We start from the raw sequence: 253,362 nt of genomic DNA on the forward strand, positions 1-253,362 counted from the left end.
AGAGATGTGGTTCAATGGACCTCAGTGGCTAATCAGCGACCAGTGGCCTAAACAAAAGGCACAAGTCATTGTGACCAATATCACTGTTCCCACTGAGAACCCAGAACTACCTCGGACTTTGGTAATTGATCCTACTCGGTACTCTGAAATGAACAAACTAATAGGTGTCACCCAAGTAGTGTTTGATTTTCTAAAGAAAATAGGAATCAAGCATAAATTCCCTAGTGCCCTAAGGTACTGGGTCAAAAGAGCTCAGACAGACACATTCTGGACAGAATTTGACAATGTTCCTAAGAAGCTACAAAATGATCTGGGTAAACAATTTGTGGTTTATGAAGGAGCCATCTCAAAGTGGTTTAAGCTGCAAATTGTCCCCCCAATTATGTGAGATAAATTTAGGCAGCTGAATCAGTACATACAGTCCACTTACTTAATTATTTACTTGCTTAATTAACTAACTTATTACTAAGAACTAACTAAGGAAAATAATCAAATAAAATTATCATATTAAAGTCAATTAAAAAAGAATTAAGCTGCTAGGATTTTTCCACAATAGTCTACTCTTGCAATTCATGAATGGGCATTCCTTATCTGTCCACTGTGGTCTTGGTGAAAATTTGAATATTTACTGTTCTAGGTAGGGCTCCATCCCATCCCTTTCCGGATGTGTCCTCTAACTTTCTTTAATCTTTACCTCCCGGGTCCCATGGAAACCCAACCAAGTTGTTGTCTTCCGACCACCAGTCTATAGAACGAGGCTTGGTGCTTATGTTTCTTACTTTCCCCCAGGCCTGAACACTGCACACACAATCAAACGATCCTGTAGCTAGTGGGACCACGTCATCTACCGTTTCTTGGAATGTTGCCCAGTTCTGGTGTGCCCTGTGACAATAAGAACAGCCTCCGCATGGCAAGTCTTGTACGGGGATGTCATCACGGAAGTGTGTACATATCTGCTGGGTATCCCCTTCCCTCGACAATGAGTCCACGTTGATTGTTTCTTTCCTGCCCTGTGTTGGATCTTTAAGTCAAACTGGCTTAGTTCTTCCAACCAACGAGCTAATTGATCTTGGGGATTCTTGAAATTAGTCAACCATACCAAACTGCCATGATCCGTTCGAATAATAAAAGTCCGGCGCAATAGATAGTGCCGAAAAAGCCTGGTAAACCTCACTACTGCCAACAATTCCTTCCTGGTAATGCAATACCTTCTTTGCTCTGGGGTTAATGCAAAGCTGGCATAAGCAATTACTACTTCCTGTTCCTCCTGAACCGGTAGCAACTCAGCACCTATTGCCCAATCAGAGGCGTCGGTATCCAGGATAAATGGATCCTGTCCATTGGGTAGCCCCAAAACAAGGGTCGTAGTCAAAGCCGTCTTGACAGCCACGAAGGCCTCTTGTTGTTTACTTTCCCAATTAAATTTGTTTGCCCCGGTTAATGCATATAGAGGAGTCGCTAGCTCTGCAAATTCTTTTATAAAGGCCCTATGGTAGCTGGCTAATCCTAAGAATCGTTCCACATCCTTGGATGACCTAGGGGTTTGCTACCTCACCACTGCCTCAATTGCCTCCAGTTCCAATTCTAGCCCTATCCAGCTAACTATCCTGCCCAAGAATTCGACACGCTTTTTAAACAAGGCACATTTTTGTTGCTTAAGGCGCAGGCCATATCTCCTGAATCTTTTAAAGACTTGTTCCAGGTTGGAGAGATGACTCTGAAAGGACTCGCCCAGCACTAAGATGTCGTCCAAAAAAGCTAGCACGGTTTCCCAATTTAGTTCTCGTAGCACTAGATTCATGACTCTTGCATAGGTAGCTGGAGCATTACAAAGGCCAAAAGCCATTTTCTTAAATTCAAACAGACCATAATTGGTGATAAATGCCGTCTTTTTCCGATCTTCCTCGGCTACATTGATCTGGTAGTATGCTGAATTGGCGTCCAATTTACTGAAACATTCGATCCCTGCTAATGTGTCCAGCAATTCATCCACTAGCGGAAGCGGGTACACATCGTTTATGGTACGGGAATTCAGTTCTCGGTAGTCCACACACCATCGAACCGAGGTATCCCTTTTCCTCACTAACACTGGTGCCGATGCCCACTCAGACATCGACGGTGGGACAATACCTGCATCAAGCATGCGTTGAAGGTGTCCTTTTTTCCTCCTGTGCAAAAAATGCGGGTGTTCGTCGTATTTTCTGTTTCACAGGTCTGGCATTGCCTGTGTTGATGTGGTGTGATACTTCATTAAAAGATCCCAAATAAAATTTGCTTGCCGCAAAGACATCCTTATATGTCAGTAACAAATGGGTCAGTTGGCTCACCTGTTCTGCTGTCAGGGTTTCTTCTGTCCCATAACATGCTTACCATATAGGTGGGTAGGTTGCCGTGGGATTCCTGTGGTGCCTCCCCTACTAACCTTACAGACACCGCTGGACTAGAACTGGGTAAAACCTCCCATGCTGCTTCTGCATTGGCCACATGTGTCTCTTCAATGTGATGTTCCGCTCTATTACATTATGTACACATATTTGTAAGGTTTTTCTTTTCTGGTGCAATATACGAATTATTGGCACCCTCCCGTCGTCCAAGGGTTCCACTAGGTATTGGGGCATGTTATTGTCCAGTTCACATGTGACGTTTGCAACCGACCTCGGTGGAATGACCGTGTGTTGAGACTGCCACTTTAGCTGTGCAAGGGTTGGAGTTGGGGTCTGGTGTATTCTCCCTTCCCAACTGCATAGGAATAATTTGCCCCTGTAATATCATCTGAGATTGGGCCAAGGCCAGGCTGATGCCCTGACGTTTCATAAAATCAAGCCCCAGTAGCATGTTATCTTCAATTGGTGCTACATATACGTTTACTTTAAATTTCCTTCCTGGAATTAGTAATGTAACCGGCCCTACCAGTGTCCCGGGAATGCATATACATTTCCCCGCTGTACTGAGAGTGATCCGCCTTATTACCGGTGATGGGGGTGTCAACTTTTGATGAACCTCTTGAGAAATAATTGTGACTTCCGCCGCTGAATCAACTATTGCTTTCACCATTACGTTCTCTACTTGAATCGGGATCCAGAACATGGAACCCGACCGTAATTGCCTAATAGTTATTTGTTCTTGTTCCTCTTTTTCTTGCTTATCAATGTCCCCGGGTGTGCCGGGTGGGTCTACCTCATCCTCCCTGGGGAACAACTACTCTCTTCTTGAGGGAACTCTTCCTCATCACCTACTTGCTGGAAATTTAAACCTACCCCCTCATGTTGATAGAAGTCTTCCTCGTCTTGCGACACATTAATTTTACCTTCGCCTATGTTCCTTTCGTACGCCAGTGCTACCATTTCAGGCGCACCTTCTGAAAATGTTTGATCGGACTGCCACTCTTCCTGATGGATATCCAGTGCTGGTATTTGGAGGGTATACGTTTTGAACCCTCAAGAAGGACCTGGTGTCATTGAATGTGGTGTAACCACAATCTGCTGGCCTGGTAAGTCGTGGGTCGAATCTAGGCCTCCTGAACCGACCAGTCTTTGTTTAAAGACTGATCCTCCTCCAGAAATGAAACATGATACTTATCGTTGGAATGCTCCTCCTGTTTATGGCCTTCGTTCCAGCCACTCCTAGACCTTTGGCAATCGCGAGAAAAATTACCCTCTTCCCCACATAGGTAACAATTATTACTCCTCCTAGGTGATGGGGTGCGTTGACCACGAGGTGATATGATAGCGTTTGTGAGACGTCTCAAACCTTCACATACCTCGTCCAATTTGTCACAAACCCCTGAGATCCCTGAGACAACTTCGTCTAGTTTTGCGTTCATGCCTGTCATTTTATCTAGCTTTGTATGTATTCCCGCAAGAGAGGGAGAGCCTCATCCAGCATTTATTTCCCGGAGACCCCCATTACCATGACCTGATAGGCTAGCAGCCGGTGACGAATTTGGGGATTTTGTGGGTGTCCGTGAACGGAGGCAGAAAGCCAAACAACTCCGGGCTGGCTGTTCATATTGGGAAGGTCTACCCAAAGCATTAATCCGCACTACCGGCCCTTGGGACGTCTGCTGCTGGGAGCCATATGAGGATGAACCTGCTGACCCATGAATAGCAACAGAATTATGCTGAAATGTCTGAGCCCTATCAATGGATTTTTCCATGGAAGAAATATTAGCGTTGGAAATATATTCTGCTAAACGCTGATCTAGCAAACCCTGGCCAAATCGCATGATTGCCATCTGCTCTTCCTCTCCCCTTTCCAGATGTTTGTAAGCTCGATGAGCCAAATGCTGAACTCTATCAGCCCATTCTTAGATTTCCTCACCATTCTCCTGGCGGGCCTGAGAAAATTTCATTATTGCTATGCCTAAAACCTCCCTATCTCCAAATTGCTTTACAAGCGTGTGCATAATGCGAGTGTAATCAATTGATGGTTCCTGGTCTAGTATCCGGTTGTAAAAATCACTAGCTTTGCCTTTAAGACACCAACCCCAGTTTGTTAGAGAAGTAGTGCCACGCCAATCTTTTTCCGCTGCATACGATGTGAAACGGCGATAGAACGGAGTCCAATCAGATTTACCATCATAATCGAGGTCTCGAGGTGGTGGACGGAACGAATTACTCCTTCGACCATGACTGTTCCACCGTCGAGGAGACGTGGAGTCATCCGTATCAGAATCCTGAGAGCTAGCTGACAACCTTCGAACTGTACAACGAGTGGAATGAGACGAACCCTTAGTGGAAATATGTCCCTGTCTCTGAAAACCAGAAATATGCACACCATGGGTAATACGAGGAGGAGACCTATGTCTGGTGTGACTGCGTGCAGCCGCACCTCCAGAGGTAGCGGAGGCATTCCCATCGGTTGATGGAGAGTTTGAACGTCTCCTAGCATTTGGTTCTGCTATTGTGTTGGAGCCTGAGCCATGAGGTAGTGGGTCTGTGTCAAAAGATATGGCATTCAACAAAGGAGTTATAATCTTAAGGTGAGAAATATGGTGGATGTTGCCTGCCGTGATAGTGCGTGTGTCTAAACTTGACAATTCTGTTGGCCAGTGTGTACGATACTCTAGGTAATGTTATTAGATCAGTTACAGACGCCAAGTTAATGCGTATGCGGGGCATCTTGCAGTAATGAAAAGCCATGGCTCAGAACTAGTCTTTTGCAAAATGTACGTGCACAGTCAAAGTAAACCGGCAATGAATAAAAATAAGACACGTCGGGGAATAGTCCTTAATTCTAGGGATGGTGCAGGTGCCGCTTAAGAATTATCCAGTATGTTTGAGGTAACCCTTCACTGTATTCAATATCCAAAGAATTGAAGAAAAAACAGGGTGGCCCCAATACTTAGGGTTACCTGACCCCCAATGATACCCCCTCCCAAAAATTTCAAAATTAGACGACACTTGGTATGGTCATGAACACTCAGGAGGACTGGATAATCGTAAGTTCGTACACTTGATCATATACTTAAATCTAGGATCATGCACTTAAATCTAGGGTGTAAACATATATTGCACTCTTACAAGTGTATGTTAGGTAAGAACCCTTATCACTTATTTCAAAGTATATTCACTGGTCACTTGTAGGAACGTCTCATACTGTCATGTTCCCCTAAAAAGGGAACATTAGCAAACCACAATGTTTCAAGTTTCACTATTTCAATTGGATATTCCACAGTATCATGCACTTAAGTAATGTATATCAGTATATTTCACCTAAGTGTTTCAAGTAAATGAATCTAATTTTACTGAAAATTTCGTTTATGCACTAACATCTATATTTATCAATGAGTATACAGTTCAAAGTTTATGCACCTGTTAAAGAACAACACACGTATTTCAGATGAATGGGTAAGCTCAATGGTGCTCCCAGGGAAGAAATAGGATTTCCTTTTCTCCGGTTCTAAGCACACTAGCACTAATTTTCTTGACACATATGGAGTCATATTAATATATATATAAGGAAAGTTTGTGCAGCTAAAGTGAGATGCAACAAACAGCCCAGTGAGATGCAACAAACACTTTTGTATTGCTGAAGCCACTGAGTCCTCCACGACCGTGAGTAAGCAATAACACTGAGCCCGGATACGCTCGTGAATGAAGGGCTGAATCCGCGAGTTGGTAACTTCCTCCTCACTCCTATTATAATCACAAAAATTGACGAGAACTCCGAATTCTGATGTAGAATATCAAGAAAAATAGTAAATGCAAAGAAAACTGAGGGTTCAACCTTAGTGGTAAGTGGGAACGCCAACTGGTGGGACGGACGCCAACTGGTGGGGCGGACGCTAACTTGTGTGGCGGACGCCAACTGGTGGGGCGGACGCCAACTGGTGGGGCGGACGCCAACTGGTGGAGCAGACGCCAACTGGTGGGGCGGGCCGGCAGCATGTAGGAACAAGTATGGCGGCGGCGTGGCTTGGTGAAGGCGTCGTCTTGAGAACAATGAATATTCACCAAAATTCACAAAAAATAGAGAAAATTGCCAAAAATGGAGAAAATTGATACTGCAAAGAGGGCAAAAAATCAGGGAAATGAATCTAACGTCGAGAAACTTGCTGGATGAATGGGGATTGTATAACACTCTTGAATCCGGAACAGAGATATTATGAAGTATATAAAATCACAGGGAAATGCAAGAAATGGGGAATAAAGCACAGATACTGGAATCAGGAGCCACAATATCTCAGACAACGCAGCTGAAAAGCATAAATCAAGTTCTAGCAAAATGGAGAAGACCTAAGGTGCAACCGACGATAGTAAATTTTACTGTGATGTTGAACACGAAGTCTCAATCAAATTCAGCAGGATAATGATACGTACAGAGTGGCGAGGTCCTCTTGATCACCGTATAGGCCGATTACTCACTGCGCCAGTGTGGAGGCGGTGGCATTGGGGTTATGGCCGACCAGCCACGTGGTAATCAACATATACAGAAATGGGTAGAAAACGGGGAAAACCGTTGCTCACCTTGAGCTGGAGTCTTCTCACAGGAGAGCTGAAGCAATACGACGGCTTCTACGGGCGAGGATGGGCGAGGTTCAATGGTAGCTGGCCAATACGAGGTGCTGGATAACGAATGTCCAGGAGGCGTCACTAACAGGTGTGTCTTCGGTGCGGTGCGGTTCTTCTCTGCCCTCTCTCTCGCCTCCGGGCATGCACGTGGGTGATGCGCAGATGCACGGCGTCGGCCTTCCGCCCACCAATCAGGAGCAGCTAACATAAGAAATATTCCCTGACAGGCATTTTGATTGTGGTTCCCTCCACAATACGAACCCAGGACAAAGCGCTCGCAAAACGCCAGGCGAACGTCTTAACTTCCACGAGGACTGCTGCTATAATTCCTATGCTGCTAATGATGGTCATAGTTCCTCTGTGATAGATTTCGCTCCGTCCAGAACCATTATCGAGTCGATTGTGGATCGACTTGATAATGATCTAGGACGGACCGAAGCGTCGTCATCTTTTCAACATTATTTAGTATGTGTGGGTTGGGGTCTGAGTAGGTAAGGATAGTATTGTTAGCAAACAATATAGGTTTCAGATTGTTAGAAACATTTATTTATTTTTTATTTATTTGTTTATTTATGTATACAAGAGTTCTTACATTCTTCTACAGCCACTAGTACGCGTAACGTTTCGGGCAAGTTCTTAATCCTATGTTCCCTGGAATACAACCCTGAAAAAAAATAGTTTAACAACCAAATACCCATTTTACTGTTGGTTTAAACAGAGGCAACAGTTAAGGATTGGCACCCAGTAAATTCTCCCAGGCCAGGATACAAACCCAGGACAAAGCACTAGCGAATCGCCAGGCGAGAGTCTTAATCATTAAATACTAAAAAATCACTAATACTAAATATGTGCATAGGTGACATACTTAACATAATAGTTTCCCTTGAAAAGCTTCATAGAAAACACCGACCTTACCTAACCTACTTAATATGTTAAGATAAGCATCTTATTGCTTCGTAATTACAATTATTACCTAACCTATACCTATAATAGGTTAAGTAACAATTGTAATTACGAAGCTATAAGATGCTTATTTTAACATACTAAGTAGGTTAGGTAAGGTCGGTGTTTTCTATGAAGCTTTACAAGGGAAACTATTATGTTTAGTATGTCACCTATGCACGCAACTAATAAGTCAATATTGACTTATTAAATTTGCGAGAACGGGTTGAATCACTACACCACGGGGACTGCACGATTTGTTAGGTCCACTTTATTTTGCGGTAGTGAACCATACCCATCATGTGGGGGGTAGTGGACCCCATACCCAACCTACAGGTGGTAGTGGACCCATATCCATCCTACGGGGTGGTAGTAGACCCCCATACCCATCCTGTTGGTGATAGTAGAGTCCATACCCAATATCCATCCTACGGGTGGTAGTGGAAGCCATACACATCACGTGACTAGTTGTGAACCCTATATCCATCCTGTGAGCGGTAGTGGACCCCATACCCATCCTGAGGGTGGTGGTAGAACCTATATTCATCCTGTTAGCGGTAGTAGAGCCCATACTCATCCTGTGAGTGGCAGTGGACCCCACATCCATTCTTTTGGCGGTAGTGGACAATATATCTGTCTTCTGGGTGGTACCCCCCTCCCCGCTCAGCTCGTTGTTGCCGTGAGCGGGGCTTAGTGGGCGGCTGCCGGAGTGTGATGCTCCTTGGGACAGTCCTCTGTCCTTTTCTAGCCTGTGCTCCTGCTGCCGTCCTCTCCAATTATGCTGAGCACCTTTTCCTTTTCCTTCTGTTTCGTTTTTCTCCCCCCTCTTCTCCTATCTGCTTGCCGTTTCCTGCCGACCTTTTGCTTGTTCTGGTTCTTCCCTTGGACTTCTTCTATTTTGATGCCTGGGTGCTTGAGGAGGCATACACTTGCACCCGTTGAACTGTAGTACCCGACGTCGAGAGCGAGGGGAACCTTTTATTGTCAATCCCCCCTTTCGTCACTGAACCCGATCTCGATGGACTGTCGGTTCTTAAGGTGGCATTTGTGGGGCGTATACTCACGACGCACCCCTAGGAGGCCCCGGCATGATCGGCGATAGCTTCTTGTTGGGTGTCCTGCCTCTAATTGTGGCTCCATGGTGGGTGTGGGGGCACATTCGTGAAAGAATATTCCTTTTCATAATGATGATAACCCCTGTTTCGACTGTTTCTGCTTTACCTTCTCAGGCTCATGGGGTGGGCGACCAAGCCCCCGAGTCGGTTCGTGTTGGAAGACTGGTTTCTGTAGCCTCCGCTGCATTGGGCCCCGACCTTGCTCCTCCTTTGGCCTCTCTGACTCCTTCCCCTGGCTCCCCTCCCTCCTCTGTGGTTGGGTCGAGCCCCAAGCCCCCAGTAGTGACTGCCTCGTCCCCTGGCGCGGCTCCATCTCTAGTTGTAACTACTGCGCCTTTTAACCCCTCTCTCTCTGGGGGTTCTCACCACCGTCCTCGTCACGGCCGCCCTCGCTCGATTCCTTCCAGTTCTGCTACCTATCAAGCCTTGTTTGGTCCCGCTTCGTGGGCCAAATATTTTGATCTCCTCCCTCTTGATTCTGCGCCTCCTGACGATTTCTCCCTCCATCGACATCTCGTTGATTCCGTGCATGCCTCCATTACTTTCAACCCCACTCGTCTCGGTACACGTGTCGTTGCTGCTCCTTCTCAGGATGCTGCTTCCCGCATGGCTGCCTTATCCTGCCTTGGCGAGACCCCTGTTTGGGTCTCAAAGAACGCTCAGTTGAATGCCAGTGTTGGCACTATTCTGCTCCCGCCCCATGTTGCGACCGGTGTTCGGGACCTGCGCGACTGCCATGACGATATTCGACATATCCTTGCTGCCCAGGGCCATTCTATTCACTAGGTGGACACGTTTACTCGTCCCCCTCGTGGTAGTCGCCGTCAACCCCTCCGGGTTGTGAAGATGACCTATGATGGTAGGACCCTTCCACCCTCTGTCATTCTTGCTGGTGCCAGGTGCTCTGTCCAGGAGTACATTCCTTCTCCTTGGCTCTGTAACAAGTGCTGGAGGTTTGGGCATGGTGCCCTCCGCTGCTCCGGAACTGTCTCACTCTCTCATTTGTATGGTGGCGAAGGTCACTCTAAGTCGGAGTGCACTTCTCCCCAGGCTCGTACCTCAACTGCGATGAGGCCCATCCTACCTTCTCCCGTGCGTGTGTCCATTACAAGCTTGAGGCAGCCGTCCTCAACTTGAAGCACCGGGAGCTTTATCTTTTCCTGAGGCGAGACGCCAGGTTAGCCGGCTCCCGCCTTATGCTAATATCTCTTATGCTCACGTGTTGTGCTCTTCCTCTCCTCGTCCTTCCCACCTTCCTCAGACTCACAACCGTTTCCGGGCCTTGGACCCTGATACGCCCACTGCCCCCTCCTCTGTTCCTTTGGGTTCTCTCCCGAAGGATCCACCTCCTGATCCTCTGTCTGGGGTTCCCCTTCTTTCTACCCAGTCTGTCTTGTCTCCTGTGTCTTCTTCCTCGTCTCCCTCCGTTCCTCCTTCCCATCCTTCCCCTCTGTCTCTTGACTCTCCCCGCCGCCTGTCGGTGCGAGCTGATGTCCATCGCTCTCCAAACGGCCGTCATGTGTGCTCTCGTTCAGCTTCTCCTGTTGAGACGCTAGAATCCGTTGCCCGGTACGTGGTTGCTGGGACACCTGTCTCTTTTAGTCAGAAGAGTAAGCCTGGCTCCTCTCCTTCCTCCTCCCCGACGGGTAAGAAGGTTTTGCTTCCTCCCTCGACCCCTACTTCTGCCTCTCTCGCTCCTTCCCCTCCCATTTCGGTGGTTGCACCCCCTGTTCCTGCTATGGAGGTTTCTTTAGTCCCCGCTTCCCTCTCGGTTGCTGCCCTTGCTGAGGTGCGCTCCCCTCTTTCTACCCCCCCTCTTCCTGCTGTTGTCCTTGACTGCTCCCCTCCGTTGTCTCCTCCTCTTCCTCCTCCGGACCCGCTCGCCCACCTCTGGTCTGTTCTCCCGCCTCCTTCCCTCCGTCTTTGCTTAGTTTACCCATGCCCCCTAACCCTGACTTTGCTAACCCTGATCCCGACCCTGATATTCTTTAACGTGCTCTGTTGCTTTTTCACCTTTGTTTCTTCCTTGTTCTCTGTTTTTGTCCTTTCTCTTCTCGTCGATGTCTATTCTTCAATGGAACGTTCGAGGTTATTATGCCAATTTCCTCGAACTCCAACTTCTGATTTCGCGGTTTTCGCCCCTTTGTGTCTGTCTCTAGGAGCCGATGCTTGGTGCTCGTCCTGGTCGTTTTCGTGGCTATTCATTTCTCTCCCCCCCCCCCCCCCCAGCCGTTGCTGGGGCTTCTAATTCTTCTGCTCTCTTTGTTCGTGCTGATGTTCCCTTTGTTCCTTTACTTTTTCCTTCGCCTCTCCATTGTTCTGCTGCTCGTATCTTTGTGGGGAAATGGTACACAGTTTGTTCCATTTATCTCCCCCCCCCCGAGTGTCCCGCTTTCTCGTCCTGATTTGAAACACCTAGACTCCTTGCCGGAGCCTGTGCTCCAGCTGGGTGACTTCAATTGTCGTCATTCTCTATGGGGTGACGTGCTGACGAATACCCGGGGCCGCCTTCTTGAGCCGTTTCTCCTCTCTTCTTCCCTGTCTCTTCTGAATTCTGGTGAGCCCACTCATTTGGACTCTCGGGCTCGCACCCTTTCTTGTCTTGATCTTTCTCTCTGCTCTTCTTCTCTTTACTTAGATTTCACGTGGCAGGTTCTTGATGACCTCCATGGAAGTGATAATTTCCCCATCCTTGTTTCCTTTTACTCTTTTCGCCCTCCCCTCTCTTTCCCTAGGTGGCAGTTTGCTAAGGCGGACTGGACCCTATTTACCCTCAGTGCTACTCTCTCTGGTCTCTCCCTTCTGCCTCTCTCTCGCGCTCTCCTCCTTTTTCATGACACTGTCTTCAACGCTGCCCTCCGCTCTATTCCTCGCTCTTCCTCTCGGGTTCCACGGAAGTGCGTTCCCTGGTGGAATGCAGACTGTGCTCGGGCTGTCCGCTGTAAGCGTTCAGCCTGGAAGAGGCACCGCCGTAGGCAGATGACCGATTCTTTTCTTTTCTTTCGGAAAGCGAGTGCGGTGGCCTGTAGGGCCATCCGTACCTCTAAACGTGAATGTTGGGCATCATATGTCTCAACAATTACGTCCAAAACTCCTCTGCCCCAGATCTGGAAGCGTATCCGCACGATAGCGGGTAAGTTCGTTCCCGATGTTTCACCGGTCCTTCACCTCCATGATACTCTTATGGTGGACCCGTTGCAGGTCGCTTCCATACCGGGTTCCCACTTTTCTTCTGTTAGCTCTGGTCTTCATCTTCCCCAATCTTTCCTTCTTCGTAAACCTGTCCTTGAGTCTCGTCCTTTAGATTTCTGCACTCGTCTTTAGCTTTCCTATAATGATCCCTTCTCTCTCTCTGAACTTTGTTCTGCCCTGGCCCTCTGCGGTTCTACGGCGGCGGGCCCCGATGGTATTCATTATGAGATGCTTCGCCATCTCCCTCCGTGCACGTCTCAGTATTTACTGAGTCTGTATAATCGGATCTGGGAGTCGTCGTCAGTCCCTGAGGACTGGCTCGATGCTGTTGTCCTCCCTGTTCGCAAACCGGGGTCTCTGGGTACTTCCCCTAAGCACTTTCGCCCTATTGCCCTCACAAGTTGTGTCTGCAAACTCTTTGAACGTATGGTTAACGTAAGTCTGATGTGGTTCCTGGAACACCATCCCCTCCTCTCCCCTTCTCAATTTGGTTTCCGCAAGTGCCGCAGCACGACAGGTGTCCTGGTGAACATTGAGGTCTATATTCATACTGCTTTTGCTGCGAAGACCTCCGTTGTTGCCGTCCTTTTTGACCTGGAAAAGACTTACGACACCACTTAGCGGTATCATATTCTATCTCAACTTTATTCTTTTGGCCTTCGTGGTCATCTCCCTCTCTTTCTCCACAGCTTCCTCTCTCGTCGTTCCTTTCGGGTGCGCCTTGGTACCGCTCTCTCTGCCTCTTTTCAGCAATACGAAGGTGTGCCCCAGGGTAGTGTTCTGAGCACTACTCTTTTTCTGGTTGCCCTCAATGGTCTTCTTTCCTCTCTTCCTTCAGGTGTCTTCTCCGCTCTCTATGTCGATGATCTTACCCTTTGCTGTCAGGGTGATGATTCGCCTCTCCTTCAGCGCCAGCTTCAACTTGCAATTGATGCCGTGTCATCTTGGGCCACCGATCATGGCTTCAAGTTCTCTACTTCTAAGACTTGTGCCATGACTTTTACTCGGAAACGGGTCGTTCTATGTCTCTCTTTGACACTTTATGGTCATCCCCTTGAGTACAAAGATTCTGCGAAGCTTTTGGGGTTATTCCTTGACACTCGTTTGGCTTGGTCTCCCCATATCTCTTACCTCCGTGTTGAGTGCTCTAAGGCCCTTACCCTCCTTCGGGTCTTGTCCCATACTTCTTGGGGGGCAGATAGGTGCACTCTCCTTGCTTTTACATTCCTCTCTGGTCCTGTCTAAGCTCGATTATGGTTGCCCTGCTTACTCGTCTGCTTCTCCTTCTACTCTTCGCCGTCTTCATGCTTTGCACCATACTGGGTTGCGCCTCAGTTCTGGTGCCTTTCGTTCGACTCCCGTCCTTAGCTTGTATGTTGACACTGGCTTCCTGTCTCTCCAAGACCGCCGTGATCGCTACTGTATTCGATATCTTGCGCGGTCCTTACAACATCCTTCCTCTAGCCTCTGTCGTGCTTTAACTTTTACCCCTCCTGCCGTTCCTGTTCCTCTTCACCTCCTCCCTCTTTCTGTCCGGTTATCTCGCCTACAGGACTCTCTTTCCGTTCGTATTTCTAATGTTTCTCCTCGTGTTGTTCCTTCTTTGCCCCCGCGGAGAGTCCCTCTTCTGCGGTTTTGTACATCCTTGACCCGTATCACTAAAGCTTTTACCCCTCCTACGGTTCTAAAACGCCTTTTCCTTGAGCACTTTTCTTCTCACTCCCGCTCCGTTTCTGTCTTCACCGATGGGTCTAAGTCTGCAGACGGTGTTGGCTACTCTGTTGTTTTTCCTGATCGCACTTATATGTGCCGCTTACCTCTGGAGACTAGCATCTTTACAGCGGAGCTTTATGCTATTCTCTACGCTCTTTGTCTCCTGCTTTCTCCTTGTCAGTCTTCCTTTGTAGTTGTTGTTGACTCTCGTAGTGCCCTCATGGCTCTCGGGTCCTTTAATCCGGTTCATCCAGTAGTTGTAGAGATCCAGCATTGGCTGTTTCTTGTTCACAGTAAATTTAAGTCGGTTGAGTTTTGTTGGGTTCCCAGCCATATTGGTGTGTCTTTAAATGATCGTGCGGATGCTGCCGCCAAGGAAGCTGTCCGCTCTTGTCCCATCTCTCGTAAAGGTATTCCGTATTCCGACTTTTACCTGGTTATCCATTCCTCCGTCCTTTCCCGTTGGCAGGCTTCTTGGTTGTCTGTTACTGGTAACAAACTACGTACTCTTAAATGTTGTGTTTCCTCGTGGCCGTCCTCCTTCCACCGTAACCAGCGGTGGGAAACAGCTCTGGCGAGGTTGCGTATTGGCCATACTCGCTTAACCCATGGTCACTTGATGGAGCGCCGCCCTGCTCCTTATTGTCCTAGTTGCATTGTCCCTCTTACGGTCGTGCATGTCCTTCTTGAATGTCCTGACTTCCAGGACGAGCATGTGTCTTAGTTTCCGACCGCCCCTCGCGGTCACCTGTCCCTCAATAGAATTCTTGGCGACTCGGATACTTTTGATATCGTTCGCCTTGTGCGTTTTTGTTCTCGTATTGGCATCCTTGGTGATATTTAGCGCCCTCTGATTATTTTGCGCATTTGATGGTGCTACATAGCCTTCCCGGTTTGGTGCCTTCTTTTGATAATTACTTACTCATTTAATAGTCTAATTAAACCTTTAGAGGTAAAAAGTGTTACATTGCTTAAGTTTGCAAATACTTTACATCCAAGTTTATCATTCATGAAGCCTAACTATGGATAGGTTTCTTTTTTTCCACATTTCTTCAGTCCAAACACCTGAACAGGAATACAAGTTAGACTTCAAAGAACCAATACTTTCTGAATTGCACATGGATCCAGTTTAAAAATTTAACTAAAAGCAGCCGAAACACAACATTAGCCATTTTCCGTGTTATCATTATCAGTCTCCTGTACGTTATTATAATTACACTCCTCGTTTTGTGTACAGAAGAAAGAAGTAAACGTTGCTTATTTAGAAGCCATGATGGGTTTGTTTGTAAGAAAAAATGCTTCTGTATTAGAGAGAAGTTCACGGACCACCAGTCACCACTTTACTAATGCCACTGAAACACAGGAGCAGAGTTCCCAACACAGTATTTCACACGACGCTAGAACCACCTAAAAAGCACTGAATTATGTAATGTTGTGTGTAGCAGTTTTGCCATTTAACCTGCCTAGTATTTAACACTAAAATTGACTGAATAATATTATATGAATACACTACTGTATGAATAAAGAATACCTGTCTAATGAACTACTGCTAAAGCCATGAACATTACCGCTGAATATTCGTATCCAAAGCGACAGGTTGGCATCTTTGTCTTATACCTTTTGTCTTGCATAAATGGACTGGCAGCGTTCACCTGCGTCGGGTATTATGTTTCCGGATTCGTACCAGTACAATTCAGCCTGTTTAATTTTTAAAAATATAAAAAATTATATATTATTGAATCTTTAAAAAAATACAAAAAAAAATATCATAACATTATTAACTTATTAATGATGTAATACTAATATTATCCTGCCACGATCAACCATCACCCACAAGCAATCATCTCCATTTCTCCTCATCCTCTCTCCCTTTCCCACATTTCATCATCCACTTGCAGAGGTGCTGGAGTGGCGCTATGGCGAGCTCCAACAGCCCTGCATCACTAGTCTAAGGCAGCAGACTCCTTAAACGACTGGGCCACGACTTGGTAAAAGGATTGCAACCAGGGATTCAACTGAATCCTCTAGGGTTCCTAACCTAAATCCCAGGTTGCTCAATTCAATCTAGAATTCATCATTTGAATCGCAGGTTACAATCCTTTTGACCATGTCGTGGCCTAGTCATCTAAGGTGGTTGCTTGGGAGTACCCAAAGCAGGGGTTCATATCCTCATCACGGCTCCTACTGATTTTCTCATTGATACATCACATTAATGTGATTTCTCTGAGCATGCTGCTGTTTGTTTTTAAGATTCTGCTACTGAAACCAAATTTCCATGCAGCATGGGTCATGGTGATCCTGTAAGTTGAGTCTCTTTAAAGCAGTTATCTTTATCAATAGCTGATACTGACTAGGGATGGGGCCTGTGGATGTGCCAATCCAATTCACGACCATAAGGCTGGTCAGACCGGAGAATTGATGGGATACACACATTGCTCACAGTTGAGTGCGACAGGAATCAGCAGGGCTGTCGACGGGGCTGGCTACACTCGTCCGGTCAAAGGGGGGATATCCGGAGGGTCTTACTAGAGGATTGGTTTCCTTTGTGAGGGGATGGCTTGACACCATCTACACCTTCTACTAGTGTACGTGCACGTGACGCTCGCCGTGTACTGGAGCACGTGAATAGTCGTACACCCGGACTAGCTTTGGCAACCCGTTCCCGGAACATCCCGTGTATAGGCTCACTGGAGAGCCTAAATCATCAGCATTCAAAATATGTTATAATGGCCGTTGTAGAGCATTTGTAGAAACAGTTAGAGCGAGTAGCAGCTTTTATTGTAAAGAATGGAGAAGGCAGCAGAGCGACGCAGGCGGCATCTTGGAGGCCTCCCTGTGAGCCATCCAAGCTGGCCTGTGGCTGGCTAAAGAGGTAGGCCGTAGGATGCTTTTCTCTGATAGGCTCGTTTGAGGAGGACCGGTAAAAGCCAGCACTCCATGCCGTGCTGCATCAAGACGCCATTCTGCGCCAGCCTCTAGCCTAGTAAGACATGGTTTCACTGGGTCAACAAGCCAAGTGAAAGTACTGTTTCTAGAGGCTCCTAGTACATCTCTATTATTCATTAACCTCGATGTGGGCCCATAGGAACGCAGCAGAATCTGGGAGCTCGTCGTATTTGTGTGTGATAGGAAGTAAGTGTAGTAATCAGATCGTGAGAAGTAGGTAAAGTTCCAACCCATTCTCACACAAGACAGCACATATATGACTTATTGCTTAAAGTCAATATGTTGAATGTGATTTAGTACATATGTGATATATTCCAGTTACCTTTTTTACCAAGGCCCAAACTCTTCCACACGTACCAATTTACGTCTCACAGTACCCGTCCATCAACGTAGATAGCAGAATAGTCGTGATTGGTTCAATTATAATGAAAATTGTAGTTTTCAGGTCCCACATGGGTTGTGAAATTTACCTACTATTGTCCATGCTCTTAGAATATTACAGATCAGCTACATCTTATTGAAGGTTCGTAGTTTTGTTTTGAGAAATATTAGTTGTTTTTAGTAAATTATAATAAGCACTATAAATTATTACATAGAATAACAGTGCTTCACCAATCAATATTATATACCATAGTTTGCACTTTAAAAATCTTTAAAGAATGTTTTGTAGGAACGCTAACAGAAAACGATGTTATGTTGGAATGTTTATGGGGTAAACTACTGCAAACTTGAGGACCACTTCCACCCACAGGAAGGGTATGGGGTCCAATACCATCCACTGGATGTGTATGGCGTCCACTATCACCCACAAGATGGGTATGGAGCTCCAACCACCCACAGAATAAGTATGGGGGTCCAATAACACCCACCGGATGTGTATGGCGTCTATTGCCGCCCACAGGATGAGTATAGGGTCCAGTATTGCCCACAGGATTAGTATATAGGGTCCACTGCCGCCCACAGGGTCGGTAAAGGGTCCACTACCGCCCACAGGATTAGTATATAGGGTCCACTGCCGCCCACAGGGTCGGTAAAGGGTCCACTACTTTGCTCTTTACTACCACCAAGAACTAACATGCTTAAAAGAAATTAGAACCAGAGACTGCTATGGGGAGTATATCTTCGCCAGCTTCAGAGTCAAGGGTGCCGAGTCTGTCCTGACTGTGGGTGCAGTTTATAGAATTCCTAACACTGATGTGTCCGAATTCAACTCAAACCTTAGAAATCTAATACTTGATAACAGACTGAACAAAAACCACCTAATTATCGCAGGGGACTTTAATATTGACCTCTGCGAGCCTGAACACCCCACTGCTGTTAGCTTCCTCAACTTTATGAATTCCTGCTTCCTCATACCCTTAATCACTAGACCTACTAGAATCACTGATAGCACTGCCACGACGCTCGATCACATCTGGACAAACATAACCTCTCCGCTTACTTCAGGTATAATCACTGATAGCACTACAGATCATTACCCCACATTTCTCTTAACTAACATTAGCAAACCACCTCTTGAGTCAAGAGTGATACGTTTTAGACTACACAATGAAACTGCTATAGACAATTTTATAACTGCTGCTGATAATGTCAACTGGGAGTCCGAGTTAGGTAACATAGTGGACATCAACCTAGCAGTTCAATCTTTTCTTCAAAAAACTCTTAGCCTTTATAATACCCACTGTCCTATGCTTACAAAACAAGTCACAACCAAAAGGCTTAACAATCCCTGGCTTACAAAGGGAATACTTAAATCTATTAATAAAAAACATGACCTTGAGAAGAAGTATAGGTTAGGAATTGTCTCCAAAGAATTCTCAAAGAATTACTCATTATTGCTGTCTAAGATAATTAGACGAGCCAAAACTAAATACTACGAAGATAAATTTACCCAAATAAAGAGCAACATTAAACAAACTTGGAGAACAATTTCTCAAATATTGGGATCAAAGAAGTCTTTAAATAACAAACCGACTCTCCTGTCTAATAACGATGGTCAGCTTTCAGCCTCTGATTCTGCTATTGAGTTCAATAGGTTCTTCTCTTCCATTGGTTCATCCCTTGCAAATGATATTCCATCTTCCAGTACAGACATTAATGACTATCTTTCAGGTAACTATCCACAGTCTCTGTACCTAAAGCCTATTAATTCCACTGACGTCAATGAGATAATCCTTTCCCTTAAAACCAAGTCTGGTGCCCTTGAGGAGATACCAACTTTAATTTACAAAAAAGCCTCCAGATCGTTAGCCCCTGCTATTGCTTTGCTCTTCAACAAGTCACTTGAACTCCAAACCTTCCCAGATATTCTAAAAAAAGCGAGAGTAACGCCTGTCCACAAATGTGGTGATCTCACAGATGTTAACAACTACAGACCTATATCAATCCTGCCAAACTTGTCAAAAAATTTTGAAAAACTAATCTATAAGCAGCTTTACTCATATCTAGCCAAACTCAATATACTTAGCCCTTGCCAATATGGCTTCAGGCCCAAAAAAATCACTAACGATGCACTTATTAGTATGCTTAACTCGATTCATACAGCTCTTGATAAAAATGAGTTCCCTGTTAGGTTATTTGTGGACCTGCGTAAAGCTTTCGATACTGTCAACCACCAAAACCTTCTTCTTAAATTACATCATTATGGTGTCAGAGGACACTCCCTACAATACCTCAAATCCTACCTTACTGACAGGCTCCAATGTGTTTCTGTGAATAATACAATTTCTCCCACCCTACCCATCAACATTGGTGTTCCCCAGGGCAGCATACTTGGCCCTCTCCTCTTTCTCATCTACATTAATGACCTTCCAAATGCCTCCCAACACCTCAAACCAATTCTATTTGCTGACGACACAACCTTCATTTACTCCAGTCCTGATCCCCTTGCTCTAAATGCCACAGTAAATACTGAGCTAAATAAAGTCCATCTGTTGCTAACTGCCAACAAACTCACCCTTAACATTGACAAAACCTTCTATATTCTGTTTGGCAATAAATCCTCTAATCAAATAAATCTCAAAATAAACAATACCCAAATTTGTAACAAATTAGATGGCAAATTCCTTGGCATTCTCATTGACAACAAGCTTAATTTCCAGGGACACATTCTAAACATATAAAAAAAAAGTTTCAAAAACTGTGGGCATTCTTTCTAAGATCAGATATTATGTACCACGCCCTGCCCTTGTGACTCTCTATTACTCCCTTATCTATCCATATCTCAACTATGGTATTTGTGCTTGGGGCTCTACTACCCAAAATCACTTACGTCCTCTAATTACTCAACACAAAGCTGCTATTAGGACAATATCCAATTCTGGCCCCAGACATCACTCGGTACCCCTACTTAAATCTCTGAATATGTTAGACATTAAGTCACTGCACATTCTCTCATGTGTATTATACATATATAAAACGCTAAACTATAATGCCAATCCTGATCTCAAAAGCTTCATAGAAGGTTGTATCAGAACCCATGAGCATCACACCAGAAATAAATACAGTTTTGATATTCCTAGAGTACGACTTAATCAAACTAGAAATGCTCTACAAATCAAGGGGCCCAAAATGTGGAATGACCTTCCCAACCATGTTAAAGACTGTACCTCTCTCAACCAGTTTAAGTTAAAAGCGAAGCTATACCTAATAAATTCCCTGTAACCTACCTTACCCTTCTATTGTCAACCAATGTCTGTTTTTTTCTTTAATGAGCGCTGTTTGTCGACATAATTGTATTTGTGCTGCTTTTTCATCTATGTTTTCATTTCTTGTTTTCATTCTACTCATTATGCTCAATTAGTATTAAGCTTGTCATTTAAGTTTATCATGCCCAAAACGCTTTGCGTAATAGTGGCTTTAGGCATTGTATGTACTAGCTCTACCTATAAGTCAAACAATCCTTGTAAATATTTATTGTATGTATGTATCTTACCTAAATAAAATTGTATTGTATTGTATTGCACTACCGCCCACAGGGTTGGTAGGGGGTCAACTGCCGCCCACAGGGTCGGTAGGGGGTCCACTACCGCCAACAGGGTCGGTAGGGCGTCCACAGGGTCGGTAGGGGTCCACTACCGCCCACAGGGTTGGTAGGGGGGTCTACTGCCGCCCACAGGGTCGGTAGGGGGTCCACTGCCGCCCACAGGGTCGGCAGTGGGTCCACTACCGCCCACAGGGTCGCTATGAAGTCAACTACTGCCCATAGTGTTTGTATAGTGTCCACTACCGCCCATAGTGTTATTATGGGGTCCACTACCCCTCATAGTGTCGGTATGGAGATCCATTACTACCCACAGGGTGTGACTGGGGTCTATTTTTTTCTGTATAGCAGAGGTGGCAATACTGCTTTTCCAATCTCATTTGTTGTTCAATGTAAAATATTTGTTGCTCGACTTGCAACAATTTATATGTATATATATATATATATATATATATATATATATATATATATATATATATATATATATATATATATATATATATATATATATATATATATATATATATATATATATATATATATATATATATATATATATAGTATAGTGCCTTTGCAATAATGTACCAATGTGTGTATTTGTTGTATTGTTGAAATACATTGTTCACATGAAATACATGTGAAATATTGTTGAAAATATCTTGATGACTTATTAAACCAAAATTATTTATTAGTCAGAAGAAAGACAAAAACGCAAACTATATGTTAAACCTCTACCAGACAAATATTTTAAGTAAAACTGAAGATATTTGTAGTTTTATAAAAGGGGCAGTTTTCATCGCTCGTCGAGCTCGAAAACCGCCGCATTCATCTCAGAACCATGCCTATTTCACACAGATTCCTTAATAAACGTAAGAGTTTTATATGTCACAAGAAAGATATAAATATAAGCTTCATTCTAAATACCTTACCATGGGCATATTTAAATTTAAAGCGAAAATACGTGTACTTTTATAATAGCCGAGATTTGACCCCGGACAGATTGATCGACCGAGCAACTCTCTCTCAGAACAATGTTTTTTTTCACGTGAATTCGTTAATAAACATATATGTTTTATATGTCTCAAGAAAGGCAGACATACAAGCTTCACTTTAAACACTTTACCATAGACATATTTAAAGTTTTAATGAAGATACATGTATTTTAAAAATTATGGAGCTCCCAGCCCGTACAGACTGAACGACAGAGCAACTCTCTCTCAGATCAATGTTTATTTCACGTAAATTCGTTAATAAACACAAATGTTTTATATGTCTTAAGCAAAATAGAAATAAGAGCTTCATTTTAAATACATTACAATATACATATTTATAGCTCAAGTGAAGATACATATGTTTTTATAGTAGCGCTCAGTAGCTTGTCGGGCATGGAGTGCAGACGCCTACGCACTTGCCGATATATTGTATAATTAACAAAGATACGCTAATAAAGCCTAAAATCTTATATGCTTCCAGAAAGACCGAGATATGAACATTATTATGATTGCACCAAATGAAATATATCATGTTGGAGAACAAAGATATATCAATTTTAAATTAAGTTTCGACTCTTGCTCGGGCGAGAGAGATGGGGGCGACTCTCGCCCCAACTATTGGAGATTCTGTCCACTAAAGACCCTGTTACGACCCTGGGTTCTCCAGTGGAAACCAGAGGTCAAAACTTGAGCTATTAAACTTTCTGGTAGTACAGTTGGGCATCTCGAATGGCAATTGTTTGTATCTTCCCTGCCAGACGTAAGACTATTATTGTTTCTCAAAGAGCATTTAAAGACTGAGCTGGGGGTTGATTATTAAATAATAACATAGGCACCAACTTTGCTTACTAATACTTTCTAATCACTCATAAAGTAACAATACGTTGCATAGGGGAAGATCTTTAATGTGCTTAGCTGCACGATCAATTAGGCTCCTTCCAGCACCACGACATGAGGGAGGCAGCTGGTCGCTAGCTCGCGCTTCTCTGGCTGGTGTCGTGCGGATAAGATCTACTCTGTGGCTGCACCCCTACTCTTCTCCCTTCTCCTCTTACTTATTTCCCTTACCTGAAGTTCCTGTATCCTTAAGTTAAGTACGGGGCATTATTAAGTGTACCTACTCTGGTAGTAACGATTGGTGAGACCTGGGGGTAGTATTTGCCAGTGTTTTGGGTACCCCTAAGTGTTGTGTTTTGAATTAGGGTCCCACGTGGTTTCCCTACCCTAAGCTGCATCCAGCTTCAGTGCTTATCCAGTAGTACTTTACCCTAGCTTGTTATTAGTGTAAACCTTGTATCCTGTCTAAGTGGACCAAGGCTTTTAACGTAAGATAGCGTGGTAAAGTTATTATTATTATTGTTATTGGTGTGAGTGTATATGGGGGGTTGTTAAGGGGTTAATACATAAGTACATGAATTACAGAGTATCTCTTCTTCCAGTGTGGGAGCGCATTGATCAACCCTTAGACTAACATATATGGTCTAGTAGCAAGTTATTACTACTGTGGATAGTTTATTTTGGGGGCCGGGCCTTTTAGCTCTCCCATATTTGATACTCTTGTCTTCTAACTACCCTTACCCCTTAATATTACCAGTACCCCATAGCCCCCACATCTATTTTTGTAACAGACCCAAAGCTACTCAAACCCTCCTAGCATTATTTAAGTAATGAAGTAATATGGTATATTTACTCACTATAATGTGGGTGCTGAATGCAGAACATGAGAAAACATATATTTACTCCAAACTAATATAATTTCATTATGAAATAAGTAAAGAATAATAATAATAATTTTTATTTAGGTAAGGTACATACATAAAGAGATTTTACAAAGTTTGTTGGCTTTATAGATAGAGCTAGTACATACAATGCCTAAAGCCACTATTACGCAAAGCGTTTCGGGCAGGAAAAACATTAATGACTAAAGCTTAAAACTAATGGGTAAAAAGAATAAGATGTGTTGAGTACAAATAAAAATAGAGGTAAAAGAGGGGGGAACATTGTTGAAAAAGCAGCACAAATACAATTACAAATTATTACAGAAAATTACATTCAAACAGCGTTGATTTGAAAAAAAAAAAAAAAAAAAAAACATACATGGGTTGACAACAGAGGGGTAAGGTAGGTTACAGGGAATTTATTAGGTATAGCTTCGTTTTTAACTTAAACTGGTTGAGAGAGGTACAGTCTTTAACATGGTTGGAAAGGTCATTCCACATTCTGGGCCCCTTGATTTGTAGAGCATTTCTGGTTTGATTAAGTCGTACTCTAGAAATATCAAAACTGTATTTATTTCTGGTGTGGTGCTCATGGGTTCTGTTACAACCTTCTATGAAGCTTTTGAGATCAGGATTGGCATTATAGTTTAGCGTTTTATATATGTATGATACACATAAGAGAATGTGCAGAGACTTAATGTCTAACATATTCAGAGATTTGAGTAGGGGTACCGAGTGATGTCTGGGGCCAGAATTGGATATTGTCCTAATAGCAGCTTTGTGTTGAGTAATTAGAGGACGTAAGTTATTTTGGGTAGTAGAGCCCCAAGCACAAATACCATAGTTGAGATATGGATAGATAAGGGAGTAATAAAGAGTCACCAGGGCAGGGCGTGGTACATAATATCTGATCTTAGAAAGAATGCCCACAGTTTTTGAAACTTTTTTTGATATGTTTAGAATGTGTCCCCGGAAATTCAGCTTGTGGTCAATGAGAATGCCAAGGAATTTGCCATCTAATTTGTTACAAATTTGGGTATTGTTTATTTTGAGATTTATTTGATTAGAGGATTTATTGCCAAACAGAATATAGAAAGTTTTGTCAATGTTAAGGGTGAGTTTGTTGGCAGTTATCCACAGATGGACTTTATTTAGCTCAGTATTTACTGTGGCATTTAGAGCAAGGGGATCAGGACTGGAGTAAATGAAGGTTGTGTCGTCAGCAAATAGAATTGGTTTGAGGTGTTGGGAGGCATTTGGAAGGTCATTAATGTAGATGAGAAAGAGGAGAGGGCCAAGTATGCTGCCCTGGGGAACACCAATGTTGATGGGTAGGGTGGGAGAAATTGTATTATTCACAGAAACACATTGGAGCCTGTCAGTAAGGTAGGATTTGAGGTATTGTAGGGAGTGTCCTCTGACACCATAATGATGTAATTTAAGAAGAAGGTTTTGGTGGTTGACAGTATCAAAAGCTTTACGCAGGTCCACAAATAACCTAACAGGGAACTCATTTTTATCAAGAGCTGTATGAATCGAGTTAAGCATACTAATAAGTGCATCGTTAGTGATTTTTTTGGGCCTGAAGCCATATTGGCAAGGGCTAAGTATATTGAGTTTGGCTAGATATGAGTAAAGCTGCTTATAGATTAGTTTTTCAAAATTTTTTGACAAGTTTGGCAGGATTGATATAGGTCTGTAGTTGTTAACATCTGTGAGATCACCACATTTGTGGACAGGCGTTACTCTCGCTTTTTTTTAGAATATCTGGAAAGGTTTGGAGTTCAAGTGACTTGTTGAAGAGCAAAGCAATAGCAGGGGCTAAAGATCTGGAGGCTTTTTTGTAGATTAAAGTTGGTATCTCCTCAAGGGCACCAGACTTGGTTTTAAGGGAAAGGATTATCTCATTGACGTCAGTGGAATTAATAGGCTTTAGGTACAGAGACTGTGGATAGTTACCTCTAATATAGTCCTTAATGTCAGTACTGGAAGATGGAATATCATTAGCAAGGGATGAACCAATGGAAGAGAAGAACCTATTGAACTCAATAGCAGAATCAGAGGCTGAAAGCTGACCATCGTTATTAGATAGGAGAGTCGGTTTGTTATTTATAGACTTCCTTGATCCCAATATTTGTGAAATTGTTCTCCAAGTTTGTTTAATGTTGCTCTTTATTTGGGTAAATTTATCTTCGTAGTATTTAGTTTTGGCTCGTCTAATTATCTTAGATAGCAATAATGAGTAATTCTTTGAGAATTCTTTGGAGACAATTCCTAACCTATACTTCTTCTCAAGGTCATGTTTTTTATTAATAGATTTAAGTATTCCCTTTGTAAGGCAGGGATTGTTAAGCCTTTTGGTTGTGACTTGTTTTGTAAGCATAGGACAGTGGGTATTATAAAGGCTAAGAGTTTTTTGAAGAAAAGATTGAACTGCTAGGTTGATGTCCTCTATGTTACCTAACTCGGACTCCCAGTTGACATTATCAGTAGCAGTTATAAAATTGTCTATAGCAGTTTCATTGTGTAGTCTAAAACGTATCTCTCTTGACTCAAGAGGTGGTTTGCTAATGTTAGTTAAGAGAAATGTGGGGTAATGGTCTGTAGTGCTATCGGTGATTATACCTGAAGTAAGCGGAGAGGTTATGTTTGTCCAGATGTGATCTAGAGTCGTGGCAGTGCTATCAGTGATTCTAGTAGGTCTAGTGATTAAGGGTATGAGGAAGCAGGAATTCATACAGTTGAGGAAGCTAACAGCAGTAGGGTGTTCTGGCTCGCAGAGGTCAATATTAAAGTCCCCTGCGATAATTAGGTGGTTTTTGTTCAGTCTATTATCAAGTATTAGATTTCTAAGGTTTCAGTTGAATTCGGACACATCAGTGTTAGGAATTCTATAAACTGCACCCACAGACAGGACAGACTCGGCACCCTTGACTCTGAAGCTGGCGAAGATATACTCCCCATAGCAGTCTCTAGTTCTAATTTCTTTTAAGCATGTTAGTTCTTGGTGGTAGTAAAGAGCAGTGCCACCACCTCTCTGAAGTTGACGACAGTTGTGAATTGCTGAGTAGTTAGGCATGTTAAAGAGTTGAGTAGTATCCTCTTTCAACCATGTTTCAGTAAGTATAATAAAAGAGAATTTGTTGTCAATAGCTTCAATCAAGGCACTAACATCATCGAAGTGTTTACCTAGGGATCTAACGTTCAAATTGATTACAGAGATATTGTGATTATGAGTTAATACATTGTTTACATCATATGCTGCAAAATATCTGCAATTTAGATCATTAAAGTGATTATTGTCATAGATAGTGGATAAGAGGTTAAGTTCTGGGTCTATATTTGACTGCATAAAAAAGCTGATTGCAGGAAAAACAAGGAAAGAAAGGCAAATTACAAGGTAGAAATAAGCTATAAAATAGGGGAAACAAATGTACACAATACTGTACAAAACAAACACAAAAGGGGCTTACAGGGGTACAATGGAGTAAGGGAGTATGGCTAGGCTAGGCAACCTAGGTAATAAATGAGATTAAAGAAAAAACATATAAACATGGACTATACAAAACACAAGATATAGATATGCAAAACAAAAATATAAACAAGACTAAGCAATACAAAAACAAATTGAGCAAAAATGAAAAATGAGGTAGATTGCTTACAAGTACTCTCAGGTACACTGTAAGTAACAAAAGATAGATAATATATATCAATATAGATAAGAATGTCACGATACAATAAGATAAGCAATTACAGCAACAGATGAAAACAAATCTTTTTATTTATTTATTTATGCATATACAAGAATGTACATAAGGAATGTGAGGATACAAATATGGTAATTACAGTCTTGTACCACTAGCACGCGCAGCGTTTCGGGCAGGTCCTTAATCTAAGAAAATTTTAAGGAGGTAAATACTTGCAAAATTTATAGACAAAAAAATGATAACAGATTACATGGAATGAAAAAAAAAGATGAGAGAAAATTATAGGTACAGTATATTAAAGCACATAGGTAGCTATGATGGATTGCAATGACAGCTTAAAATGGTAGTTGACAACAAATTGGTAGGCACAATACAGCAGAAACAATATAAGATTGATTGCAATGACAGCTTGAATGGTAGTTGACAAAAATTGGTAGTCACAATACAGCATATGGCTAGCACATAAAAGAAGACAGCAATGAACACAATGATAAGGTTGTTTGATATTACATAAAAATTAGGAGATTGGGTAACACTAGGTACAGAGCAAATTTAAAGCTCAGTGTAGGAAACTAAATAGATGAAGTTAGGTACTTTTTGGTTTTGCTTTTAAATAAGGCAAAAGTTTTACAGTTTTTCAATTCACTAGGGAGTGAGTTCCATAGACTAGGTCCCTTAATTTGCATAGAGTGTTTACACAGATTAAGTTTGACCCTGGGGATATCAAAGAGATATTTATTTCTGGTGTGGTGATAATGGGTCCTATTACATCTGTCCAGGGAGAGTTTCAGAGCATGGTTTGCATTTAAGAACAGGGTTTTGTAAATGTAGTTGACACAAGAGAATGTGTGGAGGGAGTTAATATTTAGCAAGTTTAGGGATTTAAACAAGGGAGCTGAGTGTTGTCTGAAAGCAGAGTTAGTTATTATTCTGATAGCAGATTTTTGCTGTGTGATGATGGGCTTAAGGTGGTTTGCAGTGGTAGACCCCCATGCACAGATACCATAATTAAGATAGGGGTAGATTAGTGCATAATATAGTGAGAGGAGAGCAGAGTTAGGAACATAATATCTGATTTTGGAGAGTATACCAACTGTCTTAGAGACTTTCTTAGTTATGTGTTGAATGTGGGTGCTGAAGTTGAGTCTCTTGTCTAGGAATAGGCCAAGAAACTTGCCATCATTTTTATTACTGATGTTAATGTTGTCTATCTGTAGCTGAATTGCATTTGATGATTTGCTTCCAAATAAGATGTAGTAAGTCTTTTCGATGTTTAATGTTAGTTTGTTCGTTGACATCCATAAGTGGACTTTTTTAAATTCATTATTCACAACATTATTTAGTGTATGTGGGTTGAGGTTTGAGTAGATAAGGGTAGCATCGTCAGCAAACAATATAGGTTTGAGAATATTAGAGACATTAGGCAGATCGTTTATATATATAAGAAATAGAAGAGGTCCTAAGATGCTGCCCTGTGGCACTCCAACGGTAATTGGTAGAGTGGAAGAAGTTGTATCATTGATGGTTACATATTGGTGTCTGTCACTAAGATAGGATCGGATGTAGTCAAGGGCAAGGCCTCGGATTCCATAATGCTGGAGTTTAAGTAAGAGGTAGTTGTGATTAACAGTATCAAAGGCTTTTCTTAGGTCAATGAAGAGTCCAATCGGAAACTCATTTTTGTCAAGGGCTGAGTAGATAATGTCAAGGAGACTAATGATTGCATCATTGGTGCTCTTTTGGGACCGGAAGCCAAACTGGCAGGGGCTGAGTATGTCGAATTTTACGAGGTAGGAATAGAGCTGTTTGTAAATAATTTTTTCAAATATTTTTGATAGAATGGGTAGATTTGATATTGGTCTATAATTGTTTATGTCCGCCGGATTGCCTCCTTTACGGACTGGCGTTACTCTTGCTTTTTTGAGGATATCAGAGAAGGTGTGATACTCTATAGATTTGTTGAACAGTAGTGCTATGGGTGGGGCAAAGGCATGGGAGGCTCTCTTGTACACAATGGACGGAATTTCACTGGTGTTCCCTGCCTTGGTTTTTAGGGAATGTATGATGGACACAACATCTGCCGGGCTGATTGGTGAAAGGAGAAGAGAGTTTGGATAGCTGCCTGAGAGATATGTGTTAATATGTGTCTGAGTCTGTGGGATTTTACTGGCAAGATTAGCACCAACCGATGAAAAGAAACTATTAAATTCATTTGCCATTTCTAAGTCAGTTGACGGTATACCCCCATCCTTGTAGAGTTTTATTTGGTTATGTGAGTGTTGTTTAGTTCCTAGGATACTAGAGATAGTTTTCCAAGTGCTTTTCATGTTGACTTTTGCTTCATTGAATCTATTCACATAATATGCAAGTTTTGCCATTCTTATGATACTGGTAAGCATTAATGAGTATCTTTTAGCTACTTCCTTTGAAACTAGGCCAATCCTAACTTTCTTTTCATATTCATGTTTCTTGTTGATTGAGTTGAGAATGCCACTTGTGAGCCATGGATTGTTTAATATTTTGTCAGTTACTTGCTTGGTAAGAAGGGGACAATGAATGTTGTAGAGGCTTAGAGTTTTGGAAATGAAGAGGTTAGCTAATGAATTTATATCATGGGTATTATTGAATTCAGAATCCCAGTTAATATTGTAAAGTGCCTCTGTAATCTGCTGTAAAATAGAAAGTAATTATAGCAAAACACAACAATATAATAATATAACAATACAATAAGAGCTTACAAAGTATTGAGTCTGCTAAATTAGAGAAAAATTATGGCAAAACACAACAATAAATGCAAGTAAACAAAAGAATTGAAACAATTAGAGGTAGAATTAAGGTCACTAGATAGCCATGGAGGATACACAAGTTTGGTGGAGAGAACAAAAAATCAGTAGAGACTGTCAAGATGAATATGTAAAAAAATTTGACAAATGATAATTGTAAAGTAAAATAATCTTAAAGATAATAAATTTTAATTAGCTTAGTTTTAACTTATAATTAGTATGAACTTAATTAAAAGAACAAAAATGAGATCAATAATTGATTTCAATAAATGACATAGATCAATACAAATAAATTTAAAATATAAATGGAATAGGGTAAGATTAGATTTAAGAGTAAAATTTTACAATGAAACTGAGGTAGATGCTTGCATAAGTGCATGGAGACTTGATGGATTATTTAGGAAATTATATGAATGAGAGAACATTAGGTAAATGGTAAGACAGAGACAGCACCTTAGACAAAGTTAGATAATGTTAGGTTAGGCTCAGGCACTGAAAGAGTTATTTTAAGTACTGGCATTGGTCGGGTTCAGGTTTTCAGATATACCACAATCACTTAAGAAGGCCAGGAGTTGTTGGTCACATTTTATTTCATATCTTTTTCCTGTACTTTCCTTCTTCGCAAAAATCGTACCATTCCTAGTGTAGCACTGCTTAATAAGACCAGGTTTATGTTTGCGAATTTGGCGCAGCCTGTAGAGGAGGGATCCACGCTGTTTTGTAAGACACTCATTTATATAGAGGTTGGTTTTTTTGCTTAGCAGCTGATTGTATGAGGTCAAACTTCGCAGAGGGATATGCAAGTTTGATGAGCATTCTCCTACTGTTACGGGGATTCTTTTTATCTATCCTAATAGCCGATTTGATTTGAACATTGACACTGATCTTTGATCATTGATCACTGATCAATAAGTAGCATCAAAGGAAGTCGACGGTCCAAGCGTCAATGTTGTGGAGCGACTTATCCAAGATATATCGTTGTTTGGAAAGTGTTTGTTGGCATATCCAGTTGTCGCACTTCTCTGCACAAATTATCACAAATTTAAATTATAATGTTAACAAGTAGAATAGGTATTTTTAATAAAATCTAACATAACTAGCCAGAAAACATTTAACATTTATTAAAAAATATATGTTTGGAAGTTAAATCGACTTCATAGGACAATAGTTTTGTTATATATACTCGTTATTCGTTGACATGCGTTCGCTACTTAAACTACCATGTACTGTACTTATGTAAAATCTCCCATGTCTCTTCGCTCATCTCACCGAACCCTACAGGCTCTGTGATATATTGTTTAATTAATTGAGAATCACAAATAAAGCTTATAATTGTATATGTTATCAAAAAGGCAGAGCTTAGTTTAGTTTATTTATTATGCACCCCATACCCATCATGACTTGCTAAAATGTTTTATGTATCATTTATACGCTCTGTGATTGACTACAATGCTCTACATCTCACACTGTATACTGACAAAGAGCTGAAATCTCTTGAAACCTTGCAAAATGAAGCTATGCGTCTCATCCTTGGGGCTCCAAAGTCCACGAGAATAGTTAATATGAGAGCAGAGTTAAAATTACCTATCATAAGTGAGAGAATTTTGTCTATCAGCACAGTTTTCGGCGTGAAGGCATTGAGTAGATCTAGACAACACATGAAGTTTCAAGCTAAACTTTCTAATATGCTGCACTCACCTGAGGTCTATAGAAGAAGAACGAAATCTGATTATGTATATTGGTTCTACAAGGTAGCCAACTCCATCAAAATATTAAATATGTACCCAACTCAACTAATGATTAATCAGCCAACTACTCCATGGGATAACTGGGATCTATCAGTTGATTTTGTAAATGCGCCCAAGAAAGATAGTGTGCACACCACATTATTAAAACAGTTAACACTGAAAAGCATCACTGAAAGTACTCAGAGTATGGGTAACGATGTTTATCAGTGCTATACCGACGGCTCTGTAGAAGAAGGTGGACGATGTACCGGATGTGCATGTAACATATTTGAACAATCTTCTCTCGTACATACAGCAATGAAGCGCGTCAATGACTGGGCAAGTACAACTCAAACCGAACTTGCAGGCATATACCTTGCCACTGAATTTTTAAAAGACAAAGGCAGTGGACTTATATACTGTGACTCGCAGAGTGCACTCCTGGCACTGAATGCACATAGTAGTGACACCTAGAAAATAGTCAGTGATATTCGAATGAATGTTTTAGCTGCTAAAGAAAACAGATTTGAGATTAAATTCCTATGGATACCATCACATGTTGGCATCTCAAGGCATGACACTGTTGATATGCTTGCTAAGACAGCCTGCAGAAAACCAGTGGTAGAAATTGATATGGGTGTTTCATTAGCAGTGACAAAGAGAATACTTAAACAAATATCTAATGAAAATCTCACCGACCTAACAAATTCACAAAGACCTGAAAGTTGTAGCATTAAATATTATGATAGATATCGTGAGGAGACATTCACATATGGGACTAATAGAACAAGAACCCGGCAATGTGATGTTATAGTGGCCAGAATACGCCTGGGATATAGACGTATCTGGCAGCTTTCTCAAAACCCAAATGTCGAGTACACAATGTGTCAACTTTGTGAAAGAGAAAACATGCACTCTCTTGAACATTATATTGTAGAATGTCCCATACTGACTGACTTTCGCCCTCCTGGGCTAAGGTATGCTGAACTCTGTAATTACTATATGAGTACTGGAACACTTGATGATATATTGGACTTGTATCCAAGATTGACCATGTAATATATCACTTATTCAATGTTATATTCAATATATCATTTATTCAATGTTATATGATGTAACTATATAACCTGAGCTTGTAAAAGCACCTTCATCACCCTCAGTGATTAAGTGCTTAATTGCACACTAGTTTCTTTATCAGCTATCTCACCCTGTCAGAGTAAATGAGACAGATGTATGTGAATGCATGTGTGTGTATATGTATGTATATGTATGGGTATAAAGTATATATGGAAGCTGATCAGAATTACATTTCACCTTTGTGAATGTACATTAATGACACTATGTAAAAGTCACATCAAACACTTTATGTAGGGCATACGTAAATCTGTGTATCTATGTATTTACGTATGTAGGTTAGCTTAGCATTTTAAAAGCACCGAATCACCTTCTGTGGTTGAGTGTTCAATAAACCCTTGAACTCTATGTTTAACATTTCTCTAACCCTGTCCATGGAGGACAGAAGAAAATGTATATATGCTGGTTAGCATTGTAAATGTGTGGCCACGTTTGTGGTAGAAAATAATAATAAAAAAAAAAAAAAAAAAAAAAAAAACATCCTATGAGCGATAGTGGAGTGTTACATAGGCCCATAATGGGCTCAGGGACTGAGCCCCACAATTCATATAGCCAAGCAAGTTATAATCTTGATAAGCTAGTTACAAAAGTTAATGCACATTGTCACATCAACAATGGGCTCGAGACCGACCACAAGTACAATAGACCTAACGCTGACTCACAAGAACTACATTTGGGGAACCCTTGTGAGGCAGGCCAACCAGTACAAAAGGGAGCCGGGAGCTTTCTGGCGTAAGATCAGACAGCTCTTGGGATCGGTTAACTCCAGCCTCACCCACCTCGTACACACATTCCTTGACGAAGATGACGAGGAGCAACAAGAAAAAATAGAAAACCCGCAAGACCAGGCTGACCTCATGGGCGCAGTATGGAAAAAGACACACGGCTTGAAACAGCAGAGCCTTCAACAACGCTCACTTTGAACGTGTCAACCAATGAACTACTGAAAACGACGCCTCCCTTCACAGCACCCCTCCGATAGACCTGACAACCCTAGAAGACGACCACCCTCTAACAAGACCCGTAACTATGTTAGAGATGAGAGGAGTCATCAAAAGCATCAGAGATAAGGCCCCAGGACCATCAGGGATCAAAGCGTGCAGATCAAACTTCCACCAGGCAATCTTCTGCAATCTATACTCAACCTATTCAACGCTATGCTGGCATCGGGTCACATTCCTGTAGCATTCAAGTCAGCCAAGATGATATTCATTCCCAAACCCAAGAAAGACCCCCACCAACCTGGCAACTACCGTCCAATCTCCCTCTTAGACACAATAGGCAAGTGCTTTGAAAAAATCATGTCAAACTGTCTTAACTACTACATGGAGTACAACAACCTCTTCACAGAAAAACAGTTTGGCTTTCGAGCACATAGATACCCCCAGCACGCAATAAACATCATCTACGACGCCGTAAGCTCAATTCGCAAGCAAAAACGGGTAGCTTTGATTGCGACGTGGGACGTACACAAGGCCTTCGACAGCCTGTGGCACGATGGTCTTGTGTACAAATTAGCAGACTTACCAGCGCAAAACTGGACCCTCCTCAGGCTGATCAGAAATTTCCTTAATAATAGGCAAGTTACCCCCAGCTTCAAGGCAAAAGAGATAACCCAGAAAAGATCCAATTAAGCACTGTCGGCTGTATAGCCTTCTCAATCGAAAATGAGGGGGGAATAAGAACCAGGGGGTGAACCCATAGCCATCTCAAACTCCAACACAGTGGAGTTTGAGCCAACTTCAACAGGCTACTCAACTCCTCCCAGTACGTATCCCAGAAGACAGCGATGGCCCGGGGCTCACTGGTGAGGCTCTTCCGTTTCAAGCAAGCCCCATCCCACATCAAGCTCCACCTGTACAGAATGATCATAAGGCCTAGCCTGGAATACCCTTACGTCCCCCTGAACCTCACCAACAAATCCAACATGCTGAAGATCCAACGAGTACAAAACAAAGCACTTCGCTTTGCGGAGGGCCTGACTCTGATGGACAGGGTAAGAACTGACCAAATCCATGAGACGCTCAACATGAAACATGAAGCCAATGAACATCAGGCTCAGCTACCTGGCCAGAAGACAGCTGTACCGCATGAAGAACATGTATGTCCCATACCCCGAAGATCCCTACGTAGCAGAAAACACCACCAGCAACTACGAGATCCATGAACCACCACACAGAACCAGAAGAATCACTCTCCAACAAAAAGTGATCAGACACATCCATGACGAGGCCTTCCCAAGACCTCAAATACTAAGCGGCCTGCCAGACGACCCAGATGAGTGGCCCATCCCGGACCCGATCTACACCAAATGAAGAATAAATAAAAAAAAAAAAAAAATAAAAAAAAAAAAAAATAAATAAATAAATAAATAAAAAAAAATATATATGAACATAAGAACAAAGGTAACTGCAGAAGGCATATTGGCCCATACGAGGCAGCTCCTATCTATAGCCACCCAATCCCACTCATATACTTGTCCAACCCGCCCCCTCCCCGCTCAGCTCGTTGTTGCCGTGTGGGGGGCTTAGTGGGCGGCTGCCGGAGTGTGATGCTCCTTGGGACAGTCCTCTGTCCTTTTCTAGCCTTGTGCTCCTGCTGCCGTCCTCTCCAATTCTGCTGGGCACCTTTTCCTTTTCCTTCTGTTTCGTTTTTCTCCCCCCTCTTCTCCTATCTGCTTGGTGTTTCCTGCCGACCTTTTGCTTGTTCTGGTTCTTCCCTTGGACTTCTTCTATTTTGACGCCCGGGTGCTTGAGGAGGCATACTCTTGCACCCGTAGAACTGTAGTACCCGACGTCGAGAGCGAGGGGAACCTTTTATTGTCAATCCCCCTTTCGTCACTGAACCCGATCTCGACGGACTGACGGTTCTTAAGGTGGCGTTTGTGGGGCGTATACTCACGACGCACCCCTAGGAGGCCCCGGCAAGATCGGCGATAGCTTCTTGTTGGGTGTCCTGCCTCTAATTGTGGCTCCATGGTGGCTGTGGGGGCACATTCGTGAATGAATTTTCCTTTTCGTAATGATGATGACCCCTGTTTCGGCTGTTTCTGCTTTACCTTCTCAGGCTCGTGGGGTGGGCGACCAAGCCCCCGAGTCAGTCCGTGTTGGAAGACCGGGCTCTGTAGCCTCCGCTGCATTGGGCCCTGACCTTGCTCCTCCTTTGGCCTCTCTGACTCCTTTCCCTGGCTCCCCTCCCTCCTCTGTGGATGGGTCGAGCCCCAAGCCCCCCAACCCGTTCTCGCAAATTCGTGTAGTCAATATTGACTTATTAGATAAGTGCATAGGTGATATACTAAACATAATAGATACCCTTAAAAAGCTTCATAGAAAACACCGACCTTACCTAACCCTGTTAGTATGTTAAGATAAGCATCTTATAGCTTCGTAATTACAATTATTACTTAACCTATTATAGGTATAGGTTAAGTAATAATTGTAATTACAAAGCAATAAGATGCTTATCTTAACATACTAACAAGGTTAGGTAAGGTCGGTGTTTTCTATGAAGCTTTTTAAGGGTATCTATTATGTTTAGTATATCACCTATGCACGTAGTTAATAAGTCAATATTGACTATACGAATTTGCGAGAACGGGTTGAGCCCCCAGTGGTGATTACCTCGTCCCCTGGCTCGGCTCCTTCTCTAGTTGTAACTACTGCGCCTTTTAACCCCTCTCTCTCTGGGGGTTCTCACCGCCGTCCTCGTCACGGCCGCCCTCGCTCGATTCCTTCCAGTTCTGCTACCTATCAAGCCTTGTTTGGTCCCGCTTCGTGGGCCAAATATTTTGATCTCCTCCCTCTTGATTCTGCGCCTCCTGACGATTTCTCCCTCCATCGACATCTCGTTGATTCCGTGGATGCCTCCATTACTTTCAACCCCACTAGTCTCGGTACACGTGTCGTTGCTGCTCTTTCTCAGGATGCTGCTTCCCGTTTGGCTGCCTTATCCTGCCTTGGCGAGACAGCCAAGGCAGGATAAGACAGTCCCCCTCCGTGCACGTCTTCCCTCCGTGCACGTCTCTGGGAGTCGTCGTCAGTCCCTGAGGACTGGCTCGATGCCGTTGTCCTCCCTGTTCACAAACCGAGGTCTCTGGGTACTTCCCCTAAGGACTTTCGCCCTATTGCTCTCACAAGTTGTGTCTGCAAACTCTTTGAACGTATGGTTAACGTTCGTCTGATGTGGTTCCTGGATCACCATCACCTCCTCTCCCCTTCTCAATTTGGTTTCTGCAAGTGCCGCAGCACGACAGATGTCCTGGTGAACTTGGAGGTCTATATTCGTCCTGCTTTTGCTGTGAAGACCTCCGTTGTTGCCGTCCTTTTTGACCTGGAAAAAGCTTACGACACCACTTGGCGATATCATATTCTATCTCAACTTCATTCTTTTGGCCTTCGTGGTCATCTCCCTCTCTTTCTCCGGAGCTTCCTCTCCCGTCGTTCCTTTCGGGTGCGCCTTGGTACCGCTCTCTCTGCCTCTTTTCAGCAATACGAAGGTGTGCCCCAGGGTAATGTTCTGAGCACTACTCTTTTTCTGGTTGCCCTCAATGGTCTTCGTTCCTCTCTTCCTTCTGGTGTCTTCTCCGCTCTCTATGTCGATGATCTTACCCTTTGCTGTCAGGGTGATGATTCGCCTCTCCTTCAACGCCGGCTTCAACTTGCAATTGATGCCGTGTCGTCTTGGGCCACCAATCATGGCTTCAAGTTCTCTACTTCTAAGACTTGTGCCATGACTTTTACGCGGAAACGGGTTGTTCTTCGTCCCTCTTTGTCACTTTATGGTCATCCCCTTGAATACAAAGATTCCGCGAAGCTTTTGGGGTTATTCCTTGACACTCGTTTGTCTTGGTCTCCCCATATCTCTTACCTCCGTGTTGAGTGCTCTAAGGCCCTTACCCTCCTTCGGATCTTGTCCCATACTTCTTAGGGGGCAGATAGGCGCACTCTCCTTGCTTTACATTCCTCTCTCGTCCTGTCTAAGCTCGATTATGGTTGCCCTGCTTACTCGTCTGCTTCTCCTTCTACTCTTCGCCGTCTTCATGCTTTGCACCATACTGGGTTTCGCCTCAGTTCTGGTGCCTTTCGTTCGACTCCCGTCCTTAGCTTGTATGTTGACACGGGCTTCCTGTCTCTCCAGGACCGCCGTGATCGCTACTGTCTTCGCAATCTTGCGCGGTCCTTACAACATCCTTCCTCTTGCCTCTGTCGTGCTTTAACTTTTACCCCTCCTGCGGTTCCTGTTCCTCTTCACCACCTCCCTCTTTCTGTCCGGTTATCTCGCTTACAGGATTCTCTTTCCGTTCGTATTTCTAATGTTTCTCCTCGTGTTGTTCCTTCTTTGCCCCCGCGGAGAGTCCCTCTTCTGCGGTTTTGTACATCCTTGACCCGTATCACTAAAGCTTTTACCCCTCCTACGGTTCTAAAACGCCTTTTCCTTGAGCACTTTTCTTCTCACTCCCGCTCCGTTTCTGTCTTCACCGATGGGTCTAAGTCTGCAGACGGTGTTGGCTACTCTGTTGTTTTTCCTGATCGCACATATATGTGTCGCTTACCTTCCGGAGAGGTAATCATCTTAACAGCGGAACTTTATGCTATTCTCTGTGCTCTTCGTCTCCTGCTTTCTCGTTGTCAGTCTTCCTGTGTAGTTGTTGTTGACTCTCGTAGTGCCCTCATGGCTCTCGGGTCCTTTAATCCGGTTCATCCAGTAGTTGTCGAAATCCAGCATTGGCTGTTTCTTGTTCACAGTAAATTTAAGTCGGTTGAGTTTTGTTGGGTTCCCAGCCATATTGGTGTGTCTTTAAATGAGCATGCGGATGCTGCCGCCAAGGAAGCTGTCCGCTCTTGTCCCATCTCTCGTAAAGGCATTCCGTATTCCGACTTTTACCCGGTTATCCATTCCTCCGTCCTTACCCGTTGGCAGGCATCTTGGTTGTCTGTTACTGATAACAAGCTACGTACTCTTAAATGTTGTGTTTCCTCGTGGCCGTCCTCCTTCCACCGTAACCGGCGGTGGGAAAAAGCTCTGGCGAGGTTGCGTATTGGCCATACTCGCTTAACCCATGGTCACTTGATGGAGCGCCGCCCTGCTCCTTATTGTCCTAGTTTGCATTGTCCCTCTTGCGGTCGTGCATGTCCTTCTTGAATGTCCTGACTTCCAGGACGAGCGTGTGTCTTGCTTTCCGACCGCCCCTCGCGGTCACCTGTCCCTCAATAGAATTCTTGGTGACTCGGATACTTTTGATATCGTTCGCCTTGTGCGTTTTTGTTCTCGTATTGGCATCCTTGGTGATATTTAGCGCCCTCTGATTATTTTGCACATTTGATGGTGCTACATAGCCTTCCCGGTTTGGTGCCTTCTTTTGATAATTACTTTACTTTGTCGAACCCGCGCTTGAAACAATCGAGGGACCCCACCTCCACCACGTTACACGGCAATTGGTTCCACAAATCAACAACCCTGTTACTGAACCAGTATTTACCCAAGTCTTTCCTAAATCTAAACTTATCCAATTTATACCCATTGTTTCGTGTTCTGTCTTGTGTTGATATTTTTAATACCCTATTAATATCCCCCCTGTTATGTCCATTTATCCACGTGTAAACCTCTATCATGTCACCCCTAACTCTTCGCCTTTCCAGTGAATGCAACTTAAGCTTTGTTAATCTTTCTTCATATGAAAGATTTCTAATTTGGGGAATTAACTTAGTCATCCTACATTGGACACGTTCAAGTGAATTTATATCCATTCTATAATACGGCGACCAAAACTGAACTGCATAATCTAAATGGGGCCTAACCAGAGCAAGATATAGCTTAAGAACCACACCAGGTGTCTTGTTACTAACGCTTCGATTAATAAATCCCAGTGTCCTATTCGCCTTATTACGAACATTCATGCATTGATCCTTTTGTTTTAAATTCTTACTTATCATAACTCCCAGATCCCTTTTGCAATCTGACTTCGCAATCTTAACACCATCTAGCTCGTATCTTGTAACTCTATCATCATTGCCTAGCCTCAAAACTTTACATTTAACAGCATTAAACTGCATTTGCCAATCCTTTGACCATTTCAAAACCCTATCTAGATCAACTTGAAGTGATAGTGAGTCCTCCTCCAAATTAATTTCCCTACCGATTTTCGTATCATCGGCAAATTTGCAAATGTTGCTACTCAAACCTGAATCTAAATCATTTATATATATTATAAACAACAGAGGTCCCAGGACAGAGCCCTGAGGTACTCCACTAACAACATTATCCCACTCTGACTTAACCCCATTTATACTTACTCTCTGTTTCCTTTGGAATAGCCATGCCCTAATCCAAGTTAATATAGCACCCCCAATACCATGAGCTTCTATTTTTTTTAATTAGTCTTTCATGTGGCACTGTATCAAAAGCTTTGTTTAAGTCAAGGTACACAACATCACAATCCTTACCACTATCAACTGCCTCAACTATGCTGGAATAAAAAGTTAGCAAATTTGTTAAACATGAACGGCCATTTGTAAAACCATGTTGCGACTCATTTATTAATTTATGTTTTTCAAGATGGAAACAAATTGTATTTGCAATTTTTGATTCAAGTAACTTTCCCACAATAGACGTTAGGCTAATTGGCCGATAGTTTGACGCAAGTGATATATCTCCTTTCTTAAAAATTGGTACCACATTAGCTACCTTCCATGACTCTGGCACTCTGCCTGACTCTATTGATTTATTAAATATGGTAGACAGTGGCTCGGAAAGCTCCTCTTTGCATTCTTCAAGCACCCTGGCAAACACTTCATCCGGCCCTGGGGATTTGTTGGGTTTTAGTTTTTCTAATTGTTTAATTACATCCTCCCTGGTAACTACTAAACTAGTCAACCTGTCCTCATCCCCACCCACATAGAATTGTTCGGCTGAAGGTATATTGTTAAGTTCTTCTTTAGTAAATACTGATATAAAATATTTGTTAAAAATACTACTCATCTCCTTGTCATTATCCGTTATTTGACCTGTCTCAGATTTTAATGGACCTATCCTTTCCCTAGTCTTAGTTCGATATAACTGAAAAAACCCTTTAGGATTTGACTTTGCTGGCTCTGCTATGCGAACTATAAATAAATAAAACTCCTACAAAAAAAAATATAAAACCAAAAAACCCTTTGTCGTGGCATCAGAAGTGTAACTACCCTGATGTTGCTAAGATTAACCTCCTTCAGCCAACTCCACCGGCTCTAGTGCTTTAGAACACCAACAAGGTCACAAACACTAGCCCCCCCCAAGCCAATGTACTGACAACCCAACATAACACATACGCAAACAAACAACACATACACAAATGTCAACCCATGGTGGACAGGCCACCGAACTTTCAAACCTCCTCTCTCTCTACACCCGCATCCTCTTCCTGAATTTCATCTCCCCACCCCTCTACCTCCCCCATCCTTTCCAATCCCTATGGACATCAAAGCTAAAGTTTATAATTTAAGCAACTGACATATATGGAGGGCTAGTGTCACAATTGATATGTTTATCCTACACATAACCCCGTCTTCCCCATCCAATGGGCAGCGGTGGATAGGTTACAATCAAGTCGTTTTTTGCGTTTCATTCAGAGATTAGATCTTATTGGGTGAGGAAAGATATTCATATTTAAAATAAGGCTTCTTGGCTGATGCTCTCCATTGATGGAAAATATACAACCTTTTGAAAATCAATGTTAGTTTGATCTAGATATTGTAATTAACGAAAGTATTTATGTCATCAGAAAGGTAGAAAAATAGGCTACATTTAAAATCCTTTGTCATAAATATAACTGAAGTGAAAACGAAGATATATGCGTTTTGGTAGTTACTTGATGGCTTGTTCTGAGAGTGTGAAGCCCTGTACACCAGCTAATAAATTGTATAATTGGTCTCCATATATTTTAATTAATCTTAAAAATCTGTATGTCAGAAGAAAGGAAGATGTAGCCGTTAATGTGACAACATTTAAAAATATATATCTCTTAAGTTAAATAAATAATACCACCTTATCGCCGGTGTCCGGACACATGAAAACTACCTAGGAATCAGTATCCAGCCAGGCGGGGATCACAGGCTGCACAATACTGATAAATTATGTAATGCACTACTTGTGGTCGATCTCGAACCCATTTATGATGTGACGACTTATAGTGAATTTTGTAACTAGCTCATCAAGATTGTAACTTGCTTAGCTAAATGAATTGTGGGGTTCGGTCCATTCATTTTCTTTCTTTATTATGCACCCCATAATACCCATCCCGTGGGCGGTGGTGTAAAGGATTACAGAGGCACATAAGCGGTTCAGGAACTGAACCCTCTAGTTCGTTTAGCTAAGCAAATAACAATCTTTTGACGCTAGTTACAAAATTATTAATGTACACATACTTATGCATACATGTACATATTCATATGTATACATATATACATACACATACATATTTAATCACCCACACAAATACACACATCAGTAATCTTTTGTGTCACAAGTGATTCAACAAGAGGCTCACAACAGTCACTATACAAGGCACTTTAGATCTATGAGGAGTCACACAGTTACTAGTCTTGCTCCACACCCACCAAACTGGGCGGCAGCTTTACAGTTACCTGGTGTTATTCTTCACCTATATCTTTTTCTGGTTAATCCCTATTTACATTATGCAGTTCAGGTTTCGTCGCCATACTATAGTTTTTAGTTTAGTTAATTTTTCACATAATGGGTTCAGGGACTGAACACAATTTATTTATCTAAGCAAGTTACAATCGTGAGGAGCTAGCCACAAAATTCATAACACATCGTCACATCAACAACATGTGTTCGAGATTGACCACAAGTACAGTTGCTAAATTAAGCAAATGCCATATGTGGAGAGCTAGTGTCACAATTGATATGTTTGTCCTGCACATTTCCACAGTAGTTTGCTTGGGTTCTTTTAATCATCTTAGATATCATTGAAGAGAACCTCCTAGGTACTATACTGTATATATACTGGTAAGAAGTATAATAATCCTGAGAAATCGTGTAAATTATGTTGTACGAGTGCTTCCAGTTAAGTAATATAGTTCATTTGTGTGCGCGTGCTTGAAGAGGATATTTTATCCATCCCCCCCCACCTTGTAAATATTTGTGGGTTTCAGACCATACGGCCGCGGCTTACCCTCTCCGCGGTCGAGGGTAAGATCACTGGACTGGATGTATATACCCAGTATTACAAGTAAACATTAGCAATAACAATTATGGAAAGCTCCTTCACCTATACATAGACAAGAGACTGAACTTCAGCACCCACATACAACACATAAGGGGATGCTCTGAGAGAGAGAGAGGGAAAGTAAAAATATCCACTGAGGTCTGTTTAAGTCATTTTGGGGACCTTAATCATTAGGACGTTCAATGATTAACGCAAAGTGAAGTGTATTCAGATGGTATATTGACAACATTCAACATATTTCATAATGACCTAGTAGTACTTGGTGCACAAATACTTTTTCCAAAGGAATCGCAAAATAATTAAACACAACTGTACCGTAAAGTGTTATATATTTATTTCAGTTTGAACAATTTTTAACATTAAAGGATAAATCCTTTAATTGGTTGAAATTGGTTTTAACATTCGAAATCTAATTTGTTGATGTTAAATAATATAAGGTTCAAATTTATTAAGATATATACTTTAAAAACTATTTCTATTTGAAATTTAAATAACATAAAAAGAGTACAGAATATAACAAATACCGACTATATAAAAGACCTGACACTTGCAGCACTTAATTATGCTATTGTAACACATTGAAAGTAATAACATTATTTGATTCAGCAAAGCATTTGGTAAGGTTATAATAATAATAATAATAATGTATTAATTAAGTATTTTAAATTATAATTCACAACTTGCTAGCGCACAAGAAACAAATCCACGAATCATCATTACATTCTGTAACACCTACACATGATCCATGGTTTCAAATATTGCAACGGTCACAGCATACCATCAGCTTCAAATCATTTGGCTTTCTGCAAATGCAGTACACTTCCATCGAGCATGACCGGATGATTCGTTTTCTTCTCAGTGTCTGAGCTGCAGGGAATGAGATGAGACACTTTTCTTTAAAGTTCTCTTGAAGATGTTGTCTCATTCTGCACATCATACGAGGTTCACCGGATCTACACCACTTGCAAGTGATGCAGCAAACGCCACAGCATATACCCCACTCATACTTGAGTCCCTGTGTCTGCTGACATTCATTATATTGCATATCAGCTTATCATCCTGGCAATTAGCAAGAGCACACAAGATAACTGCAGTAGATTTGGATGGTAATTTATGCCTGGTGTCGTATATGTTAATTTGTCCAGTTACTCCAATGTTGGAAACGTTGATGGTTGGTGACCCAGTGACAGCCATCAACTTGGATAATTTGAATAAATTCACCAATTGTAACTGGCCAGGAGAGGTCCCGCTACAACGCTGGGTCATGAAGGCCTTCTACGCTTGGCACAGTTTGTTTGATGAGGTCACATGCAGATTTTATATGAAGGTCAGAGAGCTGTACATTTGTTCCAATGTTCATTATCTCGTCTTCTGTTAAATAATTTAACATTGTCGAATGTGAAGCACTATTATCACGCTCCTTATCGTTGGATTGGTGTGAGGAGTGGCAGTGATTGGTGCAGTTTATTTTTTCTTTAAATAGGGACATATATTTGTACTGCAGACACCAGTACAGTTGCACCGTTTCTTTATATATTTTATACTTGGGTTAGCAAGGCGAGACGCTTCTTTAACGTGATACTGTTGGTATCAAATAGAAATAATTTTTAATGTATGTATCCTAATAAATTTGAACCTTATATTATTTAACATCAACAAATTAGATTTCGAATGTTAAAACCAATTTCAACCAATTAAAGAATTTATCCTTTAATGTTAAAAATTGTTCAAACTGAAATAAAAATATAACACAGTACGGTACAGTTGTGTTTGCCTGCCACAGCCTTGAGCGCACGGAGCCTCTCTCTACATTGGCGACCCAGTCTGGCTAAAACATTGCGGTACAGTAGAACCTCAAGACCAAGGTATTTGTATCTAGTAACATAGTCGAGCAGAGAGCCATAATCCAACTGCATTTTGCGAACGGCCCCACCCCGTCTGGGTGGGTGTCGGTTCAGGATCTTTGTTTTCTCTACTGAGATGACTAAGCATAGTTCCTGACATGTGTACAATACAGAGTTCAGAATATTTTGGGTGTTGGTATACCCATTGGTGTGGATCAGTATATCATCCACATAGCTAAAGATGTGTTCGCTGGACCTTCTAGTTACTAAGTTTAAAAGTGCATTGATTAACACATTGAACAGAGTACGACTGAGGACACCTCCCTGTGGAGTGCCAAGTTCAAAATCTCTCGTTACACGCCTATGCCCTTGGAACATTACAGATGACTTCCTGTTGGATAGATAGCCTCTTATCCACCGTAGAAGCCATCCTCCAATATTCATTTTAGCAAGTTCTCTCAGAATGACGTGTGGGTTAGCAATGTCAAAGGCTGACTTAAGATCTAGGAAAGTGGTATATGAGCTATCAGTATGCAGGGTGAGGAATGTGGTAATACAGTGATGTACACTCTTTCCATGCGTAAAGCCATATATCTGGGGAGACACCATATTATTAATTTTGTAAAGGAGACGGTTGAAAACCATCCTCTCAAGACACTTATAGAGACAACTAGTGAGGGAGATTGGGCGAAAAGCACTCGGCTGGTGAGGTTTAGGAATGGGAATAATAACACTGTTGGTCCATGACTTAGGAAGCTCCCCAGTTACATAGCTCATATTATACAATTGAAGCAAGGGATTCCCTGGAACTAGCAGAAGCATATGCAGTATGCCGTAAGTAACTCCATCCTCCCCGGGTGATGTAGCTTTGCCTTTATGTAGAGCAGAATCTAGTTCGTATTCAGTAAAAAGCATGTCACAGTCATCCTCTTGATGACGCATGAAGTCAAGGAGCCTGGCCCTATCAGTATATCTATTATTTAATTCATTCTGTGAGGGTAGAGGAAGACTGTCAAAGCTGGAAGTCGTGGCCCAAGCATCAACAAGCTCATTTGCTCTGTGCAGAGGATTAGGGTACGAGATCTCTGCAGCATTTTTCCCATTGACCTTGTTGATATCCTTCCATGCCCGACTAAGTGGCGTGTGAGAATTGAGACCACGGACAAAAGTTTCCCAGTCTGTCTGCCGCAGCTCCACCATACGTTCCCTGGCCTTAGCCAGAGCCGCTTGAAAGAGCCGAAGCATTTCAGCAGTGCGGGTCCTTCTACAAGGTAGTCCAATTATTCTGGCAGTGCGTTTTAGTGTATGCAATTTAGAATCATTATAATAAACATAAGTGCTATGACCAGTGTAATTTGGGTTACGTGGCCTGGACGATGGATCAAGTGATTCTATAAACTGCTCGATAGTACCTGCGAGCTCATTGTTAAAATCGTCAACTGATGAAGGCTCAGATGAACTGCACTAATCTGACACATGAGCAACAAGATTGTCTCGTTGATCGATGGGCACACCCAGCCTCTTCCGCTTGAACACTCCGCCGGGGAGGATAGAGCTGCCAATGCTTACAGTGGCTAATATGGGGAGATGATCAGACGCCATATCTGGCACTATTGACGAGGCACAGACGGTGTGGGAGACGTTGAAACCGAGACATAGATGAAGAATACCCCCGTAGATATTCGTCGGTTCAAGGTCACCCACAACCTGTGCATCATCGTGACTACCTAATAGTGACAACAGTTGTTTGCCGTTACGATTATTGAACTGCGAATTACCCATATTCCTATGCCTAGCGTTATAATCACCTATAATGATGGTAGGCTCAGTCTGAATACAGATAGGAAGGTCAGCATAATTAAAGTTACAAGGAGTTGATTATTTAGTACATAGGTGTTTTTCTCTTTAATTGGATGATAGAGGGGGAGTCTTTATCGTGATTGGGAATACATACATACATACACACATACATACATACATACATACATACATACATACATACATGCGTACATTTTTGAGATATATACAAGAGTTGTTACATTCTTGTACAGCCACTAGTACGCGTAGCGTTTCGGGCAAGTCCTCAATCCTATGGTCCCTGGAATACGATCCCCTGCCGCGAAGAATCGTTTTTTCATCCAAGTACACATTTTTCTGTTGTGTTAAACAGAGGCTACAGTTAAGGAATTGCGCCCAGAAAATCCTCCCCGGCCAGGATACGAACCCATGACATAGCGCTCGCGGAACGCCAGGCGAGTGTCTTACCACTACACCACGGAGACCACATATATACATACATCCATACATACATGCATGCGTACATACATACATCCATCCATCCATCCATGCATACATGCATACATACATGCATACATACATCCATACATACATACATACATACATACATACATACATACATACATACATACATACATACATACATACATACATACATACATACACGTCCAGTCAGCATATAGCTATTTCTGGACAAAATCCAATACAGTTTATATTGGTGAGACGCCACTGTGAGGAGGAGTTTAAATATCACAGGAACTATAGGTTAATGTGTGACATAGGTGAGGTTATATGAGGCATCTACAAGCATCAGCTGGAGGCTGATGGAGTGTTGTGGAGGCTGGTGGTACTATGCCCAGATGTTGGAGGGTGAATTTGACTCTCCCACCCTCCCTCCCCCCCCCCCCCCACATTGACCGCAGTACGTCTAAGGTTACTTTCCACTCTCGCTTACCAAGGGTATAACCCCCCCCCCCAACACACACATATGCATCAGATTCTTAACTTACAATATTTATGATTTACCAATTTATGTTACTACACTGACTCTCAATTTCACAATATTGTATAAACTTTGATGAATCGCTAGTCTATGGGTCATCCAATAATGTTAGCAGACTTCTAGATGTTACCACTGCTAGGTTTAGGCTCGGCTACAAGTACCTCTGGGAGTTTGTAACATCTGATGATGTAGATTTGACTAAATGTAAACTCTGTCAGCAGATCTATTCGCATACTTTGCGTCATTATATAATGGAATGTGAAAAAATCGCGGAATTTAAAGATAACAACATCAATAGTGTCCATGAAATGTGTAAGTACTTCATTCATAATGATGTGCTGGCCGAAATTTTAGCGAAGTATCCAAAATTTGCTTACTGTAGGTAATGCATGCACATGACTGTAAAGCTGCCGCCCAGTTGAGTAAGTGTGCAGCACATGACTGTAAAGCTGCAGCCCAGTTGGGTGGGTATGGAGCAAATGACTGTAGAGCTGCCGCCGAGTTGGGTGGGTGTGGAGCAAGACTAGTAACTGTGCGACTCCTCATAGATCTAAAGTGCCTTGTATAGTGACTGTTGTGAGCCTCTAGTTGAATTACTTGTGACACAAAAGATTACTGATGTGTGTATTTGTGTGGGTGATTAAATATGTGTATGTATATATGTATACGTATGAATATGTACGTGTATGCATAAGTATGTGTACATTAATAATTTTGTAACTAGCGTCAAAAGATTGTTATTTGCTAGCTAAACGAACTAGAGGGTTCAGTTCCTGAACCGATTATGTGCCTCTGTAATCCTTTACACCACCGCCCACGGGATGTGTATTATGGGGTGCATAATAAAGAAAGAAAATGAATGGACCGAACCCCACAATTCATTTAGCTAAGCAAGTTACAATCTTGATGAGCTAGTTACAAAATTCACTATAAGTCGTCACATCATAAATGGGTTCGAGATGGACCACAAGTAGTGCATTACATAATTTATCAGTATTGTGCAGCCTGTGATCCCGCCTGGCTGGATACTGATACCTAGGTAGTTTTCATGTGTGCGGACACCGGCGATAAGGTGGTATTATTTATTTAACTTAAGAGATATATATTTTTAAATGTTGTCACATTAACGGCTACATCTTCCTTTCTTCTAACATATAGATTTTTAAGAATAATTAAAATATATGGAGACCAATTATACAATTTATTAGCTGGTGTACAGGGCTTCACACTCTCAGAGCTAGCCATCAAGTAACTATCAAAACGCATATATCTTCGTTTTCACTTCAGTTATATTTATGACAAAGGATTTTAAATGTAGCCTATATTTCTACCTTTCTGATGACATAAGTACTTTCGTTAATTACAATATCTAGATCAAACTAACATTGATTTTCAAAAGGTTGTATATTTTCCATCAATGGAGAGCATCAGCCAAGAAGCCTTCTTTAAAATATGAATATCTTTCCTCACCCAATAAGATCTAATCTCTGAATAAAACGCAAAAAACGACTTGATTGTAACCTATCCACTGCTGCCCATTGGATGGGGAAGAGGGGGTTATGTGTAGGATAAACATATTAATTGTGACACTAGCCCTCCATATATGTCAGTTGCTTAAATTATAAACTGTACTTGTGGTCGGTCTCGAGCCCGTTGTTGATGTGACAATGTGCATTGACTTTAGTAACTAGCTTATCAAGATTATAACTTGCTTGGCTATATGAATTGTGGGGCTGTCCCTGAGCCCATTATGGGCCTCTGTAACACTCCACTATCGCTCATAGGATGGGTATGGGGAGCATAATAAATGAACTAAACTAAGCTCTGCCTTTTTGATAACATATACAATTATAAGCTTTATTAGTGAATCTCAATTAATTAAACAATATATCACAGAGCCTGTAGGATTCGGCGAGATGAGCGAAGAGACATGGGAGATTTTACATAAGTACAGTACATGGTAGTTTAAGTTGCGAACGCATGTCAACGAATAACGAGTATATATAACAAAACTATTGTCCTATGAAGTCGATTTAACTTCCAAACATATATTTTTTAATAAATGTTAAATGTTTTCTGGCTAGTTATGTTAGATTTTATTAAAAATACGTATTCTACTTGTTAACATTATAATTTAAATTTGTGATAATTTGTGCAGAGAAGTGCGACAACTGGATATGCCAACAAACACTTTTCAAACAACGATATATCTTGGATAAGTCGCTCCACAACATTGACGCTTAGACCGTCGACTTCCTTTGAGGCTACTTATTTACTTATTTCATAATGAAATTATATTACTTTGAATTAAATATATGTTTTCTCATGTTCTGCATTCAGCACCCACATTATAGTGAGTAAATATACCATATTACTTCATTACTTAAATAATGCTAGGAGGGTTTGAGTAGCTTTGGGTCTTTAGTGGACAGAATCTCCAATAGTTGGGGCGAGAGTCGCCCCAACTCTCTCGCCCGAGCAAGAGTCGAAACTTAATTTAAAATTTATATATCTTTGTTCTCGAACATGATATATTTCATTTGGTGCAATCATAATAATGTTCATATCTCGGTCTTTCTGGAGGCATATAAGATTTTAGGCTTTATTAGCGTATCTTTGTTAATTATACAATATATCGGCAAGTGCGTAGGCGTCTGCACTCCATGCCCGACAAGCTACTGAGTGCTACTATAAAAACATATGTATCTTCACTTGAGCTATAAATATGTATATTGTAATGTATTTAAAATGAAGCTCTTATTTCTATCTTGCTTAAGACATATAAAACATCTGTGTTTATTAACGAATTTACATGAAATAAACATTGATCTGAGAGAGAGTTGCTCTGTCGTTCAGTCTGTACGGGGTGGGAGCTCCATAAATTTTAAAATACATGCATCTTCATTAGAACTTTAAATATGTCTATGGTAAAGTGTTTAAAGTGAAGCTTATATGTCTGCCTTTCTTGAGACATATAAAACATTTGTGTTTATTAACGAATTCACGTGAAATAAAAATTGTTCTGAGAGAGAGTTGCTCAGTCGATCAATCTGTCCGGGGTCAAAGCTCGGCTATTATAAAAGTACACGTATCTTCGCTTTAAATTTAAATAAGGTTTTTAGAATGTAGCTTATATTTATATCTTTCTTGTGACATATAAAACTCTTACGTTTATTAAGGAATCTGTGTGAAATAGGCATGGTTCCGAGATGAATGCTGCGGTTTTCGAGCTCGACGAGCGATGAAAACTGCCCCTTTTATAAAACTACAAATATCTTCGGTTTTACTTAAAATAATTGTCTGGTAGAGGTTTAACATATAGTTCGCGTTTTTGTCTTTCTTCTGACTACTAAATAATTTTGGTTTTATAAGTCATCAAGAGGTTTTCAACAATATTTCACATGTATTTCATGTGAACAATGTATTTCAACAATACAATACAACAAATACACATATTGGTACATTATTGCAAAGGCACTATACTATATATATATATATATATATATATATATATATATATATATATATATATATATATATATATATATATATATATATATATATATATATACATATATATATATATATATATATATATATATATATATATATATATATGTCGTACCTAGTAGCCAGAATGCACTTCTCGACCTACTATGCATGGCCCGATTTGCCTATTAAGCCAAGTTTTCATGAATTAATATATTTTCTCTAATTTTTTTCTTATGAAATGATAAAGCTGCCCATTTCATTATGTATGAGGTCAATTTTTTTTTATTGGAGTTAAAATTAACGTAGTTATATGACAGAACCTAACCAACCCTACCTAACCTCACCTAACCTATCTCTATAGGTTAGGTTGCCGAAAGAGTTAGGTTAGGTAGGTTAGGTAGTCGAAAAAACATTAACTCATGAAAACTTGGCTTATTAGGCAAATCGGGCCTGGCATAGTAGGCTGAGAAGTGCGTTCTGGCTACTAGGTACGACATATATATATATATATATATATATGTATATATATATATATATATATATATATATATATATATATATATATATATATATATATATATATATATATATATATATATATATATATATATATATTGTTGCAAGTCGAGTAACAAATATTTTACATTGAACAACAAATGAGATTAGAAAAGCAATATTGCCACCTCTGCTATACAGAAAAAAATAGACCCAAGACACACCCTGTGGGTAGTAATGGACCCCCATATTGACACTATGAGGGGTAGTGGACCCCATAATAACACTATGGGCGGTAGTGGACACTATACAAACACTATGGGCGGTAGTTGACTTCATAGCGACCCTGTGGGCGGTAGTGAACCCCCTGCCGACCCTGTGGGCGGCAGTGGACCCCCTACCGACCCTGTGGGCGGTAGTGGACCCCTACCGACCCTGTGGACCCCATACCGACCCTGTGGGTGACAGTAGACACCATACCGATCCTGTGGGTGGCAGTGGACACCATACCGACCTTGTGGGTTTCAGTGGACCCCATACGACCCTGTGGGCGGCATTTGACCCCCTACCAACTCTGTGGGCGGTAGTGGACTCTTTACCGACCCTGTGGGCGGCAGTGGACCCTATATACTAATCCTGTGGGCGATACTGGACCCTATACTCATTCTGTGGGCGGCAATGGACGCCATACACATCCAGTGGGTGTTATTGGACCCCATACTTATTCTGTGGGTGGTTGGAGCCCCATACCCATCCTATGGGTGATAGTGGACGCCATACTCATCCTGTGGGTGGTTATGAGCCCCATACCCATCCTGTCGGTGGTAGTGGACGCCATACACATCCAGTGGATGGTATTGGACCCCATTCCCTTCCTGTGGGTGGAAGTGATCCCCAAGTTTGCAGTAGTTTACCCCATAAACATTCCAACATAACATCGTTTTCTGTTAGCGTTCCTACAAAACATTCTTTAAAGATTTTAAAAGCGCAAACTAAGGTATATAATATTGATTGGTGAAGCACTGTTATTCTATGTAATAATTTATAGTGCTTATTATAATTTACTAAGAACAACTAATATTACTCAAAACAAAACTACGAGCCTTCAATAAGATGTAGCTGATCTGTAATATTCTAAGAGCATGGACAATAGTAGGTAAATTTCACAACCCATGTGGGACCTGAAAACTACAATTTTCATTATAATTGAACCAATCACGACTATTCTGCTATCTACGTTGATGGACGGGTACTGTGAGACGTAAATTGGTACGTGAGGAAGAGTTTCGGCCTTGGTAAAAAAGGTAACTGGAATATATCACATATGTACTAAATCACATTCAACATTGTAGAGGTGACCCACGTGTTACAACAATAGTGCAGTAATATTTCACCTGGAACTGTCGTCGTAGGGAGAGGTAGGGCTGGTAGGGCAGGTGGAGCAAGTCTAGGCTCCTCAGGAAGGGTAGGACAGAGGGAATCAATGCCTCTTTAGGGGTCATATGGGCACATATCCTAAGTGCCAGTGGTGCTGGGTTGGCGTCGTCCGCACGGGGTCACATGTAGTTCAAATCTGGCCCACTCGGCCTGCGCGGGTAGGCTGTGCGCCGTCGCCGTCCACCAATCAGGGCACAGCCCTGCCTATACTGTAAAATGTCTCCTTTGGCGGGCACTTTGAATGTGGTTCCCTCTACATTCCTCCCGTCCCTATAGAACAATGGGTATATTGGAGGGAAAATGTTTCACTATATATAACATGTCTTTTTGTAAAAAGTCTGGTTTCATGAATGGGTCCTATTACAATTATTACCCGTATTATCTTTGCACTGTACACGAACATTACAATTATTACCCGTATTATCTTTGCACTATACACGAACATTACAATTATTACCAGTATTATCTTTGCACTATACACGAACTGTTTCAACATTGCATGCACTACACTATTCCCTTTCCTTTTTTCTTTTTTTTTTCTTTTCAGCTTCACTCTTAGGAATTTACTCTGTCCTAACAATATTCCTCGCACCGAAGCGCTGCTCCTTGAATGTGAGTCCTTTGACAGAGCAACCCTCTTCCCACATCTCACCCCCAGGATCCCAAGGGAAAGCAATTGGATCTATGCCTTCCAAGAACTGACCAAATGCTAGTTCATTCTTTATTTTCTTCTGAGCCCTCCTTTCCACATTGTGTCTTAACGGGACCCACTTCCTGTGAGAATTTTGCTTCGCTTCTTGATCCAGACCTGTCTGTTCAGTAGTGGCATGGTCCCGAATTGCCACTTTTGTCCTGCATTGGATTCCTGAAGGGGCCTCACTTGACGAGTTCTCACTCAGCATAACCAAACTCTGCTGGTTGTACGTGTCTGATGTGCTAGTGTCCATGTCCACCCTGTCAGTGTGAGCCGAGATGTCTTCCACACCTCTAGACAATATCTGGTCAGCATCTTGCTCCGATGCCCCTCCTTGGCCTGTTATGCACTGGGTCGGATTTAGGCCGAATGAGCCGACCCGGCAGCGTTTAAAGACGAATTTTGGTCCTTAAATGAAACACGTGGCCTGTTGCCCGAGGTGTCCCCGTGCTGGCGGACTGCTTCCTCATCCCTTTCGGATTCCTCACAGTCCCGAGCAAAATGACCCTCTCTCCCACACCTGTAGCACTGAACAGGCCGCCTAGGGGATGGGCTACGGCGATGCTGTGGTGACATAAGAGCAACTGTAAGGTGCCTCAAACTCTCACACACCTGGTCCAATCTCCCGTTGGTCTCTGAGATACCTGCTACCAAGGTGTCCAACTTCGCCTCCACGCCCATGGAAGATAAAGGATGCGAGCCCGCACTCGATGGTCGGCAAGTGTTGATTCCAAAACCTGAAGAGCTGGTAGCCGGTGACGTGCCTAGGGAGCTGGGAAGGGCGAGAGTCGAGCGCCGAGAAGCGTCATTACTCCTGGGTGGCCGCTCATACTGGGAGTACCTTCCCACTGCATTCACTCGCACTGCTGGACCTTGGGGCACTCGGTGATGGGAGTCGTATCCTTTGGAACCTGAGGAACCGTGGATCGCTATGGCATTGTGCTGGAAGGTTTGGGCCCGATCAATAGCCTCCTCCATGGAGGAGTTCCTCGCATTGGAAATGTATCCTGCCAGACTCTTATCCTGTAATCCCTGGCCAAATCTCATTACTGCGATTGGTTCCACTTCCCATCGTGGCACATGTTTGTAGGCCCGATGAGCCAAGTGATGGGCCCTATCTGCCCAATCAGCGATATCCTCTTCTGGTTCCTGCTGAGCCTGGTTAAACTTCATCATGGCTACATCCAGAACTTCCCTATCGCCAAATCGCTTGATCATCTTATGCATCATGCGATTATAATCGATCGACGGTTCTCTGTCCAGTAAGTGATTGTAAAAATCACTCGCCTTACCCTTGAGGCACCACCCTAACTGTGTCAATAACGTAGGTCCGCTCCAGTCCTTTTCCGAGGCATAAGACGTGAAACGGCGGTAGAAGGTGGCCCAGTCTGACTTCCCGTCATAGTCCAATGCCCGAGGTGGTGTGCGGAAGGTCTCTTTCTGTTGACGATTACCTGGTCGCCTGCTGCGGGATCGAGAGACATCCGAATCGGAAGTCCGAGAGTTGTGTGACGAGTGTCGAGCTGGCCGTCTCCTTGATCGAGCCGATCGATGGTGGGAGGGGCTCCCCTGCCGAGTACCTTGCAGGCCACTAGCCCTGGAGTAAGCTGGTGACTGAGGTCGGCGTCCACGTTGTCTGCCGCTGGCGGCACCCCTAGAGGAACGGCGGGTACCCGTTTCGCTGGACAAGGACGATGAACGACTTCCTGCTTCCTGACCTGTGGGCCCGGGGCCCTGTTGGGACGGATCCACCTCAAACGATATAGCAGCCATCAACTCGGGTGTGGCCCGAAGGCGGTTGATATCATAAATGTTGTCCTCCGTGATCACGTGGCGATGCCGAAACTTGATAATGCGAGCGGCCACTGTATCTCCTACACCCGGTAGCAGCTGCAGCTCAGCAGCCGAAGCAGAGTTTATCTTGATTAGAGCCATTGTGCTGGTGTCGAAAGTTAAAGCTCAAATATATCGTGCCACACCTGGTAATAAGCCTTAGATCTGGGGCCAGGTGGGTTTCAAGCAACATGCAGCAACATTGGTGTGCAGCAACACTGCACACTTAATTGGTACCTAAATCACTTGAGGCTTAGACAAAAACTGGGCACTTACTGCACTTGCAAAACTGGAAAATCTGATATGGCAGGCACTTTGAGGAACTTTAACAAGCAATGTGCCTGATTTTCATAAGCACTGGGCTGAGGGTTCTCAAAAACACTTTTTCAGGTGAACGTGGGGAACTGTGTGCAGGGCGGATCACCATCCACCTTAAATCTGGTATGAACACAAACTCACTGGCTTACTTAATGTATCTGTTCCCCTTGAGCCGTTACTTCTGTAGAAAGCCTAGAACAGGTTACGTCTAGCTAACAGTAGAAATGAGAAAGTAACAGACCTGTAGCAAGCACCTTGCAGAGCTGGGACCGGCGTCGCTGTAGTAAACACACTGGAGACGGATGCGCTCGGGAACGACAGCCTGAAATCCTCCGCAATCGGATTCGTAAACAATACAGGTCGGATATGCTCATGAACGGTGGCCCGTATTCCGTGTGAATGGTGGTACTCGTCTCCCCTTCTTCAAAGAACTTGGGGACCGCGGGAATCGGTGCTTGGGGGACAAGACAATAAAATGCAACAAATCCGGGGAAATAATCCGTATAAAACACTGATAACTGGAACTTATGGAGAATCTTGGGGGATTGCACGAGATGTGGAATAAAACATATGCACAAAAAAAACAGGGGTTGAAATATCTTGGGCACCGCTATTGAACAACAAACCGAAGAACATCTATGGTGCAACCAAAGCCAGTAATTCGAGACTGGAAACGTTGAACACTATCTAAGACGTCTTGACTGAAGTCGGCAGAACGATGATGCAGATATCTTGGCGAGGTCCTCTTGATCACCGCGTGGGAACGTTTACTCACTGCGCCAATGTAGAGGTGACCCACGTGTTACAACAATAGTACAGTAATATTTCACCTGGAACTGTCGTCGTAGGGAGAGGTAGGGCTGGTAGGGCAGGTGGAGCAAGTCTAGGCTCCTCAGGAAGGGTAGGACAGAGGGAATCAATGCCTCTTTAGGGGTCCTATGGGCACATATCCTAAGTGCCAGTGGTGCTGGGTAGGCGTCGTTCGCACGGGGTCACATGTAGTTCAAATCTGGCCCACTCGGCCTGCGCGGGGCTGCTACGTGGGTAGGCTGTGCGCCGTCGCCGTCCACCAATCAGGGCACAGCCCTGCCTATACTGTAAAATGTCTCCTTTGGCGGGCACTTTGAATGTGGTTCCCTCTACAACATATTGACTTTAAGCATTAAGTCATATATGTGCTGTCTTGTGTGAAAATGGGTTGAAAGTTCATACGAGTAGGTAGGAACAGATACGTAAGTCCCAATCTCAGTTATCAATCAGACTATCTGATCTCCAGCGAGTGTCTTGTAGCAGTGGGGTGATTTGAGAATATCTTGCCAGTGTTCAGGGCAGTTTTCCCATAGAAATTCGTGGAAATTTCGAGAGACACTATCGTTCATAGTGGCTGGTGCCATCTTGTACGAATGCCACGATTCGCCCGAGCCAGGTACGAAGCCGGCAGGGTGAGGAAGGGAACGAAGTGAGCTGAGTCGTGAGAGACTACCCGTCTACCCCTCAACCCGTTCTCGCACTTTCGTATAGTCAATATTGACTTATTAAATACGTGCATATGTGACATACTAAACAAACTAGTTTACCTTGAAAAGCTTCATAGAAAACACTGATCTTACCTAACCTTCTTAGTATGTTAAGATAAGCATCTTATTGCTTCGTAATTACAATTATTACTTAACCTATTATAGGTATAGGTTAAATAATAATTGTAATTATTATTACTTAACCTATTATTGGTATAGATAAGTAATAATTGTAATATTATAGGTATAGGTTAAATAATAATTGTAATTATTATTACTTAACCTATTATAGGTATAGGTTAAGTAATAATTGTAATTACGAAGCAATAAGATGCTTATCTTAACATACTAAGAAGGTTAGGTAAGGTCGGTGTTTTCTATGAAGCTTTTCAAGGTAAACTAGTATGTTTAGTATGTCACATATGCACGTATTTAATAAGTCAATATTGATTGTAAGAAAGTGCGAGAACAGGTTACACCCCTAGCCGCTCCGTCGCCTTGAAGAGGTGGCCCCACCTACATCAGGGTGTATACTCACCTAATTGTACTCACCTAATTGTGCTTGCGGGAGTTGAGCTTTGGCTCTTTGGTTCCGCCTCTCAACTGTCAATCAACTGGTAACTGTATGTATGGTAGGAGCTGTGTGTGTGTGTGTGTGTGTGTGTGTGTGTGTGTGTGTGTGTGTGTGTGTGTGTGTGTGTGTGTGTGAGCCGGCTGTATAAATGAGTAAGTACCCTGTATGTATTGGTGATATTTATCTCTAAGCCTGAATTCGAAGTCATGTGTTCCGCCGGTTGTCTCTATTAGCACCTGCTAAGGTGAAGAGAAGTGCGGGCGCGTGAGATTTTTCACCATTATTTCCGTCCTTGTGTTATGATCTCAGCCTACAGGAGAAACGAGTCTCCCCCCTTTGAGAGTTATTCAGCAAGCCTGACCTAACCAGAAGGTCTAAGAAATATAGAGGTGATAACACATATGTAAAATAGCTGGTTGGATATGATGAACAATTTAAGATTATGGGCAGTGAAGAAGAAAACAGATAAATGACTGGCTAGGAGATGTGGACATTTTGCTGGAGGCGTGAGGCTCGTTTCTGGAGGGCTTTGACCTCACTTGAGGCCAGACATCGCAGGGGGAAAGCCGCGCTCCGTTTGAGCTCCAGTCAGAAGGAAACCCCTAGTGATATATCTCGAAGAGAAGAGAAGTGTGCAGACGTACCAGCTGTGGAATCGAGCTGGGGACGTGTGGTCTCAAGTCCTGGGCGACGAGGAGTGTTTATTAAACCGCCCAGGGACATTATTGTGGGCCGTGGAAGCGCCCTGACCAAGCTCTGTCAGAGGGATAGCGCCCTCGACTAAACAATCTGTGGTAAGCACGATTAAACCAGTTCATAGTGATTGCTTGTAGTTGGTCGTGTGCCCAGCGACAGTAGCAATGTTTATTGATAAGTTTGACATGTTTTGGTGAGGCAGAAAGCCTGAAATAAGAGAGTGGAGAGGGAGGAACACGGAGCGACATCCATCTCCTCTGAGCGCTGGCAGGCAACTGAGGGAGCCCGGCTCCTGACGGCTCCTGACCCTCCCAGTGTGAGGCCCGCCAGGCGAGGTGGAGCATGGACTTGCCCAACGGGGGAGTCCACTCTCACAGTATGTAGAGGACAGATAGAGGTTTGAGGCAAACATATTGTGTGATTATTTTTGTTTATGTGTTAAAGGGGAAACATTTATATTGGGGTGTCGATGGGTTGCAAGTTTGTCCTTTGGGGAAGAAGTTACTGTGAACTTCGAAGCCAGCACAGAGGGAGTAGTTGATGAGACTCCAAGGTAGTGGAGCAGAGGACCTCGAGCTGTGAGGAGAAGCAGTGAAGAGGAGTGTCACGTGCTTCTGTAGAGGTGGTGAAGCACCATAGTTGCTCGAGGGAACTTCATGGTGTAGCAGCCAGGAGAGCTGAGGAGGAACCTAGCAGAAGGGTGAAGCACCGTAGTTGCTCAAGGAAACTTCATGGTAGCAGCCTGGAGGAGCTGCAGAGGATCCTGGTAGTTAAGCCCTGAAGAACCTAAAGATATCAGGGTAGTGAACTTCCAGAGGTGGAAGGGAAGTTCTGGTGGATTACTTGTAGGGAGTTGATAGTGTTTGGTTGTCATTAGCATGCAAGACGCAGTGAGAGGTGAGTGATTGTTTGCATTCTTATGTCAAGGAGTGTTTTATACTGAAGTTTAGAGTTACAGTCGTCGGCTGGATTACCTACAGATGTATGCGTTCTAGGACTGATAGGGTGATCGATTGATCATTGCGGTGTATCAAGGAACATTTATGCTGATATATGTTATTGCATTCACATGCTGATTTTCGTTGTACACGTTTATATATATATATATATATATATATATATATATATATATATATATTTATATATATATATATATATATATATATATATATATATATATATATATATAATTCTCTTGTTGATAGTGCAACGGTGTATGTAGACTTGATCTACTTGAGGAGGTTGATAGTATCAGGTGGTGAATCAGAAGATAGGATTCCACTTGGTAAACTGATAATAGAGTTCTGATGGTGTTGGAGAGCAACCTGATTGTAATAGATGAAATTGAGTATAGGATTCATTATTATTATGTGTGTATATGTATTGTGTATGTGCTCTGTCCAGTAAATGTATTCAAATTTGCTGGTATTTGACCTTGTCCTAGTGAGGCTTCCTATGAAATAGTACAGAAGGAGAGAGAGAGAAAAAAAGAACCATGAACCACTGCTGTGGACAGAGTAGAAGGTAATACTAATAAGTCAAAGGGGGATTGAGGAGATCATATCACCTAAGGAGAGAGTGGGGAGTCACAGCGGCTCGAGTGGGTGTGTGCACGTGACAACGAGGCTAAGTGTTGGAGCCGCATCTCCTAAATGTGTGACGTTGAGCCCCTCTCCAAGAGCCAGAAGCGCCAAGGGTGATGTCCTAGAGAGGTATAAGCACTCTATCGAGTTGTGGGTTGGGTTGTCCGTAGTGAAGGATCAACGACGACAACACCATTAACACACAATCTATAATAAATAGGGGGCCTGTCCGGGATAGTGAACTGACACACCCACACCCTGTCCAAGAGTGGACTTGTACACCCTTGCTGAAATAGATAAACTGTGTGACCGCAGGTGTATATTCTCTCCCTTGGGAAGACTCACAGGACAAGATGGATAAGGTGCAAGCATTTGTGGAGTCAGGCAAGCCCGAGGACTTGGAAGGTTGCACGAGGGATCAATTGAAACAAATAGCAGGAAAATGTGGCATTAGGTTGAAAGCATCTAAAGTAGCTGGGATGAAGGATGAGATCCTGAGGCAGTTAAAAGCCAGGAGTGAAGCGGCAGAACAAGGAGCCCAGAGGGGAGCTGAAAGTGGAAAGGAGGATGATGGGCAGGATGAAATGAGATCCCAAGGATCGAGTAGGAGCAACAAGAGTAGCCGCAGTAGCAGGAATAGCCGGAATAGGTGCTTAGAGAGATTCCAGTTAGAGCTCCAGATGCAGCGTGAGGAGAGACAGTTCCAGCTGGAAAATATGAAATTAGAACTCCAGATGAAAAATGAAGCCGAGAAGGAAAAAGAGAAAACCAGGTTGGAAGTAGAGAAAGCAAGACTAGAGGTGGAGAAAGAAAAAGAGAAAACCAGAATAAGAGAACTGGAGTTGGAACAGGAGAAAGAAAAAGAAAAAGCCCAGATCGGAAAAGAAAAAGCCCAGGTCGAAAAAGAAAAGGAGAGAACAAAACAAATGCAGATAGAAGCGAATAGAACCTTGGCTGAGCAAAGGATTGAACATGGGTTGCCAGAGAGCACCACCCAGGTATAACACTCACCAGATGTTAGGGTTTGGGAGAAGGACATTCCCTTGTTTGTTCCCGAAGAGGCAGAGAGCTTCTTCGAGCATTTTGAAAAGGTAGCCAGCATCAAGGAGTGGCCACAGGAGGAATGGGCCCAGCTGGTCCAGTTAAGATTGACCGGTGCAGCCAGGGAGGCGTACACCCAATTGTCACTGGTAGAGTGCCAGGATTATGCCACAGTAAAGAGCAGCATATTGCGCTCGTTTCAGCTAACCCCAGAAGCTTATAGGAAGCGCTTCAGAGAGATAATCAAAATTGGAGCGTGTACCTTTGCTGAGACAGCAAGAGATCTGGAAAGACGATTCCAGAAATGGATTGAGGCTGCTGGAGTTGGATCTTACGCTGACCTGAAGCAACTGATGATCATGGAGAAGTTCTTGGAGATGATGCATACCGAAACAAAGTTCAAGATCCAAGAAGCAGGGATAAAGGAGGTGAAAGATGCCGCAGATAGGGCGGATATGATTACCGAAGCATACAGGATCTTGAGGGAGAATAGAGTTAAGAATGAGGTGACACGCAACAATGGCAGATCCAGTGGAGTCTGGGGAGGAAGAAATTATGAAAGACCCAGAGGAGTCTGGGGTGAGAAAAATTTTGATAAATGGGCAGATAAAAGTAAGTACCCTAAAACTCAGAAGAGTAGGTCGCGCACTTCGTCTGAAAGTGAGGATAGAGGAGCTAAACGAGAAACTAATCGTGATCCAGGAAATCAAGAGTTCAATATAGCCCCACAGAGTGCAAGTAGTGTGCCTGGCTCGAGGAACTCTCATGCGAGTGGACAAAGTCAGAGCCACTCTGGTTCGTATAGGAGAGATTTCTCCCAGGTGAGGTGTTACAATTGTAACAGATTGGGTCACGTGATGCGAGACTGTCGGCAGTGCAAAAGAGTTGTGACCCTGGCCATGTGTGACCCCAGAACTAAATATTCTAAAGTGTTGCAAGACAAACCACAGAAGGTGAACTTAGTGAACGAGAGATATAGGCCGTTCATTAGCAAAGGTTGGATCAGTATAGGAGGCCAACCTGAGGTAGAAGTTGGTATCTTAAGAGATACCGGAGCTAATCAGAGCTTGATTACGAGAAGCCTGATTGGGAATGATCGACAGTTAGCTGGCAGGAGTAAGATGAAAGTATATGGGTTATTGTCTGAGAGTGACATGCCCGTATGCACTGTCTAGCTAAGGTCGGAATATGTGTCGGCGGAGGTGATGTTGGGAGTGTGCCCCGACATACCTGTTCCAGGAGTCCAAGTGATCCTGGGGAATGACTTGTGCGGGACAAAGGTGTTGCCAGGAGTCATAGCAGAGACTGTGCCAGAGGAGTGCCCAGAAGGCCTCGGCACGGGTGGGACACCTGAGAGTGTGAACCTGACTGATATCCGAAGAGATGAGTCAGGAGACCGCCAAGCCATTGAAAACCCTGTCTCGGTAGTGATGAAGGCAGAGGTGGCGGCCGACAAGGAAGACGCTGGAGAAGATGAGACAGTGTCGATTAAACCGGTAGAAGATATCGATGTGGATATAGCATGGCTGTTTGATGAAGGTCCAGCCCAGGAAAATGAAGTTTCGGTGAGGTCAAAAGTGAAGGTGGCCCAGCCGAAGAAGAATCATGTGAAGAGAGCGGACCTGAGTAGAGCCCAGACTGCTGAAATTAAGAGTCGGAAGATGAATGCAACTGTGCTGAGTAGGAATGAGGAAGGATGTGGACATACTGAGGACGAGAGTAGAGCGACGTCAAGTGGTCCACGAGCACAGAAGCATATGGATAGTGGAGTTAAGTTGTTTGAGATGTCAGTTGACATGTTTCACAGAAAACGTGGAGGAGAGATAGTGAAGAAGAGTAATAGCCGAGAAAATGAAAGGGCAAGAGACAGTATGTGTGGAGAGATGCTTACGAGCATTCTAGGAGAGGTAAAGCAACATGTACAGTCGAGTGCTGTTGGGTGTAGTACAGTGCTCGGAGAAACTTTTAGGGAACGAAGAAGAGTTGAAGGAGAAGAAAGGGAGTTGTATAGAGGTGAGAAGTGTGGGAAGAGGATGATCAGACAAGCATGGAGGAATAGAAGAAAGCCGAGGACTCGATGGAAGTCAAACAGGATGAGGTCTTGGATAAATGAGGAGACGAAAGGGAGGATCGTCGGTGAAGACGAGGGAGTGAAGTATGATGACAGGAGATGGAAATACAATGGCAGTAGATGGAAGTGTGAAGACGACAGAGGAGGTACAGACAGTAGACGTCTGACTCTGGAGGTGAAGAGAAGAAGACGAGGAAACGGAGGGTGGAAACAATAAGTAGAGTGGACCGATGGAGCGCAGGCGTCCTAGGAGGACAGCCTAGCCAAGAGGTGCCAGAGAGGTCAGATCGTTTATGAGAAGATCATGTTTCTGGCGAGTTGTGAGCCAGATGTTGCAAGGAGCAACGAACTAATTGTAGACTCCTAAGGGAGTACATAAGCAGATCAACCGGTCGAACCAGTCGGTTGAAGACCGAGACAGTGTGGTGGCGGATGTATTATCCCGAGCTTTGCCACTGGAATAACTCTCAAAAATAAGGGGAGGGGAGTGTTATGATCTCAGCCTACAGGAGAAACGAGTCTTCCCCCTTGAGAGTTATTCAGCAAGCCTGACCTAACCAGAAGGTCTAAGAAATATAGAGGTGATAACACATATGTAAAATATCTGGTTGGATATGATGAATAATTTAAGATTATGGGCAGTGAAGAAGAAAACAGATAAATGACTGGCTAGGTGATGTGGACATTTTGCTGGAGGCGTGAGGCTCGTTTCTGGAGGGCTTTGACCTCACTTGAGGCCAGACATCGCAGGGGGAAAGCCGCGCTCCGTTTGAGTTCCCGTCAGAAGGGAACCCCTAGTGATATATCTCAAAGAGAAGAGAAGTGTGCAGACGTACCAGCTGTGGAATCGAGCAGGGGAGGTGTGGTCTCAAGTCCTGGGCGACGAGGAGTGTTTATTAAACCGCCCAGGGACATTATTGTGGGCCGTGGAAGCGCCCTAACCAAGCTCTGTCAGAGGGATAGAGCCCTCGACTAGACAATCTGTGGTAAGCACGATTTAAGCCAGTTCATAGTGATTGCTTGTAGTTGGTCGTGTGCCCAGCGACAGTAGCAATGTTTATTGATAAGTTTGACATGTTTTGGTGAGGCACAAAGCCTGAAATAAGAGAGTGGAGAGGGAGGAACACGGAGCGACGTCCGTCTCCTTTGAGCGCTGGCAGGCAACTGAGGGATCCCGGCTCCTGACGGCGGAGGACCCTCCCAGTGTGAGGCCCGCCAGGCGAGGTGGAGCATGGACCTGCCCAACGGGGAAGTCCACTCTCACAGTATGTAGAGGACAGATAGAGGTTTGAGGCAAACATATTGTGTGATTATTTTTGTTTATGTGTTAAAGGGGAAACATTTTTATTGGGGTGTCGATGGGTTGCAAGTTTGTCCTTTGGGAAAGAAGTTGCTGTGAACTTCGAAGCCAGCACAGAGGGAGTAGTTGATGAGACTCCAAGGTAGTGGAGCAGAGGACCTCGAGCTGTGAGGAGAAGCAGTGAAGAGGAGTGTCACGTGCTTCTGTAGAGGTCGTGAAGCACCATAGTTGCTCCAGGGAACTTCATGGTGTAGCAGCCAGGAGAGCTGTGGAGGAACCTAGCAGAAGGGTGAAGCACCGTAGTTGCTCAAGGAAACTTCATGGTAGCAGCCTGAAGGAGATGCAGAGGATCCTGGTAGTTAAGCCCAGAAGAACCTAAAGATATCAAGGTAGTGAACTTCCAGAGGTGGAAGGGAAGTTCTGGTGGATTACTTGTAGGGAGTTGATAGTGTTTGGTTGTCATTAGCGTGCAAGACGCAGTGAGAGGTGAGTGATTATTTGCATTCTTATGTCAAGGAGTGTTTTATACTGAAGTTTAGAGTTACAGTCGTCGGCTGGATTACCTACAGATGTATGCGTACTAGGACTGATAGGGTGATCAATTGATCTTTGCGGTGTATCAAGGAACATTTATGCTGATATATGTTATTGCATTCACATGCTGATTTTCATTGTACACATTTATATATATATATATATATATATATATATATATATATATATATATATATATATATATATATATATATATATATATATATATATATATATATATATATATATATATATATATGTATATATATACATATATATATATATATATATATATATATATATATATATATATATATATATATATATATATATATATATATTTCTCTTGTTGATAATACAACGGTGTATGTAGACTTGATCTACTTGAGGAGGTTGATAGTATCAGGTGGTGAATCAGAAGATAGGATACCACTTGGTAAACTGATAATAGAGTTCTGATGGTGTTGGAGAGCAACCTGATTGTAATAGTATAGAGTATAGGATTCATTATTATTATATGTGTATATATATTGTGTATGTGCTCTGTCCAGTAAATGTATTCAAATTTGCTGGTATTTGACCTTGTTCTAGTGAGGCTTCCCATGAAATAGTACAGAAGGAGAGAGAGAGAGAAAGAACCAAGAACCACTGCTGTGGACAGGGTAGAAGGTAATACTAATAAGTCAAATGGGGATTGAGGAGATCATATCACCTAAGGAGAGAGTGGGGAGTCACAGCGGCTCGAGTGGGTGTGTGCACGTGACAACGAGGCTAAGTGTTGGAGCCGCATCCCCTAAATGTGTGACGTTGAGCCCCACTCCAAGAGCCAGAAGCGCCAAGGGTGATCTCCTAGTGAGGGATAAGCTCTCTACCGAGTTGTGGGTTGGGTTGTCCATAGAGAAGGATCAACGACGACAACACCACCAACACACAATCTAAAATACTTGTCAGTAGGGGGGACGTGATATGTTGTGTGCAGATGTACATGTACTCACCTAATACTCACCTAATTGTGCTTGCGGGGGTTGAGCTCTGACTCTTTGGTCCCGCCTCTCAACCGTCACTCACACACACTCACACACACACACGTGTGTGTGTACACACGGGAACACATTATACAGATATATTAGACAAGGACTGTGAGGGCCGTCCTAGTGTGTTTTATACTCTATTCTGGTGAGATTTCATATATTTACATTTTTCTAAGAGGATTTGTTATTTTTGTGTCCCATGTCCATGTAGTCTTTTGCAGGAGAGGAATCCAATTCCGGTCATCATTGCACGGTAGAGTGTCAGTGGGTAGAATGTCGGTGTGGTAACACCGGGAATTTCCTGGCATATGATTATTGGGGAGTAATACCAGTGTGTGTTTTTATACAAGTGTTCTGTTCCCAGGGCTGTGATAAGTGTAATTAGCCAGTGTATGTAAAGTGTATATAACTATATATATATATATATATATATATATATATATATATATATATATATATATATATATATATATATATATATATATATATATATATATATATATATATATATATATGTGTGTGTGTGGCTGACCTGTTTAACGTAATTTTGCTAGATTTGTTGTGAAGTGTGAGTAACGTGGCTGTCAGGAATGACTGCTGACAGCTCTATCGAGTGACGTAATTCACGGGAGTAATCATCGATCCGTGGGATCGCCAATCACTTGCCAAGTTATCAGGAGTGTGTTATCTCATTAGTATTTCCCATTAGCGTTTGATAGCTGAAGGCTACAGGTGAGGTCAGCAGATACAATATATATAATTGTAGTGTCACGAAGCCTAGTGTGTTATTACTGTGGTTGCAGTAAGTGGTTATTGCAACCGGGTTGTAAAGAGTTGGGCCGTGTTCTAAGTGGTAATTAGAGTACCGTGTGTCATTGCAACTGGGGTAGTAAAGTATTGGGCCGTGTTCTAATATAGTGAAATTAGAGCACCGTGTATGCTTGTTATTGCAAAGGGGTTGTAAACTGTTGGGCCGTGATTGTTATTGTGTTGATCAATCATCGTGTGTGTTATTGTAGTTCCGTAAATTGTATGGGCCGTGTTCTAGGGGTTTAGAGCACCGTGAGTGTTATTTACTGGTGTTCTGCAGTAATTGCAATTGCAGCCGGATTGTAATTGTGTTAAATCACAGGGTGTTGTGATTTATTGTGTTGTGGGTGAACTCGTCATTGGGACGAGTATTTGTCTGTAGTTCATTGGGGCGGACGAGTCTGTAGTTTAGGGATTAATGGGGATTACTCGCTGAATGCTCGACAGGTAGAGTCTTTGTAATTCCGAGTTACTAGTGACAGTTGTGCAGTTTGATTTGTTTGTGGGAGACAAGATTAAGTTAACGTAAGTGTTACTTTGATACTAACTTAATAAATTAGTCATTGATTGTTGATCGTCTGAGAGATGGAGTGTTAACGAAAGAATTTAATTAAGGAGGGTTTCTGGAGTTGCCAGTGAACCAAACTGGTCATTATCATGTCATCTATAAACTACTAGTTTGATTGCACTGCAAACGCCATTGCAGGGGAGGGCTGCAAGAAGCGTAAAGGAAATGGAGGAGGTTACTGGAGGAGTGTCTCCTAACCTACCTCGTTGTTGTTGCATTAGTGATTATAGACTTAGTATGTCTTGCTTGGTTTTCTTCTGTGATCACCCAGTATGTTCAAGGTAGTTCATTTATGCAGCGCTCGTGGCTGGTGTCTAGCTGTTAGTAAAGGTGTCACAGGAAGGATTTCGAGTAACATCATTGATATTTCTTTCATTGTTGTAGTAGTTAGTACTTTGTTGAATAAACTGTGTTGTTATGTTGAACGCTGTCCCTTCGTACACCCCACACATTTTATTGCTTTATATGTGTTCTGCCATGTCGCCTGAAATTACTATTGCTATTCATTTGAGAATGCTTCATGAGATTAGAGCTGAATTCATAGCACCACACAACTGTATAAATACGTTGTGAGAACCCGTGACCTACTCATTAGATTCGCTCCGGCGATTTACGAAGGTCGACGGCCTAAGTGAAGGGAATTTCAAACTTTTGAGATCTCGGCGTTTGCTCGCGCCTAGTCAATTGTTCTTCTATGGTCTCTAGAGTGAGGAATGAGCTGCTTACTACACTTAGTGTGTTAGCTAAGCAAGTCCTTCCTCAGGAGACCCATCTAGACTTTTAGTTAAAGTTAATGGATGTAATACTAAAATATCACGACAGGAATAAGGATTGAAATTGAAAATTCCAAACCAAAAATTCAACTTTTTCGCATCCTTATCCCAGTTCTCCGAAGTTAGTAGTCTGGTCAAATTTCCTTCTTCAAGGTGTCGTAGTCGCAGAGGTGGTCGAGACATTCATGAGGGACGATTATGGAAAGTTTTGTCATGCTTCCCTGCACTTGTATTCCCAGTAGTCGTTGTGGATTATGGAGTTATGCTGTCTGTCGTCTTTGGATAGTGCGCGGCCACGTCGGAAATACCAGGAGAAGGTTGGATGGGAGCCTGTCAGTCTGGTTGGTGCAGGTGCGGGAGCTGGAGGGGGAGATGGTGCCCGGGCGGCTGCATGAGGGGCGGGAGAGCCGTTGACATCGACTGAAGCATGGGTGTCGGTCGAGTCATCGTGGTTGGCTTCCTTGGGTTCGTCTTCGGAGTCCTGGTCAGCTTGAGAACCGCGGAGAACCGTTCTTGACAACCGTCTCAAGCTTGTTCTCAAGCTTGAGAACCGCGGAGTCGCTGTGGCTGAACAGTGAGGGTTCCCTGAGGGTCGGCTCAGGGATTGCCAGGGCAGAGGGTCCTGTAGCAGTTGTGGAAGCTGAAAACAGTTGTGGAACACATGTGTATTCCCGAGTAAGACCGGAATTCCGACGGGAATTGGTTTACTGGTCGAAGTATGGTGATACTGTAATACCTTTGACCATCCAGCACATATTAGGAGGAGGTTACGTCTCGTTACATGAAAAAAATCAAATGGTCAAAGCACTGGCTAAAAATCTCCAGTCGGTAGATCTGGAGAGGGAAATAGATCCAGTCGGTAGATCTGGAGTAGATAGGCAGAGGGAATGCTGATCACATTCGAAGTTAGATCCAGGGAGAAATGGACAAGAGAGTTTGACAGATGTCAAAAGTTTCGCTTGAGTCTTTGTTAGAGTAGCGAGACCTAGGAGAAGCAATGGAGGGACCCCAAGCTCAGTAGGGGAGCATAGGTACTTGTAGAAGAGGGTTTTCTCCCAGATAGTTCAGTCGGTAGAGCAAGACCGGCTGGTGTTGGGCAGTTGGACAGTGAGAGTGATCCTGTCAACTTGTTGCTAGGTCAGGTGGAGGAATGACAGTAAGTCTTTTGTAGGCTGAGGGGAATGTAGAAGTGCTTCACCGGTAAGGCCACACCAATGTGTTGCTCATGTGTCCAGTATGACACAGACCGAGGATGGAAATGGGAGGTTCAGTGATGGAAATGGTTGCGAGGTGTTGAACCGGCCAGGACCAGAGCTGGAGCCGAACATGTTGCCACTCCAAAGTCGGGCAGCACCACCAGGGTGATCCGGTGGTAGTGCACAGAGACCCTCAGGCCAGGGATGTATAGGAAACAGAGTTTCACACTCCACACTTGTTTAGCTAGTACACCTGTTGGGCAGGTGTGTGCAGAAAAACTAGCTTGTGTTTTGAATGTATTTTCCTTGCAGGAAAATATATTCTTTAGTAGGAGGTTGTGTGAGGGATCTAGATCCCTCAGCTAGTTTTCCTAGTTTCTAGATTAGGCTAGTCCCTCTAGAAACTGAAGCTTTCAAAATAACATATGCTTGTTGGGTGTTGAATGAAAGCTTATGATATGGACTATCATTTGTGAGTAGTTAGAAGTCTGTGATTGCTCTGTAGAGATAATTACAGAGATTTTCCTGTTTCTGTGAAATAGGATGGTGTGGTACTTGACTAAAAAAAACGTTAGAGGTGGGGAGAGTGGAGTGAACGTTGCCTTTCCCCCCCCCCCCACATGGGAGACATCACGCCACTGTCATAGGCCTCTCCCTCCTTGTGACGTCACAGGACGCCCGAATGTGACGGAGGCCTGTGACTGGTCTAGGCACGAGGAGCCGTGCCGGCTCCAAGCTGATTGGTCTAGACAAAGTAGGGGAAGGTATGGGCATTTTGAGTTTTCCTAGCGCGGGAAATCGTCAGTCGGAGCAGGGTAGCAGGTGGACTAGGACGTGTCTGGGTGGAGGGGGGAAGTTTTCCCCCTCCAACCCATTAATCGCGGACGTTACCGTGTTAACTAGCAGGGATGGCACCCCTGCTATCCCTGGTTGTGTCAAGGCCCAATTAGGTGAATTGGGGCCAAGGATTTACGGAAGAAACAGTAAAAAGCTAAAGAGACAGTTGACTGTGTTCACCCATGAGCAGGCTGGCAGAGCCTCATGGTGTAACAGGTGGGACGAGTATCCTGTCTAGTGGCAATGGACGATTGGTGTTGGGCAGTGTAAGTGTGTGTGATATTACAGGCCCATGTTGGACTATGCATTCCGCCAGGCTGCGTCAGTGTGGGGACGCCGCCGGCCATTGTCACCCCAGTGTAGAGCAAGGTTGTGATTCCCCAGCCGCGTGGGTACTCCTGTGGGCGGCAGCCTGCCAGCCTGCGGCCACCCGTGGCCACCCACCCAGGCCACCCGCGCGGCCAAACCCCACCTCGCGTGCCAGCTCAGCCGGTGGGGTGCTATGACGTCATGCACTACCCGTGGCCACCCGCCGCATGGTCCGGCCACATGGACCCACCACATGGCTCGCCTGCCCGCGCGCCGGCCACCCCACCCGCCTGCCCGCGCGCCGTCCAAACGCCTTCCCCCTCTCAGCTCGGGAGGGGCGCGGTGGCCACATGACTTGTCCACTTTCCCGGGACAGCCGAGGGCCACATCTTGTCGACGCATGAGGAGCAAGCAAGCTAAGTGTTGTCAGCTAGTGTGGTAGTGACTTGGGAAATGAGGAAATAATAAGGGGAAGAGGGCAGTAGAAATGATAGGACTATTATCATTGTGATGCATACTGGTGGAAATTCTCGGCAAGAGCTTGTCTCAGAGCCTCGCCAGGCTAGAGAAGCAGCTGAGTGACAGCTGTCAGTAGGGCCAGGTGATTTATAGGGCGGTACCTGGAGACAGATATTATACACGGGACCACACTGTATGTATAGTAGACTGACTAGAGTACGTAACCGGTCAGTGTAGAGGTTTACCATATAAGTGATCCAGCCTGTCGATTCTATTTAATCGTTCAGACTGGATTAATGCCATAGAGTACCATAAAATTATAATCATTAGAGGTAGTTAGTTATGATTACTTGGTGATATAATTTTCATTGATTATGTGAATACCATTTCTATGTGTTCATTTGCATGTTTATGTACTGTGTTGTGTGGTGAGTCAGTAGATGTGATTGCTGACTGATTGCCTAATGATGTCATTATCATGTGGGGTATGCTGATGGCATCATTATGTTGTAGGTTTGTGCAGTATTGTTTCAGTTTATACGATATTATTGCCCCAGGAACTGTGTTGAGGGTTTAAGGGACCTCTAGGATTATTCAGGGGAATTCACAGTACTTAATGAGAGCAGGCAATTGATGGGTTAATTGCCTTGCTGAAGTAAGTGTGTGTTCACAGTAGTCCTTTGCAATCGGGTGCAAGAGAAAAAGAGGGGGGGGGGCAGTAATATTAGTATACTTTTGTGTGTTGCACAACCGTGTGTCATTATTGTGTGGGCACAGTAATTAGCGAGTTGCAGTAGCCGCAACCATATGTGGGCAGTGCTTTTATGATGTTGCATGCCATTGTAGTGTGACCTATGTAACGCTGGGGTTACTTTATTTCTTTAAGTTGTGTTGAGGACTTCAGGATTCAGTGAGTTAATTAAGAAAGGGGTAATTAACTGGATAAGGGGTGCACACTTAGTATTGTGGAGTGAGTGAGGGCTGTTAAGAGAGAACAGTGTTGAGCTTGAATGAGATACGTCTCGGGAGCAATTAATTGTCCGTGTGACAACTAATTGACCACTCTAGCTAATTATGTAATTAGCCTTCTCATCACGAATTCACGTAGTGGGAGAGGATCTGTCAGAGTCTGTCAGTATTTGTGTTAACGTAATATGCTCGAGACTAATTACCTTTCAGGGGTATAGCAATTAGTGGCTCAGGTTAATTAGTGGAGTAATTAACATTGGAGAGCACCGATGACTCGGTAAAGCGAAGTCATGGAGCTAGCATAAATCGTTGTATTAATCATATCCTGTCTGAGGACAGTGGATTATTGGCACATCTTGTTAATTAGGGTAATTAACTCCTTTCCCGTGAATTCACAGTGGTTGATGAGACCTGCTTAGGCAGTGCGGAGTGAGACGTATTTCTGGATGATTAATTATCGGTCCTGGTGACAGTTAATTAATCGCTCAGAATTAATTAGGGAATTAATTAGGGTAATTAACACTCACTAGTAATTTTTTGACACACACTGTTGAGAAACTACCAAGTTAGGGTAGGCTTAGTTAACGTAACTCAATGGGGATGTAATTAGTGGTCCGTTTGACCTTAATTGAGAGTTACTCACTGAATACTTGCTAGGAGTCAAGTGTGATGTAATATATGTTTGAGTTATTGTTAACAAGAGAGAGACAAGTGTTAAAGATTAACGTAGAGTATCATCATGTTGTTGTCTAGTGGGAGACAATTGTTTGTGATTACCGTAGTACTTTGTTGCTGACTGCTGCGATGAGTCAATTAACATAATTAATCACTTAAGGCAATTTCTTTTGGTTGTCGTCTGGTGACGAGAGTAGAGTCATCTAGGGATTTGTGGAGCTGTGTCCCAGAATCCCGCCTTGCCTGTCTTTGTTACCTGTTTACAACAGGGCAACTTCTTGTTGGGAGTTGCAAAGAGTGTTCACACTGGGTTGTGATAGGGGGGGGGGGGTCACTGTTGGACTACCCTCCTAGTTACGTGGGTCTCTCTTGGGGGGCGGGAGGACCCCTAAGTTTGTGATTATAGTAGCTGTCAGGGAAACCGAGACACTATTGATTGCCTGCTTGTGTCTTTGTCTTCAGTGGATATCCTTCATTTGTTCAGTTAGTTCATGTTGTCAACCCGAAGTGTCAGCAAGATGGAGCCTGCTGTCACTTCTCAAGGGGCTGTTGAATAGCTGTGTTGCAAATGCCACTTGATGTACAATAACGTAACCATTCGCTGTGGTGTAACTTAGTCTGTGATATTTTTCTTTGTTTTGCAATATTGCGTCATCAGTGGGCACACCTGTGTTCAGGTTAGTTCAGTATGCAGCCTCACAGCAAGGGTTGCTATTTAGCTGGTTGTTATCGTGCCACTGGAGTGATAGTAAAGTAACGTAAACTCGGTAATGTAGTAGTTAGTCTCTTCTTATTAATAAATTGTTATGTTATAGAAAACGGTCTTTGATGTCAACTCTTCAACCATATTATTCCACCATATTTCTGCATATTATTAAATGTTGATGTAATCATGATAAGGCGGCTGTTCTTGGGAATTCGGATTCCAATTCATAGCGCCACTGTCGTGACGCTGAACCCCGGTTCATTCCGAACACAGTGATTACACAACACATAACACCTTGCCTCAGCAACCGTTACTACCACCGTGTACCCCTACACACACCAGACCCTTGAGGCGTACCACTAGGTTTGTACTGGAACACAATGAATGAACATACGGAAGGTATTTAAAGGCCGTCGGATTTTGTCATTTAATTACAAAGAATAGACTCTGACAAATAATACTATATTAATTAACATACTCTATTAGGTCAATACACTTCCAATACCCATAGACCACTTGACCTCCGCGATCACCACCCACACTCGTAACTTCCGCCTAAGTCCCTAATACGGAATGATTACTACAACGCTCCACACCCGGTTAGTCTTACATTCAATACTCACATACTGCAGACTTAACTTGGTCACTAAGATCACAACAGGCTCTCGCATAGCTGTCTGCTACACTTCGCTGCTGCCACAACCGGAGATGCGGAGGACTTCCTAGTTCCACTCCCACAATCAGACTGACTCCAGTCAGCCATCTCCCTCAACCATTTCACCCCACCTCTCAAGGAAGGTATAATCCGATTAACCTTATCCCTAGAGAGGTAATCTTGTTCCTAGAAGCCTGACGAAGAATAATTCCGCTTTCCAGGAATTAATCATTTGGCTAAACAGCTTCGGTCTTAATCCATTGACCTTTCTTAGATATGTGATCCATAGTCTGTCTACTTACATGAACTTCCAATCATCATTCGTTAAGTGTTGTAGTAATGATCCTCTAGCTAATAATTCCTACTAACTTGTGGATTACAACACCACATCAAATATAAATATTTGATTGTGAGAACCCGTCGGTTACCCTTTATTAGTTTTAACGTCCTGTTTAACTAGGAGGAGCCAGCAGCCTATTGTGGACAGGTTTTCACCCTTGGTGGTGGAGGCCTGGCGGTTTGCTCCCGCTTTTCCTTTTTTCTATTGGACTCATGCTTAACTGCCGTGAGCAGACTTTAAACTTGTAGTCCACCTCCTAAAAGAGGTAGGCGTAGAGAAAAATCTCACAAACGTGATGCATCAAATGAACAAATCCACGAGGACCGTGACGAGGATTCGAACCTGCAATCGGGACCATCCCAGACACTGCCTTAATCGACTGAGCTACGATAGGGTTGAAACCAAAGTTCTACTGAACTTACTGGATCCTGTAGCCTCTCCGAGGCACAAACCAGGCTTTTACACAACCCCCCCCCTACCCTTGCACCCGAGCTATGTCAATAGGCCTTTCTCCGTCTTCGCCCTTACGTCATTACACAAAGATTTGTGGCCCTTGTGGATTTGTTCATTTGATGCATCACGTTAGTGTGATCTCTGTGTGTGATGATGTAAGGGCGAAGAGGGAGAACGGCCTATTGACATAGCTCGGGTGCAGGGGGGGGAGTGGTTGTGTAAAAGCCTGGTTTGTGCCTCGGAGAGGCTACGGGATCCAGTAAGTTCAGTAGAACTTCGGTTTCAACCCTGTTAACCCTGTCGTAGCTCAGTCTAGTATGGCAGTGTCTGGGATGCTCCCGGACGCAGGTTCGAATCCTCGTCACGGCCCTTGTGGATTTGTTCAGCATATATACATTTTCTTCTGTCCTCAAAGGACAGGGTTAGAGGTCTGTTAAACATATAGTTCAGGGATTTATTGAACAATCAAGCACAGAAGATGATTCGGTACTTTTTAAAATGCTATGCTAACCTACATACATAAATACATAGATGCACAGATTTACGTATGCCCTACATAAAGTGTTTGAAGTGTCATTAATGTGCATTTACAAAGGTAAAATGCAATTCTGATCAGCTTCCATATGTACTTTATACATATACATACACACACACAGATATACGTACATATACATATATACATACATATATACACACACATATATTCACATACATGTGTCTCTTTTACTCTGACAGGGTGAGATAGCTGACAGAGAAACTAGTGTGCAATTAGGCACTTAATCACTGAAGGTGATTAAGGTGCTTTTACAAGCTCAGGTTATATAGTTACATCACATACATACATTGTATAATTGAAACATTACATGATCAATCTTGGGTACAAGTCCAATATATCATCAAGTGTTCCAGTACTCATATTGTAATTACAGAGTTCAGCATACCTTAGCCTAGGGGGGCGAAAGTCAGTCAATATGGGACATTCTACAATATAATGTGCAAGAGAGTGCATGTTTTCTCTTTCACAAAGTTGACACATTGTGTACTTGACATTTGGGTTTTGAGAAAGCTGCCAGATACGTCTATATCCCAGGCGTATTCTGGCCACTATAACATCACATTGCCGGGTTCTTGTTCTATTAGTCCCATAAGTGAATGTCTCCTCACGATATCTATCATAACATTTAATGCTACAACTTTCAGGATTTTGTGAATTTGTTAGGTCGATGAGATTTTCATTAGCAATTTTTGTTTAAGTATTCTGTTTGTCACTGCTAATGAAACACCCATATCAATTTCTTCTACTGGTTTTCTACAGGCTGTCTTTGCAAGCATATCAACAGTGCAATGCCTTGAGATGCCAACATGTAATGGTATCCATAGGAATTTAATCTCAACTCTGTTTTCTTTATCAGCTAAAAACATTCATTCGAATATCACTAACTATTTTATGGGTGTCAGTACTATGTGCGTTCAATGCCAGGAGTGCACTCTGCGAGTCAAAGTATATCACAGTCACAGCCTGTCCACTGCCTTAGTCTTTTAAAAATTCAGTGGCAAGGTATATGCCTGCAAGTTCGGTTTGAGTTGTACTTGCCCAGTCATTGACACGCTTCATTGATGTATGTACGAGAGAAGATTGTTCAAATATATTACATGCACATCCGGTACATCGTCCACCTTCTTCTACAGAACCGTCGGTATAGCACTGATACACATCGTTACTCATACTCAGAGTACTCTCAGTGATGCTTTTCAATGTTAACTGTTTTACCAATGTAGAGTGTACATGTAGAGTGTATGAATTAATTGTTTTTCGACTACCTAACCTACCTAACCTAACTTTTACGGTTACTTAACCAAACCTAACCTAAAAAGATAGGTTAGATTAGGTTAGGTAGGGTTGGTTAGGTTCGGTCATATATCTACGTTAATTTTACCTCCAATAAAAAAAAATTCACCTTATACATAATGAAATGGGTAGCTTTATCATTTCATAAGAAAAAAATTAGCGAAAATATATTAATTCAGGAACACTTGGCTTATTAGGCAAATCGGGCCTTGCATAGTAGGCTGAGAAGTGCATTCTGGCTACTAGGTACGACATATATATATATATATATATATATATATATATATATATATATATATATATATATATATATATATATATATATATATATATATGTCGTACCTAGTAGCCAGAACGCACTTCTCAGCCTACTATGCAAGGCCCGATTTGCCTAATAAGCCAAGTTTTCGTGAATTAATATATTTTCTCTAATTTTTTTCTTATGAAATGATAAAGCTAACCATTTCATTATGTATGAGGTCAATTTTTTTTTATTGGCGTTAAAATTAACGTAGATATATGACCGAACCTAACCATCCCTACCTAACCTAACCTAATCTATCTTTATAGGTTAGGTTAGGTATGGTAGCCGAAAAAGTTAGGTTAGGTTAGGTTAGGTAGGTTAGGTAGTCGAAAAACAATTAATTCATGAAAACTTGGCTTATTAGGCAAATCGGTCCTTGCATAGTAGGCCGAGAAGTGCGTTCTGGCTACTAGGTACGACATATATATATATATAGCATTTTCTTATATATACATTTTATATATTTTACATTTACATTTTATTATATTACTTTTATACATTTTATATATATATATATATAGCTTAAAATATATATATATATATATATATATATATATATATATATATATATATATATATATATATATATGTTGTACCTAGTAGCCAGAACATCGTACTCGGCGTACTATGCAAGGCCCGATTTGCCTAATAAGCCAAGTTTTCGTGAATTAATATATTTTCTCTAATTTTTTTCTTATGAAATGATAAAGCTAACCATTTCATTATGTATGAGGTCAATTTTTTTTTATTGGCGTTAAAATTAACGTAGATATATGACCAAACCTAACCAACCCTACCTAACCTAACCTAACCTATCTTTATAGGTTAGGTTAGGTTAGGTAGCCCAAAAAGATAGGTTAGGTTAGGTTAGGTAGTCGAGAAACAATTAATTTACGAAAACTTGGCTTATTAGTCAAATTGGGCCTTGCATAGTAGGCTGATAAGTGAGTTCTAGCTACTAGGTACGACATATATATATATATATATATATATATATATATATATATATATATATATATATATATATATATATATATATATATATATATATATATATATATATATATATATATATATATATATATATATATATATGTCGTACCTAGTAGCCATAACGCAGTTCTCTGCCTACAATGCAAGGCCTGATTTGCCTAATAAGCCAAGTTTTCATGAACTTATTGTTTTTCGACTACCTAACGTACCTAACCTAACCTAACCTAACATTTTCGGCTACCTAACCTAACCTAACCTATAGAGATAAGTTAGGTTAGGTTAGGTAGGGTTGGTTAGGTTTGGTCATATATCTACGTAAAATTTAACTCCAATAAAAAAAATTGACCTCATAAGTAATGAAATGGGTAGCTTTATCATTTCATAAGAAAAAAATAGAGAAAATATATTAATTCAGGAAAACTTGGCTTATTAGGCAAATCGGGCCTTGCATAGTACGCCGAGTACGATGTTCTGGCTACTAGGTACAACATATATATATATATATATATATATATATATATATATATATATATATATATATATATATATATATATATATATATATATATATGTCGTACCTAGTAGCCAGAACTCTCTTCTCAGCCTACTATGCAAGGCCCGATTTGCCTAATAAGCCAAGTTTTCAGGAATTAATTGTTTTTCGACTACCTAACCTACCTAACCTAACCTAACCTAACTTTTTCGGCTACCTAACCAAACCTAACCTATAAAGATAGGTTAGGTTAGGTTAGGTAGGGTTGGATAGGTTCGGTCATATATCTACGTTAATTTTAATTCCAATAAAAAAAAATTGACCTCATACATAATGAAATGGGTAGTTTTATCATTTCATAAGAAAAAAATTAGAGAAAATATATTAATTCAGGAAAAATTGGCTTATTAGGCAAATCGGGCCTTGCATAGTAGTCCAAAAAGTGCGTTCTGGCTATTAGGTACGACATATATATATATATATATATATATATATATATATATATATATATATATATATATATATATATATATATATATATATATATGTCGTACCTAGTAGCCAGAACTCACTTCTCAGCCTACCATGCAAGGCCCGATTTGCCTAATAAGCCAAGTTTTCCTGAATTAATATATTTTCTATAATTTTTTTCTTATGAAATGATAAAGCTGCCCTTTTCACTATGTATGAGGTCAATTTTTTTTTATTGGAGTTAAAATTAACGTAGATATATGACCGAACCTAACCAACCCTACCTAACCTAACCTAACCTATCTTTATAGGTAAGGCTAGGTTAGGTAGCCAAAAAAAGCTAGGTTAGGTAGGTTAGGTAGACGAAAAAACATTAATTCATGAAAACTTGGCTTATTAGGCAAATCGGGCCTTGCATAGTAGGCTGAGAAGTGAGTTCTGGCTACTAGGTACGACATATATATATATATATATATATATATATATGTCGTACCTAGTAGCCAGAACACACTTCTCAGCCTACTATGCAAGGCCCGATTTGCCTAATAAGCCAAGTTTTCATGAATTAATTGTTTTTCGACTACCTAACCTACCTAACCTAACCTAACCTAACTTTTTCGGCTACCTAACCAAACCTAACCTATTAAGATAGGTTTGGTTAGGTTAGGTAGGGTTGGTTAGGTTCGGTCATATATCTACGTTAATTTTAACTCCAATAAAAAAAAATTGACCTCTTACATAATGAAATGGGTTGCTTTATCATTTCATAAGAAAAAACTTAGAGAAAATATATTAATTCATGAAAACTTGGCTTATTAGGCAAATCGGGCCTTGCATAGTAGGCTGAGAAGTGAGTTCTGGCTACTAGGTACGACATATATATATATATATATATATAAGCAATTAATTCATGAAAACTTGGCTTATTAGGCAAATCGGGCCTTGCATAGTAGGCACAGAAGTGAGTTCTGGCAAATCGGGCCTTGCATAGTAGGCTGAGAAGTGAGTTCTGGCTACTAGGTACGACATATATATATATATATATATAAGCAATTAATTCATGAAAACTTGGCTTATTAGGCAAATCGGGCCTTGCATAGTAGGCACAGAAGTGAGTTCTGGCTACTAGGTACGACATATATATATATATATATATATATATATATATATATATATATATATATATATGTCGTACCTAGTAGCCAGAACGCACTTTTCGGCCTACTATGCAAGGCCCGATTTGCCTAATAAGCCAAGTTTTCATGAATTAATTGTTTTTCGACTACCTAACCTACCTAACCTAACCTAACCTAACTTTTTCGGCTACCTAACCAAACCTAACCTATAAAGATAGGTTAGGTTAGGTTAGGTAGGGTTGGTTAGGTTCGGTCATATATCTACGTTAATTTTAACTCCAATAAAAAAAATTGACCTCTTACATAATGAAATGGGTTGCTTTATCATTTCATAAGAAAAAACTTAGAGAAAATATATTAATTCATGAAAACTTGGCTTATTAGGCAAATCGGGCCTTGCATTGTAGGCTGAAAAGTGAGTTCTGGCTACTAGGTACGACATATATATATATATATATATATATATATATATATATATATATATATATATATATATATATATATATATATATATATATATATTTATATATATATATTTATATATATATATATATATATATATATATATATATATATATATATATATATATATATGTGAGGAGATGGTTCACCAGCTCACTTACAATAGTGTTCTTATGCCTGTGGGAGCCAGTACACTTGTTAAGTGCACTTCTTAAGTGGGCGGACTTAAGTTTGGTAACCAGCAACCGAAACATCTAGTGTTTGGGCTCATGTGAGAGCCCCAGTCATCAGCAGTCCATAAATGTTACCCTGGCCGGGGTGGCATGTCTGTGGACAGTGCTAGAGCTGATAGCATCATCTCCTTGTATGGCAGAAGCGAGACTCAACTTTGCGCGGGAACAGCTAGGCCCAGGCGTGGGTGAGCTGTGGGCCTCCCGCGCTCACTGGCCACTTGAATCGTTGTCATGGAAACAGCCGCCATCTTAGTAAACATCTTGAGCCACCATGTTGGTTGGCCATCTTGGAGTTGCCCTAGGGGCTATGCTACACCGTCGCTGATTGGATGAGAGGGGTAGGCCGCTGTATGCCTTCCTCTCATTGGTTATTTCGAGAAAGACGCAGGAGTCGTCGGTGTGAGCATCATTCTGAACCCAGCTGCCACCTTGTCAAGACGCTCTCTGTACTCAATTCGGCCAAATTGAAGTATAGGGCGTCATGGTGGCTGGACTACTCAACTGCTGATGCTTCCTGCTTCACCAACGACAGCGGTCGTCACAGAATCCGGCCGAGGTCGTCGCTTGGAGGGGTTTAAGACATTGTGTACAGGGGGTAAAGGTACAGTGATCTGGGATCGTGGGGAATGTGCATACGAGCAGTACCAGACTCGTAGATCCCATACCAGTGTTGATTAGACTTGCTAGTGCTCTGTAGCAGTCGATGGGAACAGGGAAATTCGTGTCAGTGTTAAGGCAAATTTCCCATGTTGGTGTGAGACGCTGTCGTTGTGCGCGTCACCTGGGTACGAACGGGGTTCGAGTGTGCGCCAATTTTTCGAATAAATACCACGTAAGGTGTTACCGCCGCCTACGCCACCCGGAGCGAGCCAGCCACCTATAGCGGGGTGCCTGATGTATGAGAATGGTGTGCAGCCGGCAGTGTGAATGAGTAAGTACCTATGTGTGTATTTCTGGTGATTAGTAGTCTCTAAAGCTTGAATTCGAGGTCAAGTGTTCCGTCACATTGTCACGCAGCACCTGTTCAGGTGGAGTGGAGTGTAGACGAGGAGATTATCACCCTTATCTTGTCAGTCCACAGGGACTAAGTCTGGTGTACACAGACGTACAGTGTGTGTGTGTGTGTGGGTACACACGGGAACAGAGTATACATAGATTAGCCAAGGACTGAGAGGTTGTCCATGTAATAATTATATTATTTCATTGTGGTAATCATTTTTGATCGTCCGTGGGACGGAGTGATATCATTTCCTTGTGTGGTCTTGCAGGTGTGGAATTCCAACACTGAGCGCTCAGGTATGTGTAACGCCAGTGATTCCTGGCAATGATTATTGTGGAGTGTACCACAGTGTGGTCTTAATTTCTTGTATTGTTCCCAGGGACGTGACAAGTGTGATTTATATTTATATATATATGTAGTAACATAATTTTGGTGAGTGACGAGGCGGTCTGGAGAGACCGCCATCGCTCTGTCAAGTAACGTAACTCTCGAGAGTGTTTATTGGCATGCGTGATCGATAAATCACTCACCCATGTGATTTAAGGAGTGTGAGATTCTCCTTAGTGTTCCCAATAACGTTTCATAGCTGTAGGCTACATGTGTCAGCAGTAATTATATATATATATATATATATATATATATATATATATATATATATATATATATATATAATCATAGTGTCACGGTGCCCAGTGTTATTGTGTTATTTACTGTGAGGTGATTGATATATATATTGACCTATGCTCTAGGGGGTTATTGAGAGCACTGGGGTCATTTGCAACAGTAAGTAAGTGTGTGCAGTATCCTAATATTTGGAAATTAAGAGTACTTGCCGTGTGTGTTATTGCAAAGGGGTTGTTATTTGATGGTGATTGTTGCTAGTATTGAGCATCACCGTATGTGATTGCAGTTCAGTAAGTCATTGTGGGGCAGTGTTCTAGAGGGTTCATGTCCTGTAGGTCATTTTACTAGGTTCTGCAGTATTGTCATTGCAACCGGATTGTAACGTAAATCACTGTGGTTTGTTAGTGTGATTTGTCATTGTCGTGGGGGAACTCGGCTGTAGACGAGTACTTGGGTACACATATATTCTCCTGTTATCTGGTAGGACATCGAAGTACAGTATTGAGTGAGGTGATTGCGAGGCAATTAATATAACGTAACCAAGGGAACGCCCATTGCTTTAAGAGAATTTGTTCTTTGACAATTTGAGTAACGTAGAAAACGTTTGGGTTAATTTACATTCCTGTAAGCAGCTACGGTAGTCTCGAGGAACCTAGCCATCAGCCAGATAAGAATTAGAGTATTGTCTGTCGTAATTAACGGTCAGTGGGCCGGGTAATTGACGTGTTTCAGGAAGTCAAAGTAATTAACCTCGATCCTTGTTTGATCGACTCACACGAAGGCTACATTGTTCCATTAATGTAACGTCGTTATCTGTCCGGAAGTACCGGCACTTGATTGACTCGTGGGAGGAGTAACGTCATTTTAGAATAACGTAAACGTGGGGCTAATTACTGTTATTAGCCACCTGAATTGGTCTGAGTATGGAAGGCTTAGACGGAATTCATACCTTAATGTAAATTGCTGAGCCAGTGTGAAAGGTTGCGTATTTTAATTGGTTAATTATTGATCTTGAGGATAGTAATTAATTACTCTAAAGGTAATCACGAGTGATTACCGTTCTCTTAGCACTTTGGACATTGTAAATCAGAGTTTACCATCGCTGAGTGATTAGTAACCGATTAACGTAACTAGTAAAGAGATTAATCAGCTGTCTGGTAGTACAGGGATTAATGGGATTCTCTCACTGAATGCTCGACAGGTAGAGTGTTGTGTAATTTCCGCGTTACTAGTGACAGTTGTAAGTGTTATTAATATAACGTAAATGTTACCTTGTTATTAACGTAAATGTTATTGTGTTATTAACGTAAATCAATTGTTATTGATTGTTGATCGCCCGTGGGACGGAGTGTTAACGTAAGGATTAATTTGAGGAAGGGTGCTGGAGTTGCCAGTAAACCTATTAGTTATTGTTGTCATTGGAAGACTACTGATTTGATTGCATTGCAACCGCTGTTGCAGGTGTAGACTGCACTGAGGCGTTGAACAGTTAGGAGGTTACTGGAGACGTGTTTCAGAACCTACTGTGTCATTTGTTTTAATTGTGATTATAGATCTGTTAGTTCTTGTTTCTTGTTGATTCCTCTGTGGTCACGCTTATGTTCGAGTTAGTTCATTATGCAGTCCGAGGGGCTGGTGTCTAGCTGTCATTGATAGTGTCACAGGAAGGATTTCGAGTAACGTCATTGACATTTCCTTTTGTTTTGTTGTAGTAGTTAGTACTTTATTGAATAAACTAAGTTGTTATGGTTAACACTGTCTTTTCGTTACACCCCACACATTATTATTGTTATGCAAATGTTCTTCACACTCGACTAATAAAATTGAAACTAATTTTCTGAGCTTTGGATCAAATATACGGCACCACACAACAATAAATTATTGTTGTGAGAGCCCGTGACCTACTCGTTAGATTCGCTTCGGCGATTGGCGAAGGTCGGCGGCCTAAGAGAGGGGATTTCAATTTTCATTGGGGTCTCGGCGTTTGCTCGCGCCTAGTCAATTGTTCATACATGGCCCCAAAGTGAGGAATGAGCTGTTTACTACACTGGTGTGTTAGCTAAGCAAGTCCTTCCTCAGGCGACCTAACTGAATATCACGACAGGAATAAAGGTTAAAGAATAAAGAAAATTCTTAGAAATTTTCCGAGCTAAAATTCCTCATACCAATTTCATTTTATTCCACAAATTCTCAAACAAACTCTCACAATATATATATATATATATATATATATATATATATATATATATATATATATATATATATATATATATATATATATATATATATATATATATATATATAATTGTTCGTCGTTATTTAAAATGGACAAGCAAATTTTGGATAAATTTTTAGGATGTCGTCCAGTACACCAGATTCAATGAAATTGTTACACAGTTGGTGGTACAATAGGCCAGGTGGTCTAAAATCTTTTACGGTTTCACATTCAACAGTATAGTGTTCTAGTGAATGCATTGAAGGTTTGTTTTCAATCGGAATATTCTGGTAGTGGCTCATCCACACTAACCTGCCAGATGTGCCTATAGCCAAGGCGAATTCGGGTAATGACTACATCACATTGCCTGGTCCGGTTACTGTGCTGACATACAAATACCTATTATTACAAAACTTGTCAAACCTTTTAATACTGCAGCTTTCAGGTCTCTGGGCATTTCTTAGTTCTTCTAAATCTGAATTAATTTCTTTAATTTGTATGCTTCTAATAATTGCATTAGATAGTCCAAAGTTATAATCAATATTTTCTTTCCTGCAAGCCTCATTATCCAATCGATCTACAAAGTCATGTTTTCCACCTGCAAGGGAAGGGATCCACACAAATTTTATCCAATAGTTATTATCATTCCATTTAATCAAGACTCATAAGCCTAATTATACCACAAGGCCTATTATAAGTTTTGTGGGACCCATTATCTTTAAGCTTTCTAAGTGGCTCGCTAAAATTTTGTCCCCACACTTTGGTACTATTTCTTATTCGCATTTGACTAGTTCGGTGGATTTATATGATCTTTAGTTAAATGATTTTTAACAAATTAAAGAATGTTCCAAATCATTACTGATGATAAATTAATCGAAAGAAAAAATTAATTCGAAAGAAAAACTATTTCTTTCAAATCTGTATAAGAAATGTTTTAAAGAAATTTATTTGTAAAATTACCCCCAGAATTATTCCTTGGTTTAGTTAGGGTGATGATATTTTGTGTATTTGGTCATCAGAATTAAAATTGAAATGAATTTTAAGGAAAACTGACTGACACCACCAGTCTCCGTGGTGCAGTGGTAAGACACTCGCCTGGCGTTCCGCGAGCGCTTTGTCATGGGATCGTATCCTGGCCGGGGAGGATTTACTGGGCGCAAATCCTTAACTGTAGCCTCTGTTTAACTCAACAGTAAAATAGGTACTTGGTTGTAAAAACGATTCTTCCCGGCGGGGATTGTATTCCAGGGACCTGCCCGAAACGCTACGCGTACTAGTGGCTGTACAAGAATGTAACAACTCTTGTATATATCTCAAAAAAAGAAAAAACTTAATGATCAAGTCACCTCTATCAATGTAAAAAATGCCAGAATGTTCTACATGTCCATCATGTCACTATTGGACTACATTGCCCTGCACCTTATGAGTCTCTCTAGCAATAGGAGTAAAGCTTTAGAGAGAATTAGAAATGAAGCCATGAGGATAATTCTTGGAACCCCCAGATGCACAATAGTCATCACATGAGGGTGTGTGTCAAAGCAACACAAGTAAAAAATAATTTTCCGGTTTGTTCAACTCATTAGTTCAGATTTCTACTCTTTAATTTCGTTGTACATCGGTATATATAGCAATGACCTCATCGTTACTATTAGTACTCACCAAAACAGGTGGATAGGCTGGATAATGAGGCTTTATGTTTTGAGAGCACTTACTATCTATCACTGACTTGCTGGAGCCAATTTTACACTACACATTACTAAGTACATATACGTCGAAATGTTACAGTAAATATTGAAATGTAATTTGGCTATTTAAGCCCCAAAGTGACTCACTCTTGACATCTATGATTTCTTACATATGAAGGAATTCCTTGATCTGACATCTAAACATTATATATCTTCACAAATTTCACTGAAGACTGAAACAGTTCTGTCAACAATGTTTTGTGCTGTATTTTTTGTTAATCCCCGTGACGAGTACCAGACATCAAACCGGATCTCTTCACATATTTTGAGTAAGTAGCAGATGAATGTAACGTCAAGAGCATGAATATTTACATAACTTTTAAAATCTGTTAGCTGAACATGTTTACCTACTCCGTATGTTCTGGAAAGATGTTTAAACATATTTGTAAACAAATAGTCTCTCGTAATAGGTTGTGGATTTGCAAAGAATTTCTCAGGAGAAAAATCAGCTGGCCGAAGCATTCTCTCAATGATCATATCTTCAATAAATGATTTTTTCTTCAAGTTATTCTGAAACTGAACATCATACTGCTTTGCATACATCCAGAAATGATCTTTAACATTGTAAGGTGTTGAAATGCTCTGAAACATTGGAGCACCATGGAAACCCGAAAGGAAGGTCTTGGAGTAATCTTTCATGTAACGACGCATATCAATGGGAATACGACTCCTAATATTGTAGGCGTCTCGTGTAAAGCCAGCCTCCATTACTACCTCAACAAGAGCCGTGTTAATTACACTCGTAAATCCTGAATTGAACGATATATTTTCAGACTGACACTTGGCATGAAACTTATCAACATCTGAGATATTCAGAAAAACATTTTCCAAGTAATTTGTCTCTGCCTGAGATGGTTCTGGGGCTCCGAAAGCTTCAATGAGGACAGAAGTGGCAGGCTCTTGTTTTTTAAGTTTAATTAATGAGCTCAACCGCTCAGGATCATTTTCAAGAGCCGATTTTATTTGTTGGGTAATTTCCGATGTCTGACTATGGTCTGCAAGTTGACCAAATTGCAAATCATCAATGGGCTTTCCGCTTAGCATGTCATCAATGATTTTATGGAACCAACCAATAATCATTATGATATCAGCACCATCAATTGCTGCATGTTGGCACTCAAATATCACTGTGTTCCGATATGGAAATTTTTTGTTTATCTCTGGCCGAGGAGGAAGGGCTTCAGGGGTAGATGATAAAAGTCGAACGCGCCACAGAGGTCCATCGGTCAAATTTGTAGGCATGTTTATCAGTGACTGTGTTTCCTTAAGTGGATCTGACCCTTCAACAACCTGAGAGATAAAGTAATAATAATTTGTTCAGAAATACAGTCATATGAAACAAAGGCTTAAGTAAGGTAATCCAGATAATAGAGCGATGTATCAATTATTCTAGAAAAAAATGTTTTATTAAGGAGCCTGAGTTGCTTAATATAACATAATGAAACATAAAAATTTAAGGAGATAATTAGACCAGCCTTTCACTAATCAACCCATTGACCTCCACTAGTTAACCAAAATAGTAGTGCAAATTAACGTAAGGGTCAGTGTCTCATCAAAATGACACTGTTGGATAAACCTAACCCCAATGTCCGTTGATCTAAGCTATTAAGTCATTTGTTACTTAACCTTAAGTGGATAAAGCTATTAATTCAGTTGCTACTTAACCTTAAGTGGATTAAGCTATTACAAACATTTGTTAGTTAACCTAAATAATAAAGGTGAATTGAGCTCATAAGGTCTAGCGCTTGAAGACTTAATGGGCTCTAAAGCTCTTCCAAACTTCACTTCAACAATAAAACTCAGTAATGTGTTACATAATCATTTTCAGTTTTCAAAATGTTCTAGTTTTTTTCGATGATTCGTGCGCTTGAGGAATCTGTAATTATGACCGGTAAATATATTCACATTACAGCGTCTTCATTTGAATGACCTGATCACAGAACTATGATTACTAATTTACAAAATTCATTTGCAGCCTCTTGTAGGCCCCTCATCGGCCTTATGCTGGAATATTATTGAGGTTCATCACACCTGTATAAACATGACACTGCTGCTTAAATGTAACATACAGAATGTCCAAATTAGTATAAATTTGTCGATGAAACGTTTTCACTAAGAAACAATATATGAAACTCTGACCTACTTGTGCTAATTGGGGTGAGTTCCCGCTATTGATGGTAAGGGCTAGTGGTCTAGTGTGCTAGTGGTTTTGGGATTAAGGCCTATCTACCTATGGAGGATTATTAACCCTTAAACTGCACACCATAACCAGGGTTGTTTCATTGATAGTGTACACCACAACCAGGGTTGTTTTAGGCCTATCACAAAAGTGTAAACTCCCACGCATACATGGGGATCACATTAGCTTCCTCAGGCCTCCAGTAACCATCCCTCATTAACAACAACAAATTATCCTGCGTCCCTTGTTTTCCCATCTAGGACCCTAGTAAGAAGATGAGGACCATGTCTGGTACATCACCACCCAGTGTCTGGACGTGCTGGGCGCCCACAATTGGAACTAATAAACTTTTACCAACAGCAAATAAGTGATTACCATGTAAATATTTAAAGGCAAACTGTGTCCTGTGTGCAATCATAAGAGTTAGGTTTTTAATTATTAATATATGTAAATGAATATGAACACATACATGGAGTGCATGTCTTTGACACATTTCTGTACATATGAATATTAAAAAAAAAATACAATTGGTGACATTTTACAATTTACATTTTTATTTGAAAATGTAAAATTGTCAATTTATTAAAAAAAAAGTATATTTATTTTTTGTGTTCATGTTACTATGTTGATGCATTAGGAAAAGTTGGGGCAATTACCATGTAGACTATCAACAAAAATATTTAAAGAGTTTGAGGAGAAACCGATTTTCAGGCCTTTGAAGCTGAAGAAGCAATTGTGTGTTGTTACAGAATTCAGGCCCTTTTAACCTATATCCCACTTATAAGTCATATCACCCTGAATTGTATATACCTTGAAGCATGGGGAAGAGATTTTGTATATTTTAGGAGTAGCCTGAACTGTCAGTTGACAGCAATTATGATTCTCATTGTTTTGAAAATGGCTTTAGGCTTTTTCGGCCATGAAAATATGGAGGAGGGAGGAAAGCTTTACCGCTGGATGAGACGAGTACACAATGCATTGTGGTAGCCGCGCCAGCTGCTTGTTGATTGGTCAGTACCAGGTGTGTGGCATTGTTGACCAATAGGGTGCTGCCTGTGAGGGGATGGTTTGACACCAGCTAAACTTTCCACTTGTTTTACGTGCTGTGGCACTCAGCACGTGCACTTCACGTGCATGGGACTAGTTCTGGTAACCCATACCGAATCATCTCGAGTTTGGGCTCATCTGAGAGCCCGAGTCCTCAGGATTCCAAATATGCTACAATGGCCGTTGTTGCATATATGTGCAAAGTGTTAGAGCGAGCAACAGCTTTTGTTTTATAGAGCTTGGAGGGAGATAGGGTTTGCATGGGAAGGCGCGAAGCGTGGAGGCAAGGGTGGACCACTTGCTACCATCGCAATGCCAGCTGGCCATTTTGGTCGGCCATCTTGGGGTCGCCCCTGCGGCTATGCAAGCTCGTCTCTGATTGGCTAAGAGGCTAGGCAGCTGTGTGCCTTCCTTTGAATGGTTCGCTTGAGGACCCGGGAAGATGCCGGCGTCTTGCCTCAAGACGCATTCTGCCTCCTGCCTTCGCCCTTGCCTGACGTCCTCCTTTGCTCATTCGGCCAAATTGAGTAAAGAGCGTCGTGGCGGTTGGCTACTATACATCTCCAGCTACCAGCAACATCGACGAGAGTCCATGGTGTGGGATATTTGGGGCTTGACTCTATTTATTTAATTATTAAATTAATGAAATCAATTACGAAGAACCACCCGCTTTTAAGAAAAGAGGGAAACTAATAAAAAGTGATCATTAGAAACTCCAGGAAGAACCAGTGTCTATGGCTAAATATTAGGAAGTATAATCACTTAAATAATTAATGGGCTGTATAGATAATTAACTTGAATCAAAGCCTCAAACACCTACATTGGTGGGTTATTGCTAGAACTTCATATACGTCTAGGAACTAGTGTGGTTCGTGCACCAGTTCATTGTGTAATAACTAATCTTATGACCGAATTAAAGAAATCTATAGAAGATTATCACCAGTAATTATAAAGATCATTAGCATCAGAAATTAATCATTCAAATAAACACGGATTATCTCCAGTGTACATGATCAGCATCCAATTAGATAATATGACATATAAATAATGAATTTTAGAGTAAATAAGTGAGTACAAAAAGTCTTAGCTTTAAGACGATTTCAATGACATCATTTACGACTCATCCTCGGGATCTCTGGAATTCCTCGTAGAAACACTTGGAGATGAATAACACGGAGTAAGGTAACAGCTCGTGGACTCCTCACATGCGAGCTGAAATTTAAGGGATATTACGTAGCATTGAACTAGGCTACTGAAATATTTATATTCATGAAAATGGAAAACAAATTAGTTATGGTACTAACATGGGATTTGTTAAGGTCGCTCGATCTAACGACAAGCTGCCCCGACATATACAATCTCTAATGATGCATCAAAAGGGAATTATATACTTAGCTAAGGGGTACAGATTATGTTGAAGCTTGCCGAAACCGCGTCCCAAGCTCAAACTCCCACAATGTCGTACACGTGGTTGATATCTTGGCTTGAATGTCGACGCGTTATTAGTTGGCCGGTCACTGCAGATCACGTAGAACAATATTAACTCGTTCTACGTTGAGTACCAGGGTAATTCTTGCTGATAATCTCAACGTCACGTGTCTCAGACTCTGACACCAAGACCTTGTTGCTCAATTCCGCAACACGAGACTTCACGCCACACACCCTGGCGTCTCGTCCACAACAATGGCTACTCCTCCCTCTCCCGCATTCGCCACAGAAATTATTTATCACGAATAATATTATTTCGTGCAATTGTGGTTGAAATTCTTTAATAAAGACTGGGTTGTAATTCTAAGGAGTTAAATATTATTACTTTCTCGTCTTATGGTAGTAAACAAGAAATGGAGAAGATTTTAGTTTTCTCCATGGCATTCACGCGTGACGGTAAAATTATTACTTGATAACAATTGTAACTAAAAACTCTCTATTTGGAATTATTTGGGAGTTATGTTATCCGTAAATAATTATCACACGGAATACTGATGATTTTAGAGAATCACATTCAATTCTCTAACACACTGGATATAAATGTGTTTAACTAGGTATAATCTGACGCAATACTGGGCTTAGTTTCGTAAGAATTCCAGCATCCTTATACAGATATAATAGTTAGTTCATGTGAACATCACTGTTAGTAAATTTTAGTAACTACAGTAATTAGTATATTTTAATACTAGTTTATAATAATACAATAGTATTGTATTAGTGTTGGAAATTTCCAACACATGGAACGTAGCAGAATCTGGGGAACTCGTCGTATTTAGGTGGCATAGCAAGGGAGTGTAGAAACAAAATCGTGGAACGTGGGTAAAGTAGCATACAAGCAGTTACCAGATTCGTGGGGCCCAATTTCAATGATTAATCAGACATTCTGACCACCTGCTAGTGTTCTGTAGCAGTAGAGTGAAAGGGTAATATCTTGTCAAGTGTTCTGGGGACATGGTTTCCCATAGAAATTCGTAGGAATTTCGTGAGAGACGCCATTCGTGTACGAACACCTCACTTCGCTGGTGGGGGTACGGAACTGCGCCGTGTGCTGTGAGTAAGGGTACGAAAACGCACCGAGCCACGCGAGACTCCATCCTAGGCTATCACCTTGCAACCCGTTCTCGCAAATTTAATAAGTCAATATTGACTTATTAAATATGTGCATAGGTGACATACTTAACATAATAGATACCCTTAAAAAGATTCATAGAAAACACCGACCTTACCTAACCTTGTTAGTATCTTAAGATAAGCATCTTATTGCTTCGTAATTACAATTATTACCTAACCTATAATAGGTATAGGTTAAGTAATAATTGTAATTACGAAGCAATAAGATGCTTATCTTAAGATACTAACAAGGTTAGGTAAGGTCGGTGTTTTCTATGAATCTTTTTAAGGGTATCTATTATGTTTAGTATATCACCTATGCACGTAGTTCATAAGTCAATATTGACTTTACGAATTTGCGAGAACGGGTTGCACCTTAGCCCAGCCGCCGTGACTACCCACCTACAGTAGGTGCCTGGGTATGGTAGGACACTTGGGTATGTACGTGAATAATCCAGCTGTGTAAATGAAGTAAGTACCCTGTGTGATTTTTTATGATTATTATCTCTATGCCTGGATTCGGGGGTCAGGTAGTCCACCAGCATTGTCTCCAAGCACCTGTTGAGGTGAAGAGAAGTGCGGGCGCGTGGGATTTTCACCTTTATTGACGTTCTTGTCAGTCTACAGGGATTTTACCTGTGTGGGCAGGCGTATATTTGTGTGTGTGTGTGTGTGTGTACACACGGGAACAGATAATACATATATTAGCCAAGGACAGAGTGGGCTGTCCTAGTGGTTATATTCCACTCTGGTAGGATTTTAGGAAATTCATTCTAGGTGATTCTTATTCCATGTGGTGTAATCTTTTGCAGGAGAAGAAGTCCAGTACTGGTCATAAGTGCACACGTAAAGAATGTCTGTATGTAAGTAACACCAGGGATTTTCCTGGCTGTTGATTATTGTGAAAGTACTTCCAGTGTACTCACCTAATTGTGCTTGCAGGGGTTGAGCTCTGGCTCTTTGGTCCCGCCTCTCAACCGTCAATCAACAGGTGTACAGGTTCCTGAGCCTATTGGGGTCTATCATATCTACACTTGAAACTGTGTATGGAGTCAGCCTCCACCACATCACTTTCTAATGCATTCTATTTGTCTACTACTCTGAAACTGAAAAAATTCTTTCTAACGTATCTATGGCTCATTTGGGCACTCAATTTCCACCTGTGTCCCCTAGTGCGTGTGTCCCTTGTGGTAAATAGCCTGTCTTTATCTACCCTATCAATTCCTCTGAGAATCCAGTATGTGGTGATCATGTCCCCTCTAACTCTTCTGTCTCCCAGTGACTTGAGGTTTAATTCCCGTAGTCTCTCCTCGTAGCTCATTCCTCTCAGTTCGGGGTATGTGTGTGTGTGTACTTACCTAGTTGTGCTTGCGGGGTTGAGCTTTGTCTCTTTGGTCCCGCCTCTCAACCGTCAATCAATTGGTGTACAGATACCTGAGCCTACTGGGCTCTATCATATCTATATTTGAAACTGTGTATGAAGTCTGCCTCCACCACAACACTTCCTAGTGCATTCCATTTATTAACTACTCTGACAATGAAAAAATTCTTTCTAACGTCTCTGTGGCTCATCTGGTTACTAAGTTTCCACCTGTGTCCCCTTGTTCGTGTTCCACCCGTGCTGAAGAGTGTGTCTTTGTCCACCCTGCCAATTCGCCTGAGAATTTTGTAGGTGGTTATCATATCTCCCCTTACTCTTCTGTTTTCCAGGGACAAGAGGTTCAACTCCTTTAGCCTTTTCTCGTAGCTCATTCTTCTCAGTTCCGAGACGAACCTAGTGGCATACCGTTGAATCTTCTCTAACTTTGTCTTGTGTATAGATAGTCTAGGTATAGACTTCAGGCTGGAGCTGCATATTCTAGGATTGGTCTGACATAAGTGGTATACAGGGTCCATATATCAGGATCATATATCGTTGTCCATATAACATATATTAGGATATGTGTGTGTGTGTACTCACCTAGTATTGGATATTTTCGACAATAAACACTAACAAACAAACACCATAACACTTTTATTTTGTGGAACGTTAGTGCAACTGGTCTTTAATTCTTTGCCAATGCTTTGCTCCCTCCCTTGTGTCGAGGGGCTATGTCTGCTACTTTACATGCATCTGGTATCTGCCCCGAGTCCAAGCTCTTCCTCCACACTATACTGAGTGCCTGTGCTACTGGCACCTTGCATTTCTTTATAAATATTGAATTCCATGAGTCTGGAACCGAAGCTGAGTGCATGGCATGTTTTCAATTTTTCTTTCGAAATCTAGTGCGCTCGTGTTGTTATCAGTTATATTTACAGGAGTTTGGATATCAGGCATAAAGAAATTGTCTGGATCTTTCACTTTCATGTTGCTTATTGGAGTGCTAAACATGTCCTCACACTGTTTTTTTTAGGATTTCACTAATTTCTTTGTTATCCTCCGTGTACGAATAGATCCAATAAGGGAGTGGTTTTTGCTTTTGATTTCGCATATGTGAAAAATATTTTGGATTTTTCTTTATTTCCTCAATTGCTTTCTGTTCTAACTGTCTCTCTTCAGTTTGGTATTAGTGTTTCAATTTCTGCTTGATTTCTTCAATCTCCCTATTTAAATTATTCCTTCTTTGACAGGAAAGTCGTGTCTGCTTAAGCATTTTGGTTATTTTTTTCCTTCTTTTATAGTGTTGTCTGCGTATTCTTTCTACTTTGGACCTTTTTCTGGATTTCCTCAAAGGAACATGTTTCAGACAGACTTGTCAGTCCATAGTAACATATTTCTATTAGTTGAATAATTTTGATTGATAGGCTACGTATATACCTTCCCCCTTCAAGTTTGTGAATGTGGAAACTCCTAGCAGGGTAAAATTTAAATATACAGTCCTACAAAATATAGTCTACTTACTCTCAAAAATAATTAAAAAATACATTCCACTTTGAATTAATAATAATTAATGGAAATAAACTTAATAAACTAATAATTAGTAAACAAATAAATGCCTGCCGGGAGAAATTCCTTACATCCAGTTATACTTACCTAATTGTGCTTGCAGGGATTGAGTTTCGGTTCTTTGGTCCCGCCACTCAACTGTCAATCAACTGGTGTAAAGGTTTATGAGCCTATTGGCTTTATCATATCTACACTTGAAACTGTATATGGAGTCTGCCTCCACCACATCACTTCCTAATGCATTCCATTTATTAACTACTCTGACACTAAAAAATAATCTTTCTAATGTTTCAATGTCTCATTTGGGCACTCAATTTCCACCTGTGTCCCCTATTGTGTGTGACGCTTGAGTTAAATAAACTGTCTTTTGTCTTCAATATCAATTCTTTTGAGAATCTTGTATATGGCGATCATGTCCCCACTAACTCTTCTGTCTTCCAGCGACGTGAGGTTTAATTCCCTTAGTCTCTCCTCATAGCTCATGCCCCTCAGTTTGGGCACTAGTCTGGTGGTAAATCTTTGAACCTGCTCTAATTTTGTCTTGTGCTTGACAAAATATGGACTCCATGCTGGAGTCGCATGCTTCAGGATTGGTCCTGAAACCGTGGTATTCAAGATTCTGAATGATGCTTTACACAAGTTTCTAAAGACCGTTCTTATGTTAGCCAAACTGGCATATGCTGCTGATGTTATCCTCTTGATAGGGGCTTCGGGAGACAGGTTTGGCATGATATCAACCCCCCAGTTCTTCTCATTCTAGAAGAATTTCATCTCCCAAATGGTATCTCGTATCTAGCCTTCTGCTCCCTACACCTATCATTATTACATTACATTTGCTCGGGTTAAACTCTAACAACCATTTGTTGGATCATTCCTTCAGTTTATCCAGGTCTTCTTGAAGCCTCATGCTGTTCTCCCTTGTCTTAATCATTCTCATAATTTTGGCATCATTAGCAAACATTATGGGGAATGAGTCTATACCCTCTGGATGATCATTTACATATATCAAAAACAGGAAAGGTCCAAGCACAGAACCCTGTGGGACTCCGTTGGTGACCTCTTCACTCCAATCTGAGGTCTGACTCCTCGCAGTAACTCTCTGTTTCCTATTGCTTAGGTACTCCCTTATCCACTGGAGTACCCTACTAGTTTCTCTTGCCAGTTTCTACAATTTATGCACCAGCCTCTTACGGAGTACTGTATGAAAAGCTTTCCAACAGTCCAAGAAAATGCAGTCTGCCCAGCCTTCTCTTTCTTGCTTAATCTTTGTCACCTGATCGTATAATTCTATTAAACCAGTGAGGCAAGATTTACCATCCCTAAACTCATGGTGGTGGTGTCACGAAGTACCTTCTCTTCAGTTGTGCTACTAAACTTTTTCTCGGGATCTTCTCCATCACCTTGCATGGTATATAAGTTGAGGACAATGGCCAGTAGTTCAGTGCCTCTTGCCTGCCATTCTTTTTGTATATGGGACTACATTAGCCGTCTTCCATATTTCTGGTAAGTCTTCTGTCTCCAGTGACCTACTATACACCATGGAGAGTGGCAAAGCAAAGTACTAATGCACACTCTTTTAGTACCCATGGTGAGATTCCGTCCGGACCAACACCCTTTCTCACGTCCAGATCAAACAGGGAATTTCGAACCTTACAAGGACGCCTAGTTTACTGCGACCTCTTCCAGCTCAGGCACTTCACCTCATTCTGTTGTGAAGACCTCCTGGTATTTCTTGTGGAGTTCTTCATACATCTCTTTGTCATTCTCTGTGTACCTGTCCTCAAGTTTCATCACCTGTTCTTTTACTGTTATTTTGCTCCTGATGTGGCTATCTATCTTGGCTATGGAGCAGTTTTGGTTCGGTCTTGGATTTATGTGATATATCATTTTCATACTTTTTCTCTGCTTTTCATCTCACACTGACATATTCGTTTCCGACTCTCTGGTATCTCTCTCTGCATTCTGGTCTTCTGTTATTTCGTAGGTTCCTCCTCGCCCTTTTTTTCCGTTTTTTGCTTCCATACTTGCCCTATTAAACCACGGGTTCTTCTTTTGCTACTCATTTTTTTTCCTTTTGGGCCGGGATAAACCTGCTTACTGCCTCCTGACACTTTTGAGTGACATAGTCCATCATGTCTTGTATAGTTTTAGTTCTGAGTTCTGTGTCTTATGGTATTTCTCTTGGGAATTTTATCATCTCCTCATAATTACCCTTTCGATATGCCATCCCATTGTTTTCTAGTTCGTTTTGGGGGGAAATCAATCCTAGTTCTACCAGGTACTCAAATACGAGTACACTGTGATCACTCATTCCCAAGAGGCTTACAACTTAACTCCCTTATATCTGACTTATTCAGTTTGAATATCAGATCAAGCATTGCTGGTTCTACTTCTCCTCTCATTGTTGTTGGTCCCTTGATGTGTTGGCATAGAAAGTTTCTTGTTGCCATGTCCAACAGCTTAGCTCTCCATGTTTCTGGTCCTCCATGTGGTTCTCTGTTCTCCCAATCTATCTTCAAGTGGTTGAAGTCTTTCATGATTAGCAATCTGGATCTGTTTTGGCTAGTGACGGAAGCTGTTCTCTCTATTATATTAATGGTAGCCATGTTCTTGTCTGCATCTGCCGTCATTTTATGGGGGGGAGGGTTATATATATGACTAATACTATACGTTTTTGTCCCCCAATTGCTATGGTACCTATTATGTAGTCACTGAAATCTTGGATAACCATTTCTTCAAAACGCTTTATTTTCTTATCAGCAGAGCTACTCCACCTCCAAATCTTCCTTCCCTCTCTTTCTTAACTACACAGTATTCCTGCAGAAAAACTGCCTTTGTTATGCTTTTCGTTAGCTTTGTTTCTGTGAGTACTATTATGTCTGGGGTTTTCTTCTTATGCCCATTCCTCAAGTTCACTTGATTTATTTGTAATCCCATCTATGTTTGTGTACATTACTGTGAAGCACAGATTTTTCATGTCTATTCTTGTTTCCTCTTCTTGGTGGTCTTTCTGCTGATGGGGGAACCTGGTTCATAGGTGTGGAGATTTGTGAGCTGGTTAACATGGTTTCAGAGGATTCAGGAGTTCAAGGGAAGGGAGGACAGGGACGGTATGAGGAGAGGGCGAATGGAAGGATATGGGGTGAGGGTAGCCAAGGAGGGTATGGGGTGAGGGGGGGTGTTATGACCATTTTGGGCCAGTAACCGGGTTCTTGCTGTTAATGTATCTTATAACCTGTTCATCTTTATCCAACCCCAAGTCGGTGGTAACTTGGGGTTAAATGCCACAGCCATTTCTTGAAATGGCTGTGGCAGTAGCTATTTCTTGAAATGGCTGTGGCAAGAAGTAGTGCAAAGAATAAAGGAGGGATAAACAATACACAATTACACCTTCATCAGTATATTAATTAACACCTTCACCACTATAAATATATTATATTAAAGTATTACTACACATATTTAAAAAGTGTCGCTTTCACTCAGGACACAATACATTGGCAGTGTTCATCAAATCCCGGTGAATCCACTTTCCAGGTGCACGTTGTCCACACTTAATGGCAAACACCGGCGAGTTCACCTTTTTCCACATGGGCTAGTCCACAAACACCGTAGTGTCACGATGTGCCAATACCCGACCTCTGCTCTCCAGATGCACACTGGCAGAGGGTTTCAGCAACACGCTGACAGGGGTCCAAATAATCACATACAGGGGTGGCTAGCACCCTGGCAGAAGTCTATAGGAGCTCACTAACAGCACTTCTCAACAGACGCACCACTGCCATCGCATAACTCTTCCTGGCCAAATCCCGGGTATGTCGGTTCATACAACACTGCATACGTCCAGCAGCTAACACACTGTTGGTATGAGGGAATGAAAATTCCCTCAGCTAGTTTTTCTAGTTTTCTAGATTAGGCTAGAGTCGCTCTAGGACTCTAGACAAGAAGTTTTCAAACTACATGCACTTGTTTGGAGTTGGATGAAAGCTTATGATAAGGACGATCGTTTAAGACTAGCCAGAGGTCTGTGACTGCTCTGTAGAGAGAGTTACAGAATTTATCCTGTTTTCTGGGAAAATGGGACTTGAGAGTGTGAGGTGTAGGTGGGTACTTCACTAGCCAACGGTTTTAGAGGTGGGGGGACAGAGGGGTGAATGTTGCCTCCACCACCATGTGAGGTATGACGTCACACTCCTAGGCCTCCCCTCCTTGTGACGTCACGCGACGCCTCATGGTGAGGGCGTCTGTGATTCGTCTAGGCACCTCAGCCTCGTGGGAGTGTTTAGGCGCGAACGGCTGTAATTGGAAGCGGCACAAGAGGCTGTGCCGACTTTGTGCTGATTGGTCAAGACAAGGTGGGGGAAAACGAGCATTTTGAGTTTCCCTGGTCCGCCAAATTTTTAGTCTGGAGAGGGCGAGCAAGTGGGCTGGATGCCCAGGAAGGTGGGGGGTGGCGTGTCTGCCACCTCCACCCCCGTTATCGCTGTGTTATCTCCTTTACTCATCACGCACAGTAATCCTGCCATCGTGGATTGTGTCGGCATCCAATTTGCGTGAATTGGGGCCAAAGAATAAGAATAGAACTGTGTAAGACAAGCAGACAGTGCTCACCCATGAGGCACCTGGCAAGCCTCGTGGTGTATCAGATGTGGTTGCTCACATCTGGTGTTATGTGTTATCCTGTTTAGGTTAACAAACAATTGGTGGAATAGGGCAGGGCCTCCCAGTGTAATTGAGGTGAGATTACAGGCCCCTGTTGGACTTTGAAATTCCACCTTGCTGTGTCCACCATGTTGTGTCGCCGGCCATTATCACACCCGGTGTATGAGCGAGGCATGCTCGTGGTGTGATGTGGGTGGGAGTGAATCTGCCACCCACGTTTGTGTACGCCTGAGGCGCTAGGATGAGGTCTCAGCTATCCCACGACGCACCGCTACGTGGCCAGGCACCGTGGGGCCCCTTGATGGCCACACCCTGGCCACCCGCCTGTGGGCCACACCGCATGCCACACCGTGCGCCACCTCATCCTGGGTGGGACGCTGTGACCGCCCCGCGCTATTCCGTGGCCACTCTTTAGGGCCACGCGGTGGCCACATGTCTTGGCCACCCCCCTTGGGCCATGCTTGGTCACATGCCCTGGTCACACCCTAGAGCCACACCTAGTCGACGCACGTGGAAACGAGCAAGGTGTTCTTCAACAAGTGAGGTTGTGACCGGGGAAAGGAATTTAATGAGTGGTAATCGTGAGTACACGTTATTTGTAAGGTATGCAGTGTCTCTGGACTAATGTTATTTCTGGTAACAGCTGTGTTGTCCCATAATGCCTGCCAGGGCGAGGGAAGCAGCTGAGAGACAGCTGTCTGTACTGACGTCCGGGTGACTGACTGTGATGTACCTGAAGGTGTATGTTATACACAGAACCACACATATAGATGTATATAGATATTTTGTGTGTAGACTGACTCGAGTATGTAAACCGGTCAGTGTAGATATTTACCATGTAAGTGATCGTTGATCTGTCGATTATATATATATCGTTCAGAGTCAAGATTTATGCCATGTTGCCACATGTTAATTATATCATTTACAGAGGTAGGCACGCCTGTGAAATAGGGTTGTCAGTGGACACCCTGAGGTCTGTATAATTATGTGTAATTTTCATTTGCACGTATATATAAGGTGTTGTGTGGTGACTCAGTAAATGTGATTGCTGACTGATTGCCTAATGATGACATTAGCATGTGGGGTATGCTGACGGCATCATTATGTTTGTATGTTTAGGCAGCGTTGTTGTTTGGTATACGTTATATTACTGCCCTAGGGGCTGTGTTGATGATTTAAGGAGGTCCCTTTCATTATTCAGGGGAATTCACAGTACTTAATGAGAGAGTAAGTAAGTAATTATCAAAAGAAGGCACCAAACTGGGAAGGCTATGTAGCAGCATCAAATGTGCGGAATAATCAGAGGGCACTAAATATCACCAAGGATGCCAATACGAGAACAAAAACGCATAAGGCGAACGATATCAAAAGTATCCGAGTCACCAAGTAAGTAAGAAATTATCAAAAGAAGGCACCAAACCGGGAAGGCTATGTAACACCATCAAATGCGCAGAATAATCAAAGGGCGCTAAATATCACCAAGGATGCCAATACGAGAACAAAAACGCATAAGGCGAACGATATCAAAAGTATCCGAGTCACCAAAAATTCTATTGAGGGACAGGCGACCGCGAGGGGCGGTCAGAAAGCAAGACACACACTCGTCCTGGAAGTCAGGACATTCAAGAAGGACATGCACGACCGTAAGAGGGACAATACAATTAGGACAGTAAGGAGCAGGGCGGCGCTCCATCAAGTGACCATGGGTTAAGCGAGTATGGCCAATACGCAATCTCGCCAGAGCTGTTATCCATCGCCTGTTACGGTGGTAGGAGGACGGCCACTAGGAAACACAACATTTAAGAGTACGTAGTTTGTTACCAGTAACAGACGACCAAGAGGCCTGCCAACGGGTAAGGACGGAGGAATGGATAACCGGGTAAAAGTCGGAATATGGAATACCTTAACGAGAGATGGGAAAAGAGCGGACAGTTTCCTTGGCGGCAGCATCCGCACGCTCATTTAAAGACACACCAATATGGCTGGGAACCCAACAAAACTCAACCGACTTAAATTTACTGTGAACAAGAAACAGCCAATGCTGGATCTCGACAACTACTGGATGAACCGGATTAAAGGACCCGAGAGCCATGAGGGCACTACGAGAGTCAACAACAACTACAAAGGAAGACTGACAACGAGAAAGCAGGAGACAAAGAGCATAGAGAATAGCATAAAGCTCCCCTGTAAAGATGCTTGTCTCCGGAGGTAAGCGACACATATAAGTGCGACCAGGAAAAACAACAGAGTAGCCAAGACCGTCCGCAGACTTAGACCCATCGGTGAAGACAGAAACGGAGCGGGAGTGAGAAGAAAAGTGCTCAAGGAAAAGGCATTTTAGAACCGTAGGAAGGGTAAAAGCTTTAGTGATGCGGGTCAAGGATGTACAAAACTGCGGAAAGGGGACTTTCCATGGGGGTAAAGAAGGAACAACACGAGGAGAAACATTAGAAACACGAACGGAAAGAGAATCCTGTAAGTGAGATAACCGGACAGAAAGAGGAAGGTGCTGAAGAGGAACAGGACCTACAGGAGGGGTAAAAGTTAAAGCATGACAGAGGCGAGAGGAAGGATGTTGTAAGGACCGCGCAAGATAGCGAAGACAGTAGCGATCACGGCGGTCCTGGAGAGACAGGAAGCCAGTGTCAACATACAAGCTAAGGACGGGAGGCGAACGAAAGGCACCAGAACTGAGGCGCAACCCAGTATGGTGCAAAGCATCATGACGGCGAAGAGTAGAAGGAGAAGCAGACGAGTAAGCAGGGCAACCATAATCAAGCTTAGACAGGACGAGAGAGCAATGTAAAGCAAGGAGAGTGCACTTATCCGCTCCCCAAGAAGTATGGGACAAAACCTGAAGGAGGGTAAGGGCCTTAGAGCACTCAACACATAGGTAAGAGATATGGGCAGACCAAGACAAACGAGTGTCGAGGAATAACCCCAAAGCTTTGCGGAATCTTTGTACTCAAGGGGATGACCATAAAGTGACAAAGAGGAACGAAGAACGACCCGTTTCCGAGTAAAAGACATAGCACAAGTCTTAGAAGCAGAGAACTTGAAGTCATGATCGGTGGCCCAAGACGACAGGCATCATTCGCAAGTTGAAGCTGGCGCTGAAGGAGAGGCGAATCATCACCCTGACAGCAAAGGGTAAGATCATCGACATAGAGAGTGGAGAAGACACCTGAAGGAAGAGAGGAAAGAAGACCATTGAGGGCAACCAGAAAAAGAGTAGTGCTCAGAACACTACCCTGGGGCACACCTTCGTATTGCTGAAAAGAGGCAGAGAGAGTGGTACCAAGATGCACCCGAAAGGAACGACGAGAGAGGAAGCTGTGGAGAAAGAGAGGGAGATGACCACAAAGGCCAAAAGAATGAAGCTGGGATAGAATATGATATCGCCAAGTGGTGTCGTAAGCCTTTTCCAGGTCAAAAAGGATGGGAACAACGGAGGTCCTCGCAGCAAAAGCAGTACGAATATAGACCTCCAAGTTCACCAGGACATCTGTCGTCCTGCGGCACTTGCGGAAACCAAATTGAGAAGGGGAGAGGAGGTGATGGTCTTCCAGGAACCACATCAGACGAACGTTAACCATACGTTCAAAGACTTTGCAGACACAACTTGTGAGGGCAATAGGGCGAAAGTCCTTGGGGGAAGTTCCCAGAGACCCTGGTTTGCGAACAGGGAGGACAAAGGCATCGAGCCTGTCCTCAAGGACTGCCGACGACTCCAAGATCCGATTATACAGACTCAGTAATTACAGAGACGTGCGCGGAGGGAGATGGCGAAGCATCTCATAATGAATACCATCGGAGCCCGCCGCCGTAGAACCGCAGAGGGCAAGGGCAGAACGAAGTTCTGAGAGAGAGAAGGGATCGTTATGGGAAAGTCGAAGACGAGTGCAGAAATCTAAAGGATGAGACTCAAGGACAGGTTTTCAAAGAAGGAAAGATTGGGGAAGATGAAGACCAGAGCTAACAGAAGAAAAGTGGGAACCCAGTTCGGTAGCGACCTGCAACGGGTCTGCCACAAGAGTACCACGGAGGTGAAGGACCGGTGAAACATCGGGAACGAACTTACCCGCTGTCTTGCGGATACGCTTTCAGATCTGTAATTGTGGAGACATAAGATGCCCAACATTCACGTTTAGCCATACGGCTGGCCCTACGGGTTACCACACTCGCTCTCCGAAAGAAAAGAAAGAATCGGCCGTCTGCCGACGGCGGTGCCTCTTCCAGGCTGCACGCTTACAGCGGACAGCCCGAGCACAGTCTGCATTCCACCAGGGAATGCACTTCCGCGGACCCTGAGAGGAAGAGCGAGGAATAGAGCGGAGGGCAGCGTCGAAGACAGTGTCATGAAAATGGAGGAGAGCGTGAGGGAGAGGCAGATGGGAGAGATCAGAGAGAGCAGCACTGAGGGTAAATAGGTTTCAGTCCACTTTAGCAAACTGCCACCTAGGGAAGGAGAGAGAAGGACGAAAAAAGAAAAAGGAAATAAGGATGGGGAAATGGTCACTGCCATGGAGATCATCAAGAACCTGCCACGTGAAATCTAAGTAAAGAGAAGAAGAACAAAGGGAAAGATCAAGACAGGAAAGGGTGCGAGTCCGAGAGTAAAAATGAGTGGGCTCACCAGAATTCAGAAGAGACAGGGAAGAAGAGAGGATAAACGGCTCAAGAAGGCGACCTCGGGTATTCGTCAGTACATCACCCCCAAAGAGAATGACGACAATTGAAATCACCCAGCAGGAGCACAGGCTCCGGCAAGGAGTCCAGGAGGTGTTTCAGATCAGGAAGAGAAAGCGGGACACTCGGGGGGAGATAAATGGAACAAACTGTGTACCATTTCCCCACAAAGATACGAGCAGCAGAACAATGGAGAGGCGAAGGAAAAAGTAAGGGGACAAAGGGAACATCAGAGCGAATCAAGAGAGCAGAAGAATTAGGAGCCCCAGCAACAGCTGTGGAGGGGGGGGGGGAGAGAAAGGAATAGCCAAGAAAACGACCAGGACGAGCACCAAGCATCGGCTCCTGGAGACAGACACTAAGGGGCGAAAACCGCGAAATCAGAAGTTGGAGTTCGAGGAAATTGGCGTAATAACCTCGAACGTTCCATTGAAGAATAGACATCGATGAGAAGAGAAAGGACAACAACAGAGAACAAGGAAGAAACAAAGGCGAAAGAGCAACATTGCACGTTAAAGAATATCAGGGTCGGAATCAGGGTCAGCAAAGTCAGGGTTAGGGGGCATAGGTAAATTGAGCAAAGACGGAGGGAAGAAAGCGGGAGAACAGACCAGAGGTGGGTGGGTGGGGTCCGGTGGAGGAGGAGGAAGAGGAGGAGACAACGGAACGGAGAGGAGCAGTCAAGGACAGCAGCAGGAAGAGGGGGAGTAGAAAGAGGGGAGCGCACCTCAGCAAGGGCTGCAACCGAGAGGGAAGCAGGGGCCAAAGAAACCTCCATAGCAGGAACAGGGGGCGCAACCACCAAAATGGGAGGGGAAGGAGCGATAGAGGCAGAAGTAGGGGTCTTCTTACCCGCCTGGGAGGAGGAAGGAGAGGAGCCAGGCTTACGCTTCTGACTTAAAGAGACAGGTGTCCCAGCAACTATGTACTGGGTAACGGATTCTAGCATCTCAACAGGAGAAGCTGAACGAGAGCACACACGACTGCCGCTTGGAGAGCGATGGACATCAGCCCGCACTGACAGGGGGCGGGGAGAGTCAAGAGACGGGAGGGAAGGATGGGAAGGAGGAATGGAGGGAGACGAGGAAGAAGACACAGGAGATAAGACAGACCGGGTAGAAAGAAGGGGAACCCCAGATAGAGGACCAGGAGGTGGATCCTTCAGGACAGAACTCAAAGGAACAGAGGAGGGGGCAGTGGGCGTATCAGGGTCCAAGGCCCGGAAACGGTTGTGAGTCTGAGGAAGGTGGGAAGGACGAGGAGAGGAAGAGCACAACACGCGAGCATAAGAGATATTAGCATAAGGTGGGGGCTGGCGAACCTGGCGCCTCGCCTCAGGAAAAGATAAATGCTCCCGGTGCTTCAAGTTGAGGACGGCTGCCTCAAGTTTGTAATGGACACAGGCACGGGAGAAGGTAGGATGGGCCTCACCGCAGCTGAGGCAACGAGCCGGAGGAGAAGTGCACTCCGATTTAGAGTGACCTTCACCCCCACACAAAGGACAGAGAGAGACTGTCCCAGAGCAGTGGAGGGCACCATGCCCAAACCTCCAGCACTTGTTACAGAGCCGAGGAGAAGGAATGTACTCCTGGACAGAGCACCTGGCACCAGCAAGAATAACAGAGGGTGGAAGGGTCCGACCATCAAAGGTAATCTTCACAACCCAAAGGGGTTGACGGCGATTACCACGAGGGGGACGAGTAAACGTGTCCACCTGGAGAATAGAATGGCCCTGGGCATCAAGGATATGTCGAATATCGTCGTGGCAGTCTCACAGATCCCGAACACTGGTTGCAACATGGGGCAGGAGGAGAATAGTGCCAACACTGGCGTTCAATTGAGCGTTCTTTGAGACCCGAACAGGGGTCTCGCCAAGGCAGGATAAGGCAGCCAAGCGGGAAGCTGCATCCTGAGAAGGAGCAGCAACGACACGTGTACTGAGACGAGTGGGGCTGAAGGTAACAGAGGCATCCACGGAATCAAAGAGATGTCGATGGAGGGAGAAATCGTCAGGAGGTGCAGAATCAAGAGGGAGGAGATCAAAATATTAGGCCCACGAAGCGGGACCAAACAAGACTTGATAGGTATCAGAAGGGGAAGGAATCGAGCGAGGGCGGCAGTGACGAGGACGGCGTTGAGAACCCCCAGAGAGAGAGGTGGGTTAAAAGGCGCAGTAGTTATAACTAAAGATAGAGCCGCGGCAGGGGACGAGGTAGTCACCACTGGGGCTTCGGGGCTCGACCCAACCACAGAGGAGGGAGGGGAGCCGAGGGGAGGAGTCAGAGAGGCCAAAGGAGGAACAAGGTCGGGGCCCAATGCAGTGGAGGCTACAGAGCCCGGTCTTCCAACACGGACCGACTCGGGGGCTTGGTCGCCCACCCCACGAGCCTGAGAAGGTATAGGAGAAACAGTATACATCATCGCTACGAAAGAGAAACTTTCATTCACGAATGTGCCCCCACACCCACCATGGAGCCACAATTAGAGGCAGGACACCCAACAAGAAGCTATCGCCGATCATGCCGGGGCCTTCTAGGGGTGTGTCGTGAGTATATGCCCCACAAATGCCACCATAAGAACTGACAGTCCGTTAAGATCCGGTTCAGTGACGAAAGGGGGATTGACAATAAAAGGTTTCCCCTCACTCTCGACGTTGGGTACTACAGTTCTACGGGTGCAAGAGTATGCCTCCTCAAGCACCCGGGTGTCAAAATAGAAGAAGTCCAAAGGAATAACCAAAACAAGCAAAAGGTCGGCAGGAAACGGCAAGCAGATAGGAGAAGAGGGGGAGAAAAATGAAACAGAAGGACAAGGAAAAGTTGCTCAGCACAATTGGAGAGGACGGCAGCAGGAGCACAAGGCTACAAAAGGACAGAGGACTGTCCCAAAGAGCATCACACTCCGGCAGTCGCCCACTAAGCCCCCCTCACGGCATCAACGAGCTGAGTGGGGAGGGGGGTACTTAATGAGAGAGCAAGCAATTGATTGGTTAATCTGCCAAATTATGAGCATTAGTGCCTGCTGTCAGCATAGCAACGGTGTCTTATATTAACGTAAATTGTTTGGCTGAAGTAGAAGTAGTGTATTGCGCACAGTAGTCCCTTGCAACTGTTGCAAGATTAGAGGGGGCAGTAATGTAGGTATACTTTTGTTGTTGCCAAATCGTGTGTCATTACTGTGAGGTACAGTAATTACCATGTTTCAGAAGCTGCAACCGTGTGTGGGCTGTGCATTTATGTTGTTATGCCACTGTAAGTGTGACCAATGTAATCTGGGGGTTACTTTGTGTTCTTTAAGTTGATAACTTAAGGATTCATTGAGTTAATTAAGGGGAATTAACTTTATAAGAGGTTGCACATTACTTAATGAGTGAGAGAGCTGTTAAGGGAAACAGTGCTGAGCTTGTTGAGATAAGTTTCAGGTGCAATTAATTGTCCATGGGATAACTAATTGACCACTCTAGCTAATTATTTAATTAGTGTTCTCATCATGAATTCAAATAGTGTGAAGGAACTGTTAGAGTCTGACAGTATTTGTATTAACGTAATTTGCTCGAGACTAATTACCTTTATGGGGTATAGCAATTAGTGGCTCATGATAATTAGTGGAGTAATTAACGTCAAAGGTCTTGATGACTCGGTAAAGCGAGGTCATGGAGCTAGCATAACTCGTTATATTAATCATATCCTGTCTGGTGAGAGTGGATTCAGATACACTCATGTTAATTAGTGGAGTAATTAACACCTCGTCCGCAGCCTAATATGTTGCTACTGAATATATTTTGATTTGCAGCGCGTGTGAAGAATTCCCCAAGCTGTCATTTCCCGTGTTAATCATCTCCCAGTGTTCCATGGTGAGTTCAAGAGATTCCGAGGATGAGTCATAACCGATGTCTTGGAAAACGTCTTCAAGCTAAGACCCTTTTCCGTATTCCTTAAATTACATTATCTGTAGTATATTATTCTTGCGGATCACTGTTTTCTGGATTAACATGTCTTTATTATAATCATTAATTTCTCATGTTCTTAATATATGTTCTTATTGGTGATTGTTTTTTTATTCTATAATTGGTCATAGGATTAGATTTATTGCATAATGAACTGGTGCACGAACCACACTAGTTCCTAGACATATATGAAGTTCTAGTAATAACCCCCCAATGTAGGTGTTTGAGGCTTTGATTCAGTTAAATTATATACAGCCCATTAATTATACAAGTGATTATATTCTCTAGTATTTATCCATAGTTACTGGTTCATCTAGAAATTTCTAATGATCACATTTTATTAGTTTCCCTCTTTACTATAAAAGCGGGTGGTCCTTCGTAATTGATTTTCATTACATTAATATTTAAATAAATAGAGTCAAGCCCCAAATGTCCCACATTATGGTCCTTATCGAACCGGATAAACATAAATTATAATTATAAATACTAATTATTAATAACTAATCCTTGTGTGATGTAGTCTAGACTAACCATTTAATTAATTGTGTCTGCCAACAGAGTAACACATAAGTTAGTCTAAATCACACCAATTCATTGCTACTTTCACCTCATGTATAAGGTAGCACTCGTGGGACACAGTCAATTACCCACAACACTTAGACCTATACCTCATACAGAAGTAAGAATCTTTAGGTCACCAGGAGCAACAGCTCATAACTTTTATAACAATTCCACACTAACACCTGCGTTAGAGTGGCCTCACCATCTAACCATTATATACTTAGGTGGTAATGACATCCATCCTACTCGTCATCCAGCTGAGGTGATCAAGCACCTTAAAGCCATAATTTCTTCTTTCAAGCTCATCAGTAATTCGGTAGTATTCACGTTAGTGGAACCTCGCCAACCAAGTCAAGATAATCGTTGGGGAGTAACACCAGAATACTACCAGAGAGCTGCTAAGTACATAAATTTCAGGCTGAAAAAACGAGTGAGATTGGATGCCACTTATATCCAATTTACAGCCAGACCTTATAGACAAAACCTGGCCAGAGATGGTGTACACTTGTCAGGTGAGTCTAGGTTGCATGTGGTTGACAAGTTGATCAACACCATCAACTATCACAAACGGCTGTGGCTAGCAAGCCAAACGTAACTGTATATAATTGTTTTCACTTGTGTGTGCAAGTGCACCCTTATAAAAACAAAAAACCCAAAAATACAGCACAATTATATTCACCTTACTGCACCACAATAATCTTTACCAATCTTATTAGGTAGAATTTAGGCTGAGATTGTGCTGAATTTGGTACAAGCCCAGACTAAATAAATTTATAGTTCTTAGGTAGAATTATCACGACTAGACTTAAACTAGTCAGTAGTGTATGTATTATACTATTTGTGCTGACCCTATCCAGGGTGGGATCAAACTTTGAGATAACTCTGATTAGAGTGTCTCTATAATATTTCATCTTGTACTCATTATTTTGTGTATCTATTTTCTGTATTGCTGAATGATCACCATTACCTCTAATGGTGATATAGAAGAGCTAACCGGACGAGAACTAATGGTGAAGTTCAGACAGTGCACAAAATATCTAGCTACTTGTTGTTAGGTAGGTACATTTAACCTCAAGTGAGGTAGAGTATAAATTACCCACATTAAATTAGGCTATATTTTTTTTTTTTTTTTTTTTTTTTTGAGATATATACAAGAGTTGTTACATTCTTGTACAGCCACTAGTACGCGTAGCGTTTCGGGCAAGTCCTTAATCCTATGGTCCCTGGAATACGATCCCCTGCCGCGAAGAATCGTTTTTTCATCCAAGTACACATTTTACTGTTGCGTTAAACAGAGGCTACAGTTAAGGAATTGCGCCCAGTAAATCCTCCCCGGCCAGGATACGAACCCATGACATAGCGCTCGCGGAACGCCAGGCGAGTGTCTTACCACTACACCACGGAGACTGCTGTTACTTGTCCACTAATGTGTCCACGATTTAATGTTACTTGTCCACTAATGAGCAAGTACCCAAGCTTCATTAGTAATACATATACTAATCCCATGAAGTTTGGACCCAAGCCCAACATGGCTACTCCTGAACAATTGAGGAGAACCTATATTGGCCTTCAAGGTCATTTGACCAGACTAATTAACAAGGCTGAGGGCTTATCTAAAGAAACTCCCATTGACTCTTATCACTTAGAGACATCAGTAAGAGTAGCTGATCTGAAATTTGATCAAGTTAGGTCTACAAGTCAGTCTTATATTACTCTACTGAATACCACAGAAACTGATCCTGATGAAGTAGGTCAAATTGTAGACGATATCTCCCAGTATGAAGATGAGACTCAAGATATACTTTACATGCTATCTAAATTAGCCAAACAATCTGGATCTAATACCAGTAACACTGGGTCTCAATTCAATAACCATCTACCAGAGGTTCGTTTACCTACTTTAGACTTACCCACATTTTCAGGATTAGATACAGAAAATTGGGACAATTTTTGGACTTCATTTGAAGTTCATATACATAAGAAACCGTCTCTTGACAAGGTTTCTAAATTCTCATACCTACTTAGTCTTCTCAAAGGAGAGGCTAAAAAGGTCATACATAACCTAACTCTCGACGAGAGTAATTATGAGGAAGCTATAAAACTGTTGAAGTTGAACTATTGTAACAAAGAGTTGAGTATAGCTACCCTCTATTACCAATTGCTAGATCTGAATGCACCAAATAGTAGACCAGAGTCACTTCAAAGCTTCAGACTAGAAGTAGAGTCTCTAGTAAAGGCCTTAGGTACTAAAGTTGATATACCAGCTTCAGAATGGTCAATCAAGTTACTTTTGCAGAGGAAATTACCTCGAAATGTCTTAACAGAGCTCTGCTCACACTATAACACCGAGTTTCTCACTCTTGACCAAATATTCGAGGGACTGAGAATAACGTTAACAGGTTGAAGACTCATGATAAAATTAAACCTGAGTCTAAGCCAATTAATACTGACACTTCAGTCAAACCCAAACCGACTTTGAATAAGTCTAGTAAATATAAATCCAAGACTACTCCATCCACTGGGAAAAGAAGTGGAAATGTAGGTACTTATTCGGTGTCTCCTTCTGAGATAACCAATGACTTGTCTACTAAAGAGACCAAGTCAACTAAAGAGAGAAGGTGTCTGTTTTGTAATCAAGGACATGCCACCTACCAATGCTCTGTTTATCCTACTTATAATACTAGGATTAAAAGGTTGCAAGAAATACACAAGTGCACCAAGTGCATGGGCTCTCATGATCCCAAAAAATGTGTAGTGCAGCTACGTTCCTGCAACAGATGCAACCAAGGTGTACATCACTACGCCTTATGTAGAAAATCTTCTACACCAACCATGACCACTGGGGAGAATTCCACGAATTCTACCACAGTGCAATATTGCAAAGTGCATCAAGAAATAAATGTACTTGCTACTGATTCAGGCAATAATACCACTCTGCCTACAGCTCAACTTAGACTAATGAACAGGAGATCTAGAGTTAACACTAGAGGTCTTTTTGATCAAGGATCACAGAAAACCTTCATTACACAACAGTTAGTAGAGCAGTTAAATTTAAAACCTGCCAAAAGTGCGAGGTTAAATATTTCTGGTTTCTTGACTAATAGTGGACCTCGTGAATACCAAGTAGTTAAGGTATTAGTGAGACTTGGATCTTCCACTAGTCCAATACAAGCGGTAGTAGTAGATAAACTTCCTACAGACCTGCAGGTCACAGGGTTAGCTCGCACTGCGAAACATCTAAAACGAAACCGCATGAGGCTAGCAGATTACAAAATAAATTCTGACTGCCTCACTGATGTTGGAATACTTATAGGTGAGGATCATTATTACAAATTTATAACGGGATGCACCAGACAACACGGAATGAATTTGTTGTTATCTGCTGGAGGCAAATTGCTTACTGGACCGGTGCTTTTCCGACAAAATCCAGCGTCGACAAACCAACAGTCTAACAACATAATAGTGGCGTGACTAGGCTTGGAACAGTCACCCCTACGTTTCAGAGAAATATCTGAAGATATTGAGTCTGATCCACCTGTACATCGTCTGTGGGATTTAGACACTTTAGGTATTATCCCTGAACAACCAAGCCCTGATGATATGTGGACTTACCAGCAATATCTGGATACAGTTGTCTATAAAAATAAACAATACTGGGTAAGACTCCCATGGAAGTTGAATCATCCTGGGGCCTCGTAGCCTGGTGGATAGCGCGCAGGGCTCGTAATTCTGTGGCGCGGGTTCGATTCCCGCACGAGGCAGAAACAAATGGGCAAAGTTTCTTTCACCCTGAATTCCCCTGTTACCTAGCAGTAAATAGGTACCTGGGAGTTAGTCAGCTGTCACGGGCTGCTTCCTGGGGGTGGAGGCCTGGTCGAGGACCGGGCCGCGGGGACACTAAAGCCCCGAAATCATCTCAAGATAACCTCTCAAGAAGATCCACAACTTCCAGTTAATTATTTTATGGCAGCCTCACAATTGCAGTCTCAATTAGCACGACTACAGAAGCAGCCAGACAAACTGAACATGTATCATCAACTCATCCAACAACAACTTAACAGTAAATTTATTGAAGTTGTTGATAACGATGACCGAAAAATAGGTCATTATTTACCTCATCACGCTGTGATGAATGACTCATTGACAACACCTATTCGTATTGTCTTCAACTGTAGTGCTAAAGTAAAGCCTAGCAGTGTGTCTTTAAATGAATATCTCCAAACGGGACTTGGCCTAACACAAAGACTACATGATGTGCTGTTACGATTCCGCACTGGTATTTTCGCCTATACTGCTGATATCAGCAAAGCTTTCCTCCGAGTAGGTTTGCAGGAGGAAGATCATAACTACACAAAGTTTCTCTGGATTAAGGACCCACTGGATCCTAACAGTGATATCATCACATATCGTTTTGCCTGCATATTATTCGGAGCTACGTCCTCACCGTTTCTGTTGCAAGCAACATTAGACACACATTTGAGGAAGTCAAATAGCCCTTATAAGGCAGACATTAGCGACAACTTGTATGTCGACAATTTCCAGGGAACAACTAATGATCAAACTAATTTGGTAGAAATCTACCATGAGGCTAACCGTGAGCTATTAGGAGCCAATATGCCACTACAGTCATGGGCCTCAAATAATGAATTACTAAACCAGGTAATCGAGAAAGAATTTCCAGGTTATCAGGTACCCAATCAATTAAAGGTTCTAGGCGTGGAATGGAACACCAGTACTGACGAGATGAATGTCAAGTCAGTACAAACCGATAACTCAACCCTTACCATGAGAACATTGCTCTCGTTTGTCAGTCAACCATTTGACCCTTTAGGCTTACTTAGTCCTATATTAATAAGGGGCAAACTCCTAATGCAGGAGTGCTGGCAGAAACATATGGGATGGGATGATCCGTTACCAAGTGAGTTACAAGCTAAATGGCAGATACTCTCAACGGATTTTAATCAGTTAGGTGTTTTGAAATTTCCTCGTAATGCTTCAGGACCAAACTTACCCACCAATTTGCACGTTCTCTGCGATGCCTCTGGCAAAGCATATGGCGCTGTAGCCTACTTAGTTAATAGTGCACAATCAATTTTACTCACATCTAAAGCAAGAGTTGCTCCCATTAAGAAGAGATCTTTACCTCAAATGGAGTTGACTGCATTGCTGGTGGGAGTAAGATTGGCTCATTGCCTGACAAAGACACTCAATAATATCCACTTTGGTGAGATTGTCGTGTGGTCAGACAACGAGGCAGTCTTACAATGGGTAAGAAACAACAACAATAAGACTCCCTGCGTCAGTAATCGTGTTAGGGAAATTCATGAGTTATCTGTTGGATATAAATTCAGACATGTTCCTACTAAGGACAATCCTGCAGATTATTTATCTCGAGGATTAACGATAAAACAACTTATCAAGTCTTCGCTGTGGTTCAATGGACCTTCATGGCTTGTTGGTGGTCAGTGGCCCAAACAAAAGCCACAAGTCATAGTGACCAATATCACCACTCCCATGAAAGAACCAGAACCTCAACGAATCTTAGCCATTGATCCTCACAATTATTCTAACTTAAGTAAGTTATTAAGAGTGATTGCACATGTGTTTGACTTTCTTGCTAAGATAGGAATTCGACATAAGTTTCCCAATCCTATCCTCTATTGGATCAAACGTGCACAACAAGAGACATATGGAAGCGAGTATGAAAATCTTCCAGATAAATTAACTAAGTCTCTAGGTATCTGGTATGATGCCAACATCATAATATACTAAGATGTGGAGGACGTTTGCTTCATGCAAAAATTGATCTAGACACAAAGAATCCAATTTTTCTACCACGTCACCACATCATCACTAAACTTCTAGTTTTACATCACCATCAATATGGTACTTTACATGGTGGAGTGTTAGATACTCTCACCGACCTTAGATAAAAATACTGGCTTCCTCAAGGTCGTCAGACAGTTAAGTCAATTATTAAATTCTGTGTAATCTGTAAAAGATACGATGCTAGAGTATGTCCTTACCCAGGACCTCCACCACTCCCTGAAGAAAGAGTGGTTCATCTTCGTCCTTTTGAAACCACTGGTGTTGATTACACAGGAGCCTTACTTCTCACTGGCAACCCAGACAAGATACCAGTTAAAGCATACATTTGTCTCTTTACGTGTGCTACAACCAGAGGCGTACATTTAGAAGTGACTTCAGATATGAGTGCTGAAGCCTTCCTCCAGGCCTTCCGTAGATTTGCAGCTCGCAGATCTTGTCCCAAACTAATGATATCGGACAATGGTTCCAATTTTGTGGCAGGAGAAGCTTGTCTGCGAGAAGTCTGGAATCATCCAGAAGTACAGTCAGTCCTGCAGAGACGTCAATGTCACTGGAAATTTATAGCACCAAGAGCCCCTTGGGAAGGTGGGTTCTATGAGCGAATGATAGGCACAGTCAAGAAGTGTTTAAGAAAAACCTTACACAGACAAAAGGTCAGTTACTCCGAACTCCAAACCATTGTTGTGGAAATCGAAGCGCGAGTCAATAACCGCCCATTAACATACCTGTCTGATGATTTCTCCCAGAGAGAACCTCTGAGTCCCTCACACTTGATACATGGAGGTCTACTGAGCCCTCTCATACCTTTAGCCGAAGAGGACCCCGTAGACCCTTCACATGTGACCAGAGGTGACTTAGTAGAAAGCTACCAGCATCTCTCAAGGGTTAATGAGGAATGAGGTGGAATAAGGTGTGGACTCGAGAGTACCTCACAGCTCTATGAGAGTACCACTACGGAGCTTCGAGTCCTTATAATAAAGTACAACTTAAACCAGGGGACCTAGTACTAGTCGACAGTGATGGACCAAGGTCAGAGTGGCCCATAGGCAAAATTGTTGCCATTCATCCAGATCATCAAGGTGTCCTGAGAGTAGTGAAAGTTTTATGCCGAGGCAACACTACTCTAAAAACTTTAGAGAAGCTGGTTCCTCTCGAATTGGCAGAACGAGAGTATCAGCCAGAACCAGTTTCTCCAGTAGTTTCCGAGGACAGTAATTCTGATCCACCGAGCAACCGCCCCACTAGAGCTGCTGCTCAACAATGTAAGCGGAAACTGCAAGCCTATTACAGCTCTGACCAAGAGTAAATCCCTTTACATCGAATTTAGACAACCATGATGATACTGTGGTGTGATGTCAAGTAATAAACCATTACAAGTCACAATGACCCAGGACATTCTCATCACCGTAGATTCTGTTGTTTGAATTGTGAGATTTAAATCTTTAATTGTTGTATAGGCTATAAATAACATTATTTATCTAGAGTATCTGAGAGTTTACAGACTTTGAGATTTGTAACATACACATTATATGTCATAGCGACACCAGTCACAGAGTCTATTGTAAGTTTTCTTAGTTATCAGCTTTAGGTAATTCATAATAACATTTTCCATTTAACATGAAATCAGCAAGACTTAAGTTTCTTGTATGTCCTTGACAAATACGGAACATTCGTTATGTGTGTACTAACATACTAACATACTAATATACTAATATTAATACTAATTTCGGGATGGGTGTGTCAGTACTCCACATTACACTGCGACCCTAAAATTCTCCCCCGGAGTTATGTTGGAAATTTCCAACACTAATACAACACTGTTGTATTATTATTAATTATTACTAAATCCACTAATCACTGTAGTAATTAAAATTAATCAACCGTAGAGTTCACATGTACTAATAATTGCATCTGTACAATAAGGCTAGAATTCTTACGTCACCAGACGCCAGTATTGCGTCAGATTCCATTATAATAAACACATCTATATCCAGTGTGTCTGAGAATTGAGTTTGATTCTCTATAAAACAACGGTGTTCTGTGTGATAATTATTTACAGATAAACTGATCCCCAACTAATGCCAAATAGAGCGTTTATAGTTACAACTGTTATCTGGTGATAAATTTAACGTCACGCGTGAATGTCCTGGAGAGACTTTAATTCATCTCCATTGCTTGTTTACCATCGTAAAACGAGCAATTAATAATATTTAACTCCTCTGAATAATAAACCCGTTCTTATCCGAGCATTTCAATCACAACTGCGAGAAATGATATTATTCGTAGTAAATAATTTGTGAATCAAATGCGGGACGCGGAGCGGGGAGGGAGGAGAAGCCATTCTTGCTGGAGGATGCCACCAAGAGCGGGAGGAGGAAAGTCGCCACTGTGAGGTGTGAAGATTAGTTGCAGAATATAGCAACTTAGCTGGTTTTAAGTGTCACGGGATACTTCGTGTTGGATTGTCAACGAGAATTAACTTGACGTTCAGCCGGGAACCTGTTAATTGGTTCCGTGTAGCCAACGTGACCGGCCAGAGAAGCGCGTCAACATCTAGGCTAGGCTCGACACCACGTGTTCATTATTACGACGCCAGAACCTAGGACGCGAGCTTCGGCAAGCCTCAACTTACACAGTGCCCTATTAGCTAAGTACATTTATTCCCTTTTGATGCATCATTATGGATAGGTTATAGCTGGGTAGCTTGTCGTTACACCGAGCGACTATAATAAACCACAGGTTATTATCTGTCTCCACTCTCCATTTTAATTTCTTGAACATAGATATTTAGCAGCCTAATATGTTGCTACTGAATATATTTTGATTTGCAGCGTGTGTGAAGAATTCCCCGAGCTGTCATTTCCCGTGTTAATCATCTCCCAGTGTTCCATGATGAGTTCAGGAGATTCCGAGGATGAGTCATAACCGATGTCTTGGAAAACGTCTTCAAGCTAAGACCCTTTTCCGTATTCCTTAAATTACATTATCTGTAGTGTATTATTCTTGCGGATCACTGTTTTCTGAATTAACATGTGTTTATTATAATCATTAATTTCTCATGTTCATAATCTATGTTCTTATTGGTGATTGTTTTATTGATTCTATAATTGGTCATAGGATTAGATTTATTGCATAATGAACTGGTGCACGAACCATACTAGTTCCTAGACATATATGAAGTTCTAGTAATAACCCCCCAATGTAGGGGTTTGAGGCTTTGATTCAGTTAAATTATACACAGCCCATTAATTATACAAGTGATTATATTCTCTAGTATTTATCCATAGTTACTGGTTCATCTAGAAATTTCTAATGATCACATTTTATTAGTTTCCCTCTTTACTATAAAAGCGGGTGGTCCTTCGTAATTGATTTTCATTACATTAATATTTAAATAAATAGAGTCAAGCCCCAAATGTCCCACATATAGTGCCACTGGATGGACATTAACGTAACGTAAACTCGATGTTGTAGTAGTTTAGTCTCTAGTTATTAAATTGTTTTGTTATAGAAAACGGTCTTTGATGTCAACCCTTCAACCATTTTTTTCCACCCATGTTTTGCTTTATACGATTGTTGCAATGTGATCTTTTTTTAAATGACGGCTGTTCTTGGGAAATTCCAATTCCAATTCATAGCACCACATCAAATATAAATATTTGATTGTGAAAACCTGTCGGTTAGTCTTTATTGGTTTTAACGTCCTGTTTAACTCGGATGAACCAGCAGCCAAAGTGGACAGGTTTTCACCCTTGTGGTGGAAGCCTGGCGGTCTGCTCCCGCTTTTCCTTTTTCTATTGAACTCATGCTTAGAGTAGAAATATCTGCAGTATGCAGTTCTTTATGCTTGAGGTCCACTTCCTAAGGGAGGTAGGCGTAGAAAAAAATCTTACAGCTATAACCGACAGCAGCGATTTTGTTCTCTCACAGGATCAAGTCAAGAGTTTAGGACTGTCCAAGGTGAACTGCCGTCCTCAGCGCAATCGCCTCCTTGCGTCACCTCTGTGAACATAAAACGTCATTAGCTAGACAGACAGTAGCTAATGACAGTGTCATGTTCACAGAAAATGGTACCATCCGTTTTCTATGTGCAGCGGCTGAGACGCCAGAAGGAGGAGGTAAACAAGAGAGCGTACAGGACGCCCGCCAAGCTTGGTAGCTACTAGTCATGTAATCATATTAAGTATTAAAGTCAGTAACCAAGTCATGACTTTACATCAACCCTACAACCAAGACTTCCTCAGTAACACACAAACACCACATTGGCGACGAGGATGAACTGTGAACGCAGGTATTTGTTCAGTTTCAAACACAAGGGAGAAGCATGCTGCCTGGAGGAGGAAGAGAAGCTGTGAGCGCCATACCCGATGCTGTATGCTAACCGATGCTGTGTGCTAACCAATGCTGTGTGCTAAACGATGCTGTGTACTAACCGATGCTGTGTGCTACCCAAGCTGTGTGCTACCCAAGCTGTGTGCTACCCAAGCTGTGCTGAAGAAACTGTGTACTGAGGAATCTGCCGACGTTGTGTACGAAACGACGCTTTGATGTGTACAAAACCTGATGTTTTGGTTACGAAACGACGCTTCGTGCTACAAAATTCATCACATTGAACTGACTGCTGTACCAACTGCTGTACCAACTGCTGCACCAACTGCTGTACCAACTGCTGTACCAACTGCTGTACCAATTGCTGTACCAACTGCTGCTGTACCAACTGCTGTGCCAACTGCTGTGCTGCTGCTGTGAGTAGGAACAACACATGTACACAAGGGCTAGGTAAGAAGTCAGTTGCTGCTATATTGTGCACTGTTGTGAACTTTTGCATTAAAATGCTTGTGTGCTTTGCAAAATTAAAGTAATTACAGTGAATTCTTGATTAACATATACAGTGCAGTAAGTGTTTAATATTCTGAGGAACATTTAAGTGATAAGCTACATTTATTCAGTAAAAATGGCAAATATACCTCAGTTTCCTGCATTTGATCCTGACTGTGACCAGACAAACCTGTCACAGAGGTGGGTCAAATGGCTTAAAAGGTTTGAAAATTTGTTGATAGTTTCTGACATCAAAAGTGCTGAAAGAAAGCGTGCCTTTCTACTTCATTATGCAGGTGATAGAGTTTGTGACATCTTTGACACACTGAAAGACACTGGTGGTGCCAAAGATTATGACACTGCCAAAGCCAAACTAACAGAGCATTTCAAACCAAGGCAAAATACTGCCATGGAAATTATGCATTTCAGGAGAGCAAAACAACTCTCTAATGAAACTGTGGATCAATACCACACACGTCTGCAGGGTTTAGCAGCCCATTGTGAGTTTGCTGATGTTGACAAAGAAATCAAACAGCAAATAATTGAAACATGCACATCTACACGTCTCCGTCGAAGAGCTCTAGAACTTGTTGATGATGAAAGTTCTCTTACCAAGATACTGGATATTGCTCGTCGAATGGAAGATGCTGCACGTGATGCTCGTGTCATGGAGTGCAGTGCCAATAACGGTGCTGCCACTGTTACTAACAGTGATGAGGTACGTAAGGTTCAGGAAGGACACCGTGATCAAAGAAGATATCATGGCAAACCTAACAGTAAATTGAGCCGAGAACCACATCACAACTGGAGTCAAGGAACAAGACTCAAGCAGTCACAACGACCCACATCAGAGGGTGTCAACAATAAATGTTACAATTGTGGAGGAGACTACCCACACCAAGATAATGTTTGTCCTGCTCAAGGTAAGAAGTGCTATGAGTGTGGAAAACTAGGGCATTTTGGTGCTATGTGTCGGTCTGCACTAAAGAAACCACAGTCAATGAATAAAAGCACTGTACGAGGATCAGGTCATAGGGGTCGAGGTGGTAAACACAATATTGCACCTCATATCCAGAATGTTAATAATGTACAAGACAACATTTCATTACAACCAGTCTCAGATGACAGTGAATGTGATTATACTTATGGAGTACAAGCAATCACAGAATGGAATGATCTTCCAAACAACCCAGAGACATGTGTATACATTGCTGGTATTTGTCTCAAAGTTCTCATTGACACTGGATCAAACATTGATACCATTGCTGAGTGCCACTATGAAAAATTTAAAAAACAGTTCCCAAAGCTTGAAAACTATAATGGCAAAGCCACTGCCTATGCTTCAAAGGTAGCCTTGCCAGTGATTGGAACTTTCACTGCAGAGATTAAGTCAAAGAATGCAATGCTCATTACTACATTCCATGTTGTTAGGAATGCAAAGGAGTCTTTACTCAGTTACAAGACTTCAACCAAATTGGGGCTACTTCAGCTTTCTAATGCTGTAGCAGTGGAATCTGCAAACAATGTTGATGGTATTGTTGCTGAATTTTCTGATCGATTTAAATCCATAGGTTGTTATACTGATAGCAAAGTACATCTGCATATCAACCCAGATGTAATTCCAGTTGCCCAACCACATCGCCGACAACCATTCCATACTCACAAGAAAGTCGATGCCGAACTGGATAGGCTGATGGAACTAGATATCATTGAACCAGTAACAGGCCCAACACCATGGGTAAGCCCAATTGTCACTCCACCAAAGCCGAAGAATCCAGATGAGATACGCATTTGTGTGGACATGCGTGTTCCCAACAAGGCAATAATGCGTGAACGCCATCCTACACCGACTGTAGATGATATGATCTACCGCTTGAATGGTGCAACTATATTCAGCAAGTTAGATTTAAACAAGGGCTATCATCAGCTTGAACTTGATGAGGAGAGTCGATTCATCACAACGTTTACGACACATCGAGGTCTGTATAGGTACAAGCGCCTGAGTTTTGGTATCAACAGTGCTGCCGAGGTATTCCAGCACATCATCAGCCAGGTATTGCAAGATATACCTAATGCTGACAACATGTCTGATGACATCATTGTTTATGGCCGTACCCAAGCTGAACACGACAAAGCTCTTCGTGCAACATTGCATCGCTTACGAGAAAAGAATTTGACGCTAAGCCGAGCAAAGTGTGAGTTCAATCAACATAAAATTGAATTCTTTGGACATGTACTTAGTGACAAAGGTCTGTCTCCAGATCCTAAGAAAGTTGCAGATATCAAGAATGCTGCACCTCCTTCAACGTCCACTGAAGTACATAGTTTTCTGGGAATGGCAAACTACTGTTCTCGCTTCATTCCAGATTTTGCTACCATTACAAAGCCTCTACGTGAGCTCCTGAAGAAAAATGCATCATGGTACTGGAGCGATATCGAGCAAAATGCATTTGATGCTGTGAAAGATGCACTAGTAGAGAATGCGACTGCTGCATACTTTGATCCATCAATGGACACTGAATTAACGGTGGATGCTAGTCCTGTTGGTTTAGGTGCTGTGTTAGCCCAACACAAACCTGGTCAACCAGATTCCAGAGTAGTAATTGCCTACGCCAGCCGTTCTCTCACAGATGTTGAGCAACGATACAGTCAGACAGAGAAGGAAGCTCTTGCTCTTGTATGGGGCTGTGAACACTTCAATGTGTATCTGCTTGGTGCGCCCTTCACCACGATAGTCACTAACCACAAACCGTTGGAGACCATCTTCAATAATCCAAAGTCCAAACCACCAGCTCGCATTGAGAGATGGGCTCTTCGTCTGCAACCATACAACTTTACGGTGAAATACAAGCCGGGTGCAGGCAATCCCGCTGATTACATCAGTCGACATCCTGCCAACAGTTTCACCATCACCAAGCATCAGCAAGTTGCCGAGGAATATGTACACTCTGTAACCTGTGATGCAGTCCCGAAGGCTCTTACTCTTGATGAAATCCGTACTGCAACCCTAGAGGACCCAACTCTGCAAGCAACAGTGGATGCATTGACTAAGAAAAAGTTTCCACGCATCCCACCCTCAGGAGTTGACCAAGATGCATTCAAAGCACTTGAACGCATCCAGACAGAATTAAGTGTTACGCAACAACGCGACACTGTGCTGCGAGGTACTCGTATCGTTATTCCAGCTGTTCTCCAGCAACGTGCTCTGAAGCTTGCACATCAAGGACACCAAGGTCTTGTTAGGACCAAACAGCTGCTACGAGAAAAGGTGTGGTTTCCTGGCATTGATCGTCAAGCAAAGGATATGCATGATGCCTGTGTCCCTTGCCAAGCTGCAGTGGATACTTCAAGACCAACACCTCTACAACCTTCACCACTACCTGCTGCACCATGGACGGAAGTATCGATGGACTTCTGCGGACCGCTACCAACTGGAGAGTACTTGATGGTAGTCATTGATGATCACTCACGTTATCCAGAAGTAGAAATCATCACTTCCACATCTGCAAAGGCTGTCATCCCGAAACTCGACAAGATCTTTTCAAACTTTGGCATTCCTGAAGTTGTCAAGACAGACAATGGACCGCCATTCAATGGACAAGACTTCGTCAACTTTTCTGAGCATATTGGATTCAAACACCGCCGTGTGACGCCACTACATCCCCAAGCAAATGGAGAAGTTGAGAGATTCATGCAACCTCTCATGAAAGCGGTACGCTGTGCTCATGCCGAAGGACGATCCTGGAAACAAGCTATGTATGCTTTTCTCAGGAACTACCGTGCAACACCGCATGGAACACTGGGCAAGTCGCCTGGCGAACTTTTATTTGGACGTCCTATGAGAATCGCACTACCCGTCATGCCAGCCGAGGTAACGGATAAACGTCTCGCTCAGAAGGATGCACTAGCCAAGGCCAAAATGAAAATTGCTCATGATCAACGTGCAAAGGAACAGTTCATAAAGGTTGGTGACACTGTTCTCGTTAAAAAGAAAAAAGAGGGAAAGTTAGATATGCCGTATGATACAAAACCATATAAAGTGATTAGTGTAAAAGGAACTATGGTAACAGCTAGTAATAGAGATAATAGTATAACACGTAATATGGCCTATTTCAAAGTGATTCCAACTAGTGTAGAAAATGATGAAGTGCAAAGTCGTGCAAAAGAAAAAGAAAAAAATAGTTATAAGCCGATAAACAATTCATCAAGGGATGTTATTGCATTTAAGGACTCTCGTCCTAAACGTCATGTTAAACGCCCTACACGATTTGATGATTAATTGTGTTCCTATGTAATGAAAAGTATTTACTTATTGTGCTAAACTAAATTTAATATTGTTTGAATAATGCAGATATCTCATTCAATATTTTGTAACTTTGTATTACAGTTTCTTTCATGTTTGTTTAACATTGCATATGTATTTTTAACATTGAAATCCTTTGTGGAAAAGATTAAGTTGTTTAAATTCTTTGTGTGCTTAATTAATGTTAAATGTATGCAGTATCTCTTGATATGGTAATAACTTACTTTGTGTCAATAACTTTGCTTTGTGCTACAAGCATGGTAGACATCCTGTATTCATTCTTTTTAAAGAAAAGGAGGGATGTCATGTTCACAGAAAATGGTACCATCCGTTTTCTATGTGCGGCGGCTGAGACGCCAGAAGGAGGAGGTAAACAAGAGAGCGTACAGGACGCCCGCCAAGCTTGGTAGCTACTAGTCATGTAATCATATTAAGTATTAAAGTCAGTAACCAAGTCATGACTTTACATCAACCCTACAACCAAGACTTCCTCAGTAACACACAAACACCACAGACAGTAGTTATCCTAAGGGTGACCTTTGGATAACACCCTGCCACCGGGGAATTGAAATTGTAAATTGTAGCCACAACCTAGATGGCGTTGATCTCGATATGCCACCCACCAGAGGTCATCATCATCCTCACCTAACTGAGGTAGAAAACCAGAGCTTTACACTAATGCCATGCCACCACCATGAGATAGCGTTGTCTGTGTTGCACCCAATACCTGGGAGTTGGAATACAGGTTCATAGATGGCGCCGAAATCACCACGCCCCACTCTGGCAACGGTGTTGATACAGTAACAAGGGGACTGGGAGGGAATGGGGTGAGGGGATGGGGGGAACAGGGAGGGTAAGGGGTGAGGAGGGAGGGAGGGTTGAATGAGCATTTGAATGGAGACAGGGAGGATACAGTGTAAGGATGATTTCTATGAGGAGGAGGGTGGAGGTGTTGTCCTCTCCTGTGGGGTTACTGGGATGCTGGTTGGGAGTTCTCCACTCCCCTCCCGGACTGTTGTGTTGAGGCCAGTGGTTTCCTGGTTCTCTCCTCTCTCCTTGTGCTTCTTTGCATCTGCTGTCATTGCTCTTTCTTCCTTCGTCATGTCCTTCTGGAGGAATGCTTTCTTGCTTCCTTTCACATTTAACAGTTGACCCTTCCTTGTTAGAACTTCCTCCTTCGTGGTCTCGTTTGAAAACACAATCTTTATCAGGTGATCTCTGTCTTTGTTGTACCAGCCTAGCCTGAAAACCTTCTCTATACTTTGTCCAGCCCATTTCATCTGTAACCCCTTTAGGATCTCTCTCACTGCCACACTGTCCTTATCTTTCTGTTCTGCCTTATTGTTCCTTAATGCCAACTGATACCACTGAACCTTTCCTCTCCAACAGCTGACTAGTGTTCCTTGCTGCTTCCTGTGTGGTACTTCTTTCATGGCTACTTCCTTCACTGTGCACATTGCTTCTGAACTCTTTCTAAGCATTTCTGCAAATGTTGCATGTATAGTGGCAGTCCCATCCATTGATACATTTCCATCTTTTGATGCTGAGCCTAGTAGGATTCTCTTTGAGAATTCTTATCTCCTCCTTTGCTGCTATAAGCTCGCTTTGCGGGGTGCTTTTGGTATTCCTCATTTCATGCTTTTTTTCATTCCTCATTTCCCCTTCTGATTTCTTCCCGAGCTTGGCCGAACATCTCCTTCATTGAGTAACTCTGACTTTTTCCTGTGCCATTAGCATGTCTTCCTGCCATGTTTGTTCCTTTTGCCTACTATGTTGGGATACAGATAGTCAGGGAGGGACAGAAAGGGAGAGAGAGAGAACATGAGAGAGAGAGAGCATGAGAGAGAGAGAGAGAGAGAGAGAGAGAGAGAGAGAGAGAGAGAGAGAGAGAGAGAGAGAGAGAGAGAGAGAGAGAGAGAGAGAGAGAGAGAGAGAGAGAGAGAAAGTGAGTGAGTGTGAGTGAGAATAAAGGAGTGAATGAGAATGTGAGTGAGTGTGAGTGACTGAGTGTGAGTGAGTATGAGTGAGTGTGTGTGAGTTTGAGTAAGTGTGAGTGTGAGTGAATGTGAACGAGAGGGCGAGTGTGAGAGTGAGTGAATGAGTGAGTGAGTGAGTGTGTGTGTGTGTGTGTGTGTGTGCATGTTTGATTGCGAGTATCAACCCATTCTCGCACTTGCTTATAGTCAATATCTTGCTTATGAATAAGTGCATATGTGACATACTAATTTATTGTAAATATTTGAGTTTACCTTGAAAAGCTGAATAGAAAATCACAACCTAACCTAACCTTCTTAGTAAGTTAAGATATTACAATTAGTACTGAACTTATACCTATATTTATATTACAGTTTTATAAAAATAATAAAACCAAACTAAAATATATAAATAAATTGTAAAGTAACTCAGGATATTGTCAAATTTTGTATAAAATCTCTATTGTTTAATAAAACTGAGAGAAATGTTAGTGCCTTGAAAAAAATATGGCTTGGAATATGTCACATATGTACTTATTTATATGCAAAATAGTGATTATAAGCAATAAGTCATATATGTGCTGTCTTGTGCGAGAGTAGGTTGCGAGTACACACATGCCTATGTTGGTGAGAGTGTGTGTATTTAGTTTAAAAGAGATTGCGTGTGTGAGTGTTCTCTTCATGTTTGGATATGTGAGTGTACTCATTCTTGTGTGTGTGTGTGTGTCTCTCATCCCTGTTTGCATGAGATAAAGAGGACGGTGTGGTAGACACAGAGGGGGTGTGGAGGTCTAAGGGTGGCCTCTGGTGCCAAAGTGATGTCATGAGCTACGTTCTTGCCTCTTGTCCCAACCAAGATTACTATGCTGTTATTGAATAAAATGCAAAGTATTGGCTATGATATGACATTAGGTAAACCTTGCACTTTGTTGAAGACTTCAGAGAAGCACTCACCAGCTGACAACCCTCTCTATAAACATATCCTGCTAAATTTCAGGTCATGATATTTAAGGCGTCGTGTGTGGACCATTGAAGCCAGAATCCAAACTGTTTGTTAGTGAGAAAGTCATTGCTTTCTAGGTGCGTTCTGAGTCTCACGTTGACCAGCTTTTCAAAGACTTTGCCAAGTGTTTTTAGAAGGCTGATGGGTCTGTAGGTTTTAGGGTCAATGTGAGGTAGCAGTGGCAGATTTGAAGGAGAGAGGAAAATATCCAGAGGCAAAAGAGGCATTGAATAAGTTAGTGATAGCAACAATGATAGAGACATGGAGTTGTCGAAGTAGAGTATGGCCAATACCAGACGCACCAGGGGCTCTATGACGAATGCCTATGAGAGCAATCTTGACATCAGCTGGAGTCAGGGGAGTCTGTAATTCAGTGTGTGAGTTGAGGTTGTCAAGGTGAATGAGGTCGTCGAGTGAGGTTTCGTGTCTGTTTTGGTGTACCCATATCTTCAACTACTTCAATGTTGGGTAAGGCAGTTGGTTCAGTAGGATGTGGATGAAAGATGCATTCCAAATGATGCTTAAAAATGTTAAATACTCCATGAGGTTTTGTGATTTTGTTGATGTTCTGTAGAAGGTATTTAAATGGAGTATGAGTTGATCCTTGTAAGAATTTTATTTGTTTCGGAAATTCCTGAGGTGTTAATTTTCTGTGTTGTTCTGCTTGTTCTACGAGGTGTTTCCACTGTTTTGTGAAGTCTTCATCTAGGTTGTTGAGGATGTGGTGTTAATTGTGAGGTCCCAGAGTACCTGTCCGTAGCGAAGTATGTTGTGTAAGAATCGAGAATGATAGCAAGTAAGTAATTAATTATCAATAGAAGGCACCAAACCGGGAAGGCTATGTAGCACCTTCAAATGTGCGGGATAATCAGAGCGCGCTAAAAATCACCAAGGATGTCAATACGAGAACAAAAATGCATAAGGCGAATGATATCAAAAGTATCCGAGTCGCCAAGAATTCTATCGAGGGACAAGCGACCGCGGGGGAACAATCGGAAAACAAGACACACGCTCGTCCTGGAAGTCAGGACATTCAACAAGGATATGTATGACCGTAAGAGGGACAATGCAATTCGGACAATAAGGAGCAGGGCGGCGCTCCATTAAGTGACCGTGAGTTAGACGGGTATGGCCAATACGTAACCTATCCAGAGCCGTTTCCCACCGCCGGTTACGGTGGCAGGAGGAAGGCCACTGGGACACACAACTCTTAAGAGTACGCAGTTTGTTACCAAGATCAGAAGACCAACAACTCTGATATCGGGCAAGGATGGAGGCATGAATAACTGGGTAAGAGTCAGAATAAGGAACACCTTTATGGGAGATGGGACAATTGCGGATAGCATCCTTAGCAGCAGCATCCGCACGCTCATTTAAAGAGACACCAACATGGTTGGGAACCCAGCAAAACGCAACAGACTTAAACTTACTGGAGATAAGAAGCAGCCAATGTTGAATCTCGATGACCACAGGGTTGACTGGATTAAAGGACGCTAAAGCCATGAGGGTAATATGAGAGTCAACTACTACCACGAAGGAGGATTGCCCCCCGGGAAAGCAGGAGACGAAGAGCATAGAGAACAGCATAGAGTTCTGCTGTGAAGATGCTAGCCTCCGGAGGAAGGCGACACATATAAGTGTGGTCAGGAAAAACAACAGAGTAGCCCACACCGTCAGCAGACTTTGACCCATCGGTGAAGATGGGAACGGAGTGGGAGTGAGAAGAAAAGTGCTCAAGGAAGAGGCGTTTCAGAACTGTAGGAGGGGTAAAAGCTTTAGTGATGTGGGTCAGAGAAGCACAAAATTTGGGAAGGGGGACCCTCCACGGGGGCAAGGAGGGAACAATACGAGGAGAAACATTAGTAAGATGAACCAAAAGAGAATCTTGTAAGCGAGACAAACGGACAGAAAGAGGAAGGTGGGGAAGAGGAACAGGAACTACAGGGGGGGTAAAAGTCAAAGCACGATAGAGGCGAGAGGAAGGATGCTGTATGGATCGCACAAGACAGCGAAGACTGTAGCGATCACGGCGATCCTAAAGAGACAGAAAGCCAGTGTCAGCGTACAAGCTGAGGGTAGGAGTTGAACGAAAAGCACCAGAGCTGAGGCGCAACCCAGTATGGTGCAAAGGATCAAGTCGGCGAAGAGTAGAAGGAGAAGCAGAAGAGTAGGGCAGGGCAACCATAATCGAGCTTAGACAGGACGAGAGAGGAATGCAAATAGAGGAGCATGCGCCTATCCGCTCCCCAAGAAGTATGGGACAAAACCTTAAGTAGGTTAAGGGCCTTAGAGCATTCAACATGGAGGTAAGAGACATGGGGCGACCAAGACAAAGGAGTGTCAAAGAATAACCCCAAAAGCTTCGTGGAATCTTTGCATTCAAGGGGATGACCATAAAGTGACAAAGAGGGACGAAGAAAGACCCGCTTCCGAGTTAAAGTCATGGCACAAGTCTTAGTAGTAGAGAACTTGAAGCCATGATTGGTGGCCCAAGATGACACGGCATCAATCGCAAGTTGAAGCCGCCGTTGAAGGAGAGGCGAATCATCACCTCGACAGCAAAGAGTAAGATCAACATTAGGAGCGGAGAAGATGCCAGAAGGAAGGGAGGAAAGGAGACCATTGAGGGCAACCAGAAAAAGAGTAGTACTCAGAACACTACCTTGGGGCACACCTTCATACTGCCGAAAAGAGGCAGAGAGAGTGGCATCAAGCCTGACTCGAAAGGTACGACGAGAGAGAAAGCTTTGAAGGAAGAGAGAGAGATTACCAAGAAGGCCAAAAGAACGAAGTTGGGACAGAATATGGTATCTCCAAGTCGTGTCATAAGCCCTTTCCAGGTCAAAAAGGACAGCAACAACGGAGGTCTTCGCAGCAAAAGCAGTACGAATATAGACCTCCAAGTTCACCAGGACATCAGTCGTGCTGCGGCACTTGCGAAAACCAAATGGAGAAGGAGAGAGGTGGTGATGATGTTTCAAGAACCACATCAGACGGACATTTACCATACGCTCAAACAGCTTGCAAACACAACTCGTGAGAGCAATAGGGCGGAAGTCCTTAGAGGACGTACCGAGAGACCCTGGTTTCCGAATAGGGAGTACAACGGCATCGAGCCAGTCCTCAGGGACGGACGACGACTCCCAGACCTGGTTATACAGATTCAGTAAATACTGAAACGTGCACGGAGGAAGATGGCGAAGCATCTCATAATGAACGTCATCCGAGACCGCTGCCGTAGATCCTCAGAGGGCCAGGGCAGACCGAAGTTCAGGAAGAGAGAAAGGATCGTTATAGGGAAGGCGGAGAAGAGTTTAGAAATCTAAAGGATAAGATTCAAGAACAGGCTTACGAAGAAGGAAGGATTGAGGAAGATGAGAACCAGAGCTAACAGAAGAAAAGTGGGAACCCAGTTCGGCCGCGACCTTCACTGGATCCGCCACAAGAGTCCCATGGAGGTGGAGAACCGGCGAGACATCTGGAACGAACTTGCCCGCATTCTTGCGGATCTTCTTCCAGATCTGCGGTACAGGAGTATCGGACGTAATGGTGGAAACATAAGATTTCCAACTCTCACGTTTAGTAGTACGGATGGTCCTACGGGCCACCGAACTTGCCTTCCGAAACAGAATAAAAGAATCAGCCATATGCCGGCGGCGGTGTTTTTTCCAGGCTGCACGCTTACAGCGGACAGCCCGAGCACAGTCCGCATTCCACCAGGGAACACACTTCCGTGTGCCCCGGGAGGAAGAGCGAGGGATAGAGCTGAGGGCAGCATTGAAGACAGTGTCATAAAAAAGGAGGAGGGCACGAGGAAGAGGCAGAGAGGAGAGGTCAGAGAGAGTAGCGCGGAGGGTGAATAGGCACCAGTCAGCCTTGGCAAACTGCCACCTAGGGAAGGAAAGGGAAGCGTGAAAAGAGAAAAAGGAAACGAGGATGGGGAAATGATCACTGTTATGGAGGTCATCAAGAACCTGCCACGTGAAATCTGAGTAGAGGGACGACGAGCAGAGAGAAAGATCAAGACAGGAAAGAGCGCAAGTTCGAGAGTCCACATGAGTGGGCTCACCAGGATTCAGAAGAGATAGAGATAAAGCGAGGACGAACGGTTCGAGAAGACGGCCTCGGGTGTTTGTCAGAACATCACCCCAGAGGGAATGTCGACAGTTGAAATCACCCAAAAGGAGCACCGGCTCTGGCAAGGAGTCCAGGAGGTCCTTAAGATCAGGAAGGGAAATAGGGACATTTGGAGGGAGATAAATGGAACAGACTGAATACCATTTACCCACAAAAACACGGGCAGCAGAACAATGGATAGGGGACAGAAGAAGTAGGGGGATGAAGGGAATATCAGAACGAATTAAGAGAGCAGTAGAGTTATGGGCCCCAGCAAGAGCTGGGGGGGGGAGAAAGAAAGGAATAACCACGAAAGTGACCAGGACGAGCACCAAGCATTGGTTCCTGGAGACAAACACAAAGTGGTGTAAACTGTGTAATTAGAAGTTGGAGTTCATGAAAGTTGGCATAAAATCCACGAATATTCCACTGAAGAATAGACATTATCAAAGAGAAAGGACAGTAACAGAGAACAAGAAAGAAATTAAGGGAAAGAGGAACACAGTTTATTAAAGGATCTCAGGATCAGGGTCAGGAGCAGGGTCAGGATCAGGGTCTGGATCAGGAGCAGGGTCGGCAAAATCAGGGTTAGGGGGCATGGGTAAACTTAGTAAGGAGGGAAGGGAGCGAGAGAACAGACCAGAGGCGGACTGACGGGGTCTGGAGGAGGAGGGGACAACTGAGAGGGGCAGGCAAGGACAGTTGGAGGAGTTGGGCAGAAATCAGGGGGTGCACCTCAGGAAGGGCAGCAACAGAGAGGGAATGGGGGGCAGAAGAAACCTCCATATCAGAGACAGGGGGTTCGACTACTGAAATGGGAGGGGATGTAGTGACAGAGTCAGAGGGAGGGGGCGAGGAAGAAAGCGAAACCTTCTTACCCGCCGGAGAGGAAGAAGGAGAGGAGCCAGGCTTACGTTTCTGACTTGAAGAGACAGGCGTTCCAGTAACAACGTACCGGGCGACAGACTCAATGGTCTCAGCAGGAGAAGAGGAACGAGAGCGAATAACACGAAGATTGCTGGGAGGATGATGGATATCAGCCTGGACAGACAGGTGGCGTGGAGGGTCAAGAGACTGGGGGGAGGGTCGGGAAGAAAGAGTGGGGGGGGGAGATGGGGAAGAAGACAAAGGAGATATGGCGGACTGGGTAGGAAGGGGGGAAATCCTAGACGGAGAACCGGGACGGAGACCATCTGGGACAGGAAGCAAAGGAATAGGGGAGGAGGTGGTGGGTGTGGTCGGGTTTAAGGCCTGGAAACGGTTGTGAGACTGAGGAAGACGGGAAGGATGAGGAGAGGTAGAACGCAACACGCGAGCATAAGAGACGCCCGCAAAAGGGGTGAGACGACGAACTTGGCGTCTCGCTTCCGGAAAAGACAGACGATCACGGTGCATCAAGTTGAGGACGGCTTCCTAGAGTTTGTAGTGCATACACGAGCATGAGAAGGTAGCGTGGGCTTCACCACAATTGAGGCAGCGAGCCTGGGGAGAAGTGCACTCGGACTTAGAATGACTATCGTCCCCACACAAGGGGCACAGATACACAGTACTGGTGCATTTGAGGACACCGTGCCCGACCTTCCAACACTTACTGCATAGTCTAGGAGAGGGAATGTACTCCTGAACGGAGCATCTGGCACCAGCAAGAATAATAGAGGGCGGAAGGGTCCTACTAGTAAAAAGGTGATTTTTACAACTTGAAGGGGCTGACGGCGATGACCACGAGGGGGTCGAGTAAACGTGTCCACCTGGAGGACAGAATGGCCTTGGGCTTTGAGGATATGTTTAATATCCTCATGGCAATCGTTGAGTTCCCGAACACCAGTTGCAACATGGTGCGGGAGGAGAACAGTGCCAACACTGGCATTTAACCGAGCGTTCTTAGAGACCTGAACAGGGGTCTCTCCAATGCAGGACAAAGCGGCTAAGCGAGTAGCTGCATCCTGAGAAGGAGTAGCGACGACACGCGTACCGTAACTGGTGGAGTTAAAAGTAACAGAGGCATCTACTGAATCAACAAGGTGTTTATGGAGGGAGAAATCGTCAGGAGGAGTAGAATCCAGATGGTGCAGATCAAAGTATTTAGCCCACGTAGCGGGACCAAACAAGGCGTTGTAAGTAGTATTACGGGAAGGGATCGTGCGAGTGCGGCCGTGGCGGGAACTGCATTGAGAACCCCCAGAGTTCATGGGGGTAAAAGGCGCACTAGTCACAATGAGAGATGGAGCCGTGCCAGGGAACAAGGTGGTCATCCCTGGGGGCTGGGGACTCGACCCTACCACAGAGGAGGGAGGGGGAGTAGTCAGGTCGTCGGGGCCCAATGCAGCAGGGGCTACAGGGCCTGGTCTTCCAACATAGTCCGACTCGGGGGCTTGGTCGCCCACCCCACAAGCCTGAGAAAATACAAGGGAAACATTATCAGCCATGAAAACGAGGAAAAACTTTCATTCACGAATGTACCCCCACACCCACTATGGTGCCACAATTAGAGGCAGGACACCCAACAACAAGCTATCGCCGATCTTGCCGGGGCCCCCCAGGGGTGTGTTGTGAGTATACGCCCTACAAACCCCACCTTAAGAACCGTGAGTCCGTGGAGAGCGGGTTCAGTGACGAAAGGAGGATTGACAATAAAAGGGTCCCCTCGCTCGAGACGTTGGGTACTACAGTTCTACGGGTGCATGAGTATGCCTCCTCAAACACCCGAGCCTCGAAACAAAAGAAGGTCGAAAGAATAATCAAAACAGGCAAAAGGTCTGCAGGAAAGGACAATTTGATAGGAGAAGAGGGGGGAGAAAAATGAAACACGAGTAAAAGGAAAAGGGGCCTGGCAAAATTGGTAAAGGCAGCAGCAGGAGCATAAGGTTGCAAAAGGACAGAGGACTGACCCACGGAGCATCACACTCCGGCAGCTATTCCGGCACTCCGGCACTTCGAGGCTATTTGAGCCACTTCCCCGACGGCAACTCGGATGGTAATCTTGGGCATAGCATTTTATCAAATCACCTCATTCTTTGGGGCACACGTGAGGAACACAAATGCAAACAAGCCTGAATGGTCCCCAGGACTATATACAACTGAAAACTCACACCCCAGAAGTGACTCGAACCCATACTGCCAGGAGCAACGCAACTGGTATGTACAGGGACGCCTTAATCCGCTTGACCATCACGACTGGACATAAGGAAGTGATAGCCGAAGCTATTTGAACCACTTCCCCGCTGGCACTCGGATGGTAATCTTGGGCATAGCATTTTATCAAATCACCTCATTCTTTGGGGCACACGTGAGGAACACAAATGCAAACAAGCCTGAATGGTCCCCAGGACTATATACAACTGAAAACTCACACCCCAGAAGTTGAGTTTTCAGTTGTATATAGTCCTGGGGACCATTCAGGCTTGTTTGCATTTGTATTCCTCACGTGTGCCCCAAAGAATGAGGTGATTTGATAAAATGCTATGCCCAAGATTACCATCCGAGTGCCGGCGGGGAAGTGGTTCAAATAGCTTCGGTTATCACTTCCTTATGTCCGGTCGTGATGGTCAAGCGGATTAAGGCGTCCCTGTACATACCAGTTGCGTTGCTCCTGGCAGTATGGGTTCGAGTCACTTCTGGGGTGTGAGTTTTCAGTTATATATATATATATATATATATATATATATATATATATATATATATATATATATATATATATATATATATATATATATATATATGTCGTACCTAGTAGCCAGAACGCACTTCTCAGCCTACTATGCACGGCCCGATTTGCCTAATAAGCCAAGTTTTCATGAAATAATGTTTTTTCGACTACCTAACCTACCTAACCTAAACAAACCTAACTTTTTCGGCTACCTAACCGAACCTAACCTATAAAGATAGGTTAGGTTAGGTTAGGTAGGGTTGGTTAGGTTCGGTCATATATCTAAGTTAATTTTTTTTTTTTAAATTGACCACATACATAATGAAATGAGTAGCTTTATCATTTCATAAGAAAAAAATTAGAGAAAATATATTAATTCAGGAAAACTTGGCTTATTAGGCAAATCAGTCCTTGCATAGTAGGCCGAGATGTGCGTTCTGGCTACTAGGTGCGACATATATATATATATATATATATATATATATATATATATATATATATATATATATATATATATATATATATATATATATAGCTGGGGGTGGTAGGAGAAGATAATATTAGTGTTCAGTGAGAAACCACAAGGTCTCCTCTGAATATCTGAATACTTTTTATTTTCTTCTCCAAGGCTATGGGTCCCCCACATTGGCACCAGAGGTGGTACCCTCACAAACTAACTATATATATATATATATATATATATATATATATATATGGTTCCAAGGGGTTGTCATAGCCAGGGGGTGGTAATGGGGGACGAGCTCCCATGACCTATAAAATGCTCCTATACGGCATGCGTCTCAAATAGCCTCTGACAACCAAGTCCAACTCCTGGCCTGCACGGGTGGCTTAGTCTAAGTCCGGCGGAACTGCTTTTACCGACAGGAGAAGGGGCGAGGGCGTGCCTCTGGCGCCTTAAAACCAGCTGCTCCGGGTAGATGGGACTCGATAGCCTGGGAAGGCAGCCCATCTAGGGGAAGGAAAACCCTGATTTTAAACCTCCGCTGCCTTGCGGCCATACCCTTGTTTTTGGGAAGGCTTCAGGAGTCAACCTCGAGGAAAAATCCGGAGTTGGAGCCCCTAAGGCAGTTCGTTGTTGACGTCGACCTCGTTCTGGCAGCTCCTGCGACGTTGCTGGAACCATGCGTATTGGCATTTGCCTCTCTATTGGATAATTTCAGCAACGTGGAGAGGGGGGACCTGCTGCATGGGTAACAGCTTCTCCTCCATATCTACCTACCCAGGCTTTGCGCCCTGGAGAGGACACTCCAGCTTCGCCTCACAGCGTCGAACCAACACGGGAAGCGACAGTCTACCGGTTTTAAGTCTTCTGCTCGATTGGCGAAGAGTGTGACGCCAGGGGTTGCTTCCGACGGTGGGAGGGGTCATCGCGCCCCACTGGGCAGCTACCGCCCGCCTCAAGCTGGGCAAACCCCAGCCAATAAGGTGTTGCCTCGCCACGGTCCGTTAACCTCACTGGGTGCGTGGGGTTTAGGGTGAAAACTGACAAGCGGCCCGACAACTTTGCACCAAGCAATACCAAACCAAAGAAGAAAATATCAACTGCCCTAAAGCTGGGCACATGGAACGTCAGGACACTGACACCAGGTTTCTCTGACGACCTGCAAGAAATCAATGACGCCCGAAAAACAGCAATCATCGATAGGGAGCTGAGCAAGCTGCAGATGGATATTGTTGCTCTCCAAGAGACCAGGCTCCCAGGATCAGGATCTGTGAGAGAGAGGACCTTCTCTTTCTTCTGGCAAGGAAAACCTCCAGATGAGACCAGAGAACATGGTGTGGGATTTGCCGTCAGGAATGCACTGTTGGGACACATTATGCCACCGATGGGGGAAACCGAACGAATTCTGTCTCTGCAACTGTACTCCCAAACAGGACCAGTCAATGTAATTAGTGCATATGCACCAACCCTGACTTCTCCAGCAGAGGCAAAGGAAAAATTCTACGATGACCTCAACAGAGTCATAGCGAGAATCCCTGTAAAGGAGCCACTGTTCATCCTCGGCGACTTCAACGCCAGAGTGGGTGCCGAGCACAACATTTGGCCCACTTGCCTGGGTCAATTCGGCATAGGAAGGATGAATGAGAACGGGCAACGTCTGCTAGAACTCTGCTGCCTTCATGGTCTTTGTGTCACCAACACGTTCTTCGGCACAAAGCCTCAACACCGAGTATCTTGGAGACACCCCAGATCCAAGCACTGGCACCAGCTTGACCTGATTCTTACCAGGCGTGCAAGTCTACCCAGCGTCAAGATTATGCGTAGCTACCAGAGTGCTGTCTGTGACACCGACCACTCCCTGGTATGTAGCAGTGTCAAGATGCAACCAAAGAAGATTCATCACTCGAAAAAGGCGGGCAGACCTCGCATCGACACCACCAAGACCCGCAACCAGGACAAGGTGGAAGATTTTGCACACGTGCTCGAGGAAGCTCTTCCTGGCCCAGCTGGGGTCACTGCCTGTAAAAGATGGGATCACTTCAGAGACGCTGTGTTCAACGCTGCCATTTCCACCTTTGGCAAGAAGACCAGCAGGTCGGCAGACTGGTTCGAGGCTCACTCGGAAGAGATGACATCTGTAATCGAAGAGAAGAGAAACGCCTTGGCAGCCTACAAAGCCTGCCCAAGTCGGCGCAACTTACAGATCTTTCGGGCCGTCCGCTGCAAAGTGCAGCAGAGCGCCAGGCGATGTGCCAACAACTATTGGCTCCAGCTCTGCTCCCAGATACAGACTGCAGCGGATACAGGCAATGTAAGGGGAATGTATGACGGCATCAAGCAGGCCCTCGGCCCAATCCAGAAGAAGACCGCTCCTCTGAAATCTGCCACTGGCGAGGTGATTCAGGACCAGACACTGCAGCTGAAGCGCTGGGTCGAGCACTACTCTGAGCTATACGCCAGGGACAATGTGGTCACCGAAGATGCCCTGAGCGCCATTGAGTGTCTGCCTGTGTTAATGGAGCTCGACAGTGAACCGACCCTGGAAGAACTCAGCGATGCCCTAGACTCCCTTGCTTCTGGTAAAGCTCCTGGCAAAGATGGCATTCCTGCTGAGACCTTGAAGTGCTGCAGAGGTAGCCTGCTCATGGAGCTGCACGAAATTCTCTGCCTCTGCTGGGAAGAAGGAGAGGTGCCACAGGACATGAGGGATGCCAACATCGTCACACTGTATAAGAATAAAGGTGACAGGGGCGACTGCAACAACTACCGTGGAATCTCCCTCCTCAGTATTGTCGGAAAGCTGTTTGCTCGAGTCGCATTGAAGAGGCTCCAAGTACTTGCAGAGAGAGTTTATCCAGAATCACAATGTGGATTCAGAGCTGGCAGGTCCACCATCGACATGGTCTTTTCCCTCAGACAACTGCAGGAGAAATGCAGGGAACAGAAGCAGCCACTCTTTGTAGCCTTCATAGACCTGACGAAGGCCTTCGACCTCGTCAGCAGGGATGGCCTGTTCAAGATCCTCCCCAAGATCGGATGCCCACCCAGGCTCCTCAGCATCATCAGATCTTTCCATGAGAACATGAGGGGCACCGTGGTCTTTGATGGCCTAACATCAGGCGCCTTTGACATCCGAAGTGGAGTAAAGCAGGGCTGCGTACTGGCTCCAACCCTATTCGGGATTTTTTTCGCAGTTATGCTGCGGCACGCCTTCGGATCTGTCACGGAAGGCATTTACCTCCGGACCAGGTCGGATGGGAAGCTCTTTAACCTCGCCAGGCTGAGAGCCAAGACAAAGGTTCGGCTGAGGTGTCTGCGCGACTTCCTCTTTGCCGACGACGCAACAGTCACTGCCCACTCAGCTGAAGACCTCCAACGGCTCATAACCCGCTTCAGCGAGGCCTCTCAGGCTTTCGGACTCACCATCAGTCTGAAGAAAACACAAGTCATGGGACAAGGAGTGGACTCCCCACCTGACATCGGCATCTCTGATTCCAAACTGGAAGTTGTTCACGACTTCGTGTACCTGGGCTCCACAATCTCTGACTCCCTCTCTCTTGATACGGAGCTAAACAAACGCATCGGTAAGGCATCTACTACCATGTCCAAACTGACAAAGAGAGTGTGGGCCAACAATAGGCTAACTGAGTATACTAAGATTCAGGTTTACAGATCCTGTGTCCTGAGCACTCTCCTTTATGGCAGTGAGTCTTGGACACTCCGCGCCCGTCAGGAAAGACGGCTGAATGCCTACCACTTGCGCTGCCTTCGACACATCTTGGACATCACCTGGCAGGACAAGGTGACAAACAACAACGTCTTGGGGAGAGCAAGAATCACCAGCATGTACACAATGCTGAAACAGAGACGAATGCGCTGGCTCGGGCACGTTGTGCGAATGGGCGACGGCAGGATCCCCAAGGATCTCCTGTATGGAGAGCTGAGGCAGGGAAAGCGTCCAGTAGGCAAGCCCCAGCTACGGTACAAAGACGTATGCAAAAGGGACCTGAAAGCCATGGACGTCGATCTTGCTATATGGGAGACACTGGCTACAGACCGTTCAGCCTGGAGGCAGTCTGTTCAACGAGGTCTCTCCAAGTTCGAGGAGTCACTTGCCAAGGAATCGGAGGCAAAGAGACAGAGAAGGAAAGCCGGTAACCAGGAAGACAGACCAGAATCGGACTTCGTTTGTGCTCGGTGTGGGATGGACTGCCACTCTCGGATTGGCCTCATCAGTCACACCAGACGCTGCACAAGGATTGACAACTAGGGCGCAACTCCATAGTCTCCCGAGACTGAAGGATGCCTACTATATATATATATATATATATATATATATATATATATATATATATATATATATATATATATATATATATATATATATATAAATATATATATATATATATATATATATATATATATATATATATATATATATATATATATATATATATATATATATATATATATATATATATATATAAATATATATATATATATATATATATATATATATATATATATATATATATATATATATATATATATATATATATATATATATATATATATATATATATATATATATATATATATATTGGTGTATACTGGCAGCAGGTTTTCTTTCAAACATGTTTCATTGAATATGACCGCATATTCTGTATTTATTATTTTCTGTATTAGAGCGACCTACCATGAACACCCAAATCACGGAACTATTTACTCTACCCACCATGAGAGAAAGGACAAGACAAGAACATATCGATGTCAACACAGAAGACAATGTCCAACATAACAGGCCAATTACACTGGATTAATCTTTGTGTTTAGATAGGAGATGCCTCGTATGGGCCAATAAGCCTTCTGCAGCCCCTATGTTTATGCCTTATGTATCCCCCCATGTTTTCACCTTCATTGTATTATCACCTGACCTAATGCGGGTATAAAATCAACTAGTATTGTAAGATCTGTTCACTTGAGAATGAACCATGGAGGTTCGAAACGTCGTGCAAATTATACAAATAAGTGTAATACACTCTATAGTAAATCACTTCTTTTCTTCACCTTAAAAGTACGAAAATGAGTTTTGGAGAACTCCTATTTCAATTAAGCCCTGATGCTAAGAAAATAGTTAGAGGGATAGAAGCCCTAAACCAGAAAATAATAAATACAGAATATGCAGTCATATTCAATGAAACATATATATATATATATATATTAGTATATTTTGGTAGCAGTCTTTCCTGTAGACATATATTATTAAATATGACCGAAAAAGTAAGATTAATAATTCTAACACGAATTTTCTCAATCTTTCGTACATTACACTTCACTGTTGGAGGTAAATAAAAAATCACTTCTCCAAAATTCATTTTTATTTCTAGTCTGACGCGACACGGGCGCGTTTCGTAAAACTTATTACATTTTCAAAGACTTCACAAATACACAACTGATTAGAACTTGCGTTTCCCTGATTTTATATCTACATTTGAGTGAGGTGGGAAGGGTGATGTGGCATTACATTTGAGTGAGGTGGGAAGGGTGATGTGGCATTAACACAAGACAGAACACTAGGGGATATTAATAGGGTATTAAAAGTATCAACACAAGACAGAACAGAAACAATGGGTATTGAGGCACCCTTCTTGAGCCCGGATGGGCACATGTATAAGCAAGTAGATGGGGTCGCCATGGGTTCTCCCCTAGGTGTCCTGTTTGCAAACTTCTACATGGGTACCATCGAGCAAAAAGTCTTAGTCGACATGAACTTGTAACCGGCCATATACTGCAGGTATGTTGACGACATTTTTACACAGGTACCTGATGTCAGACATCTGCAGGAGCTGAAGGAGGCATTTGAGCAGAGTTCCGTGCTGCGTTTCACTTACGAGACGGAAAAGGATGGGAAGCTGCCTTTTCTAGATGTAACAGTCATGGAAAAGGGCGGAGGTTTCCACACTGCAGTCTACACAAAGGAAACAAACATAGGAATGTGCCTAAATGCCAACAGCGACTGCCCTGACAGGTACAAGAGGAGTGTTGTTAACGCATACGTCGACCGTGCTCTCAGCCACAGCTCAGAATGGAAGCAAGTCGACGAAGAACTCTGTAGGGTAAGGCAGGTCCTAGTCAATAACGGCTTCTCCAATGGTTTCATCGAAGACACCATAAGAAGGAAAGTGAAAAGCCATGCAACCTCCGAAGAGACAACTAACACAACACCTATACCCCCTATTAGACTATTTTACAGGAACTTCTTTTCCACAGCTCATAAAACAGAGGAAAGGGTCCTAAAAGATATTGTTAATAGAAACGTTATCCCTACAGACAAAAATCAGAGGATACAACTGACGATTTACTATAAAACCAGAAAAACGGCCAGCCTACTCATGAGAAACTCTCCAGACACAAAACAGAACGCTTTAAAAGAGACTAACGTCGTCTATGCCTTCAAATGCCCACTTGGGGACTGTAAGCTCCAAAAAACCCAGTATATAGGCAAGACAACAACATCTCTTTCTAGGCGTTTAACGATGCATAAACAACAGGGCTCCATTAAGGAACATATAATCTCTTCCCATAACCAAACCATCGCCAGAGAAATCCTAGTAAACAACACAGAAATCATCGATAGATACAGCGATAGCAGGCGGCTTGACGTTTGCGAGGCACTACACATCAAGAAGTCAACACCAGCAATCAACAGCCAATTATTGCACAACTATATTCTACCCACCTCAAGACTCCGCTCCAATATAGAAGCATCAAGAAATATGGACCAATAGGCTTTCTACAAACACTTCTATTCAATACCCATTGTTTCTGTTCTGTCTTGTGTTGATACTTTTAATACCCTATTAATATCCCGTAGTGTTCTGTCTTGTGTTAATGCCACATCACCCTTCCCACCTCACTCAAATGTAATGCCACATCACCCTTCCCACCTCACTCAAATGTAGATATAAAATCAGGGAAACGCAAGTTCTAATCAGTTGTGTATTTGTGAAGTCTTTGAAAATGTAATAAGTTTTACGAAACGCGCCCGTGTCGCGTCAGACTAGAAATAAAAATGAATTTTGGAGAAGTGATTTTTGATTTACCTCCAACAGTGAAGCGTAATGTACGAAAGATTGAGAAAATTCGTGTTAGAATTATTAATCTTACTTTTTCGGTCATATTTAATAATATATATATATATATATATATATATATATATATATATATATATATATATATATATATATATATATATATATATATATATATATATATATATATATATAAGTAGTGAAATATACGCCTAGAAACGCGCGCACCATCTGCCCAGGTGGCTCTATGAGAGCCAGCTGATCCAGGTGGGGCGCGCGGTCGTAGTCGCAAAGGGTTTGGGGGGATTTTCCCGGAAGTTTGGCGTGTGTCGGACGCGTGTGAGCATCCGGTGTTTGTGTATGCAGTCAGGAAAGATGGTTGTCATGTTGTTGAGGGGTATGAGAGTATGTAGGGCTATGTGGTATAGTAAGGAATATGAGGATAATAGTAAATGAATATGTATATGTGTTTGCCATAGACTTAATCCTGTATGTAGATAATAGTTTTGATTAAAAGATGATAGTAAGTAAAGCTATGTAGAGGCTGTGTGTAGGTGTGAGGGGTCCCAACATAGGCGGATATGTTGTTTGGGGTGGGGGAGGGGTGAGGGAAGGGTGAGGAAAGCTTCCCCTTGGCTGGAGAGTGTTTAGGGCCATTTGTGGTTGTGTGGTTTTCTTTGAGTTATGCACACTGCAGGAAGTGAGAGGAGGGTAGTAGAGAGCCAGTCAGGACCTAGGGTCCCGACTCGGACCGCAGGTTCGGTTTGGAGTGGAGACGGGTTCAAGTAAAAAATGGGCACACAGGAAATGATTTCGAGGTTCAGTAAACACTTACCAAGTGGTTAAGTGAATGCCCGAGAGCCCAATACGGGGTTGATGATAGTATTTAATTTAAGATTGTGAAACTTAAAACTAAACTAAATGCCCACACATGTGACAATTTCCACGTTCAGTAAACACTCACTGAGTTGTAAACTGAGAGACTAAGCCAGCCAATGCATGGTTGTTGGTGATAGTAATATTTTAAGATTGAGAAACTTTAAACTAAATGCCCACACATGTGACAATTTCCACGTTCAGTAAACACTCACTGAGTTGTAAACTGAAAGACTAAGCCAGCCAATGCATGGTTGATGATGATAGTAATATTTTAAGATTGAGAAACTTTAAACTAAAGGGCTACCCATATAGGGATTTTGCATTCAGTAAACACTTACTGAGTTGTAAACTGAAAGCCGGAGCCGGCCAATACAAAGTTTGTGATAGTAATATTTTATTTTTTTAAGATGGAGAAACTTTAAACTAAAAAATGAGGTCACATGGAGGGATATCTATGTTCAGTAAACAGTTACTGAGTTTTAAACTGAATGGTTGAGCCACCGAATACCTGGTTGATGATAGTAATATTTTAAGATTGGGAAACTTTAAACTAAATGACCACACATGTAGCGACTTTGCGTTCAGTAAACACTTACTGAGATGTAAACTGAATGCCGGAGCCGGTCAATACAAGGTTTGTGATAGTAATATATTATTTTTTTACGATGGAGAAACTTTAAACTAAAAAATGAGGTCACATGGAGGGATATCTATGTTCAGTAAACAGTTACTGAGTTGTAAACTGAATGGTTGAGCCACCCAATATCTGGTTGATGATAATAGTATTTTACGATGGAAAAACCTTATCCTAAACTAAAAATGAGCTCACATGAAGTGATTTTCACTTACTGAGTTGTTAACTGAATGCCTGAGCTATCCAATACATAGTTGGTGATAGTAGTATTAATTTAAGATGGAAAACTTTAAACTAAACTAAAATGAGCACACGTGAAGTGATTCCCACGTTCATTAAACACTTACTAAGTTGTTAACTGAATGTCTGAGACATCCAATACATGGTTGATGATACTAGTATTAATGACATTGATAATACGAGGTTTTGAACTAGATACTGACAGGGGAACAACAAAGCTGTGATATTGAAAAGAAACTGAATTGAATTTGAAAATTGATTAATATATGTAATGTGAAGCCAATCTACTGGAAAACAGTATGCAAACTTTATTTGAAAAGAATATGAAAAGATTGAAAAGTTGCGGGCAAGAAAAATGGTTAAAATGAGAAGTAATGATCTTCATAAACATAAGATAACATATCCAGGACCGTAATTAATACAGTGTGAACTCTCTTAAACTATGCTCACCGTGAAATCTCGTCACTAAGCATAACTTGTCACTCTGCGAAACAAATCATTGACTATAAGTGCGAGAGTGAGAATAAAAATGTCCACTTATGTTTTGGAGTGCTATTTTAGTCAAGAAATACTGTAAAGGATGATTATTGACTAAAGAGAATTTCGCAGACTGCTGGTGTTTGATGTGATGAACTGCTTAAAGGAACCATATTTGCTAGAAAAAAAATTATGTGAAATAATGCGTGTTATATGTTTTGACTATCTAGCATTATAATAGCGTATTGCCTGGCTAATATTGAAATGTCACATTTTGTCTGACTCACTTAGCACAAGTGAAGAGAAAACATTTAAAAACTTGCAAAGGTTAAAAACTCTGTGAAATCATATCTGTTATGTTAAGTTTTGACTAGCTGATTAATAGCATACTACTACATTATTGTCTTTTTATGTTATGCTTACCTCGATAGCGTTGTAATGCTTGGAAATTGTATGTGTGTGGATCCCGTTTCCCTCTTACTGCACATAAATAATGGATGCTGTAAAGTTTTTTTTTATGGAACATGACTCTTCTTATTCTTACCCCTTTTTAAAACTAGATGCAGTAACCAAGCTATGTTTTCCTTCTCTCTTTTTCTCAATATGGATGTGGGTTATCTGTGTGGACTCGGGAGATATGATCACCACATATAAGTTTCTCAAAGAAAATGATAAGCTAGGTAAGGTCAGTATATTTAACACACAAGTCATCCATACAGTAGTGAGATTCCCTTTGATGACTGTGCAAGTGTCAATGAAGAAATAGAGTGCAAAGATGTTTCAGAGTGCTATTTTAGTCGAGAAATGATACAAAATTGTGTTTATTGACTAGTGAGAGGTGGAACAAGAGACCAAGAGGTATATGTCGTGATCGCACAGTTAACAAAAAATATTAGAATTTGGAGGCAGTGATCACGTCTCCCCAAACTCTTCTGTGCATATTTCACAAAGTCATTCTTCCTGACTCACCACTTTTAGTTTGTGAACTAGTACCCCCCTTTGTTTAAAATTATATCTACAAAGCTTCACATTTACAAAAAAATGATATTTGGTTATCAGACAGAAAGATGATATCCACGTTGCGTTAAGTAACGATATAATGTGTTACAAGAACTAAACAGGCTTGCAGTAATATTTTATTTGTGTTTGGATTAATGGCTAAACATGGTTTACATTTTCAATAATGTTATTTGGTCATCAGACAAAATTTCCATGTTACGTTACAAGTGTTACAGAGGGCTAAGACTGGTAGACCATAATATTTATATGGTAGGAGATGTAATGGAGATGGACTAAGTCATACTTTCATTTAAATTTTTTATTTTGGTCTATAGAAAGTTGATTTCCGTGTTACGTTACAATGTGTTACAGAGGCTAAAACTGGTAGACCGTAATATTCATATGGTAGGAGATGTAATGGAAATGGGCTATTCATATGGTATGAGATGTAAAGGAGATGGGCTAAGTCATACTTTCATTTAAAAATTTTATTTGGTCTGTAAAAATTTGATGATTTCCACGTTACGTTACAATGTGTTACAGGGGCTAAAACTGGTAGACACCAATATTTATATGGTAAGAGATGTAATGGAGATGGACTAAGTCTCACTTTTCATTTCAAAATGACATTTTGAACTGCAAAAAGTTGATTTGCGTTGCGTTACATTACGTTACATTGTGTTACAGATGCTAACACCATGTGACTGCATTATGCTGTGTTATGTCTGTCAGTTATTGAATAAAACGTAATAAGAGAATGATAAACTATTTTTCACCCATTATGCTAACACTAGTCTCTGTTTTTTTCTATCAGGTAGACTGCTAAAACAGTCATAACCAGAGCTAACTATTTTAAATTAAAAGTGCAAAGATGATTCGGAGTGCTATTTTAGTCAAGAAATGACACAAAATTGTGTTTATTGACTAGTGCGAGGCTGAACAAGAGATCAGGAGGTATATGTTGTGATCACGCAGTTAACAAAAAAATATTAGAATTTGTAGGTGGTGAACACGTCTCCCCAAACTCTTCTGTGTGTCAGCAGTCTCTGTTTTTTTCTGCTGGATCGAACGATCACTAATGGCTGATGAGCGCGAAGGACGATGATGAGTGAAAACTCGAGATGGAATGAGTAGACACGCATACATTTTCAAATGTTATAAGAACTGAAAACAGACATAACCCAGAGCTATTTCACTATCGACTCATCTGGTCTGTTTACATTTGGATAATGTAGGTCTTAAGAGACAACCTTGAACTCGGGGATAATGAACAAGTCAATTTAATAATAGTATCAAGACTATGTTTTTCCACATTAGTCTTATATATGTTTACTTTGCTTGGAATTTGTATGTGGGGAACATTGCTCACCTAATGGATAGAGAATGAATGGCGCGTTTGAGGTATAGCGAGGACTGACCGTCATGTGTATGTATGTTTGTTTTACCACAGTGAATATGAAGCTACATTATGTTATGTATACTAGTTGTTGAATAAACGTTACGTTACGTGATACAAGAACTAAACAAGCTTGTGCTAATATTTTATTGTGTTTGGAATGTAAGGGCTAAACACGGTTCACATTTCAATATTTAGACATCGAACAGAAAGTTGCTCGTTACTCTTAAAATGATATTTGGGCAAAGAACGATGTTACCATATTGGTCACGTTACATTAATGATATTTGGGCAAAGAACGATGTCGTCATAATGGTCGTGTTACCTTACAAGGTTATAAGGGTGAGAGTGATGAAGGCTCAAAAATTGACATTAGTCTTTCATCCTCTGGTGCGCTGTCAGTCTAAGTGAAATGAAAAACGATATGTGAACAGCGGCGGCAGGAGAAAGGAATTGATGTTACTTTTCCCCAACTATTAAATGGTCTGAATAGAGAGAGAGAGAGTAACCACTGGCTGCTATGTATATCCCATGCAGTTGTGTTTACAAAAAATTATGATTTGTTATAATAATAAGATTGAAGACCACCTTATGACTCTCGTTACTCTTAAAAAATGCTATTTGAGCAAAGAATGATGATACCATGTTGGTCACTTTACGATACAAGGTTACACATATAATCAGAAATAATACTAAAGGCTTTGCACAGAACATCCGGTCTGGGAAGGGTGAAGTGATGCTTGATGGTTTGGGCTTGGAAGGGGTGTGGGAGGGGGGTAGGGCTTTGGTGGGGGTGGATGGGGTGAGGAGTAAGGTCATCCCAGTACCTCGTCCATCTCACTACGCCTCAAACCACCACGAAGGTTAGACCCTAACGAGATGGATTGATGTTTCACTCATTCAGGAGTCTTGAACATTCTGTGACATTGTCTTGCTATGATAACGCCGTTGTGTGTTACAAGGTCTGCACAGCAGTAATTGGCGTAGGAAGAAGTGGTGATGGAGATTGAGTAGACACGCATACATTTCAATGATATTTATTTAGGCAGCAGATGTTGTGATCACAGTTAACAAGAACAATTTGTAGGTAGAGATCGCGTCTCCCGTGACGATGTGCTGACTTATATTGAATTTTGTAACTAGCTCGTCATGATTGTAACTTGCTTAGCTAAAAATGAATTGTGGGGTTCAGTCCTGGACTCCTATATGCGTCTCTACAAGCCTTTACTGCCCATATGACGCTTGTGTGATTGGATTGTTTAGCATCACGTAGGTAGTTCTTGTCACACTGTGTAACCCCACATATAATGTAAAGAGAGAGAGAGAGAGAGAGAGAGAGAGAGAGAGAGAGAGAGAGAGAGAGAGAGAGAGAGAGAGAGAGAGAGAGAGAGAGAGAGAGAGAGAGTGTTACGGACCCGAGTCCAGCGTCCGAGCACGGAGCAGTGACGACCACGCCATCTGTGGGTCAGCTCCCGAAACCCCCTCCAAATGGACGACGCCACCTGGTGAGGACGAAGTGTACTGGCCACAAGGGCCAGTTTCCAGTCCTGTTCAGTACATAACACAGCTGCTGCTGACCTCTGGTGAGGTGGTGCTCAGACAACGACGCCATCTATGGAGTGGATATGTCGGGCGTTTGTGTCTGAGCCTGTAAGTGAGGTGCTTTAGTGTGTCCCTGTTATTGATGACGTGTCTGCTTACAGAGTCGACCTGGGACTGCTGTGATGGAACTTGAGTCAGTCTACCCAAGGCAGCCGTCCCCATACCTTGTGCTTTGCTGCAGCAGCTGTGAGTCGCCTCCCGGAGGAACACTGTGGTGTTACCCTGCCAGTGAAGTGGCAGTAGAAGGATTGTCGTACCCGGGACCGACTGCTGGAGACGATTGACCACTGGGGTATTGAGGACAGGAGAGTGATCTGTGGTATCACACGAGGCTCCTGACTAGGGCGCTACCCTAGTATCGCTCGTGGAGTGGCCTGACCAGCGTTGCTGATCGGGAACCTGCCAGCTGTTCTGCTGGACTTGTGGTTGACGGCCTCCACGGCGGTGCCCCCAGTGGAACTGTGTTTTGGCTGGCCTGTGTCCGGGGTAGACTCAGCTTGTTGAAGGATTCGTCGAGAGACCACGAGAGCACCAAGAACTTGGCACCGAGAGGATCCCGAGTCTTCAGGAGAAGACTACAGTGTAAATACTTCCCCTGTGTAGTGTTAATACCCCTCCCCCTGTGTAACTTTTATATATTACTTATTGGTGAAGGTAATTATAATCTTAAGTTTTTGCCTTTCTTTCCCTTCCCCTTTTATTTTACTTGCGTCACGGATCTCATCCCTTGAAAGCCACTACTGGCTTGGGGCCAGATACCCTTCCTCTAATAACATCAGAGTACGAACCCAGTTGCGACCCGAGAGGGCCGTAACAGAGAGAGAGAGAGAGCTGGTACACCCCATTACCGTCACTCCCCCAGTGAGAGGGGGATGGTACGTGGAAGATATGACCACACCAACTACTTGGAAATGCTCTTCAGTTACCCTCTGACCCGTGGGCAGTACACACACACACACACACCCCTCTGCGGACTTTGAAAAATGCTTAAGGGTAATGGACCACATCCGTCCAGGTCTATCACATAAAACAGACCTTCTCCACCAACTGATGCCTCATCTCATTCACAACTTAAGAGTGTCTGCTCTCTCCTTCTCCACACTTCCTGCCATGTATGACCGAACTATTACCCTCATGGACCATCACCAAACACAGCTGCATAACTTGAAGAAAATAGACTTGAAAACAATTAAGGATGGACCACATCCCTCCTGCTGCAGCTCTCATCTCCTGGACTCTGCTCTCTCCTACCCTCCTCTCACTTCCGGCTGTGTGCATAACTCAAAGAAAACCACAAAACGGCAAATGGCCCTAAACACACTCCAGCCAAGGGGAAGCTTTCCTCACCCTTCCCTCACCCCTCCCACACCCCAAACAACGTATCCGCCTATGTTGGGACCACTCACACCTACACACAGCCTCTACATAGTTTTACTTACTATCATCTTTTAATCAAAACTATTATCTACACACAGGATTAAGTCTACGGCAAACACACATACATATTCATTTACTATTATCCTCATATTCTCATATTCCTTACTATATCACATACCACATAGCCCTACATACTCTCATACCTCCCAACAACATGACCCCCATCTTTCCTGACCGCATACACAAACACCGGACGCTCACACGCGTCCGACACACGCCAAACTTCCGGGAAAATCCCCCCAAACCCTTTGCGACTACGACCGCGCGCCCCACCTGGACCAGCTGGCTCTCATAGAGCCCCCTGGGCAGATGGTGCGCGCAGTTCTAGGCGTATATTTCACTATATATATATATATATATATATATATATATATATATATATATATATATATATATATATATATATATATATATATATATATATATATATATATATATATATATATATATATAATCCTGAAGAAGAGATGGTAAAAAAGGAAGGTGTTGGTGACACAAAGGGTGTGTGCGATGCTCACCTGGAAGTCGATGGTAGGTGTTGGCATCTCACACAGCCACCACTCTTTGTCACGGAGGCGGAAACAGGTCCTCAACAGCTGAACCTTACTGAAAACCATACAACTTGATTAATCCTTTTCCTACCGTGTTTCACTGCTACTTTGTCGCTTACATGATGTCAGGGAGTATTTTACTCATTTAAAATACTTATAAAAACATTTCAAATAAATAATAAATATGGTAGACGCCCATTAGTAGTTAATTTGCATTCAATGCTTTCACATTCGATAACGAAAACAATCCCTATTTATGAACTTATAAGACTGTGAAGGGATGGTTTCACCAGAGTAAACTTCCCCTGGTTTTTGTGCCTGTGGCAGTTTGTACACTTAGCAAGTGCACGGGCCTAGTTTTGTTAACCCATACCCGAATCATCTTGAGTTAGGGCTCATCTGAAAGCCAGTCATCAGCAATCTAAATATGTTACAATGGCCATTGTGACGCATTTGTGGACAGAGTTAGAGCCAGCAACAGCTTTCATTTTGGAGAGGGCGCTGTGACAGAGGATTTGCTTGTGTGGCGCGAGGCTTGGGAGCATGGCAGATGGCCTACCTCCCACGCCTCCAGCCTCATTGCCATGGCAACGCCGCCAGCCATCTTGGAAAGCATCTTGGTCGGCCATCTTGGAGTAGTCTTAGGGCCATGGTACCTCGTCTCTAATTGGTTGAGAGGGGTAGGCCTCTGTCTGCCTCGCCCTGATTGGTTCTTTTGAGGCAGGACGCGGGAAGTCGCCGGCGTCCCTCTCTCGAGGCTTCATTCTGAATCCAGCCGCCACCTTGACATGACGCTTCCTTGCTCAATTCGGCCAAGTTGAGTAAGAAGACGTTGTGGCGGTTGACTACTCTACTGTTCCACCCAACACCTCATCTACGATGTCGTCTGCCCAGAATCCAGTACCGGCGCCGTATTTCGATGGGGAGAAAGATAGGGAGTGTAGTGAGTAGGGATCGTGGAACGTGGGTAATTTGCATACGAGCGGTCAACGTGTTCGTGGGTTCCCACTCCAGTGATCATACAGACGTTCTAAATCCTGCTAGTGCTCTATAGCAGTCAAGTGGACGCGGAAATATCTTGTCAGTGTTCAGGGCAGTTTTCCAATAGTCATATTGTTTGGGCTCCAATTTTTGTGGAGCACCACGCTTGCGCAGGGAGTGGTTTGGAGGCTACCACCTAAGCCTAGCCATCCCGCCGCTTAGCTGCCGTAATCAGCCACCTACAGCAGGTGCCTGGGTTATGATAGAACAACTCGCGTCTGAGCGTAAATGAGCCGGTAGTTTAAATGAAGTAAGTACGTTGTGTGCTTTGGTGATTTATATTCTCTAAGCCTGAATTCGAGATCAGGTGTTCCGTCCCATTGTCTCCAAGCACTTGTGAGGTGAAGTGACGTAAGGACGCGTGAGATTTTCACTCTTATTGACATTTTGTCAGTCTCAGAGAAATTTAGCCTGGTGTAGATAGGTGTCCCTGTATCTGTATATGTGTGGAGGTGTACACACGGGAACAGTGTCTACATAGATTAGTGAAGGACTGTGAGGGATGTACAAGTAATATTTATGTTCCACTCTGGTAGAATTTTGTTAATTCATTCACGATGTTTATCTTGTTCCATGTGATGTAAGCAATTGCAGGTGTGGAAGTCCAGTGCTGGTCATAAGTGCACAGGTAAAGTGTCAGTGTGTAACACCAGGGATTCCTGGCATTTGATTATTGTGAAGTGATACCAGAGTGTGATTAAGATTATTTCTCATGTTGTGTTCCCCAGGGCTGTGACAAGTGTGGTTATATATATATTTGTGGTTCTGTGGCTGACGTGTTAACGTAATTTTGGAAGATTTTTGTGGTGAGTGACGAGGCTGTCGGGAGGGACAGCCGACCGCTATGTCGAGTATCGTAAATTCTCGGCAGTCATTATCAATCCGTGGAATCACTAATCACTCACCCAAGTTGAGTAAGAAATGTGTGTGTGTGATCTCCTTAGTGTTCTCATTAACGTTTGACAGCTTTAGGCTACAGGTGTCAGCAGGTACATAATTATATATAATCATAGTGTTAGGAAGCCCAGTGTGATTAGTGTTATTTACTGTGGTTATTGCAACGTGTGGGCTCGTGTTCTAAAAGGTAATTAGGGCACGGTTGGTCATTGCAACCAGACAGTAGAGTATTGTGCCGTGTTCTAATATATATGAATTAGATCGCTTGCCGTGTGTGTTATTGCAAGGGGTTGTAATTGTTGGTGATTGTTGCTAGTGTTGATAAATCACTGTGTGTGTAATTGCAGTTAGTAAATCATTGTGGGGCCGTGTTCTTGTGGGTTAGAGCACTGAGCGTTATTTACTGGTGTTCTGCGGTATTGTAATTGCAACCAGATTGTGTAGCAAATCACTGTGATTTGTTATTGTGATTTATCATTGTCGTGGGTGAAACTCTGGCATTGAGTCAAGTACTTGGGTTATATTTTCCTGTTTATCTGGTAGGACATCGATGTCCAGTATTCAGTGAGGTGATTACAAGGCAATTAATGTAACGTAACCAAGGGAACACCCATTGCTTATAGATAAATAGTTCTTTAACAATTTGAGTAACGTATGATGCGTTTGGGTTAATTATTTCTTAGGAAAAGCTGTGTTAGTCTCTCAGGGAACCTAGCTAAAAGCCGGACATGAATAATAGAATTCCGGGAGGGCTGTATCCTCCATTCTGAGTATTGTTTGTTGTAATTATCTGTCAGTGGGCTGGTAATTAACAGGTTCCAGGAAGTCAAAGTAATAAACTTTGATCAATGTATATCGACTCACACGAAGGCTCCATTGTTCCATTAACATAACGTCGGTTATTGATCTGTCAGAGGACAGGTAATTTGATTGACTCGTGGGAAGAGTTGTCATTGTAAAATAACGTAAACGTGGTGATTAATTTTCGTTATTAATTACCTGAATTGGTCTAAGGAACGCTCAGACGGAATTCATGCCTTTAATGTAAATTGTTGAGCCCAGTGTGAAAGGTTACGTATTTGTATTAATTAATTATTGATCTTCGGGATAGTAATTAATTGCTGAAGGGTAATCACGAGTGATTACCGTTCTCTTAGCACTTCAGACATTGTAATTGGAGTAAACTATCGTTGGGCGATAGTAACCGATACCGTAGTTAACGTAACTAGTACAGAAATTAATCAGCTGTCTGGAAGTACACGGATTAATGGGGGTTACTCACTGAATGTTCGACGGGTAGAGTGTTTGTATAACTTTCGAGTTATTGGCAATTAATCGAGTATAACGTCGATGGGATTCGCCGCTCTGCTACCGGAGGGCGCTGACGTTCGACCCGGGCTGTCAGTGTTGACCTGTACCTGCTGCGTGGTGGTCGTCTTGTTGACGGTGTGGTGCGGCCATTGGCCGGGGCCTGGCGGGTGTGATGGCGTCGACTAGTGGTGGCCGTGTTCGCCGGGTCGACACCGCCCGGCTTGATTTCTCGGCCCCCATTGACTGGCCCTTGGTGGAGGTTGCCCTTATGGACGTCATGGGTGTTGAGTACCAAGATCTCTACGGTGTTGAGAAACTTTCCCCTACCCGGGTGGCGGTGACATTCTCCTCGGCGCAGGTGTATCAGCTGTTTGTGCGTCGATGGGGTACACGGACGCATGTACTTCCAGGTTCTGCTGTGACAGTGGAGGTCTCCGATCCGTGGGGCCCCCTGACGTATGTGAGCGTTCATGGTGCGCCGGTGCAGTTTCCTGAGGAGGAGCTGTCCGCCGCGTTCCGTCGGTATGGTGAGGTGGTGGGGCAGCGTCATGCCTGTCTGCTTAGTGGGCGCCTGAAGGGGCTCCGTATGGGTGCCCGTACTTTGCGCATGCGGCTCTCTGGGGCTATTCCCTCTCGGGTGGCTGTGTGTGGGTTTTATGTGCGTGTGTTCTACCAGGGGCAGACTCGCTCCTGTTTCCGGTGTGGTGAGGTAGGCCATTTCGCTGCAGCTTGCCGTGCCCCTCGCCCGGAGGACCCATCGGTTTTCCATGCGGATGATTTTCCACTTCTGCCGGAGGCTGGGGCGCCCCCAGCGGGCCCGGGCTCTGTGGGTGTGCCTCTGGAGGCGTCGTCCCCAGCTGTCCCTACCTCTCCGTCTGCTGCTGGGTCCTCTGCTCTGTCTGTTGACTCTGATGCTCTCGCGGCTCCTGCTTCGGGTGCGCCTATGCTGGTGGCGGCGGAGGTACATCGCGACCCGAGTGTCTCCTTGGAATCCGACGTGTGTGGTGTAGTGCCGGAGGGCGACCCGTGTGCAGTGGCCAGTGTGCTTCCCGAGGCCAGGGGCGGTGTTGATACTGTGTCTCCTGACGGCCAGCCTAGCGGTGTTCCTGATGCTGGTGCCGTGGCGCAGCCGCCTGCTGTCACTTGTGCTGTGCCTCCTGTGGTTGCATTGGGCTCTTCTGTTCCTCGACGAAAGCGCGCTCCGAGGGATCGGTCGCACAGCAGGGGCCCCTCTGGGAAGAGGATCGAGGCTTCGGGTGGTGTGCCTTTGGCTGGTGCTCCTCCCTCCGCTTCTCCAGTGGTTCCTCCTCCCCCTTCGGAAGCGGGATCTGGGGATGAGCGGGGCATTGAGCGTGGTGTCGGGCTCGGGGCGGCGGAGGCAGTGGAAAAACTGTGGATGGTGTCCTCGACGCCTGGGGCGCCCTCTTCGCATGGTGTATCTCCTGTGATTTTGAAGGCGGTTCCTGGCCGGTCGTCTTCCAGGGTGCGGCAGGGGGTTGAGCCTGGTGGTGTGGATGTGGCTCCCGCTGCGGGTGCGGTTGTGTCCCCTGGGGGACGCGTTGGGTTGGGGGTGTCCTGAGGTTCTCCCGATGGCGCCCTCTGTTGTCTGTGCGTCTTTGAATGTTCGTGGTTTGAATGATCTTGGGGTCCAGTTGGGCCTGTTGGATGTTCTGCAGGAGCAGCGTGTGGATGTGGCTCTGATCCAGGAGCATAATGTTCGTGAGGTGTCTGTGCTGCAGTGTTTAAGTGCGCATTTTCATGTTGTGCTCAACCCGCCGAGGACGTCCTTCGGGGGGACGCTTATGTTGTTTTCTAGGAGGGCTTCCTTCTCCGTGCTTCACACGGAGATGGATGAAGATGGGCGGGTTTTGTTTGTGAGGGTTGAGTTTTTTGGGGGTCGTTCTTCCGTTCCTGACGGTGTACGCCCCCTCGGGGGTGGCTCGCCGTCGGGAAAGGGAGGAGTTTTTTCGGGTGGGGCTTCTCCCTTTCCTGCGTCATGATACGCGGAGTATGGTTTTTGGTGGTGATTTTAACTGTGTGACGAGTGCGCGGGACTGTAGTAGCGCCCGCCCGCAGAATGTCTCGGGTGCGCTGCTGGAGGTGGTGCGTTCTTGCGGTTTCAAGGATGCTGCTGTGCTCTATGGGGGCGAGTTGTCCTTTACTTTTGCTGCGCATGGGGCGCGTTCGCGGATTGATCGCGTGTATGTTACTGGCGGGGGGGTGTTCTGTGTTTGCTTTCCACACTGTCCCGGTTGCTTTCTCGGACCATAGTCTCGTGGTGGTCCGGGTTGGTGTGCCCAGTCAGGTACGGGTCGGCGCGGGGTGGTGGAAGCTGAATTGTGGGTTGTTGCGTTCTCCGAGGGTTTGTGGGCAGTTTCGGGTTTGGTGGGTCGGGGTTCTCGCCCAGCGGTGTGATTTTCCTTCTGTTTTAGATTGGTGGGAGTGGTGTAAGGAGCAATGTCGGTTGTTTTTTCGGGTGGCTGCCAAACGTGAGGCTGCTGGAAGGTTTGGGTTGCTGCGGTTGTTCCAGGCGAGGCTTTCGCGGTTGTATGTGCGGTACAATGCTGGGATTGACTGTTTTGGGGAGACTGCGGAGTGTAAGGAGCGTATTTGTGGTTTGCGGAATGAGTGGGCCGAGGGTGTTCGTGTGCGTGCTCGTGTGAGTGAACGTGTTGACGGGGAACGGCTCTCTCCTTATCTTTTAGGGAAGGTGAAGGCTGCGCGGGACGGTGTTCTTTTTACGGCTCTGCAAAGGCCGGATGGGTCTGTTGTTTCGGACACCGGTGGTGTGTTGCATTATGTGCGGCAAGAGTTGGTTGCGCTGTTTGTCCCCTACCACCTATGGGGAGGTGGTAGGGGACGACGCGATTGCGGAAGGTTTTTTGGGTGGTTGTGCTCCGGGGTTGTCTGCTGCTGATTGTGTTGGTTTGGAGGAAGATGTTTCGTTGGGGGAGCTTTTCGGTGTGGTGAGGTCGTTTCGTTCCGGGAAGGTGCCGGGCTCGGATGGTCTTCCTGTCGAGTTTTATGTTGCCTTTTGGGATGTGTTGGGTGATGTTCTTTTGGAGGTGGTCCGGACTTGCCTCCGGGGGTGCGTTCTGCCTGTATCTCAGTGCGTTGGGATTGTGCGGCTGCTCCCGAAGCCGGGCGATTTGCGGTTCTTCTCGAACTGGAGACCCATTACTTTGTTGAATGTGGACTATAAGATCCTGTCCAAGATTTTAGCTGGTTGGTGTCGCCATGTGGTTGCGTCTGTGGTTTCCGTGGAACAGTTTTGTGGTGTTCCAGGTCGCTCGTTACTGCAGTGCAATGCGTTATTTCGGGATGTGCTTCTGTACGTGTCGGGCTCTCGCTTGTCTGCAACGATGCTTTGCCTGGATTGGTCTAAGGCTTTTGACCGTGTTTCGTTAGCTTTTGTTTTTCGTGTGTTAGAGAGGCTTGGTTTTCAGCCTTTGTTTGTTTGTTGGGTGCGTATGTTGTACGCTCAGTGTTGCAGTCGGGTTTGCATCAATGGGTTCTTGAGTGCTCCTTTCCCTGTCCGCCGTTCGGTGAGGCAGGGTTGTCCGCTTTCCATGCTCCTTTATGTGCTCTTTCAGGAGCCTTTTTTTCGGGCGGTCAAGGCTTGTGCGTTGATCCGTCCCCCCCTGCTGCCTTCTGATCTTCGGTTACCCATCTGCGGTTATGCGGATGATACCATCCTGTTCGTGGCCTCTGCTGGTTCTGTTCGGGCTGTCCAGGTCGTGGTTGAGAGGTTTGAGTTGGCCACTGGGGCCCAGGTCAATCGTGCCAAATCTGGTCTTATGGGTATCGGTGGGTGGTCCTCTCGCCTTGTGTGGGAGGGGGTCTTGGTTTCCGGTGGTCTCCTCTCTGCGAGTTCTGGGGATCACCTGGTTCGCTTCTTACGAGAGATCTTTGGAATTTAATTGGGGTGCGGTTTCTCGTAGTTTTGGTGTTGCGGTTGGGTTGTTGGCTGCGCGCCCGTTAACAATTTATCAGCGGGCGTTGCTTGTTACTTGTAAAGTTCTGTCACGTGTCTGGTTCGTGGCTCGGTGTTTCCCCCTAGATCGCCGGCTGGCTCTGGGGTTGGAACGTCAGGTTTATAGGTACGTGTGGTGTGGTCGTTACCACCCGGTTCGTCGCTCGACGTTGGTGTTAGCGGTGCGGGAAGGTGGGGTTGGTATTCCTGATGTGTTTACCAGGGCTCGGGCGCTGTTCTGGGTCTCGTTGCGGCAGGGTTTAGCGTTGGGTGGGGGGCTCAATGCTTTGTGTATTTTTTATTGTTCGGTCCGGTTTAGTTTTTTGGTGGATTGCGGTGTTTGTCGGGAGGTGGCCTTTTGTACCCCTCCTGTTTACTCCTGGGCGGTAGACATTCTTCGGGCTGTCTGTCGTTGTCCGGGTTATATGTCTCTCTCAGTGAAGGCGATTTATGGGGTTCTATTTTGTCGTGTTCAGCCGCGGGTGGAGTCTTTATTCCCGTGTTGGGATTGGGGGGAGGTGTGGGCGGCGTTAGGGGCGCGGTTTTTGGCACCGCAGCAGCGGGAGTTGTTGTTTCGCATGTTGCATTTGTCGTTGGTGACAAATGACCGGTTGTGCATGCTGGGTTTGCGTGCCTCTGACGCATGTGTCCACTGTGGTTTGCCTGAAACTCAGTTACATGTTTTCTATTTTTGTGAGAGGCTGAGTGGTTTGCTTGCTTGGTTTCGTGCTGTGTTGGCCGTGGTTTGTGGGCCGGGATGTCGGGGTGGTTTTTTGCCGTTTTTGTTTTTGTCTTTTCCGCGGGGCTCTCGACGGGTGCGTAATACGCTCTGTCTTCTTGTCGCTGACTATGTGTATTGTGTGTGGGTTGGCCGGAGGGAGGGTTATGGGGTTGATAGGGTTTTGGGGTTTTTGAGAGGGCGCTTACGGTTCACCTGGTGGTGGCTGCAGCGTGCTTTTCCGGATGATTTTTGTGGTTGGTTTACTGGTGCGTATGTTCGTGGGGCTGCTTTTGAGTGATTGGTCGTGGGTTGGGCTCGTGGATGTTGGCTGTGGGTTGGTTGGGTGGGTCTGGTTCCGGTTTGTTTTCGGTCCCCGGTCCTCCGATGGGCCTCCTCGGCGGGGGTTGGGCGAGGTGTGTGTGTGTGTGTGGTTGTTTTGTTTCTGTTGTGGTTGCTCCTGTGGGTGTGTGTTTCGTTTGGGTGTGCTTGTGTGTGGGTGTGGTTTTTATGTTTTCCCTGGCTCCTGCGTGGGCCTTTTTGTTTGCCTTGTATGGGTTTTATGTTTTGTGCATTTTTGTTCTTTATGGTATGTATGCTTATGTGCTCCTCTGTCTTTGGAGCGTGCCTCTTCTGTCTTTTGTGATTTTCTGTGTGGGGGTTGGGGTGCCCGGGTTATGTTTTGTCCTCCCCCCCTCCCCCCCTTTTCATGTACTACTGTTCCTGTGTTATGAGTGTTTTTTTGCCATTACTGATTGTTATTTCTCTTTTTATGTGCCATGTACTTTGCCTTGTGCTATTTATGTATTATTTATCTGTTCTTTCTTGATTTGTTTTTTGTGTTCTGCCTTTGTATTATGTCTTTTAATTATGCATGAGGAAACGGAGTAAGAAAAAAGAAATGTACTCAGTTATTTCTGTTTGACTTTCAATGTATGTATTTCCATGTTTTTTGTTTAATGTAGTTTTGTAATTTTGCCTCTTAGGGGTTTCGGAGGCCTGTTGTTCTGTACTTTTATGCACCTGTGTTTGGGTTGTTGGGCTGGGCTTGTATGTGCGTTCTCCTTTTGTATTTCTGTACTTAAGGTTGTGTGGATGTGCCTATGTTTTATGTTATTTCTATTGTGTGCTATTTATGTCATGTTCTGTTTTTTGTGGTACATACTGTCCCCGTTTCTGGGTTCTCTTTTTTTTTTTTGTGCCTTGTGTCATGTGTTTTCTTTCTTGGTTTTTGTTGGGTATGTTTAGTGTATCCGTGTTTACTTCCTTTATTATATTGTCCTGTGTATGTTCATAACTTGTTTGTTCGGCGGGTGTCTGTTTTGTACATTGTGTATTCTTTTATAAAAATAAAAAAAAAAACTTTCGAGTTACTAGTGACAGTTGTAAGTTTGATTGTCTGTGAGAAGACAAGATTAAGTTAACGTAAAAGTTATTACTTTTAGTTATGTTATTAACGTAATCAATTTGTTATTGATTGTTGATTCGTCCGACGGACGATGTGTTAACAATGTGTAACGTGATTTAATTGTGGAGGGTTGCTGGAGTGCCAGTAACCCCATTAGTCATTGTCATGTCATTGATAGGCTACTAATTTGATTGCATTGCAACCGCCATTCCAGGGGAGGGTGGAGTCGTGGTCGAACCACCAGCCAGGTCGGACGTTCCTGAGGTCTCTCTGCTGGTGTTACCATTGGACGCTTCTCGGTTGCCCTGGCGAGTGGTCGTTTGCCACTGCGGGGTGACTACTTACTCGTCTCAGTATGGGGACTTACGTGCCGCCACTGCGGAGGAAGGAGTCGGCAGGGCTGACATTTACCTGTAAAGTGGACATTGGAGTCATCAGTAATACGCTGTTTGATGTTATGAAAGTGAAGGTGGAAGATCTTGTTGGTTTGCAGATCATTAGCGAGGACAGAGTGGTGGTGAAGTTCGCCGAGAATTGCTTGTTCAGGCAGTTTATTGAACAGTATGAGGATCGGGAGGTGCGGCTGAGCAACGGTCGGGGCTCTGTGAGGGTGGCGAATTTGAGTGTGGAGTATACGTACGTATCGATTAAAAATGCTTCAATTGAAATGTCAGAAGATCTTCTCCGTCGGGCGTTTGCCAGGTATGGGCGTGTCGACTTTATTCGTGTGTGTTGGCACACGTCTGGAGCCGTCAAAGGACTCATGAATGGTTACAGGACGGCGAGAATGGTCCTTCGTGGGAATGTGCCTTCCTCACTTTCGATTGCTGGCTATACGGTCGGCTTCTTCTACCGGGGACAGACTCGGACATGTTTCAAGTGTGGTCTTGTCGCCGTGTGGGGGCTTCGTGGGCGGCTGCTGGAGTGTGATGCTCCTTAGGACAGTCCTCTGTCCTTTTCTAGCCTTGTGCTCCTGCTGCCGTCCTCTCCAATTCTGCTGGGCACCTTTTCCTTTTCCTTCTGTTTCGATTTTCTCCCCCTCTTCTCCTATCTGCTTGCCGTTTCCTGCCGACCTTTTGCTCGTTCTGGTTCTTCCATGGACTTCTTCTATTTTGACGCCCGGGTGCTTTAGGAGGCATACTCATGCACCCGTAGAACTGCAGTACCCGACGTCGAGAGCGAGGGGAACCTTTTATTGTCAATCCCCACTTCGTCACTGAACCCGATCTCGATGGACTGTCGGTTTCTTAAGGTGGCGTTTGTGGGGCGTATACTCACGACGCACCCCTAGGAGGCCCCGACAAGATCGGCGATAGCTTCTTGTTGGGTGTCCTGCCTCTAATTGTGGCTCCATGGTGGGTGTGGGGGCACATTCGTGAGTGAATTCTTAATTTCGTCAAGATGATAACCCCTGTTTCGGCTGCTTCTGGCTTACCTTTTCAGGCTCGTGGGGTGGGCGACCAAGCCCCCGAGTCGGTCCGTATTGGAAGACCGGGCTCTGTAGCCTCCGCTGCATTGGGCCCCGACCTTGCTCCTCCTTTGGCCTCTCTGACTCCTTCCCCTGGCTCCCCTCCCTCCTCTGTGGTTGGGTCGAGCCCCAAGCCCCCAGTGGTGACTACCTCGTCCCCTGGCGCGGCGGCTCCTCTAGTTGTAACTACTGCGCCTTTTAACCCCTCTCTCTCTGGGGGTTCTCACCGCCGTCCTCGTCACGGCCGCCCTCGCTCGATTCCTTCCAGTTCTGCTACCTATCAGGCCTTGTTTGGTCCCGCTTCGTGGGCCAAATATTTTGATCTCCTCCCTCTTGATTCTGCGCCTCCTGACGATTTCTCCCTTCATCGACATCTCATTGATTCCGTGGATGCCTCCATTACTTTCAACCCCACTCGTCTCGGTACACGTGTCGTTGCTGCTCCTTCTCAGGATGCTGCTTCCCGCTTGGCTGCCTTATCCTGCCTTGGCGAGACCCCCGTTCGGGTCTCGAAGAACGCTCAATTGAATGCCAGTGTTGGCACTATTTTGCTCCCGCCCCATGTTGCAACCGGTGTTCGGGACCTGCGCGACTGCCACGACGATATTCGCCATATCCTCGCTGCCCAGGGCCATTCTATTCTCCAGGTGGACACGTTTACTCGTCCCCCTCGTGGTAGTCGCCGTCAACCCCTCCGGGTTGTGAAGATTACCTTTGATGGTAGGACCCTTCCACCCTCTGTCATTCTTGCTGGTGCCAGGTGCTCTGTCCAGGAGTACATTCCTTCTCCTCGGCTCTGCAACAAGTGCTGGAGGTTTGGGCATGGTGCCCTCCGCTGCTCCGGGACTGTCTCTCTCTGTCCTTTGTGTGGTGGCGAAGGTCACTCTAAGTCGGAGTGCACTTCTCCCCAGGCTCGTTGCCTCAACTGCGGTGCGGCCCATCCTACCTTCTCCCGTGCGTGTGTCCATTACAAGCTTGAGGCAGCCGTCCTCAACCTGAAGCACCGGGAGCGTTTATCTTTTCCTGAGGCGAGGCGCCAGGTTCGCCGGCTCCCGCCTTATGCTAATATCTCTTATGCTCGCATGTTGCGCTCTTCCTCTCCTCGTCCTTCCCGCCTTCCTCAGACTCACAACCGTTTCCGGGCCTTGGACCCTGATGCGCCCACTGCCCCCTCCTCTGTTCCTTTGGGTTCTCTCCCGAAGGATCCTCCTCCTGGTCCTCTGTCTGGGGTTCCCCTTCCTTCTACCCGGTCTGTCGTGTCTTCTGTGTCTTCTTCCTCGTCCCCCTCCGATCCTCCTTCCCATCCTCTTCCTCCGTCTATTGGCTCTCCCCACCGCCTGTCGGTGCGGGCGGATGTCCATCGCTCTCCTAACGGCCGTCGTGTGTGCTCTCGTTCGGCTTCTCCTGTTGAGACACTGGAATCCGTTGCCCGGTACGTAATTGCTGGGACACCGGTCTCTTTAAGTCAGAAGCGTAAGCCTGGCTCCTCTCCTTCCTCTTCCCCGGCGGGTAAGAAGGCTTCGCTTTCTTCCTCAGCTCCTCCTTCTGGCTCTGTTGCTCCTTCCCCTCCCGTTTCAGTGCTTGCGCCCCCTGTTCCTGCTATGGAGGTTTCTTTGGCCCCTGCTTCCCTTTCGGTTGCTGCTCTTGCTGGGGTGCGCTCCCCTCTTTCTACTCCCCCTCCTCCTGCTGCTGTCCTTGACGGCTCCTCTCCGTTGTCTCCTCCTCTTCCTCCTCCTCCTCCAGACCATGCCCGCCCACCTCTGCTCTGTTCTCCCGTTTCCTTCCCTCCGTCTTTGCTCAGTTTACCCATGCCCCCTAACCCTGACTTTGCTGACCCTGATCCCGACCCTGATATTCTTTAACGTGCTCTGTTGGTCTTTCGCCTTTGTTTCTTCCTTGTTCTCTGTTTTTGTCCTTTCTCGTCTCGTCGTTGTCCATCCTTCAATGGAACGTTCGAGGTTATTACGCCAATTTCCTCGAACTCCAACTTCTGATTTCGCGGTTTTCGCCCCTTTGTGTCTGTCTCCAGGAGCCAATGCTTGGTGCTCGTCCTGGTCGTTTTCGTGGCTATTCCTTTCTCTCCCCCCCCCCCAGCCATTGCTGGGGCTTCTAATTCTTCTGCTCTTTTGATTCGGGCTGATGTTCCCTTTGTTCCTTTACTTTTTCCTTCGCCTCTCCATTGTTCTGCTGCTCGTATCTTTGTGGGGAAATGGTACACAGTTTGTTCCATTTATCTCCCCCCGAGTGTCCCGCTCTCTCTTCCTGATTTGAAACACCTCCTGGACTCCTTGCCGGAGCCTGTGCTCCTGCTGGGTGACTTCAATTGTCGTCATTCTCTTTGGGGTGACGTTCTGACGAATACCCGGGGTCGCCTCCTTGAGCCGTTTCTCCTCTCTTCTTCCCTGTCTCTTCTGAATTCTGGTGAGCCCACTCATTTGGACTCTCGGACTCGCACCCTTTCTTGTCTTGATCTTTCTCTCTGCTCTTCTTCTCTTTACTTAGATTTCACGTGGCAGGTTCTTGATGACCTCCATGGAAGTGATCATTTCCCCATCCTTGTTTCCTTTTTCTCTTTTCGCCCTTCCCTCTCTTTCCCTAGGTGGCAGTTTGCTAAGGCAGACTGGACCCTATTTACCCTCAGTGCTGCTCTCCCTGACCTCTCCCTTCTGCCTCTCTCTCGCACTCTCCTCCTTTTTCATGACACTGTCTTCAACGCTGCCCTCCGCTCTATTCCTCGCTCTTCCTCTCGGGGTCCACGGAAGTGCGTTCCCTGGTGGAATGCGGACTGTGCTCGGGCTGTCCGCTGTAAGCGTGCAGCCTGGAAGAGGCACCGCCGTAGGCTGACGACCGATTCTTTTCTTTTCTTTCGGAAAGTGAGTGCGGTTGCCCCTAGGGCCATCCGTACGGCTAAACGTGAATGTTGGGCATCTTATGTCTCAACAATTACGTCCGAGACCCCTCTGGCCCAGATCTGGAAGCGTATCCGCAAGATAGCGGGTAAGTTCGTTCCCGATGTTTCACCGGTCCTTCACCTCCATGATACTCTTGTGGCGGACCCGTTGCAGGTCGCTTCCGAACTGGGTTCCCATTTTTCTTCTGTTAGCTCTGGTCTTCATCTTCCCCAATCTTTCCTTCTTCGTAAACCTGTCCTTGAGTCTCGTCCTTTAGATTTCTGCACTCATCTTCAGCTTCCCTATAATGATCCCTTCTCTCTCTCTGAACTTCGTTCTGCCCTGGCCCTCTGCGGTTCTACGGCGGCGGGCTCCGATGGTATTCATTATGAGATGCTTCGCCATCTCCCTCCGAGCACGACTCAGTATTTACTGAGTCTGTATAATCGGATCTGGGAGTCGTCGTCAGTCCCTGAGGACTGGCTCGATGCCGTTGTCCTCCCTGTTCGCAAACCGGGGTCTCTGGGTACTTCCCCTAAGGACTTTCGCCCTATTGCTCTCACAAGTTGTGTCTGCAAACTCTTTGAACGTATGGTTAACGTTCGTCTGATGTGGTTCCTGGAACACCATCACCTCTCCCCTTCTGAATTTGGTTTCCGCAAGTGCCGCAGCACGACAGATGTCCTGGTGAACTTGGAGGTCTATATTCGTACTGCTTTTGCTGCGAAGACCTCCGTTGTTGCCGTCCTTTTTGACCTAGAAAAGGCTTACGACACCACTTGGCGTTATCATATCCTATCTCAACTTCATTCTTTTGGCCTTCGTGGTCATCTCCCTCTCTTTCTCCGCAGCTTCCTCTCTCGTCGTTCCTTTCGGGTGCGCCTTGGTACCGCTCTCTCTCCCTCTTTTCAGCAATACGAAGGTGTGCCTCAGGGTAGTGTTCTGAGCACTACTCTTTTTCTTGTTGCCCTCAATGGTCTTCTTTCCTCTCTTCCTTCTGGTGTCTTCTCCGCTCTCTATGTCGATGATCTTACCCTTTGTTGTCAGGGTGATGATTCGCCTCTCCTTCAACGCCGGCTTCAACTTGCAATTGATGCCGTGTCGTCTTGGGCCACAGGTCATGGCTTCAAGTTCTCTACTTCTAAGACTTGTGCCATGACTTTTACGCGGAAACGGGTTGTTCTTCGTCCCTCTTTGTCACTTTATGGTCATCCCCTTGAATACAAAGATTCCGCGAAGCTTTTGGGGTTATTCCTTGACACTCGTTTGTCTTGGTCTCCCCATATCTCTTACCTCCGTGTTGAGTGCTCTAAGGCCCTTACCCTCCTTCGGGTCTTGTCCCATACTTCTTGGGGGGCAGATAGGCGCACTCTCCTTGCTTTACATTCCTCTCTCGTCCTGTCTAAGCTCGATTATGGTTGCCCTGCTTACTCGTCTGCTTCTCCTTCTACTCTTCGCCGTCTTGATGCTTTGCACCATACTGGGTTGCGCCTCAGTTCTGGTGCCTTTCGTTCGACTCCCATCCTTAGCTTGTATGTTGACACTGGCTTCCTGTCTCTCCAGGACCGCCGTGATCGCTACTGTCTTCGCTATCTTGCGCGGTCCTTGCAACATCCTTCCTCTCGCCTCTGTCGTGCTTTAACTTTTACCCCTCCTGCGGTTCCTGTTCCTCTTCACCACCTCCCTCTTTCTGTCCGGTTATCTCGCCTACAGGATTCTCTCTCCGTTCGTATTTCTGATGTTTCTCCTCGTGTTGTTCCTTCTTTGCCCCCGTGGAGGGTCCCTCTTCCGCGGTTTTGTACTTCCTTGACCCGTATCACTAAAGCTTTTACCCCTCCTACGGTTCTAAAACGCCTTTTCCTCGAGCACTTTTCTTCTCACTCCCGCTCCGTTTCTGTCTTCACCGATGGGTCTAAGTCAGCGGACGGTGTTGGCTACTCTGTTGTTTTTCCTGATCGCACTTATATGTGTCGCTTGCCTCCGGAGACTAGCATCTTTACAGCAGAACTTTATGCTATTCTCTATGCTCTTCGTCTCCTGCTTTCTCGTTGTCAGTCCTCCTTTGTGGTTGTTGTTGACTCTCGTAGTGCCCTCATGGCTCTCGGGTCCTTTAATCCGGTTCATCCAGTAGTTGTCGAGATCCAGCATTGGCTGTTTCTCGTTCACAGTAAATTTAAGTCGGTTGAGTTTTGTTGGGTTCCCAGCCATATTGGTGTGTCTTTAAATGAGCGTGCGGATGCTGCCGCTAAGGAAGCTGTCCGCTCTTGTCCCATCTCTCGTAAAGGCATTCCGTATTCCGACTTTTACCCAGTTATCCATTCCTCAGTTCTTACCCGTTGGCAGGCTTCTTGGTTGTCTGTTACTGGTAACAAGCTACGTACTCTTAAATGTTGTGTTTCCTCGTGGCCGTCCTCCTTCCACCGTAACCGGCGGTGGGAAACAGCTCTAGCGAGGTTGCGTATTGGCCATACTCGCTTAACCCATGGTCACTTGATGGAGCGCCGCCCTGCTCCTTATTGTCCTAGTTGCATTGTCCCTCTTACGGTCGTGCATGTCCTTCTTGAATGTCCTGACTTCCAGGACGAGCATGTGTCTTGCTTTCCGACCGCCCCTCGCGGTCACATGTCCCTCGATAGAATTCTTGGTGACTCGGATACTTTTGATATCATTCGCCTTATGCGTTTTTGTTCTCGTATTGGCATCCTTGGTGATATTTAGCGCCCTCTGATTATTTTGCGTATTTGATGGTGCTACATAGCCTTCCCGGTTTGGTGCCTTCTTTTGATAATTACTTACTTACTTCAAGTGTGGTCATGTTGGCCATGTGGCTGCTGCCTGCACCACCAGGATGGATGACCGGGTTAATCTGTTCAATGAAAATTATTTTCCTCCTTTGCACGAGCAAGAAGATCTATCAGTTTTGAGCAGTGCCCCTTGTATGGGACCAGATGCAGTGGTGGATGGCGCAAATCTGAGACCTAAGAGTGCTGCTTCAGTGGTATCTCCTGGTGAGCATGACGCCGTACTGCTGTGGCGTCTCCTGAAAGGTCTAGTGGGAATGTCGATCTCCCTACAAGCCCGTGTGTGCCCGTGCAGACCAGCTCCGAAGGCGAGTGTGCTGCGGTGCCTACCTGCTCTGGTGAGGTGGTAGATGCAGTGGTGGGCATTTTCATCGGTGGATGGGTGCTCCAATGCTGAGTCGTTTGGTGTGCATCGGAACCCGCAGCAAGTAATCAGTGATGGTATTGATATGGCTCGGTCTGCTGCTCGAACAACTGAGGTGGTGGCAGAGGATGTACATGCTCCTAGTCGCGGTTCTGGACGACGTGAGGCAGATTGCCTGTTGCCTGTTGGCGCTGGGCAGCACAGTATGAAGCGGCAGAAATTTGGAGGTTCTCTTCAGAATATCCTAGATGCACGGAGGAGGTTGGATGACGGCACCCCCCTCTTCCTTGACAGCTGTGCGGTGTGATCCTATGGATCCGTCTGAGTCAGATATTTCACCTTCTGGTGGGGGCGTATCTGTGATGGATAATGGAGTCCCTAAAATTCGCGGGAGTGATCCACCACCTGGTGGTACACAGAATGTGGATTGGTAGGATATTGTGAAAGGGGTCCAGGAAGAGTCGGTAGGGGAGATTTGGTGGTAAAGTTACAGAAGAGTTCTCTGGGTAAGCTTGCCGAAGTGGCTCCCACTCCAGTAGTTTTGGGAGATGGGGTTGAGGGCTCTTCTTTTGGGTGCGATGCTACCCTGGGATGTAGTGGTAGTGTTGTGTGAATGTGGTCTTCTCTGTTAATTTTTCTCAATGGATGTGTGGATGAAATGTGCGACATTGAAGGTTAATGGGCTGAATTCCCGTTTGAAGCAACGTCAGCTTGTGTTGGTGGCCCGCTATCACAAGTTGGATGTTATATTTATTCAGGAGCCTAATGTTAAGTGTATGGACCGACTGGAGGTGTTGTTGGATTATTTCGAGGTGTTGCTGAACCCTCCTGTGTTATCAAAGGGTGGCACCATGATTTTGTTGGCAAAGAGGGCGAACATGGGGATAGTGAGTTCGGAAATGGATGACTGTGGTAATGTGATTTTGGCGCATGTGTCGTTTATGGGTTCTATGATTCCCTTGCTGAATGTGTATGCGCCCTCATGAACGCATAGGCGAGCTGAGAGGGAAGAGTTGTTCTCGGATGGTTTACTTTATTTTTTACGGAATGACACGAGAAGGATGATTTTTGGTGGTGACTTTAATTGTGTAATCTCAGTTCGGGACTGTAGCACTCGTGCTCAGGCGTCTGTCTCTCCTGCTTTAGTTAGGACGTTGCAATCTATGCACTTCCGTGATACCTGTTTCCTGGCGGGTGGTGTCCCGGCCTATACCTTTGTTAGTAGGGATTATGGCTCTCACCTTAATCACGTGTATGTGCACAAATCTCATGGTCAGGTCCGCTCTTGGGCCACTGTTCCGGTCTGTTTTTCGGACCATAGTATGGTGGTGGTGGGCGTTGTTGTCAATGATCAGGTGCGGTTGGGTAGGAGTTGGTGGAAGCTAAATTGTGGTTTGCTTAGATACCCGTTGGTGGTGGAGGAATTTGGTGTGATGTGGTGAGCGCTAGTGCTGCGGAAAGTTGATTTTGTGTCTTTGCTAGATTGGTGGGACTGGTGTAAGGTGGAGTGCAAACGTTTCTTTGTTCGTTTCTCGAAGCGTCTTGCAGCGGAATGGTATGGTCTTTTGAATTTGTTGCAGGCTCGATTGCGTCAGCTTTATGGGCTCATGGACCAGGGTTTGGATAGGTATGATGAGATTGTATTGCTGAAGAGACGGATAAATGGGTTGCGGGAGGAGGTGGCTCAGGGTATCCATATCCGTCTGTTGACGTCGGAGTGTGTAGAGGGTGAGAAAGTCTCTGCCCACTTATTGGGTAAGGTTAAGTCTCCTAGGTACTCTACCATTATGACTGGTATTCGCAGGGTAAATGGAACGGTCCTCACTAATACTGATGGATTGGTGTGTTACGCTCGGGAAGAGTTGGAGGGTTTGTATAGGAAGGTAGAGTGTATGTCGGCGGATTGTGAGCATTTTCTTAGTTTTTGCCAGAATGTGTTGTCTGTTGAGGACAATGTGCCATTACTGAGAGAGTTTACGGATAGGGAGATTTGGGAGGTGGTTCGGGGGTTAGCGAATGGGAAGGCGCCTGGGTCTGATGGGTTGCCGGCAGAATTCTATAAGTATTTATGGGGTGTGATTATGTCAGACTTCTCAGAGGTGGTGCGGTATAGCCTGAGGCATGGTGTTATTAGTGGGTCACAGTCATTTGGTTTTATTCGTCTCTTGCCGAAATCTGGGGATGTGCAGCTGCTCCCAAATTGGAGACCGTTGTCTCTCCTGAACCAGGATTATAAAATTCTTTCCAAGTTACTGGCGAATAGGCTTCGGTTGGTTTTGGGGAAGTGTATTTCACCGGGGCAGTTTTGTGGTGTTCCGGGTAGGTCGATTGTCTACTGCAATAATTTGATAAGGGATATGATTTATTATCTTTCGGATAATGTTGTTCCATCGGCCATGGTAAATTTAGATTGGTCCAAGGCTTTTGATAGGGTGGATATGAGTATTGTGTTTCAGGTGATGGAGAGGGTTGGGATTGGGCCGCAGTTTGTCTCTTAGGTCCGGATGCTGTATAGGGGATGCAGGAGTAGTGTTTGTATTAACGGAGTATTGAGTGCCCCCTTTTTCCTTGGGAGGTCGGTCCGGGAGGTTGCCCCCTTTCTATGATCCTGTTTATTCTGTTTCAGGAACCTCTGTATATGGCTTTGCGGTTACATCATTCTCTTGTGCCGCCGCGTCTCCCGAATGGTTTGCTGGTACCCGTTGTAGGGTATGCAGACGACGCGACTGTGTTTGTCTCCACAGAGGAGTCAGTTCTTGTGGTGCAGGATGTACTGGCTCGGTTTCATCGGGCGACGGGAGCAGTGCTAAATCGGGAGAAATCTTGTATGATGGGGCTTGGTGCCTGGGCTTCTCGGCCTTCGTTAGGGGGGGGGGGGTTCTTGGTTCCCGGTTGTGGACTCGATTCAGACTCTTGGCCTCCGGTGGTGTAAAACGTATGCGATGTCCTTGCAAGAGAATTGGGAGGCAGTCTTTAGAAGAGTTTTGGGTTCAATTTCATGTTTGTATGGGAGGAGGTTGACTTCGTTTCAGAGGGGGCTGCTACTTAACTGCAAGGTTCTGTCCAAAGTTTGGTACATGGCTCATACCTTTCCGTTGAGTCGGCAGTTTGCAATGGCCATTAATGAGGTTTTTTTTCGATACTTGTGGGGTGGGAGATATTCCCAGCAAACACAAATCATCTACACAACGTTCGCCTATCTCTTCCCATAGGTGTGGGAATGATTTGCATTGAGAATGGTGCAGGAGAGCCTTTGAGAAACTTTTACTCAAAAAATCCAAAAACAAAGGTTTAATTATAAATAGTTTTTCTACAATTATTTTCTTCCAAATGTAAAACAAATAGTTTTTACATGTTTAAATATAAAATTTATGGTGTTTTTTTGTAAAATTCATTAATAAATTGTGAATGATATATATTGGCTGAGTGAAACCTTTAAAATCCATTTAGTTATAATATGAACAGAAAAAAGTAGTTTTCCAAATTTTCTAAAAATCGCTCTTTTTAACACAATTTGACTCCTTATGCATTCCACTAAACACTAATATCATGTTTAAATATATAATTTATGTATTATTCCCTAAGATAATTTATATAAATTATAAAAGTTGCTGGAAAGTGGTGAGAAAGAATCTGAAAACGTTTTGTTGTCTTATATTGGCGTGTTCTTATTAACTAGAGTGAGTAAGAGTGAGCGAGAGTGGGTAAGAGTGAGTAAGAGTGACTGAAGGTGAGTGAGAGTGACAGAGTGAGTAAGAGTGAGAGTAAGGGTGACAGAATGAGTAAGAGTGAGAGTAAGAGTGATTGAGAGTTAGAGTGAGAGTAAGAGTGATTGAGAGTTAGAGTGAGAGTAAGAGTGATTGAGAGTTAGTGAGAGTAAGAGTGATTGGGAGTAAGAGTGATTGGGAGTAAGAGTGATTGGGAGTAAGAGTGATTGGGAGTAAGAGTGATTGGGAGTAAGAGTGATTGGGAGTAAGAGTGATTGGGAGTAAGAGTGATTGGGAGTAGGAGTTAGAGTGAGAGTAGGAGTAAGAATGAGAATAAGAGTGATTGAGAGTAAGAGTGAGTAAGAGTAAGAATGAGAGTATGAGTGATTGAGAGTAAGAGTGATTGAGAGTAAGAGTGATTGAGAGTAAGAGTGATTGAGAGTAAGAGTGATTGGCAGTAAGAGTGAGAGTAAGAGTAAGAATGAGAATAAGAGTGATTGAGAGTACGAGTGATTGGGAGTAAGAGTAAGAGTAAGAATGAGAGTAGGAGTGATTGAGAGTAGGAGTGATTGGGAGTAGGAGTGATTGGGAGTAAGAGTGATTGAGAGCAAGAGTAATTGAGAGTAAGAGTATGAGAGTAAGAGTGAGAGAGTGAATATGAATGGGTAAGGGTGACTGAGAGTGAGTAAGAGTGACAGAGTAAGAATGACAGAGTAAGAGTGATAGAGAGTAAGAGTGATAGAGAGTAAGAGTGATAGAGAGTAAGAGTGATAGAGAGTAAGAGTGACAGAGTAAGAGTGACAGAGAGTAAGAGTGACAGAGAGTAAGAGTGACAGAGAGTAAGAGTGACAGAGAGTAAGAGTGACAGAGAGTAAGAGTGACAGAGAGTAAGAGTGACAGAGAGTAAGAGTGACAGAGAGTAAGAGTGACAGAGAGTAAGAGTGACAGAGAGTAAGAGTGACAGAGAGTAAGAGTGACAGAGAGTAAGAGTGACAGAGAGTAAGAGTGACAGAGTAAGAGTATGAGAGTGAGTAAGGATGACTGAGAGAAAGAGTGAGTAATAGTGCGTAAGAGTGATTGAGAGTTAGAGTGAGAGTAAGAGTGATTGAGAGTTAGTGAGAGTAAGAGTGATTGAGAGTAAGAGTGATTGAGAGTAAGAGTGACAGAGAGTAAGAGTGACAGAGTAAGAGTGACAGAGTAAGAGAGTGAGAGTGATTATGAGAGAGTTAAGAGTGTGAGGTGTGAGAGGGTATAGCAGGCCAGGGAGGCAGGATGTGTGGTCACAGGCGAGGCCTAGGCCTCGTGATCTCTAATGTTGGTTTTTATATATATGTGGGATTTTTTGTCCTGTTTCAAATTATAATTATTTAGCAGGAATGTAATAAGATATTGCACAGTATTAATGTGACAATAATATATGCATTATTTCCTTGATAATCAAACTTGTTGTTCAAAGATAATATACAATCTTTGAAGGAAACATTTTGAGAGCGCGAGCTGGCAACACTGGGCTGGTGGGTGAGAGAGACATATGGTTAGTTTTGCTCAGACCTTCAGTGGTGAAGGGTGTGTCCCACCTGGCCGCCACCAGCCGCCACCCGCCGCCCACCACCAGCCGCCACCCGCCACCCACCACCACCCACCACCACCCACCACCAGCCGCCACCCGCCACCAGCCGCCACCCACCACCAGCCGCCACCCGCCGCCACCCACCACCAGCCGCCACCCGCCGCCACCCACCACCAGCCGCCACCCGCCACCAGCCGCCGCCACCCGCCACCCACCACCCGCCGCCACCCGCCGCCCACCACCAGCCGCCACCAGCCACCACCCACCACCAGCCGCCACCCGCCACCAGCCGCCACCAGCCGCCACCAGCCACCGCCACCCACCACCGCCACTCACCACCCGCCGCCACCACCCACCACCAGCCGCCACCACCCACCACCAGCCGCCACCCGCCACCACCCACCACCCGCCGCCACCACCCACCACCAGCCGCCACCCGCCACCACCCGCCACCCGCCACCCACCACCGCCACTCACCACCCGCCGCCACCACCCACCACCAGCCACCGCCACCCACCACCGCCACCCGCCGCCACCACCCACCACCACCACCCACCACCACCACCCACCACCACCACCAGCCGCCGCCGCCACCACCACCCACCACCACCGCCGCCACCACCCATCACCGCCGCCGCCACCACCACCCACCACCACCGCCGCCGCCACCACCCATCACCGCCGCCGCCACCACCACCCACCACCACCGCCGCCGCCACCACCCATCACCGCCGCCGCCACCACCCATCACCGCCGCCACCACCCACCACCAGCCGCCACCCGCCATTACCAGCCGCCACCCGCCACCAACACCCACCACCAGCCGCCACCAGCCGCCACCCGCCACCCGCCACCAGCCACCCACCACCGCCACTCACCACCCGCCGACACCACCCACCACCACCACCCACCACCACCAGCCGCTGCCGCCACCACCACCCACCACCACCGCCGCCACCACCCATCACCGCCGCCGCCACCACCACCCACCACCACCGCCGCCGCCACCACCCATCACCGCCGCCGCCGCCACCACCACCCATCACCGCCGCCGCCGCCACCACTCACCACCAGCCGCCACCCGCCACCAGCCGCCACCCGCCACCACCCACCACCAGCCGCCACCAGCCACCGCCACCCACCACCGCCACTCACCACCCGCCGCCGCCACCCACCACCAGCCACCACCCACCACCACCCACCACCAGCCGCCACCCGCCACCAGCCGCCACCAGCCGCCACCAGCCACCGCCACCCACCACCGCCACTCACCACCCGCCGCCACCACCCACCACCAGCCGCCACCACCCACCACCAGCCGCCACCCGCCACCACCCGCCACCAGCCACCGCCACCCACCACCGCCACTCACCACCCGCCGCCACCACCCACCACCAGCCGCCACCCGCCACCAGCCACCCACCACCGCCACCCGCCGCCGCCACCACCCACCACCACCACCCACCACCACCAGCCGCCGCCGCCACCACCACCACCCACCACCACCGCCGCCACCACCCATCACCGCCGCCGCCACCACCACCCACCACCACCGCCGCCGCCACCACCCATCACCGCAGCCGCCACCACTACCCACCACCACCGCCGCCGCCACCACCCATCACCGCCGCCGCCGCCACAACCCACCACCAGCCGCCACCCGCCACCACCCGCCACCCGCCACCACCCACCGCCAGCCGCCACCAGCCCCCCCCCCACCGCCGATCGTCACCACCCACCACAGCCGCCGCCGCCCGCCACCGCCCGCCACAGCCGCCACCACCCGCCGCCACCACCCACCACCACCAGCCGCCGCCGCCACCCACCACCCGCCGCCACCACCCACCACCACCACCAGCCGCCGCCGCCACCACTACCCACCACCACCGCCGCCACCACCCACCACCACCAGCCGCCGCCGCCACCACCACCCACCACCACCGCCGCCACCACCACCCACCACCACCGCCGCCACCACCACCACCCACCACCACCGCCGCCACCACCCACCACCGCCAGCCGCCACCACTCATCACAGACGCCGCCACCCGCCACCGCCCGCCACCACCGCCAGACACAGCCGCCAGTGTCCGCCACCGCCGTCACTGTCCGCCACCGCCGTCACTGTCCGCCACCGCCGCCACTGTCCGCCACTGTCTGCCACCGCCACCACTGTCTGCCACCGCCACCACTGTCCGCCCGCCGCCACCACTGTCCGCCCGCCGCCACCACTGTCCGCCCGCCGCCACCACTGTCCGCCCGCCGCCACCACTGTCCGCCCGCCGCCACCACTGTCTGCCCGCCGCCTCCACTGTCCGCCCGCCGCCTCCACTGTCCGCCCGCCGCCTCCACTGTCCGCCCGCCGCCACCACTGTCCGCCCGCCGCCGCCACTGTTCGCCCGCCGCCGCCACTGTCCGCCCGCCGCCGCCACTGTCCGCCCGCCGCCGCCACTATCCACCCGCCGCTACTGTCCACCACCGCCGCCAAAGCCGCCACGGTCCGCCCGCCGCCACTATCCGCCACAGCCACCACTGTCCGCCCGCCGCCACTGTCCGCCCGCCGCCACTGTCCGCCCGCCGCCACTATCCGCCACCACTGTCCGCCCGCCGCCACTATCCGCCACCGCCGCCACTGTCCGCCCGACGCCACTGTCCGCCCGCCGCCACTATCCGCCACCGCCGCCACTGTCCGCCCGCTTCCACTATCCGCCACCGCCGCCACTGTCCGCCACAGCCGCCACTCTCCGCCGTACAGCCTCCCCTCTCTCCGTTAGTAAATAATTATAATTGTTAGTAAATAATAAAAGAAATATAAATTATTAGATTTTTTTTACCCTTAAATTGGTTTTAATATTTAAATTGAAAATAATAATATAATATAAAATATAATAAAAATAATATAATATAAAATATAATTTAATTTCAAGAAATTTAACTTTAAACACGAAGAAGTGAAAAGGGTTCAGATTATTGGCTCAAACCTTTCATAAGAGATTCATATTGGTATATGAATGGATTATGAATGACTCATGTTAGGAGTGTAAAGTTGCCACAACATCTCAAATTAGTGTTAGATACATATGTCTTGGTTATAAGTTTTGGAAACCTATTTAAGTCCACACACAATATCGTATCTGATACGATAAAACAAACGTTTCCAATACTTTCAAATACTTTCCAGATACGTTGTGGCAACCTAAAATTGTTTGCTGGGTTGTCCGATACGTAGGTCTACGCTTTGTTTGCCAAAATTGCGAGGCGGGATTGGATTGTTCGATGTATACTATAAGGCGTTGGCAATATTTTTTGTCTCGTTTAGGAAGGGGCTCTTGGGGGGGGGGGGGACGGTGTGTTCTCTCTGGATTATATTATTGTACGATGCGTGTAAATTCTCTGTTGAGGTTACCTTTGTGTAGAGAGATTGCGTTTCTATCGCCTCCCTTTTATACTTGTGCAATTGATGTCCTCCGGAGGCTTTGTCGTGTGGAGGGGTTCTTGTTTTTTACGTGTCGGAGGGTGTATGAGGAATTGTCCTTTTGTCGCCCCTGCTGTGGAAGACTCGTTTCCTCTTTTTGATTGGATGGTGGTGTGGCAATCGCTCCATTTGAAGTTTCTAACTCCGTCGCAGAGGGAATTCCTGTACCGGTTTTTACACGAGTTGCTTGCGACTACCGAGCGGCTATTGAGGTTGGGGATTAAGGATAGTGCTGGGTGTGACCTTTGTGGGGGGCTGGAGACTGCGTTTCATGTGTTTTATTTTTGCCCAGGCCGGGTGAGGTTGGTGGATTGGTTGAATAGAACGCTTGTGCGTTTTTGCGGGTCAGTGTACAGTATTTCCCCCTTTACGTTTATTGATGTTTGATGTTCAGGCTCCTTGTAGGAGGGTCCGCAATACTGTGCTTTTGGTTCTATCGGATTATCTTTATTGTGTGTGTGGGTTGGGAGGCGGGAGGGGTATACCGTGGATAGAATGTTGGGGTTTTTGGAAGGTCGGTTACGTTACTCGAAATGGGAATTACGTTAGTTGCTTGCGGAAGGGTTGGGGGACCATTTTACTGATACTTATGTGCGTTATGGATAGTATATGACATGTTTTTTTTTTTTGGGGGGGGGGGGGTACTGGGATTGTAGTTTGCTTTCGTTTTGTGGGTTTGATGGACTCTGGGCTCCGTAGGTCGGTTGCAATGTGTCTTGGGTTTCCTGGGGTTCAGGGACGTTGCTGGGTTATCAATTTTGTTTTTTTCCTGCTTTGTGTGTGTCGTTCTGGTTTTGTTGGGCCTCTGTCTTTTTTCCTCCTGAGGTGTTTGTCCGTTTGTACTATACTCTTCAGGTGGCGGCTGTTAGTGTTCTGTGTTCCGTTTTGTTTTGACGTTGGTTGTTGGCATGCGGTCAATGTGTAATGTTTAGCTGTGAGATTCAATCTCCATTTGTGTGAGTGTGCGAGTGTGTGTGTGTGTGCTGGGTTTGCGCCCGACATGACCTGTTGTCCGTGTGTCTTCCTTTCTTCTTGTGATGGGTTTGTGGGACGGCACTGTGTGTGTCACTGCATAGCACTATGATGGTATTGTGGCTGGGGTACCATACGGATGTTTGTGGTGCTATGATTTGAGACAGTTTGGGTGTGTATGAGTTTGTTTGAGGTATGGTTTCCTGGATTCCTTACATGACCTGTCCCTATGTTGTGCTTCCCTGTTTTCCCAGTTTCTGGGTGGTACAGGTACTAATGTGTATGTGTATTTTAAGGGGTGCTGTGATCCCCCTGTTACATTGTTTCCGGTTGAGGGGACTTTGTTATATAGTTAACTAGTTTTATCTATTGGTTTTATTCATGCTTTCTCCGGGTTCGGAATGTAATGTGTGTTTCATTTTGGATTCTTGGGTCCTTTTTATTATGCCCTGCCATAGTACATATGTGGCCTTTGACATGACATGAGTTCTGTTTTCCTTGAGTGGGTACCTTATCATTTGTGCATTTCTTCTGTTACCTTTATACTATTCGTGTCCTAGGTTTGGGTGGTGTGAGATAGCTCTGTATTTGCTAGGGTTTGAATGTATATTTATTTAATGACTTTATATGGAAAAAGGAAAACAAAACTATATGTGCATGTATATATATATGTATGTGTATATATATGTTTGGGCTGGCTGTTGCGTGTTGTAACTGAACTGTGTGTTTTAAAACTGAGTAATTTGCTTTGTATTCGTTTACGCTGTTTTACATTGTTAATTTATTACTGTCATTTTTGTATATTGCTTTTCTTCCTTTTATGCATTTTTTGTCATTGGTCTTTGTTTTTGTATTATGTGTCCAGCCTTTTGGTCTGTATGCCTTAGGTGTGTTGTTTAGTGGGGCGTTTTGGGAAATGTTTTCATTGGGTAAAATGCTACTAATATTTTTAAGTGTTTTATGGGTTTTGTACATGGCTAAGTGGATGGATATATGCTTTCCCCTTGTGTTGTGTTCATTTATGTTCCCAATCATACGCCTTTATTCGTCAGTACTGTAATTTTCCTTCTGTGCTGAGGGATGGGAATTTAATCACCTGTTTTGTGTTGATTGTTTCGATTTTCTTATGAGCCATGTGTGTGCTATCCAACTGACTGTGTAATAGTGCTCTGGTAACTGTTTTTATATTGTATTTATGTGTTTTATAAATAAAAGAGAAAAAAAAATCCAGGGGAGGGCGGCAAGAAGCGTAGAGTACTAATAGGAGGTTGTTGGAGACGTGTCTCATATCCTACCTTGCTGATGTTGCATAGTGATTATAGATTAGGATGTCTTGCTTGCTTGATTGATTCCTCTGTGTTCATTCAGTATGTTCAAGTTAGTTCATTATGCAGCCTCTGCGGCTGATGTCTAGCTGTCAGTGAAAGTGTCACAAAAAGGATTTCGAGTAACGTCATAGATATTCCTTTCGTTGTTGTAGAAATTAGTACTTTATTGAATAAATTGTATTGTTATGTTGAACACTGTCTTTTCGTTACACCCCACACATTTTATTGCACTACTTAGATTGTGCCACTCGATTGTTAAATTGAGACTGCTTCATGAGTTTAGAGTTGAATTCATAGCACTACACAAAAGGAAATTCTGTTGTGAGAACCCAGGATCTGCTCGTTAGATTCGCTCCGGTGAATGACGAAGGTCAACGGCGTAAGTGGAGGGGATTTCAACTTTTTGAGGTCTCGGCGTTTGCTTGTCAATGGTTCTGATATGGTTCCAGGGTGAGGAATGAGCTACTTACTACACTTGGTGTGTTAGCTAAGAAAGTCCTTCCTCAGGCGACCCATCTAGACTTTCATGTTAAGTCGACGGATGTATATTTGAATATCACGACAGGAATAAGAATAAAGGAGTTAAGGAATATTTTAGAAGTTTTGTTAAGGAAAGTAGACCTCTTAGCAGTAATTTTTCAGAGATTAGTTAAGGACTAAAATTTCTTCAGAGTTTAGTTTAAGACCGACGTTTGTGAGAGATCAATTTAAGACCAAAATTTAACATAATAAATTTTAAGACTGGAATTTGTAAGAGACCAGTTTTAAGACCAAAATTTGAGAGTTCATTTTATGACCGGAATTTGTCTGAGTTTTAATCCTCGCTGCAGTCAAGAACTAGCAGACCTTGACTGTATGATGGTAATTGGTACAGTGTGTGTCAAGAACTAGGTGCGCTTGACTTTATGATGGGGGAGTACACAGTGTGCCAAGAACCACCTGACCTATCCTATATAAAGGGTAGTATAGAGCGTGTCAAATAATTGGTGCCCTTGAATATATGAAAAGGAGTTCAGAGTGTGTCAAGAAATCTATGCACTTCAACTAAATGAAGAAAAGAATAAAGTATGTCAAGAACTAGCTGCCTTAGACTATATGAAGGGGCGTGTAGAGTGTTTCAAGAAAAAGCAACATACCCCAGGGGTATGGTATGCCCCCGGGGGTGTGGTGTGCCCCCCGGTAGTGTGGTGTGCCCCCGGGGGTGTGGTGTGCCTCTGGGGGTGTGGTGTGCCCCTAGGGGAGTGGTGTGCCCCTGTGGGTGTGGTATGCCCTCAGGGGTGTGGTGTGCCCCGGGAGGGTGTGGTGTTCACCTAGGGGGTGTGGTGTGCCCTCGGGGGTGTAGTATGCCCCTGGGGGTGTGGTGTGCCCCTGGGGGGTGTGGTGTGCCCCTGGGGGGTGTGGTGTGCCCCAGGGGGTGGTGTGCCCCTGGGGGTGAGGGGTATGCCCCCGGGGGTGTGGTGTGCCCTCGGGGGTGTGGTGTGCCCCCGGGGGTGTGGTGTGCCCCCGGGGGTGAGGTGTGACACCGGGGGGTGTGGTGTGACACCGGGGGGTGTGGTGTGACACCGGGGGTGTGGTGTGCCTCCGGGGGTGTGGTGTGACACTGGGGGTGTGGTATGCCCCCAGGGGTGTGGTGTGACCCCAGGGGTGTTGTGTGCCCTCGGGGGTGTGGAGTGCCCCAGAGGTGTGGTGTGCCCCCGGGGGAGTTGTGTGCCCTCGGGGGTGTGGAGTGCCCCAGGGGGTGTGGTGTGCCTCCGGGGGTGTAGTGTGACTCCAGGGGTGTTGTGTGCCCTCAGGGGTGTAGTGTGCCCCCGGGGGTGTAGTGTGACACCGGGGGTGTGGTGTGCCTCCGGGGGTGTGTTGTGACACTGGGGGGTGTGGTGTGCCTCGGGGGGGTGTGGTGTGCCCCTGGGGGGGTGGTGTGCCCCTGGGGGGGTATGCCCCCGGGAGTGTGGTGTGCCCCCGGGGGTGAGGTGTGACACCGGGGGGTGTGGTGTGACACCGGGGGTGTGGTGTGCCTCCGGGGGTGTGGTGTGACACTGGGGGTGTGGTGTGCCCCCGGGGGTGTGGTGTGACCTCAGGGGTGTTGTGTGCAATCGGGGGTGTGGAGTGCCCCAGGGGGTGTGGTGTGCCCCCGGGGGAGTTGTGTGCCCTCGGGGGTGTGGAGTGCCCCAGGGGGTGTGGTGTGCCCCCGGGGGTGTGGTGTGACTCCAGGGGTGTTGTGTGCCCTCGGGGGTGTGGTGTGCCCCCGGGGGTGTAGTGTGACACCGGGGGTGGTGTGTGCCTCCGGGGGTGTGGTGTGACACTGGGGGGTGTGGTGTGCCGCCAGGGGTGTGGTGTGACCCCGGGGGTGTTGTGTGCCCCAGGGGGTGTGGAGTGCCCCAGGGGGTGTGGTGTGCCCCTGGAGGGTGTGGTGTGCCCTCAGGGGTGTGGTGTGCCGTCGGGGGTGTGGTGTGCCCCTGGAGAGTTTGGTGTGCCCCCGGGGGTATGGTGTGCCCCTGAAGGGTGTGGTGTGCCCTCGGCGATGTGGCATGCCCCTGGAGGGTGTGGTGTGCGCCTAGGGGAGTGGTGTGCCCCTGAGGGTGTTGTATGCCCTCAGGGTTGTGGTGTGCCCCCGGGGGTGTGGTGTTCCCCTGAGGTTGTGGTGTGACCCCCGGGGGTGTGGTGTGCCCCTCGGGGGTGTGGTGTGCCCCCGGGAGTGTGTTGTGCCCCCGGGGATGTGGTGTGACACCGGGGGTGTGGTGTGACCCCGGGGGTGTGGTGTGACCCTGGTAGTGTGGTGTGCCCCCGGGGGTGTGGGGTGTCCCCGGGGGTGTGGTGTGTCCCCGGCGGTGTTGTGTGCCCCCGGGGTGTGGAGTGCCGCCGGGGGTGTGGTTTGCCCCCGGGGGTGTTGTGTGCCCTCGGGGGTGTGGAGTGCCCCTGGGGGTGTGGTGTGCCTCCGGGGGTGTGGTGTGACTCCATGGGTGTTGTGTACCTTCGGGGGTGTGGTGTGCCCTCGGGGGTGTGGTGTGACACCGGGGGTGTGGTGTGCCTCCGGGGGTGTGGTGTGACACTGAGGGTGTGGTGTGCCCCCAGGGGTGTGGTGTGACCCCGGGGGTGTTGTGTGCCCTCGGGGGTGTGGAGTGCCCCAGGGGGTGTGGAGTGCCCCTGGAGGGTGTGGTGTGCCCCTGGAGGGTGTGGTGTGCCGTCAGGGGTGCGGTGTGCCCCCGGGGGTGTGGTGTGCCCCCGGAATGTGGTGTGCCCCTGAAGAGTGTGGTGTGCCCCCTGGAGGGTGTGGTGTGCCTGGGGGTGTGGAGTGCCCCTGGAGGGTGTGGTGTGCCCCCGGGGGTATGGTGTGCCCCTGAAGGGTGTGGTGTGCCTCGGCGGTGTGGTTTGCCCCTGGAGGGTGTAGTGTTCACCTAGGGGGTGTGGTGTGCCCTCGGGGGTGTAGTATGCCCCTGGGGGTGTGGTGTGCCCCTGGGAGGTGTGGTGTGCCCCTGAGGGGGTGGTATGCCCCTGGGGGATGTGGTATGCCTCCGGGGGTGTGGTTTGACCGTGGAGGGTGTGGTGTGCCTCAGTAGGGTGTTGTGTGCCCTCGGTGGTGTGGTGTGCTCCCGGGGATGTAGTGTGCCCCTGGAGGGTGTGTTGTCCCTCCAGGGGTGTGGTGTGCCCCCGGGGGTGTGGTGTGCCCCCGGGGATGTTTTGTGCCCTTGGAGGGTGTGGTGTGCCCTCGGGAGTGTGGTGAGCCCCTGGAGGGTGTGGTGTGCCCCCAGGGGTGTGGTGTGTCCTCGGGGGTGTGTTGTGCCCTGGGGGGTGTGGTGTGCCCCTGGGGGTGGTATGCCCCTGGGGGTGTGGTGTGCTCTCTGAGTGGTGTGGTAATCCCCTGAGGGATGTGGTGGGCCCCCGGGGGTGTGGTTTTGCCCTTGGAAGGTGTGGTGTGCCCCTGGAGGGGTGTGGTGTGCCCTCGGGGTGTGGTGTGCCCTCCGGGGTGTGGCGTGCCCTCGGGGGTGTGGTGTGCCCCCGGGGGTGTGGTATTTTCCTGCAAGGTGTGGAGTGTCCGTGGAGGGTGTGGTGATCCCCCAAAGGTGTGGTGTGCCCCGGGGGTGTGGTGTGCCCCGGGAGTGTGGTGTGCCCCGGGGGTGTGGTGTGCCATCGGGGGTGACGTGTGTCCTCGGGGGTGTCGTGTGCTCTCGGGGGTGTGGTGTGCCCTCGGGGGTGTGGTGTGCCCCGGCAGTGTGGTGTACCCCGGGGGTGTGGTGTGCCCTCGGGGGTGTGGTGTGCCCTCGGGGGTGTGGTGTGCCTTCGGAGGTGTGGTTTGCCCCGGGGGTGTGGTGTGCCCGGGGGTGTGGTGTGCCCCGTGGTTGTGGTGTGCCCTCGGGGGTGTGGTGTGCCCACGGGGGTGTGGTGTGCCCTGGAGTGTTGGTGTGCCCTCAGGGGTGTGGTATTCCCCCTGGGGTGTGGTGTGCCCCTAGAGGGTGTGGTGTGCCCCCGGGGGTGTGGTGTGCCCCTGGAGGGTGTGGTGTGCCTTTGGAGGGTGTGGTGTGCCTCTGGAGGGTGTGGTGTGCCCTCGGGGGAGTGGTGTGCCCACGGGGGTGTGCTGTGCCCTGGAGGGTGTAGTGTGCCTCTGGAGGGTGTAGTGTGCCCAAGAAGGGTGTGGTGTGCCCCTGGAGGGTGGGGTGTGCCCTTGGAGGGTGTGGTGTGCTTCTGGAGGGTGTGCTCTGCCCCTGGGGTTGTGGTGTGTTCCTGGAGGATGTGGTGTGCCCCTGGTTGTGTGGTGTGCTCCTGGAGGGTGTGGTGTACCCATGGTGGTGTGGTGTGCCCCTGGGGGTGTGGTGTGCCCCTGGGGGTGTGGTGTGCCCCTGGCTGTTGTGGTGTGCTTCTGGAGGGTGTGGTGTACCCCTAGGGGGTGTGGTCTGCCCCCGGGGATTGTGGTGTGCCCCTGGAGGGTGTGGTGTGCCCCTGGAGGATGTGGTTTGCTTTCGGGGGTGTGGTGTGCCGTCGGGGGTGTGGTATGCCCCCTGTTGGAAAATCCGACACCATTTAATAATATCATACAGACAGATAATATTGATGTGTTGTATAAACAAGTTACCCATAGAAAATGTAACTGTAGTGGAATTACCGTATATAGAAAACGGTATATCATTACCACATACTATTATAAATTCACCACCTATTATGGTGGGAATTATTCTTAAATACATTAGTCTTTGGACTTTACCATCATAAAAACATCTCATATAAATTAACTTAATTATCAGAATTAAAATAGAGTAAATGTGACCCTTCTATCACTTACTGTCATCTGGACAATGTAGGCCAGTAGCGTCAGTGAGGAGGGAGTGGTCAGCCATTGTTATTGTAATTAGACCAGAGTCGTGGAGCAAATTCGGCTCCTATAAATTCTCTTGGACCAAGTGTTATGGAAGATCATAGTAGTGATCTGCCATCATCAACACACTGTCATCAACCTCAAGGAAAGTGTCTTTCCGAAACCCGTTTATCTTTCATTTATGGCCATTAATGGCAGTAGATATAGGGTGAGCCAGTTAGATCACAAATGATCGACTCAAACAAGGTAATTAAGCCTAGGTCTGTATGGTTCCATGTACAGTGTTTTCTCTGATATAGCTGTCATATATTAGGATTCTGGCTTTACAGCTAGCGCCCTTTTGACAGGTCAAGACGAGGAAGCATGCTTTGTGCATCAGTTACCAGGGTGATGGAAGCTACCTCAAAGAGGGAAAATGTGGTGTCTACATCCTGGTTATACCTGGTAGACTAAGGCCTGCTGTACAAATAAGATAAGGAACCTCTTCAATATGTGTAGTTAATACTGTAGTTTGATTGGCTGCATATATATAAATTTAATATAAACCCCCCCTAATGTGTAGAGGATCGATTTGTGAGATTATGAGATTATTGCAGGAATACAGTCCACTTAACATCATACAAATTGCTATCGAAGTATACAAATTAACGTAAATATAAATTCATATAAATTAAATAAATATAAATCTCACAGGTCGGTTCCCACACCCTCGGGGATTGTGGTGTGCCCCTGGAGGGTGTGGTGTGCCCCTGGAGGGTGTGGTGTTCCCCTGGAGGGTGTGGTGTGCCCCTGGAGGGTGTGGTGTTCCCCTGGAGGGTGTGGTGTGCCCCCTGGAGGGTGGTGTTTGCCCTTGGAGGGTGTGGTGTGCTCCTGGAGGGTGTGGTGTGCCCCTGGGGGTTGTGGTGTACACCTGGAGGATGTGGTGTACCCCTGAGGGTTGTGGTGTGCCCCCGGGGGTGTGATGTGCTTCTGAAGGGTGTGGTGTACCCCTGAGGGTTGTGGTGTGTCCCTGGAGGGTGTGGTGTGCCCCTGGGTGTTATGGTGTGCTCCTGGAGGGTGTGGTGTACCTCTGGGGGGTGTGGTGTGCCCCCGGGGATTGTGGTGTGCCCTTGGAGGGTGTGGTGTGCCCTCAAGTGTGTGGTGTGTCCCCGGGGGTGTGGTGTGCCCCCAGGGGAGTGGTGTGCCCCCGAAGGTGTGGAGTGCCCCCGGGGGTGTGGTGGGCCCCTGGGGGTGCGGTGTGCCCCCGGGGGTGTGGTTTTGCCCTTGGAGGGTGTGGTGTGCCCCTGGACGGTGTGGTGTGCCCTCGGGGGTGTGGTGTGCCCTCCGGGGTGTGGCGTGCCCTCGGGGGTGTGGTGTGCCTTCGGGGGTGTGGTGTGCATCCCGGCGGTGTGGTATTTTCCTGGAAGGTGTGGTGTGTCCGTGGAGGGTGTGGTGTGCCCTGGGGGTGTGGTGTGCCCCGGGGGTGTGGTGTGCCCCGGGGGTGTGGTGTGCTATCGGGGGTGTCGTGTGTCCTCGGGGGTGTGGTGTGCCCTCGTGGGTGTGGTGTGGCCCGGCGGTGTGGTGTGCCCCGGGGGTGTGGTGTGCCCTCGGGGGTGTTTTGTACCTTCGGGGGTGTGGTTTGCCCCGGGGGTTTGATGTGCCCCGGGGGTGTGGTGTGACCTCGGGGGTGTGGTGTACTCACGGGGGTGTGGTGTGCCCCTGGAGGATGTGGTGTGCCCCTACTGGTGTGGTGTGACCCCGGGGGTGTGGTGTGCTCCTGGAGGGTGTGGGGTGCCCCTGGCTGTTGTGGTGTGCTCCTGGAGGGTGTGGTGTACCTCTGGGGGGTGTGGTGTGCCCCCGGGGATGGTGGTTTGCCCCTGGAGGGTGTGGTGAGTACCTGGAGGATGTGGTTTGCTTTCGGGGGTGTGGTGTTCCGTCGGGGGTTTGGTGTGTTTCGGGGGTGTGGTGTGCCGTCGAGGGTGTGGTGTGCCCCCCGGTGGTGTGGTGTGCTCCCGGGGGTGGTGTACCCCCAGGGGGTGGTGTGCCCCCGGAGGTGTGGTGTGCCCCCGGTGGTGAGGTGTGTCCCCGGGGGTGTGGTGTGCCCCCAGGGGAGTGGTGTGCAACTAGAGGGTGTGGTGTGCCCCTGGAGAGTGTGGTGTGCCCCTGGAGAGTGTGGTGGGCCCCTGGATGGTGTGGTGTGCCCCTGAGGGATGTGGTGTGCCCCCGGGGGTGTTTTGTGCCCCCGGGGGTGTGGTGTGGCCCTAGAGGGTGTGGTGTGCCCCTGGGGGTGTGGTGTGCCCTGGGGTGTGGTGTGCCCTCGGGGGTGTGGTGTGTCCAGGGGTGTGGTGTTCCCCTGGGGGTGTGGTGTGTCCCCGGGGGTGTGGTGTGTCCTCGGGGGTGTGGTGTGCCCTCGGGGGTATGGTGTGCCCTGGGGTGTGGTGTGCCCCCGGGGGGGTGTGCCCCCGGGGGTGTGGTGTGTCCTCGGCGTTTTTGTGTGCCCATGGGGGTGTGGTGTGCCCTCGGGGGTATGGTGTGCCCTGGGGTGTGGTGTGCCCCCTGGGGTGTGGTGTGCCTCCGGGTGTGTGGTGTGCCCCTGGAGGGTGTGGTGTGCACTCGGGGGTGTGGTTTGCCCCCGGGGGTGTGGTGTGCCCCAGGGGTGTGGTGTGCTCCTGGGGTGTGGTGTGCCTTGGGGGTGTGGTGTGCCTTGGGGGTGTGGTGTGTCCCCAGAAGTGGTGTGTGTCCCCAGGTGTGTTGTGTGCCCCCATGGGTGTTTTGTGCCCCCGGAGGTGTAGTGTGATTCCAGGGGTGTTTTGTGCCCTCCGAAGTTTGGTGTGCCCCCGGGGGTGTGGTGTGCCTCCGGGGGTGTGGTGTGCCCCTGGAGGGTGTGGTGTGCACTCAGGGGTTTGGTGTGCCCCCGAGGGTGTGGTGTGCCCCCGGGGGTGTGGTTTGTCTCCGGGGGTGTGGTTGGCCTCCGGGGATGTGGTGTGCCCCTGGAGGGTGTGGTGTACCCTCGGAGATGTGTTGTGCCCCCGGGGGTGTGGTGTGCCCCAAGGGGTGTGATGTGCCCTCGGGGGTGTGGGGTACCCCTGTTTGGTGTAGCGTGCCCCTGGAGGGTGTGGTGTGCCCTTGTGGGTGTGGTGTGCCCTCGTGGGTGTGGTCAGCCCTCGGGGGTGTGGTGTGCTCTCGGGGTGTGGTGTGCCCCCGGGGGTGTGGTGTTTTCCTGGAGGGTGTGGTGTGCCCTCGGAGGGTGTGGTGTGCCCTTGGAGGGTGTGGTGTAGCCCGGGGGTATGGTGTGCCCGGGGGGTGTGGTGTGCCCCCGGGGGTGTGGTGTGTCCTCGGGGGAGTGGTGTGTATTCGGGGGTGTGGTGTGCCCTCGGGAGTGTGGTGTGCCCAGGGGTGTGGTGTGCCCCTGGGGGTGTGGTGTGTCCCCGGGGGTTTGGTGTGCCCCGGGGGTGTGGTGTGTCCTCGGGAGTGTGGTGTGCCCAGAGGTGTGGTGTGCCCCTGTGGGTGTGGTATGCCCCGGGGGTGTGGTGTGCCCCGGGGGTGTTGTGTGCCCAAAGGGTGTGGTTTGCTCCTAGGGGTGTTGTGTGCCCCCGGGGAAGTGGTGTGCCCCCGGGGGTAAGGTGTGATCCCAAGGGTGTGGTGTGCCCCCGGGTGTGTCGTGTGCCCCCGGGGGTGTGGTGTGCCTCCGTGGATGTGGTGTGCCCCTGGAGGGTATGATGTGCCCTCGGGGGTGTGGTGTGCCCCTGGGGGTGTGGTGTGCCCCCTGTAGGGTGTGGTGTGCCCCTGGAGGGTGTGGTGTGCCCCTGGGGTGTGTGGTTTGTCTTTGGGGGGTGTGATTGGCCCCCGGAGGTGTGGAGTGCCCCTGGAGGGTGTGGTGTGCCCCTGGAGGGTGTGGTGTACCCTCGCGGATGTGGTGTGCCCCTGGAGTGTGTGATGTGCTCCCAGGGGTGTGGTGTGCCCTCAGAAATGTGATGTGACCCCAGGGGTGTGGTGTGCCCTCGGGGGTGTGGTGTGCCCCCGGGGGTGTGGTGTTTTCCTGGAGGGTGTGGTGTGCCCTTGGAGGGTGTTGTGTGCCCTTGGAGGGTGTGGTGTGCCCCGAGGGTGTGGTGTGCCCTGGGGTGTGGTGTGCCCTTGGGGGTGTGGTGTGTCCCCGGGGGTGTGGTGTGTCCTCGGGGGTGTGGTGTGCTTTCGGGGGTTTGGTGTGCCCTCGGGGGGTGTGGTATACCCAGGGGTGTGGTGTGCCCCTCGGGGTGTGGTGTGTCCCCGGGGGTGTAGTGTGCCCCGGGGGTGTGGTGTGTCCTCGGGCGTGTGGTGTGTCCAGTGGTTTGGTGTGACCCTGGGGGTGTGGTGTGTCCCCGGGGGTGTGGTTTGCCCCGCGGGTGTGGTGTGCCCCAAGGGTGTGGTTTGCTCCCAGGGGTGTTGTGTGCCCTCGGGGGTGTGGTGTGCCCCCGGGGGTGTGGTGTGCCCCCGGGTGTGTCGTGTGCCCCCGGGGGTCTGGTGTGCCTCCGTGGATGTGGTGTGCCCCTGGAGGGTGTGGTGTACCCTCGGAGGTGTGTTGTGCCCCCGGGGGTGTGGAGTCCCCCAAGGGGTGTGGTGTGCCCTCGGGGGTGTGGTGTGCCCCTGTAGGGTGTAGTGTGCTCCTGGAGGGTGTGGTGTGCCCTCGGGGGTGTGGTGTGCTTTCGGGGTGTGGTGTGCCCCCGGGGGTGTGGTGTTTTCCTGGAGGGTGTGGTGTGCCCTCGGAGGGTGTGGTGTGCCCCCGGCGGTGTGTTGTGTCCTCGGGGGTGTGGTGTGCCCTCTGAGGGTGTGGCCCAGGAGTGTGGTGTGCCCGGGGGGTGTGGTGTGCCCCCGGGGGTGTGTTGTGTCCTCGGGGGTGTGGTGTGCCTTCGGGGTTGTGGTGTGCCCTCGGGAAGGTGGTGTGCCCAGGTGTGTGGTGTGCCCCTGGGGGTGTGGTGTGTCCCCGGGGGTGTGGTGTTCCCCGGGGGTGTGGTGTGTCCTCGGGGGTGTGGTGTGCCCAGGGGTGTGGTGTGCCCCTGTGGGTGTAGTGTGTCCCCGGGGGTGCGGTGTGCCCCCGGGGGTGTGGTGTGCCCCAGGGGTGTGGTGTGCCCCAAGGGTGTGGTTTGCTCCTAGGGGTGTGGTGTGCCCCCGGGGAAGTGGTGTGCCCCCGGGGGTGTGGTGTGACCCTAGGGGTGTTGTGTGCCCTTGAGGGTGTGATGTGCCCTCGGGGGTGTGGTGTGCCCCTGGGGGTGTGGTGTGCCCCCTGGGGGTTGTGGTGTGCCCCTGGAGTGTGTGGTGTAACCCTGGGGGGTGTGGTTTGCCTTTGGGGGGCCTGATTTGCCCCCGGAGGTGTGGTTTGCCACTGGAGGGTGTGGTGTGCCCTCGGGGGTGTGGTGTGCTCTCGGGGTGTGGTGTGCCGTGGGGTGTGGTGTTTTCCTGGAGGGTGTGGTGTGCCCTCGGAGGGTGTGGTGTGCCCTTGGAGGGTGTGGTGTGGGCCGGGGGTGTGGTGTGCCCGGGGGGTGTGGTGTACCCCCGGGGGTGTGGTTGTCCTCGGGGGTGTGGTGTGCCCAGGGGTGTGGTGTGCCCCTGTGGGTGTGGTGTGTCCCCGGGGTGTGGTGTGCCCCGGGGGTGTGGTGTGCCCCAAGGGTGTGGTTTACTCCTAGGGGTGTTGTGTGCCCCCGGGGAAGTGGTGTGCCCCCGGGGGTGTGGTGTGACCCCAGGGGTGTTGTGTGCCCTCGGGGGTGTGGTGTGCCCCCAAGGGTGTGGTGTGCCCCTGGGTGTGTAGTGTGCCCCCGGGGGTGTGGTGTGCCTCCGTGGATGTGGTGTGCCCCTTGATGGTGTGATGTGCCCTCGGGGGTGTGGTGTGCCCCTGGGGGTGTGGTGTTCCCCCTGGGGGTGTGGTGTGCCCCTGGAGTGTGTTGTGTGCCCCTGGGGGGTGTGGTTTGCCCTAGGGGGGGTGTGATTTGCCCCCGGAGGTGTGGTGTGCCCCTGGAGGGTGTGGTGTACCCTCGCGGATGTGGTGTGCCCCTGGAGTGTGTGGTGTGCTCCCAGGGGTGTGGTGTGCCCTCAGAAGTGTGATGTGACCCCAGGGGTGTGGTGTGCCCTCGGGGGTGTGGTGTGCCCCTGTAGGGTGTAGTGTGCCCCTGGAGGGTGTGGTGTGCCCTTGGGGGTGTCGTGTGCCCTCGTAGGTGTAGTGTGCCCTCGGGGTGTGGTGTGCCCCCGGGGGTGTGGTGTTTTCCTGGAGGGTGTGGTGTGCCCTTGGAGGTTATCTTGAGTTATCTTGAGATGATTTCGGGGCTTTAGTGTCCCCGCGGCCCGGTCCTCGACCAGGCCTCCACCCCCAGGAAGCAGCCCGTGACAGCTGACTAACACCCAGGTACCTATTTTACTGCTAGGTAACAGGGGCATAGGGTGAAAGAAACTCTGCCCATTGTTTCTCGCCGGCGCTCGGGATCGAACCCGGGACCACAGGATCACAAGTCCAGCGTGCTGTCCGCTCGGCCGACCGGCTCCCAAGGTTGTTGTGTGCCCTTGGAGGGTGTGGTGTGCCCCGAGGGTGTGGTGTGCCCTGGGGTGTGGTGTGCCATCGGGGGTGTGGTGTGTCCAGGGGTGTGGTGTTCCCCTGGGGGTGTGGTGTGTCCCCGGGGGTGTGGTGTGTCCTCGGGGGTGTGGTGTGCCTTCGGGGGTGTGGTGTGCCCGCGAGGGTGTGGTATGCCCAGGGGTGTGGTGTGTCCCCGGGGGTGTGGTGTGCCCCGGGGGTGTGGTGTGTCCTCGGGGGTGTGGTGTGTCCAGTGGTGTGGTGTGCCCCTGGGGGTCTGGTGTGTCCCCGGGGGTGTGGTGTGCCCCGCGGGTGTGGTGAGCCCCAAGGGTGTGGTTTGCTCCTAGGGGTGTGGTGTGCCCCGCGGGTGTGGTGAGCCCCAAGGGTGTGGTTTGCTCCTAGGGGTGTTGTGTGCCCTCTGGGGTGTGGTGTGCCCATCGGGGGTGTGGTGTGCCCCCGGGTGTGTCGTGTGCCCCTGGGTGTGTGGTGTGCTTCCGTGGATGTGGTGTGCCCCTGGAGGGTGTGGTGTACCCTCGCGGATGTGGTGAACCCTCGCAGATGTGGTGTGCCCCTGGAATGTGTGGTGTGCTCCCAGGGGTGTGGTGTGCCCTCGGGGGTGTGATGGGACCCCAGGGGTGTGATGTGCCCTCGGGGTTGTGGTGTGCCCCTGTAGGGTGTAGTGTGCCCTTGGAGGGTGTTGTGTGCCCTCGGGGGTGTGGTGTGCCCCCAAGGGTGTGGTGTGCCCCCGGGTGTGTCGTGTGCCCCCGGGGGTGTGGTGTGCCTCCGTGGATGTGGTGTGCCCCTGGAGGCTGTGATATGCCCTCGGGGGTGTTGTGTGTCCCTGGGGGTGTGGTGTGCCCCCTGGGGGTGTGGTGTGCCCCTGTGGGTGTGGTATGCCCCGGGGGTGTGGTGTGCCCCGGGGGTGTTGTGTGCCCAAAGGGTGTGGTTTGCTCCTAGGGGTGTTGTGTGCCCCCGGGGAAGTGGTGTGCCCCCGGGGGTAAGGTGTGATCCCAAGGGTGTGGTGTGCCCCCGGGTGTGTCGTGTGCCCCCGGGGGTGTGGTGTGCCTCCGTGGATGTGGTGTGCCCCTGGAGGGTATGATGTGCCCTCGGGGGTGTGGTGTGCCCCTGGGGGTGTGGTGTGCCCCCTGTAGGGTGTGGTGTGCCCCTGGAGGGTGTGGTGTGCCCCTGGGGTGTGTGGTTTGTCTTTGGGGGGTGTGATTGGCCCCCGGAGGTGTGGAGTGCCCCTGGAGGGTGTGGTGTGCCCCTGGAGGGTGTGGTGTACCCTCGCGGATGTGGTGTGCCCCTGGAGTGTGTGATGTGCTCCCAGGGGTGTGGTGTGCCCTCAGAAATGTGATGTGACCCCAGGGGTGTGGTGTGCCCTCGGGGGTGTGGTGTGCCCCCGGGGGTGTGGTGTTTTCCTGGAGGGTGTGGTGTGCCCTTGGAGGGTGTTGAGTGCCCTTGGAGGGTGTGGTGTGCCCCGAGGGTGTGGTGTGCCCTGGGGTGTGGTGTGCCCTTGGGGGTGTGGTGTGTCCCCGGGGGTGTGGTGTGTCCTCGGGGGTGTGGTGTGCTTTCGGGGGTTTGGTGTGCCCTCGGGGGGTGTGGTATACCCAGGGGTGTGGTGTGCCCCTCGGGGTGTGGTGTGTCCCCGGGGGTGTAGTGTGCCCCGGGGGTGTGGTGTGTCCTCGGGCGTGTGGTGTGTCCAGTGGTTTGGTGTGACCCTGGGGGTGTGGTGTGTCCCCGGGGGTGTGGTTTGCCCCGCGGGTGTGGTGTGCCCCAAGGGTGTGGTTTGCTCCCAGGGGTGTTGTGTGCCCTCGGGGGGTGGTGTGCCCCCGGGGGTGTGGTGTGCCCCCGGGTGTGTCGTGTGCCCCCGGGGGTCTGGTGTGCCTCCGTGGATGTGGTGTGCCCCTGGAGGGTGTGGTGTACCCTCGGAGGTGTGTTGTGCCCCCGGGGGTGTGGAGTCCCCCAAGGGGTGTGGTGTGCCCTCGGGGGTGTGGTGTGCCCCTGTAGGGTGTAGTGTGCCCCTGGAGGGTGTGGTGTGCCCTCGGGGGTGTGGTGTGCTTTCGGGGTGTGGTGTGCCCCCGGGGGTGTGGTGTTTTCCTGGAGGGTGTGGTGTGCCCTCGGAGGGTGTGGTGTGCCCCCGGCGGTGTGTTGTGTCCTCGGGGGTGTGGTGTGCCCTCTGAGGGTGTGGCCCAGGAGTGTGGTGTGCCCGGGGGGTGTGGTGTGCCCCCGGGGGTGTGTTGTGTCCTCGGGGGTGTGGTGTGCCTTCGGGGTTGTGGTGTGCCCTCGGGAAGGTGGTGTGCCCAGGTGTGTGGTGTGCCCCTGGGGGTGTGGTGTGTCCCCGGGGGTGTGGTGTTCCCCGGGGGTGTGGTGTGTCCTCGGGGGTGTGGTGTGCCCAGGGGTGTGGTGTGCCCCTGTGGGTGTAGTGTGTCCCCGGGGGTGTGGTGTGCCCCCGGGGGTGTGGTGTGCCCCAGGGGTGTGGTGTGCCCCAAGGGTGTGGTTTGCTCCTAGGGGTGTGGTGTGCCCCCGGGGAAGTGGTGTGCCCCCGGGGGTGTGGTGTGACCCTAGGGGTGTTGTGTGCCCTTGAGGGTGTGATGTGCCCTCGGGGGTGTGGTGTGCCCCTGGGGGTGTGGTGTGCCCCCTGGGGGTTGTGGTGTGCCCCTGGAGTGTGTGGTGTAACCCTGGGGGGTGTGGTTTGCCTTTGGGGGGCCTGATTTGCCCCCGGAGGTGTGGTTTGCCACTGGAGGGTGTGGTGTGCCCTCGGGGGTGTGGTGTGCTCTCGGGGTGTGGTGTGCCGTGGGGTGTGGTGTTTTCCTGGAGGGTGTGGTGTGCCCTCGGAGGGTGTGGTGTGCCCTTGGAGGGTGTGGTGTGGGCCGGGGGTGTGGTGTGCCCGGGGGGTGTGGTGTACCCCCGGGGGTGTGGTTGTCCTCGGGGGTGTGGTGTGCCCAGGGGTGTGGTGTGCCCCTGTGGGTGTGGTGTGTCCCCGGGGTGTGGTGTGCCCCGGGGGTGTGGTGTGCCCCAAGGGTGTGGTTTACTCCTAGGGGTGTTGTGTGCCCCCGGGGAAGTGGTGTGCCCCCGGGGGTGTGGTGTGACCCCAGGGGTGTTGTGTGCCCTCGGGGGTGTGGTGTGCCCCCAAGGGTGTGGTGTGCCCCTGGGTGTGTAGTGTGCCCCCGGGGGTGTGGTGTGCCTCCGTGGATGTGGTGTGCCCCTTGATGGTGTGATGTGCCCTCGGGGGTGTGGTGTGCCCCTGGGGGTGTGGTGTTCCCCCTGGGGGTGTGGTGTGCCCCTGGAGTGTGTTGTGTGCCCCTGGGGGGTGTGGTTTGCCCTAGGGGGGGTGTGATTTGCCCCCGGAGGTGTGGTGTGCCCCTGGAGGGTGTGGTGTACCCTCGCGGATGTGGTGTGCCCCTGGAGTGTGTGGTGTGCTCCCAGGGGTGTGGTGTGCCCTCAGAAGTGTGATGTGACCCCAGGGGTGTGGTGTGCCCTCGGGGGTGTGGTGTGCCCCTGTAGGGTGTAGTGTGCCCCTGGAGGGTGTGGTGTGCCCTTGGGGGTGTCGTGTGCCCTCGTAGCTGTAGTGTGCCCTCGGGGTGTGGTGTGCCCCCGGGGGTGTGGTGTTTTCCTGGAGGGTGTGGTGTGCCCTTGGAGGTTATCTTGAGTTATCTTGAGTTATCTTGAGATGATTTCGGGGCTTTAGTGTCCCCGCGGCCCGGTCCTCGACCAGGCCTCCACCCCCAGGAAGCAGCCCGTGACAGCTGACTAACACCCAGGTACCTATTTTACTGCTAGGTAACAGGGGCATAGGGTGAAAGAAACTCTGCCCATTGTTTCTCGCCGGCGCTCGGGATCGAACCCGGGACCACAGGATCACAAGTCCAGCGTGCTGTCCGCTCGGCCGACCGGCTCCCAAGGTTGTTGTGTGCCCTTGGAGGGTGTGGTGTGCCCCGAGGGTGTGGTGTGCCCTGGGGTGTGGTGTGCCATCGGGGGTGTGGTGTGTCCAGGGGTGTGGTGTTCCCCTGGGGGTGTGGTGTGTCCCCGGGGGTGTGGTGTGTCCTCGGGGGTGTGGTCTGCCTTCGGGGGTGTGGTGTGCCCGCGAGGGTGTGGTATGCCCAGGGGTGTGGTGTGTCCCCGGGGGTGTGGTGTGCCCCGGGGGTGTGGTGTGTCCTCGGGGGTGTGGTGTGTCCAGTGGTGTGGTGTGCCCCTGGGGGTCTGGTGTGTCCCCGGGGGTGTGGTGTGCCCCGCGGGTGTGGTGAGCCCCAAGGGTGTGGTTTGCTCCTAGGGGTGTGGTGTGCCCCGCGGGTGTGGTGAGCCCCAAGGGTGTGGTTTGCTCCTAGGGGTGTTGTGTGCCCTCTGGGGTGTGGTGTGCCCATCGGGGGTGTGGTGTGCCCCCGGGTGTGTCGTGTGCCCCTGGGTGTGTGGTGTGCTTCCGTGGATGTGGTGTGCCCCTGGAGGGTGTGGTGTACCCTCGCGGATGTGGTGAACCCTCGCAGATGTGGTGTGCCCCTGGAATGTGTGGTGTGCTCCCAGGGGTGTGGTGTGCCCTCGGGGGTGTGATGGGACCCCAGGGGTGTGATGTGCCCTCGGGGTTGTGGTGTGCCCCTGTAGGGTGTAGTGTGCCCTTGGAGGGTGTTGTGTGCCCTCGGGGGTGTGGTGTGCCCCCAAGGGTGTGGTGTGCCCCCGGGTGTGTCGTGTGCCCCCGGGGGTGTGGTGTGCCTCCGTGGATGTGGTGTGCCCCTGGAGGCTGTGATATGCCCTCGGGGGTGTTGTGTGTCCCTGGGGGTGTGGTGTGCCCCCTGGGGGTGTGGTGTGCCCCTGTGGGTGTGGTATGCCCCGGGGGTGTGGTGTGCCCCGGGGGTGTTGTGTGCCCAAAGGGTGTGGTTTGCTCCTAGGGGTGTTGTGTGCCCCCGGGGAAGTGGTGTGCCCCCGGGGGTAAGGTGTGATCCCAAGGGTGTGGTGTGCCCCCGGGTGTGTCGTGTGCCCCCGGGGGTGTGGTGTGCCTCCGTGGATGTGGTGTGCCCCTGGAGGCTGTGATATGCCCTCGGGGGTGTTGTGTGTCCCTGGGGGTGTGGTGTGCCCCCTGGGGGTGTGGTGTGCCCCTGGAGGGTGTGGTGTGCCCCTGGGGGGTGTGGTTTGCCCTTGGGGGGTGTGATTTGCCCCCGGAGGTGTGGTGTGCCCATGGAGGGTGTGGTGTGCCCCTGGAGGGTGTGGTGTCCCCTCGCGGATGTGGTGTGCCCCTGGAGTGTGTGGTGTGCTCCCAGGGGTGTGGTGTGCCCTCGGGGGTGGGATGTGACCCCAGTGGTGTGGTGTGCCATCGGGGGTGTGGTGTGCCCCTGTATGGTGTAGTGTGCCCCTAGAGGGTGTGATGTGCCCTTGGGGATGTGGTGTGCCCTCGTGGGTGTGGTGTGCCCTCGTGGGTGTGGTGTGCCCTCGGGGGTGTGGTGTGCCCTCGGGGGTGTCGTGTGCCCCCGGGGGTGTGGTGTTTTCCTGAAGGGTGTGGTGTGCCGTTGGAGGGTTTTGTGTGCCCTTGGAGGGTGTGGTGTGCCCCGAGGGTGTTGTGTGCCCTGGGGAGTGGTGTGCCCTCGGGGGTGTGGTGTGCCCAGGGGTGTGGTGTGTCCCTAGGGGTGTGGTGTGTCCCCGGGGGTGTGGTGTGCCCCGGAGGTGTGGTGTGCTCCAAGGGTGTGATTTGCTCCTAGGGGTGTTGTGTGCCCCAGGGGAAGTGGTGTGCCCCTGGGGGTGTGGTGTGACCCCAGGGGTGTTGTGTGCCCTCCGGGGTGTGGTGTGCCCCCGTAGGTGTGGTGTGCCCCCGGGTGAGTCCTGTGCCTTCGGGAGTGTGGTGTGCCTCCGTGGATGTGGTGTGCCCCTGGAGGGTGTGATGTTCCCTCAGGGGGTGTGGTGTGCCCCTGGGGGTGTGGTGTGCCCCCTGGGGGGTGTGGTGTGCCTCTGGAGGGTGTGTGTGCCCCTGGGGGGTGTGCGTTGCCCTTGGGGGTGTGGTGTGCCTCTGGAGGGTGTGTGTGCCCCTGGGGTGTGTGCGTTGCCCTTGGGGGGGGGTGCGATCTGCCCCCGGAGGTGTGGTGTGCCATCAGGGGTGTGGAGTGCCCTCGCGGATATGGTGTACCTCGCGGATGTGGTGTGCCCCTGGAGTGTGTGGTTTGCTCCCAGGGGTGTGGTGTGCCCTCGGGGGTGTGGGGTGCCCTCGAGGGTGTGGTGTGCCCCCAGGGGTTTGGTGTGCGCCCAGAAGTGTGGTGTGCCCTCGGTGGTGTGGTGTGCCTCTGGGTGGTGTGGTGTGCTTTCGGGGGTGTGGTGTGCCCCTGGAGGGTGTGGTGTGCCCCCAATGGTGTGCTGGTTCCCCGGGGGTGTGGTGTGCCCCTTTAGGGTGTGGTGTGCCCCCAAGGGTGTGGTGTGCCTCTGGAGGGTGTGGTGTGCCCCTGGCGGGTGTGGTGTGCCCCCGGAGGGTGTGGTGTGCCGCTGGAGGGTGTGGTGTGCCCCTGGGGGTGTGTGATTTACCCCCTGAGGTGTGGTGTGCCACTGGAGGGTCTGGTGTGCCCCTGGAGGGTGTGGTGTGCCATCAGGGGTGTGGAGTTCCTTCGCGGATATGGTGTACCCTCGCGGATGTGGTGTGCCCCTTTAGTGTGTGGTGTGCTCCCAGGGGTGTGGTGTGCCCTCGGGGGTGTGGGGTACCCTCGAGGGTGTGGTGTGCCCCCAGGGGTTTGGTGTGCCCCCAGGGGTGTGATGTGCCCTCGGTGGTGTGGTGTGCCCCTGGGTGGTGTGGTGTGCTTTCGGGGGTGTAGTGTGCACCTGGGGGGTGTGGTGTGCCCCTAGGAGGTTTGGTGTGCCTCTGGGGGTGTGGTGTGCCCCTGGGGGTGTGGTGTGCCCCAGGGGGTGTGGTGTGCCCCTGGAGCGTGTGGTGTGCCCCTAGGGGGTGTGGTGTGCCCCTGGGGGTATGGTGTGCCCCCAAGGGTGTTGTGTGCCCCTGGAGGGTGTAGTGTGCCCTTGGAGGGTGTGATGTGCCCTCGTGGGTGTGGTGTGCCCTCGGGGGTGTGGTGTGCCCCTGGGTGGTGTGGTGTGCCCTCGGGGGTGTGGTGTGCCCCTGGGTGGTGTGGTGTGCCTGCGGGGATGTGGTGTGCCCTTAGGGGTGTGGTGTGCCGTCGGGAGTGTGGTGTTCCCCCAGGGGTGTGGTGTGCCCCTGGAGGGTGTAGTGTGCCCTTGGAGGGTGTGATGTGCCCTCGTGGGTGTGGTGTGCCCCCGGGGGTATGGTGTGCCCCCGGGGGTGTGGTGTGCCCCCGGAGGTGTGGCGTGCCCCTGTAGGTGTGGTGTGTCCCCGGAGGTGTGGTGTGCCCTCGGGGGTGTGGTGCGACCCCGGGGGTGTGGTGTGACCCCGGGGGTGTAGTGTGCCCCGGGTATGTTGTAACACCGTAAAGGTGTTTTGTATTTAATATATATATATAGAACAGGAGTCGCAGACAAGATTTCGAGAGGCACCGGTTGGTGGCCCCTAGTAACTAAGAAACTCTCACCTCTAAGTGTTAATGACCACCAAGTGACCAAGGTCAGGTCGTGGGAAGCTAACCTGGTCTCCGCTAAGCTCATAATTGCAGGCGACTAGCCGGGAGTGACCTTCAAACATGCCGCCAATTTAAGGTGTGGCTTGGTAGAGTGCCTGGGGCTATCTACTTGGGGGCGGAGTTAGTTAGTTGGTCCCCATTATAACCCAGGGTACTGTGCACTCGAGGGATAGATAGGAAGAGACAGACAGCAGACAGGAGAACAGCCAGCAGAGCAAAACCGAGAGGCTGTCAGCCGGACGGGGCGGAACAGTCTCTGTCCACTACAGTCCCCCATCCCCCTCTCTATCCAGCTATAGGCAGACACTTGGTGAGTTGAACATGAAAGGTGACGTAGTCGTGTTTACTAGTGTTGTGTGACAATCAGGGGGCAGACGGCTGTAATGGTCTCGAATTCTGGTGAAGTGACTCACTTGGTACATTAGTAATGAACCTTTAGTTTGATTGCTTGAATTCTGATATTCATCATGCTAAATAAATAGTTGATTCATTTACTTTTAATTTGACTTTAATTGCGTTCCCGAGTTCTTGGAATTTCTGATACATGGCAAACTCGAGTTAGTAACTAAGAGAATCTTGCCTGGAACATGATTCCAGTTAAATCATGTTTATAATGACATCTTAGAGAATTTTGTGATTCCGACAAGTTCCATTCCTGGTCTTGTATATAATGGTCTTGAGTGGATGGTGGCAGTCTACATTCTACTTCTACTATCTACTTTCATACTTCTACCTATCTACCATTCTACCTCTACCACTACTTCCATTTCATCTCCGTACCCTCTCTCTCTTTCACCTGACCACACTCCTCCCTCCTCCCGCCTAGTCCTCCCTACTCCCTCACCCCAAACCTTCACTAATTACTTCATTATTCATCTCTTTCCTTTCGTTTCTCTGCTTCGTTCGTGGCCGTGAACTGTTCGTGTTTCTCTAGAGTCGCGGGTAGCTGATCAGGTTACAATGCCTTGTTGTCGTGACACCTAGGTAATCAAATACCTAGGTCACAAGGTGTTGAACTAGAGGCTGCAGTAGGGACTCTGTGGAGAGCTTTAGATTAGCTAACTGGGGGGTGGAATAATGGACAAAAGAGAGCCATTTCCTCCACCCTCCCGTTAGGATAGTTAACTAGGGGTGGGATAATGGACAAGATAGAGCTATTTCCCCCACCTCCTGTTACAGTGTGGTGTGCCCCCGGGGGTGTGGTGTGCCCTCGGGGATGTGGTGTGCCCTCGGGGGTGTGGTGTGCCCTCGGGGGTGTGGTGTGCCCAGGGGTGTGGTGTGTCCTCGGGGGTGTGGTGTGGCCTGAAGTGTGGTGTGCCCTCAGGGGTGTGGTGTGCCCAGGGGTGTGGTGTGCCCCTGGGGGTGTGGTGTGTCCCCGGGGGTGTGGTGTGTCCTCGGGGGTGTGGTGTGCCTTCGGGGGTGTGGTGTGCCCCTCGGGGGTGTCGTGTGCCCAGGGGTGTCGTGTGCCCCTGGGGATGTGGTGTGTCCCCGGGGGTGTGGTGTTTCCCGGGGGTGTGGTGTGTCCTTGGGGGTGTGGTTTGCCCAGGGGTGTGGTGTGTCCCCGGGGGTGTGGTGTGCCCCGGGGGTGTGGTTTGTCCTCGGGGGTGTGGTGTGCCCAGGGGTGTGGTGTGCCCCTGTGGGTGTCGTGTGTCCCCGGGGGTGTGGTGTGCCCCGGGGGTGTGGTGTGCCCCGGGGGTGTGGTGTGCCCCAAGGGTGTGGTTTGCTCCTAGGGGTGTTGTGTGCCCCCGGGGAAGTGGTGTGCCCCCGGGTGTGTGGTGTGCCCCCGGGTGTGTGGTGTGCCCCCGGGGGTGTGGTGTGCCCCCGGGTGTGTGGTGTGCCCCTGGGGGTGTGGTGTGCCTCCCTGGATTTGGTGTGCCCCTGGAGGGTGTGATGTACCCTCGGGGGTGTGGTGTGCCCCTGGGGGTGTGGTGTGCTCCCTGGGGGGTGTGGTGTGCCCCTGGAGGGTGTGGTGTCCCCCTGAGGGTGTGGTGTGCCCCTGGAGGGTGTGGTGTACCCTCGCGGATGTGGTGTGCCCCTGGAGTGTGTGTTGTGCTCCCAGGGGTGTGGTGTGCCCTCAGGGGTGTGATGTAACCGAAGGGGTGTGGTGTGCCCTCGGGGGTGTGGTGTGCCCCTGTAGGGTGTAGTGTGCCCCTGGAGTGTATGGTGTGCCCTCGGGGGTGTGGTGTGCCCTCGGGGTGTGGTGTGCCCCCGGGGGTGTGGTGTTTTCCTGGAGGGTGTGGTGTGCCCTTGGAGGGTGTTGTGTGCCCTTGGAGGGTGTGGTGTGCCCCGAGGGTGTGGCGTGCCCTAGGGTGTGGTGTGCCCTCGGGGGTGTGGTGTGTCCAGGGGTGTGGTGTTCCTCTGGGGGTGTGGTGTGTCCCCGGGGGTGTGGTGTGTCCTCGGGGGTGTGGTTCGCCTTCGGGGGTGTGGTGTGCCCTCGCGGGTGTGGTGTTCCCAGGGGTGTGGTGTGCCCCTGGGGGTGTGGTGTGTCCCCGGGGGTGTGGTGTGCCCCGGGGGTGTGGTGTGTCCTCGGGGTGTGTGGTGTGCCCAGTGGTGTGGTGTGCCCCTGGGGGTGTGGTGTGTCCCTGGGGGTGTGGTGTGCCCCGGGAGTGTGGTGTGCCCCGGGGGTGTGGTGGGTCCCCGGGTGTGTCGTGTGCCCCCGGGGGTGTGGTGTGCCTCCGTGGATGTGGTGTGCCCCCGTGGATGTGGTGTGCCCCTGGAAGATGTGGTGTACCCTCGCGGATGTGGTGTACCCTCGCGGATGTGGTGTGCCCCTGGAGTGTGTGGTGTGCTCCCAGGGGTGTACTCACCTAATTGTACTCACCTAATTGTGCTTGCGGGGGTTGAGCTTTGGCTCTTTGGTCCCGCCTCTCAACTGTCAATCAACTGGTGTACAGATTCCTGAGCCTACTGGGCTCTATCATATCTACATTTGAAACTGTGTATGGTGTCAGCCTCCACCACATCACTTCCTAGTGCATTCCATTTATTAACTACTCTGACACTGAAAAAATTCTTTCTAACGTCTCTGTGGCTCATCTGGGTACTAAGTTTCCACCTGTGTCCCCTTGTTCGTGTCCCACCCGTGCTGAAGAGTTTGTCTTTGTCCACCCTGTCAATTCCCCTGAGAATTTTGTAGGTGGTTATCATGTCTCCCCTTACTCTTCTGTTTTCCAGGGATGTGAGGTTCAGCTCCTTTAGCCTTTCCTCGTAGCTCAATCCTCTCAGTTCCGGGACGAGCCTGGTGGCATACCGCTGAATCTTCTCTAACTTTGTCTTGTGTTTAACTAGGTATGGACTCCAGGCTGGAGCTGCATACTCCAGGATTGGTCTTACATAAGTGGTATACAGGGTTCTGAAAGATTCCTTACACAAGTTTCTGAAGGCAGTTCTTATGTTGGCCAGTCTAGCATATGCCGCTGATGATATTCTTTTGATGTGGGCCTCTGGGGACAGGTTCGGTGTGATATCAACCCCCAGATCCTTCTCTCTATTTGATTCTTGCAGGATTTACCCTCCCAGATGATACCTTGTGTTCAGCCTCCTGCTCCCTTCGCCTAATTTCATCACCTTACACTTTCCAGAGTTGAACTTCAGCAGCCATTTTCTAGACCATTCCTCCAGTTTATCCAGGTCATCCTGTAGTCTCTGTCTATCTTCATCCGTCTTGATTCTTCTCATAATTTTTGCATCATCAGCAAACATCGAGAGGAATGAGTCTATACCCTCTGGAAGATCGTTCACATATATTAGAAACAGGATGGGTCCAAGTACTGAGCCCTGTGGGATTCCGCTGGTGACATCTCGCCACTCTGATGTCTTCCCCCTCACCGTTACTCGCTGTTTCCTGTTGCTTGAGTACTCCCTTATCCACTGGAGCACCTTCCCTTTTACTCCTGCCTGTTGCTCCAACTTTTTTAACAGCCTTTTATGGGGTACTGTGTCAAAGGCTGTTTGGCAATCCAGGAAAATGCAGTCGGCCCACCCTTCTCTTTCCTGCCTAATTTTCGTTGCCTGGTCATAAAATTCTATTAAACCTGTGAGGCACGATTTACCATCTCTGAACCCATGTTGGTGGTGCGTTACAAAGTTATTTCCCTCCAGATGCTCTAAGAGCCTTTTCCTCACGATCTTCTCCAGCACCTTGCATGGTATACAAGTTAAGGAAACTGGCCTGTAATTCAGTGCATCTTGCCTGTCACCCTTTTTGTATATTGGGACCACGTTAGCTGTCTTCCAACTTTCTGGTAAGTCTCCTGTTTCCAGTGACCTGTTATACACCTAAGAGAGTGGCACACTTAGTGCTTCTGCACCTTCCTTTAGTATCCATGGTGAGATTCTATCAGGCCCAACAGCCTTTGTCACATCTAGCTCCAGCAGACACCTTTTGACCTCATCACTGGTGAGGTCAAATTCCTCCAAGGTTGCTTGGTTTGCCGCCGCCTCATTTAGTGCAGGGGCTTCTCCTTGTTCTATTGTGAAGACCTCCTGGAATCTCTTGTTGAGTTCTTCACACACCTCCTTGTCATTCTCTGTGTATCTGTTCTCCCCTTTCCACAGCTTCATCACTTGTTCCTTCACTGCTGTTTTCCTCCTGATATGGCTGTGGAGCAGCTTTGGTTGGGTCTTGGCTTTACTCGCGATGTCATTTTCAAACTGTCTCTCTGCTTCCCTCCTCACTCTGATGTACTCATTTCTGGCCCTCTGGTATCTCTCCTTGCTCTCTGGTGTTCTGTTATTTCTGTAGTTTCTCCATGTTCTTTTACTCAGTTGTTTCGCTACCTTACATTCCTGGTTGAACCATGGGTTTTTCTGTTGTTTTTCGTTTTTCTCCTTTTGGACGGGGATAAACCTGTCTGCAGCTTCCTGGCACTTTTGGGTGACAATATCCATCATGACCTGCACATTCTTGTCTCTAAGTTCTGTTTCCCATGGTATTCCCCTGAGGAAGTTCCTCATCTCGTCATATTTTCCTCTTCGGTAATTCAGTCTTTTCCCCTCCACTCCCATCCTTGGATAGGTTATCCCTACCTCCACCAAGTACTCAAAGGTCAGTACACTGTGGTCACTCATTCCTATGGGGGCTTCAACTTTGACTTCCCTTATTTCTGACTCATTCAGGGTGAATATTAAGTCGAGTCTAGCTGGTTCATCATTGCCTCTCATTCTTGTGGGTTCCTTGACATGCTGGCTCAGAAAATTCCTTGTTGCCACTTCCAAGAGTTTAGCTCGCCACGTATCTGCACCACCATGTGGGTCCCCATTCTCCCAGTCTATCTTTCCATGGTTGAAATCACCCGTGATTAAGAGTCTTGAGCCATTCCTGCAGGCAACTGAAGCTGCTCTCTCTATTATATTAATGGTTGCCATGTTGTTCCTATCAAACTCCTGTCTAGGTCTTCTGTCATTTAGGGGAGGGTTGTAAATGACTGTCACTATTATCTTAGGTCCACCCATTGTTATAGTTCATATAGTTTAGTTTATAGTTTATAGTTCACACCACACCACATAGGGTGTGGTGTGCCCTCGGGGGTGTGATGTGCCCTCGAGGGTGTGATGTGCCCTCGGGGTGTGTTGTGCCCCTGGGGGTGTGGTGTTTTCCTGGAGGGTGTGGTGTGCCCTTGGAGGGTTTTGTGGGCCCTTGGAGGGTGTGGTGTGCCCCGAGGGTGTGGTGTGCCCCGGGGTGTGGTGTGCCCTTGGGGGTGTGGTGTGCCCTCGTGGGTGTGGTGTGCCCTCGAGGGTGTGATGTGCCCTCGGGGTGTGTTGTGCCCCTGGGGGTGTGGTGTTTTCCTGGAGGGTGTGGTGTGCCCTTGGAGGGTTTTGTGGGCCCTTGGAGGGTGTGGTGTGCCCCGAGGGTGTGGTGTGCCCCGGGGTGTGGTGTACCCTCGGGGGTGTGGTGTGTCCAGGGGTGTGGTGTTCCCCTGGGGGTGTGGTGTGTCCCCGGGGGTGTGGTGTCTCCTCGGAGGTGTGATGCGCCTTCGGGGGTGTGGTGTGCCCTCGGGGGTGTGGTGTGCCCAGGGGTGTGGTTTGCTCCTAGGGGTGTTGTGTGTCCCCGGGGATGTGGTGTGACCCCAGGGGTGTTGTGTGCCCTCGGAGGTGTGGTGTGGCCCCGGGGGTGTGGTGTGCCCCCGGGTGTGTCGTGTGCCCCCGGGGGTGTGGTGTGCCTCCGTGGATGTGGTGTGCCCCTGGAGGGTGTGATGTGCCCTCGGAGGTGTGGTGTGCCCATGGGGGTGTGGTGTGCCCCCCTGGGGGGTGTGGTGTGCTCCTGGAGGGTGTGGTGTGCCCCCAATGGTGTGGTGGTCCCCCGGGGGTGTGGAGTGGCCCTGGAGGGTGTGGTGTGCTCCTACGGGGTGTGGTGTGACACTGGAGGGTGTGGTGTGCCGCTGGAGGGTGTGGTGTGCCCCTGGAAGGTGTGGTGTGCCCCTCGGGGTGTAGTTTGCCCCTGGGGGTGTGTGATTTGCCCCCTGAGGTGTGGTGTGCCCCTGGAGGGTGTGGTGTGCCCCTGGATGGTGTGGTGTGCCATCAGGGGTGTGGAGTGCCCTCGCGGATATGGTGTACCCTCGCGGATGTGGTGTGCCCCTGGAGTGTGTGGTGTGCTCCCAGGGGTGTGGTGTGCCCTCGGGGGTGTGGGGTGCCCTCGGGGGTGTGGTGTGCCCCCAGGGGTTTGGTGTGCCCCCAGGAGTGTGGTGTGCCCTCGGTGGTGTGGTGTGCCCCTGGGTTGTATGGTGAGCTTTCGGGGGTGTGGTGTGCACCAGGGGGGTGTGGTGTGCCTCTAGGAGGTGTGGTGTGCCTCTTGGGGTGTGGTGTACCTCTAGGAGGTGTGGTGTGCCTCTGGGGGTGTGGTGTGCCCCTGGGGGTGTGGTGTGCCCCTGGGGGGTGTGGTGTGCCCCTGCAGCGTGTGGTGTGCCCCTAGGGGGTGTGGTGTGCCCCTAGGGGGTGTGGTGTGCCCCTGGGGGTATGGTGTGCCCCCGGGGGTGTTGTGTGCCCCTGGAGGGTGTAGTGTGCCCTAGGAGGGTGTGATGTGCCCTCGTGGGTGTGGTGTGCCCTCGGGGGTGTGGTGTGCCCCTGGGTGGTGTGGTGTGCCTTCGGGGGTGTGGTGTGCCCTTAGGGGTGTGGTGTGCCTCCAGGGGTGTGGTGTGCCCCTGGGGGGTGTGGTGTGCCCCTGGAGGGTGTGGTGGGCCCGGGGGTGTGGTTTGCCTCGCGGGTGTGGTGTTCCCTCGGGTGTGTGGTGTGCCCCGGGGGTGTGGTGTGCCCCCGGGGGTGTGGTGTGCCCCCGGGGGTGTGGTGTTCCTCTGGGTGGTGTGGTGTGCCCCCGGAGGTGTTGTATGCCCTCGGGGGTGTTGTGTGCCCCCGGGAGTGGGGTGTGTCTCGGGGGTCTGGTGTGCCCCCGGTGGTGTGGTGTGCCCCTGGGGGGATGTGGTGTGTCCCCGGCGGGGTGGTGTTCCCCCGGGGGTGTGGTGTGCCCCCGGGGGTGTGGTGTGCCCATGAGGGAATGGTGTGCCTTCGGGGGTGTGGTGTGCCCCCCGGAGGTGTGGTGTGCCCCCGTAGGTGTGGTATGTCCCCTGGGGTGTGGTGTGCCCTCGGGGGTGTGGTGTGACCCCGGGGGTGTAGTGTGCCCCGGGTATGTTGTAACACCGTAAAGGTGTTTTGTATTTAATATATATATATAGAACAGGAGTCGCAGACAAGATTTCGAGAGGCACCGGTTGGTGGCCCCTAGTAACTAAGAAACTCTTACGTCTAAGTGTTAAGGACCACCAAGTGACCAAGGTCAGGTCGTGGGAAGTTAACCTGGTCTCCGCTAAGGTGGCATATTCATGTAAAATTAAAAGTGGTTCAATTTGCTTATAAATATATTTATGAAATGGTTATAGAAAGGGCTGCAACTGGTCCAAGTTTCACCATCACACCCTAAACAGAAAAGGAGAAAAAAAATACACAACGTATTATGCAACGAATTTTCAACATTTTCAAATACTCTCAGGGAACACATGTGTCAACTAAAATCCTTTCTATAACACTCCGATATTATATTTGGCACATAATAAAGGATTGCTGTGAGTAGTTTTATCATTTTATCAAAAAAGTGTTTAGTGCAATAATATAATCATTCAAAGTTACCCTTCCAAAAATATGCAATATATGATGTTTATAAATTTTTATAAAATCAACAAATGGACTTTGGACTAAAATGTCTACAATGTGCTGTAGAAGCACAAACTCTACATATAAGGTGTAATTTGCATGTAAATTGATTAATAAATGAACGCTCTGAGGTACTTTGAAGTTGTAAATTACTTTCCAGAGTAAAATAAAGATCCAAGTTCGGCCACCTGTAGCTGAGCTTGACTTCGACAGATTTCGTTCATAATTAGCACCCTTGGAGATAGGCATCCATTGAGCAAGGTGTGTCAGTTTCATGCAAATCCCTTGATAACAAACGAGAAAATAAATTGTCATAAAAAAAGAAAAAAAAAGAAAAAAAAAAATGTTTTTTACATATATATATATATTGCACATACATATTACAATTATTACAAGAGTTTGTGCTTCTACAGCACATAGTAGACATTTTAGTTGACACATGTGTTCCCTGAGATTATTTGAGAATGTTGAACATTCGTTGCATAATACGTTGTGAATTTTTTTTCTCCTTTTCTGTTTAGGGTGTGATGGTGAAACTTGGACCAGTTGCAGCCGTTTCTATAATCATTTCATACATAAATTTATAAGCAAATTGAATCACTTTTAATTTACATGAATTTAAATGAATATGCCCCCTAAGCTCATAATTGCTGGCGACTAGCCGGGAGTGACCTTCAAACATGCCGCCAATTTAAGGTGTGGCTTGGTAGAGTGCCTGGGGCTATCTACTTGGGGGCGGAGTTAGCTAGTTGGTCCCCATTATAACCCAGGGTACTGTGCACTCGAGGGATAGATAGGAAGAGACAGACAGCAGACAGGAGAACAGCCAGCAGAGCAAAACCGAGAGGCTGTCAGCCGGACGGGGCGGAACAGTCTCTGTCCACTACAGTCCCCCATCCCCCTCTCTATCCAGCTATAGGCAGACACTTGGTGAGTTGAACATGAAAGGTGACGTAGTCGTGTTTACTAGTGTTGTGTGACAATCAGGGGGCAGACGGCTGTAATGGTCTCGAATTCTGGTGAAGTGACTCACTTGGTACATTAGTAATGAACCTTTAGTTTGATTGCTTGAATTCTGATATTCATCATGCTAAATAAATAGTTGATTCATTTACTTTTAATTTGACTTTAATTGCGTTCCCGAGTTCTTGGAATTTCTGATACATGGCAAACTCGAGTTAGTAACTAAGAGAATCTTGCCTGGAACATGATTCCAGTTAAATCATGTTTATAATGACATCTTAGAGAATTTTGTGATTCCGACAAGTTCCATTCCTGGTCTTGTATATAATGGTCTTGAGTGGATGGTGGCAGTCTACCTTCTACTTCTATTATCTACTTTCATACTTCTACCTATCTACCATTCTACCTCTACCACTACTTCCATTTCATCTCCGTACCCTCTCTCTCTTTCACCTGACCACACTCCTCCCTCCTCCCGCCTAGTCCTCCCTACTCCCTCACCCCAAACCTTCACTAATTACTTCATTATTCATCTCTTTCCTTTCGTTTCTCTGATTCGTTCGTGGCCGTGAACTGTTCTAGTGTTTTTCTAGAGTCGCGGGTAGCTGATCAGGTTACAATGCCTTGTTGTCGTGACACCTAGGTAATCAAATACCTAGGTCACAAGGTGTTGAACTAGAGGCTGCAGTAGGGACTCTGGGGAGAGCTTTAGATTAGCTAACTGGGGGGTGGAATAATGGACAAAAGAGAGCCATTTCCTCCACCCTCCCGTTAGGATAGTTAACTAGGGGTGGGATAATGGACAAGATAGAGCTATTTCCCCCACCTCCTGTTACAGTGTGGTGTGCCCCCGGGGGTGTGCCCCCGGGGGTGTGGTATGCCCTCCATGGAATGATGTGCCTTCCGGGTTATTGCGTGCCCCGGGGGTGTGGGTTTATGGTGTGCCACAAGGGATGTGGTGTAGCCCCAGTACTTATTCGACCTAGGACCAACCACCAGTCCACACTCCACCCAGGACCAGCCACCAGTCCACACTACACCAAGGACCAGCCACCAGTCCACACTCCACCAAGGACCAGCCACCAGTTCACACTCCACTCAGGACCAGCTACCAGTCCACACTCCACCAAGGACCAGCCACCAGTCCACACTCCACCCAGGACCAGCCACCAGTTCACACTCCACCAAGGACCAGCCACCAGTCCACACTCCACCAAGGACCAGCCACCAGTCCACACTCCACCCAGGACCAGCCACCAGTCCACACTCCACCCAGGACCAGCCACCAGTTCACACTGCACCAAGGATCAGTCCACACTCCACCAAGGACCAGTCACCAGTTCACACTCCACCAAGGACCAGCCACCAGTTCACACTGCACCAAGGATCAGTCCACACTCCACCAAGGACCAGTCACCAGTTCACACTCCACCAAGGACCAGTCACCAGTTCACAGTCCACCCAGGACCAGCCACCAGTCTATACTCCACCAAGGACCAGCCACTAGTTCACACTCCACCAAGGATCAGTCCACACTCCACCAAGGACCAGCCACCAGTTCACACTCCACCAAGGACCAGCCACCAGTCCACACTCCACCAAGGACCAGCCACCAGTCCACACTCCACCAAGGACCAGCCACCAGTTCACACTCCACCAAGGACCAGTCCACACTCCACCAAGGACCAGTCACCAGTTAACATTCTACCCAGGACCAGCCAACAGTCCACACTCCACCCAGGACCGGCCACAGTACTCATTCCACCCAGGACCAGCCACAGTACTCACTCGACTTACTGCCAGCCACAGTACTCACTCGACCCACTGCCAGCCACAGTACTCACTCGACCCACTGCCAGCCACAGTACTCACTCGACCCACTGCCAGCCACAGTACTCACTCGACCCACTGCCAGCCACAGTACTCACTCGACCCACTGCCAGCCACAGTACTCACTCGACCCACTGCCAGCCACAGTACTCACTCGACCCACTGCCAGTCACAGTACTCACTCGACCCACTGCCAGCCACAGTACTCACTCGACCCACTGCCAGTTACAGTACTCACTCGACCCTCTTTCTGCCATAAAGTTTGAACAAAATAACATACATAATATTACAAATATACGATATACATATAATATTATAATATTAAACATATAAATATATATACATATATATTGTTACAAATATACAATATACATATAATATTATAAATATATAGATATATACAACAAAACAAGGCAATATGGGAGTAAATAAACAAATTTGTGGCCACTGTAACAACTTCATAAAGACGAAGGTTACGGGAATTGAATGTTATATCTGTAAGACTAGATTCCATTCGGCTTGTACAGGAGTGAGTAACACTACGGCACTGAGAGATGGCCACTTGCTCTGGGTGTGTAAAAATGACCTGCCAGCTTGGAATATCCTAAAAAACCTTCTAGATAACATGACGCATGATCGGAAAACATCATTCATTGGAAGCCTACCAGCCATCCAGAAGGAGTGGGAAAGGAACAACAATTCTAATATACAAGGGGCGGAGGCTATAGTCAGGGATGAAACTGAGGCTGAAACTCAGGAAGTTGCAAACTCTGACTCAGTAGGCCTGGATGTAGATGACAGTAAACTAGAAAGTGTACCAGACAGCACTGACAGCTCGATAGGTACAGACACCACGACGGTTCTCGATAGAGCAATTCAGAACAGAAGGACAGACTTATGCAAATTTTATGCAAAGGGCATATGCAGACATAGATATGCTGGTAATAAGAAAGGATTAGAATGCAGTTACCAACATCCCAAAAAATGTTTAAATATGCTTAGGAAAGGTGAGTGTCGATTTGGATCAATATGTAGGTTTTTCCATCCTGACATGTGCCAAACCTCACTAGAGGACAGAAAATGCTATGACCTTAGCTGCCCACACTTTCACGTGAAAGGCACGGAACGCTACATAAAGAGTGGCAAGCAGGATAATGAATTTGGAGGAAACTCTATAAATTTTTTATACCAGACCGGCAGAGAATTCAAAAGGAGCAGCATGGAGAGTGTATGGAACTGGATGCCAGATCCACTGGCATTCCAGAATTACAGATACAATTACCCACCGAAAGGGAACTACAACTACGACAGAAAACTGCCCTACAACAATCAGTACTGGTCAGAACAAACTCATTATGTCCACGATTAATGGACGTGCCGAAAAAGTCTCCCATTCAAACTATCACTAATAGAGTAACCTCATTCATCTTTGCCAACATACAAGGACTGAAAACAAGAACAAACAACAAAGTACAGTTCATAAATGGCCTCCTCACGGAGTCAAATGCAGTATTTGGAGCTTTCACAGAAACCCATGCAGGGGAATTGTTGGACAGTGAGATCTGGATTCCAGGATATAACCTATACAGGTGTGATAGGAAAATTAGGTCACATGGAGGAGTGGGTCTGTATATTAGGGAAGACCTTGTATGCTCGGAGCTCCTAAACGTTACAAATGAGGTGGTAGAGGTACTGGGATTAAAAATAGAGAAAATAAATTTAGTGATTATACTAATATACAAACTGCCAGATGCAACGGCTGAGGAATTCACAGAACAGATAAGCAAAATAGAGAATAGCCTTGATAATTTGGAGAACCCGATACCTGATATTATTTTCCTAGGTGACTTCAACTTGCCTAGTCTCAGGTGGAAAATAGCAAACAATAATATTATACCAGGAAATCTATCAGGACCTAACCAACCACAGATTAGAGAACTACTTAGATTCTGTGACAAATTTTCACTCAATCAGCAGATATCGGAGCCAACGAGAAATGAAAATATTCTAGATCTGGTCTTTACGAACAATGAAGACATTATCAGAGACATTACGATATCAGATACCACATACTCAGACCACAAACTCATTGAAGTGCAAACGACCATCAATACTCAGAATAGACCTAAAACGTTGATAAAGCGAGAGGGGCTATTCAGTAAATTCAATTTTAATAATAAAAGGATGGACTGGGAGATAATAAACAGGGAACTTACAAACATTCCATGGGGAACTGTTCTAAATAATACAAGTCCTACAGAAGGAATAGAAAAACTTACTTCAGAAGCGTATCAAGTCTGTCTGAAACATGTTCCTTTGAGGAAAGCCAGAAAGAGATCTAACGTAGAAAGAGAACGCAGACGACACTATAAACGCAGGAAAAAAATAACGGAACTGCTTATGCAGACACGAATTTCCCGTCAAAGAAGGAATAATTTAAATAGGGAGATTGAAGAAATCGAGCGGAAATTGAAACACTCATATGAAACTGAAGAAAGGCAGTTAGAACAGAAAGCAATTCAGGAAATAAAGAAAAATCCAAAATATTTTTTCTCATATGCGAAATCAAAAGCAAAAACCACTGCCAGTATTGGACCTATTCGTACAAGTGAAGGTTCATACACGGAGGATGACAAAGAAATTAGTGAAATCCTAAAAAAGCAGTATGAGGACATGTTTAGCACTCCAATAAACAACATGAAGGTGGAAGATCCAGACAATTTCTTTATGCGGGATATTCAAACCCCGGTAAATATAACTGATATAAACACGAGCGCACTAAATTTTGAAAAAGAAATTGAAAACATGCCCATGCACTCGGCCCCAGGTCCAGACTCATGGAATTCAATATTTATAAAGAAATGCAAAGTGCCGGTAGCACAGGCACTCAGTATAGTGTGGAGGAAGAGCTTGGACACGGGGGAGATACCAGATGCACTTAAAGTGGCAGTCATAGCCCCTCTACACAAGGGAGGGAGCAAAGCATTGGCAAAAAATTATAGACCAGTTGCACTAACATCGCACATCATAAAAGTATTTGAGAGAGTGATTAGGAGTCAGGTCACCAATTTCATGGAGACCAATGACCTTCATAACCCAGGCCAACATGGATTTCGAGCGGGAAGATCGTGCCTCTCACAGCTACTTGAGCACTACGACAAAGTCACTGAGGCATTAGAAGAGAAACAGAATGCTGATGTGATATACACGGACTTCGCAAAGGCCTTCGATAAATGTGACCATGGCGTGATAGCACACAAAATGAAGTCAATGGGAATAACCGGTAAAGTAGGACGCTGGATACTCAGTTTTCTGTCAAACAGGACTCAGCGAGTAACTGTCAACCATATAAAATCTAGTCCAAGTGCAGTGAAAAGCTCTGTACCTCAGGGTACAGTCCTTGCACCACTGCTTTTCCTCATTCTCATATCAGATATAGACAAAAATACAAGTCACAGCTTCGTATCATCCTTTGCAGATGACACAAAAATCAGTATGAAAATTACCTCAGCTGAGGACATTGAAAAACTTCAAGCTGATATTAATAAAGTTTTCGACTGGGCATCAGAAAATAACATGATGTTTAACAGTGATAAATTCCAGGTACTCAGGTACGGTAAAAATGAGGACCTTAAACATAATACAGAGTACAAAACACAATCAAATGTACCCATAGTAGGAAAACAGCATGTAAAGGATTTGGGAATAATAATGTCTGACGACCTAACGTTTAAGGAGCATAACCAAGCAAATATTGCGACAGCCAGAAAAATGATAGGATGGATTACGAGAACTTTCAAATCCAGGGATCCCATCACAATGGTTGTACTCTTCAAGGCACTTGTGTTGTCCCGTCTTGAGTACTGCTCAGTACTCACTTCCCCCTTCAAAGCAGGAGAGATTGCTGAAATAGAGGGAATACAGAGAACATATACGGCACGCATAGACGCAATAAAGCACCTAAATTATTGGGATCGTCTCAAAGCCCTCCAAATGTACTCACTAGAAAGAAGACGAGAGAGATATCAAATAATATACACCTGGAAGATACTGGAGGGCCAAGTACCAAATCTACACAGTAAAATAACAACGTACTGGAGTGAACGACATGGAAGAAAATGTAGAATAGAACCAATGAAGAGCAGAGGTGCCATAGGCACAATCAGAGAACACTGTATAAACATCAGAGGTCCGCGGTTGTTCAACGTCCTCCCAGCAAGCATAAGAAATATTGCCGGAACAACCGTGGACATTTTCAAGAGGAAACTAGATTTATTCCTCCAAGGAGTGCCGGACCAACCGGGCTGTGGTGGGTATGTGGGCCTGCGGGCCGCTCCAAGCAACAGCCTGGTGGACCAAACTCTCACAAGTCGAGCCTGGCCTCGGGCCGGGCTTGGGGAGTAGACGAACTCCCAGAACCCCATCAACCAGGTTAACCAGGTAACCCACTGCCAGTCACAGTACTCACTCGACCCGGGGCCAGTATTCCCATCCCTCACTTCCATTATGGTTAGCTCCACAGACTTTATTAGAATATTTTACTTCTTTTATTCTGGCACAGCTGCGCATAGAAGAGGAACAGTGTTGACGTTTTCTCACAGGTACGACGTTGATGAACAATGAACACGACATTAATGAACAATGAACACGTCGTTGACGAACAATGAAACACAACAATAACGAAGCATAAATATGTTCTATATAAAATTATATAATAATTAGCACTCTCCAGCAGTTTGGAGTAATTCTGTCTTAGCACGAGATGGTACACCTAGTAACTCAAAAAAGTTATTTATTATGGCTGGTTTTATACAAAAGAATGTTGTGCTCTGTACTTACTTACGCAGATGAGTTACAGCTTGAAGATACTGCTGTGGTTCTAATGGTTGTTCCAAGTGCAAGGTAAAATATCCACAATGGCGCCAAGTGCCATGTTTGTTCATGGCTATCATGTCCTCTACCCTGCCGTCGCCTGGGTGAAGCCACTTCACCTCCTGCACTTCATTCCTGAGGAAATATAATAATTACTTTAGAGAAATTAGGAACCAAATATAGTTCCACAATGGGAGTAATTGTTTAAACTTTCAGTAAAACACAAAGGTCAAGACTTCTGAAACATTTTCTTCTTGAAATATATATACACATGTTCATCAATATCGATGGCGACCACTCATTGTCAACAATTTGTGTGGGAGCGGGTTAGGATTATACGATTGTAGTGGGGAAGTGTGAGCTGCTGGTATGGGGAGCCGCCAGCCCTGGGCTTGCGAAGACACCACCTTTCCACAGTCGTCATTCAGTCTGTTTTGTTCGTAAGCTCTTTCACCAACATGAACTTGTCAGCGCCAGGCAGCGCGATTCTTGGCGATATTCTCCTAGTTTTCAGTCTAAGGCACAGTTAATAATAATAATAATAAAGAAAATAATAATAATAATAATTTATTCATAAGGAAATACAATGGGTTGGTGAGATTACATAAGATTGGTATTTGTACATTCTTCTAAAGCCACTAACATGCACAGCGTTTCGGGCAGGTCCTTATTCTAACATATAAGGTAAGATGAAATGGTACATTGCAGCAAAGTTTTATATCAACAAATAACAACAATATAAATTGACAGAGCTGATTACATTGGTAAAGATATATGTCGTAAGTAATAATATTGGAGAAGTAGGTAGCACAAGATACAGTATGAGTTTGAAGCACAAAGTAGGAAACTATGAAAATTAAATTATGCTCGAAATCTATTTCATCTGGATGTTGATTACTGGTGTCAGCTTTTGCATGAACACAGCCTCAAGCATACGAAGCCTTCTACTGTCGTCGGTGTGTGTGATAACTGTCATATCTTTCACTATGTCTTGACGATTAAGGATAGTGTTTTAATATTGAGAATGATGTTGCTTAATACCTCCGTCTTGCTAAAAAGAGTAAGACGTCTACTCAGTGTACTAGACGTCCTACACTTCATCGGATATGAATATATCGAATGATGTTACGGTATCGCCACCTTCATTGGAGTATGGAGTGGCGATTGCGGCGTCATCTATGAGAGGGCACCTCAGTTTCCCTGATGTTGGGCGCTACATGGACAACACCATCTTTTGGTGGTGGAGTGGCAGCGATGAATGGCTCCTGTTTCCTGCTTTGATCAGACAGTGAGGTCGACATGCATGGATGACCTCTCGTGGATGGGGGAGTCGACTGCTAGCGGCCGTGGAATGTGGACGTTTACCGACCCTCTGTGGCTGTTGGAGTTGTTTGCCGTTTTCGTCACCAGGTGGTGTGGGCGTCCCTGCCCTACCAGTTTTGTTGCCTGCCTGGCTGCGTTGACGTGGCAGTTCAGACATGGGGGGCCATCTTCCTCCTGTTCAGCGTGTGAACTCCGTGGGCCTGGAGTTCACTTGTAAGGCTGGTTATCCGACCATCGAGATGGTGATGTGTGACATGCTTCGTGTCCCGGTGGAAACTGTTTACGGTGTGGAGCTAGTTACGGCCCATCGGGTTGTTATTAAGTTCGTGGGGGAGGACGAGTACCGGGACTTCCTCCGTCGGTACGAGGGGCGTACGTTGCCGTTGCCAGACGATACCGGCTCTGTGGCGATTTCGGACCGCAATGGTGCCCTGACTTATGTCAGTATCCATGGTGCGCCCCTTGAAATCCCTGATGACCTCCTCCGGCGTTACTTCGGGGGGTTTGGTACTGTTGTCAGCGTGTAGGTGAACACGCTCTCCTCGGGGCGGTATGCTGGGAGGCGCACAAACATTCGCACGTTGGGGATGCGCCTGCGGTCGGATATACCTTCTTCTGTCCGGCTTATGGGATACTACGTCCGGGTGTATTATGCCCGGCAGCTTCGTACCTGTTTCCAGTGTGGCCTGTTGGGGCATCAGGCTGCCGGGTGCTCTGCGGCCCCTGCTACTCCTGTCAACTTGTTCCGCGACGAGGATTTCCCGCCGCTCCCTCTGGAGGCAGTCTCCGGTGATGTTGATGAGGTGGTGCGCGTCCCGTTTGCTACTGCAGCTTCCCCGGTGGCGCCTGCCGTTCCTCCGGTTGTTGCCGTTCTTCCTCCGGTTCTTGAGGTACCGTCAGTTGGTCTGCCTGATCCTGTTGCTGTTCCAGCTGCTCCCGTGGGCCTTCCTGGAGCCCCCTGTGTGACGTCGCTGTCTTCTCCCTCGTCTTCTGATTCTGCGCTTGGCCCTGTGTCCGTGACTCGGGTCCCGGATGTGCTTTGTGCTGGGGTGGCTGCGGAGCCTCCTGCTGTGTGTGGCCCGGTTCCCCCTGTGATAGAGGCTGCTGCCGTTCTGGCGTCGGTTCCTTCGGCTCGTGGTACCCGTGTTTCTGGGTCACTTACCGGCTCTGACGATATCCGGCAGGAGCCCAAACGTTCCCGGCGTTCGTCTTCTTCCTGGGCCGACGTTGGTGACTTCAGTGCCTGCGGGGCTTCGGGTATTGACAGTGTGGTTACGGATGCGTCGATGTCTCCGCGGTTCATGGTGGCGGAGGTACACGTGCCAGCCGGTGCTGGTGCCTGTGTCTCGGACGTGCCTTCGGTTCTTTCTCCGCCGGGGACTCTCCACAGTGGGGTGGGGGGTGGTGGCTTCTGCTGCCAGTGATGGTGTGGACTCTGGTGCTGGGCGTGGCCTGGTGGTGACGTTACGGAAGGATGCGCGCCGTCCGGGTTCCCTGCTGTCGTCTGGTGGTGTGCCCGGGGCCGCGGGTACCCCTGTGGTGCGGGTGCGCGTTGGGGCCCTAGGGGACGTGTTGCCGGCGTCTGTGATGCTGCCGGGTCACTGGTCGAAAATTGCTGAGTTACTGCTCTCTGACGGACCGGAGTGCTTTTATGGTGGGCAAGTTCCCTTTCTGTGGGGGCGAGTAGCGACTTCTCGCCTCCTGAGTACTACCATCTGGGTCCCCAGTTTGCAGGTGTTTGTTGCCCCAGTTCCGGATGTTATGGCGTCCCTGGTGGATGGACGGGACCCTTTGCAATGGGTGTTCTGGGAGGAGTTTAATGTAAGGTTCCCGCGGGCCAAGTTCCCGGGCAAGTATGTGCTCTGATTTCCTGTGTATTTGCTCTGACATGCTGTGTGCCCTTCTGGCTGTTTGTTTGCCCTGTTCTGTTATGTGCTTCTGCCTCTCCCTTTGTGCGTAGCTTTGCCGTGTGGCATATTAGGTTCTAGTGCTTGGCGTCACTCGTTTCGCGTTTTGGCTTGGCATTTTGCCTTTCCTGGCTTTGCGATTCACCCTTCACAGGTACGCCGGGGTGCATCCGATCCCACGATCGTCGTCGCCACTAACTCAACAACAACAACAACTCTCGTGGATGGCAGGTCACGATCAGCACCATGTGCTACAGAGCATAATGTCAACTCTCCGGTGAGTGAGTGTTACCTCATGGTTTCCCCAGTGTACCATCTGTCTAATTGATGACTTTTTATGTCCACAGAAGTGATATGTGGAGGTGATTGTATTGAGGAAGGCAGTTTACCATGGGCAGTCCACGTACTCTCAGCTTGGTCCTGGAAATTATTCTAAATGGTAGCTGCTAAAGCTGCTAAATTACGCAGATGGTAGAGATCGGTGTACCCCGGGATTCGCTTAGAAGAGTAACAGATGACAGTGAGGTGTCTAATTGTGAAGCGCTGTTAGTAGGCTGCTAGAGGCTTCTGCCAGGGGTTAGCTACCCTTGTATATGATTGTTTGTGACCCCTGTCAGCATGATACTGAAGTCCTCTGCCATTGGGTTGCTGAAGAGCGAAAGTGGGGTGAAAGCACCTCGTGAGACTGTGTCGGTGGATTGGCCACGAAAAAGGTGAACTCGCCCGCATTTGTCAGGTACACGTGTGCATGGTACTGGGTGGTGGAAACGCTGGAGTAGGTGAACACTGCCAACGTAGTAGTGTTCTGATTGAAAGTGCCTCTACTGTAAATATGTGTAGTCATAATCTGTTTTATTTAAGACATTTTTAAAATTGAAGGTGTAAATATATTGGTGAATTGAATAGTGTTTTGTTTATCCCCCGCTTATTTCTTCTTTGCACTACTACAGTTCTGAAGACGCACTACCGACTTGGGGTCGGATATTATACGAGAGGTTATAACGTCAAGAACACGGTTACTGGTCCTAAGTGGCTGTAACAAATGATATATCTGTTTACATTGAGTAGACGTAGGCACTAAGACGTCTTACACTTCATTTGTAAGACAGAGGTATTAAACATCATTCTCAATAACACAACACCATCCTTAATCACCAAGACATAGTGAAAGATACGACAGTAATCGCACGCATCGACGATCGTATGAGGGTTCGTATGCTTGAGGGTATGTTCATTCATGAGCTGACACCAATAATCAACATCCAGATGAAATCGACTTCGAGCCTGCAACTGTTCGATGGTCGTAAATTGACCCAGAGGGAAGATGTAAGACCTACATTGGCGGACAGCTAGAAGCCGGAGTCAGGATACAATCACCAGCTCGCCCTACCCTACCCCGCTTCCTACGATTAAGGGGGTTAGGTGAATCGTAGAGTGAGGTGTACCCCACACTAAATGTCTAGATTTATCCTTGTAAGCTGTAACTTCTGGCGGCTTACAAGGTTGTTAAAGAAAAACAACCTTGTAAGCCGCTAAAAGTTACAGCCCCGCTCCTGTGCCAGGTAAGCCCACCACGGGCTCACCATAGCCTGTGCTACTTGTAACATTTTGTTCCTACTAGCTGAATCTAAAACAAAAACAACAACAACAAATTGTCATCCAAACGGGGTCACCATAGCCCGTGCTACATGGACATTTCGTTCGGAGTTGCTAAATCAAAAACAACAGTAAGTCCCCCCATACCTCTCTTGTAATCTGTATTCCCACACAGCTGCCGGCAAACAACTGTACACTCCAGGTTCTCCTGATAATTCGAATCATTGCCAGAGAACATGACAAAGTGAAAATGCGACTCCTCGGAACCTACAAGCACTTTGAGCACGAAATTGCAGCAGCAGTTGACAAGGCAACATCAGTTGACGTCCATATACATGGTAACGAAGCAATAAAAGTGGACCAACAGTAGATCTTGGATGGGGCCAGATTCACGAAGGTACTTACGCAGGTTTTTCTTTTTAGCTACGAATGTTTTCCTTCTTAGCGCCTTCGTGGCGGCTACGTCGGTATTCAGGTAGCTACACTAAGTCGAAAAACCTTCGTAAGTTTGGTCTGGGATCTAAGTGTTGTTTCGACCACTAGTAGCTTTACGTAAACTAGATATAACTCAATTTTTCTCTACTACATAATACTGGGATCGATTTTAAGATTTTGGAACATAAACAAAAGATTATAACAATTGAATCTCGTGAAGAGGAGTCCTTCGTGTGTGTGTTATATATGCATTCTTTGCTTGAAACTTTGAGTAAATATGTATTTTATGATATTTGAATAGTTTTGTAATAGCAAGATATTATACTAGTAGTTATTAAGTAAATAAACATTGGTGAACATGAAATATGAGAGAAGGTGACGAGACCTGCCTGATGGGATCATTTACTATCACCAAATGGCCCTGTTCACCTAGCAGTAAGGGTGTACCTTTAGCTATACATACTCATTTCTAATTTGTTTAGTTTGGTTTTATTTTGAAATTAAATCTGGGTGAGACATAAAATAAAAATATGCTGCACAAATGATGTTAGGTAAGAAGGGTAAAAATGTCAAAAACTTTATTAATTGAATACTTAAAGCTATAATTATGACTAAATGGACTATTAAAAGAGAGAGAGAGGGAAGTAGGGGTCTAAGACCTCTTATTGTTACACAACTTGGGTGTGGAACAGGTAATTATTAAAAGAAGGCACCATGCCGGGAAGGCTATGTAGCAGTAAGGCAGTGAGGTGAGGCAGCTACTTATTTGAGAAACGATTATTTTATTTACCTTATAAGCTAAGGCAGCTTATTTTATTTGAGGAATACTCGGCTGATTCCTCTACATTTAGCATGGAACAAATTTGTGTCCAAGACCTCTTCCTGTTACACAATTTGGCTGTGTGTAACCAAACTAGAAGTGCTCTACAAATCAAGGGACCCAGAATGTGGAATGACCTCCCGAATCATGTCAAAGGCTGTACCTCTCTCAGCCAGTTTAAGAGTAAAACCAAGTACTACCTAATTGACACCATGTAACCTATCTTACCCCCTAAATGTCAACCCATGTCTTGCTATTCTTAAAACAACGCTGTTCACCAACGTGTACAATTGCTGATTTGTGCTATGTCACCCCCCCCCCTTTTTTTTTATTCCTTCTTTCAACACAATTTATACCTAATCCCGATTACTATTAAGTTTTAGTCTAAGTGAGACTTAGCTGGTCGGCCGAGCGGACAGCACGCTGGACTTGTGATCCGGTGGTCCTGGGTTCGATCCCAGGCGCTGGCGAGAAACAATGGGCAGAGTTTATTTCACCCTATGCCCTGTTCCCTAGCAGTAAAATAGGTACCTGGGTGTTAGTCAGATGTCACGGGCTGCTTCCTGGGGGTGGAGGCCTGGTCGAGGACCGGGCCGCGGGAACACTAAAGCCCCAAAATCATCTCAAGATAACGTCAAGTGTTTTTTCCCCCACACCTTGCCCGAAATGTTATGAGTATTAGTGGCTTTAGGAATTGTATGTACTAGCTCTCTCTATAAATCCAACATTATGTTTGTAAATCAACTGTATGTACTTTTCCTGGATAAAATTTATTTATAATTATTTATTTATTAATCAGTAAGTATCAAAAGAAGGCACCAAGCTGGGAAGGCTATGTAGCACCATTGTGTGTAACAATAAACCAAATTTTATTTTAACAAATAACGCACCTGTATGGTAAAACAAATCCTGTCAGCTATACAAATATTGATGCAGTTATTTAAATTAAAAAATATAATGAAAGAAATACTACTGGTTTATTTTTATCCTATCTTCTTGTACTGTACAGTATATCCAAAGAAGTGAAAAATTTACATAATGCACAATTTAATGAATGATTAAAAAATGATTAGCTTGGAATAGCAGTTCAAAAGAAATATGACTATTACATATCAACATGAGATCTTAATGATCCATGGTTAACATGATTTAATAAGGATAATACAGTACTTGTAATAATACAAACTATAATTTAAAATCTTTATTACTGATTTTTTTATTAAGATTAGGTATACACAGCAATGTGCTGCTACCCTATTCTATATGAAGGACCACACAGTGTAGATCAAAAACCAGCTACAAGCTCATTCAACATCCTCACTTCACAGGATGGCCAGTCATACATGGAATCAGGAGAGAACAAAATACTTAAGGCTGATCTATTAACCTCCACTGGTAAAATCTGGGTGCAGCACAAGAATATCTTCCAATATTCCTGAGTGTATGAAGTATTTACAGAGCTCAAAGTACCTCATACCATTTGGTCTGAAGTCACTGATAACATGGCAATCACAGATATAGTGTTGGAGAGTATGTCCTCTCAAGTAGGACTGAAAACATACGTTTTTTCCACCAAGAGGTTTATAAACCCATGGAACCGCCTACCCACTGAAGTCGTAATTGCCAAATTCCAGCTAAAAAATATCATTAAGACAATTAGCAGGCCCTTTAACAAGCCGCCGGCTTTCTGTCTTCGTCGAGGCCACTAAATAGTTAGTGGCGTTGGGTAAATTCAGTAAATATATACAATAATTGTCAGCGCATCTTCCGAACAACAAGGACAGCTACACAGTATCTCTTAGAATTACGTAGGTAAACAACAAATGTAACATATTTGTTTACTACAATGTCGGTGCTGGCTGTAGAAGTTGAAAAAACAGTTTTACTTCGAAATATACTAATTTTATAAGAAAATTCGACATAAATAGGAGGCAGTAGAGCTCCGATAAGCCAGCACTAAATCTTCAATATGAAGAATGTTGCCTGCTCTCTGATTGACCAAACGAAACACAGTAGTGACCTCTATCGGCACGCAGGTGAACCACACCCAAAACCCAAATATCTTCCTAAGTGGACCTACGTGAATCGCACCTAAGCATCTTTTTAGGGCACACTTAGCAAACCCACTTACGAAGAAATACATGGAGCTACGTGAATCTAGGTCCTGGATACAGAACGCCGGGTCTCACTATTGGAGGCGAACCTGTCACTGATTCCTCCCAGACAAATCACAGCCGGGAAGATGATATTTCTGAACAGGCTGAACCGCTGGTTAGCGGATGCCGACACCATAGTGCGGCAAGTGAACGAAGAAAACCCTACTCTGAAAGCAACGACAGCTTTTCTTAAGACAAACGACGCCACTCGACCCACGATGAAGATGACCTTCGAAACAGCAGAACAGGCCCAGGAAGCAGTGAAGAACGGGTTCAAGTGCTTTGGAATCTCCTCCTCCTCAAACCAGATCGCCATGGAGACGGTCTATATTTTACCATTCTATCTATTCATCAGTATATGTATGTATCTATCTGTCTTTCTGACTATCCACCAACCTCCCTATCTATCCATCCGTCCATCTATTAATCCATCTATCTATCCATCGATCCATCCATCTATCATTATATACATGAATCTATCCATTTATCTGCCCATCTATCCAATCATCAGTGTATCCATCCTTCTATCTATTCATTTATCTGTCCATTCATCTGGATGTTGAGATGAGCGGGGTTTACCAGGGAAGGCGGGCCGGTGTAGATGGGCGGGGTTTACCAGGGAGGGACGGGCCGGTGTAGATGGGCGGGGTTTACCAGGGAGGGGCGGGCCGGTGTAGATGAGCGGGATTTACCAGGGAGGGGCGGGCCGGTGTAGATGGGCGGGATTTACCAGGGAGGGGCGGGCCGGTGTAGATGAGCGGGGTTTACCAGGGAAGGCGGGCCGGTGTAGATGGGCGGGGTTTACCAGGGAGGGGCGGGCCGGTGTAGATGGGCGGGGTTTACCAGGGAGGGACGGGCCGGTGAAGATGGGCGGGGTTTACCAGGAAGGGGCGGGCCGGTGTAGATGAGCGGGATTTACCAGGGAGGGGCGGGCCGGTGTAGATGGGCGGGATTTACCAGGGAGGGGCGGGCCGGTGTAGATGAGCGGGGTTTACCAGGGAAGGCGGGCCGGTGTAGATGAGCGGGATTTACCAGGGAGGGGCGGGCCGGTGTAGATGGGCGGGGTTTACCAGGGAGGGGCGGGCCGGTGTAGATGAGCGGGATTTACCAGGGAGGGACGGGCCGGTGAAGATGGGCGGGGTTTACCAGGGAGGGGCGGGCCGGTGTAGATGAGCGGGATTTACCAGGGAGGGACGGGCCGGTGAAGATGGGCGGGGTTTACCAGGGAAGGCGAGCCGGTGTAGATGGGCGGGATTTACCAGGGAGGGGCGGGCCGGTGTAGATGGGCGAGGTTTACCAAGCAAGGCGGGCCGGTGTTGATGGGCGGGGTTTACCAGGGAGGGGCGGGCAGGTGTAGATGGGCGAGGTTTACCAGGGAGGGCGAGGTTTAACAGGGAGGGCGGGCCGGTGAAGATGGGCGGGGTTTACCAGGGAAGGGCTGGCCGGTGTAGATGGGCGGGGTTTACCAGGGAGGGGCGGGCCGGTGTAGATGGGCGAGGTTTAATAGGGAGGGGCGGGCCGGTATAGATGGGCGGGGTTTACCAGGGAGGGGCGTGCCGGTATAGATGGGCGTGGTTTACCAGGGAAGGCGGGCCGGTGTAGATGGGCGGGGTTTACCAGGGAGGGGCGGGCCGGTGAAGATGGGCGGGGTTTACCAGGGAGGGGTGGGCCGGTGTAGATGGGCGGGGTTTACCAGGGAAGGGCGTGCCGGTATAGATGGGCGTGGTTTACCAGGGAAGGCGGGCCGGTGTAGATGGGCGGGGTTTACCAGGGAGGGACGGGCAGGTGTAGATGGGCGGGATTTACTAGGGAGGGGCGGGGTTTACCAGGGAGGGGCGGGGTTTACCAGGGAGGGCGGGCCGGTGAAGATAGGCGGAGTTTACCAGGGAAGGGCGGGCCGGTGTAGATGGGCAGGGTTTACCAGTGAGGGGCGGGCCGGTGTAGATGAGCGGGGTTTACCAGTGAGGGGCGGGCCGGTGTAGATGGGCGGGGTTTACCAGGGAGGGGCGGGCTGGTGTAGATGGGCGGGGTTTACCAGGGAGGGGCGGGCCGGTGTAGATGGGCGGGGTTTACCAGGGAGGGGCGGGCCGGTGAAGATGGGCGGGGTTTACCAGGAAGGGGCGGGCCGGTGTAGATGGGCGGGGTTTACCAGGGAGGGGCGGGCCGGTGTAGATGAACGGGGTTTACCAGGGAGGGGCGGGCCGGAGAAGATGGGCGGGGTTTACCAGGAAGGGGCGGGCCGGTGTAGATGGGCGGGGTTTACCAGGGTGTAACAAACTAGGCTGTTGTAAGAATTATCCAGAGTGGTTTATCGACAAAAGAGAATGGGAAGCTGAGCCGCATGGTGACCTGACCCCCAGGGGAATTCGCGGTGGAAATAACCGACGCTTTGTTCATATCTGCGTATAATGAATCATCCTATAGTATTCAGTAATTTAGAGAAAATTAGCCTTTATTCATTTTGCATTAAAATTGTATTGTATAATAGTACTGGGTACAATATCAAGAGTATTCTAATTATTGAGTTTAAGTCACCATCAGTGACGTCACGAATCAGATCTAACTTTTAAAGCGGAGTGACCGGCGGTCATAGGTCATCAGGGGTTGACAGGTCTACTATTTCTCAAAGTTTTAATAACCATTTTTGTGATCGGGAACAGCTCTGCCGTTAGATGTTTGTAATTTAATTCAGTAAAATAATTCAACCAGTCTGGATCAATTAAGTACAACAGAGTTTAATTGTTATAACTTAACCTTGCTAAAGTAACTGGGTAAGCGATGCGGAACAATACAATACTCTGTCTGGGGTAGTCCAGACAAGGAAAAAAATCAGTGTGGAAACGGGAGCAGCTGGGATAAGAGGTCAAACATCTTACCTCTCCCCAAGACCAGCCAAAACATCTAGCTGGTCGCCCAAGGTATAGTTGCTATTGTTAATTATAGAAATAGTCTTCTCATTTGCCACTCAGGTCAAGTAGGGAGTGTTAAAGTGATAGGGAGTGAACACATTTAGATTTTGTTTTAGTTTTCTTTTAATAAATTAAATTTGTTATTAATTTGCATTTTATTGTTTCCATGTGTTTTATGTGTATACTTGTCCTGGTCACGTGGTCCACACGAGGCAGAGTTGCATTGGGCGCCGATTCTAACATCGAATCGGAATTATCATTACCGTGTAATTTATTCCACACTCAAGGTCATCGTTTATAGTGGGGATCAAGCCCCTAGGTTGATTAATTAGCGTGATCGATCCAGACCTCGATCATTGCTCTTGTATTACTGGTCTGGTGGTGGCAGCAGAGGTGACTCTAGGGTTTTGTTCAGAGCTTAGGTCACGTCATACTGGGTGTAGAATCCTAAGTCGGTCAATCGTCTTAGGACCACGTGGCGTGGAGTTGGCTTTGTTAAAAGTTTTGGAGTCCCTTGGTTTAGAAATAAAAGTAAGAATACGGGTAGAGGGAGTAGAAAGAAGGAAGTAAAGAGAGAGGAACCCAAACCCGTGTTACAATGGTGCACAGCGGTGGTTTCAACAATTTTGTTTGAAATTGTTGAAAGGCTCACGCGTCTAGCCGTTCGAACACGTGCGCGGATGCTAAGGAGACAGCCGCGGGCCAGGATTAGCAGTGCGCCCCACAAGTGCGTTTGAGTGGGGATTGGCGAATCTTGGGTCATGCGGGCTGATATGATTAAGGTTTAGTTAGTAAGATTAGGTTGTTAAAATTAGATTTATTGAAAAGGAGACCGCTCCGAGTTGATTGGACTGGGTACCATACTCGACCCATTGCAATTAATTCAGAGGTGTTGGGAGCCGCCATACTCTCAACAGCAGTTCCTTGAGGGCTGTCGGGGGCGGATATATCTGTGGGACGCCAGTAGATAGTCCGAGGGCGTTATTAGACGACCCAAAACGCTAGGAAAAACGTAATCCGTGAAGGGCGTTGCGGCCTCCGAGGGACGGACTAGTAACCTACCTAGCAGCGATTCAACAACTAAGTGATCGCACACTTAGTGGAGGTTGAGTCGTCCCTAGTCATAATTGCTGCTGAAAGCTGCGTGTCGCTCTGTTGGAACCTAGATGGTGTGGCCTCTAGGCTAGGTGTGGTACGGCGAGCCGGTAGGAACAATTATAAGATTAAGTCGAGTGCATTTTTTTTAATTAAGTATACTTAAATTTATAAAGTAATTTCAGTTTATTTGCGTTGTTCTAGATTAATTTTTTCCCCTAAATTCAATCCCCGGTTAAAATTTTTCCCAAGTGTTTAGCGTTTTCTTGCATATTAGGCTAAGTGCGTACGTTAAGTTTTGTTATTCCCTGTTCTATTAGTCTAAGTCAGAGGCGTTGTTAATCCTCTGGACTTAGGGCTATATGTCGGTCACGATAGATAAGTGAAGGAGTTTAAGGGATAATAAGTTGCGTGTAAATGCTTAATAGAGTCCGTGGTATATTTCTAAGTATTTTGGGATAAGTTTTCGGCTAAGTCGATGTCGGAAAGTCGTTAACTGTAATTAATTTGTATTCGTGGGTCACGTGTATGATCTGGGTATCATTAGGATTCCCCAGTCGATGCGAGTGATATTTTCTAGATTTTACCAGTAAGACGGTAGAATTGTGTTTGTAGACTTAGAATTCTGTTTTCAGTAGACACGTAGGTGGAAAATTTTCTAAGTCCAGCTTGGGCTAGAATCTGTCTTTTTGGCGGAAATTCTAATTTTCATGTTTTATGTATATTCTGGGGCCAGTATTACTCTCTAGTGCGCGCAAGGGACGTAATTCTGTTCGTAAAGCATTAAACAGTGATAATTACATTTTTGCCGAATTTAGTTATTTTTCGAGAAAATCGTGTTGTAATTTTGTCAGAGTCCATTTGAGGTGAAAATCTCGGATTTTGACGAAAATTCGAATTAATGAGTGTTGAAACCGCCCGATGTGTCAGTATTGTTCTGTATACAACGTCAGTAGTAAATAATAACGTATTTATATCTGGGAACGAGAAACCCAAATTTTTGTGAATTAAAGGAGTTTTGTGATATTTGGGGTGATAGAAATTTTTTTTCCCTCGGAGTCAGAAAAATTGGCAGAGTCCAGCAATTGAGTAAAAACGCAGTTTTTGATAAAAATTCAATTTTTGGTAAGCATATATAGGTCCTGGGTGTCTATATTAATCGCTAGAGCGGTTTATTAACGTAAAACTAGTTATTTTCCTTCAGAACAAAAATTTTGATTTTTCAGCGTTTAAGCGAAAAAGCGCGGGACTTAGTTTTTTCAGCGCAGCTGGTCCCGCTCCATCAGTCATCAGTGGCCACGCTGCTCACTTCAAGTGCGCTTAGTATTCAAGTACAATAAATATTCTTTATTAATCCATCACGAGTGCTGCGCGTTAGTTGCGTTATCATTTAAATTGTTTTATATAAATTAGATTCTTTAATTTTTTTAACGTAAAGGACTTAGGTTTCAGCAATAGAACTGCGGGATATTTCACGGTCAGACACGAGTGCGGGGCAGACACTCATTCATTGGATTCACTTCAGCGATTCTCTCGATAAATCGTTGTATTTCCTATTTTGGGAATTTAGTAGTTTTCTCTTAGAAAAGAGTTGTGATTTTTTTTATTTGTGTAAGATCACGGTTGTAGTGAGTCCGGGTCGAGGGTGCACTAAAGGGTAGTTTAGAAGAGACGTGGCACACAAGGAATCACAGAAAATGTTTAACCCAGATAATTACCAGTCAGTGGGGACCAGTGGGAGTGGAAGTGGAAGTGTAGAGGACAGCACCTCTTCCGACACCACTGGGGACCACCTAGGTACACCTCATCCGTCACTACAACAACCCCAACCCCATCCTCAATTCCCATACCAACCCTTCCCCCAACCCCAGGCCACTCCATACCCATTCCAACCCCAGGCCACCCCATACCCATATCCATTCCAACCCCAGGCCACCCCATACCCATTCCAACCCCAGGCCACCCCATACCCATATCCATTCCAACCCCAGGCCACCCCATACCCATACCCATACCCATTCCAGCCCCAGGCCACCCCATACCCACCCCAACCTCAATCCACACCCCAGCCTGAGGTCACCCACACCATACCTCAACCCCAACCTCCATCCACACCCCAACCCCAGGCCACCCACACCATACCTCAACCCCAACCCCAGGCCGCCACAGCCTTAGACAGGCAGATGCGCACGGAGACGCCGGGCACTCAGTTGTCGCCATACGTAGAGGCGTTAAGTAAAGGCGAGGGAGCCAAGCCGAGGAACTGTGGCGCGGGTTCATCAGGCGGGAAGCAGCCCTCAGCTGCAAGTTCGAGCCACCCTGCGCGGGGTAACAACAGGGATCCGCGTAGGTGTTACTCCTGCGGGATGCGGGGGCACATACAGAGGGACTGTAAAGTCACTATTACGAGAGCATGAAAGCAGTCTCCTAGTGATGGTAGGCCTACTTTTGAGGTGAAAGTGGAAGGTGTGAGATTGACAGCTTTTGTTGATACAGGAAGCCAGGCAACGGTAATTAAAAAGTCAGCCTTCAGCAATTTTAAGTATGCACGTCTTCAACGTTGCGCAAAGACATTAACAGCAGTCAATGGGGAAAAGATTGAGATCGTAGGTCAAGGTACAGTTAATTTTGAGATTGATGGGGAATTGCAGCCTCACACATGTACGATCGTAGAGAACCTTGATTTTCCTGGTCACATCTTAATGGGAACTGATTTTCTGTCGCGATTTGATTATTCCTTGTCTGCTCAAAAAGGGGCTAGGAACTGCAGGTTGCAGTTGGGACAGACTTCCTACCCAGTGGAGATGATCGACCATCCCCCAGTTGTAGCTTCAATTAAGAGGAAGCTGAAATATAATGCGCACTATCCAAAATTGATTTTTAAGTCTCTTCCAGACACAGTTAAGAGGTCATGCGCATTGCATGCATTGACCAAACAGAGTTGCCCACCACATTCTGTTAAATTTATTAAAGTAGCCGTGGGACGTCACATACAACCAGGTACCACCCTTCAGGTGGCTGGGAGATGTGATAGTTTATTAATTCCTCATCACTTAGTTGTAGTGCTCGATAAAGGTGCACTCATTCCAGTTGTCAATCTTTCACATAAGACTTTTCGCTTCAGGGCAGGTGATAGGGTATCTCAGGGAACCATGGTGGAGGACACAGAAATCTTTCACCATGAGTCAGCTGAGACGCCAGCCGTCACTGCACAATGTAGTGCACTGAATATGTTGAAAACTAAAACACCATCCAAAGTACAATACGAAACGAGAAATGTTGCACAGAATGTAGAGGAGGTAGAAAAATTAATATCAGGACTTGATTTGCAACATGTTACACAGGCGGATAGGAAGGCACTGAGAGGAGTTTTACGAAAATTCCCGAAATTGTTTGCGACAGAGGATGACCAGATTGGTCTCCTTGATAAGATCGAGCACACCATTCCAACTGGTGAGCATTTGCCTGTGTACACAAGACAGTGGAGGTTGCCGGAACAGGCAAAGAACATTATCAGGGAGGAGTGCCAGAAAATGTTGAGACAGGGCGTGATAGAGCCTAGTACGTCACCGTGGCTCTCTCCTGTTGTGCTAGTTCGGAAACCGGACGGTAGTTATCGTTTCTGTGTTGACTACCGGAAGGTGAACGAATTAACTAAGGGTGATGTGTATCCGTTGCCCCGAATACAGGAGATAATAGATCAATTTGGTGCTGCTAAGTATTTCTCAACTCTTGACGCAAAATCGGCGTATTGGGCGATTCCGGTGGCAGAACAAGATAGGGAAAAAACAGCATTCTCGGATGGTAGGCACACTTATCAATTCCGTAGGATGCCGTTTGGTTTGAAGACAGCGCCTTCGTCGTTTCAGAGGGCCATCAACTTTATCCTTAGTCCGGTACTGGGTAGGCATTCTTTAGCGTACCTGGATGATGTTGTGATATATTCCAGGACGTTTGAGGAACACCTACAGGACTTGACTGAGACTTTGAAATTGTTAGATCAGGCAGGTTTCAGGCTGAATGTTCAGAAGTGCACCTTGGCGGCTCAGAAATTCAAATTTCTGGGGTTCCAGGTGTGCCCAGACGGTATCCGACCTGACCCAGATTCTTGCCGCGCCATTGCTGACATGCCTACTCCAAGGACAGCAAAGGACGTGCGTAGGTTTTTGGGGGCGGCCGGATATTTTCGTCGTCACATTGAAGGTTTCGCTGGCATTTCAGCACCCCTGACTGATCTGACAAAGAAAAATGCGAAGTTTGTGTGGAAATCAGAACATGACGAGGCCTATCGCAAACTGAAAGACCAACTAATCACGACACCGGTATTGGCTATTCCCGATTTTGAGAAAGAGTGGGAAGTGCACACTGACGCCAGCGGTATTGCTATTGGCGGGTGCTTAATTCAGCGAGACGCAGATAATTTACCCCATCCAGTAGCCTATTTCAGTAGGAAGGTCAAAGGACCTGAAGTTCGTTATTCAGCTACGGATCGGGAGGCACTGGCAGTAGTAGAATCAGTTAGGTATTTCGAGCCTTACCTATTTCAGCGGCATTTTGTAATCTACACAGACCATCGAGCGTTAACACACATATTTAAAAAGCGAACGAAATGCCCACGAATGTCACGCTGGTCTCACGAACTTTCGGCCCACTCATTCCAGATTTTGTACAAGCCTGGTCCAGCCCATGTTGTGCCAGATACGCTAAGTAGAAATATAGCGGCAATGCAGATTAATGAAAATATTGAAACCATTCCATCGGATAAAATGAGAGAATACCAGATGAACGAGCCGAGATGGAGAGAGATTATTGAGTATTTAGAGGGAGGAAAATACCCGAAAAAGAAAAAGAATTTACCTATTCATGATTTTGAGATGAAACAGGGCGTCCTGTATTATGTTAATAGCCAGAATGATAGGGCAGTATTTCAGCTAGTTATTCCGGACGCGTTGCGGTCATCAGCGTTAAAGCTTGCGCATGCTTCAAAAATTGCAGGGCATCCGGGGATCTTTAAAACCCACTTAAAAGCAAAGTCTCTATTTTATTTTCCAGGATTACTTTCTGAGGTAATCAATTTCGTGAAGTCGTGCCCTCGTTGCCAGAGGAGGAAAGGTACCCTTAAGGTACAAGCCCCACTTCAGGAATTTCCTGAAATTCGTGAACCGTTAGATCGTGTGGGGGCCGATCTGATTGATTTACACCACAGTCATTCAGGTAACAGATATGTGTTGGTGCTAGTTGACCATCTGTCTAGATACACTACACTAGTTGCATTACCTCAGAAGGATTCTCGTACGGTTGCAGATGCATTCTTGCGTAGGTTCGTTACTGTATTCGGACCTCCTAAAGTTTTAGTCTCTGACCGGGGTCAAGAATTCAATGGGAATATATTTAGAGAAGTTTGTAAGATTTTAGAGACAACTTCGGCTTTTACAACGGCCTACCACCCACAAGCAAACGGAATGACGGAACGGACTAATCGTTCAGTCAAGGATATGCTTGCAATCCTTGCTGAACATGATGCAAACACCTGGGATGAACACCTACCCTATGTTCAGTTCGCCTTGAATACTGCCATCCACCAATCAATTAACACCCAACCACTTCATTTGTTTACTGGTAATTCATGCAATTTCCCGTCAGGTCTGCTTAACAGACATAATGTTGCATACGGGGAGGACTATCCTTCAGAGGTCCTTGGAAAAATGAGAAATGCATGGAATATTGCAGCTGAAGCGTCCAAGAAGGCACGGACTCGGTATGCTCATTTTTATGACAAGAAAGTGCGCCCTCTTGAGTTGAAGGAAGGAAGCCTCGTATTGAGAGTGAATGAGGCTGCGCCCGCCAATCAGAGCAGGAAACTAGCTCCGAGGTGGCGAGGACCCTATAGAGTAATTAAAAGGGCGGGGCCGGTTAATCTTGTTATAAAGGGAGTGTTCGAGGACCAGGTGGAAAGGACAATTCACGTGAATAAATTGAAACATTATCATGCTAGAGAGGAATTTGAACTGCCTTCAGCGGGTCTAGTTCCTGACTCAGCAGTGCTGACTCATGGCTTCACCGACGAGTCAGAAGATGAGGATGACCCTCTGTCATCGCTCATCAGTAGTCAGGTGCAGTCTCGCCACCCTATGGTGACGAGATCTCGCGCTATACAGTAAAGTAACTTCCTTGGTTAGTATAATTTAGTATTCATTAGATTTTCCTGTAAAGGCAATGAGATGTACTATGTCTATACTTGACTCAGGTAGCAACTTTTACCGTGCTCTGGGGTTCCACCTCCACCAAACCCAGAGTATATCTATGCTTCCGCTGTGTTGTGTCTGTCTGTTCCCAGGTCTGATTGGTACACCGACCCAGTTGTTCCAGCCACACGTGAACCCTTGTCTGTAAAGACCGAGGGGGGAGGCACGTTACACAAAGCCCTCCCCCCACCAGACCCAGTAACCCATACATCAGTTACTTTGGGGATGAGTGACTGTCCAAGAGTCACCCGGCCGACGCCTCACGTCACTAACGAGGTTGTCAGGGCCAGCGAGCTGTCCACATTATAGCAGTCACCGGAGGTGCCATACAACGCCGGGGTAGCTGTCTCGAGATCACCAATACCCACCTGCTGCGTCATCAAGACTGCAGTCATTCCAGCAGTGTTGGAGGAGAGGTCAAGAAATGGAAAGCACGTAGCAGTACTCAAGAATTTCGCCGGAAGATTAATGATTACGTCATCTGAAGTAACAAGAAAGCAGAAGTAAGGCGGTCACAGGTGGAAGGCACGGTTTCCCTACAGAGTACCGGGACTCGCCAATAGAAGGTCGCAAAATTGTCTCCTTTGGCCTAAAGTCGGCGGTACGAGGGTATGCACAGTTGGTGTTTACGGCCTAGTAACCTGGTGACATCAAGAAACGCCTGAGATGACGTGAGCAATGATGGAAGACGAGATTCACCTGTTCTGCAAACAAGCAACCCGCCTCTACGACCTTCTAACATCACTCCTGCTAAGAGACACCGTTGGTACATCCAGTTCTGCTCTGCTGTGGTCATCTGCGACAAGTTTAACATCAAGACTACCGTGTGAACTGTGATTGATACGAAGGCGTGTGGACTGTCGAGAGCAAGATTAATGGCCGAAGTAACAGTATTCTACAGCTGTCACTTGGCACTCCGCTCTACTACACTCTGTCGTCATTCAAGAGTACCGGATGGGAGTACAAGAGGACCAGGTATTGATGTCTACACATGAAAAGAAGCAAGATCGACACCGTCATCGTCAGCGACTACATTCAGCATCCAGCAGCATCGATTTTTTTTTTTTCGATTACTCAATATGAACAATTGATACAAACAACAAAGTTGGCTCTGAACATCTGTGTAAAGAACATCTGGACACTTTTGTTTAAATGTTGAAAAACAGATTTAGAATCAATACTTTATAAATGTTGAAAAACAGCTTTAAAATAATAATTTTGGTATAATATGAATTTTACTCTATAAATTGGTCAGTAATCAAAATCGAAGCCCCTGTGTAATTGTCTCAGCCCAGAACAAACGGTTATGGAAAATTATGTTGTGTGCTATTTTTTTTCAGAATGTTTGAACACAGGAGAGGCGGACCAATATAAACATTGACACTTCTAGTGAGTGAGAACACTTGGCTGTACAGTCAGCTGAAACCTGTGATATAGTATAGGAATTTTTTTTTTTATATTTTTAGATACATGTAATAAACGTTAGGTGTGTTCCTTAACATGTCAAGGCTGACATTGATGGGGAGTGGTTAGTACACGGATGTGTACCTGATAGTTCTGTAGTACGCTCCCGGATGACTGAAAAGTTCAGTCTGATGATATAACTTTAATGTTTGTTTGAGCACGGTGTGGCCGGCTCTAGAGGACACATGGACTTGGCTAGTGAAGAGCCAAGAGAGTTTAATAGCTAGTTTTTTGATGGTAGAGTAGGGACATGTTGTTTAGCTATGTCAGTAAGGATAGGATGTATGTTTCCTGATATTAGAGGATTGCTGTCAGTTGACAGCTGAGCAATTTATGAAATATGAACATGTTCATTATGATGTTGGACTATTATTTGTCAAATTTTATTAGTTAGGTTAGCTTTTGTTTGTGGCATGAGTTGAATTGTGGGTTTGGATACTAAACCTCGTGAATTTTAACAAATTAACAAGGTTTACTAAGTGCTTGTGCGGGGGGGTTGAAACAAACTAGGCTGTTGTAAGAATTATCCAGAGTGGTTTATCGACAAAAGAGAATGGGAAGCTGAGCCGCATGGTGACCTGACCCCCAGGGGAATTCGCGGTGGAAATAACCGACGCTTTGTTCATATCTGCGTATAATGAATCATCCTATAGTATTCAGTAATTTAGAGAAAATTAGCCTTTATTCATTTTGCATTAAAATTGTATTGTATAATAGTACTGGGTACAATATCAAGAGTATTCTAATTATTGAGTTTAAGTCACCATCAGTGACGTCACGAATCAGATCTAACTTTTAAAGCGGAGTGACCGGCGGTCATAGGTCATCAGGGGTTGACAGGTCTACTATTTCTCAAAGTTTTAATAACCATTTTTGTGATCGGGAACAGCTCTGCCGTTAGATGTTTGTAATTTAATTCAGTAAAATAATTCAACCAGTCTGGATCAATTAAGTACAACAGAGTTTAATTGTTATAACTTAACCTTGCTAAAGTAACTGGGTAAGCGATGCGGAACAATACAATACTCTGTCTGGGGTAGTCCAGACAAGGAAAAAAATCAGTGTGGAAACGGGAGCAGCTGGGATAAGAGGTCAAACATCTTACCTCTCCCCAAGACCAGCCAAAACATCTAGCTGGTCGCCCAAGGTATAGTTGCTATTGTTAATTATAGAAATAGTCTTCTCATTTGCCACTCAGGTCAAGTAGGGAGTGTTAAAGTGATAGGGAGTGAACACATTTAGATTTTGTTTTAGTTTTCTTTTAATAAATTAAATTTGTTATTAATTTGCATTTTATTGTTTCCATGTGTTTTATGTGTATACTTGTCCTGGTCACGTGGTCCACACGAGGCAGAGTTGCATTGGGCGCCGATTCTAACATCGAATCGGAATTATCATTACCGTGTAATTTATTCCACACTCAAGGTCATCGTTTATAGTGGGGATCAAGCCCCTAGGTTGATTAATTAGCGTGATCGATCCAGACCTCGATCATTGCTCTTGTATTACTGGTCTGGTGGTGGCAGCAGAGGTGACTCTAGGGTTTTGTTCAGAGCTTAGGTCACGTCATACTGGGTGTAGAATCCTAAGTCGGTCAATCGTCTTAGGACCACGTGGCGTGGAGTTGGCTTTGTTAAAAGTTTTGGAGTCCCTTGGTTTAGAAATAAAAGTAAGAATACGGGTAGAGGGAGTAGAAAGAAGGAAGTAAAGAGAGAGGAACCTAAACCCGTGTTACAAGGGAGGGGCGGGCTGGTGTAGATGGGCGGGGTTTACCAGGGAGGGGCGGGCCGGTGTAGATGGGCGGGGTTAACCAGGGAGGGGCGGGCCGGTGAAGATGGGCGGTGTTTACCAGGAAGGGGCGGGCCGGTGTAGATGGGCGGGGTTTACCAGGGAGAGGCGGGCCGGTGTAGATGGGCGGGGTTTACCAGGAAGGGGCGGGCCGGTGAAGATGGGCGGGGTTTACTAGGGAGAGGCGGGCCGGTGTAGATGGGCGGGGTTTACCAGGGAGGGGCGTGCCGGTATAGATAGGCGTGGTTTACCAGGGAAGGCGGGCCGGTGTAGATGGGCGGGGTTTACCAGGGAGGGGCGGGCCGGTGAAGATGGGCGGGGTTTACCAGGGAGGGGCGGGCCGGTGTAGATGGGCGGGGTTTACCTGGGAGGGGCGTGCCGGTATAGATGGGCGTGGTTTACCAGGGAAGGCAGGCCGGTGTAGATAGGCGGGGTTTACCAGGGAGGTGCGGGCAGGTGTAGATGGGCGGGGTTTACCAGGGAGGGCCGGGCAGGTGTAGATGGGCGGGGTTTACCAGGGAGGGGCGGGGTTTACCAGGGAGGGCGGGCCGGGGAAGATAGGCGCGGTTTACCAGGGAGGGGCGGACAGGTGAAGATGGGCGGGGTTTACCAGTGAGGGGCGGGCCGGTGTAGATGAGCGGGGTTTACCAGTGAGGGGCGGGCCGGTGTAGATGGGCGGGGTTTACCAGGGAGGGGCGGGCCGGTGTAGATGGGCGGCGTTTACCAGGGAGGGGCGGGCTGGTGAAGATGGGCGGGGTTTACCAGGAAGGGGCGGGCCGGTGTAGATGGGCGGGGTTTACCAGGTAGGGGCGGGCCGGTGTAGATGGGCGGGGTTTACCAGGAAGGGGCGGGCCGGTGAAGATGGGCGGGGTTTACCAGGGAGGGGCGGGCCGGTGTAGATGGGCGGGGTTTACCTGGGAGGGGCGTGCCGGTATAGATGGGCGTGGTTTACCAGGGAAGGCGGGCCGGTGTAGATGGGCGGGGTTTACTAGGGAGGGTCGGGCAGGTGTAGATGGGCGGGGTTAACCAGGGAGGGGCGGGGTTTACCAGGGAGAGCGGGCCGGCTAAGATAGGCGGGGTTTACCAGGGAAGGGCGGGCCGGTGTAGATGGGCGGGGTTTACCAGTGAGGGGCGGGCCGGTATAGATAGGCGTGGTTTACCAGGGAAGGCGGGCCGGTGTAGATGGGCGGGGTTTACCAGGGAGGGGCGGGCCGGTGAAGATGGGCGGGGTTTACCAGGGACGGGCGGGCCGGTGTAGATGGGCAGTGTTTACCTGGGAGGGGCGTGCCGGTATAGATGGGCGTGGTTTACCAGGGAAGGCGGGCCGGTGTAGATGGGCGGGGTTTACTAGGGAGGGGCGGGCAGGTGTAGATGGGCAGGGTTTACCAGGGAGGGGCGGGGTTTACCAGGGAGGGGCGTGCCGGTATAGATAGGCGTGGTTTACCAGGGAGGGGCGGGCTGGTGTAGATGGGCGGGGTTTACCAGGGAGGGGCGTGCCGGTATAGATAGGCGTGGTTTACCAGGGAGGGGCGGGCTGGTGTAGATGGGCGGGGTTTACCAGGGAGGGGCGGGCTGGTGTAGATGGGCGGGGTTAACCAGGGCGGGGCGGGCCGGTGAAGATGGGCGGTGTTTACCAGGAAGGGGCGGGCCGGTGTAGATGGGCGGGGTTTACCAGGGAGGGGCGGGCCGGTGTAGATGGGCGGGGTTTACCAGGAAGGGGCGGGCCGGTGAAGATGGGCGGGGTTTACTAGGGAGAGGCGGGCCGGTGTAGATGGGCGGGGTTTACCAGGGAGGGGCGTGCCGGTATAGATAGGCGTGGTTTACCAGGGAAGGCGGGCCGGTGTAGATGGGCGGGGTTTACCAGGGAGGGGCGGGCCGGTGAAGATGGGCGGGGTTTACCAGGGAGGGGCGGGCCGGTGTAGATGGGCGGGGTTTACCTGGGAGGGGCGTGCCGGTATAGATGGGCGTGGTTTACCAGGGAAGGCGGGCCGGTGTAGATGGGCGGGGTTTACCAGGGAGGTGCGGGCAGGTGTAGATGGGCGGGGTTTACCAGGGATGGGCGGGCAGGTGAAGATGGGCGGGGTTTACCAGGGAGGGGCGGGGTTTACCAGGGAGGGCGGGCCGGGGAAGATAGGCGCGGTTTACCAGGGAGGGGCGGACAGGTGAAGATGGGCGGGGTTTACCAGTGAGGGGCGGGCCGGTGTAGATGAGCGGGGTTTACCAGTGAGGGGCGGGCCGGTGTAGATGGGCGGGGTTTACCAGGGAGGGGCGGGCTGGTGTAGATGGGCGGGGTTTACCAGGGAGGGGCGGGCCTGTGTAGATGGGCGGGGTTTACCAGGGAGGGGCGGGCTGGTGTAGATGGGCGGGGTTTACCAGGGAAGGCGGGCCGGTGTAGATGGGCGGGGTTTACTAGGGAGGGGCGGGCAGGTGTAGATGGGCGGGGTTTACCAGGGAGGGGCGGGGTTTACCAGGGAGAGCGGGCCGGCTAAGATTGGCGGGGTTTACCAGGGAAGGGCGGGCCGGTGTAGATGGGCGGGGTTTACCAGTGAGGGGCGGGCCGGTATAGATAGGCGTGGTTTACCAGGGAAGGCGGGCCGGTGTAGATGGGCGGGGTTTACCAGGGAGGGGCGGGCCGGTGAAGATGGGCATGGTTTACCAGGGAGGGGCGGGCCGGTGTAGATGGGCAGTGTTTACCTGGGAGGGGCGTGCCGGTATAGATGGGCGTGGTTTACCAGGGAAGGCGGGCCGGTGTTGATGGGCGGGGTTTACTAGGGAGGGGCGGGCAGGTGTAGATGGGCGGGGTTTACCAGGGAGGGGCGGGGTTTACCAGGGAGGGGCGTGCCGGTATAGATAGGCGTGGTTTACCAGGGAAGGCGGGCCGGTGTAGATGGGCGGGGTTTACCAGGGAGGGGCGGGCCGGTGAAGATGGGCGGGGTTTACCAGGGAGGGGCGGGCCGGTGTAGATGGGCGGGGTTTACCTGGGAGGGGCGTGCCGGTATAGATGGGCGTGGTTTACCAGGGAAGGCGGGCCGGTGTAGATGGGCGGGGTTTACCAGGGAGGGGCGGGCAGGTGTAGATGGGCGGGGTTTACCAGGGAGGGGCGGGCAGGTGTAGATGGGCGGGGTTTACCAGGGAGGGGCGGGGTTTACCAGGGAGGGCGGGCCGGTGAAGATAGGCGGGGTTTACCAGGGAGGGGCGGACAGGTGAAGATGGGCGGGGTTTACCAGTGAGGGGCGGGCCGGTGTAGATGAGCGGGGTTTACCAGTGAGGGGCGGGCCGATGTAGATGGGCGGGGTTTACCAGGGAGGGGCGGGCTGGTGTAGATGGGCGGGGTTTACCAGGGAGGGGCGGGCCTGTGTAGATGGGCGGGGTTTACCAGGGAGGGGCGGGCTGGTGTAGATGGGCGGGGTTTACCAGGGAGGGGCGGGCCGGTGTAGATGGGCGGGGTTTACCAGGGAGGGGCGGGCTGGTGAAGATGGGCGGGGTTTACCAGGAAGGGGCGGGCCGGTGTAGATGGGCGGGGTTTACCAGGGAGGGGCGGGCCGGTGTAGATGGGCGGGGTTTACCAGGAAGGGGCGGGCCGGTGAAGATGGGCGGGGTTTACCAGGGAGGGGCGGGCCGGTGTAGATGGGCGGGGTTTACCTGGGAGGGGCGTGCCGGTATAAATGGGCGTGGTTTACCAGGGATGGCGGGCCGGTGTAGATGGGCGGGGTTTACTAGGGAGGGGCGGGCAGGTGTAGATGGGCGGGGTTTACCAGGGAGGGGCGGGGTTTACCAGGGAGAGCGGGCCGGCTAAGATAGGCGGGGTTTACCAGGGAAGGGCGAGCCGGTGTAGATGGGCGGGGTTTACCAGTGAGGGGCGGGCCGGTATAGATAGGCGTGGTTTACCAGGGAAGGCGGGCCGGTGTAGATGGGCGGGGTTTACCCGGGAGCGGCGGGCCGGTGAAGATGGGCAGGGTTTACCGGGGAGGGGCGGGCCGGTGTAGATGGGCGGTGTTTACCTGGGAGGGGCGTGCCGGTATAGATGGGCGTGGTTTACCAGGGAAGGCGGGCCGGTGTAGATGGGCGGGGTTTACTAGGGAGGGGCGGGCAGGTGTAGATGGGCGGGGTTTACCAGGGAGGGGCGGGGTTTACCAGGGAGAGCGGGCCGGTGAAGATAGACGGGGTTTACCAGGGAAGGGCGGGCCGGTGTAGATGGGCGGGGTTTACCAGTGAGGGGCGGGCAGGTGTAAATGGGCGGGGTTTACCAGGGAGGGGCGGGCTGGTGTGGATGGGCGGGGTTTACCAGGGACGGGCGGGCCTGTGTAGATGGGCGGGGTTTACCAGGGAGGAGCGGGCCGGTGTAGATGGGCGGGGTTTACCAGGAAGGGGCGGGCCGGTGTAGATGGGCGGGGTTTACCAGGGAGGGGCGGGCCGGTGAAGATGGGCGGGGTTTACCAGGAAGGGGCGGGCCGGTGTAGATGGGCGGGGTTTACCAGGGAGGGGTGGGCCGGTGTAGATTGGCGGGGTTTACCAGGGAGGGGCGGACAGGTGAAGATGGGCGGGGTTTACCAGGGAGGGGCGGGCCGGTGTAGATGGGCGGGGTTTACCAGGTAGGGGCGTGCCGGTAAAGATGGGCGGGGTTTACCAGGAAGGGGCGGGCCGGTGTAGATGGACGGGGTTTACCAGGGAGGGGCGGGCCGGTGTAGATGGGCGGGGTTTACCAGGGAGGGGCGGACAGGTGTAGATGGGCGGGGTTTACCAGGGAGGGGCGGGCCGGTGTAGATGGGCTGGGTTTACCAGGGAGGGGCGTGCCGGTATAGATGGGCGTGGTTTACCAGGGAGGGGGCGGGCTGGTGTAGATGGGCGGGGTTTACCAGGGAGGGGCGGGCCGGTGAAGATGGGCGGGGTTTACCAGGGAGGGGCGGGCCGGTGTAGATGGGCAGGATTTACCAGGGAGGGGCGTGCCGGTATAGATGGGCGTGGTTTACCAGGGAGGGGCGGGCTGGTGTAGATGGGTTGGGTTTACTAGGGAGGGGCGGGCCGGTGTAGATGGGCGGGGTTTACCAGGGAGAGGTGGGCCGCTGTAGATGGGCGGGGTGTACCAGGGAGGGGCGGGCTGGTGTAGATGGGCGGGGTTTACCAGGGAGGGGCGGGCCGGTGTAGATGGGCGGGGTTTACCAGGGAGGGACGGGCCTGTGTAGATGGGCGGGGTTTACCAGGGAGGGGCGGGCTGGTGTAGATGGGTGGGGTTTACCAGGGAGGGGCGGGCCGGTGTAGATGGGCGGGGTTTACCAGGGAGGGGCGGGCCGGTGAAGATGGGCGGGGTTTACCAGGGAGGGGCTGGCCGGTGAAGATGGGCGGGATTTACCAGGGAGGGGCGGGCTGGTGAAGATGGGCGGGGTTTACCAGGGAGGGGCGGGCCGGTGTAGATGGGCGGGGTTTACCAGGGAGTGACGGGCCGGTGAAGATGGGCGGGGTTTACCAGGGAGGGGCGGGCCGGTGAAGATGGGCGGGGTTTACCAGGGAGGGGCGGGCCGGTGTAGATGGGAGGGGTTTCCCAGGGAGGGGCGGGCCGGTGAAGATGGGCGGGGTTTACCAGGGAGGGGCGGGCTGGTGATAATGGGAGGGCTTACTGGAGCGCTTTACAGGCTGCTGGTGGGCTGGTGCCGACAAAGAGGGGGGACCAAAGTGGTGTGGGGAAGGGGGAAGATGAGGGCACCAAAGTGGTGAGGGGGAGGGGGAGGGGGAGGATGAAGGCACCAAAATGGGGTGGGAGAGGGGAGGATGAAGGCACCAAAGTGGGGTGGGAGAGGGGAGGATGAAGGCACCAAAGTGGGGTGGGAGAGGGGAGGATGAAGGCACCAAAGTGGGGTGGGAGAGGGGAGGATGAAGGCACCAAAGTGGGGTGGGAGAGGGGAGGATGAAGGCACCAAAGTGGGATGGGGGAGGGGGAGGATGAAGGCACCAATGTGGGGTGGGAGAGGGGAGGATGAAGGCACCAAAGTGGGGTGGGAGAGGGGAGGATGAAGGCACCAAATTGAGGTGGGAGAGGGGAGGATGAAGGCACCAAAGTGGGGTGGGAGAGGGGAGGATGAAGGCACCAAAGATGGGTGGGAGAGGGGAGGATGAAGGCACCAAAGTGGGGTGGGAGAGGGGAGGATGAAGGCACCAAAGTGGGGTGGGGGAGGGGAGGATGAAGGCACCAAAGTGGGGTGGGAGAGGGGAGGATGAAGGCACCAAAGTGGGGTGGGGGAGGGGAGGATGAAGGCACCAAAGTGGGGTGGGAGAGGGGAGGATGAAGGCACCAAAGTGGGGTGGGAGAGGGGAGGATGAAGGCACCAAAGTGGGGTAGGGGAGGGGAGGATGAAAGCACCAAAGTGGGGTGGGAGAGGGGAGGATGAAGGCACCAAAGTGGGGTGGGGGAGGGGAGGATGAAGGCACCAAAGTGGGGTGGGAGAGGGGAGGATGAAGGCACCAAAGTGGGGTGGGGGAGGGGAGGATGAAGACACCAAAGTGGGGTGGGAGAGGGGAGGATGAAGGCACCAAAGTGGGGTGGGGGAGGGGAGGATGAAGGCACCAAAGTGGGGTGGGAGAGGGGAGGATGAAGGCATCAAAGTGGGGTGGGAGAGGGGAGGATGAAGGCACCAAAGTGGGGTGGGAGAGGGGAGGATGAAGGCACCAAAGTGGGGTGGGAGAGGGGAGGATGAAGGCACCAAAGTGGGGTGGGAGAGGGGAGGATGAAGGCACCAAAGTGTGGTGGGAGAGGGGAGGATGAAGGCACTAAAGTGGTATGAGAAAAGGAGGAGGATGAAGTGGGGATAAAAGACCCATATAGTTGTTTCAGTCCTTCCTAATAATATATCTAATGAGACAATGGGAAGAAGGGAAAGGTAGGGGGGACAAAGGGGGGATGGGAAAAGTTGTTTTACATTTAAAAGACTTTAATTTTATATGCTTATGTAAGACGTTTCTACGCTTAATACTATTAGTATTGATGGGACAATAAAGAATATATCTTACAATTTGGGCGGGCGGTGGGAGCACTGCACTGCCATAGCTGAGGAAAATGGACTGAGATGAGATGTGGCCCGTTGTTGACTGAGGCACTGCAAGATGGGGCACACCTGACGCCACACCCTCGCTGCTGACATGCTTCTTCCTACTACATGAAGAAGCGAAGACATGTTGTTTACGCTCCGCTTTCTGTAAATGTAAAATGTTTTCTTTTGAGATATGTCAAGAACTGACGTAGATCTGACTCGCTTTTTTAGTTGTAGTTATTGTGTCTATTTTTTAATTTACTCCTGTGTCTTAAATGGGTCGCTAAGACCCCTTTAAGAACATTTATTCAATGGAATTGTTCACATTAAAAAGTTGTTTCCGATAAAAATTTCATTAATATATAGCTAGGTTATTTACAATTTCGTGTAACCCATCACTGATGAACAATTTTGCAATTTACAAAATAATAATGCACAAAGTTTCAAGACCTTGACAGTAGTAGCGTAAACTGGGACGTAGACCATCCGCAACACCTGTGACAGTTGTGCGATTGGGTGTACCTGTCACAGATAATCACGGAAGTCACGTCTCAATGGGTGTATGAGGTTCCGAGGGTGCGCGGGGGCAGGATGTTCCACGTCTCCCGGGACGTTATGTGTCGCTGGGGGGTATAAGTGTGTAACGATAAAAGGAGTAGGTATAAGAACAGGTGTCTAGCATCAGCAGCAGCAACAGCAGGTGTGTTTAAAATTAAAGTGTGTGTCTTTTGAGCATAGAGTTCGGTGTCTCCCGGGACGTTGTGTGTCTCGGGGGGGGGGGGGTAGTAGAAGGAGAAGTGAGTATAGGAACAGGTGTGCAGCAGGAGCAGGTATGTATATGTTGGTATCGTAAAGTTAAGCAGTAGCAGCAGTGGGATATGTAGATATATAGTTAAATAATAGTACGTAGGGAAGATGACTATGTTGAGCGAGGGGTGCCCCCCCACCACACACACACAAGAGAGAAGATAAGGGGTAGGAGAGCTGGTAATATGTTGTTGTTGTTGTAAGGTGTGGGTCAAGTGGTGTTCGAGGAGAAAGAGAGATAAGAGGGCTGTAGGAAGAGGCATCTGCTGCAGTCACCCTTGTCTTTCTCTCTCTCAGGATGTGTTTATGAAGGGGCGGGCTGTGGTATCTTAACACATATGATGATGTTCCCGGCTTGCATAGTTGACAGTCGGAAGGAGTTGTGTATTTCCAATGGGTCACCGCCTGCCGCCTACGCTATAATCACACGGAGATAAGGTAAGTCTCACAGTGGGCCAGAAACCCTTCAACACACTCCAAGAAGAAGTCATTAGTTCGTGTCACACACACACACACACACACACACAAAGTGATGGAGAAGATCGTGAGAAAAAATCTAGTAACACACCTGGAGAGAAGGGACTTCGTGACAAATCGCAAACATGGGTTCAGGGAGGGTAAATCTTGCCTTACTGGCTTAATAATACCTACGATCAGGTGACAAAGATTAAGCAAGAAAGAGAAGGCTGGTTGGACTGTATTTTTTGAACTGTCGGAAAGCCTTTGATACAGTCCACCATAAGAGGCTGGTAAATAAGCTGCAGAGACAGGCAGGAGTAACTGGTAAAGTGCTCCAGTCGATAAAGGAATACCTAAGCAATAGGAAGCAAAGAGTTACAGTGAGGGGTGAGACCTCAGAATGGCGTGAAGTCACCAGTGGAGTCCCACAGGGCTCTCTGCTCGGTTCTATCCTGTTTCTGATATACGTAAACGATCTCCCGGAGGGTATAGACTCATTCTTCTCAATGTTTGCTGACGATGCCAAAATTATGAGAAGGATTAAGATAGAGGAGGACTGCTTGAGGCTTCAAGAAGACCTAGACAAACTAAAGGAATGGTCGAACAAATAGTTGTTAGAGTTTAACCCAAGCAAATGTAATGTAATGAAGATAGGTGTAGGGAGCAGGAGGCCAATTACAAGGTATCATTTGGGAGATGAAATTCTTCAAGAGTCAGAGAGAAAGAAAGACCTGGTTGATATCCCGCAAGACCTGTCCCCTGAAGCCCATATCAAAAGGATAACATCAGCAGCATATGCCAGGTTGGTTAACATAAGAACGGCATTTAGACACTTGTGCAAGGAATCATTCAGAAATTTGTATACCAACTGTCAGACCAATCCTGGAGTATTCAGCCCCAGCATGAAGTCCATATCTAGTAAAGCATAAGACCAAACTGAAAAAAGTTCAAAGGTTTGCCACCAGACTAGTACCCGGGCTGGGAGGTATGAGCTACGAGGAGCGACTATGGGAATTAAACCTCACGTAGCTAGAAGACAGAAGAGTTAGGGGGGATATGATCACCACGTACATGATTCTCAGAGAGATTGACAGGGTAGATAAAGACAGGCTATTTAACACAAGGGGGACACGCACTAGGGAACACAGATGGAAATTGAGTGCCCAAATGAACCACAGAGATAATAAAGAATTTTTTGTCAGAGTAGTTGACAAATGGAATGCATTAGGCAGTGATGTGGTGGAGGCTGACTCCATACACAGTTTCAAGTGTAGATATGATAGAGCCCAATAGGCTCAGGAACCTGTACACCTGTTGATTGACAGTAGAGAGGCGGGACCAAAGAGCCAGAGCTCAACCCCCACAAGCACAAATAGGTGAGTACAAATAGGTGAGTACACGCACACACACACACATACAGTCCTTGAGTAAAGGTCTTCACTATTCGGCGTCTCTGCTGCTACTGAGACAGTATGTGGTATCCACAGTATTTGTAAACAATGGCCCATCACCCTTACCCCTCCCCTTCACCCTCCAGCCTCTATGGGTTTAAGACCTAGAAGCATATGAAGTTCCACATGCCGGCCACATGCCACATGGCTCATGGCACATACCACATGGCTAGGAGACCGGGTAATATGATGTATGGAAAGACGTGAGAAGGTAATAGGGGGCCGTGGGAGTCATCTGTTTGTCACCGCCTCAGCTTCCATAGTATTACCTCCTCTTAGAGTTGACTGCCGACCGCACACCATAACACACAAGAGGTTATAATAACTCACAATGACCATGTTAATGTTAACACGGAGTCAAAAAAGAAAGTCCATATTAAACCGGAGCTAAGGGGACCGGTCTACACTCTTTGATGTCTCAGCTGGTACTGCGGAGCATGTATGGCAACGACAGTATTTGTCAACAATACCCCCTCACCCCCTCCCCTCCCGTCCTCTTTGCGCGTTCCCCCATCACCTTCCACTCATCAGCGACTGTCTGTAACATTGTCTAGAATAAGGAAGTTCCACACCGATCTGTTTATTCTGCGATAGTTTAAAACAACAGGTTGATGGGTAAGCTGTTCCATGCTAATGTTGATAGGTTTTTCCAGTACAGAAAGAGGTGTGTGTAGTCTGTGCTATGCCTACCACCACACTCGCATAACAATATTTCTGATTCATTTGTACAATATCAACATCATCTAAACTAACAGGGAAACAAAGAGGCTTTCCATGTCTCTTCATTAGTAATTATATAGTAACAAAATACAACCGCACATTATCCCAGAGGAGAAGGAAGGCTCCCTCTTGCTGTCTAACTTAACTTAACCACCACCACCACCGTCCCACACTCACACTCACCACCACCACCACCACCGTCTCACACTCACCACCACTACCACCACCACCACCGTCCCGCACTCACACTCACCACCACCACCACCACCGTCCCACACTCACCACCACCACCACCGTCTCACACTCACACTCACCACCACCACCACCACCGTCTCACACTCACCACCACTACCACCACCACCACCGTCCCACACTCACACTCACCACCACCACCACTACCGTCTCACACTCACCACCACTACCACCACCGTCTCACACTCACCACCACCACCACCACCGTCCCACACTCACACTCACCACCACCACCACCACCACCACCACCGTCTCACACTCACCACCACCACCACCGTCTCACACTCACCACCACCACCACCACCGTCTCACACTCACCACCACCACCACCACCACCACCACCACCACCACCACCACCGTCTCACACTCACCACCACCACCACCACCACCACAGTCTCACACTCACCACCACCACCACCACCGTCTCACACTCACCACCACCACCACCACCACCACCGTCTCACACTCACCACCACCGTCTCACACTCACCACCACCACCGTCTCACACTCACCACCACCACCACCACCACCGTCTCACACTCACCACCACCACCGCCTCACACTCACCACCACCACCGTCTCACACTCACCACCACCACCACCACCACCGTCTCACACTCACCACCACCACCACCACCACCACCACCGTCTCACACTCACCACCACCATCACCACCACCGTCTCACACTCACCACCACCACCACCACCGTCTCACACTCACCACCACCACCGTCTCACACTCACCACCACTACCACCACCACCGTCTCACACTCACCACCACCACCGTCTCACACTCACCACCACCACCACCACCGTCTCACACTCACCACCACCATCACCACCACCGTCTCACACTCACCACCACCACCACCACCACCACCACCACCGTCTCACACTCACCACCACCATCACCACCACCGTCTCACACTCACCACCACCACCACCACCGTCTCACACTCACCACCACCGTCTCACACTCACCACCACCACCGTCTCACACTCACCACCACCAACACCACCGTCTCACACTCACCACCACCACCACCACCACCACCGTCTCACACTCACCACCACCACCGCCTCACACTCACCACCACCACCACTGTCTCACACTCACCACCACCACCACCACCACCATCGTCTCACACTCACAACCACCACCACCACCACCACCACCACCACCATCGTCTCACACTCACAACCACCACCACCACCACCACCACCACCACTGTCTCACACTCACCACCACCACCACCACCACCACCACCATCGTCTCACACTCACAACCACCACCACCACCACCACCACCACCACCACCACCACCACCACTGTCTCACACTCACCACCACCACCACCACCACCACACTAACCACCACCACCACACTCACCACCACCATCATCTCACACTCACAACCACCATCACTACCATCATCTCACACTCACAACCACCACCACCACCACCACCACCACCACCTCACACTCACAACCACCACCGGCCGGTTTTATTAATGTGAGTACTCATAAATTTATCTCTGTATTTTGTTGTTGCGCTTAAGTTTCTTGTGCTGATTATACAGCGACCTTCCGACTTGACGCTGTCTCATTAGCACCTGTACAGGTGAGGGAAGCATAGTCAAAGAATGTACATGTAAGGGACGGTTACAGTACATCTGGGGGATTACTGTAATTTGGTCTCTCTTTGTGTATGTGTTACACGTATATACACATTTAGTCAGGTTGTACTTTTGTTTTGAGTTGCGGTTCAGTTCAATATTATACCTTTCTGGTTATATATTTCCATGTGTATGGTTTGTTATCATTTCGGAAGAAACCAGTTAATCCAGAGACGTAAGAGGTGATCTGTTGTGATACCCTGATTTATTGACTACTGTGTTTATTGATTATTCTCTTTGTGATTAATAATGCGAGTGTGTTGTGTTGTGATTTTGTGCTGTGTTATTGATTAAGCACTGTGAAGAGTAGCCTAGTGTTACCATGTTCTATTCTGTCTGCGTGATGAGAATTTATGTGATCTATAATTGTTAATTGAAGAGTCAGTAAAGTTAATTAGTTATTGTGACTAGCTGTCAATTGAGGCAGTGTAATTAACGTAATCAAGTGAAGTGACATAGTCTTGGTTGGCAAGATGTCTCAAGTTACAGCGTTGAGTCAGCGTAAATTGTTCTTGATTAATTGATTAATTATCTGTCCGCTTAACAGTTATTAATGGAATTTCTCACTGATTGTTTAAATGTCTTTGTGACAGAGTAATTACTGTGGGACAATTATTGCTTTGGTTGTTGGACTGAGTGACAGATTGTAATTAATGTAAAATACTTTTGGGTGTTGATCGTCTGGATGTAATTAATTAACGTAATTAACTGAATTGTTGTTTTTATTAAATCGATTGGGAATCAATTGTTCTGTTCGGTTTGATAGAACGATAAAGTAATTACTGTTGCTTTTACTGCCGTCCTTAGAGACGTGTGTTATTAACGTAATTTGAGAGTGTTACAGGAGACTCAGTGACCATTGTTCTGGTCATCACGGGGGGGTGGGGGTTATACAATGAAACTTGGGTTATTATAACCAACCTGATACTTGTTTACCGTCGAACAGAGACCCCAACCACTCCCTGACAGAACAAACAGCCGACCTCGGTAGCCTCACTCGCGCTACCACCGATTGATCAGCAATGGACACTGGAGTGCTTACAATTCTTTGGGAGATCACCATAGTATGCGTCTGGTTCTGGGAGAGTGGTTCAGCGGCACTTCTGTTTCGGGGGATATGGCTCACACTTATACTCCTCCTCCGGTGCGATGTTCTCTCACTAACGTTTCTCACACAAACCTTGCAATTCTCCCACACAAACGTTGCAGTCCTTCCACACAAATGTTGCATTTCTTATACAAACGTTACAAGTCTCAAACACAAATATTGCAGTTCTCCCACATAAACGTGAATCCATCATCATCATGACATAAATGTTTTCCTAATAAAACGTAATTAAATGTATTCACAGAAAATAATCTCCACTCAACATCTCTCTTAACACAACGGCATCGCCGCGAGATGGGTCCTCCCCCATCCTGGACGGGTCCACCTGGGAACATGTCTTGACAAGTCGCTGGGGCCTCTCTTCGTCACTGGGGCTGCTGCCCCTCAGTTGCTCACCAGACGCTCGAGAGTGAGGGTGCGCAGCTATCGCCTCCAACATGTCCACTCAACTATTTCCTATTTCAGCTCAATAAAATTTCTACCCTATAGATTCATATGTTCCTTATGATCGTTGGACACACGATCAAACACTGTTAGCTAATCTAACAAACTATTAAACAGGCTTACTGCAGGGATCTATGACCTAGGGGCATGCTCAGGCCCTGGTCCTCAACAATGGCGCTCACACAGGCCGCCCACAAAATCACTGTAGGACTGCTTCACAAGGCTTCTTCAAGTCCTGACTTGAGTACACTGAGTCGCCCAGTAGGCTCCACAACAGAAGGCCTGCTTGTTTACTTCCTTTTGAAGAAGCAACACAATTAGAGTTCCACAAAAGCATGACCGACACACTTTCAGGTCGCCTCTAATTTATCAAAATTACAGAGAAATGGTGCACTATGTCCCCCAACAGTTTCCTCACACTTGGAAACAAGCACCTTTGCTCCATCACTAACACTGGGAACTACATTCTTCCTTCTTCCAGGAGAATCAACAAAGTACAACCACCTCTGACGACTGCCGTAACACAAGTGAGGTCTCGACCTCCTGCTTGCATCACTTCTTGCCACCAAAGTATCGACATCTCATTTCATGTCACTTATTTAAATGCTCACATTTTAAAATTAATCACTGACGATTATTATTTATTTATATATACATCTTTCCTCTGACCTCTCAATCAGGTCCGGAAGGCAGAATAACTCTCACTGGGGTAGCCTCGCTCCACCCAGTCTACATTGCGTCATAACACCAGTCTTGCTGTGTTTGCTTTGTTGTTAATTGTTTTGATTTGTGTCTTGAGTCTTAAGTGAGCATCTTTTTGTTCAGTCTACTTCATTTTACCAGCCAAATGCATTACAAACAGGATTCCGTACAGTACCGCTACTTAAATAGCTGTCATTAGTGGTGACCTAGGACAATTAACGTAACGTTAAATGGTTGTGCTTTGTATTAGTATTAAGTCCTATAATAAATTGTTCTTGTTAATGAAAGAAGTGTCTTTATGTCAATACCGTTCAACAACATTTACCACCATACCTATGCTGCAACAAACTAGACTATTTCTTGCATTTAATGAAAGCCCTGTTTCTGGACTCGAACCTGATTCATAACCACACACACCAAATATAAATTTATTGTGAGATCCCAATAGTTACCCTTAACATTGCCCTAGAAATTGAAGAGCTAAGCGACCTAGTGGATAGGTGTCCCAAGGAAGTGGACATCGACGGTTGCTCTTGTCATTTTATTTTTCAGTTTTAAAGTAAAATGTTCACGTCTAACACTCAACGTGTTGGCTTATGCAGGCCTATCTGTCTGAGCATCACTAGTGAATTAGTGCAAAAAATAAGAAAATCTGACACTATTACGAGGATCTAAAAATTTACACCTAGAGTCATAGAAAAGATGATCTATTTCTCAAGAGTCCTCCCTAAGTTCAGAATATGACGGTTTACACCCATTATGCTCCAATATTCAAATATTAAAGTTGCTTTTGGAAGTACTTGCATAACTAGCATTATGGCATACACATGAATAGACCCTCTCCACCTCTCTCTCTTTCTTTTTTAAACTAAGGCTCGGGGTTCATAAAGGCTGTCACATGACGTTCCTAGTGAAACTTCATGCAAGAGCTGTTATCATAATCTAAGCTCATCTGAAGTCTGCTTCTAGAAATTCATTTATTTCTAGAGAACATACTTTTAATCTATTACATAGGGAGCTATCATATAAGGAACCTGGTAAAACTGCAAGCAAGAGCTGTAATCCTTCATCAGCTATGTTGAAACCTAGAGGCCCTTTAATTTCATGAGTCTAGTTATATGCTTTACTAGGAGAAGCCTTTATTCATTAACAACATTAGGTAACACTCATATAAGGAACAGGCTGAGCCTGTAGCCAACTGTGGGCCAGAGTCTACATGTGATCAGTTGACTTGGTCTCCCGTGTATCAACCTGTTGAGCGAACAAATCCCAGATGCGAGTCATTCTAGGAATGAATGATCACTGACGGAGTGATGTTCTCGACAAAGGCACTTCCAGCATGAGAATTGAAGGTTGAGCGCCTGGCTACAAGTGGCAACTACTGGAAGTCCACAAGTTGGGCCAGGTGCGAAACTTTTTCGATAATGTAAACTTTTACATAATAATAAGACCACCAACGTCACGACGGTGTTGCAGGCTCAGATGTTCAGACCGTTCCCGCCAGACTTGGTCAAGACTAGAGATGAGCCTTTCTGCACGGCTCGCCACTTCGTCCAAAAGTCTGATGATTGGTGGGGAGCTGACTATTCAGGAAAGGGGTGCGATGATGTACTGCTTGTTAGATGAGAGCGAAATTGTGCTTCATGTAAGATTTTGCAGCTGTCAAGGTGTGAAATGCACCTTCGGCATGTAAGGCTGTAAGTATCCTGGCTGACGTTTGGGCTAAGTTAAGCACGTTAATCTTCATTATCTCTGAAGAGTCAAACTTCACTCCCAAAATGTCAATTTCATCTGTCAACTCTAGGGATTTGCTATCCATTTGAAAGCCTGTCGGATTTGCAATGTACAATCTAGTTATCGTCATCGATTGTGTTTTCTCAGATGCAAATGTGACCTGTTATCTCCTACCCCAGGTAGAAATCACTGAACGTTGATGATTGATGAGTCTTACAGCGGGTGGCATTTCTTCTTTTCTGTTTGTAAAGGTTAGAGTGCAATCATTAGCATAGGCTTGAGCTTCAGGAATGAGATGAAGTAGATTGTTGAAATAGATATTCCACAGCAGAGGGCCAAGCACACTATCCTGTGGATTGCTGGCACCAATTCAGTGGCTTTTGGATTCTGCTCCATTGAGGACTACTATTAGGGTCTGTTGTCGAAGGTAGTCTTTTATTAACTCTAAGATGGAGCCTGAGATACCTAGTGCTTGAAGCTTCATTACTAATCCAGAGTGCCAGACAAAATCAAAAGCTTCTGCTATGTCTAGAGCAACAACACTGATGATTTTGGACTCATCCTGTGACTGATGCCACTTAGTGGAGAGATTTAGCAAGAGATCAGAAGCAGGTCGGCCTTTTCTAAAACCATACTGTCGATCACATATTAGCCGATGATGATAAAAAAATATAATGACCAAATGCACAAGGGCCGTGATGAGGATTCGAACCTACGTCGAATCATCAGGGCCCTTGCGAATTTGTTCATTTAGTGCATCGCGTTATTGTAATTTCTGTTTGTAAAATGATATAATTTGCTCAGTGATTAATGATTCTTGGATTTTACCAGTAATGAAGAGAAGTGACAATGGACTTTAGTTACCAACCACTGTGCGGCTCTTCTGGACCACTGGACTGCCTTCTTCCGTACTGGAACAACAACTGCCTTCTTCCATAAGGAGGGCTAAATTCCTTCACCTAAATTCCTTGGAATGACCTTATCTGGCTGCAAAGCTTGGCCTGTGTCTAGCCTTTTAAGGAAATGGAGAACTTCAGCCTGCTGTATAACTGCTTCAGTCATCCTAGACACAGTGCTTAGAGAAAGATGTGGAGGCTGACATTCAGGATCAGGAACTTGCAGCTTGGCAACAAAGTGGTTTGCCAGTAGATCAGCCTTTCCCTGATCATTGGTTCCATCGTTCCAGGTTTAGATGCGGGATTGTGTCCTCAGATGAATAATTATGCCGATCTTTCACCAGGGACCACCAGACGTTGGATCCAACCCTTCAAGATACAAGCTTTCTTCGAGTTTCAGATTTCCATCTGGATATACCCACTTAGAACATCTTTGATAATACGACAAAATTGTTTATGAAT

General features: G+C 46.8%; 1 protein-coding gene across 1 annotated transcript; it reads right to left on the reverse strand.

Annotated features, from left to right (window-relative positions):
• Positions 1-86,562: 86,562 nt before the first annotated feature.
• LOC123752055 (uncharacterized) lies at positions 86,563-243,197 on the reverse strand. Its single transcript, XM_069314745.1, has 5 exons — positions 243,175-243,197; positions 242,633-242,815; positions 213,860-214,027; positions 150,754-150,841; positions 86,563-88,014 (listed from the first exon to the last, which is right to left on the reverse strand). The coding sequence occupies exons 2-5, from the start codon at positions 242,794-242,796 to the stop codon at positions 86,869-86,871; spliced, it is 1,566 nt and encodes a 521-aa protein (XP_069170846.1). The 5' UTR covers positions 242,797-242,815; positions 243,175-243,197; the 3' UTR covers positions 86,563-86,868.
• Positions 243,198-253,362: the final 10,165 nt, after the last annotated feature.

Source organism: Procambarus clarkii, chromosome 80, assembly GCF_040958095.1.
Source record: "Procambarus clarkii isolate CNS0578487 chromosome 80, FALCON_Pclarkii_2.0, whole genome shotgun sequence".
NCBI classification, from domain to species: Eukaryota; Metazoa; Arthropoda; class Malacostraca; order Decapoda; family Cambaridae; genus Procambarus; species Procambarus clarkii.

What these genes read in the sequence shown, in the direction of transcription:
- LOC123752055 (XM_069314745.1), bottom strand. Translation starts at nt 242,796, where the DNA reads ATGTCTTCGCTTCTTCATGTAGTAGGAAGAAGCATGTCAGCAGCGAGG. An exon ending in TCCCACCGCCCGCCCAAATT is followed by an intron (nt 214,028 to 242,632) that starts GTAAGATATATT and finishes ATATTTCCTCAG; the next exon opens with GAATGAAGTGCAGGAGGTGA. An exon ending in GCTGTAACTCATCTGCGTAA is followed by an intron (nt 150,842 to 213,859) that starts GTAAGTACAGAG and finishes TATGGTTTTCAG; the next exon opens with TAAGGTTCAGCTGTTGAGGA.